The sequence below is a fragment of the Sander vitreus genome, chromosome 18 (genome assembly GCF_031162955.1).
Source record: "Sander vitreus isolate 19-12246 chromosome 18, sanVit1, whole genome shotgun sequence".
Taxonomy (NCBI): Eukaryota; Metazoa; Chordata; class Actinopteri; order Perciformes; family Percidae; genus Sander; species Sander vitreus.
Window position 1 is genome coordinate 18,244,360 of NC_135872.1, and position 283,135 is coordinate 18,527,494.

At 40.6% G+C, this 283,135-nt stretch overlaps 2 protein-coding genes across 2 annotated transcripts; one reads left to right on the forward strand and one right to left on the reverse strand.

Moving 5' to 3' along the window:
• The first annotated feature begins 29,774 nt into the window (after nucleotides 1–29,774).
• Nucleotides 29,775–216,799, forward strand: LOC144533769 (MAM domain-containing glycosylphosphatidylinositol anchor protein 2). Its single transcript, XM_078275320.1, has 18 exons — nucleotides 29,775–29,949; nucleotides 90,444–90,583; nucleotides 101,461–101,635; nucleotides 119,017–119,213; nucleotides 122,284–122,422; nucleotides 122,682–122,951; nucleotides 138,930–139,021; nucleotides 139,654–139,891; nucleotides 154,331–154,651; nucleotides 168,036–168,308; nucleotides 180,238–180,386; nucleotides 189,440–189,617; nucleotides 200,272–200,292; nucleotides 203,021–203,176; nucleotides 207,605–207,766; nucleotides 214,948–215,078; nucleotides 215,608–215,704; nucleotides 216,711–216,799. The coding sequence occupies exons 1-18, from the start codon at nucleotides 29,877–29,879 to the stop codon at nucleotides 216,797–216,799; spliced, it is 2,901 nt and encodes a 966-aa protein (XP_078131446.1). The 5' UTR covers nucleotides 29,775–29,876.
• On the reverse strand, nucleotides 68,780–71,637 carry LOC144533223 (low choriolytic enzyme-like). The gene is made up of 9 exons (XM_078274455.1): nucleotides 71,380–71,637; nucleotides 71,192–71,210; nucleotides 71,007–71,066; nucleotides 70,782–70,844; nucleotides 70,450–70,596; nucleotides 70,220–70,337; nucleotides 69,273–69,451; nucleotides 69,109–69,190; nucleotides 68,780–69,002 (listed from the first exon to the last, which is right to left on the reverse strand). The coding sequence occupies exons 1-9, from the start codon at nucleotides 71,449–71,451 to the stop codon at nucleotides 68,876–68,878; spliced, it is 867 nt and encodes a 288-aa protein (XP_078130581.1). The 5' UTR covers nucleotides 71,452–71,637; the 3' UTR covers nucleotides 68,780–68,875.
• Nucleotides 216,800–283,135: the final 66,336 nt, after the last annotated feature.

Here is a 283,135-nt window from a genome sequence, read left to right on the forward strand (position 1 = left end):
CGTAATTAGGCATTGATAATGTCAGCCTTTATAATAGGATAGCAGTGATAGAGTGATCAGAGAGAGGTGGAGAAGCTTGTCTCTCCTGTGATCATTTTGTTGGGGACTTCAAGTAATAATGTCACTCGCTCAACACTGAAAGACGTTTGTTCCCCCCCTGCTCTCATTTGTTGTTGTTTTCTTTTGCCGTGTCAAAGCTTTTTGCCAAACATCATCCCGCTTTGAAAAAAAACTCTTCCTCCTCGCTTCCTTCTTTTTACCATTCACGTTCAGAGCTCGGGGGGGGGTTATTACTCTGTAATCACATTAGCAGATCATTTGTGGCAGCTCTTTCACAACATGCAATGTGTTTAACTCCAAAAATATCTTTTCCGTTCCAGTGATGTTGCCAGAAGGAGTCTTGAAGCAGACATTTTGCCAAAATAAAGACTCGGGAGAATACAAATAGAATATGCTTTTGTAATTGTGAATGTAATCATCGGCAGGGTTTGATTGCATGCACATTCGAGACTGAATAAATGATAACGAGACATCATTATCACCAATCCGCTTGCTTTTGTGTGAAACGTGGCCTCAATCCTGTGACAGAGTATTCCACCATTTCTGATACACGTAGTAGAGCTGGTGTTCAGTAAAAACAGCTCCTCGCATACTGGGAATGTAACCCAAACCTTTGCAAATGCCGTCTTCCCTGTGACTAAGTTTACTGCTGCTATTTGTGTCACAACAAACAACCCCTGGGTGTGGATGATTGACAAGTTATGAGTGATAATTTGTCACATTCTGTCATTATTCCTTTATGCCGTCTCACCGAGTATTCTGAAGCGTGCAGCAACACTGTCAACCTGAACTGTGATGACACCTGACAGCAACACATAAGAGAACATAGCATCCTTTTTTATAGGAGTGGAAAGGTTTAAACTTTAGATTTAGGTGTCCTGCACACTGGGGGGAGATACACATGTTTGTCTATCCCCTTGGGTTGATGTGGCTTCAAATCATACATACAAATCAGCCTATGTGCTTTTTGCCTAACAGCACACTTCAGCTAAAGATGGTGACGCATGTGCAAAGACCTCTTTGAAAAAACAACAGGCCACAAAAGTGCCCGGCATCGACCCCAGCGGCCATCCCGGCAGTCAGCTCTGCGCGGAGCTGTTTAGCAACTCGCCCCATTGATCGCTTCAAGTGAGTACCCGCCACAATCGGCATCCTATGACACAAGGGGGGAGCGGGGGAGTGCAAGAGGTGCAATTAGCTGCTCCCAGGAGCACTTGGTGAGTGACAGACAATCAACATGGAGGGGGAGAAAGAAAGGAGTTAGGAGGAGGGAAGGAGACAGAAATACAAAAGAGGGGAGGAGATGAACGAGAGATGTGTGTGTGTGTGTGTGTATATATATATATATATATATATATATATAATATATATATATATATATATATAAATAAAGGAGAGGGAAAAGATGGTCATTACCCAAATGGGTCGTTATGCCCCATCTATCCATCCCATGCTGCCATACCCCCTCGCCCACGCCACAGGAGTTTTAATTGGCCCAGTACACAGTGTTTGCTCAAGCACTCTGCAAGTTTGGAGAAGGGCTCTGTAGGGGAATGCGGTAAGCTCAGTCATGCTGGAAATATATGAGATGGAAAAGAGTGGGTAGAGGAGTGGTGTTTGTGTGTGTGTGTGTGTGTGTGTGTATGCATTTTGATGTATGTTCCACCGCACTTTAAACTCATATCAATGTGGATAATTTTATATCCAGCCACGTGGATAATGAGCAGCTAGAGTTTTGGTGATTTCCTGTGTGGGGCGCATAAAGAGGAATCAGCAATCTTCAGGACTCATTATATTGCTGCTGTCACTGCATTAAAAGTACTGGTCACTAAGCCTAAACTCCCTGCCAGGGTGAAGCCTCGCTTATTGTCGAGCTCCATATGACTGGTGTTTCTAAAAGCTGATGCCACACGAAATAAGTTTTCACCTGACTGTAACCGCTCAAATGCAAACTGTCCTGTATAAAGCTCCGCTGCTGATAACTTCACCGTGCGCTGTGCTCATCATAAATCCCCGCTCAAATCCATATGGCTTGCACCTCACGCAGCAATGCTAATTTAGATCCCTTTGCGAGAGCGGGGTTGACTTAAAAGTTGAACAGACTTTTCTCGCCCCCCGGCAAAGGGTAGAACTGAAACTTCCAGTTAGAGATACCGTGATGGAAAGACAGAGTGAAGTCTTGTCTTTTTCAATCTGATGAATACCCTCCATGGGATTATCTCACTTGGCTGTGATGGAGAGTCCTTAGACAAGTCTTTGCTTGTGGCTGTGACACTTATAGCTACAGGATGTGTATTATACCAATTTCAAGGGCAGTATGCATTCTTTGTGTGCCAGAAATTCTCTAGCAACGCAGCAAAGTGTAGATCCTTTCAACTTGTTCCAGTCACTTTCATACAGTCCGTCACTTTTAAAACCTGACCGTATTCAGCACATTGGGCAGTTACAGACTCTGAAATATTCTGAATATTCAGGTGAAAGACATGCATACAATACACATGTACTGAAAGCACAGGAAGTCTAGTCAGTTTCTTTTGAATCTGTGAAAAAATAATTTCAGAGAGGATATTGTAGATATAGCAGTAAATGGATTTTGGTTGTATGTTATTACTGTGTTGAAAACGGTTTCAGTGTGACAAGCAGCAGTTAGCTTTTCTGTTTTTTTTCTTTAATGTTAAAACCAGACATTTTCAGGACAGACAGTCAGTCAAAGACCTTTTCAGGACGAAACTTGCACAAGCAGAACTTTTAACTTTCTTTCTTTCTTTTTTTATTTACAATTTTTATTTTTCAGGTATTTTAAAGTCAAAATTTGACATCCTTGGCTGTTGACTAAAGAGACTCATTTCAACTTAATTGAAATAATCTTTGAACAAATACAAAAAAAAAACAACAAATAAACAAATGGGATAATTGCACCATATTCCATAAGTGATCTCCAGAATTTAATTATTACGACTTCGATAGTGGCACTCTGACATTTGTTTTCCTCTTAAAATAGGACTTCCAATAAAACGATACGTCTGCTTGCTTGAAGCAAAAGGGTTTGTTTACATTTCTTATGTTTTTAAAATGGAAATAAATCAGATTTGTGTCATAATAGGTCAAATGTTAGCATTTGAAATGCAAATTCAAGTTTGTAGTACACTTTAAAGGTGCTGTAGGTAGGACTGTGAAGATCCAGGACAGAGCCAAAGAATTTGAACATCGACAACTTCTCAGTCCCTCCCCCCTTTCTGCTAAAGCCCAAACTGTCTCCTAAGCCCCCCCAAATATAAAAACAAGTCTACACATGAAGTGGAGCCATGCTGCTAGATAAGTCTCTGCATCCTGACTGGCAAACTGGCTTTTTGATCAACTTTTGAGTTCAGGCAGTTTCAGCTGTGTGTTCGGTCTCTGGTGCGTTACAGAGAGTTTGAATTATTCTCCAACACAGTGGTCTACAGATCTGCAATACACTGCAATACATCGAAGTCAAAAGTTGTAAAAGATGTTGAAAATTAAAAAACTAAAAATGAATAAATGTATTATTTATTCATGTGGAAGGAGTTCATGTTGAACAATCATTAGGTTGATGAAGGCTTGACTGCTTGAATTGCTTTACTGCCTCTGTATGCGTTTTCTGAATAAGCATGAGCTTTTTTCCCCCACATATGTTTTGTTTAAAAAGATGCATAAATATTAAGCACAACAAAAGTGTGACAGACATTCAAGGACTACATTTTAATTTGTATTTCACACGGTCTTATGATTCTTTAATTTTTTATACGTCAAATAAAAAACACATTTTATACTCCTCGTACAGAAATAGACGAAGCTGCTCTGAGGAATACTTTCAGAACAAATTTCACGGGTGCATCAATATTTTTTCGCTAAAAATTCTTCACACCTCTCTCACACTTGCACAATTGAACATTTTCTGATAGCCTTGTCTGATTCAGGTATGTCAAACGAAAACATCACACACGCACAGGGCCATAATTGATGTGCTCAACTTATCCAGTTGGAGCAGAGGAATGGGTTGGTGAATTAATCATGGAGAGAGACAGAGAGAGAGAGAGGGGAAGGGGGGGGGGGGTTCTGGAGCATGACTGTGCTGAACAGGGCGGGCCGAGCACAACATCATGTACAACCACTCGTCACCATGCAGCACGTGTGTTGTAAGAGCTGACCTCATAAATACGGCAATGAATCACTGCTGGAAAACCACTTGACGTGAATACAATATTCATCAGTCTAACAAGTCGGCTGCATTCAGTCACTGCAGAATTATTGTTGTTTAATACCTCACAAAATATTGTGTGTACATTGTGTCGTATAACCACCAAATAATAATAATAATAACTATATTACAACAAACTCAGTGACTTTGGCAGTCAATCATCCATTTGTATCTTTCCTCTTTTCAGTCATTGTTTTTTTTTTCACATTTAGGGCCCTATCTTGCACTCGGCGCAGCGCAAACCCCGACGCAAGTGTCTTTGCTAGTTTAAGACCGACGCAGTTGTCAATTTCCTGTCCAGCACCCGCGTCGTTTAAATAGCAAATGCACCTGCGCCCATGGGTATGCTGGTCTTACAGGGAGGTGTGTTCAGGTGCATTCTTGGCGTATTGCTATGTTGAGGCAGCGGGAAGTGATCGCGCCGTTGACCAACAAAAACCTGGTCTAAAGTCAATAACGCAAAAAGCATTTCATTGTTATTTTAACAGCACATTAGTAAAATGCGCCTAGGCTCGTGCACAGCGTGCACACACTATGCTTGTTGCACACACAGGGACATGCAGCAGCACACAAACATGCAAAAGATTAAAAGTAAAAATATTACAATGTGAAATAGTATTATGCTATGATCTGCTTGCGCGCTGTCACGTCACGCACGATCAGAATCTCTCCTTCCTGCTTAGCAAATCCGCCAAGGTACAAACGTATGGGATTCTTTTTGTGACTTTAATTCCAAACAAAACTTCTCAAGTATCAAACAAAAAACACTAACTCAAGCAAAAAAAAGTGTCACCTCAAAGGTAAAACTTAAAACTTGCAAACAAAACATCTGTGTAGTCGTAAACTATTGCTCTTTTATTCGTTTGATAAGATGACCTTTTGTTTTCACTTCCCTCTGCTTCTTTCTCAATGATCAGTCTTTTGCTCTCTCCAGCACGTTTGCAGTTTTGCTCCCAGCTTTCTCGTTTGCGGTTCCCAAGTCTTTGTTTGCGATTCTGACACAAAGCTATCGCGTGGGCGGGTCTTACAGGGGTGCGACCCCATTGGCTAATTTATCTTTGCCGGCCCCCTGACATTTCAGTGCAGCTAACGTTACACAAACAGACACACAAACCACTCTAGCGTATTCCTACGAGATTAATAAAGTGTAAGTATTGATCATATATATTGTCTGTGATCTATGTTGCAAGCATTGTTACTAGACGTTTGTTCTTTCGTTCTGTTAAGTTACTAGCTAGCTCGTGAAGCTGTTTAACTTAGCATTTAATTTTGGAGGTTGGAGCTAATTTGTCATGGGAATCATGAAGTCTGCGTGCCTTACTCAAGGAGCTGTATTAATTATCGTCTTCTCTCTGTAGAACAATGAAACATTGTGGGACGTGGAGGACCCCTGCAGAGCTACGATGCTGTCCCAGGTAACATTAGCTAATACACAATGCTAGGGTATTTGTTAAGTTGTACAACGTAGAAGCTGTTTATATAATATATTCCTATCTAGAGGTTGACGCATACTGTGCATATGCAGTGTTAGCCCTGCTTAACTGGTTCTTCTTTATAGTTATGTGCATTATTATAGCATAGCATAAAAACAAACTCAGTAATGATAGCTACATTTACACCAAGAGGATGACATTACGAGACAACAAGAATGACAGAATGTTCATCTGTACTTTCCTAGTTATGACAAAACCGGCTATCCTAACTCTAATTACATGTATGTAGCATAAACTAGTTAGTTTGGTACATGGCATATATAGCTTCAACATATTGTCACGTACTAAGGGCTAGGTGTAAGATTTAGGTTGTAACTTTTGCCTATGGAACTATTTCAGCTGGTGCAACCCTTATGTCCTTTGAAGCGCATAAACCTAAATTGGAAATACCATTCAAACTAGGCACGTTTGAACTTAATGCATAGCTGGTGCAGCCCAGTGCAGGTCTTATAAGGTGTGTTATCATGGCAATCAGTTCACATGTTGTGTCCCATTCTTCTTAATGGGGGGAGAGGCTGTGAAGAAAAACAAAAGTTTAGAAAAACATAAGTACATAGCGCTATACATGTACATGTTATTGTCCTATAACTAGAGAAAAATACATTCTGATTAAATTGGTTATCATGTGTTCCACAAGCATGATAGTATACAACAAAGCCATATATTGTACATTACTGCATTTTAGTGCACCAACCCTGGACTGCACTACGAGCCCTTTTTCACTCCCAGATTGTGTCTGGAGGTCGGGCTCAGTCCAACAGTTGACTGCAAAATGATCTGCTGCCTTTGTAGCTCGGGAGCTAAGTATACACGCAGATTGCAGACGCAAATTCATCGAGAAGCACTGCACATATTTGTGCTACATCAATTTCTTAGTAAATCTGGCCCAGAATGAACACAGCATACAACTGGAAAGGTGTCAAAGCCTCATCCTTGAAGAGACAGGGGCTACCATCTCCCCTCATATATGACCACTGCTTTTCATGTGACCGAAACTCCATATTTAGGTCACTTGTTAAGAGCTGAATCATCTCTAGAAGTGTTCAAACTACACCTGCTGATCTATGCTGCAAGGTGTGGCTGATAGAGAACTACTATTATATTATACATGATCTGACTGGGACAGTTAACTTTCCAAGTGATCAGTTTGGCAGGAAACACATTATAAATGAGTGATAAATACAGTAAATAAATAGCTGTGAATACATACAACATTCACACAAAACAGACTTGGGGGGGAATCTAATTATGTGCAGTTGCTTGTTTTTCATTCATTGGCAAATGACTAATTTTTGCACCAAATGCAAAGCATAGGCCCAAGGAGACCTGTGTTATGAAGCAGGTTCCCGGAGTTCTACTTCAGCCCAGGTTCCTAAGGTTTACACAGTACAGCTAACTATTAATCCTTCTTATAGTAACAGGCCTTGGATACATGTCATATGAGGAATTGCTTTGAAGGGATGAGTTTTAATCACTTTTGATTTTGATTGACTTGTGCTTGGACCCAGCAGACGAGAGAAAAGGGCAAAACTTTAGTAACTGACAAATTTCGACTGAACTGGCACGTTGGCAGAAACTAGAGAAATAACCCATGGAGTAAAAAAAGAAAAGAATAAATTCCTTGAATGATGCTTTAAGTTGGGAGCTGTTCATCTTAAAGTGTTAGTGCGTAGTTTCTGTCGCCCCCATGAGGAATTCTAGGTAGTGACAACAAAACTGTCGGCGCGTCCACATGATAAGCCTTCCGTGATCGCATACCACCCCCGCCCGTCCCCCCACGGCTTTGCTAGTAGCCGAGGAGGACATTAAAAAAACATGATGGACTCTTCAGAAGAGGTAATTATCTTCACTTGATTTTCTGCGCGCGAAAGTCGCCGGATGCCAACAATCTTCTGAACATACATAGCCATACTGAGAAATACAGAGAGAGTTGTGTGGAGCTGATAGTCTTAATTAGCTGTGTGTCAACTCATTTGGCAAAGGCTTGAATGAAACGGACGTTCATTAATATAAAAAAGTTACACTTTAAGGCCCCTGCTCCAAGCCCATATGACTGCGAACATTTGAGTCAGTCATCCTAGTATGAAAGTATGAGTATGAAAACTCATCTGTCTGCCACTGTACAGTACATTGCCTTTGAATGCTATGAAATATCTGGCAATAAATTTTCACTGTATGACTGCAACTTAAATGGTCTATTCAGGTTTTTCTTTTGCACCAAAAACACCATAAATTCCACTAATGTACCTTACAAGGGCAAGACGACATTGTACTAAGAGCAACTATGAACTGGTCGCTTTCATCTTCAAGGTCTGATATGAGCCGGTGTGTTATGACCAGGGCCTGAAGTTAACTTTTTTGACCACCAGCCACAGTGGCAGGTGGATTTTTAAATCCACCTGCCACTGTGACTTTTTACCAGCCAGTTTTTTTTTGCCTCATAAAGGTGAAAAACAGGAATTGCTGTGTCTCTATGATCCTATACTGTCCTATTGATGGTAGCCTACTCGGGGACATTGCGCCGTCATCACATGCTGTAGTAGGGGGGGCCAGCCTTGATAATCCTGCTTAGGGGTTCACATAGAGTTTCAATTTTGTTTTTGTATAGTTCTTTAAAAATACAAAGGAAACTTGTTTTGGGGAGAATAATAATTATTACTATTAATGAATTACTCTGGGCTGAGATTTCCTAGGAACCTTACCAAAAAGGCTCAGGATGCTGCAAATGTTGGTAGAATATGAAAATGGCTGGTGGATTTAAGACAAAAAAATAATAATTTATTGAATGAATCAAATATGAACATATCTGTCATTGTCAGTGGCTTGTTGATCTTGACATTGTTAGTTCATTTCCTATCCTGGCCTGGACTGGGACACACATTCATACGGTTTGATAAAGTACTTATTGGACTTATCATTGTACTTACAATAACGAGCGTAGCTGTCCTCAGTTTAGGTCATCGTGTACGTCTCATCTCCGGTTTTTCCTGCATCCACTGTGTGTGTGTGTGTGTGTGTGTGTGTGTGCGTGTGTGAGTTGGGGGGGGAACTAAGCAGCCCCGCCCGCTGCAGACAGCCGACAGGATTGAAACAGCAGCCGCTGACTTTAGAGTGAATAAACGTCACAGCGTACATTGATGTTAAAATGTATACAGGTTGGCAGGGCGGTTTGAAATGTTTTTGCTGTACGTTTTGTTTTTGGTAAATGTGAGATGTTCGAGTCACACACACGTCTCGTCTTCATATCAGAAACTAGGAAATGATCAACCCGTTCTCACTCCCGCTTGGTCATTGGCTGCGAGTGGGACTGCTGGGATTGTCGCGAGTAATGAAAATGCAATAGGGGGACCCGGCTGTCAATCAATGTCTTCCAGTGATGCGGGCCCCTGATTGGTCCGGGCCCGTAAGTAACCCCATACCCTGCTTACCGATAGTTACGCGTCTGAATCACTCAATTCTCATTGGATTGACAGTGTTACCCGCCAATTGCAAAATTCACCCGCATTTGGCGGGTGGTCGGGTGTTAATTTTATGCCCTGGTTATGACCATGGGTGGGACCAGGGTCTTTTGATGCACTGATGTTGAGATTAAAGAAAACTCAAAGCTGAACAGACATGACTCTTACTAAGTGACTCAACTACCATCTAATAACCGGTTCAGATGTACAGCAGAGGAACCATGTGCTAGGACGAAGACTCATGTTTCATGGTCCAACTGTTTCTCTGTCCCTTTTTCTGTACACCTCCTCTATCCCTCTCTCTGCCTCGCTGTCTCCGCCTGCCTCTCCCTAAATCTGTTCTGCTCCAGCGGCCTCCCTTCTTTAATCCTATCAGATGAGGACCCCAGTTGTCCCCCTCTCACTACCGCATGGAGAAATGTATGCTAATGTGGCCCGACTGCAAAAATGGAAATTAGACTCCTCGCGCTCCTGCAGCAGTCAGAGACAATGCAAGCGGTAAAAAAAAAAAAAGAGGCAGCATTGTTCCACAATAAACCTCAAACAGGGAGATAAGAACTTGTCAAATTTGATCAGCGATGAATTATGCATCACTGGCCACTGAGTTTAAGTGTCGTGCTTTTTGATGAATCCCCTTTTATCTCTTCATCTGTTAAAGCAATCACACACTGCTGTCTGGAACTCCGTCTTCATGTACATTTATTCATAGTGTGCGTGCATAATGCAGTGTGTACTAACTCTGTGTCTACTTACACACTACTTACTGCGTGTGTGTGTGTGTGTGTATGTGTGTGTGTGTGTGTGTGTGTGTGTGTACAGTGAGTATAGATAAGATGTAGCCTCCAAAAGTGATAAAGACGCAGAGACAACAACTTATTTTAGCATTTCTGATCTACAGCAAAAAAAACACCAGCACATTGTACATTTAGATCCAGAATGAACAAAGGCAGCTTGTAAACAACTCTTCCAGGGAAACCTTAGATGGAAGCAGATAGAAGCCCTTATCATAGATACCTCTCCGTCTGGGCGAGTGGTTGGAGAAAGAGCTGCTAACAGGATTATGTCTAGCGTGTTCACCTTTCCAAAGCAGACAGAGGGGTACGATCGATATGTGACTAATGTGATCAGGGAGGGCTATCACCCTCCGTCTTCTGCTTTCAATGAAACCCCATTAACCATGTGCAGCTCCAGCACATGGCCGCAATTTTTTTCTCCTTTCCAAGCCCTTCACTGTGCTTATTCTGAGAGCACAATATGTTCCTGAAATAGGATATGTCTGATATCATCCGATGTCTCTCAATTTGAAAATTTTGAATCCATAGTGGAGCAGATAGGCGAATCAGCCACATTACTAACAGATCTTGTCAGTAACAATTGAGCATGCCATTCCGGTGCATTTTCATTTACCCACAGCCCAAGGACTGCAGGTAGCATGAGCCGAGCATATCTCATTAAAATAGAGGAGAATGGCTCTGCCCGTGTCTATTGTGCTCGGTAATTCCTTGGTGATGTATTCCTCCCCCATCTTGCTAATGTAACAGCGTTTCAAATCCCGAACCCCCTTTTTGCCTCTCCATTTTCTCCTTCTCTGGGAAAGAGAGACTGATTTCCCCCCAAGTTAATGAAATTGTCACAGCACCTTATGAAATCGCCACCGTGTAAGCAATAACATCTGGCAAATAGATGGCGCATGTAATGTCCGCTGAGCCTCACTACACACAACCCTGTTAATGAGTGAAGAGACAGACTGGCAGACAGACATGTAGGGAGATGCAGACAGACGGGAGCAGATTGATGATGGATGGACAGACAGACAGGTGGACGTCAATGTGTGAACAAAAGATGGAAAAGACCTTCTGAATTTTAACATTACACGTGGTGTAATTAATTGAAAATTGACAAAAGATAGCCTTCCATCTAGAACCGCAGTTTGTGCATTTGTGTGCTTCTTTTACACAAAAAAGTTTAACTTATGAATGAAGTGCTGTGTGTTGTCAAGGTTTTTGTGACAAGGCCTTGCAATGTCAAACATTTAATTGTCCAATACTTTGGTTTATGACTAAATACCTGTAAAACCAATGCTAATCCCATTAGCCTCAGCTTTACTTTGTGAATATTATCATACTAACATGCTGAACTAAGAACATGAAAGATGTGGTGGAATTTCCGGAAACACCATTTTGTGGTATGATGAGACTAAAGGGAAAGCTTAAACAACATCAGGTCATTCATAGGTAACTCTATAGGTCTCTAATAACCAAACCTGTTCATGTATAATTATGTTCATCTCTACAGATTCAGGGAATCTAGGCACCAGTGTGATAAGGGAATGTTTTGTCTCAGGACTGTCTCCTTTTGGAGGTCAGTGGGCCTGCCACACTTTAGCATACTTCCCAGAGCGAGAGCGAGAGAGAGAGAGAGGCTGAACTAGGCTTCAGCATCTGGGTTTAGGCGACTGCCATATCTTTGTTTACCTTAAAGGTTCAGCTAAACGTAACACCTCCAGCATGAGTTTAAATACACCTTCAGGATGACAGGAACTTCAGAGAGTTGGGACGGCTCTGCACAATAACACATTGTGGTTAAACTGTACTGCCTGCTTAATTGTCTCCTCAATAGCGTGTTCATTAAATGCTTCTGTGTAAGTCCTCAAGGTCTCCCGAACCTTCTTCACGTATGCAAATGAGTTGTGCTGCTCCTGAGGTTTTTCCTTAAGAAAAAACATCATACCTGCTAAAGCCTGTTAGCATTGTCACTGTGGACATGTTAGCATGCTCACATTAGCATTTAGCTCAAAGCACCACTGTACCTAAATACAGCCTTACAGAGCATGGCTGTAGACTCTACTTGTGATACATTCTACCCCAAACACACGTGCTGTATTTATTAATCATATGCCTAACACTGGAGTCACACTTTGGTGTCATTAGTGCGAGTGTTTGCAAGGTCTGCCTCTCTCCTTATTGCATATTTAAGAAAGAATCATGCAACTGATAAATCATGCATAAGATAAGGTGCACCGCTGCTACTAAATGTATATAGCGGAAACACTGAACATGCATCAGTATGTGTGGATATTCTGTTAGGTCAGTGCCAGTATGTGTGGTTTGTTATTTATATAGTGAATTTGCCAATCTGTTTTTAAAGTTAGGACTTAATGACTAAAGGATAGGATTGCTATTTATTAGAGATGCACCGATTACAATTTTCTAGGCCGATTCCGATTTTCTTCTTTTCTAACCACTTTACAGCACAGACAAATATTTATTTTCTATCTTTTCTTTAATAGAACATTTTGCACAGAACATAGAACATTTTTTGAACAGATAATGGATCACTATAAAATAGAACTATATAAATTACTCCTGGTGTGGGAAATTCACACACATCTAAAGTGCAATGTTAGAACCATTTCCTTCTTTTCACATCCAATATCCAACTAAAAAAAATGTGATTTTGGTTTTTGGTGTCCTCCCTCCACGCCCTACTTTTTCCTTGCAGGTGTTGCATATTGCAAACTTGTTATCTTCTGCACACATGCTGAAGAATTTCCAAACAGCTGACATGTTGCAGGTTAATTCACGAGGTTCCCTACATGTGCGAGAATAGCGCGGAGACGTGCTTCACACCGCGAGCGGGTATGCGCGACACACGGCAGAAAAGTTGAGAGAAAGGAAAGAGACTGTGCTGTCGCGTCCGTGTGTGCGTGCGTCCTTGAAAACTGTAACACGTATAACTTATGTTGTCAGTTAATTGTAGCATTGACCGGCATGAAATCGGCATATGTCAGACTGACCTGCCGGTCGCCGGTCATGGCCAAGCACGTGAAAACCGGCCAATTCCGGTCACCGGCCGGTCTATCGGTGCATCTCTACTATTTATTTGACAGAGTGGGTTTATATTAATATGTGGATGGCACTACTGTATTGTACAACATACTTAACTTAGTTTTTTGTCTCATTCTGTCAGTTCCCTGAAATTCAGCATGTCAAAACGGCTGACAGCACAAATTCACAGGTCAAAGTTTCCCAAAGTTAGAACTGTAAAGCTATGTGGAAGCACTGCACAGCTTCAATTTGAACTAAACAAGTACATCTACTGATCATGGCAATTCTAATGAAATTAAGGTCCAGATTTTTCCTGTTACGACTCAGCTCTTCTGCTTGAATACAGTGTAGTCACTGAAGATTCTTGTATGTACTGTATAGTGATACAAATCTGTGTGTGTGTGTGTTCCCAGTTACTGCATCATGCTGAGCATAACGGAGAGCGCCCAGCTCCTCAGCAGCCCTGGCAGGACTCAGACAGTTCCTGCTGGCTGCCCTCCCAACCTGCCCTTCCAACGGGATGCCAGCTGGCCCACTGCTGCCACCGCTCCACCACGGCCGCCATCATGACCAGGGAGGCTAGCTGAGTGAAGACAGGGCGTAGAAGGCGAGCAAGAGAAGATTGGAGCTGCCAGCTTGCACCATCCTCACCCGCTCACCGAGATGTTAAATCTGTTGTCGGCCTCTCTCTCACTTTCTCCCATCGCTGGCTTGCAGATTTGTATGCAGACGGTGAGTTTAATTCAGGCTGCCTTCTTTACCCATTCTCTCATCCAGGGGCGCACTCACATCCCCGAGCATCTCCAGCACCACACTGTTTCGGAGAATCATTTACGATAACAACAGAACAATCAGCGAAACCTTGTAGGAGTAAAACACATTCAGGAGTCAATGTGGTCAGCTTCCTATAGCGAGAGTAATGCCGCTTCTGCTCTTTAATGAAGCTCAGTCTGAGCAGGCCAGAGAGGAGGAGGTGGAAACTGATGTGATTATCTATTTATTAAGCAGCCCTCCTCACGTTCTCCCATGTTCTTTGGCACCTGCGTGTCTCATTAGAAGTGTTCGGTCAGCAGTGCTGAGGGCAGCACATTGAACCTGCGTCACACCATAATTAGGCCCCCCTCCAGATATCACAGTTCTGCTTGGCTGTGCTCTCCTGAGACATACTATCATGTCGACACACATTCCCCTGGATACCCAACCCCTCAACCCCTCTGACCGATACACACGCACGCGTGCATGCGCGCCAGAGAAAACTACAGTCATTAATGAGCTCATGTGTCTGTGCACGCATGAACACTTTAATGTAGACAATATAGTGTGTGTATATGAAGAAAGATGGGGGCGATTACATGCTACACACAGTCACTATAGGCCATGATGTGCTGCTATTTTTCATTTCCATGGCCTCTGCTCAGCTTTTTCTGTCTTGTTATAGGTGGAAGAAAAGTTCACACCGTGCTATTAGCAATTGTGATGTTAAAAGAGATCAAAGACTGAAAGTAATCAGTTTCTGAATCGTCACACTTGATTATAATGCAGCTTGTCAAACTGCCAAATCCTATACTGCAACAACTTTTGTATTTATATCCCCTTTATGGCAGCCACTGGTGTCTGTTCTCATTTTACATCTATTAGCAACATATAAGTCTACGGTGTTGGATGCCTGCCCAGCAATTAAATGACAGCCGGAAAATGTGATGAATGATTATAGGAAATAAGTACATACTAATAGAGGGAAGACAGATGAGTGAAATCTTCTATTCCCCCTGATCTGCCCACAATTTTAGTTAATGTACTTATAATATTTTGTATTAGTATTTAGTATTTTGTGTGGTACACAAAATACATGCTACCAACATGCATCCAAATGAAGTGATGTGACAAACAACAGCTACCTCAGATGCAATTTGAATTAGCATCTCAGAACAGATTAAATCTAATTTCATAACGAGCTCAGCAACATGATTTGCGCTTTGAGAGCTCACAAAATCTACGGGAAAGTGCAAATTCACCCACTGCTCACACAAACGTCTATGGATATTATGTCTTAGACGCTTCAGTGTTAATTTTGTTGACGAAGACTATGACGAAAAATATTCGTCAACGAACCTTTTTCACGGACGAAAAACTAAATAAAAAGTCAGACATGATGACGAAGACTGTGACAAAATATAACAGACACTTTAGTCAACAAATAAAAATGAGACGAAAATGTTAGGGACGGACGAATGGAGAAGAGGTCCAATCAGAACTTTCAGAATAAAAAAAAAAAATCTGTCTTTTTTGTGGGACAAGTTGGGAAGAAATCCAATCAGAGCGAATCTTTGAGGGTAGGTTGATTTATGCGGAAGCAGCAGAGCCATTTTAAAAAGCCGCGGCAAATGCAGGCTCAACAGCTAAACAAACGCAGCAGCAGTTACACAGGAGGACGAGTTTGCAGAACTTTGCACAGTTTCGAGGACGTTTTCACAACAGTAAGGTTGTTTACATTATACTTAGTTGTGTTTAGTTGCACAGTCTTAGTTACACAGCTTTGGCTGATTTCAGTTGACTTCGCTCGTTAGCAACACGCTAACGTTTTGCAGTGCACCCGGTCCGAGGGCAATGAAATGTCTCATGAACAACAGGAATGTCAGAGCTAGGTCTAGGACGAACCGTTAAATCTGTGTCTGTATTGCATATTCAAACCTTAATACATAACAGACTGATGGATACTTCCAATGACCGGAAATTCTGGAGAAACATTTAGTCAACTAAGTCCACTATAGATTTAGTCGACTAAAATCTGCTAATATTTGGTCTACTAAAACTAGACTAAGACTAAAAGACTTAAGACTAGACTAAGACTAAAACTCTTATGATATTTAGTCGACTAAAACTAGACTAAGACTAAAAGATTTCAGATGACCAAAATAATACTAAAACTAAATGGTGTGTTATTTAAAAGACTAAGACTAAATCAGAATTTGCTGTCAAAATTAACACTGAAACGCTTGGACACAGTAACATAAGCCACAGTAAACACAGAATACAGAGAATAAAAGCTGAATGAACCAAGTTTGTTGCTGAATGGAATATTACTTCCTTTTTATTCCTATGCGCCAAAAGTGGATCATATCCCAGGTGTTGCTTTGGGAGAAGATTTTAAAATTTCAGACTAAGAGGTGATGCCATGTGATGCGGTTTCAACAACCTTGGTAAACCTCTGACGTGCTCTGCCAACATTTCAAATATGTATGATGTTGTAAGCTCCACAGTAACAAAGTCAGCTCATATCACTCCCCCAAAAGCCCACTTAACTGAAGTTTGAGTAAAATAGATCTTGAAAGACCAACAAACTCTACCAGGCATTCAGATAGTACATGAAAAAAGCATGAAAGTAAGAATATCTTTATACTGTAATTGTTATTTATGTTAATATATTATTGTTCCTCATTTATTGGAAGTTACCCAAACTCAAATTGATGTATCACGGCGTTGACCACTGAGCTGCTCAGCCATATTTATGATGACAGCTGGTGCAATGAACAAAGGTTTTCTTTTCTTAAACCAGTGACTTGACAGCCAAAGTCCACAGACAGTAAAGCTTTTCATGTAACAAGAAAAAATATATAATCTGGTCAAATACATATCCATCACCTGCCATGAAGTAAGCAGTAGCTCACTTCTAAAATTCCATGACACATTGCAAAGAGATCATTCCTCCAGGCTCTGTCTTCCTGGATTTATTTTAGCTGCTGCTGTCATGCCATTCCTGCAGCAATGTTTGACTGATGTGAAGTCTGTTAGTGTATATCAGTTCCTATTGATCCCAAACTCAATCTCTCTTTGTTCAGATAGATATGAGAGGAATATAGCATATATTTTTATTTTTTATTTTTATTTATTCCTTTTGTTAAATTTGAAACATTAAAGCTGTTTTGGCTTACAACTTTAAGGTTTTGATTCACTCTCACCCAGAGGCGGCACTCAGGCCACAGCCCCAAATGTTTTATGAATAGCCCCAGATCTCTCTCTCTCTCTCTCTCTCTCTCTCTCTCTCTCTCTCTCTCTCTCTCTCTCTCTCTCTCTCTCTCTCTCTCTCTCTCTCCAAGAATGGCACATGCAAATTAAGAACAACAGTATTTTCCAACTCGGGGTTGTGTGTAGTGATGCTCAGCGGACATTCGCAGTTCTTAAATTTTTTTTTGTAGAACTCATTGTAGAACTGTAACTTTGTCCAGTTTATTTTTCCGAGGTGAATAGAATGCGCAGCTATGTGCAGGGTCCGACCATGCTGTATTTGTTGCTATCACCTAGCAACCGTCTCTACGTGAGGAAAGCTGTGAAACGTCACAGGAACTTCAAACTAAATCATTAGTATTGCGGAAATTAAACGTGACGTTTCCAGTCTATGCTTCAGACTCAACGCGCATGTGGGCAGTGATGGAGACACATGGAGAGGCGTGATTGGGAGGATCTAAATTTGAGTGGTTGTGCTAGTCATGGATTGTCTATAACGAACACCATGTTCGAACACAGGGATGCTCATAAGTGTACCTGGTACCAGAGCACCCTAGGCCAAAGGTCAATGATCGATTTTATAATCGTTTCATCTGATCTGAGGCCGTATGTTTTGGACACTCGGGTGAAGAGAGGGGCAGAGCTGTCAACCGATCACCATCTGGTGGTGAGTTGGGTCAGGGGGTGGGGGAAGACTCTGGACAGATCTGGTAAGCCCAAACGGGTAGTGCGGGTAAATTGGGAACGTCTGGAGGAGGCCCCTGTCCGACAGACTTTCAACTCATACCTCCGGCGGAGCTTTTCTTGCATCCCTGTGGAGGCTGGGGGCATTGAATCCGAGTGGACGATGTTCAAAGTTTCCATTGCTGAAGCTGTGGCGGGGAGCTGTGGTTTTAGGGTCTTAGGTGCCTCAAGGGGCGGTAACCCAAGAACACCGTGGTGGACACCGGTGGTCAGGGAAGCTGTCTGACTGAAGGAGACTGAAGATAACATATCCCGGAGGACTCCGGAGGCAGTTGCAGGGTACCGAAGGGCCCGAAGAGCTGCAGCCTCTGCCGTGAAAGAGGCAAAGCAGCGGTTGTGGGAGAAGTTCGAAGAAGACATGGAGAAGGACTTTCGGTCGGCACCAAGGTGCTTCTGGAAAACCGTTCGCCACCTCAGGAGGGGGAAGCGGAGAGCCAACCAAGCTGTGTACAGTAAGGATGGGACGCTGTTGACCTCAACTGAGGAGGTAATAGGGCGGTGGAAGGAGCACTTTGAGGAACTCCTAAATCCAACTAATACGCCCTCTATGGTAGAGGCAGAGCTGGAGGATGATGGGGGATTGTCATCAATTCCCCTGGTGGAAGTCGCTGAGGTAGTTAAACAACTCCACAGTGGCAAAGCCCCAGGGATTGATGAGATCCGTCCAGAAATGCTTAAAGCTCTGGGTGTGGAGGGGCTGTCTTGGTTGACACGCCTCTTCAACATTGCGTGGAAGTCTGGGACGGTGCCTAAGGAGTGGCAGACCGGGGTGGTGGTTCCCCTGTTTTCAAAAAGGGGGACCAGAGGGTGTGTGCCAATTACAGGGGTATCACACTTCTCAGCCTCCCCTGGTAAAGTCTACTCCAAGGTGCTGGAAAGGAGGGTTCGGTCGATAGTCGAACCTCGGGTTGAAGAGGAACAATGCGGATTCCGTCCTGGTCGTGGAACAACGGACCAGATCTTTACTCTCGCAAGGATCCTGGAGGGAGCCTGGGAGTATGCCCAACCGGTCTACATGTGTTTTGTGGATCTGGAGAAAGGCGTATGACCGGGTCCCCCGGGAGATACTGTGGGAGGTGCTGCGGGAGTATGGGGTGAGGGGGTCCCTTCTCAGGGCCATCCAATCTCTGTATGACCAAAGCGAGAGCTGTGTCCGGGTTCTCGGCAGTAAGTCGGACTCGTTTCAGGTGAGAGTTGGCCTCCGCCAGGGCTGCGCTTTGTCACCAATCCTGTTTGTAGTATTTATGGACAGGATATCGAGGCGTAGTCGGGGTGGGGAGGGGTTGCAGTTCGGTGGGCTGGGGATCTCATCGCTGCTCTTTTGCAGATGATGTGGTCCTGATGGCATCATCGGCCAGTGACCTTCAGCACTCACTGGATCGGTTCGCAGCCGAGTGTGAAGCGGCTGGGATGAGGATCAGCACCTCTAAATCTGAGGCCATGGTTCTCAGCAGGAAATCGATGGCGTGCCTACTCCAGGTAGAGAATGAGTCCTTACCCCAAGTGAAGGGGTTCAAGTACCATGGGGTCTTGTACGCGAGTGAGGGGACAATGGAACGGGGCGGTATTACATTCAATTTATCGCACCGTTGTGACGAAAAGAGAGCTGAGCCAGAAGGCAAAGCTCTCGATCTACCGGTCAATTTTCGTTCCTACCCTCACCTATGGTCATGAAGGCTGGGTCATGACCGAAAGAACGAGATCCAGGTTACAAGCGGCCGAAATGGGTTTCCTCAGGAGGGTGGCTGGTGTCTCCCTTAGAGATAGGGTGAGAAGCTCAGTCATCCGTGAGGAGCTCGGAATAGAGCCGCTACTCCTTTGCGTCGAAAGGAGCCAGTTGAGGTGGTTTGGGCATCTGGTAAGGATGCCCCCTGAGCGCCTCCCTAGGGAGGTATTCCAGGCACGTCCAGCTGGGAGGAGGCCTCGGGGAAGACCCAGGACTACGAGGAGGGGTTATATCTCCAAACTGGCCTGGGAACGCCTCGGGATCCCCCAGTCGGAGCTGGTTAATGTAGCTCGGGAAAGGGAAGTTTGGGGTCCCCTGCTGGAGTTGCTGCCCCCGCGACCCGACGCCAGATAAGCGGACGAAGATGGATGGATGGGTCAGACTCAAACACACGGAGCTCTGAAGCAGACCCGTGTGTCACTTAGTGTCCACTCTTGCTGTAAAAAGCTGCGCAGCTTCAGGTTTATGGATCCGCTCTGCTGTCGACATGCTGCGGCAGATGTGTCGCATTTGTGCTCCGTGTATTTCTGCTGGAACTTGTTTTGGGGGAACATGTAGACGTTCAAGGTTGTGCAACAGAAAACTCAGATTGGACAGATAGTCTAGCTAGCTGTCTTGATTTACCCTGCAGAGATCTGAGGAGCAGTCAACCATAGTCCTCATAAATCCACCGGAGTTTAAAATTACAACACAAAGAAAGTGGAAGGTAACTGACATCCGGCCGAAAAGAGTGACATCCTGCGGAATTTTCCAGCAGAACGATTGCAATCACGGAAGTGGACGTTGTAGATATAGCCTAATATTGGACTAAATGTTTGCCGTATCAACTTTATAAGGTAATAATATGTTGTTTTCACAGCTTGTTCTGCAGCTCCAGTAGCAAAAATATTAACTAATGTTTAAGATTAAGTTTAAGAATTCAGAAATTGTATTTCTGAGATTCTGCCTCTCAGGGCTATAGAAAAGATGCTATAGAAAAGCTAAAGAAAAGATGGACCAATTGCGAGTATAGCTTTGTGACTCATACAGTATGTTAGTTTGTTTCCATTAAAATCAGCATAAAATGTTAGATGGGATAATCAGTGGCCCTGACTTCATACCTGGCCTTGCCAGCTGGAGTCCATCTTTGTTGTTCACAATGTGTCTGTGTGGGCTTTCTCTGGGTGCAAACCTTTCCTCCCACAGTTCAGACACATTCAGGTTAGGTGAAGTGGAAACTCTAATATTGCCTGTAGATGTGAATGTGGTTGTCTTTGTATTTGTGTTAGCACTCTGATAGACTGGTGACCTGTTCAGGGTTGACCCTGCCTTTTGTCAAATGCACACTGGGATATGCTGCTGCCCTCCTACTACCCTGAACAAGTACAGGAGATGGAGGGATACATGGAAAGATAAACCTTTGTTTGTAATGGCCATGGTGGGAATACAAGTACATACAGGATAAAAACACAACAGTTATTATTATTGGCATACAGAAAAAGAGTCTATGTCAGTTTTTATTTGTACTGCTGCTGCATATTATTGATGTATTACTTTTCATTTGAAAAACAATTGGTTTGATTCAATGTAACTGGCTTCTCTAAATGTTTAAAAAAAAAACACTGAATTGGCTTCTAAAACAACTGTTTGCTCATATCTTTCATAATTATCTTTTGGTGGTGGTACCTTTGATGCCAGAGTAAATGCGTACCGGGCATAAACAGCAGTGTGAACTCATGTTTTTGTTTCAAGCCAATAGCAAGAGAAGACAATTTAAAGGACGAGGTGAGCAGATGGCAGAGCCATTATTATCCTACACCTGAACCACAGTGCAAAATCGAAAAGCCAACGGTTACGACGCGCCCGTTTCAAGCATTGTTTGACCACTCAATTACTTTTTAAGGTGGGCACATCAGAAGGCAATGTTGGGTGAAAGTAAGGGACACAACATGATGTGATGCTGCCGGGGAAACATTGTTTACCGGCCACGGATGGCAGAAACATAAACATGACTGGGTTCAAGGTAAAAGCTCTTTTTCAGTGTCCTATAGGGACCATGTTTACTGTATGTTGCATGTCAAGGAAAGTAAATATAAATAATTCCACTTTTTTAATATATCTATGAAGTACATTATACATTTTATATCGTTCTGAGTCACAAATATCAACTGCATGTTGGTTGCTTCTCCCTTCTTCATGTGCTGACGTAGAAACAGTGATTAGAATTCAGCTTCCATAAAAAGTGAATATGCAGCCCTGTAAATCAAATCTGCTGGCTTATGAAGGAGAAGCAACAACAATTTTGAGAGCAATATGCAATATTCATTGTTCATAAATAATTAATTTGTTTGCTCGCAACTGAACCTAAAGTGATTGTGGCCCTTTTTCATTTGGGTGTATATCTATGGCAAACTTGGTCTTGCTGACTGGAGTGGCATTTGTATTTCATTCACACTCACCACTTTACTCATACTTCATTGCTTTCTGCTATTGCTCCTGGCCCTACTATGTTTTCAGAAAGAGCTCCGATTCACAATGGGGCTTTCACGCAGAATCAGGCACAGGATCTGCCGCAGATAAAGAAAATAATTACACCGTAATGGTATCTTTCTTATGAAACACCCAATTATCTGCATCTGTTTGTACACCAGGTACAAACAGTGATTACTAATGGCCTTTTTTTTTTACACTTTTTTTTTAGTGTTTTATTTAGCTCTGATCCCAGTACTTGAAGTTTACTTTTCAATGAGGATTTCCTCCCTGTCACTCTCTGCCTGCAAATTTAAGTGGAGTTAGTAAGGTAATTTACTGTCTGTCGAGTGCAATGTGTAGTGTAATGAATGTACCCAGAATGAGATCTGTTCTGAAGATTTATTTTCCCGCCCCGGTGCAGCCAAGGACACGGAAGCTAACATGGGCTTTACTTTACCTTTTTTACAGAGACATAATTACAATCTCAGACTCTGAGCCAAGGAGCGCTGCATACTAAACTGAGAATCACATTTTCTATGCAGTTGAAGGGGTTTAAATTGGGCACCTGATTGTACTCGCTTGGATCATGGTATTTGCGATTAGCACAGCACTGGAAATACACAGCAGTGTGTTACTACCACCATGAGAAAAAAACTAATTGCTCAGTTTCTCATTATACAGTAATGGGAATTATTTTCTCTTGCAAGGTATGATTCTCATTTAAAAAAGATACAATTTAATTATAAAATATGCTTCTATGTGTATCTTTCTTATTATTCTCTTGGAACTGGGGGTACGTACATTGAGAGCCACGTGTTTATTATATTTACTACTTATATTATTACATTTTATAACATGTATCTAATGTAATACATACATGTACATTACGTACTCCATGATACCTGAGCATCATTTTATCTGCTGATATGTGGCTGAATGCGCTAGAAAATCTAAGTTTTACCTGTAAATAATCTTTACATGTGTATACAGGTAAATCTTTCATAAATATTTTTTAACAGTGTAAGGATTTGTTCATGTGCGTAATCTTATCAATCAGTAACTGTTAAAGATGCTTCTTAGGAGTTATAGTTGTTAAAACACATTACATAAAAAACACTTTCAAATGTCCTTAAATATGGCACAACTACAGCATGCTGTTTTATAAACCATTTATTTACTCTATGTATTATAAATGCTGTGTTAGCAAAATATTTAGTCATAATGAGAAATGAATATCAAAAACTTAGCAGAATGTGTTTGAGCAACACATCCTCTACAATGTCATCCTCTGATCATCTTCAGTCTATTTATTGGATGTATTGCATCCTTCCCTTCATGAAACTACTATGTTACTGTATCTGTGCATGATGTTGAGTATAGGGCCATTTAATTTGTAAATTAAGTTCAAACAGTTTAATTAGCACGTCGTGTTAACTCTGTGCTGTGTCACCAAAACAGCCATGACGGAATCGATCTGCGTTGGGACAAATCACTTCTGAGCTGATCGATAGGCCAATAGGAAGTCCTCCTGTGTTAAAAGTGGACAGCTGCAGTACACCTAAATTAGGGGAGACATAGGAGGTTTTCTTAATTACACTATTGACCGATGAATACATTGATTTGATTTGTGGCATTGAAGGGTGTCATAAAAAGTCCTCTTGTGAGGAAAGCAAATGAAAACAGTGAATTTTTTGGATTTACAAATGGGTTCATGACGCAGTTTGAGCTTTATGCTTTTCACACAGTGGTGGCAAGTTATATAAAATAAATAAAGCTTCAAATGTGCAGGTAACTTCAGACCGCTTGAGTGAATTTGTTGACTATTCAACCTCTGTGGGGACCAGCCCTGATATTTCACCAGGGAACATCACAAAGAGCTGCGGGTTCTGGATTCTGACGGCATGTTGATACCAGCTGCCATGATCCGCTGCACCTCATTGTGAAATCTACCTCTTTCCACCCAGTTATGTGTGTAAATACTGCCGACAGGCGTCCTGCTGCCGTGAATACTGAGTGTGTCAGAGTTCTGCTACCCAGGGAAAACGGGGATGTCTGAGGGGAAATGTGTAGAATAGAAACGCGCGTCATGCCCTTCAGAACTGCCTTTTGTCTTTATAGTCGGGCTAAAGGCCTACCACTCAGCATGAGATTCCATACTAGTCCATGTTAAAAGAGTGTGCTGAGGACACACTATTTTCATGTGGAAGGGCATGCAAGAGTATTAAGAACAGATGGTGTCCAGATGCCATTAACATAAAAGAAAGTTATTTGTTTCCTTCTTAGAGAATCAACAGAGCAAGTATGCATTAACGCATCGGTGCTAAAATTCTTTTTTAATTGGAAAGGATGGCACTTTGCATCTTTTTAAACTGCAGCCTGGAAGAGTGTTTCTTTTTTTTAAGATCAATTACTTTATTATTTTTACATTTTAAACATACAGAACAGACAAACACACTTGAACGAGAACAACCACCACCTCCAACCCCCCACCCTCCGTGGTCTCGAGGAAAAAAAAAGAAAAAACAAAACAAATAAACAAAAACAGAAATCACACCTTGCCTAGTCGCTCTCTTCTTCTGGTGTTGAGGTCATTAGGACTGATACTTGTGCTGCTGCGTTTTTCCATAGGTCTATAGTCGATGACTTGGCTTTGTTAATCCTTGCTGTAGAGAACTCCAGCATAACTATGTCTAGGAAGTACGCCAAGCACTGTTTTATACAAAGCGAGTGGGGGGGGAGCCAGCGTTGAGCCATCATTTTCTTGGTTGCAGTTGAGCCGGCTAGCCAAATGTTCCTCTGTCTCCCAAGCCGATGTAATTTAGAGTCGTCATTAAGTAACAAAACAATCGGGTCAGTAGGAATTTGACATCCTATCACATCAGATATTATTGATGTTGTTTTATTCCAAAACTCATGCATCTGTTCACACTCCCAGACCATGTGTAGGAAAGTTCCAGTTTGTTCAGGTTGGCAGAACGTGCAATAGGGAGTAGGAATTAGAGCTAAAGATCTTTGACGGGTTCGGTCGGGTTCGGTCTTAATTTCTATCATGTTACACGGGCTCGGGCCGGGCTCGCGCTCCGGGTTGCGCGGTAAATGAGCGGTCAGGTGATGCATTTCGATTAGCGTGAAAATGGCTGCTGAGGAGGTGAAACGGAGACTGGCTTCTGGAGGACTTATTTTATTTCTTTGTTCCAACTTCCAAGTGGCCTATAGCCTACGTTAGTCATGAATAAATGATGTTAAAAAATGTATAAATGACTCATTCTTGACGAAAGACAAAAGAGCTGTGTGCGTGCGGTGCAGTCTCTTTTTTCTTTCTCTCCCTTATCTGCCGAGTGGTGCGTGTGCCCGCTCGCGGTGTGAAGCGTGTGTCCGCGCTATTCTCCGACATGCACTCTAATCACTGCTGATAGACGGCCTTTTGTACAGTCGGGCTGTAAACGGGTTCGGGCTTTTAAAAAGCTGTCAATCAAAATGTACTTGTCAGGCTCAGGCCGAATTCTGTCGGGCTCGGGCCTTTTCGGGCCAAACTTTTAAGGCCCGATTACAGCTCTAGTAGGAATGACTTTAGAGACGTATCTCTTCTGAGGCGTCAATATGTCCTATGGCATATGTTGAAGTGGATCTGCTGGTGATTGGGGTGAAGAGTGTTTCTTGTTGCATGCATTTTTACCCACCGCCTCCTTTGCTCCAGCTGGACTTGGCTAAGCCACGTGCAAGGCATAACTGCACTGTAAACGAATCATGACACAGAGAAACTAAATCATCTGCCCACTTTTAAATTTCTAAAAATGTTTCCGCCAGCTTGGAGGTGACCTATTTTCTACTTTACCTGTGAGTGTGTGGACTGTACCTAATATGCATGCAGTCAGGCATGTGGCATTTCTGAGTGACAAATAAAAATGTATATCCCATACCCCTTCAGGTGCTTGTACCCAGGATGTTGTAGCATGCTTAATGACTCTTGAGGTTGTTCAGAGGAAAAGGTAATTGCAGTTTGTTGAAACCATTAAAAGTCTTTTGAATCCAAATGTGTCATTTCTATCTCACAATTCCCTCAGGGTGCGCCGAATGACGTCTCTCTTGTTCACCAAATAGAAGTTTAAAGTAATCATTCGCTTCAAATGCCACAATGGAACAGTTATGCTGACAATTTTAAATGAAGCAAAGGTAACCGGACAAAAAAAATAAGGGAGCATTGCTTGACAGGCTTTAAGCTACAGTTGTCAGTGGAACTGTTTCCACAGGTGGCCAGTGGCTTTTATATGACTTTTAAGGCAGCGAGATAGAAAAATACATGTTGTTCCATTTGAGATTTGCTCATGTGTGATGCCAACCAGAGCAGAATATTGTCAGAGTACCAAAGCCATAACCCCTCTCATGTTCTTTCTCACACACTCGCAGATACACAAACGCAGCTACACACACCTCTCTGGCTGAACCTGGCCTTGTATTTCAGCGTGACATCATCTAGGTCTGCTGGGTTTGAAGATGAATGCGAAGCCCACAGAGGCTTTCTCAAATGCCAAATTGTCTTGTTTCATACAATATCCAACACCCTGTGCACTGTATGACTGAATACATTTAGGGAAATGTCATACAGCTCTAACTACTATAGTAGAGGGGACATATTATATTTATAAACCCCCTCCCGATGCTGCATTGAAACACTGTACTCACAATGGACTTCATAATCACATTCCCTCCAATGTCAGTGCACTTTAGTAGCATTAGACATTTTGGTTTAAAAAGGTTGCATTATATTCATCCAGGGAAGGAGATGACAAAGAGAAAAGGGGTAGGGGGGGGATGGGAGCCTAGAGCAGATTTATCATCAACAGACAGATGGAGAATTAAAGTCTCTGCTATTATTGGATGGGTGACGCAAATGTACAGTAATAAACAATGATTAGCAGCAAGCAGGTGGGGGATAAGCAACCACAAACACATCACCATATGACAAAACACAATTTTTTTATACTTGTCAGAACATTTAACTGACTCATATTCATGTTGGAACTGCTTATCTGTTGCCAAACAGTCTGGAAAACCTAACTAAAGAACTTATGTGTGTGTGTGTGTGTGTGTGTGTGTGTGTATATATATATATAGCAAGTATATCTAGCAAGTCGTAACAAAGATAATTTAAGCTCAAGTGGACTCTAAATATTAAACGACTTGCTGAATGGAGATCCTTATTTATATGGCAAAGAAAGGACCACTTGCAGAAACAGGCACATGTGATGCCAACCAGAGCAGAATATTGTCACACATGAGAAGGAGTGAAAGGGCCGAGATCAAGAGATGGTTAAACATTCTGAATTAAAGCCATGATACAATTATAGAGCTCTTCGCTCCACACACCATTTGAGATAAAAACAAAGCCAGTTATTGGCAGAAAATAAGAACAACATTTTTCAAATTCCAGTTGCTATCTTCACTACCTCCGCTGCTCCACCACTCCGGCGTTCAAGGGCACCACACTGACAGTATAAAACAGATGGACAATATGAATCATTTAGATTTCCAAAATTAAATTTAGAATAGCCTATATCAAATATTAACTCCACTAAATTCATTTGACTCCTCTGTTCCACTATGAAGTCCTCATCTAAGGATCAGTTATTGGCAGCTCAGCTGAATTACAATGATGGAAGTCTGATGAGGCCATGAAATAATCATTGTGTCATCTTTATTTCTATTTTAAACAGTGAGGATGTGCAATCAAAATTATAGCCTGACACCTGGTATAACCCCCAATGACTGCATAATTACTGATTAATTTAATGGAGTCCTGTAGAGGGCGCCAAAACACCCACGGGTGCTCCAGAAGTCACTTCCCCAGCTGATCCCTAGTTGATCCTCATTTGATCCCTGCAGCTGCCTATATGAGGAAAAATAGTTCAAATAGTATTTCTTGTCTGTTACAACATCAACAACTTTATATTTATTCAAAGAACAATTCAACACTTCCAGTAGATAAATGACTTGTCAAGACAATGTTAGAGTCTTGATGAGAAGTTGATCTGATGCTCTGTCACGTCTTCTCCTTCCACGTAAATACAGAAAACAATCTGGATATATTGTTACTTGTAAAGTTTTTTATTGTTGCTTTTTTTAAAATGTGTGCTGCATGAACTGAATTAACAATTACTTTGCACCAAACTACAAGCCCTTAAAAGACGACTGGTTGACATCACAGCGAAACCTAATTTGGTGATGAATCAAGCTGCTTTGTGGTGTTTGGATCAGAAATCAAACTGTGGTTCTTGAACTTCATCCCCATTTGTCCCAAAGTACAACATTTAGTGCTGCACTGGGGAGAATATTACACAAATGATGCATTTAATCAAACTTGTGTTGCTAGGTAACAGCTGTAGTCCAACTTTAAGATCATACCACTACCAGTATTGATATTACAAAACACTTCCAACAGGAAATAAGGTGGAACCCTAATATTGATGTTACTTAGTAATCAGTACTGTACGAGGACAATGGTGAAGTGAAAGCTGTGGTCAGATTTGTTAATTGGGATATAGTCACTACATATGCCAGCAGGACCCCCGAAGGCCCACTGGGAAACCATTTGGGAACCACTTAGTAGCTCTTCAAAATTGTAAAAGTTATGTTGCTAAAAAGTTGCCCAAACATGTAGGCCTGTGGCAGAGGCAGCAGCAGTGTGTGCTTGGATAGACTGACAATAACATCTCACTGTTTCAAGCCAAATAAATCTGACGTAGCAGGTGAATGTTACATGACGGGCAGCATCATCCTTCCTGTCTGATAAAGGAGGCATGGTGAAACATGAGCAGACAGCAGTATAGACTTGAGTGCTTGGTGTTGATTGCAAAGGTCTGTCAAAAGCTCGGTCTCCTGAATTCCAATGGTCCCATCTCTCTCTCTCTCTCTCTCTCTCTCTCTCTCTCTCTCTCTCTCTCTCTCTCTCTCTCTCTCTCTCTCTCTCTCTCTCTCTCAGCATCCAGCAGCTGCGCCTCTGCCTTTCCTGACGCTGAGCGAAGACTCCCATACAGATGAGCGCTGGAAGCCACGCACCTCTTGACGTAGCCACAGACCGGTTGCGGTGCCACTCGGTCTCCGTAGCACGTATTGCGCAACGTGACTGATGCACAACTAACTCCACGGCGGGCACATCCGGCTCCCACCGTCGAGTGAATTCATTAGAAAGTGGTCGCATTACGCCGAGACAACAGCAGGCATCCGCCGCTGCTCACCGGACTGGACCCTCCCCTTGTCATAGCCACCGGGAGAGATGAGTCGAGCGCGCGGCGTCGGGCTGCAGTCGTGATGTGACTGTGTGACAGCAGCTTGACGGCCGTCCAGAAGGTGAAAACAGTGAGAATTTGACAGTGCGAGTGTTTTTTTTTGTTGTTGTTGTGTGAAGCAGAGGTGATGGCTTCGTTTGACAGCATGCAGTCAACGCAGCAGCAGAATCCGCGGAGCGAGCCGTGACCACCGCTGGATTTGAGGAGCTATGTCCGTGGGTACCGAGCCTCCGTTTGCCTGTAGTCGACAGCATCAGTGTGCCCCCTTGGTTTGGTCGAGGAGAGGTTGCTGTTTGTTCTAAGGCCGGGCTCTCTGCAGCCCACTCCCCGTGCCTGCCTGCCTGCCTGCTTCCCCGCATCCTCCGCGGCGTCTCTGTGCCGCGAGCGCTCCGCGTTCTGACTACACGGCAGTGGACATCAAAACAATTACTACCTGAGCCTGTTTGCCTCCCGCGGCCATACATACCTTTACTGCTAATACTCAGACTAAATTAATCGACGGGTGTGGATCGGAGCAGTGCTGTGTCTATGCGCATCAGTTACACCGCCCCGGAAAGGACTTCTTGCCATTGAGAGCTGGATATGCAGAGATTAACGTGAGAGGATGGATCTAATTATCTGTGTTTTTGGGCTGCTGGCGCTGGTCGTGGAGGACATCCGTTGCCAAGGAGTATACGGTGAGTGTATGCAATTTGCTCCTGCTGGAAAACTCAAATATGAACATGACCTTGTAAAACAGTGGTTGCTCATGAATCGCCACTCACAACACTCACAAGGTCCCGTAATAAAAAATAAAAAAAGACCATGCAACATCAACTCGTGTAAGGGTGACAAACCAGGTCTGAATGTCATGTTTGAGTAAGAGGCTCCAAATGTTCTCAGCAACCCTGAGGTTATACAGCAAATCAAGTGTGTAGCCAATCATGCACAGCTCTTTTTCTCATCCAATCCATCACTCATGATGGCCGGTGAGCAGGCTAAATTTAGTAGGCTGCATTCATATATTATGACACTGGAACCTGGTAGATTTGTCGTGAAGCCTCTCTCAGACTGGTCGCCTACATGCATGTAATTTGTTAATTTTCATTCAAAAGGTCAACGTGGCACAAATGTGTTGTGAAATGTTTGAAGTGTCATCATGAGGGCTGTAATCTTTTGAGCAGTGGTGTTTAGTATGCACTGTCATGAATTATTTTCATGTTTGGTGGCTCTTTATCTGCCTACCTCTTCCTTGTGTCTGTCTGTCTGAATCTCTCTGTCTCCTACACACACACACACACACACACACACACACACACACACACACACACACACACACACAAAAACGTACAATGAGCACACATTTCTGTCTCTACCCTGTCTGCTTGTGCAACCAGTGGCACAGATGATGTCTCATATGAATTGTCATCCTCGCAGCAGCAGCAGCAACAGCACTGTAAGGAAATAACAATTCATGTGCACAAACATTGGGACATGTAGGAAACCTTGAGGTGCATGGCCCTAACCTGTCAGCTGTGACAGCAGTATTTACCAAAGCAGAGGTTGTGCATGTATGTGCAAAGTTACTCATATTACCACATTTAGCCTTCTAACAACCTGTTGCACAGACATTTTTAAGTTTCTAAAAATGTGCAGCGTACACAACAATTTTACCTAATCTTCAAACCTCTAAGCACTCATTATGCAGTGTAAGATGTTTACAATGGTGTTGTTGTTTGGAGTTAGTGAATTCCTCCAGTTACGCATTTACATGTAAGCCTGAGGCCTTTACCTCTCCTCAAACATAGATTCCTCAAGAAATCATTGCCTTTGCTTGAGTCGATATCCGTATCTGCCAAAGCGGTCTCGATACAAGATGTTCGTAGGTGACAGGCTTACCATCAAAACCGATCACATGAATGTCAGATCAAAGCTGCGGATTCTTGGTGTGTGCAGGCTGTCCATGCCACAGCGTGTGCGTGCAGATGAAGATCATTAGAAGGAATCATATCCCATAATGCTCGATGTGGTTTTGCCATAGAAGTATGTGTGGACTATTGGGCTTAAACCGGTAGCAGCATCAGCAGTGGAAGAAGAGACAGGGAGATGTAGCAGATGGAATTGTTTGAGCACTAAACTGTTTATGCTTGTGTGTTTGCACGGATGTTGTGCAGCCTAAAAATTCACTTGAGCACAGTCACCCCCCTTTTTTCCCATTACTACGGTATTTCACCTATTCTAGATTAAGTGTGCTTTAGTTAGGATTTACATATGTCCTGCTTTCTTGCTGCAGCTGTATATTCTGGTACTGTGAAAGAAAAGGGCATAGATAGATAGAACTATCTGTGTTTATGTACTCAAACTTTGTATATCACATAAATGGTGATGGCCCATTGGCTAAGTCCTGTATATGCCTCATGTTTAAAGTGTTCTGCACATCTCCAGGGAGGTGGTCTGAATGAAAATCCATCGGCAAGGTTCAGGAGTCAACATTTATTATTGAAAGTGGTAAAACATTAGCATGCGTGTTGTGTTGCCTCCCGTTGTATTCACTGAAAGTTTTGACACATGAAAGAGAGGAGGGGGGGGTCAGTGAAATGGAGTAGTGTGCACCACAGGTGAAAGGCAGTGGGTGTGTGACTGAATAAAATGAGGGCTGTGAGAGGACAACATAATGGTGCCAGTAACTTTGAAGTGGTAGAGTTTCACAACAGGGTTTTATAGAGGGCAAGGCCTGAATTCTTTTCTCTGGTCATATATTTGAAATCGAAGGTGTCATATAGTGATGGATATACCTTTTTTTTCACAGTCAAACCATTTCAATAATAGCTATTCACAATGGGGTTTTTTTACCACCCGATTCCATCTCTTTTTTTGTTGAGTTCAAAGCCTCAGCTATCACTTTTCCTTCCCAGATTTCCAAATTGACCCAAGCGCAGGTAAATGGGACAGTTTGCGAAAAAGAGTCTTTCAATGGTTTATTTTTTATCCCCGAGCATTGGCATACGTCATCGCTGACGACTAAATGGTGGAATCATGAAGTAGTAATGAAGAAATCACATACTAGTGCGTTAAGTGGTGCTGCCAGAGTCATTAAAGAGGATTGATGAAGGTTAGTTATCCCTCCATGACTCCAGGCCACCGAGGGGAAAAAGAGAGACACCACTAAAGTACAACATCTGCTCCACTCTTTCTCTCCTTTCCTTCCCCCCCCCCCCCTTCTTCCTTCCCTTGGAGTGTGTCTTTTTTCTCATCACCACACACACACACACACACACACACACACACACACACACACACACACACACACACACTTTACTAAGAGATTGCTCTATTATCTCGACCTCTGCTCATCTCTGCGATGCTCTCTAGAGTGCCAATTGGCCAGTAGCTGCTCTTCTGTCGTAGCAAATGGAAGTACCTACAAACCAATGCTGAGTATTCTCAATTTGGCAATAATCTCTAATGTTGCTAACAACCAATTTGAACAAATGAAACATGACACTTTATAGCATGGAAATGGTTTTTTTCTTTTCTTTTTCTGCTTGTTACTTTATCTGGCGATGTACAGCCTTCAGAATGTTCTCTTTGCATCAAAGTCAGTCGGCGACAACCTCCATGGGATGTGCAGATGTTCCTGATCTCGTTTTGTTATGCTACTAAAGAGAAAAAGTTCCTACTGCTCTTTTTCCCCTCTCTCTCTCTCTCTCTCTCTCTCTCTCTCTCTCTCTCTCTCTCTCTCTCGCTCTCTTTCTGTCTCTTGCTCCCTCTCGTTTGCATTGAAGACCAAGCAATTGCTGGGGTTTCTTTTCATGAGCCCCGGTTCAGTCGCTTTGGCTTCTAAGCTATGCAAATGCATTCTGCCAGTGAAACTAAAGCCGTCTTTGTTGGTTCTCAGAGGCCTCCTCCACAGAGTCCTTCATCATTCCCTTGGATCGGGACCCTCACATTTCCCACCGTAATGAGACCACGGATAACTCTATCTCTTCTCCTCCCTCCCACTCTCAGTCCCTACCTCCCTGCCCGTCTCTCTCCTCTGCCTGTCTCCCTCTCTATATATATATATTGCCACGTGGAACAGCGAAGGGAAGTCTACAGTATATGTGCTTCAATCAGAGGCAAATGAGGATATACAGCTGGGTACGGCGCAGAGGAAGTAATTCGTCGCAGTAGAAGAGAAGAAGTGGCTTCAGATAGCACCAACTTAATCGTACCGAATGTCAGTTCCCTTTGGACTGAGTCCTCCGAGACTGGCACTGAATATACACTGCAGAGACAATGTTGTAACTTAGTCTGAAGCACTCCTGCTGTGCTCAGTATTCACCAGATAATCTTGCAGTTGTACTTTAATATTCCAATACAATGTGATTAAGGTGAAACAGGTGTTTTTCAGTGTGGTGAATTTTGGAAATCCAAAATTCAAATTAAAGGGGTACTACCAAGGGCGTAAATCCCAGGGGGGTCGGGGGGGTCAGGACCCTCCCATCTAAGGGTTGTCCCCCCCTAGAAATATCATTAATACAATGCTGTGTATTGTAAATAACATAATGATGTATACTTAAAATATCTGTGTAAGCAGAAAAACAATACAAACCCCCCAAAATGCTTTTTAAGTTTTGAAACATTTTGATTCCCCCCTCCATTGCCTCAGTGGTTTGGTCCACTGCATGCTGTAGGATCTGCGCTAGACTCACAGTCACATCGGGTAGTGACAGGAATGTAGTAAGTAGGCGGTTCAAGGCTGTTTTATTCACATTAACCATCGGATGAAGTTTTTCTTTTCTCAAATAGAAATGATGCTGAGTAATTAATAAATTAGTCATGACAAAAAAGTTCGCTATGTTAGTGTAATATAATGTAACGTTGCGCCCACTACAACTAACGTTACCACGGCGATAAGCCTAACGTTATGTGTGTGAACTGATATTGGGGTCAATATTGAAGATCTACTGTTGTGTTTTGCTCAACGTGAAGTTAAGTGGCTGATCAGTTAAATATATATCCTCTGTCCCAGAAGAAACCTAATATTTATGTGGAGGACGCAAGATCATTTTATAATTCTAATATGACCACGTGGTGAACCTATGAACCTAACTCATATTTAGACATCTGACGTAAAGATTTGTGTTGTTGTTAAAAATGACATAAAACAGACATAAGATCCTTTTTCAGTAGACTTACACCAAAACGCCAAGTAAGTACAATAAGTCCTCATATCAAGACAATTTGGTAACATCTTTATAAGAATGGGTGCTTATGGAAATACTAACGTCACTATGTCACAGGCAAAGGAGACAGAAAGAACTGAGGAACAGGGAGACCAGGGACAGTCAGGTGGAGAGTCTCAGGGAGACCAGGGACAGTCAGGTTTAGAGTCTCAGGGAGACCAGGGACAGTCAGGTATAGAGTCTCAGGGAGACCAGGGACAGTCAGGTGTAGAGTCTCAGGGAGACCAGGGACAGTCAGGTGTAGAGTCTCAGGGAGACCAGGGACAGTCAGGTGTAGAGTCTCAGGGAGACCAGGGACAGTCAGGTATAGAGTCTCAGGTAAGTGTGTTGAGCTTAGTTCATATTTTTGGAGGTGTGTGGCTGTCAGGGTGAGCAGATGAGCTTTACCAGTGGCTCACTAATTTACATTATGATCAGCTAATTTAACAAGTGTACAAAAGCATTGTATTTCTTTTATATGGGGACACTTTTTCAAAATAAGTCATTATGTTTGAAGGTATTTTTGTGGCTTGATTATAAACAACTTAAAAGTAAATACATGATTTTAAAGAAGAATATTTCGTTCAATTTAGTCAGCTTTTTTATTGAATCAAGAGAAACGCTGAAAAGAAGGATGATGGTACAGTCTCCGTGCTACACTAATGATGGTATAAAGGCTTTCCTCTGTGAACACATGTCCTCTACGAGTATAATTGTGGCTGAATTATTTGTGTCCTCCCCCCTACTGTTAGATCAGATTTACGCCCATGGGTACTACATCCATTTAGTGTGGTAACAAAATGTCAAAATTGAGTCACCAGAGGGTAGGTTATGCTGACTTTGAGTCGCTGGTTTAGGTCAAGATCCAAAAACACTAGATCCTAATTTACCGTAATGCCAATAGCGTCATTTCATTTGACCCTTCCTTCCTGTTAAATGCCCACATCTTTCTAACTCCATACTCCCCGTTTGTAATGCAGGCTTTCTGTTATAGATTTGTAATCTCCAAGTCAAAGCCGAGGTAATTGTGATGACATCACTATGACATCATCAAGGTTTTTTTCCTTCAGATCCACGAAAGAAATTGGAGAACTGTTTTTACTTGCTGAGTCATACTTTTCATTTGTGTAAAAATCAGGGATGTGCCTTTTTAATTCAAACTCTGTGACTTCCTGTTTAGCTGTGAAGCCAAGAGGTCGTGTTGCCCGTGTTTATGCGAGGTGCGTGGCTGTGTTGAGGGGGTGACACTCCTTCCACTGGTAGGATGCCACTATCAGTTTTGCCCTCTCTCTGCCCCCTTTAACTAATTTGGAAGATACAGCTGTGTATAATTTGGCAGTAGGCAAAATGGAAAAAGGAGCTGTAAGCTTTATGGGTGTAGCAGGGATTTTAACAGCATTTTTCAAATACTGCAATGTCCTCTGCACAGAAAATAAGCAATTCCAGTCCTGTTTTCTTATGCGCAGTTCAAAGCAAAGTTAGAGTTGTGCACAGCTGTGATGAATGGCATATATTTTTCTTGATGATTTGTGTTCAAAACAAAAAAAAAGAAAGTATAATGTAGCTTTGACTATGTAGCTCTCTTCACGACAACACAGACACAGATTGATTCTTTGAAATGGCCGTTTATTCCCTTCTGTCCTTAATGCATCCACATCACGCCGTGAGAGCTATATGTGAATGAACATAGTAAGCACATCAAATCAATTATACATTACCGAAGAAATTAAAATACAAATTGAGCTTAGCGCGAGTATAAATAAAGCTTCACATGTAAGATAAAATACCTCGTTGGCTGCTTCTCCTGAAAAGAGGTTCTTAAATCCTTTGAAAATCCTTTACTGTTCGCCTTGGCCTTCTAAAACAGTGTAACTCCAACTTAATTAGCAGAGCCGAGCGCCGTTACATGTGCTCACGTTTGATTTGTCCTCGTCCATTAACAAGTTCCGCAGCAGTGGAAACCACAACAGAGAACTTTAGTTCCGAGAGAAACAAAAAACACAATGGACTAAAATCTTTAACTATTGCATCACCAACCTTAACCATCATTAACCTTTACATTAAACGCATTTCCTATTTATTTACTGTATGAGACTATGAGTATAAACTATACATTTACTATGAATTTTGCATTAATTGTGCATAAACAGCACGTATTTAACAGCATTTACAGACTACTTTGCACACATCATGAACAGCTGTAATACTTTATTCCTTTTGGAAGGATTTGGATGAGTTCAGGAACATAATTTACCTCTGGATCATTCAAGGCCAAATCCCCACCGCGGACCAAAGAAGCTTATTGTAACCTGGCTGGCTGCTTCAACTGTTAAGCCCACATCCCCAAACCCTGAGCTACTTTTCCTGCTCTGTACAGTGCTGATGACAGAAAGCTGCTGCTAATGATCCTGTAGTCATTCATTCATAAGGTCCTGTTAGGGCTGGGCGATGAATCAAAAATGTGTTGACATCGAAATTCTGAAGCTGTTATAGACGTTTTTTTCCCATGACGATAATTTCGATAATTTATTCCTGTTGATAGGCCTCCTTTCTCCTTAAAAACATTCTACCGCGTGGCCGGGTTGGATCAGTGGGTAGAGCAGGCACACATATAATTAGAGGTTTATGCCTCGATGCAGAGGTCCAGGGTTCAAATCCGACCTGTGACGATTTCCTGCATGTCTTCCCTCTCTCTCCCATTTCTCACCTAGCTGTCCTATCAAATAAAGGTGGAAAAGCCCAAAAAATAATCTAATCTTAAAAAAGAATTTAAAATAACATTCTTCCTTTGTCCACACCAGTCAGCCGCATGGAAAGCATAATGGAGGATAACTCAAACACAGACTCCGAGTCAACTGAGCAACTTGTGCCCAACAAACGCAGTGTCCGTCGTCAAAAGAGGATTTAGAACAACGTGATTAATTATCGTTCATCGAGGAAAAATGTGCAATTAATCGTGATTTTAATTTTAGGCCATATCGTGCAGCCCTAGGTCATGTCATGGTGCACGACTAGACCGGCCTTATGCCCCATTTTATTTAGAATCCACAATAATTATGGCCACTGAACTGATATTTTTTTTTCTCTTTGTCTTCTGACATTCTGATGAAGTGGCCATTCATTATATGGATAATTTAAAAACAAGATTTGAATCTTAAATGTCAACCTTGGTCATGCTGATACTGCATGGTACAGCAGCACAGCTTTTATCTCTAGTGAGTTCATTTCATGTAATAGTGTTAATTTCCTCATGTTAACTTTTGTTATGAACTGGTCAATAGTGCTTGGTGCAGTTGTTGGCAGATGTAGCTCCATGGGATAAGACTCCTACTGGTCTTGCATTGTGCTCCCTTCCCATACCCTTCTGTTCTCTGTTAACCATTTTCATAAGAACATGGGAAACATATGAGCTTAAAAAACATTTTCATCATGTTGTTGTCAGCCGCAGTACATTAGCCTAATGCTTTTTTTCCCCTGAAGATGATAGAATGGCTAAGTTGGATACTGTTGTGCTTGATAGATGAAATATAACGAGGGGCTGCCACTGGTTCAAATCCAGCCAGGGACCTGTGTAGCAGGTTATCCCACACATAACCTCTATAAACATATCTGCATATGAATCCAGAATCTGTAGGCAACGGGACAAGATTTTGATACCACAAGCGTTATTGTTTCCATTTGTAGTCTTTAGTAGTCTGAGTAGTATTGACCAATCGTGTTTGAGTGGGCTTTGGTTGCATGCAGATAAACAGCCCGTGTGGAGAGCAAAAGAGGCAGAACGCATTGGCCTAAATGCAATCTCGGAACCCATATGCTATCTTCTGACAACGATTTAGCTTTTTATTAGTTTTTTTAAAAAATGTAACTACGTTCATATGCAGATATCTGTTTATAGAGATTAGCCGAAATGTCGTCCGTAAAAAATGGCAGTAGCATCAGCTGCTCACGAAGGACTGTAATTCGAAGCCTAAACATTAGCATAATGGTACGAAGCATATACTGTATTCAACAAGTGGTGATTTACATCCACTGAGAGTTTATTACGAATCTGGACTTTAGACCTGAATGACACTATATAAGGAACATTAAATGTTATTTTTCAAATTAATTTCAGTTTGCAGTTTGGAACTGACAAAATTAGTTTTCTTAACGATAGGTGAGGCAGCGCTGCTGTTCAGTTTAATCAATAATAATGCATCATATTTTATAAAGTGATGTATAAGCTTAAAGCCTCGACTACCCATAGTCCACCCACACAGGTGTTTTCCATTATGTTCTCTAATTAGACCTCTTCCCAGGACAGACAAACTGAGTTTGGGTGACGTCTCCCTCACCCACCTTTCGTTGATTATGTGGTATATGTTGGTGCGGGACAAGTTACCCTGTTATGATCCTTATTAGTGCATATAGGGCTTGGTGAAATGATGTTATTCCCAGCACAGCTCCACCCAATGCACCTGGCAAGGTCTAATTAGCCAGAGTAATTGAAAACACCTGTGTGAGTGTGTGTGGAGCCTTTAATTTGCAAAACTATTAGCTACAGCTGTCAGATGAATGTAGTGGAGTTACAAGTGAAATAGTACAATGGAAATACTCAAGTTAAGTACAAGTACCTGAAAGCTGCACTTACTGTGAGTACAGCACTTGAATGAATGTACTTTGTGTGGTTGACCGAAAACAAAAACTGACCAGGGGTGAGACCTGGCTGGGAAAAAAAGGGTCAAACTGTCACAAAATAGCCCACTTTATTATAGCGCCACCGCATGTCCGATCAGTGCAATTTTTTTTGTAGCGTGGATATTTGGGGAGATTAAAAAACCTTTCCACCCTTTGTGGTCGCTTCCAGAGTTAAAGTTCCCGAGGAAAAGATTTTAGCCAAACAATTAGAATTGTAATTAAAACAATAGTATGAGCCAGTGCTCTGCTTTGTGCTTCGGTTTCACATTTTCCTGCATCATTTCTAACCAATAACTCACAGTTAAGTCATGCATTCATTAACATATCATATAAAGTATACACTGTTAGCTGAAATGCTACTTACTGGATGTTTTTGGTTTATTCCACTGCCTCATGACCCTCCATTGCTTTCAGCAGACATTCATGCTCTCATTATGCCGCCATGCCTCTTACCTATTACAGTCTGGCCGGCATGTAAGTACTGTATACTATATGTAAATGGATAGACGAGCCCGAGTGCAGAGAGCGAGGCATGCAGCCGTACATGCTGCATGCTGATAAGAGCAATTTGTGTACAAAGAGAAAAAAACAGGTACATGTATGCTTTTACAGAGGCTGAGAGAGACTGAGGCTTAAGTCATTTTACCTGGTTTATAGCTAATTTAATGTAGATTAATGTACTACTTAACTGTGTTAGAATTCATTTGGTAAATTGATTATTCACAAGGTGTTAAATCATCGCATAAAGTTGATCATTTATTAATATTTAGCTAGTCTTATTTAATCCATTAACACATGCATTAGATCTTGATTAGTCATGCATTAGTTTTGCATTTAAAAACATCAATTGTACACCCTAATAAAGTGTTACAGATATTTCTTAATGAACAGCAGGATTAGCTGCAAAGATAGAACCTTTTAAATGTCTGTGGTGTGTTTCCATATCTGGAGTTATCATTTCCATGATTGGCATCACTACAAATCACAGGGAATTATACATGCTAGCCAGCTTCAAAGTGACGCAAATGATGAAAGAGGCTCATTGAATATGAATGTCTCCTCCTGTCTTTCCTTACCCATTTCAGTCAATTAAATTGTCTTTGTTAAGCCAAACTGGCAGGACCCGCATTTACACACAAAGTACAAATCACTCAGCATTCCCAATAGGTAGCTGACAAGAGCGACGGGGCTTCTTTTAGCAGTACTGTGGAGGAAATAAAGCAAAAAGCAAACCAGGGGAGGATTGGTACGTTTGGCACCCACAAGAGGCTAATGCAAACCTTCAACTATGTCACTTCAGCCCACACAGGCATCCTAAGTGCTGCTCCTGTGAAGTGATGTCTGTTGTCATGGTGACAGTATGTGAGCCTGGCATTGCACGTCCTCTGACTTCCCTGTTGCTTCCCTCGCTCACTCGCTCCTCCCCTCCCTCCCTCTCTCCATCTCTGGCTACCCACTCGCTCATTCTCTCCTTCCCCTCACATGCCAGGAAATCAATCGCTGAAACAAATGTGAAGTGATTGCAGAAACGAAAGCTCATCGCAGCAGCCTTACAATTGTGCACGAGAGCAGATGAGATTGCTGTGCATGTAGAAGGTTTGGAGGGGGAGGGGGGGGCAGAAGACAGAGGCTGAATGTGTCTCTTCAAAAATCACCACCATTTCATTGCTATGAGGCACCTGCAGAAAGGAGCCTACTTATCTTTGTAGCGAATTATGCTTAAGGTTCTCTGACAAGCAGGAATAGTGGCGACGTAAATGTGTTGACAATGACACCCTCGGAAACCAATGCCAAACAGCCAGACAGCAGGGGAGCCGCACATACACCTCTGGAAAAGATCATATCAATACCTTCCCACCCCACCCACACCAATGTAATAAAAAAAACACGTATCCATACTGTATTTTTTTCTCCCCTTCTCTCATATCTAGTCATTCCCCTGCTGGCAAAAGGAAACTGAGACTGTTGACTGTGCGTCTCTGCAGAGGCACTGTGATGCCACATGAACATGCAGTTTGTGTGTGTGTGTGTGTGTGTGTGTGTGTGTGTGTGTGTGTGTGGTAGCTTTTTCCATCTATCTAGGGCAATACTTTGCTGAGATATTAATTTAACAGTGCGATTTATCACCACGTTCACACATCAGCCTTTCCGAACAAGACTCATCATGGATGCTGAGCGTGCCTTAAAGTGCCTGTGAACATGTGATGCAGTCATTACGTGCGCTTTTACACTTACTAAACCTCCTAGCCTTTCTTAAAGGGTTATCTAACTGTCTGCTGAGCCTCTTTTGTATTATTTGGCTTTCTGTGTATCCCTCAATAGTCCCTAAAAACCGTATTCTTCTAACAAAAATTCACAATGTAATAGCTAATCTCTTTAGCGTCATGCTCTTTTCATCTCTCCACCAGACACAGTATTTCCCAGAGGCTGTTACACCCATGGGGATAACCTCAAGCCGTGTACTGTCAGTTAATGGCTTCCTATGGTAAAGCAAGCTGAGCTGTCTGGAGTAGGCAAAGCAGTCTCCACCGAGATTTCACTAAGTGGAGAAAGAAATCTCAGGGCGAGATTTAATGCAGATATTGGCATTCCCGCCCAGTTCAGGCTGCCGTTTCCATCCTTGTTGTCTTTATTCAGGCTGCTGCAGCAAAAGCTTTGCAGTTCATTGTACCTGGAGTTATATTTGTACAGGTGCATAGGAATTACTTGATGGAAGTAGCCACAATACACTGTAACAGTGCAGAAAAAACAATTTAGCAGTGTTGCCCGAGTGTCCCCCAGAGTGTATCGTCTTAGAAATTCATGCTTAGGCCTTCTCCAATCTGACTCATGACCCAGTCTATACGTGTCTGCACAGCATGAGGTTTGCTTTCTTCTGGAGATCTTCTCCCTCGCTACAAACAGCGGAAGAATTGACCCATGCTTTTTGCCTTCAATGAAATTCTCACTTGATTTGGTTCACACTCCCCTGGCCTCAACAGAGGTTTGCGTCAACTATTCGTCATGGCACGGATTTCTCTTGCTTTGAGCCAGTCGCTTTTATTTTTTGTATCCAGATGTTTTCATTTCAACAGGCAAATCTAATCATTACAATGACATAGGTGCCGCATCACGAGCTTTGCCAAATTAAGACTCAACACAAGTCAAATTACTGATTAATTCAAAAATTGCTGTTCCATGGGGAACTTGTTTTATATGCAGCATGCGTTCTGGTAGGAAACCTGATTCTTTTCCTTAATTCATTTTCAGTTTATCATTACTTGTCATACTGTGTGTGATGCAGTGAGTTAATACATGTGTTGAGACCATTTATGTCAGAGCAAGAAAGGTGTGATCATGATATGTATCACATCGAAAGTGATACAACACTTTTTTGTAATGTTCCCGGACTTAAAGAACAAAAAACTCACTTGCATATAAATGTGCCTACAGAGAAACGCGCACTTGGCTGCCCTTTTTTTACTTGTCTTTCATGTCACATAGATGTATTTCATCTGAAGATGAGTGAAGCCGGAAGCAGGCCTCCTCAAATGCCACATTCACAGCTCGAGATGACCCTCTGCCCTATTTCATTACTTCTGCTTCTACCCATTTGCCTCCGTTTTATTTCCACGTGGCCTCACGTTGCCTTTTTCCTTGCACAATATTATTACTCCTCCGTTTCTGGGTGTGTACCAAATGCCTTAAAGTGCCCATATTATGAAAACAACACTTTTTCTGGGATTTGGGGTGTTCTTTTGTGTCTCTGGTGCTTCCACACGCATACAAACTTTGAAAAAAATCCATCCATGCTGTTTTGAGCGAGATACGGTTTCTGAATGTGTCCTGCCTTCAGTCTCCGGGTGAGCTGTTCAAAATCGGCACGGCTTGTGACGTCACAAGCTGAAACGTGCTGGCTAACCGCAACCGTTAGCTCGTAGCGCTAATGCTAATGCTAGCATGCTACCTCGTTCTCAATAGCAAAGCACTGCTACAACACACACAAGTTCACCATAATCTACAAAAGAACTACTTCCATGTGCGCCCTCATTTAGAAGTCTCCCAGCTAATCCTGCCTTGTAACTGACCGAAGTTGGAGAAACAACCTTTCTTTTACGGTCTATGGAGCTAGCTAGCTGACATGATCTACATCTGAGCTACTGCACATGTGCGAGTGCAATCAAAGATAGTACAGAAGAAGAAAAGAGGTCTCACTCTGTAGCTAAAACAGAGACCAGGTGAAAAGAGGATCTGCAGCAGTGAGAGAGAGATGTGCAGTACAACAAAAATATGGTGTTTTTTGAAAATTAAACCATGTAAACCTATTCTGGTACAACCTTAAAATACAAATATGAACCTGAAAATGAGCATAATATGGGCGCTTTAAAAAGTGCCATCATCTCTGAGCAGTTTAAATGTCTTAATTATAAGGAATGGGCTGGTTTGGTCTCTCCAGTGACCCTTCATTGGTGTGATTACCTTGAGAAGGTTGCTAAAATATATGTTGGAGCAGAGTTTATATCCGTCTGCTCTTGGGTTGTAATCAAAGGTCTCTTTGCTAAGCAGAAAAGCTTTCCTACACAGCTACTTTTTTTCTGGAGCTAACAGCCAGACTCGCCATGGATTTTATCCTCCAAGCTCAAGCTTGATTGTGTGAAATTGCAGGTCAATAGTTGATCTAGAGTTGATTGTTTGGGGACTGTGGTGGATCTCAAGAAGAAAACCAGTATTTACTCACTGAATCCATGTGTTGCTTTTATATTTTAGGGCTGTTTTCTGAGTTGAGAATCAAATATGAAAGAAAAAGTGGAAGATTATATGTAGCGTCCCGTCTACGTGACAAAAACTTTGCCCAAGACCACGTTCCGTAAGTTTCCCAAAGTTAAGCAAAAGCTTTGATCAAAATTCATTTAAATACCCACCTCAAGGTTTGATTTTGTTATATTGGGTGTATTTACCAAATGAGTCATCTCCTCTCTAGTGGCACAGGTGCTTTACCAATACACAGATATCAGAGATTTATAAGCTTCAATAAAAGAGAAGTGGTGCTCCGGGCCATTTCATCACGGTATTAAAAGAAATGACAAATCTTGTATTATTAAAAATGCATCATAAAATCGATTGCATAGTAACGTCTGTTGAAGTATGATTTCCCATCGGCCTAGGGCCCTTGTTTTAAGAAAAGAGGAAATATTAAAGTTATTAACCTGCGTAGGTAGAAGTAAAGAAAAAATGCATTAATGCATTAATTCCAGGATGTGTTTTAAATGAGTTTGGTTTGGTGGGTCTACGTGTTTGGTGTGCTGATGTGGGACCATGTAGTTATTAAAGTTTGTTGGTGGGGATATTAAACAGCTAGAAATCCCAGTGTTTGCCACAGAACAGAAGACTTCAAAACGGCTTTGAAATGCACCAATAAACCTCAACATATTAGTGGATCCGCAGGTCCTCTCGGATCATCACAAGAGCCCATGCAAATCCAGTAATCGCTCCTCTGACTGCATTAATGATGCTTTCCAAAGAGGTGGAACCTGGGTGGTGTTTCCATATTGCAATCTATATTCATATCATAAGCCACATATCAACACATGCTTATGATATTCATGAATTCCGTAGCATCCGATCCAGCAGAAGCAGAATAGGGAGATTTGGCTGTGCCTCCTCTGCAGTGAGAGCCTCCTGCAGTGGGTGTCTTATATGTCGGTGTGTGCGCGGGTGCCCGCGTGCACGTGCATGAATGTGTGTGTGTGTGTGTGTGTGTGCATTCCCCGTTGATTTCTGTGATGCTACTCTGGTAATTGGATGTGTGGCGCCCACCAAAAATCCCCTTTAGCCCTGGGCAAGCGCTCTTTCAATCCCAGCATGCCTCTGTGGAAAGCACAACCCAAAGTAAGGCTTATTCTTTCAACTGGCAAACATCAAATGGTTCCCTGTTCTCTCCATCACAGCCTCTGTCCCTCTGCTCCCGCTGTAGCATCAGAGGAAAGCCCATTAACATGTAATGACATGACCGTACACATGCATGGCAGTCACAGGGAAACGTACAGCTGATGATACTCACCACCATTTTCCTGGTTAATAACTGTTGATTTTTCACTGATAATTATTTTGGGAGGATTGGGGAACTGATTGTTCTCTGATGGACCTGATACAGCTCTGGGGCAGGTGCTCAAAAGTATCAAGAGTGTTAAATGATCCCTGATAGGTGGAGATGTACCTAAACCCTGGCATAGTGTTGAGTCTGAATTTAATTAACGATGGCTTGGCTGTTTGGGAATGACACAGGAACTGCAAACATTTTTATCATGGAAAAAAGAATGGCTGCAAGCTGACACAACAACATTAGCATGTAAATACCCAGGAGAATCAGCAATTAACGGATTTGTATAGTGTCACATTATCACACTAAATATCCATTTAGAGATGAGCTGCTGTGTTGTGATGATACATGGATAGTGGTGACATGGCACATGGAGTTCCTATAGTTGCTATATTCTAGGGCTGCAGCTACAAGCTTCGTTCTCTAATAATCTGTTAATTTTATTGATTGTTTAGTCTAATCTATAGATTGTCGGAAAACAGTCAAAATACAATAGTACAATTTCCGGTTACACTTTACTTGAAGTTCTCTACATAAGAGTGACATGACACTGTCATGAACGTGTCATAAAACATTATAAACAAGTTATAAACGTTTATGACATAATGCTTTTTTAGTAAGTGTCATTCGGTTTTGTCATGACAAGTTATGGTTAGGGTTCATGTGTCATGACTATGTCATGACAGTGTCACGTGAGTGTCATGTGTTCATGACAGTGTCATGTCACTCTTATGTAGAAAACTTCAAGTAAAGTGTTACCCAATTTCCCAGAGCCATGTTAGTTGTCTTCAAATTGCTTGTTTTGTCCAATCAACAGTACAAGACCCCAAAGTGTTCAGTTTTAGGGCTGCAACTAATGTTAGTTATTAATCTGTCAGACTTTTTAAATAGATCACTTAATCCTTTCCATTCAGAAAAGTTTGAAAAATGTCCAAAGAGTCCAAGATGACATGTAAATTGCTTGTTTTGTTCAACTAACAACCAAACACTACAGAGATACTCTGCCTGCCCAATAGTTCAAAATCCAAAGATATTCAATTTACAGCAATACACAGTTATATAAAATGGATAAAAGCAGCAATTTTTCACATTTCAGCAGCTGGAACCAGTGATTGTTTCACAATTTTGCTTGATAAATGACTTAATGGATTGTAAAAATTGTTGCCGATTATCCTCATATTTTGGAAGTTTAAATTTTTGAGGGATGGCAATGTCGGCCCGTTGGTCCGTCAGTCAGCCAACTTGATCCAGACTGAAGTATCACAACTACACTGGATGGATCGCCATGACGTTTGGTAATCCCCAGACATTACCTCTAATGCCATAATCAGGTCAAAATGTCCATCTATCCAATACTTTGGTTTATGACTAAATACCTATTCAATTCAATTCAATTCAGTTTTATTTATAGTATCAAATCATAACAAGAGTTATCTCTAGACACTTTACAGATAGAGTAGGTCTAGACCACACTCTATAATTTGTTAAATTGCTATTGTTAATTCCCAGTGCAATGCAAAAGTAATGTGTGGCGTTTCTTTAGCTCACCAGATCTAGTTTTTTAACTAGAAGCCTTATGAATAATGCATGACAAGAGGGGGTCAGAATAAGGTTTCTTACTCAAGAGAATGCCTTATTTGGTCAATTTGATCTTAACCGTGGGTAAGGATTATTCTTCACAGTGATCTACCTCACTGCATGAAACATGAATATAGACACGAGCACAAGGACACACGATGGACCCTGTCTTATTGAAACTATCATTAATTCTCCAGCTGCCTGTGTCTGACACATGTATGTGTCAATGTTTGTGCATTCGCCTGTGTGGGTGGAAATGTGTGTTTGCAGGCATTTGTTAGACACGGCAGGCTCTCTGATGCCAGTGGCCTTACCCCCCGCTGAATCACACACTACAATGGGCAGAAGGAGGAGGAAGAAGATCTTCCTTTCCTGTTTATCTTCTTTGATTCTTCTCCGGATATTTCCGTGACCTCGTTTTTAAAGTTGCGTAATACTCTGCTGGAGGTTTGGGTGGAGGGCAAAAGGGGTGTGGAGGCAGCGGGGGGTGGAGGCAGGACATTGATCCAAACTGTGATGACAGCTTAGGCTTTCTCCCTCGCACCTCCTCCACGCTCTTGAGAGGAGGTGAGAGTGTGGCGACAGAAAGAAACCTTAAAGACAGCAGGGGATTTCGTCATTGCCACAAACACGCTTCGCTGAGAGCGATGTGAGTGAATAAAGGCGCACTCTCTGAACCGTGCATTTCATTCACACATAGATAGAAAGGATCACACTTGCATGGGTTTGCTTTCTGTTCCTGTATGTTTTACTCCCTGCTCTCTCTATCTTACACACACACACACTCATGCAGGGAAAACAAGAGGGAGATGGCCTATGACTCATTTATTTTGCCATTAAGTGGCTTGTTGTATGTTTTACAAGGTTATTTGCTGCAACGGAAGTGGGAGGCAGCCATGATGATAACGTCATTAAAACGCCAATAGGGCAACAGCAGTGGTAATTGCCCACTGCCCTATCTCATGGCTTAAAATGTCATGGTCATACATAGCTCTGCTGCAACAGTGAGCACTGTTGTGTAGACATTTAAGCTTTTTGGGAGAAGCTTGATATAAGAAGCTTTATGGAGGCAAAATGAACAAAATGCTCTGTAAAGGTATGTACAATCTTAGATCGTAAAATAAAAAGATATCATGATATTGTTAATTTTTGGAAAATCACTTTAAATCTTTATGGATAAAATAATTAGATGGTAGTATATTTTTTTGTCTAATCCAGTGGGTTCCATACAGCATTGGCATAAAGCAATATGCTCCAGCTCACCGAGTGGCAACATAGCTCACAATGGACTAATACAGTACACACAGGAATGTTAATGGGATAGCTAAAGTACCACTGTAAAACTAAACAATATATGCCATATCATCCACCCCTAAATGCAATTTGGCATTTTCATATTGAGAGAATAGTAAAAATAAGAGAAATACCTTTAATATAAAACAATTATTTTTGCTTTTTTAAATTATTGTGAAGACAGCCACAACATCTAAAATACATATTTTCCCTCTTACCTGTAGTGCTATTTATTAATCTAGATTGTTTTGTGTGAGTTGCCCAGTGTTAGAGATATCGGTCTTAGAGATGTCTGTATTTTTGATTTGAGGTGAATTGTCCCTTTAATGGTAGTTTATAAGCTTGGTGGTGTTGTATTAGTTTGCATTATATTGCAAGGTGTTCCTCTTGTTTTGTTCACATTGTGCACATACAATACATGGTGTTTATATACAGTTTAGTTTCAGAGATTTTGATGCCCCTGAAGTTATTTATTCTGTTTTTGTAAATCCAGTATATTTTTAATGGGAACCGTTATACTACACAATTAATAATAACTTAGATTATATAGCACTTACAAGTTACAGATTGGCTTACAAAAAAAACATAAAACCAGAGATATGTATGGATGATGGTGGTGAAGTGAATAGTTACATATATATATACATACATACATATATATATATATATATATATATATATATATATATATATATATATATATATATATATATATATATATATATATATATATATATATATATATACTAGTTACATATGACATTAAATGTTAATCAAATCATACTGTATATCTTTTAAAATATATTTTAAGGAGTCTTGTGGCATTCTGAGCCAGCTGAAGCTTAAATAGGAATTGACTTACAGTAGATGATTCATGTTTTCACTCATACACAGAGCAGGAAACCAGAGTGACTTGTTTCTTACGCTTCTCCGACCCTCCTGATGTGCCTGTAGCTCCCTAACACACAGTGGCCTTGCCTGTAGCTCTGACTGTGTCTAAAACTGACTCACAGCAGTCTCCACAGTTGCCCCCGAAGAGAAGAAAAGTGGGTGGTGTGTCAAACTAGATCCATCACTGAACTCCTGTAACAGTCGGCTTTGCCTGATCCTTTCCTGCACTGCAGTGACACCTCTGGCTGATGAAGGGCATAAGATGCCGAGTCCACTGACTGCACACTCCATTAGGCATTTCCCCTCGCACACAGGGGCTAAGATAAATCTGATTTACTACAGTATGTTCTTTTTTCAGACCTCGATAAATGTATGTAGATTACTACCTCTGTTCATGATAATAGCACAGTTTTGTGGGAGGCTGCGTTTAAGTCCTCACCTAATATTTGCAAAGCTTTTTTTTCATATTTTCTCAGCTTCTTTTTTAGCCTTGTAATCTCAGCTGCCACAATGCAATGCAGATGTCTTTGCCAGAAATCCTTAACATGTAACACTTGCGCGCATTTGTTTTAAGTGTTGCTCTCCTCAGATATGTAACGCTCCCCCAGATATGTTGGCACCCTCAATAAAAAGCTGAATTCCAAACACTGTAAAAAGATGAAGAAGAAAATGAATGCACTATTTTCTCTTCTAGAAAAAGTAAGCAGCTGTTAGTAATCACTGGTATTCAGGAGCTCACAAGGGCTGTGGTTGCACATGTTGCACTGCAAAGCTTTTAAAATGTATTTAAGTCAAACCAACACCCGTCGAGATCAAGAGATCAAGTTCTGTTAATATGCTAAGTGTTTCTTTGCAGCATTTGAATAGCTTCAGCCTATATTTGCATTTATTTGCAATTCTGTGCCATGTTGTATTTGATATTTGACGTTGACTTTGCTTTTTGTCCGGTTGACCACTCTCTAGAAGGAATATTAATGGTTCTCTTCATAGGTTTACGAGTCTTCTTAATGCACTTACATCATCGGCTCACATTACCCTATTGATAACATCAGCATGTCATCATGCGTGCTAATACGTGGCTGCTGTGTGCTGTGCCCGTTTTATAATATCTTGTATTAACATAATGGAAGGGCTTTTACGGCGAGTTTCATTGGAGGCGACTCCCCTCTGACAGAGTGTTAACTGGTTCTTGGCCTCCACCACATCATGTACGACAATAAAACAGGAGGACATTTAAGGTTATTATCAACTTTGATGCAATCATTAGATCACGTAGCGTTATGCATCAAAAGTGATGCATTGTTTGAGTTTTACCGAGCTCGGTAGCTTTTGGAATGCTGTGCAGTCACTGAGTAATGAGTTTTGGATCAAGCTTTGACGATGCTCGCCATGGCGTCCCATAAACAAAGTCCAGGATCCAACAATGCTCTCCTTATTTGTTGGTTTCACCGCAGGGTGCCAGCTCTTTAAAGAGAATGGAATCTTTCTGCGTGATAAAGGGCAAATGGAGCTCACTTACGAGCACCCTGCCTTGTTCTTGTGCTTGTTTGTGAGCTTACGTCTGAAAAAATATAGGGACAGACGAAAGCAGAGCGCTGCAGGATGGTAATTTTTAATGCAGGTTTTTTTATTGGCTGCACATGACACTGCACAACAGTGGATAGATTAGGCTACAGGATACAGAAGGGTACATAAGTCAATTTCCGCAACAACAAGCTCCTTGGTAAAATCATATGACCGCCCAATTTACATATGTAAAGGGAAGAAGAAGAGATTCGCCATCAGCTCTTGTGTTTCTCTTCCTCAGCTGTGTTCTGAATCAGGGGCTTATTTCCTTCTCCTGGTTGGCTTTACTTCCTCTATCATTTCCTGTTTCTTCTTTTTTTTATCATCCTAAAACCAAAGTGCACAATGTAAGCGATGGCTCCTTTGACTGGGATTCTGAGGGAAAGTATTAGCAAGCATGGAGAGGAGGCTGAGCAGGGAGAAGATTAAATTATCTCCTTTGAAGGTGTGCTGGCGCTTTCATGAGACAGAGGCCATTATTAATATGCAGTGACACATGCATACTTCCAAAATGATCCTGGACGCTTCGTCATGGATCATAAAATTCCCCAAGGTGCCTTTCGCTCATCGCATACTGAGAGCCGCAACCACATCTCTTATGAATCATAGCGTTCTGCCAGGATATATGGAAAGAGGGCAAGCGAGACAGACAAGGGGGGGAAATGGCTCTTGTGTTTTATTAGATTGCCCAGACAAAATGATATTAGTTTTGAGCCGTTGAGCAGTTTTGAGGCCGCTGTGGCGCTCCGTCCATGGGTGACAGGAGGGCCAATGAACAGATAGTGGGGTTTGCATGGCCTACAAAAGGTTAAATGGGTTATGTAAGCAGCTGTCAGCCTGGGGAAAGGTGATCTCATCTTTGGATTTGTTGATTGATTTGTTGGTGGCATTTAAAGTTGAACTTTTGTCTCAAGCACTTTGTGGACTGTGTGCAGTAAATTACTTTAGACATGTATTTGACAATATAGCATGCTGTTCTCTAGTTATTCTAATTAGCTAAAGGTAGCCAGGTTCAACCAGCTATATGGAATAATGTTCCTGCCCCAGCGTGACAGCGAGATAAAACCCGTCTGTGGTCTCATCACTCTCCCTACTGATGGCTCCATAGAAGCACCTTCACAATGCAGTTCTCACTTTATTTTTCTCATGTTTAACTCTATTGAATAAGTTAAGCCCAGAGCATGCTCATTATACAACTGGATGGAGGCGTCAACAACGCCAGCCAGAGGTTACACATATCCATGGAGTAAATGGTCATCGACTGTGTAATTGGAATTTCTACCCTTTTATTCCCTTTCTCTGCCTTCCCCTGATATATAGCCCAAATGAGCTGTCATCCATGATTGATTTTCACATTTCAGGGAAGCCTACTTTGACTAAGCACTGACTATTAGAGAAGCTCTGTCATGCCGGTGGCATGACGTGGGCCGTTAAGTTCAGAGCAGGAAACAGTTTGGCTTCGGCGCTCTCAAGCTTAACATGTAATGTACATTTAGTTATGTGCATGGCAATGAACTGTAACGCATGAGGCAATAAAAGCCTTTATGATTGGTAAACTAAGCTGAGTGTAAAGTTCTCCTGCTGGAAGTGCAGCTGTTAGGATGGCAGCTTTGAATGGTTCACAGTGGCACGGCTGTGTTCGAGATCTTGACGTAGTTGCCGTTTATGTCTTCATGTCACAGCACGTTACTGTATGTGATGACCCATGCAGTGTAAGAAATGATATGTAATTTGCTGACAACATAATTAGAAGCTTCTCATTGTGAAGCAAAGTTGTAATTTTTTGGTTTAGTGTTAGGTTTGGTTTAGTGCACATGAAATATAAACAGTGCATTATGTATTGTCATTTCAAAAGTCTTATTTATCTGGTTTCGTTCACTTCAGTTTCATTATAATTTTAGCTGCATACAGAAGGAATTATGAGTCATTCTGGTGGTTACTTAGTTGGTTGTTCACTTCCAAACTTTATTGTGCATGTGGAATTGTGGGGCACATGCCTAATTGGTGAAGAAGAGGTATGCCTTGCAGGGGTGGACTTGCCTTCTGGTGTAGTACAAGTTTTTTTTCTATTGGATCAGTTTGCCTGCCAACTGGTGGCGAGCCCTCGCTACTTGTGCGAAAATTATTATTGCTTATCATGAGAAGCTGGTTGGTAGGTGTAGTATCTTGGGCTGGGGTGTGATGGGCAAGTTGTTTTCTTCCATGGCTGCTTTTTACCTCATATCTTTTAATTCGCGCCAGAGATCCTGGGTGCTAATCCCAAATGAGTCAATTTAACGCCACGTGGTTGGAGCTAATCAAGAATCACGTGTTTAGTTTTTGATGAATTGCATGAATTCTTGGGCATTTTCTTGCAGTAGACCAATTCAAAAACTGGGCTTGACTGGGGGTGGCATATAATTCAGCCATCTCAATCACACCATTCAAATATGGTTTGGTGATATTCAAGCACTTCAGTAGACATCTGATCATTCAATTCATGCAAATCTAGTTGAGTGAAAGCCGTGATGTAATTATTATACATTGTCACTTTCTCATTTGCTCCACCCATCCAAAAACGGTGAACCACGTTGAATGCATATCAGGAAAACTGTACAATTAAGAAATCTGTCTTGCCATCTGATGTGTCTGGTAGCAGCTAGGTGCTTGGCCTTGCATGGACTCTAAACTTTAACTAACACTGTCCAACACCAGACCTCCCCTATGACCCTTTGGGCTTTATGACTGGAAATTGATTTACTCCCTCTGTTTTTCTGGATGGATGATCAGGGGCAAAGGCACTTATTTTAATTACAGCGTGAAATGGAGTGTATCCAAAAACGTGATTCTCTACGGCAGATGCACTCATGCCTTCGCGTACCGTCCGTGCACATGCACAGGTATGCACTTGCAGGCACAGATTTGGAACAACGGGGTGACATGGCACAATCCGACATGGTTTACTGTGCGTGACATGAACAAAACGGACATATGCTCATCCCCTGCAGTGGCTGTAGCGTGTTTTAGTTTGCTCAAGCCTAACATGTGATGGCCTTCTGTAAGACCCCACTATGTTCTATGGATAAACAGGGTATGTCATGGGTATATTACAAAATGATATAGCTGAATAAAACTGGTGTTAGAGCACAACACAGTTTTGTTCATAATTGTCATTCATACAACTGTAACAATGTAGTGTACTGTTAAAAATAATGAAAGAAAAAAATACTTTTAGTATAGCAAAAGTAACGTGTTAAATTACTCCTTACTTTAATTTCATTACTCAGCCCAGCAGTGTCAAAGGTGCCTTTAAACAAGTCCAAATCCTCTACAACCCTACACGTGACATCTTTTGTATTTAACACAAGTAAAAATGGAAAACGAGACATTGTGGATTAACAAGCAGGCAGCCCTATTACTATTATTTTATTTACTGACCATCTAGCAGCTAGCTTAGCCTCGATGACTGCACACAGCTCTGTATAAGTGAACCTTAAACCCGAAGAGCTGTCAAGTATGCATATCTTTCATGCTCCAGGCCACTTGCTTCCTGAGGCCCTGTAGTTGTCATGTCCTGCGGGGCAAGGTCCTGCATTATAAATGCAACAGTGGAGGTCAGGGACGACGAATCAGATTATGGTTTATGCCAGCAGGGACCCTGAGGGTCTACTTTAATGACAGTGATAGTTAGAGGCCTTGAGACGAAACCAGAACCTGTTTATAAGTGAGGGGACTGGTTCGGGATGCTGCAGTGATGAAGAGGGTGAAAGAATTATAAAAAATCACCGCATATCATTTTGGCCGCCTTTACTGTAACGCATTAGATTGCATGACCATGAATTAAATGATGTAATTTGGCACTACTTGCTTGTTCTTATTTCAACGATTTAGTTGGCCCAGGCCTTCTTTGCAAATGTAACTGCTGAAAGATATGAATCATTTCATGGCTGTGATGTCCTTATAAGGCCTGCTGTCATTTGTAATACAGAAAGTTGCACACTTGCCAGGTACAAAGAGGAAACTATTTTATACTTATCTCATTTTTCATCTGTAATAACGCTTTATGTATTTCTGCCTCTCCCCAGATATTTAGATTAATGTGAAAAATAAAGCACACAAAGAGCATTTAAATCGAAGCTGATGTAGAAGAACAAAAGTGCACGCAAGAGTAGAGGAAACACACTGTGAGAGATGTTGGCAATTCCCAAGAAAACTTTGGCCAGAATGGTTAACATCTGAAAACGTTAAAATGAAAATTCTCAATTACATTACATTAAGACTAAATTATAGAGCCTGGATAACAAATCAGATTTTCCTTCAATTTTGTTTGCAATAGGTTCACCTGCTGCAATCAATCTTTGACTCAAATCACCGGTGAACACCTTCACACTTTCAGTCACAGTTGCCAGAAATAAAACAGCTGAATGAGTGATGACCAGGCTGGCTCTCTTTTGTCCTCTTTTTGTTCCTGGACTGATCGGGCTGCTACAGCTCTGCTTGGTGTTTGGCGGCTCCTCAGTTGGAGAACTCAGGGTCCTGGCCTGTGAGGAGACATTACAGGTTGCTCCACTTTGACAGGTATCTATAGATGCCATTGACTTTAAATTAAAGCAGGGTGTGAGGTGATCAATCATAAGAGTACAGTCCGGACACAGCTACAGTGTGATGCATGGGCTTCCCTCCCGGGGCTTCACGACAATGCACTGCGATCAGAGCTAAATTACCCCAGCGACCCACGCTCCCTCTCCTCTCCCCCTGCTGTCCTCCCCTTCTGCACACTGCCAAACCCTCCCGTTTTACATTCCATGGAGCAACACTGTTTTTTATTACCTTGCTACAGTACACCCCTCACACAACCACTTCCAAAATGTTGCAGTTTTTTACTCTGCAGTACGTTAGGCCAAGAAGTGCACTTTGTGTCGGGATGGATGGAAGTTTATTACACCGCTCAGGTCAGGTCCAACCCCCACACACTAGCATGCTGGTGTATATCGTAACATTTTCCTTCGTGTTCAGATTGAAATGACTGTGAGTGTTCTGACACTGGCCTTATTCAAGCCTTGGATACTGTTGCTATGCTTGTGCATGTGGCTTTTAGACCGGTAGAGTAAAGGTTATGAAACTATCTCTTTGATAGGCTGCTGATGAATGTGAATGAATGACTCATTTAGTTTTGCAAATTTCTAACATCTAGTCACACATACTTGATATTTTAACATTCTTGCTTCACTTTTAACATGTAACACACTGTACCAGTCAACATCCTAAAGTTTGTAAGATTAACTTCTTGCCCTTTTGGCAGTCACTTGTTGCCATTTTTTAAATGTTTGTACATATCTAATTTTTAGTTGGCAACGATACATTTTTGTCATTTAATCATGTGAGCAGCGACTGCTTTGAAATATCTCCTTGTTTGTGTGTTCATGGATATCTGAGTGTCATTTTCATGATGTTCTTTCTCGCTTTCTCGTTTGTTCTTAGGGTCGAGTTTTCAACAACATTCTCTAGCTATGAATGCGGAGCCCATTTTCCGTAACATTGTGGTTGTTTTGATATTGGATGCTGTGTAATTCATGCAATTAAGATTAATGGATTTGGGCATTTCAGAGGAATATTCTTGGCAGGTTCGTCTCAAAGAAAGTATCAAAGAAATTGATCGTCATTTTGGCAAATGCACTCATCACTTTCTTGTCGAGAGTTAGATGAAAAGATCAATACCAATCTCATTTCTTTATACTAAATATGAAGCTACAGCCAAGAAACTGTTAGCTTAGCTTAGCATGAAGGCTGGAAACAGTAGGAAACAGTTAGCCTGGATCTGCCTATTAGTAACAAAATCGGGCTACCAGCGCCTTAAAAGCTCACTAATGAACATGTTTTTTTTCTTTTTTGGTTAATCTGTACATAAATGAATCAGCAGCTTATGTGCCGGCCTATTCCCTGGACAGGTGCAGTGACTTCCTGTCTTTGCTAGTTGCCTGGAAACTCAGGTGACGACAGCGTTACAAGAAGTCACTGCTTCTGGCCAATAAATAGTCCAGCACACAGCATGTTAAGTCAAGTCAATTTGATTTATATAGCCCAATATCACAACTCAGTTGGCCTCAAGGGGCTTTATAATCTTTACATCATACGGCACCATCTATCCTTAGACCCTTAATTTGGATTTAGAAGGAAAAACTCCCCAAAAAACCCTGTTAATGGGGAAACATACCACTTTACTGGGGAATGTTAATTAGTTAGAGGTGCTGGTAGGCAGATTTATTTTTACCCCTGCTTCCAGTCTTAAAGGGGAACTATGCAGTTTTTTTTTTTTAGCTTAATTTACCTTAACTGAACAGCTTCGGAGTCATTGGAATGGTTATATGACTTTTTTCGGGTTGAACGGTGGTCGTCTCGCTTCCCGCTAGCGCCTGTGAGCGGAAAAACCACCCTTGCAACTTTTGGCCGTTGAGCCGCCGGCCTCAGCGTCGGGAAGTATTGTGTGATATCCAGTGGCGGTTTTTGGCACGGGTGAAGCGGACAGCCGCCCGGGCCGGATTTCTTTATGACTCATGGGTGGCGGCACGAGCACTTAAAAAAAAAGAAATCCACGAAGCGGTTTTCTACTGTATTATCTATCATTTCACCGTGTGGGGAATTGGCAAATTTGCGCCCCTGCTTGCTGAGAAGGTGCCGTGCGCACACTGCACAGAGAAGCTGTGTGAGAAGGGGAAAGGGGGGGGGGGAGCGGGGGACAGTTCACCTCTGGGTCGAACGGGTCGCTGGGCATAGGCGCCGATACCGTTGGTGCTCCGCAAATACTGAGCACCCACGAAGCTGATCGCTGTTATGTGTCAGTTAAACTTTTCATCTCAATCCTATCCTGAGTTGAAAGAGCCTTGCCTACTTTACGGCTTTATTATCGAGTTGATAGGCGTGTGTGTTCGTGTCGGCCGTCTGAAATGCAAACATTTTTTGACTACTTTTTTTTTTTTAAAGGGCGTGCGCCCATAAGCATTCAATAGGGGAGCAGATTTCATACAATAACATCATTGATGAAGGAAGGCCAGAAAGGTCAGGTTTTAGTTTGTGTTTTCTGTTCTTAGTGCAATAGTGTAACAGTTAGATTCTCTTTAGTGTGTTTTCACATTTGTGTGATGAAGGATTTGTGCTATTTAGAATAGGCCTATTTATTTTATATTTTATTTGTATATTATTCTTAATATTTTATATTATTGTTGCTCTCTGCTATTGTTACAATTTTTATATATCTGATTGTATATATTTTTGGCACATTTATTTATATATATATATATATATATATATATATATATATATATATATATAATAACAACATAAGTGAAAGAGAAAATTATATTTCTCAATTTCAAAAATTTCTCAAAAAAACACACTTAAGAGAATCCAGTTATTTAACTATTGCAATTACAACAAGAAACACACTTTTTAAGTTGCACAATCTCCACTTCCAACATTTCAAAAGACAATGAACACAATTCTGCACAAAATATGACAGTATAAGTTATCAGAAGTTAAAATAAATATACACTATAATATAGTAATTTTGCAAAAAAAAAATTTGGGGGGGGCCCTGGGTGTAACTCAATGTAGAACCGCCACTGGTGATATCAGGTCTCGCGATGGAGTTTTTCACACTATTGTCATGGCTGAAATGGCAAAAAAGAAGCAGAAAGCTATGAAAGCATTGTCGGAGGAACAGAGAAAGAGGAAACGGCAGACTGACCGAGTTGTTACACAGGGTTGCCAAATATCTATTCCGAAGCCATAGGGGGAGCTCTATCGAGAAACCTGTGAGCAAAAAGCGAGAAAACAGCGAAAACTGCATAGCGCCCCTTTAATGCTAGGCTAAACTAATTTACAGCCAGCAAATTTTTATACTTTGCATAATGACATGAGTGGTATCAATCTGCTCATCTAACTCTCTCAGCAAGAAAGCAAATTAGCATATTTCCCCAAATGACAAAGTGCTTCTTTAGGCAGTGCGTGGGTTTTAACAGTTTGTTCCAAATGGGACAAACTCAACGCTTGTTTTACTGATGAGACTGAAATAATGTTTAAAGTAACTGGTTGAGTATAATCTTTTAGGGAGAGAAAGTGAATAATCACAGCTAAAGATAAAAAGAAAATGGTGCAGAAAAAGGCGTCTGCATTAGGAGTAGTGATGGGGGAGAGGTGCTGAAAGTAAAAGAGGTGATGTTAAGTGGTCATTAGCCAGTTTATCTGCATGATACAGAAATATGACTGTTGTTTCAGCAAATGCCCCAAAGACAATACATGTCAGTGTTCAAGTGATGAAGTCCTCTGTCAACTGTAGGAATAAGGACCCTTGTCTATGTTTTAATGTTGAGAAAAACAAACAACACCGTCTTTGGCTTTTCTCTCTCTATCTCTTCCTCTCCCTCAACAGTTTTATACAAGGCAAGGTAACATTGCTCAATTTCAAGGTCTAATGAGCCTCTCATCACATGAGGTATCATGCTGCCACACAACATGCCAGGTTAGTTATGGGAAAGGGGGAAAAAAACCATTACTTCAATTAGTTTCCTGTACTAAAGGGTGTGGATGACTGCCCACTCAAAACAACTACCTGAGAAAAAGCGACTCTAAAGCTGCAAACTGGGATAGACTCAACCCAGACTTCAACCATATTGTATTCATGATTGTCAGATGTCAAAACTGTCAAACCGTTTTAACAGTGTGACACAAAACACATGACTGCCAGAACAAAAAAACTCACTTTCGAGAGCAGGGAGGAGACTCCTGATGTCAGTTGTCACATGTACGCGCATATGCAAACTCTCTCCGGCAGTAAAAACCCACACAACTGTGGGAAGAAATGATGAAAGGATTCATAATCAGAACTGGTGAACTGAAGGAAAGGCTAATGAGCCTATGCACTGTTGTAATGCACCAGCGCCATCTTCACCATTTTTCAGCAGCCTTGAAAAATGATCAACTGTTTCCCCAGAGTTATGTGTAGACTACAGGCTAACATGCCTGCCTGCTTTCATCTACTGCATCGTGAGAAAAACACTAATGCCGCTCCCTAAATCCTGATGTCAAGGGTTGCTGGAAGAACTATGGGATCCTTTGTTCCGGTTTGTGTCAGATGCGATGAACCAAGAGCATAAGGGCATACCAACAACACTGCACACTGTTGTCGTCTTTTTTGCTGGCGCAAAGAGGTTTCTTATTTTGGATTTATTGGTGGTTTTTAATAACTCATGGGCACATTACTGCCAACCACCAGTCTCCCATTTAGATTATCAAACGCAGCTCAAGTGGATTTTTTGCTTTTCAGAAATAGAAAGTTTGTAAGAGCAAAATGAGGAGAGCGGAAGAGGCCTGACATGAGAGGCCTACTAGGTTTTGTCCTGAATGGGAATATTTTCAAGTGGAATGAGAATGTAATTCAGGTCTGCTTGAAGGGCTGCGGCCATGCATGCAATAGAAACTAAAACACTTTTCGCAAGAAAGGGGAAAAAAAATAAATAAAAAAATTGTATTTCTCCTGACTGTGAAAATGTTATTGCTTAAATTGCCTGTAATACCCAGAAGCATTGACTGGACACCACAAAGGAACTGCTAAAGCGTTCCTATAAAGGCCTCCCTCTCTACTGCACACTGTTTGACCTTTTTGCTGATTTGGCATGTCCTTGTGGACAGTGCGTTTTGCTCCAAGACCGAGACAGACACCGCCCGAGCAGACGTTCATGTGCTCTCCAACCCATTCATTCAACGAGAAGAAATTTCATTTTCCAATTGTCTGCGGCAAGATGATGGAAGTACATTGGGGGCAAGAGGATGTGTGGAGAAACACAATAAGCACCGAGTAGAGTCCACAAACATTCCATCAGAGTGAATTTCACTGAAAAAGAGACTTTTGACCTTAGAGCTTTGTTTTTGGTGGTTTAGCCGCTTTTCCGAGGAGCTTGATCCTGGCTGTTTGTTTGTCATATGCGTTAAGTTTCACATTTTCCTGGAAGCACAATGCTGCTGCATTAATTACGGCTTTAATTGGGCGATATACAAGTATACTAAGTTAAAAATATCTTAAATGTGCAACACATCTCTGCAGGGATAATATGTCCTCCTAGTAAAATGATGTTGTAAACAGAGAAAAAAAGAAGCATTTAGATAAAAAATGAAATAAAGAACATAATTTCCCCTTATTGGCTATGTCTGGGAGCACTAGAATTCTAAAAGCACATTTGTTGTGGTTCAACACTTAAAACAAGTAAACGTCCCACCTTTGGGGATCACTCACCAATACTGTCGGGAATTGCTACATCATTTAGTCATCTCATCAATGTCTGTTTGCATGTCTTATTCAATTTCTTATGCTCACGATACAACTGAGCTATGATTAAACCACATTTTGATTGCAAATGGTGATCCAATGTATTGGCTTAAAAGTGATGAGGGAGCCATCAGCAAAAACTTAATTACGCACATTCACAAAAAAAAACTGGGGATGTATAATCAAAAACAGCTGTCGGACGATCACAACCCACCTGGGATTATTGGCGAGTCTACCAAGGACAAAGAGAGTGAAGTACAGCCTAATGCCACGATAATTAGCTGAAACAGTAAGAATAGGTGTCCTGCCTATGAAAGCAAGAGAGGTGCTATTAATATAATGTGGAATAAATGGCCTTGCTAGACTTCATGGGGATCGGAATCTGTCATGCACTCCGCTGCTCATAGAAGTCAGACGAATGCAACCTGTGTAATTGCCACATATAATTGCCACATTTCAAGGTTGCAATTTTATTTCTATAGCAGTAATTATACAATCCCACCTTTAGTATACATGTTCCAATGCACTGATCCACGGCTCACAGTACAGTACATGCAAACTTGCTTTTAGCATTCGACACTTACAGACAAACACAACACATGATCACAGCATCTCTGTTAATGAACATGTAGTGTTGAATTAAAACATACAGGCACTTTTGTATAAATGTGATGTTAACTCTATTTTATTGTATGTTTTGTTGCTGTAATTCCATCCATAAACGACTGATAACCGTTCTTTTTTCATCACTGCCTTCTTGTGGTGTTAGCTTCTGTATGGATTCCCTGATTTATGAATGAATAGTGATTTTATTACAATTATACTAAACAAAACCAAACTTTTAATGTAGGTTACCTTGGTTGCATATGTTTCTGCATAACTGACGCTGTTATGTCTATCTTAAAAGACATGCGCACTACTACTAATGTAATTAAGTTCTGTGGACCCAATGTTGACCAGAACAACTAGAACCTAGTACACCATGCAGTGTTTAAACTGTTCACCGACTGGTTCAGAAATGTGGGAGGATTCATAGCAGTGTGCACTCTCCTTGGTGCTGAAGTGATTTCACTGTAATCAGAGTTCTTCTGTTTGACTCTGTGAATGTAATTGTGTCCCTGTTGTTATTTGCAGTGTATCAGGGCTGTATGGCAGAATATTCTGTGAATTGTTTCCTTGAGTTTGGCGGCAAAGTGAAGTTACTTGTGGAAATGTTTGCTTTTTCTTAACTAACTTGAATGGCACAATATGAGTCCAGACTGCGTCTATTGTTTTTCCAACCTACTTTATATGAATCAATGTCAGTGTAACAAAAGCCTTGACAGCTGCATTGCCATGGAAACCGCGCTCACATGGATCCCAAGAAGTATGACAGCTAGAGTAGCTTGAAAAATAGAGTTATTCAGCACTACATTTGACTTACTGTTTATTAGACTACAAATGAGACAATAATTAGATAGTGTGCTATTTCCTAACTGTATGTTCAGTAGGTGTCTGGTGGTGGAGTAATGGAAAATGTTATATCTGAAGGACTATGAGTAAACAATTTGAGTCAAGCATAGAGACTGTATTATTAGTATTACAAGTTAATCATTTAAAAAGTTATAGGTGGCAGTTGAGACATTTCTTTATGATATTTATAATGTTAAATAGCTATTTGTTAAAGTGACAGAAGTTTCCTCCATTCTTAGCTTATTGGAATGCAGTCAGTTCAAAGACATTTAGGAATGTTATTTACTGTATTGGCATAATCGTAACAGCCATCAAGGCTTTCCGGGAGTGGGAGTGGGAGTGGTTTCATCAAAAGTAGGTTAAAAAAAATGATAGATGCGTCCAGGCTAACAGGAAACAGACTAGTTTGAGTCACCAGGAAAGTACAAGAGCTCTGTCCCCCTCCTTCAGTATACCTGTGAGTCAGCTACCTGGTTCTATTGTATTAGGCAGGAATGTATTACCAACCAGACAAAGTGTGCAACTGACCCTCAAGGGCCCCAGAGGCCCCTTATTGTCTGTAGCATTTGATTTGTTGTGTTTTATCAAGGTAAGCTGTTTTGTCCAATTAACTTTAACTTTTAAATCAGCTTAAAAAAATTTGAAGCGAGGTTACATGGTAGCAAATGGTATACAAATCCTATTATTACATAATTAATATTCCAGTGTTAGTAGCTACACTGCTAGCTGTTTTAGCTACCTACAATCAGTACGGTGGTTTCTTTGGTGAGTGACCGACTGTTGGAATATACTTTTTGAACTGTAGGTCAATCCTGTTGATTGTGAAGATAGTATACCTGGCTTTAGCTTAATGCACTGCTTATTCTCTAGTGTTACATCATAGCTTACAGTTGTTGCATTGAATGAAGCGATTTCCTTTGCGGCAGTTGTTACTGGTCTGCGTCTTTGTCCCGCTATGATGCACAAGGCTTAGCTCGGAGGTGAAACCATCTGCAGGATGAGAGATCAGTAACTCCCTGTGAATAAACCTGCCAATCTGTCAGGGCATCGGCTCGTGGGCTCTCTCTGTTTCTCGTCAACTCACTTGCTTCAGAGTCACTGCTTTGATTCATCTGTTTCAGTGTTGCCTTCCTCTGATTACTGTCCCAGTCATTCCTTCTTACTCCCCAGTCTCATTGTTCCCCTCTCTATTTGTCTCGTCTTATCTCCCCTATCCTTTTTTTTCTCCCTTTACGGTTTCCCTCACTTTCTCATTCTCCACGCCATCTCTCTCTCTCTCTCTCTCTCTCTCTCTCTCTCTCTCTCTCTCTCTCTCTCTCTCTCACTTTATCTTAACCCCTCCATCTCCTCCTCTGTCCTTCTCATCAGACACACACAGAGAGTGATGCACAAACACCATCCCTCATATCTCCAATGAGTACCTTGTTATCATCTTGTCCCCACAGCGGCTTTCTGTCTGGCTCTGTCTCATCTTGGATTCCGTCACTAATGGGGCCTCATCATTTTCGACAGCTGCAATTCCTCAGTGCTGACAAACAGAGATGTGGTGCAGCTCTTGCGAACACCGCTCAGAGGGATTGTAGACTAATGCCTCAGTCTGATTTACACATTTACAAAGGCCCTTTTAAAACATAACTTCTATTTGACACAAACAGGCTGGGGTATAAAAATAGTAATGACAACATACAGTACGTATACAGACCTCACTCGCCCCTGTTATTCTTTTGTCAGTTGTTTTTTTATTTAAAGTAATATCAGCCACAGTCTCAGTATCAGGGAACACAATGCATAAGATATGTATGTGATTTGCGAATGCAGGGAAAACAGACAGTAACTTGTCAGTGTGCTATTCTAGTTTCAGACAGAAGTTTGTATATGGCTCTTCAGGCTTCTCAGATCTGCAGAAGAAAAGCTAAATGAAACTTCTTGAAAGCTTCAATAATAACACATGTTAGAGTTTTCCTGCCTTCGATCGCTTAGCCCGCTAATTGTTTGCATTGGGCCCTGCAGGGCAACAGACTCCCAGGATGTGAATGCCAATCTGCTATTTCTTTTGATTGCGTCCTAAATTAACTTGTTTTTTTTGCGAACGCTGCTTTCATCGCTCTCAAAAGGGAACTTAACAGCTGACTTGCTTGTGACCCAGGATAGGCTTTGAAAGAAGACAGCATGCTACAGATTGCAAAATCAAATAATCTCAATCTACAACTCACATCATCCAAAATGTTTTCAACAATGTTCAAACCCAGAGAAATCGTTAATTTATTCAAGGTACTGGCCCGGAACATTTGTTCGCCTGTCAATAGTGTCATATAACCTTTGCCCTCTGTAGTTGCTCTAACTTCCGTAAAAACAGCAGATGATATGTCAGAGAGTAATTGTAAATCATATAATGTCACAGAATTTATTTATTTATGTTTATGTATAGGGACAAGTACGTAGCATAGACCAATGCCACACACCACAGCATTTATAGCCCAAGCTTATTTGCCATGCACGTAATAGTATTCACGTGCAATTATACTCCGTAACACAGCATTTATTCTGCCACACAGAATCATTTTCCATTAATTGCATTTCATTTTGCAACACAGTAATCTAGTAGAGACCTAATTTATTGATATATTATTTCAATTTCAATCCAGCTTACTACAATGTGCTATGACAAGCTAAATGCTATATGCTAAGACAAGTGACTCATGCCAGCCACCAAGCTAATGCGTACAGTAACGTTACAACAACGTTGTAGTTGTAGCAACATTTTATTTAGTATTGTTTTGACCAAGGAGAAAAACGCTGGGCTGCCCCATGATTGAATTTGCCACACAACATTAGCTACAGTAACTGTATGGGTAGTCACCTCATCTAAAGGTAAATTAGCAAGTTAGCTAGCTAGCACACTCAGCGGCCCCTCTGCCTCACACTTTCCGCTGCTAGGAGACCACCGGGAGGAGAGCGGACAGCATCTCTGGAGATGGACCTTCACTTAGCCGCTGTAGCAACCCAAATTCAGCCAGCCCAAACCCCAGCGCCATATGGGTCACAACGGGCTGGTGGCCAGCGGCAGCGCTGCGTCTAACCAGCAAGAGAAAGTGTGCTGATCCGGCGGGGAGTCGCGGCGGTCCGGGATCAGAGCCCGGCTGAATTTGAGTTGCTACAGCGGCTAACTGACCTTGGCCGGCTACCACAACAATAGGAACCTAATTCTGTGGGAAACACTGCAGTTATTTTATTAGAATGAGATGACATAACATGAATACAACTTACATTAACTTGTCCTTGAACATTATTTTTGCCTGAGTAAGGTCAGATAGCTTTTCATCAGCAATGCAGCAATTTAGATCAAGCTACATCACGACGTCATCAAAGTCCATCTTTTGTTATTTTAACAAAAGTGGATTGTCGATTTTAATGTAGGAGAGTGTTAATACAATCCTCAGTCCTTGTTCAGTGCAAAGGCTTTGCAAAGTTAGTTTCTTTTTCCTCAGACAGTTTTTATTTGCTGAGCTGCTGCAAAATGAATAGTAACAAAAAGGGGAATTCTTTACTAAAAGACTGTAACTTTGCTCCTTTATTTCCTCTCTTCATTTACAGGGTTGCAGTTTGACGTGTAAAAGTTTTTTTGTGTGTCTTTTTAAAGGCATTTAAAGCTCACCTTGTTCACATAAAACTCTGAAACATTCTCTAAGGCTGGACTGGCTATGCTGGTAGAACCACTTACAGAGAACATTTAAATATCCTGTTGGTTGGGCATTAGGCAGCTCACCGAGTGAACTGAGGTGAGCTGTGTGTTGAAGCTTATCGTGTTTGAAGAGAGGCAGGTACACTGATCTGTGTTAATAACGTGGTGGTAAGAGCCGCTCAGCCAGCCAGCGGTTATGGCCTGCCAGCATATTACCAGTGACATCACAGATCAGACTGCATTTGGCACACGCTCAGCCTACGCTCATTAGCCCAGACATCCTACAGGAGACCCTGCTGGTCATTTACACACTGTCCTTTAAAGTACGGTCAAAGAGCATCCGCGAGAACCTTACAGACAAATTAGACAAATAACTGTAATGTTAGGTAATATACTGTAGATCAGGCTTCCATTTCAATGTTTTATAAGGCTGTAGTAACACTGAAACCAAGGGAGGCACACTAGCAAACAATCAGTTGAGAGGGAAGATAAAATATTCCATTCGATGTGTTTCAGTTTACGTCAGCCTCACAGTCCAGTGACATGATTCTCATTAAACTCCAGTTTCACTGAACGCTCAGTGATTTTTTAACCACAGTGTGTTCAGGTGGTGCCCTGTTTGTACTTTACAGTCATGGGATCTTGGGCTCATTGGTAATCTTATTTTAATCAGGAGTTGCAGAAATATTCTAATTTATTGCTGGGCTGAAAATCTCCCGGAGCTTCTTGGAGCATGAACAGAGCCTTTGCATTAAATATTTCAAAAAACAAGTCGATTTTAAATATTTAATGCGTAGAACGATTGATATGAACTGAAACTACTTTATGAAACATTAAAGGCCCTGTGTCCATCTGAACTATACACATTCATTGCCTTTCCTTTATTGTGTTATATATCTTTTTTGTGCACGTTATAGGTTTACAAAGTGAAAAAGACCAATGTCCACCCCAAAGGGACTTACCATCTCCAACAGAAAACACCGTTCACAAACTGCTCCAAACAGCTCTATTGTAGTCCAGCCTTTACTTCCGTGACGGACGTGCGTCACTTTGTAACACACGTTATAATGCTCGCCTAGCTGCTAGTGTGGCACTCCCTCATACTCTGCAACTGACTAGCTAGCAGTACTTACTGCGCATGTGCGACTCCCAACAAAGATGGAATAGAAGTGAGATGTCTCACTCTGTAGCTAAAACAGAGAGCTCAACACACAGGGTGAAAAGAGGAGCTGCATCAATGTGCAGTACAACAAATATATGGTGTTTTCTGAAAATTAAACCACATAAACCTATTCTGGTACAACCTCTAAATACAATTATGAACCTGAAAATGAGCATAATATGAGCACTTGAAGCCACAACACTGGAGAAATACATTCAAAGCTGTCGTGATTGTAAGTGCATTCATACATCATGGGAAGAGGGAAACTTACTTAATTGGAATCTGTTCTCTCTCTCCCAGGCATTCTCCTCCCTTATCTCACCCTGACCCCCCCCCCCCAACGCTGCTCTCTCTCACTGGGGGTGAATACAGAAGGATAACATTGAATAGAATTTTAAAGGGTGGCGGGAAAAAAGAGACATTCAAGAATGTGGGAAGTGGCAAGTGAAAAAAATAACGCCTCTGCAGAGTAGTAGGAGCGGGTTTATCTTGTTGTCCTAACACATCTTTGCCTCTCTCGCTGAATAAACTGCAGTACTGATTCACTCTGATCAAACACTGTACTTAATACTTGTGTACAAATCCCAAACTTAATTACTATGAACCGAAATGGAAATTAACTCAATTATGAAAATATTGCCATATATTTGTCTTTTTGTATCTAATTAAATTCATCTCTGTGTCTTTTGCCAACATTTCCAAACTTTGTTTTCATACTGAGAGTAATATAGACTTTTAGGAAAAAATGTAATAATAACAAATAAAAACGTTTTATTTGCAACGTGATTTTGCTGCATACTACAAACTGTTCCTAAGAAATTAAGACAAATGTGTCATAAAACGTCTTCGTTGATGTCATCCATCCTGTGTCTGTAGAATCAAAAAAGTTGGGTGTATAATTAGTATATATAGTTACATTGAGCACCACAACCAAAATCCGAAAAATATTTTTTGTTAATTTTACCTGTATTGCTATTTACCAATCAAGATTGTTTGTTGTGATTTGCCCAGTGTTATCGGCCGTAGAGATGTCTACCTTCTCTCCATTATAATAGAAATAGATGACACTCAGCTTGTGGTGCTCAAAGCGGCAGAAAAATACATTTAAAAAAACTCAAAAGCAACTTCTCTTTCCAAAAATCATGACCATGTTACTTAAGATAATCCGCAGACCTGGTTGTGAGCAGTTTTATGTAGGAACTATTTTCTTGCTACCTACTTACACCTGCTAACCGTATCACCATGCAGAAGGAAGCATACTTATGGACGAGAGGGTCTTGCTCGTGGGATGTAAACATTACTGGCGTCCGCCTCTGCTGAGCTGTAGCGTTAGCTAGCTCAGGTGAGCTAGCAGTGTCGGTTTGCTACAGTTACAGCTCAGCCACGGAGGACGGAACTAGTTCCCAAACATTCGCAATCAGGTCTGTGGATTATCTTGAGGTAACCAGGTCATGATTTGCAATGTGAAAGTATTAAACTTAATGCCTGCAGTTTGTAACGCTGCTTTCTCTCTAAACTAGTAACGTTTCTTTTAAATCCAAAATTGGTGGACTGCCCCTCTAAACTTAGATAGCTATTTTCATAGAGCACAACATTGCCACATACTGTGCTGTCCAATAATGACAGAAGACACAAGATGAATGAAATATAACCGTTTTATTGTCATACTGTCACATAAGTGTCAAGTATCAAGTCAGAATGAAAACATACTGAGGTAATCCTGTATGCTATGTATCTTCAGCACTGGTAGAGGCTGTTGATCCTGAGAATGTCGATTTTGGACATGCCGTCTCTCTGCCCGATTGGAACAGAGGAGTCAGGGATGGGAGTTATAGAATCCAATCCCTGCTTTGCAAAGGCAGATCTATAGATTTGATAGTGAGAATCATAAGAAAAAAAAACATTCATAAATTTGTTTACAGAATACGTCCTGCATTGACTTATTTGATCAAGTACCATTTTTTTGTTACCTTCCATAGTGCATTATAGAAGAGTAGTCATACGGAGTGTTGAGATTATTTGTGTCCTGCTTTTGGAAGTTGTAGACAAAATCTGGTGATAAAAACAGTAATTAATAGCTAACTGACTCAGAAATATATCAAATGAACCATAAATGACACTGTGAAATTCTTACCTTCATTGATATTATCCCAGTTGATTTTGATGTACTTGTCGCGGTCGCTGCGAGTGTGTTCGTGGTAGAAACCCAGCACATGCAGCAGTTCGTGCTGGATAATGCCGAGATTTATGCAGCCGTACCTCTGCAGTGACACCACTTGTATGTCTCCAGTACGACCCAGTAAAGAGGCACAGCTAATGGCAGATGAAGTGAATGAGAGACAGAGATGATCAATATGCAACATGCAACTTGACAATTGATTAATAAATGAATGTAATTTACATTATCAGCGACACCTCTGAAAGGATTTACAAATGTTTAAAAAAGCACTTCCTGACGTAATTAAAGGCAAGAATGATGCTGCAAGATGCATGTTGCATCTTTACCTTGTGTGCATGGATGGATTATGAGACAATAGGCCCCAATGGCAGGACATGTAAAAGGCTCCCCACCCCACCTCTGTCGGAACAAAAAACCCTGACTGAAAGCAAAATGATGCAAAAATGATTACAGTCATAAGTCAACTTTCATGTGCTTCTTTGTGGTTATTTTGCATCTCTTTGTAGCTGCATTGAATCCCTTTGTACTGACAATTATTATAGTAAACCACCCAAGAAAGTCTGAGATGAAGAGCTGTTCTGCTGTCAAACTGGTTTAAATAGCTTTACTATTGTTACAGTATTTTAATGTAAGCTTACTCTGGCCTCAGTATGCTGTGTAGCTGTGAACAAAAATTAACAAAAAAACTAAACTTAAAATTAACATTAAAGTTCATATTCATGCATGTTATCCATATTTATAATCATTTATTTCACCACAATACGCCCAATACATTAGGTAAGTGTAGATACGTTTTTTTTTACTGTTCACACTTCCCTTTACAAACTGTCTCACTACTTTGATTATACAACTTCTGTGTTTTTTTACCTTCACATGCAGGAGTGCTTTACTCATTGACTCACCCATATTTTGGTTGAAGGCTTATGTACGCCTTCTGACTCTGACGTGGAATGAAGCGAATGCAGGTGTTGCTTTCAAAGCCCTTCATGGCACGTTGAATCTCACTTCTATCGCTGTTGTCTACAATTGTGAATAAAAGTAGTTTATTGGTAACATCACATATTCAGTGTGTGAAAGAGATGTCATTGTGCAGAATCCTTAAAAAGTAAAACAAATAATAATAAAAACCCACCATAATTGTTGCTTAAAAGATAAGGGATTTCCACATTTCCGTTAGCAGACTTCGGCCACAGGCAGCTATTTGTTGCATCTAAGCACTTCATGGCATTCCTGGTTTTTGGAATCACTATGTCTCCTTCCAGCAGAAAATCTCTAGATCCTATTAGAAGAAAAGAAAATATGCATTTCAATCTAACTGGCAGAATACTGGTAAAATCAAGGCTGTCCGCCGAAAATGTGTTCCAGTATATATATGGTTTATGTTATTGAATACATAAATGATGCACTAATATTGTGAGAAACTAATGTTCCCACGCTGTCCTTGAAATATGATCGAATACTCACCATTGTTCATTTTCAGAATAGTTGTTGTCAAGTCCTCTGTGTCAGAATGATCCACTATGATCTCTAAACAGAAGAAAAACAGAAGTCATTTTCACAATGGCACACAGTCCGTCGAAAATGTGTTCCAGTATATATGGTTTCTGTTATTGAATACATAAATGATGCACTAATATTGTGAGAAACTAATGTACCCACGCTGTCCTTGAAATATGATCGATTACTCACCATTGTTCATTTTCAGAATAGTTGTCAAGTCCTCTGTGTCAGAATGATCCACTATGATCTCTAAACAGAAGAAAAACAGAAGTCATTTTCACAATGGCACACAGTGTTGTACCTGATACATTCGGTCTGTTAGACAAGCTGCAAAAAGAAGAACACGAACACAGAACTAAGGTTTGGTTACTTACCATTATCAGCACCATGATACTGTGAAAAGAAAAGTAGAAATAAACCATTTTACCTCATTTTACAGTACTTCAACTCAATCTAATGCATAATCTGGACAAAGATAGGCAACGATTATATGGGAAATGTGTGATCGAATACATACAATGAATACAAGCTGTTCTACACTATTAAATCAGTTATTTCTTACAATGCCATCGTGAGCGTTACAGAGGCCCAGAAGCAGCAGCAGAAGAAGAGAAACCGTTGTTCTGAAGTCCATTTTTGTCTGAAGATGCTGATGCTTAAGAGGTCGCTTCGGAGGCTTGACTGGTCTCACCGGGGACTGATGCTGAAGCCCAGTCGAGGCTGAGTTTTTATACAGGCTGCCAGCGTGTCTATGTTGACAGAGATTAGTGGTAGGTGTTCAATGGGCTCTGTCTTAGACACACAGCTGATGGGAGTGCCCTGCCCACCCTGGCCCACTGTTGCCACACAGGGATAATCTAATTCTGGGGGGATTACAATGACCACAGGCTGCTGTCGGCTCGCTTAGCATCAGATTTTAGATGGCCTTTTTAACCAGCAGAGGATCTGCGCATGAGATCTTGGCCTGCCCTTAGTCTTATTCTAAAAATAACAGATACACCCTTTAGAACAAACAATGCCATGTTGCCAAATATTTGCAGGCACTGAGGTGGAGTTGTAATGTAGTTTTAAGCCTTTTTTCTAACAAAACAGCAGTATAAAAGGCTGTTTCAGTTCTGAGGAATAAATAGGGAGCATTGTTTTGTTTTATATTTCAGTTAAAAGCTGCAACAATTAATCAATCAGTCGATCGGCAATTGGCAACTATTTTGATAATCGGGTCACAATCGAGTATTTGCTGCTTTTCTTTGTCATACATACATCACACATGAATATTTGGGGGTTTTGGACTGATGGTTGAATAGAACCAGAAATTTAAAGACGTCACCTCGGGCTTTGGGAAAATATAAACATTTAAATAGATTAATCGATTTAAAATAAACCTAAAAAAGATTTTTACTATATTTTCAGATCAAAATATGCATGGACAATTAACAATCCTAAAATTATAAAAGTAATGATTACTATAATAATGATGTTGCTTGTGTAGGAAAGAGAAAGAGATAAATTAACAGAACAAAGTAAATCCCATACTGATCTGAGCCCACCCTGTAGTTGTTTAAATACTGTGATTATTATATAATAATTTGTTGGCTCTGTAGTTTATTTTTCACTCCCAAAAGTCTTGTTCATCCCATATTTTAATATAAACATTTATCAGTTAAATGCATGAATTTTCAAAATGTGAATTTCTTTTTCATTTTGAAGTAATTCTGATTAGATTTTTGTCTGCTGAGGAAGCTGTTCCACCATTTTGAACATATCTTTGGCTTGGAGCTGCTGTGCTGTGAATCCCCCCACTGCTGTCTTTTTCTTCTAGCTAGAAAATATTATTTTTATTATGCCAACTTATTTCTCTATTGCTATCAGAACAAACTTGCTTTTTGATCCAAGTATGAGCACTTAAAGGCTTGATCACTAACAGCTCCAGTGCTACAGATACTATCAGTGCATCTCTGAACAAAAACCTCATTTCCCATTAAACTAAACAGCCACTGTAGCCTTTACAACCTTTTAGATTGCACAAAGAGCCTTTTAGTTTACGCTGGGTGTGACCTACTGTTGTGCGGCTCCATTTAAAATGTGCTGTTTCAAATAATAATAATATTGGCTCAATTAGTGACCGGCTGTAAAGTCCTGGATTCATTATTGAAGCGCTACTGCTACTGTTGCATCAGTGATGATCTCAGCTGGAAAGACCGGCCTTGGCCATCAGACTGTGATGAACAAAAAACTGCCTTCTTAAAACTCAAAATCCAGAAATGGGTTGTTTAGGAAGATGAGTATTCAGATTTATTGGATGCCTCGCTAATAAATCATCCGCTTCCATTGGATTGTTTACTAGAGAAGAGGGATGCTGTCTGGCTTCATAGCGCCATAAACAGTTTTAGGATCTGATTTCGCATGTCAAGGCCGGCAGCTTCAAATGGAGATTCCATCACGGCAACCTTTATGTGATGTGGTCCTCCGCTGTACATCACAATAATGTGGCATTTATTATCCAGGAACAAAAATTGCTGTGTGTGTGTGGTGTGTGGTGTGTGTTTGTGTCTTAAAAAGGAAAAAGAGATGAACTGCAGTACTGTGCTGTATGTGTGAACTCCCTTTACTGCAAGTCCAATAAAGCTCTATGGATTTGTGAATTTTATAATGTTTGCATCATGCATTTTTCACATGCATGGGTATATATATATGTATGTGTGTGTGTGTGTGTGTGTGTGTGTGTGTGTGTGTGTGTGTGTGTGTTCCCTGTATGTCTGTGCCTGTCCAATTCGGGTGATCTGCCTGGGTGCACAGGTAATCCAATTTGTGTTTTAGAGACACAGCACAGCACAAGTAATGCTCAATGATGTATGACCCATCCATTCTGTTTGAGCTTTATTCCTAATGCCCCTCCAACTGCAGGGGAAGTAGATCGTATTCAATTGGCTGTCAGTCTAGTGCTACCCACAAAATAAAATATTTCTCTCCAAACATCTATTAAGCAGAGAATAAGCTTCAGAAAATCATTAGTTGTCAGAGTAAGTAAGTAAGTATAGTGTAAGACTTTCCCAATGTCATATTTAGCTCTTTTGTTCATTCCGTTTGTCTTCCTATACATTTCTTTTTGATGGGTTCAGTGGACTTAAAGGACCCATATTATGCTCATTTTCAGGTTCTACTTGTATTTTGGGTTTCTACTAGAAGATGGTTACCTGTTTTAATGTTCATAAAAAACACATTTTTCTCATACTGTCTGCCTGAATATACCTGTATCCACCCTCTGTCTGACACACTCCGTCTTAGAGCCTGTCTCTTTAAGCCCCCCTCCGAAAAAGCCCAATATGTTCTGATTGTTCAGCATTTTCAGGTCTTTTGCTTCTGCGCTCTCTGAACCGTCATTGCAGTGGGGGAATGACTGTAACGGCACTGTAGCAGCCCTTTCTACTTATATACAGTATACTATAGTTGTGAATTTGTCTGTGCATTTCTCAGTGTATTGGGTTTTTTGATACTTTCACAGTATTTATATAGAACCCTGGCTTGCTTTATGATTAAAACACACGGAAATCTCCCTTTTTATAATACTGGACCTTTAAATCTCAACTGTGATTTCAAAGTCAGTAGGGAAACAGCATTTAGATTGTGTGTTATGTCTGTAATTCAACACATGTATGATTGTTGGGATAGCACTGTTCACATTTATTTTAACCACAACAAACATTGCAAACATTTTTACAGCCGCACCATGTTGCCATATGACATTTTCAGAGGCACAATTTACAGGTTTATATGATGAAAATAGCAGGTCTGCAGAACAACATCATATGATATTGTTTAAAATGTTGTTACCTACTGACCATAACTATGTTTTTCTTTTAGGCTGCTAAAGTAATAGGATTTTCAAAGAATAAAACAAAAAATGAGTGGAAAAAAAATGTATATAATGATAATATCTATTATATATAATATTAAATTAGAGCTGAAACCATTACTTGATTGATCGATTGGTAGAGCGCTTCTTTGTTTTGAGTCATTTTTCAAGCAGAAAGGCTTGGTTGAACATTCTCTGGTTTCAGCTTCTCCGATGTGTACAAACTGAATACCTTTTAGTTTTAACCTCACATGGTTCCTGAACCCCAAACAACACAGCTCATATAGCAACGAAAAGTAATGCACTGTAATTTGTATGTATTCCACGTATTTATAACCGAGTGCACCTCAATGACTGGCACCAAAGAAGAGCCACAGGGAAGAGGTCGGGGTAGATATATGGGTCATAAATCACAGGGCTTTCAAGCGGGGGAGCGGAGTCCGTATTTCGTAAGAAGTTTTGTTTTTCGTCCATAAGAAGAAAAACACAAGACTTTGACCCAGGAGTACTGCTTAAGGGGACCGGTGTTTTAACCCAAACCACAATCTTTTTTCAAATCTTAACTAGTCGTTTTGGTGCCTAAAATTGGGTGCAGGACAGTCGGCTCACAGTCACCCTTTGTCGGCTAAACGTAACGGCAATGGCAGCTGACAAAACTGGGACCTCACAGTCACCTTTGTGACCGGTTGTCGCGTGACTGGCCGGCGGTTGCTGTAATTTCGTAGGATATCATACCAACCCGTTAATTAAGAATGCGTTGACCAACAGTGATGGCATACCCTATTAGCCCTCCACTGCGCTACAGTACATCTCTGTCTTTTTCTCTGACACTGCGTGGGCAGCCAAGGACAACAGTCAATGAGCAATATCAATTTACGTAATGGACTATTAAACGTGCTTAACATTTAGAATGGCTGCACTGGTGTTCAGTGGGAGTGTGTGCCACGAAGTCCGCTGCCATGATAACCGCCATGTCAAACGAAATGCATTAGAGTGCTCTGCTGCCTCTTACTCACTCTAGCTCCTTCTCCTCCTACAGTTGGTTGTCTCACCGGACACAGATGCCCTACTTACTCTCCCTTCACTCGCCTTTAACTCTGCACAATGAACTGTTTTGTACACTGCATTCATGTCGGACATCTGCTGTGATCCAACTCATTATGTATGTTTTACAAGCAAGTCTTCAAATAGGCCAGATATTTCTTTTTCAGTTTTTTCCTCACTAGTTGACTAATTTCTCATTTAGTCTGTTTTCTTTTACAGTGTTAATAACTCACAGTAATGGATTTATTAGTTTTTTTTCTCAGAGAAAATCTTTAAAGACTTTCTAAAAGTAGCTCTCCCTTTCTCCCTCTTTTTTTCCCTATACGTGAGTCAGTATGTGAAGGTAAACATGTTGTTCACACTAATTGACATTCAGTCAAACAGGAACAAATGTATTGAATTGTAATATGAACACCGTCTTAATTGGTGTGAATTACCAGACTTGTGAATAGTAAATGAAATCAGATGTATTATTGTACTAATGCAATTGATTAAGCCACAATCCAGTTCCATTCAGGGAATAATTGTATTTGATGGATGGGGTGTCATGTGCTTTATGAGACTGATTTAAAAATTGTACTATAAAAGGTCTTTGTGCTGTGAAAAAATAGCAGTGAGTGTAATGTAAGTGAGAACTTATTAACTTATTAGTTTTTTTTTTCTATCAGGGCTTGTCTGGTCAAAGGGCTCCACTTGAAAACAGATAGTATATTCTTTTGGTAACTCCAAAATAATGATTGCATCATTTCCATTCCATGGTTGTTATTTAATTCACATATTGGGATTTTCAGAGAACTCACTTTAAATTGACAAAACTTTACGTCATCATGCTTAAAGATCCCGCCCAGTCCAATCTTTTGATTGGTTGCCACTAACCCAATACAGGCCTTGCTTAAGGGTATCTCAAAAATGTTGTTAAGGGAGAGCAGAGTGTGTCTCATCCACTTTGCCCAGCCCTGTCTAGAACTGATGATGGTACAGAAATGGTTGCAAGCCCATTTCCCTACCTCCAAGCTACAGCCACTGATTTAAACCCGTTCTTTTCGCATTTCACTTAGATTATGTATTTATTTCAATATGTACTTATAAAATAATCAAAATGTTTTAAGTATTATTTATTTAATATTCCTCTCAACCATTGATTAAAGAAGCCTGTCTTCCATAGACAGAAAAAAAAAATTCTGGGTTGTTATTCCTGTACTTCTGATGTCCTGTAGGCACTAAAACTTTAATATTACAGAATATTATTACATTGTGCTCAATATATAATATACTAAGTAAAGTTGTGCTTTTTTCATTAATATCCTAAAGCTGATGAAAATAAATGGGGCAAATATGCTGGTTCTCCAGTCATTTTAGTCACATACATGAGATTTAGAATGTATTAGAGGGGGACGCCGAGATAGCCCAGTTGGTAGAGGGGGCGCCCATATATAGAGGTTTACTCCTCGACGCAGCGGGCCCGGGTTTGACTCCGACCTGCGGCCCTTTGCTGCATGTCATTCCCTCTCTCTCCCCCCTTTCATGTCTTCTGCTGTCCTATCAAAATAAAGGCTGAAATTGCCCCAAAAAAATCATCTTTAAAACAATAAATAATAATAATTAGATGGATCCTGATCAACCTGCCCTTCATATACATATTATTTCATGGTTCTCGTTTGATTTAACATCACTGTGGTGATCTCTTAACATTTCATTATTTCATGATTTTTATATATAAAATATATATATATAATAATAATTTTACTGCCTCAGCTGTACTTTGTGTGTGTGTGATGCTAATTAACAGATGTTTACATGCTCACACACTAAAAGAAGGTAAACTTTATAGATGCTAAACATCAGCATTTTCTTTACCAGCATGTTAGCATGCTAATGTTAGCATTTAGCTCAAAGCCCCTATGTGCCTAAGTACAGCCTTACTAAGCTGCTAGCATGGCTGCAGACTCTTGCGAATACTGCTGCAGATCAGCAATCAGCTGTGTTGATTTTAGAGTTAACTGTCTTGTGTGTTTGAAAAATGTGTAAAACATAACAATACCATATATAATTCCTTTGTATCCAGGTGCAAAGCTGTAGTGTAGTGTAGCTGCGTGTACTGGGTTAACTGTGATTATGTTTTGCTGTTTGTATGGCTTTTCTGCACATTAGGTGGTGAGCAAAGTACCGGAAGTAATGGGGAATAATGAGCACAATATGAATATAAGATCAGGAGCTCTGTCCTTGTAAGAAGCACCATGGCACGCTTGTGTGCTTTAGGCCGGCTACACACTGCCTGCGTGGCGTGGCGTTTCTGTTGCGTGTCAGCTGCGTGGCGGCTGCGTGTCTTTACACACCAGAAATGTGTCTGACGCGGCGCTGCTGCTCCTAGCCTTGTCTGTACACATGTACTATGTTTCCCATTGATAAAATGAAATACCATGTTAAAGGGGTGATAGAATGCAAAACCGATTTTACCTTGTCATAGTTGAATAATGCCAGTTTAGTCGGTAACTAGGACATACATAGAACCTCAAAATCCCATTGACACCTCTTTCCTCTGCAAATCTCACAATTTGAAACTGCCTCTGAAAACGGGTGAATCTCTCCTCCTCATTTGGCTTTAGTCTGTTTCTTTGTCATGCCCAAACATTTACATAGGCTACACCACTGATCTGAGGTCAGCTGAGGTACACACAGTACTAAAATAGGCTACAGAATATTTCGTTCTGTATTGACAGGAGCAATATTAGAAAATCGATTTTCTTTTTTATTACATTTGTATCTGCATTTATAGCAACACCTAGAGACTTTCAAACATCAACATGTCATTTATTAATATGTATTAGTGTCAAAATGACATATAAACATCTTTTCCTATTCTGTTTTGCCTGGAAACACTTCCAACACGCTTGCGTGTCACGCAAAAGATAGGCGTCGGTTCTATTTCTAGCACGCGCACGTTTTCCTGAGACGTGCGTGTCACGCAGGCAGTGTGTAAGCTCTAACCTGTTAACATGGGAGCTGAAATATAAACGGACACGCCACGCAGATGACACGCTCATGCGACGCAGCCAGTGTGTAGCCGGCCTTAATGGAGTGGCTCTTCCAGTCCTGAGAAATTACACCCTAAAGTCATGTGAAATCAGCTTGCTTATTTTCTTGCTTAACTGATCTTTCAAATATGATTTCAGGAATTATGACCTAAGTTAGTATACCTATTTTTGAAATTGTTGTTACTTTTTGATTTGAATGTGTCAAAATACATGATGATGTGTGAATACAAAACACAATTCATACCAGTCTGTCGTGGAAGAATAATTTCACACTTCTTCTTCTGTCTCTAAATTTTCTACATCTCCTCGGCTTCCATTACCTCCTCCTTTAAATGCCCCAGTCAGTGTATAGAGCTAACTGTAACATGTAAAAAATCCCCTAACGAGGCTTTAGGCGCTGCTATTTTTCATCTTCATCATTTTGCTGAGCTGTATTCAACATCACATGGAATAAGCACCCTTCAGTTAACAAGACTCAGTGGAAATGTTCAAATCCATTAGACTAAATCTCAAAAACTCTCAGACCCAAATTAATTTTCACAAGACTGCAACAGTTTGTGATATTACAGTACGTGCCTAGTCAGTTGGTTTGGATTTTTGGTGAAGTGCTTCAGTGTAGTTAACTTAAACTAAAAAGGCATTTCCCAGGTCTGTGCTGCTGATATGAAAGACCTGTAGCCCTCGTTTCCAAGAGAATTGCTCAGTGAGAGATCTCTAAAACCCATTTCCTGCCTGGCTTAAAATAATGAGGTGTTAGAGCCTGCTGGCAGGGCTTAGCTGCACACCTCCCCAATGGGAAAGTTATGGATGGTATACAGTCTCACACACACACACACACACACACACACACACACACACACACACACACACTGAAAGACATGGAGATATGCCCCCTGGAGGTGTTATGGATAGCTGCATATTGCAAAGCCAGCCAGCAGGCAGCACTGTCAGCCAGCCTGCACTGTGAGCATTGATAGGACAATCAGTTCACTCTGAAGTCACCACAGCCAATCATCAGACAGTTTCTTGGCGGGAAGCACCCAATCTTCAGAGGGTTGCCAGATACTCTATCCTCAGTGAGCTATTGCTGGCTCGCTACTAGCCAACCATAAAGAAAGCTGGTGCCTTGCATCAGCCAATCGTGTGAGTGTTGGCCAGAGGGCCTATCGACAGAGAACTGCTGCATGGTTACAGCCAATCTGGGCTTTATCCTTCCCTACAGATGTCCGATTAGTGTTGTTTAGGGAAATCAAACTGCCACAACATCCCCACTGTGCCAATGTTGCATCGTGAATGAGAGAGACTGGTAGAATGGGATAGGACAAACACACGAAGGCTTACCTAACTGTAACACTGTGACTCTGGCTGTCATACAGTGATACTCTGTCAGCGAGTGTTTGTTGAGTGTTGTAGCATTGTTGGTAGGCAAAGTATAGTTTCACACCTCAGCTTGATGACCTTTCTTAACAATACCATGAGCTAGCAGATGCTGCATTACTGTCGAGGTCTTTTTTTTTTTAATGAGATTCTAAATTTACCTGCATGTACTCGTAAAGGCCTTTACGTGTATAACTCATAAACCTGTACTGGCTTACACGAGCCAAGGATGTGTTCAGTGATGTCTGGTCATGGTCAGTTTAATGTGCTTATAACTAGGGATGCACCGAATCCAGATTTTTGGGGTTCGGCCGAATACCGAATCCACTGGTTAAGATTCTGCCGAAACCGAACCGAATCCTTCTCTCAGTCCATTAACACAGTAAACACATTAATGAAGTAAACAACGTCCACAACCTCTAAAATAGTTAAATGTGTAACCAAGGGTTTCTTATATCGTCTAGACTTAGGTTTGGCTTTAAAATAAAGACAAGGGCTTCCAATGCCGGAACCAAGACGGCACTGCACGTCTCCCTTTATTCCACCCCAACACAGTCAACCGTCAGAAAATACAACACTTTATTCACTTCCATTTTTCCCATCACAATAAAAGCTCTATATTTACTGTAACTTCCTCTTAACCTTCAACTGAGAGGTTACATAATGAAATACCTTAAATGTAACAACTTAATGTTGAATTCACACGCTCTTTTCACATCGTAGGAAAGCACATCGCTATCGCCAGATGAGTGACAATTTTGTTTGGCAAATCTTCGCTAACCAGTGTATGATGAAGGCATGTTGGGTGGGTGAAATTGGAAAGCTAACGAGCAGCAGTTGCTCTGCTCCCGCTGTAGGGAGACTCCGAGAGAACGGCTGACAGCCCGGGAGAGGCTGTCTGGTTAACACAAGTTTTTAGCTGTGACTATCCTTCCTTTGCCGTACCTGTGGTTGCTGCGTTTTGGCTGCTGTCTGTAGATACCTTCATGCACGGCTCGTATTCTTTTGGATGTTTCATGCTCAGGTGTTTTGGCAGCGGCGATGTAGTGTGTTGTTTGGGGTCCTTGCTGCCACGGGACAGGTCAGCATTGCGGGTTGGGCGTGTGGCTCGGCTTGGGTCGCTTTCTTTTGGAGCTCCATTTTCCATTTTCACTTTCTCACAGCCTACTGCGTTGAACAGTCCACCTACATTACGTCGACCAGCGTAGCGCGCGCAGTGCAAGCGTAGGGTTCGGTTCGGTGGAAAAAAAGATTCGGCCGAAACGAACCTGAACCCTGGATTCGGTGCATCCCTACTTATAACACATGCCTGCACCGTAAATTGACATAGGCATTAGATCAGATGATAGTACAGAGGTTTTAGTACTACTTAAGCTTTCTGTTTCCACTGTTAAATGTATGTTTAATGATGCAGCTCCTGAAATCTCTGCCCATTCCAGAAGTAAACAAGCAATTCAGAATTAAGAAGACTTTACATTCCCTCCTCTTTCCTGTTTTTGCGACACATTTTAAGGCAAACTTGGCAGATTGTTTTCCCTAAACTGTGTGTTGCTGTCTGCCTTTGTTACTTGCGCCATATTTGATTATAATATATACAAGTTTTTTTTGCCATCATTTAGCACAAAATTCCATAATAATCTTTAGCATATTATAATTCAAATTCAAGAGAGAAAACAAGACTTCTTGGCTCTTTAGAAAATGTAGCCTGTGACAGGAGACTGACCAATCACAGGTCATTTCAAAGAGAGGGCGTTCCTATTGGCTGTTCTACAAATGCAGATGCCTGTGCATGGTGAAAGCCTGATTTAATGGTGGAAACTCCTACAGAAAAAGATGCTATTCCAGCATTAGCAAAACTTACCTACACTGCAAAGCAGCCAAAAAAAGAAAGACAGACTTATCAAAAAGTGGAAATTCACGTTGGATTTCCGCTATAATAGCATCAGGATCCCAGTTACAATCGGGATAATTTAATGAATGACTAGTACTCAGACAGGTTACTGTAGGAAGCGCGTGCATGCCTGTGCTCATCTGGTGGGAAGGGCTTAGGACAGAGAGGGGAGAGCTGCAGGGGGAGGGCTGTATTTTCAAATTCTGGCTTCAGATTTACCATCAACATACTCAAACAGGCTATGGGACATATATTCATCATAAATACATCTGCAAATAATTTTCTCTATTAATAAATTGATTAGTTAATCTTTTAAAAAATGTACAGCAAATGTTTGGAATGTTGCATTTTGATTTTGACTTGATCAATTAACTAATTATTAAAATTGGTCCTGATTAATTTTCTGTTTATTGACAAACCTATTGTTTCAGCACCACGTGGAATCTTGTATTGCAGTACAACTACTCATTCTGTAGTAGAACTCATACCAAAAATGTTGGGAATTAAATCTTATAAGGTTATACTGTATGCTCAAACTGCTGGTGGTACGTTTAAAATAACCCAGGGGCAGTGAATCCAAGATGGTGGTTTTGTGCATTGAGTCATAAGTATGCATCTGCTGCGGTAGAATAACCCATCAGTTTTACTTTAGGTAATGTATGCCCGTTTGGTTGGTTTGATGCTTACATTGGATGTAGGCAGCTGGCATAGCTGTGTTTTTGCAGTGGGCTTCTCCCTGTATGACAGCTGCTGTATGCTTCAGCACCATGGACAGAGACAGCACAGTCACAGCACTGCTGCAAGCCAAACACCAATGTGCATCTGATATTCTGTGCTGTTAAATTCACACGTTTGGTTTGGAGTAAAAACTGACTAATGCGTCAGATGAAACCATGCTTGTTCCTGTCATTTCCTCACGATAGTTTGCATGACATAAGGCTTGCATGAACATAATGGATACAGCTGTATGCAGTCAAGCTCCATAACCTCCTGCTGTGGAGTGGCATACTGTGGGAGCAAAAAGGAATCTGTCCTCTATATCTCCCCACCTTCACCCTCCACAGTCATTTCTCTCTACTCTCTCCCCATCTCAGCAGGGCTTTGGCAGGTTCACACTGGCCTAATTTTTAGAGTAACAAGGTGTGTGTGTGTGTGTGTGTGTGTGTGTGTGTGTGTGTGTGTGTGTGTGTGTGAGAGAGAGTGAACGGGTGCACGCATGGGTATGTTTTTATGATTGTGTGTGCAATGTCTGTTTCCTATAAATAGCACCTCTAAGAGCCACAGCTGTGCATCATTTGTTTTGTGCTCTTATGGTGCTCCTTGTCCGTTGAATAATCAGACAAACAAACCCGTCTGCTGCATTAATGAGCCGCCTCGACTCAAGTACCCAATTTATAACTATAAGTTTAAGTTTGTCCCTTTGTGCCACAAAAAGACCACCTGACCCGTCTCTCTTGATTGTAATTTTCAGCTTAACTGGACAAACATGTTGTGTTTTCTGTGATGCTGCAGTCTCATATGAATGTGTGTGTGTTATTTCCAGCCCACAGTACCATGTGATAGATGATCTGTGCTGATAGTGTGAAGCCGGATCTATACAGAGTCTCATTTACAATAACAGTGTAGGCCGAGAAGTGCATTCAAGTGCATTATAGTGTGTAATCAATACGCTCTGACAACCCCTGATGTAATAATATGCATGTGCTGCTGGTAAACCATTTCTAGGCCCTACACACATGGATGACCCCATGGATGAGTTGCTTCTCAATTATACCACAGGAAGGGCCAGGTGTAGTGCAAGCTTACACTTTCTAAAATGTAAGGCATGGGGAAAGCATGGAACATAATTTATTGTGTGACAACTTTGGCAATGGACCATGTATGCCCTAAGTTAAACTCCATTGAATTCACACTGATATAACCAATGGCAGTGCTCCACATCACCTGAGGAAACACTGCCAGTACTGTTTAAAACCACAACATTTCTCATGTTCTCATTTAATATGGGCGAGTCTGCTCGACTGGGATACGAAAGGGGGAAAGAAATATCAATTTAGTTCTGTAATACCTACTATGTGTTTGCTATAGATGTACTGTAGGATTGCCATAACCTCATGGTAGATTTCAGTTGGGCCATACATTATGCCACTTTCAATCTCAAAGCTGCACTCATCAATATTTTTATATTAACAATGGATCAAATTACTACGGATAATGTGAAAGGAGTCACTCGTAGTGATAGACACAAAATCTTACAGCTCATTATTTGGTTTTATGACCTGCAACTGTACTGTTTAGGTTAGGTCACCTTGTTCCAGCAGCAGCAGGCAGCTAACTTCATAGAACAAGTTCTGAGAAACCCACTGTATGCTGTCTTGTTAGCACCAAACCAAACAACCTTTTAAGATGCTAATATGTCAATGTTGTGTTTAAAGCTTGTCCCACTGCCCCCAAGTAGCCAAAAATTCTTTCTGAAAAAAGTCAAACGTATCTATGCTCATTTTAATATACTCAGGGGTTTTGCTGCTACAGCCTTTCTTGGTCTGGTATGACCAGTATCTTATGGTAGCTAATGTTAGCAAACTTCAGATATTATTGAGTAACTAACATTACTGAGTCAATATGCTTCTTGCTTCGTGACTCCTCTAACAGTACGTTTCAGCATGCAAGACTAAATACAGAAAGATAAGAAATCCTAGTGAGTCAGACCACAGAAAGATAAGTGTCTTGTGTTAACAGCAACGACCTAGGACAGAAGTCTGTTTTTAATGGGTCAAACTGTTAAAAGTGTGTTCATTATCGCTCATCAAAAGCTTCTAAATGAAAGTGGTATTAATTAACAATTGGCGTTGGGTCATCAATATTTTTTCAAAACTCAAAATAATCTTGGCAACATCTAATATGACTCTGTTATTGTTTGAGCAGCTTAATAATGCTGAACTTGTTTTTGTGTTATCACTAAGCTTTTTTATGTTGGCATTGTGCAGTTTTATCATACAGCTGAAATTGACTTCTCCCCCACAGTCCCTTTATGACCAACTCAAAGTTTATTTTCATTAGTCTTGGAGCCAAATCGATAATTACTTTGGTGCGATAACAAAAACTATTATTTTTTTTAAACTGTTACAGTATGCATATTGCATATGTTTTTCTCTTTCTGTTTCTCACTTTCCCCTTTTTCTCAATATCTGGCTCTCCCATTCCAAGAAGGAGACTACGGAGCCAGAAAACTAGCAGGAAATGGTTAGTGGTCCTGAGGGGTTGGTCTGAGGACATTTAGCCCACAGCGACAACGAGCCCCAGCTGTTGGAGTTTTTTCCTCAACATTCATTTGTTTGTCAAATTTAGAGTCTCTACCATTGCCAAGAACCCCCTCTGCCACCCAGGCACTCCACAATCGTGGTGACAAGGCTGCTTTTAGCCAAATCCAATTTAATCTACATTGGCGTTAGTGGATAAAGCCATCTTCCCCAACTGAGGCCAAGGAAGGCTAGTCACTCCAGTGGGAGCTGCTTATTCAACACACACACACACACACACACGCACGCACGCACGCACACACACACACACACACACACACACACACACACACACACGCACAGACTACAGATGAAGAAAGAGCACTAAACTAACAGTCTAACATGCACAGTTGAATGTGCGGACTGAGGCAGTCTCTTGTTCTCCTCCCCTATACCTTTTCTTTCCCTGTTATTTGTTTCTGCAGAGGGGGACATGATGTCACTGTTATGGAAATGAGATAATGACATAAAAAAGAGAGGCACATCTGAGACTCCTGCTCCTAGCCTGTATCTCCTCCACTTATCAGGAAGCTGTGTGTGTGTGTGTGTGTGTGTGTGTGTGTGTGTGCGCACTTGCAGATGGTTGGGTGGGAAGCGTAATGCGGGGGAGTGACACTACAGCTTGAGATGCACATTTATGCAAATTTCATATCTTAACCCACAGGTTCGTGACAACATTTGCTCGGCATTTGTAACAACACCGTTTAATCACAAGTGCTTGTAGAGCAAATAAACAAGTGATTTCAGAATAACTCTGCATTAGTTTGACTGTGAACAGCCACTCAATATTTAGCATTGATTTTCCCCTGCGCTCTTGCACTGTTTTGCACTTCTCACATCAGGGTGAGTGGCAGATGTGCTTGTTATGCCAATGCCAATTTCCCAACTGGCAAAAGAAAAGAGAAAAAAAATAAGATGAGAAAAAGTGTCTAATTAACATCCAAATATGCCACCAGCAGAATATTTCAACTCATTGCTCCCAAATGGCCTCTGCTCTGCTACTCAACATACTTGGCCACTCACTCATTTGACATCTTGAACTTTTGCCCTGGAGGGATAGGGGGAGTAGAAGAATGTGATGTAGAAAAGGTGATTATTGATTAATTGGCCTTAAACATGTACCTGTAACTCTTTATAGAATGTTGAAGGATGTCTGTGATGACCTAAACAGTAGTTTTAGCACACTGCTTAGGGTTGAACTACTGTGCCCTCCTACTGTGGATACTTAAAGTACATTAGCTGATAATACCTGTGTGCTTTTGCATAAAGACACCCTGTGGAGTATTTGACCACTAGCGGGGCTATGGGGGTTCTGACGTGTCAGCTTTGTTTGTATTGTGTACGCGCATGAGGATGCACAAGCACACCGGCGACACTATTCACATTGTGCCGTCATTTTCAAGCTTTTTTCCTGATTGGAAGTTGGTGAAGGTAATGCACCAAAAAACGTAGCAATGCGCCAACAAAGGCGGTGAAGAAGAAGACTGCCAGCAAGCAAACATGGATGTAAACATTGCACAATTTTAAATAATACAAATGAGAAAGGAAATGCCTCATGGATTTTTGGTTGTGGTTTTGGTGAGAAAACAATGAATGTAAACAAGACAACTCCACAGGTTACCTTTTTAAGTATAATCACCAAAACAGGACGTTTACTTTTACATTTTATGTCTACTTTTATATGTCAAAGATCTGAATATTTCCTGGAGGAAGGATTGGTTTGAAATCCAGTATGGAGTATACCACTGTCTGTGAAGTAAAACTGCACATATGCGGCAAATCTATAAATGTTGATTCTTCTGTCAACGGGTTAACCTAGGCCTACTGGACTGTACTTTCTTATTGACCAACAAACAGACTCAACAATTAAAAGACATTTCCATTACACCATAACATTTCCAATATATAAAACAGAATCATTGTCCCCATAATGAACTTGTATGGGATACAGTTATGATGTTAAGGTTTTTACCCAGCTGTGTCTGGCCTTCTATGATGTGTTGTTTATCACCCATGGACGTCTGTCAGTGCGTTGACATCTCACTTTGTGCAACCCCAAGTCCCAGTGCATTAATGTCATTTCTGTTCTGAATATATGAGTAGTTACTGTCAGTATCAAGTGTCTCTCATGAAAACTAAGCAAACAGGAAATGATGTAGTAATGACAGTTATTTTAGTTTTATGCTTTGGGCCAAGTGATCTCAGCTGAGGTCTTAGCTATACAAGGATATGTGAGAACATTATGGCGCTCATTATGCATGCTTAAGGAGAGGGTTATTTGCTTTTGTTGCTGTGAGCTTAGTGTTGTCTGCATAAAGAACAAGTGTGTGTGTGTGTGTGTGTGTGTGTTTGTGTGTGTGTGTGTGTGTGTGTGTGTGTGTGTAGCCGTTGCAGTAGCTGTTTTAGCAGTTGAAGATCATTAATTACGGGTGTTTCCCTACTTACCTCCAGGACTGATGGTATGCTGCAGAGATACTGGCTCATTGGAGTAAATGGCATTAGTACTTTGTTCGTCGAGTGCCCTGGGGCCTTGTTTCCCAGCCCTTTTTTGTTTCAAGTGGCAGCCTTGCGTGAAGCTCCCTTACACTGAGCCTATTTCTCAAGCCCTTATCCCCTCCCTGTGGAGTTCACCACTAGTGTATTCATCCACAAATGGAGATAGGACAACAATGAGGGGTTGGAGCAACACGGCTTTATGAGTAGCCAGTTAGCATCCATATCAGTGTGTTCATCAATCTGCTTAGCGTTTAGACGGGCAGGGCAAGCATGACTGGGCATTAAGCTGACATGCTGAATGAGACAAACAGCATGGTTGGTAACAGGGAGGGACAAGTGGTTAGCGCGTGTCTAAGGATACACTCTGGCTGAGACTCCCAATGCAGCGGTAGGGAGGAGTGTCGCCACGCTCATTAGCATCGCAGCCTTGATAGAGGTGGAACTGAATCTGCTGCCGGGGCTGAGTCTGCCGAGAGAGGCCCTCACAGGAAGCTGCTCCTCCAACATGAAAGGCACGCTACAGTCTGTAACTCCTTGTGATTTCAGTTTTTTTTTTTTTCCTATTTCTTTTTCACAAATGTGTAGTCCTCCTCCTAATCATATCCCGTATCCGCTCTCTAAATCATCTCATCCCAAACCTCTTCACTAATCATGTAAGTTGGAGAGGGATAAATGCTTTACAGATGCTAGTATTGTCAGGGGTCGGTTACATGCAACTGCGCTTTTACAGCTCAGTGGAACTGAGCGTTTTGGGGCGGTTTACCTAAGATGACACGTTCCTCCCTTCTGTGTCGGGTTGTGGACGGATTTAAATGTCCTTGCTGACTCACAAGGGTCAGCTAATGGTGGAGAGAAACACCAGTGCAGTAACTGCAGCTGTGGACAGACAGCTGTGGGTAGTTGAGTAGAGTTGTTCTGCCATGTACTTTTACTGCAGTATGCCTGTGCTGCTGAATAGTGAGTTTAATTTGCACATAGCCTATCACAGTTTCTGGCATTTTTATATCCCTAATTGTATTACATTAAGAAATGATGTGTTAAATAATGAGTCTTGTTCCGATCCACCAATTTAAGTATGGACGCCCACTCTCCTTATGGTCGAATGACAGTTGATTTTTTTTTTTTAGATTAGACCTTAAGACATTTACTTACAAAATGATAATGCATTGAGTCATGACTGATTCGTTTGAGATCATTTTCTTTTTCATACTGTGTTTACATGTGCAAGGTTTTGTAATGAAACCCTTCTGGCATGTAATTACACTTTTTTATTTTTTTTTTAAGATAATTTTTGGGGCATTTTTTTAGGCCTTTATTTTCACAGGACAGATTAAGACATGAAAGGGGAGAGAGAGGGGAATGACATGCAGGTCGGAGTCGAACCTGCGGCCGCTGCGTCGAGGAGCAAACCTCTACATATGTGTGCCCGCTCTACCAACTGAGCTAACCCGGCCACCGAGTTGTAATTTTATTAAGATATTTTCCCAAAGCGAATAAGTGAGGAGGATAAGGAGACAGAATAAGAGAAATGACTTGTTTTGCAGCCTACCATCAATTTGTACATAGTTGGTCATCTACTTGACACTGCATTTGAATTATTGCTGCTTACATTCAGTAATTTGGTTTAAGATGCAAAGTGAGTGTCAATTTGAATCCAAGTGGAGTGATACTGATTGGTAATCGCTGTTGTCATGGCTACTGAATCTCTTTTCTCCAAACTGTAATTTAGATGTGACTGGGGCCAAGGTGCATCAGTAAAGGTCTGCAGATACTGTACTGTAGATGGTCACAATGTGAAATATTGACTTAAAATGACGAGAAATAATTAAAATATAAAACTGGCTGTTGATGTGTGGGCTTTTGACACCTCTTATAATAAGAATACTGCTGAAGTAGCATCAGGCAACTAGCATTTATCTCAACATTAACTTGTCATTGTATTAAAAGACCTGTTAATTAACCTTGAATGTAATTTGTTTACTTTTTCTCTTCAATTAGAACAATCTATTAAAGTGTGCATTATGCCTTTAAGATGCATGCTCAGGTTGCATAGTAATGGAGTGTGTTTAAATTACTTTGTAGTGCAAACTAGTAGCATGATTTTTCAGTTATGCTACCAATTTACATTGAGAGAGAGTTGCTTTTTTAATGTTTCATCTTTTGTTAGTGTAAATAAAAAATAAACATTTGTTCATCTTGTGCACTAACTAATGCCACTTACTAAAGAAAACATTCTTGACGTATATAAGATTTGCTGAAGAATAAAAACGAGTCTTCCACCATTTTTGAATCACTTTTTGACAACACGCTCGGCAGCACGAGCCCTATCAGTACCACGTCTGTGAAAGTGATACTCTCACAAGTTACTTCAAATAAAAACTACATAAGCAGTGAATCATTTTTCCAAAGTAGCTTCCCTCGACTTTGTATTTGATATACTTGCGACGTTTAAAAAGCTAAACCAAGGTGAATGCTACAAAAGTAAAATGTGTCAATCACAATGTGTTTTTTGTACTAATACCCCTGCCCCCCTTGTGTGCAGTACAAAAGTGGCCATAACATGCTGAACTACTCATTCCTTCTGAAATAACCAGAATGCTAAGACACTTTGTGCTTTTTTTTCCTCCACAGCACCTCCGACCGTGCGCATCATGCACTCAGGGCATGCCTGTAATGTTGAGGAGGAGAGGCACACGGAGAGAGTCTACACCATCCGAGAGGGAGAGACCCTGGAGCTCACCTGTCTGGTGACGGGGCATCCTCGACCACAGGTTAGGAACTCGCTACCTTTTCGTCCGCCCTTAACTGACAGCGCGGGCAAAAATAGCAACACAAGGGAATCATGGGACAAGATTCTAATTTTGTAGCCTGTCTCCCCTTCCTGTCTTTTTCTCCTTTATTCAGTCTCCTTCAGCAGCTTTTATTTTAATTCTGTATTAGCGCCATTGAGTGGCACACCACGTACCTCTGCACTAAACCAGCTTAAAAGTTTAATCCTTTAATTATTGACGGTTTAGGTTGCATTGTGCACCTGCATGGTGATAATGAAAGCTTCCGAGTCTAATGAGAATGCAGAAACAAAACAGGCGAAACATCTGCCAAAACAGCAAAGTAACTTGCCAGAAGCAGGCCACAGTGAAAAGTGGGTCCTCGGCATCTGATAAAGAGTTTTTCCTCAAACTCTTTTTATTTACTGTGGTTATCTGAACTAATGAAAAAGCTTCCACCTTTTTCTGAAGAAAATAGGCTGTTCATTTGTTCTTGTTGTGCCTTCTACTTATTGCTGTTCTCATTCAAATTCAAGAAGTAGGTATATAAAAAAGATATGTTAAGATAAGTAAGACAAAAGTAGAAACACGATTTCTCGACTAACTTGATCCACGCAGGTATAAATGTCAGCTCTGCCACAAATGACCTGACCATCACATTTCCATCTCATATTAATCCGGGCAGGATTTGCACACGCTAACCTTTCGAACATTTATCGAATGTTGTTTCCAATTTGCTTGATAACACAAACGAATTCAGCAGTATCTCCGCACAGAACTGTGCTTATTTACCTGAATTAATATAATTCCGCTTTTGATTCATACGCGGGGCGATTAGCTCGTAAACTTCCCCTCTGGATGCCAAAGCAAAAGAGCATATTGATTTCAATTGAAAAGGTGAGGCCTCTTCAATTAGGGAGAGGTTCAGACACACCGTTCATCTCCGCTAGTTGTCAGGGGGACCACTTCGTACTCATCATCTCTGTCTTTCCTATTAATTAGACTTTCTGAAAACCAGAGCAGCGCAAGGGGAGGGGAGGGAGGAGAAGAGAGTGGGAGATCAAAAGCCCTGCATGGCTGTGTCGCAGGAGAGGCAGTCCTCTCCTTTGAAACCGAGTCATTATGAGACTCACGCAGATCCCCTGGCGCAGCGGGTCTCGGCTGTGTCTCCCCGGACTTTGGATGTGTCAGCTTTGTCCCCCTCTGGTAGTGGCATGGGACCAGGGGGGCAATGACACTCATTCTGAGTGGTTTCGGAAGCCGGCGAGGTTATCTGGGGTGGCAGTAGTCCTTCGGCTGGTTTTGTAATGTTGGTGGAAAAACACAAGGGTATGCGACCTCGTCGGAAACACACACACACACACACACACACACACACACACACACAAGTGAATACAGCCTTAACAGCTCATCCTTTCATTGGAGTTAAATATTAATTCTCAGAACATGTTGTGAGTCTTTCTTCGCCCCCAGATTTCCTCGTTTTAATTGAGTTGAGTTTCTTCATCTTTTAACAGCATACATGGGGAAACATAATCAGTGCTCTTTGCAAAGGTTGTAGTGCATTCTCAGTGTGTTCTGTCATAATTAATGACATGGGCACAGACTTTGCTTTCACCTTTGGTAGGGACATTCTTTTGTTAGACAGTATGAACTGTGTGTGTGTGTGTGTGTGTGTGTGTGTGTGTGTGTGTGTGTCTGTGTTTTCTTTTTCTTATATCTTGACATGGCTCTATATGTTTTTGCTATTTTTGTTCGGATTTTAAAAATATATTTTATTTTGATACTATAAATCTGATACATGTGATAGATTTTCAGAATAAATGTCACGAAAATGTGTAGAAAATAATCAGAAGGCAACATACACTGTGTGTGACAATCCATTTTAAAACTTCCCTTGACGTTTGGGTTTGCTGTGGCAATGTTTGCACATTAGAAATAATGTCCATGTTAGAAAGACCCAAACAACAATAACTCCTGATCAAGTGGGGTAGAGTTTGTCAAACTATGTACACTAAACATCTTTGGCACAAATGATCTTATCTTAAGCATTAATGCTACATAATTTACTGATGTCAGGAAGATACATTCTTATAAGCTAAGATGTTACTGACACTTTGGTTCCTCTAAAAAAAGAGAGCCGATGTCTTACGTCTTTCGATTTTGATATTCACATCAATTTCAAAGTGACACATTTGATTTAGATTATTTTCAACGGTTTTGTTTGGTGGGGGCCGAACCTGACATAGTATTATTTATATATCGGAATATCGGAAGGGCTGAGGAGACTGCAGGTAGCAGCAGTGCTTCTATTTTCTATTTTGGAAGAAGAAAGAAGTGCCTAATGTTAACATTCTGGCTAACTGAGCTGACAAAAACACCCCTTAATCTCCTACCTGATAGACTAAAGCAATTCAAATCCAGTATATAACGTGCGCTACATGCGACATAAGGTAACACTCCTGATGAGGGCCACTCTGTTCTTGTTCTGTTGCTCACTCTTTAGTTCTTTGATATGTTTGTTTGCTTTAAAAAAAAGAAAGAAAAAAGACAGATGTTTATCTGGATGCCATGCTTGAGGACCCAGCTCTTATATTTGAAACAAAATGACACATTTGAGCAATATAAATGAGTTTACTAATACCTCACACTAAATTTAAACTCCAAATCACCTGACTGATGTTAGTTGAACCCAGTGAAGATTTTTAATTGAACCATGTGATGTTTAAATAGTTTAACTATAAATACCAACCACCACTGCAGCCGGTCATTCATCTTGCAGGCATTACTGCCAATGCTGTGCTTTAGATAGCTGTCCATGTGTAGTATAACCTGAGGGTTGTCAGATCATCAGGTCAGGTATCCTCCGTATCTTGTTCTTTCACTTTTCATTAAATAGGCACATTTTTGCAGAAAACACACAGACCTGCAGCTCGGCATAGACCTTACCAGGTCTGCCTGCTCTTTGTTTTCTGTTCATCAGCACTTCGTTTAAAACCCATTTGTACCTACACAGCTATGATCTGGGTTGAGTACCAAAAAAAAGCAATGTGTGATGAACAGTCAAAGATTCTGTGCTTTGCTGAAAACATTCAGGTCTTAAACCCCGTAAACCCGCCCCTGGAGTCGCCAATGATCTACACCTAAGATTAATGGGAAAGCACTTTCTCCTCTCTGTAGTATCATTCTCAATTTTGTTTTCTTGAACAACTTCCATACCAGGAATAACTTAAACCACACTTTCCATCTGCACCACAATATCACAGGGGGCCAAGTCACACTTCTCGATCACTGTGAATCGCTTTAATTAGTTCTGCATTAGCAAATCACAAAATAGCTTTTTTCATCGTTACTGTCCAGATTTCCGTCTCTATCCCTGGCTCTGAGATACTGCTAGCTCCCATGATGATACATAGACCCAGCGGTGTTGTGCCAAATACAACATCAGCACCACAAAGGACCAACCACAGAGTAAATGGTGCCACGGTTGGCAATTTCGCCACCGTTTAATTCTTCACGTCTATCAATATGCAATACTTCTTAAATTACATAGACGCCCCTCAGGCCTTATCACTGATGGAGTCTCTGGATTGTGTCCAACCAGGCAGCAGCTTCCTCACAGGCCTCTCTGTCAGCCCCGCGCACAAACGCCCACTCACCTCGGAGGAAAAAACAGAGGCTTTCTAATAATAAAATCATATGTGCATTCGACCTAACACACAAAGAAACACACACTCACAAATGGCAGCGGAAACATTGTCTGCCTTCCCATTTAATTGTCAAATAAATATATGTCCCTGTCAGTCACAAGCACACCGTATAATATGTGCTTTTTTCCCGCTGTGCCTTGTGGGTTTGGCATTTCAAGGTGTTACTAAGGGCTGTGCGGGAAGACTGGGACTGCTGACATCTGGCAGGCTCGGAGGGCAATGAAGTTAAATTGTCATGGATGCATTGTGCAGAGGTCACTGGAAGGATTTGTGGAACTTGGCTCTCTGAGGAGAAGGATGAGACAGAAAATTATAGCTGTGGCCAGTGCTTCTCCCTTCGCTCTCTGCTTTTGATCTCTGTGCAAACACTAGCAAGTCCATTTTCTTAGTAGTCAATCAACAGAGAATTAATCCACAACAATATCGATAATCAATTAACTGTTCGCTTCACTTATCAAACAACAAAACTACAGTAAGTATCTGCAGCCGTGCTAGTGGCTCTTTGAGGCACAGTGGTGCTTTGAGCTAAAGTCAACATGCTAACATTCTGATGTTTAACAGGTTACCTGCAATGAGGATTAAAGGATTAATTGAATAAGTAGGGAGTGAATTGATCGATTAATTGACAATTAAAATAATTTGTCTGGAAATGGCTCTGTGTCAAAAAGGATAAGACATGCAAAACGTTTAAAAAAATATTATTTCATTCCCGGTGCTTCTCCTCCAGACTAACATGCCCATTCTCAAGGGGGTGCCTGGTTAGCTCACCTGGATGAGCGTGCACCCCATGTACAGAGGCTCAGTCCTAGTTGCAGCAGATGTGCGTTCAGTTCCAACCTGTGGCCCTTTGCTGCAACTCATCCCCCTCTCTCTCCCACTTTCCTGACTTAATTTGTCCTATCAATGAAGGCAATACAAAACCCAAAAAATAATCTTAAAAAAAATGCAAATCTCTCTCTCTCTCTCTCTCTCTCTCTCTCTCTCTATCTCTACCATCTCTCTCCATGTATATTTGAAACGATCCATCGACTGATTAATCAATTGGTCGATGGACATGAAGTTAATCTACGATTTTGATAACCGAGTCCACAACCATTTATTAAGCAGAGTTGCCAAGCATCAGCTGTTACAGCTTCTCAGATGTGAAGATATGCTGTTTTGTATCAATGGAAATTGAATATCCCCTAAGGTTTCTGAAACCATGAGATTTTCTTGACAGTTTTTTAGATGAAAGAATTAAACAATTAATCAGACAATTAATAAATAATCAATACTGAAAATATATAAGATTTAGCCCTGCCTCCATCGAATATAAAGATAATAATATACCCTTTCCCTATGTCGTTCTGTTGTTCCACTATAACTCATCCTCTGTATCAGAACACCACATACGCATACAGCTTTATCTGTTCATACTTTCATGGCCCCCTGTCCTCCAGCTTCGTTCATTGTCTTTGATGTCATGAACAGACATCAAAGAGTCCCTGATGATAAAGCCATCTGCCCCCGTCTCCCTTGCCCTGGCCTCCATCCATTATGTCCACACTACTTTGTTTGAGTACCAGGCTCCAATAGCCAGCAACACCACATTGCAAACACCTTTTTTTTTTTTCAATTATTGGCTGGCCAGATTCAAATCGCAGCGCCACGGGTCAGCGAGTACAAATAAGCTGACCTCGGGCCCTGGGACATTCCGTTTTATACTGTGAATCGGAGTAGTATGTGATCTGTTTTGGATGCTCCCATGACACTTAGCCTATAGTGCTGGTGTCTTTAGCAGATGGTGCTTTTTTTAAATATTATTTAGCTTCCTAATTTTTGCAGTGTTTGCCATACAAACTGCAGCATCAGAAGAGGCACCGCAACAGAGCTTCCCCTTGAACCACAGCCTGTCCAATTCACTCACAGTCATTTATGTCTTAAAAGTGACTTCAACTGCAGCACTCAAACATACCGTATGTAGTTCAACACCAAGGCGAAACGTTTGTCAGTGTGCGTTTCCTATTCAATATTCAAATTTCTGATTTTTTTATTCATTTGTATATCAAAGACTGGGCAGCACGGTGATGCAGTGGTTAGCACTGTTGCTTTACACCCAGTGGGTTCCGGGTTTGAACCCTCTGGCTGGCTTGGGCCCTTTTGTGTGGACTTTGCATGTCCCCCCCCCCCCCTGTTAGTGTGGGTTCTCCTTGGGGGTTCCCCGGGAATCTACCAACAATCCAAAGACTTGCAGGTTACAGTAGCTTCATTGTTGACACTAAACCCCCGTACATGTGAACATGAATGATCGTCTGTCTCTGTAGTCACGTTTCCACTAAGCACTCCAATTCAGTTCACTTCAGTTTGTTACACATTAGCAAAAGTGGATAGTGGATAGTACCTGGTACTTGGTACTTCTTTGGGTAATACCTCGGAGGTACCGAGCGAGCTGAGGCGATACTAAAAGGTGGAGTTAAAACACTGCAGACCACAGATTGGTCAGAGAGAATTTTTCATTAGCGCGACAAGGGACATCCTGCACTAACCTAGCCAAGCTACCGTCAATAGCAACAGCAATTTTTTTTCCACTTGGCCCCCGATTTAACAAAAAATGGCACCTGCAAAACTATGCCGTATTGACGAAGTGCAGATGTTTCTCTGGTTGGCTGCTGATGAAAGGATTCACAGAGCGTCGCGTTAAAGATGATGACAGGGCAGTTTCATGCGGTGTTGTTATGGAGATCAGCTGAGAATCTACTGTACCTACAGTACACTGAGAGGGTACTGTCCACACTAAAAACTCACCAAAAAAGTGAGTTGAGCTGACCTCAGCTTGGATTGGCTCCAGCCCCCCCGCTAGCCTGAATAGGATAAACGGTTACATATGGATATCAGACTTAACTACGGCGTGTTTCATATTGTCATCCAGTTTTTTACGAGGGGCCAGTGCTTTCTGACCTGTAGAGTCTTTGCACTCACAATTTGTAATTTGGACCTCCTGTTGCTTCTTCTGATCGCTTGATTTTCATGCTTAGCCACACTTGGCTGCACCACCGAGTGGCACATACCACCATCAGTGCCAAAAAAGAAAAGATGGCAAGCAATTAGAAACCAGTCTGTTGTTAGGGAGAGGGAAACGTCACAGCAGGCATTATGGGAGATTCACCGAAGACGCGTGCGCCAGCATATGATCCCTGCATAACAACAGACACTGGGCGCATTTTAATTAGCTCTTGCCGTGACAGCATGTGTGGTCTCGAACACTGCTGGGATTTTCAGTTGGATACTAATCTAGACGGGCTTCTACTTTCCTTTTAAGCAAATGTTGATCTCTATTGGATGTCTGATTTAAGAGGGAATGGCGGTATTATTGTGTTGACAATTTTTTTTCCTGTGGAACTAAATGGTGTCATGTTTTCGATGCTTTTTTAAAACTCCTTTTTTTCCTTAACTATGATATTATTATATGTGAGGTGAAACATGGAAACCAGACATCATTTACATTTCATGCTTATAATATATGCACACTTGTAATTGCAAGGGACATACAGGACTAATACGTTTCCGCCATAAAACAACGGCTCAGTGGTACATCTTGGGCAGTTTGACTTATTCCCCAGTGTATACTTATGAGCACCTAAAGAGTTTCAGCTGTGGAATGAGAAAGCCCAAAAAACTCAGCCAGGCTGTCTGGGAATGCTAGGAGCAGCGATTATCATATTGCTCAAATCCGCCACCTCCTCTCAGATCAAGAGTATTTGCATTGCACTGAGGAGAGTGAAGAGGGTCAAACTGTTCTCACCAGGCGTACTTCAGGACTCCCCCTGTGGGTAGTAGGTGCTCAGATGTGAAAAGTCAAAGGAGTAGAGGAATGAAAATAGCTTCAGGGTGAGTTAAAAGCTCACCAAAAATGTGGTCTACTGCCCTCGTGAAACAAACAGCAGCACATTCCTTTTGAAAGTATGAATAGTTATTTGAATACCCACTTCTTAGTGTCACTCCAACAATGCATTATTGATACTGTGCTTTTCTAAAATTCAAAGCTCTTTACACAAAAGGCAAAGGAAATGACTGGGGGTATAAGCTGGGAGAATATTGAATTCTGCTGAGGTCGCCATAAGCCAGCTTGCTTTGTATTTGCATGAGGGGATCCAGAGCACAGACACAGAATTCGAAAACTTTGCTCCATCTAATTTATAATCATAACTTATTTAACTTTGGGGCTTGTTTTGCTGAACTCATGATGTCCCTAACTGTTATAATAGGGCTCCAGACTTTCTAACAGAAGGGCTTTAGCATCGATCAACTGCTGACTTTGGGCTTTTTAATGGAGTGCTTTCTCTCAATGTCTCTTGATGCGTTTGAAACAGGCCAAGTGAAACCTTTTCAGTGCAGTGTATTCATTTAAAGGCATTTATTTTTAATGGTAATATATCCACTTAAAGGCTATATAAACGGATGGGACAGAAGCTCGGTCTAGCTACAGGCTTTGTCCTTTTTTTTTCCTTCTTTTTTTTTTTCAGAAAAAGAGGTCGATGAAAGGGAGAAATACAGCACACACACAGTCTTTGAATTCCAGGGTAGCTAATTTGTTTCTGCCACTCTGAACAGTAACACCCCGAGCAACACAGAGAATCTGAAACTCCTCCTTTTTCTGCATGTGAATTCCTCTCCTTGTCATCTTCTAGCCCTGAGCTCTGAAAGAAAAAGCCTCTGGTAGTGCACCATTATCATGGTTTGGGCCATCCACCCTTTCATTTCCTTTCTCCTATCAGTTTGGAAAATGACCAAACTTCAAGCTGTCATAACCTCGGGGGGAGTCGTCATGGTTAAACCCCCACAGCTAGAGCAGCACAGCGGCTACCTCCCATGATAGCACCCAATCTTCATCCCTCCATGCAGTGATATCCCTGTTCCATCTGATCTTATCTCTGTAAAATAGGATGCTATCAGTATCCAAGATGATGCTATCACCATACATCAACCCCCCCTGCCGAGACAGAGATATGGGAGGTTTTGCAGGCAAAGCCAGTCCATCTGTGGCTTGCTTAGGATGACGGATTGAATGGAGCTTTATGCTCAGTAGTGCTGGTTGTGTGGCCCCCAGGCCAGAGTTGTCACAGTACCTGTTCATGCTGTATGCTCAAATGAGGACAGGAGCAGATGATGGAGAGTCAATTATAACCTCATGTTGGAGAGTAATACTATTTCACCTTTCATTACACCTCAATGCCATGGGCTAACCGGATCTCATCAGATAGTGAAAGGTACTCATGCTGAGAAGGCCACGCCGAGGTCAGTTTGGTGTGGAATAGAGGAAAGACTAGAGGATTGATTAGAGGAAGATTTTCAGCTCGCAAGTCCTCATTTATATTTATACTGATATTTCACTGAAGAACATTACAACAATTTTGGTTTAATACAGGATGTTCTTCAACAGTTGTCTATGCATTGCATTGCAATATTGTCAAAAACACAAGACAATATAACAAACGTGCGTTAAAGAACTTCATTTTAATCTTCTGCACATTCTTGAATAATGTCCTGTTCTCAAATAGAGAGAAACAAACCATAATTTGTATTTCTAATTTCCTCCTGCTTTTTTAGCCATGTTTCATTATGTTTTTTAAAAGAAGCCTGTTTTCTGATCTTCTCTTGTCTTAAGAGAATAGTTTAATGTTTTGGGAAATGTGAACATTAATTAATTAATTAATTAACCAGAAACAGGGAAAAACTAGATTGGCTCTGTCCAATGGTAACAAAATCTGCCTACCAGTACCTTAAAATGTCATTCATTAAAGTGTTGTATCTTGTTTCTTTAATCCGTACAAAAACTGAAGTTTAAAAACGCAAAAATGTTGTTTGCTCTTTATGCAAACTCAATACATCCTTCATGCTTACCTGTTCTCTTGATCAAAAAAGTTGCTGCAAGGTTGTTTTTTTTTGCGAACAAAAGGGCAGGTAATTGCATCACTTCAGTGTTTTTTACCAGGCCTGTATTAGTAAGTTAGTATTAGAATACTGGCTATTATTTGAGAAATGTACAGTAACATCTTGATTTATACGTTATGGGGCCTATTTTAAAGATCTAAGTGCACGGCGTGAAGCGCCTGGCACATGTGCGTTTAGGGCGTGTGCGAATCCACTTTTGCTAGTTTAACGGCAGAAAAAAGGGTCCGTGTGCCAGGCTCATGGTTCAAAAGGGTTGTACTTAATTAATCATAGGTGTGTTTTGAGCGTAACACGCAATAAACCAATCAGAGTGTCATCTCCCATTCCCTTTAAAAGCCAGGCGCGGTTGTACCTTGGCGCATTGCTATTATGATCTTGATCTTGTCTTTTGTTCCACAGGCTATCAAACTCCTTAATGAATTTAATAGTTAATGAAGGTCCTGTACGGTAACAGGGTTATATTTATTTATTCTTATTTTTTTTTTTTTTCTATTCTTGTTTTCCTAGCTGGTCTGGAACCCCCCCCCCCCATGCATTAGTGCCCTGGTCTATGTTATGAGTAGTGATGTCTACATGTTACGGTCTTTTTTGTCTTGTTTTCTTGTCTTAATGTTGTCAAAAATGCCTCGTGATTTCTGCTGCAACCTAATTTCCCCACGGGGACAATAAAAACAATGAAGTGAACTGATGAAGGAAAGATTTTCAGGAGAAGAACCTGATCAGATAGCAGATCATATCATAATACTATTTCACATTGTAACATTTTTATTTTTAATCTTCTGCATGTGTGTGTGCTGTTGTGCATTCCTGTGTGTGTAACAAGCATAGGGTGCACGCGCTGTGCACGAGCCTAGGCGCATTTTACTAATGCGCTGTTAAAATAACAATGAAATGCTTTTTGCGTTATTTACTTTAGACCAGGTTTTTGTTGGTCAATGGCGCGATCACTTCCCGCTGCCTCAAGACAGCAATACGCCAAGAATTCACCTGAACACACCTCCCTGTAAGACCAGCACGCCCATGGGCGCAAAGATGGGTGCCTGTGCATTTGCTATTTAAACCACGTGGGTGCTGGACGGGAAATTGACAGTTACTAGCAAAGACACTTGCGTCGGGCTCTGCGCTGCGCCGGGTGCAAGATAGGGCCCTATATCTACTTCCTACCTGAAGCTGTGTTGGACAGTCTCCCTCTATATCAGACCGGAAAGTATAATCATTTCTACCATTTGTACTTCCCAGATCCGATGGACCAAGACAGCAGGCAGTGTGTCGGACCGCTTCCAGGACTCCAGTGTGTTCAATGAGACGCTGCACATTGCAAAGATCCTGAGGACCCAGGGAGGTCGCTACTACTGCAAGGCTGAAAACGGCCTTGGATCCCCTGCCATCAAGTCCATCAGGGTGGACGTCTACTGTAAGTGTGATGATTAAAAAGAATATATCCCTCTGTTATTATGTGTTTCTTCCTGGTTCACAAAGGCATCCAAATGAGGCATACTGAAAATGGTAACTAAAATGGTAAATGCCCAAAGGTAGGACTATCAGAGTCTGTATCTGTGTTACTGTGTGATGGACTGGCCACGGTGTCGCTGTGTCTCCTTCCTAAGTCTCTGCAAGACACATTTCAGCAGACAGCCATGACCCTGACAAGGTTTCTATTCATCATTCATCTGTTTATGCAACAAAGTCAGTCTCTTAGCAGTGTGAAGCTTAGGGCAAAGTTAGCGTTTAAATTGTAACCAGGATATGTGCTCTAGTATGAAATCATTTTTAAGTGCTAGGAAAAAAATATATATATATTATGGGAAATGAAACAAGTGCTGGAATGTTATTTTGCCTGAAATGCTTTCAATTTCTTAAATGCAGAAAAATCCACCTATGAACACAGGCAGCTGCAGCACAGATAGTTAGTGCTGATCAGTGTGCAACAACATGAAACCTTACAGCCCAATACAGCAGTGTTCCAAATTCCTGCTGTAAATGAAAATGTAGTTATTTGTAGGTAGAGCATCCAAAGACACCCCTGCGCTCTCCTGAGAATGTTAATTAAGCTACAACGCTTTTGTTATCCTGACACAGCCATCGACTGTAAGTGTTGTAAGTGCAGTCTTTCTATTTTTAAAGTATCTGTGCGGCAAACGGTGAAGGCTCATTAGCGTTCATCAAAGAAAACAGTGATTTAGTGCTATTGTTTTTATTGACTCAGCATTGATTGTCCTATTTCTCCTCGTGAGTGGTCGAGGAGTGGCGAGACAGGGGAGTCGCTTCCCTTTTTACAGCCAGACCCTCAGACAACCTCCAACAAGTAGGAGCTTATATCCAATGAGTAATATGTAGGTGTATTGTAATCAGCTGTATCAAAGGAAGATCTCTAGTCTTACTGTTTGAGCTTCAAAAAATCCTGCTGAGATACATTTTAAATTATGCGTTTGGTGCCATTGAAAGATCTGTAAGCTGCGTCCTTAAATTGTCTCTACTGCTTCAGTCTCCGCTCCCTCAGTAGTACGCAATCCCTGCTTTCTTTTATATGCCAAGCTGCAAAGTAAATACTGCTGTCTAATCTTATATAAATTGAATATAATCAATGGCCTCTCTTAATTTGTTGCCAAACATCCAATTTTCAGTCACAGAGGAAAGAAAGAGGTAGTGGAGCAGAACATTTGTGGCACTAAATGAGATGCACTAGAGCTCTTACCTCAACATCTCTCCTCTCCTCTCCTCTCCTCTCCTCTCCTCTCCCCACATTTTCTTTCTTGTCTCTGTCTTATTCTTGCCCCTCGGTGTGTGAGCCACATCCTTGAATCTGTTTATTTGGACTGACACGGGCAAAGGTTGTGGAATTGAAACTTGTTTAGAAAAGCTTGCGGAAGGCCTTTAGTGGAGCAGCAGAGCAGGGGCTGAATGTATTTCAGTAGCTGACAGTCAGAGACCTTGTTCCCTCCGTGCACCATTTCACCTTGGCTGCACTAAAGAGCCGGAGAAGCAGACGTGGAAATGAAGCCAGATAACACACAAGAGACAGACCTGAGGATAATCAGGGAGTTTGGCTCCTCAATGAGCTTCATTTTGAGGTCAGAGTTTTTTATGCTGCTGATGCACTAAAATTGCAAACAGTGTATTTGAGGTATCATAAATAAGATAAGGAATTATGAAAACACAAAACCGATAAGGAACTTTTTGGATTAAACAACAAAAAATTAAAGAAGAAGTTATAGAAATTTGATAGATGACATTTACAGTTTTTTTTTTTTTTTTTTTTCTGAATGACAACAACTAACAGTTTTGTTCGTGTAAATAAAAAAGTTTGAGCAGATTTTGGCAAGCAATGTTTTATACAATGAATGTGTGAGTGTGTGTCATCCAACCAGCTCGTTAACGTTACGCTCGCAATCGCTTGTGGAGCTTTTGCGAAAGGCAGATAACCGCACGTTGCCGTTTATCTTATAATGGATAACTGTGTTTTGTTATTTAAACAACCGATTGTCCATGAGTCTACTGACAGACTTCCAGCTGACAGCGGGGTCAGTGAGCATCACTGGTCGGCCAGCGAGCGAGCGATCCCGGCCGCCACCAGCTGGCTGTCACGTCAGACTGGAGCTTCTCAAGTCCGACAACATCGGAGAAAATGTGCAATTGGCCATCGAGCTTTTTGACAAAACTAAGCGTCTTCTTTTTGAATAATGACACCAAGACATGACATTCTGATGGCACTGACATGCAGTGTTGGGCAAGTTACTTCCAAAATGTAATACATTATAGATTACTAGTTACTGTCATTTGAGATTAATTAGTTATATTACAATATTACTGTCTCTGAATTGTAATGTGTTACACTACTCTTGCATTACTTTTGAGTTACTTTCACCAAAATAACAGCGGAAGTTTGATTTGGCAGCTAGCTTGTGAATTTCACCACCGGATCAATAAAGTCTCCTCTTTATCCACTTTAATACAACATAGATTATTCATAATATTTTGTATAATTAATATGAATATGCAAAGTAACTAAAGCTATGACAATAGATAAGTAAAAACATGCAATAGGCAAGTAGGAGAAAATAAAAATACTCAATTAAAAGTACCATACATTGTATTGAAGTACAGCATTGTTGTAAAATGTTTGTTTATAGCACTTGAATAGGAAATTCATGTTGTTTAGTTTAAAACAGTCTAAAGGAAATGGTCAGTTATAGTGTGATTAAAACTCACTATTTACATTATTTACAGTACTTGATTTACAGCTGATGTGTGAAAAGGTACACAACCTTATTTAACAGTAACTTAGTTTTACTGCGAACCATCACAGGAAGTGCTTTTATTTTGAAGTAGGCTACACAGAAGTTGTCTGTTGTGTACTCTTGCTAGCTTACTGAGATGAAGTGAGACGCTAGATGCAACATGTCCGTCAAGCTTAAGTTGCTCACTTTCTTGTTTGTAAAACTGCAACATATTGAACAGTAAATGGTCACAGTAAAAGACAAGCGTTTTTGGTCGTCATTCGAAGCCATTCCACTACAGGCATAGTTACTCTCCACGGCTGATAAAATGCAATGATATTACGTGTAGCAAGCCTCAACATTAATTACCGACATGTTTATATCTGTCAGCAGCTCGGACACACTGCTGTCCGCGCTGACGTACCGTCACCTGTTGGGACACAGATGTTGTCCGTACCGTCTCTGGTTCTGGCTCTGACCACGGGAACAGAAACAGGACAGCTCACTTCAACGCAGCGTAATAACTCCTGAAAATAATGTCCATCTCGCAAATGTCTCTGCAGTCATCTCAACCATTTTCTTTCTGTGTAGAAATGTGTCGCGGTGTTGGTGAATTCTTAAAAAAACAATACACCACTAAATGTTGCGTTAAAATGCATTGTAACTTGCGTTACTGAGATTGTAACGAGTATAATATTACCGAAATGTAATTAGTAATGCGTTATATTACTGCGTTACAGCAAAAACGAATACATTACTGTAATTGCGTTACTTTTGTAACACGTTACTCCCAACACTGCTGACATGTTCATTGACATCAAGTTTTTCTTTTGAGGAATGGACTAGAGATTCTGAGTAAGTTACAGACTTTTGCAGGTCATCCATGTGTGGTGCTGTTTGTAATAATTGTTTTGAGAAATTGACTTACTGGTTTGCAAATGTTAAAAATGATTCGAGAAAAGTACCAAAGCCACTGAGAAAAACTAGAACACCTTAGACTGCGTTAGTGAATCATGCAAATATGTGTGTACAGTAGTATACAGCCATGCTGTGTGGAGTATATATATATATATAAGATAGATAGAAATTATATAGTGTAGTATATTTGTATTACATGTAATATACACACACTATATTATTAAATATAATAGAAATGGAAAATAATGAATAAAAAGAAATAATAACCTTGATATAGCAATAATATAATTAATAATATAAACATACAATAACAACATATAGTAGTAATATAATGCAATGTAATATAGTTATATAATCTATCAACAGCAGCCTTCTTTTTTCAACCATGCAAACGAATCAACAAAGGGGGATTAATGAAAACATGTAGTAACTTTAAATATTGAATAAAATGAATATTATTAAGCAGACTTTGTATTCACACAATAGCATTTTAAATTGCTCTCCTGATCATGTCCTTGCATCCAGCCTTGTAACACAGTATGTGTGTACTTCATTAGCTAGCATTGTGCCATGTTGCACATCCAGCCAAAGCACATCATTCCTCCTGAGCAATGTTATAGCTGTCCCCCTGGGGTGAATGTAATTGATGGGCCTCTGCAGTACGTGCTATTTTTAGTGGTTTGCAGCTACGGTTTTTAATCAGTATTAAAATTGGTGTTTTCGAACTGGACCTCCCAACAACAACACCTTGAATTATGTTTGCCGTCTCTTTCAGATGTATCTTGCATCACTCTTTTTATGTCTCAGAAATAACACTGGCTGGTTATATTGGAGTGCACCATTGTTTTTACTGCAAAGGGAAGATACTATGCATAACCAGACGCAGGGCCACAGCATGTTTTACATAAAAGGCTTATAACCTGAATGATCTTTCTACAGTCGCTTCCTTGGTTTTCTTTTTACACCATTGATTTGCTTTTGCTTCCTGGAATCAAAGGTCTTGTTTGCATTTTTCAAAATAAACACGAGTGATCTTATTCACATATGCACCTTTATAACATCAAAGTGGGCTTCAGAATGCCCCGTTTTTCATAAAAGCAGCCGCAGCCTGTTCAGTTTCAATGAAATTAAATTAAGGAAAATAGAAAGGAGACAGACAGAACTTCTGTAGAGTTGACTGAGCAGCAGATGTCAAGACGAAGGGATAATTAATGGTAATCACTGACATCTGCAGCCCAGAGGTGCTGATATTAGCTTCACAGCCAGCTCAAAGCTAACGTATTTACAAAGCTCTGAAGTCCATCTAAGCACATTTTATACCTGCTGACACTTCAGTTGTGTTTGTCTGCAGTTAGGTCTGTGGGGAAGGTCCTCGGCAAAGTTAATAAAGAACCTTGCCCAACTCCTTCACTGATCGATTGTAAGCTTAAGATGCTCACTTCTTTTTCCTACAGGGGAGTCTTTTCCATGTTTTCATTTAAATCCTGCTGCATTCATTTTGCTGCAGCATCTAATGTTTCATTGAGTGACTGATCGAGGAGGGCTTAAGAGTTCTGCAGGGCCAGCTTATTGCATGCTCAGAGAGTTCATTGACCATCCCCAGCACAATATATCTAAAAAAAGACTTAGAGAGGGGGAAATGTCACCCAAGTGACTGACCAAAAAACAAACTGTGAGGAAAAAGTTCAGCGGCATGAAATATTGCCATTTACAGTTTGTTGTTAATGAATTTACACTGCGTCTGTCTCATTCTTGTATCACCAGTTTTCCAAATACATACTATTGATATTAACATATTCAATTGTGCTGAAAGCATCGTTGATTAATCAATTTGTAAATCAAACTGGCATTAATCAACAATTTTCATAATTTTGTAATCATTCGACAAAGTGTGAGGATTTGCAGCTTTTCTGCCTTTCATGTTGTATGTTGGACAAAATAAGCAATTTGAAGACACCACCTAGGGCTCTGTTAACCTGTGATTCTGTAGACTAAACGTTCAATTTATTGAAATCATAAAAAAAAAAGAATTCTTCGTTGCAACGCCAATATTAATCTGCTGAATGGATCCTGCACAACTCCACGACCCACTGATGAACAAAACAATCTTCATGTCAATTAATGGTGCCCGAACATGTCAAATTAACTCAGAGAGAGCGAAACTGAATGTTTTGATCTGATGGACTAATGGAAAAACAAATTGCTGTGCCTTAAACCTACTCAGTCCAGGTCAGCATTTACTGCACAGGTTGTGATAAAGGACCACTTCAAAACTCATTTTAAAATTGGTCTGAACAAGCCCGGCAAAAACGGAATAAATTGAGAACACAGAGATGAAGAAAAAAAACATGCAACTAAGTTTCCCGAAGTTCACATGAAAGAAAAAACGCCTTGTACTGTTTGTCCATATGCTATATTGTGCAGATGATATTAATGTTGCCAGCCAATGCCAGTTTGTCGGTGGCTGTGAAATAATAAGAATCAGGTGATAATGTGAGAAACAACCCACTGGACTTTAGATATCAGTTTACGGAAGCTTTCACACACATCCTCACTCCTCCCTGATATTTCTCACTACATTCCCTCAAAAGAAGGATTATAAAAAGACAATAGCCTGCTTTCTCTGTGTTATCTGTGAAAGGACTTACACTTACTCCACACTGCTGGTGCAGAATCCAGAGAATTTTAATGAGGACACTGTGTGTGTGCTTTTCGGCACATGGGCTAGAGTCTGAGCTTGAATCAGTTTTTTTTTTTTTTTTTTGGCAATGGCAGCATTCATCTAAATTCGAGACGTGTGAATGTGTGTGTCCATTCCTTTGTGTGCTCATGCGTGCAAGGGGAAACAAAAATAGAGGCTGCCCATTGGGTTCAAGCGCATGCTTATGCGTGAACACACTCTCCACCAGTGAGCCCCTGACTCACACACACGTAAAAAGGCTTAACTTGTCATGACATACGCCTCCTCAGCTGTGCAACGCTGTGCAGAAGCATGCGGTGTGAGGACGACTTGAGGAAGTTTGTCTGCTTTATGTTTGCCTTCCATCGATGGAGTTCATGATGGAGTTCATGAAGGTGCTCAGAGACCAAACAGCAGCTGAGGCTGTTTGTTTAGCGGCCATGCTGGCTTTCTTTTATCCAGTCGGTTAGTACAACTGGCGCTTCCGATCTCATCAGGTGTCCAATTCGTGCTGCCCTGCTGCAAGGTGCCTGAGTAAATGTGTGTGTAGAGCAAGAGAGGACAGAGGGTTTTGGAGAAAACACTGAGTCATAGAAACTCGGAACATGGTGATATGAATTGAGGCTGATGCGGTTATTATTAACACCTTTATCCCTTCATTACTGGTATTTGCACTCTGTGCTTGCATTTTATAGCCCGGAGAGGCTCTTGAAAAGTGACTAGGTAACATATTTGGGTATGTACAGAGGGAAGTGCGTGGGATGGTGATCTCAGGGGAGCCTATCGATTAGTGGGTTCAGTGGGATGCTGGAGGCAGTTTCAATAGGTGAAGTTATGACTGGGATTGAAGGACTATATAATTGTGAACTGGTGGATCATCTCTTAGTTATATACCGTAGAGCTTTTATTTTGACAGTTGTGGATAAAGGCACAGATGATCCATCCATTAGTCCATCCTCTGTACCTGCTTATCCTATTTAGGGTGAGGGGGATAGAAGCCTATCCCAGCATGCACTGGGTAAATGCCGGTTACACTCTGGGGACCACTCACATTCACAACTACAGGTCATTTAGAGACACTAATTGTTCGCCAACCCGAAAGAGACATCTGTAAATCAGTGGATATTTTTTTTTTTTTTTTTTTTTTTTTAACGTCACATCCACTGCAAAATGACTCGTTTCACTATCAGAATTTGATCCATTCGGTCCGATAACATTTGAAAAGTCTAAAAGTGCCACACATTTAAATCATAAATCCCCATTCAAGTTAGCAGAGCGCTAAACCAGAAGTAGCCAGTGCAGGTCTCTAGTGTAGTGATGGTCAAATGAAGCTTTGCGAACCACTGTCTTTATTTTCTGAGCTCACTAGATGGCGCTCTCTGTTCAACAAAGGGTTGAAAACACACTGAATTGCCATTCCTTTAACCTTTTTTTTTTTTAACAGAGAGCGCTGTCTAGTGAGCTCAGAAAATAAAGACAGTGGTTCGTAAAGCTTCATTTGACCATCACTACTCTAGTGTGCCTGCACGTCATGCACTTCACTTCATAGGAATGAATGGGCCAACGCCTTGAATGCTATATCCAGATATATTGTGCCAGAAATGCCGGATGCCATCTTGGTATCTCAGAATGATGTGATACTATGATACGAGGTAATGTATTATACAATCTTCTGAAAATAGCCCATGATGTATGTAGACAAAGATATATGTGCAGAGGCTCTTAAGTGCTTTTGGATGTAAATGACCTGCTGTGATGAATGGTGTGATACACCCACGGTGAGTTATCTGAGCCTTGTTTGAATCAGGACAGAATGAATCAGCACATTATGTGTACATTATGTAAATGTTTGCTGGTTTGGTTAATGGAGGTAAAGCCAGTTCACGACTGCCCATTACTCTTCCAAGGACTTGCTCTGGGGAGGGGCCCTTAATCAGAGTAGTAGAGTCAACGTCCTCATTTGCCTCTGTTTTTCTCCCCATCAGGAGCTTAGAACATACTAGTGTGTTTGTGTTGTGTATGCTAATGTGATTATCTTGTGCAGAATTTCATTCTTATCTGCTTTTTGTTTTTTAAATATTTTCTCTCTGTGAGAAAAAAGGCCACGGATGATGTACTGACTGCTAGTTATAATTTATCTTTTCGCCAGTATGTTTGGATATGGACAACAATATCCAAATTGCAAGACCTGACTATACAGTTTGAATCACGAGGAATAATAATGATATTGATCTTGCGCTCTACCTATTTAAAATACCTGAGATATATTGAGCAAAAGAAGCATTTAATGGCTGCCTGTGAATGATATGATGCTGTTTGAAGAAGTCTAATGTGGATAGACGTCTTGAAATTGTTGTAAGGCAAAAGTGTGTGAAGAATATTGTTTGAACAAATATAATGCAGAGCTTTGGTACGTGTGGTTTTACCAAAGAAGACTAAGGAGACAAGAAGTTGTTTACTGAGGTATTTGGAGGGTGAAATGAGGCAATGGAAGAGATAAAGAGAATCAGTTATGAGTTTATGAAATGTAACGTCATACAGAACACTGCATCAAAGACAGATGTTCTCATTACTCCCTTAAAATGATGTGATGTTGAAACAGGATGTTGCTGCGGGACATAATGCAGTGAGAGATCATCAAACCAATGGAATATCAGTTCAAGTATTTAGTTTAATATAATGGCCAGGACTTTATATTTATATATATATATACAAAGTCTCTGTTGGTTAGATGTGATGTTCACACCTGCTGGTACAGTATGAGGTCACTGTTGGAAATATAAGTTTAAATGCTAATTTTATTGTGTCTTTTAAAAAATAGAGTGTGTGCTCGTACATTACACATTACGTCAGTGGTCAAACCAGCGTCGCTCACTTGGAAGCCGGCCTGCTGTTGAAAACAAGGCAATTCAATAACGATTGAAATATTTTTTTTATTTTCTTAGGTACAACAGGACAACAGGTGGAATATCGTTTAAACATCTACTGCACTCAACACATCCCTCTTAAGCCCATTTTTCATTTATTTGACATGGGAAGACGGTTAATACGGTTATTATAGGTATCACATTTGAAAAACAGACAAACCTGTTACATTAACAGAAATATGAATGGTTAACTTTTTTGTTTAAAGAAAATGCTTTCACGTCATCATTCAGGGAAGGTATCCCATCCTCAGTTGGTCTTTGTCTAAACCAAACAAAGGAAAAGGTCATTAGGCTGAAACCAGAAAAGAACTCCGGCATGTCGCTGGTGCTTTTCCTCCAACTCTAATGCTGGGTTTCTAGGTGTTGTTGTTTAGACCAGTGGTCTGTGGCTTGCTTGTTTTCTAGGGAGATGAATTAAAGAAGAGATGGAATGAGGCAGACGCCACTGTAAAAGCGAGAGGATGAAGAGCAGATTCATTACCACACACACGCACTCACACACACACACACACACACACACACACACACACACACACACACACACACACACACACACACACACACACACACACACACGCACAAACAAACAGCAGAACCTGGCCTCATTATATCCTCATCTCCATCACTGGAAGGAAGTGGAGGGTTGCAGGCTCTGCTGTGAGGCTGCTGACGTCTGCCCCTCCATTTATCACACACATTGTCCACGTGTACTGCACACACACACACACACACACACACACACACACACACACACACACATTGGTCTTGTACACACACACCCACAGGCACCCAGTGTTCCTCCAAAGACACCATAATTGGAAAAGCACTGTCTCTGAGGAAGATGGAGGTGCAGCAGTCTTAAGTGGGCTGCAGCTTCCTGAACACAGCTCCAGCTCTTAAAGCAACAATTTAGACAGCACAGTTAAAGTGCAGGATGACTTCATCTGGCTAGAGGGAAGCTATCATCTGCTCTTTGAGCTTAAACACCATCTATTTGCATAGTTTTAACTTCAAGGGAAAAAGAGCAATCCAAAGACTATTTTTAGGCTCTGGAGGTTTGTTTATAGCACACATGGAATGTTTTTTTTTTTTTTTTTAGATCCGTTCTTCACATAATCTTTTTTTTTGTTGTAATTTTTAACACATTCTTACTACTACACGTCTATTTGTTGAATGTATAGAGAGTTAACACCTACCAAAGTCAAATTCCTTGTGTATCGAAGTATACTTGGCCAATTAAACTGATTCTGATTCTGATTAGCAGGCAGTAACACAAGGGGATAAGCCCTCTTTATTAGAGTGTCCTCTTGCAATACTAACAACACTGTTGTCCTCTATATCAGGATAGGATACTCTGCTACCAACAATGTAGCATGCTGTATCGATCACCATCGCACCATTGACTCCATTCTGCATTGCCACTTTTATTGGCAGTAATTACACTTAACCAGGCCTGATGACTGTGGCCACAGAGAGTAAAATGATTTACCATTACCTTAATGCTCAATGCATACTCTATGATGCAGAGAGAGAGAGAGAGACCGAGAGAGAGAGAGAGAGAGAGAGACCGAGAGAGAGAGAGAGAGAGAGAGAGAGAGGGAGAGAGAAGTGTGTGTCTGTGTGTGTGTGTGTAAGGGGGTAGGGTAAGTCAAGTAAAATACATTTTATAGAGAGAGAGAGCAAAGAAGCTTTACCTCCCCAGAAGAAATGTAAGTTAATGCAGTAATGTTGAAAAAGCTTAATGAATAATTCAAGACTTGTTACACAGTACCACAGAGGCTTGCCAAACAGCAATGGCAGGGGTGGTGTGTTGCCCTTTACAAACCTTAAGCAAACTTGTCCAAACTCCCCCTCACTGTGTTCCTGGCAGGGACAGAAGAGTAGCCTTTATAAACCCCTGATCTCAAAGGTCTACCCCTTTACAGTGTATTAGAACAGTTGTTTCGACCCCTGGCAACTGAACCAACTGATTACATTTCAATTTATAAAACTTTTAAACAAATATTGAAGTATGCATAGGGAGTATTGAACCCCATAACTTGAATGTAAAAATATGTATTCAACAGTACATTTGGAAAAACATAAAAATAAATGCATTAAGATTTCCGAAGATCATCTCAGCTGATTTGTTGTTATTATTAGATAAACATCTTAATTAGGTCCAAATCACAAAAACAAACATTTAAAGTGTTAATAAAACATTATCAAATACGTGTATACTGTTTATATACATCCACACATTTATATATAAGCAATTTAAATACAAAAACATAGTTTACTTGGTAAATAAATAAAAACATGTTAGCTGAGATGCCTAAATATAGTGATTTTACACAGCATCCAGATAGTATACATCTATCCATTTAGATGTCACGTTTGCATGTGGTTTGGCTTGAGAGATATGTCTTATGTCTATCTTATATCTATAAAAAATAATGCCTTTTAGATAAAAACATATAAAATGTGTAATAATTCCCACAGATGTGTAAGATATATAATATATTATACTCTCAGTATCATGATCAATAAAACACAGGATATACTGTTAATAACACTGCAGTGATCCACCATAAAAAAACATCATCATTATTGAAAAGTTCTTGGTCAAATTAAAGGAATAGTTCAACATTTTGGGTAATGCACACGTTCACTCTAATGACTATATGGTAAATATACAGTCAGCGGCCAGTTAGCTTAGCTTAGCACAAAGACTGAAAACGGGGAAACAACTAGCCTGTATGTGTCCAATAGTAATGCAGTCTGCCTACAAGCACCTCTAAAGCTCACTAATAAACACATTATATGTAATGTCTTTAATGCGTATTTAAAACAAAACTGTAGAAATGACAAGTTGTGTGGGACTATTTCTTGGCTGGAAGCAATGACTTTCTGGATTGTTGTCATCACCGTGAGGTTCACAGCAACACAAGAAAGCAAATATTTTCCAAAATGTCTTAACTATTCCTTTAAAGGTCCAGTGTGTAACGTGTTTAGTTGTTCATTATCAAAATCTGTGTTGCCCGTTCACAAACTTGTCCTTTTTCATGAATATTTACCACCACCATCAATTCCAAGTATTCATTTTGGCTTGAAATATTACATTTGCATTCACATGAACTGGGGTAGACGCTCCATATTCATGCGCCATCTTGAAATACGTTAGCCAGTAAGGGACATACAGGATATACTGCTCCATCTTTCGCGTTTTCGCTGTCACATGATACACTCACAGGTGCTGCTAATGGATATCGTAGCTTCCCGGCCCCCGGCAAGTTTGAAGAAGGAAACATGGAGGACCATACATATTCAAAATCCAAATTTCAGGAACAGGAGTCTTCTTCTTCGCCCAGAAAAAGAAAAAGGATATTGAAAAGAGCAAGAGACTGGCTTTTTGAAGCGTGAAGGCTACCGTAGCTGTAATACGTGCTTTGAATTGTGTGGTGCGAGAGAGTTGATTGCGATATATGAATATGAAATTCCTACACATTGGACCTTTAAGGTAGAAATCATCATCAACATTTAACTATATAATTAATCTATAACATTTACTAGTTGACCAAGACCCTAACAGCTATTTGTGCAAGAAGGGGCAGCTCTAACATTTCTGTCGACAAGCAGTGGCTAAAAGTAATAGGAAACATATGATATGCTTAATGTTTCAAATGAATACCTTCATCTGGTTATTCGCAGTAATCGTTTTTTGAGAATGCATGTCAACATACTACAGGCACACACATGCATGTGTTGATTTCAGCAGACTATTACTTAGATGATCTAGCAGCCTATATTCCAAAGCTTAGATTCCAACGCTTAATAATCATAAGTCATAAAATATCAGAATAATCATGGGATACCAATCAACGCTGGATCACAAGCCATGTTTACATTACCATTTTAATTATGTGGTAAAATGCACTCAGCTTTCTTATTACATGATGTGTCCAGTCACTATTTATGTGTTTCTCAACATACATCCAGTATGTCACATTCTGCCACATTCAGATATCACACAGACCTAATAAGCCCCCCCTCCCCCTGACAGCACTGACAGCAGTGCAGCACGCTCGTCTCTCATGTCTCGCAGAATGATATTCAGTTTGTGAGATATCTCTGTTACACAGGCGCCATCGTCAGAGTGGACTTATTGCGGGAATAAATGCATCATGCCCCTCGCCCACCCTCCAAACACATCCATCCGCCACCCCAATCATACTTTAGTAGGAAGCAACAGCTGACACCAAATAGATACAGCTAGCAGGAGCTGCTTATGGTGGAGTGGAGCCATGAGATAGAGGTCACTGTTGCCAACGGGTTGAGAGATGGAGGGAAAGGAAATGCGTTGACAGTAAATTACATGCTGGATTCACATATTCCATCAGAGGCCCCCATGTGAGATGGATGATATATATCACCTCTGTGGCTTATTAACCTTTTGGCCCACATAAATGAAATGCAATAAAGCGCACCATACCGCAAACTCAAATTACACACCATACCCATCATGTCTTATTTGATGTAGCGTGTTTACACATTGTATACTGATGTTGCACATTGCAAATGTAAGGTCTTCTTACAGTACATTAATCCCACACATTATGCCTCAACGTAGAAATATCTCATGTTGAACCCTCACTGCCCATTATCTCAATTTCTTATTTATCAGAGGCTTCTGTTGAAAAGTGGCTACCAGTGATTATTTAAAAAAAATCACATAAACTTCAGTATTCGCCTTAACAAATACCTTTCACTCTGTTCGGAGAATGTCTAAAGAAGCACAAATTAAATTCACAACCTTTTGCTTTCCTATTTATGTAGAAGTGGTTTTACCTTTTTAAGGATTTACTTTTAAACTCCAGCTTCAAAAAAGAAAAGAAAAAAAAGCTGGCTTGACGGTGAGGTCATTCACAGGGCAGCCTGCCAAGTAATAACTTCCCTAATCTCTTATGCCTCATGCCCATATTTCAAAAAAAAACCTAACCCTAAACCTCGACTAGAGAGAAAGAGAGCAAGTCACCTCAGTCATTATGAGTGATCGCAGGAGACAGCCGCGCTACAGTATCACCACCTTATTAACCCTGCATCTAGATAGCAGCCATTTAGAAGTTTCTACATGCTCTCTACGCTCCTTTTCCTCCTTTTGTCTCTGTTTCCCCCTGACCACGACCCCTTCTCTCTCTCCCGCTGTCTCCTGTTGTCCCTTGGCACAAAAATAAAAGCAAATTGCTTATCTTTGACATAACACGTCTGTTTTTTACTCATGAAAGACATTGCACAAATGTCATTCAGGTCAGCAGCTCTCGCTGGTAATCAAGCTGGGGCGGTGATTAGCTGAAATTAATTGCGGGCCTCTGTCGCTCATGGCTGACAGCCTGGGAGCCAAATAGGTGTGCTCTTCCCAGGTGACTTCGACAGATCAGGCGGAGAGAGTGAAAGACATCAAAGCCAAGAAAAAAAATAGAAAACTTGCATTAGATTAACACCCGAGAGACAGCCCAAAAAAAGGTGTGGGTGTGTGTGTGTGCGTGTGCGTGCGTGTGTGAGTGGAGTGAGGTAATATGTGTGAGTGAGGTAATGTGGTGTCTGCTTTTTTGGGGGGAGTAGGGGACATGAAAGGAAGGAGCTATGGTTTGATGTGATAATGAAGTGCCTTCTTCAATCCTCATCTACTCTTTTATCCAAACCACTCGCTTGTGCCTATTTGTCCAACAAATGTTTTGGTAGGCCTATAAAGCAGAAATCTCCATTCTGGTATTCAAACAGGAATATCAAGATACCATTTGGGAATATCGTGTGTTTGAGTTTTTTTCTCACTTTAGTTTAGAGAATTAAAAGATTGGAGATAAACTGAATGTTATACCTTTTTTCAGCTTGTCTTGTGAGACCTCCTCACTCACGCACTGTGCGTCATGCTGCCCCAGCCCTCATATCTTAATATAAGAGAAACCCAGAGCTTTGAGACTTGTCATGGTTGGTGGGAGTGAGCAGGGGTGATGCTAAGGTTAGCTCGCTGGAGCGTTTAGCTGTACACTGGCAGATTTACCGGCCTGTGAACCAATAAACCTGCAATTACAAACCCTAACAACTCTGGCGCAGGCGGCCTGTACACCGCAGTTTTCCTCTGGGCTCGGGGATTTAAGCTTCACAATCAGTCAAGCGTGACTTCAGAAGCTAATTGCACTAGAGTGACACGCACACATACACACACACGCACAACATCCTTACGGGTGAAAGACTGATGGTGGAGGTGGAATTTTGTTTGAAATTCATCAAATTTTAATCCAGTGCGTACATTTCCATATTTCCATATTTATCTCTTTGCGCTCCTAGCATCCACTTCCTCTCTGCATGTCATTGCGGCCCTATTAATAGCTCAAACCGCTCCTTACCTAATACACAAACATACAGAAACACACGCTCACACTCTTGTCACCACAAGGAGAGACAACTTCCTATCAGGTCCTGTGTTCAAAGACACGTGTATCCCAAGGTTGATAAGGCTGTCAATGAATCACTCCATTTCTGCCATAGCTGGTAAATTGACTGTTTGAAGCAGGAAACAGAGGAGGGGGAAGCTAGGAAAAGTCGGAGATAAGATGTGGGTTTCATACTCTCCTCCTCCCTATAATGAATCAGTGTATTTACTTAGCAATCTGCTCCTCTGAAATGGCCCCGCAATCGCCCAAAAAAGGTAATTGCTCTTACCTGAGACACTGTAATGGATCCTGGATGAAGTATTGACCGCTGCTAGATTTTGATTAAGGGGCTGTAGGGCAGAACATGTCTTTAATGAAAGTGAGGAATCAGCATTCTCTGGCTGGTGCATCAAGGCTGGATGCTGCGCACTGTGGCCCACAGGCACCTTGATTAGGACCTGATCCTCAACAAATCCAGAGGTGGGCCACAGCTACTGAATTAAAAGCGATGAATTTATCCATTAATAATACCTAAGGCATGTGTAGTTTTTCTCTGGAGGCTTATAATCGTTAAAGATTTGGGTATTCATTTACTGTAAGTGGTTTGCCCTCACTCACTCACATATTCACACAACGGCTCTCTCAATCACTCAATCATCCACCTTGTTGCTCACTCACTGATGCACTAACTCACTCATTAATACACTCAATCGCTTTCCCCTTTATATGCAAAAGGTCAGCCTTTATCAGTGAACATTTTTGCATGAGGGATAACTTGCATTAACTTCTCTCATCCTCTCCCTTAAATTGGCTTTTTGCTCGTGTTAAAAACTGATTGCATCTCGGATGGAGATGAAAGGGAAACAGCTAGCTCCCCACGTTCTTTGAGCGTGCAAATGGACATAATCTAAAAAGAGGAGTATTAGCATGCTAAAAGACACCACAGCTATGATGAACACCATTTGCCAAGGCTTAATGGGATAGCCGGGTAAGATGATTAACTTTGAATCCATTTAATCAACCACAAGCACTTTGTCAAATAACCAACTGTCGAGCGTTGGGGTAAAACTTCCCTCAGATCTGTTGGGAAATGGGTAGAGTAACAGATGTGTCAAATCACAGAGTGCCCAAATCAGAGCGGAGGCCAGCCAAAACATTATTCTTTGAAGTGTCGGACATCAAATACCATTTTGTGCAACGGTATTTGTCATCCTCGCACAAGCTCACAATGGAGTCTGACTTGGAACACATAGCAACTCGCTCATTGACTGGGAAGTCAATGTGCCCTTGGGCTGCATCCTATTGACTTAAGTAGTTCAAGTAGTGGGCTTCTCACCTTCTTTCACACATCCACCCCTGTGTGCATGCTGATAACTGGCTCTGCTAAAGCAATGAGAATACTGACCCTTTCACTCAGACCTTTAACCACAATCAAGACAGGGAAGATTGCATTTGTGTGAATATAAAGATTGTATACCTGATTTGTTTATTATTGCTACCACAGCAATGCAAATATATATTCACGCGAGAAACGTGTTCTGTGTGACTGATCGATCCAAGGAGGCTTCTACTCATTCGTCAATTGAACAACTCACGGTTGTTGATAGTTTTCTCCTCGCTTGTGTGTGCTCCGCTCGCAGACCTTGATGACCCGGTGGTGACGGTGCACCAGAGTATAGGAGAAGCTAAGGAACAGTTCTACTATGAGAGGACTGTGTTTCTACGCTGCGTTGCCAATTCCAACCCGCCTGTCCGCTACAGCTGGCATCGCGGGAGAGAGGTCCTGACGCAGGGCTCGGACAAGGGAGTGGAGATCTATGAGCCCTTTTTCACTCAGGTAAGAAAGAAGCAACGTGATGTGGATGAAAGTATCAAATCAGAGACAACAATAGATGCAACAATGTAATTTATTCACTGAATGCCACACAGGTAAAGGCTTAAAGTCTAATATAAAACTTTGGCAATCCTGTTTTATGCTGGCTGTCATAAAGACATGTACCTTTTGCCTTCCCCCTCTGCACACTACAAAGGCAGTATAAATAGGCCTATACAGAATAGAGGATGCAAAACATCCATACAGTAATAAGCTTTTGAAGGCATTGCAAAAGATATGTTCGTCAGAAGCTACATTTGCTGAAGCTCTTTCCGACAGTGCACCCTTCTGTGTAACCAAAAGAAGGAGAAGAGATCCTGCATTTGTTTACAACAGAGATGAGTAAGCCGCAGTCGCACCAGTAATTGATGAACCAACACAACATCTTGTTACAAAGGCATATTGCAATGGGAAGTACTGTAATAATAGTCTTGCAATTTCATTTGCCTTTATGTATTGGGAGTTATAAGCATTATGACTGGGTTTCTTCAGTTTCATAACCCTACCCCAAACCCTAATACTGCCCCTTGTTGTAAAAGCTATGGGACAGTAAAGCTGTACTCATTAACCCTGTGAATAGCAATAGCAGTTTCACTAACCCCGTTTTACAAAGTTACATGCATATTGAGTTATTGCAGACACAGAAAGATTGGGGTCTCTTCACAATCAGTTCCCTCAGTTTGGGATTTTCTTTACAATTTGGAAATTGCGAAACTTTTCCTCTGAAAAAGGATCTTGCTCAGTCAACAAAGAAGTGAATGAGATTGCTCTGTCACTAGTAAGGGAATTGTAGTTTTTGAATTGATTGAGTTGAATGTGATTTGGATGTTGAACCAGGCGGCAGAGAGAATGGAAATCTGTGAGAAATTGAAAAAGACATGCGAGAGAGGAAAAGAGGCTTAAGGAACAGAGATAGAGGGAGAAAGGAAGTGAAATTGATGTTTGCCCAAATGGAGAAAGATGGCTGGAGACTAATGAAGTGGGTGAAGGAGGCTGAAGAAGCTGCGCAACTTTCCTCATCAGACACTCTTCCCTTCTCCATCCAGCTCTCCATACCTCTCTGCTCCTTCATCCTGCCCTCTATTAAAGCTTTAATTGGGTCTGAAAATATGAGTGCAACCCAAACCCAGAGATTAGCTTTGTGACAGTCCAACCCCAAATAAATCCTCACTAAACTCCTAGTAATTTGCTCATATAAATGGCTAATAACATTATTTTTCACCAATATGTCTGACCTTGTCTGACACCTACTCAGACTATTGAGTTACAAATGTATAACTAAACCAAAATCGTTCCTATGGCGGTGAAGTTGAGTCCATTAGAGTGCAGCCAGGCCTCTACTTTGGCCAGAAGATTTGTTAATTGAGTTCTTGAGCCTCTATACCATCCTCTCTCGATTATTCTTCATTTCAACTTCATCCCCTTGCACCTTTTTCAGTCTACCAAATGTTTTTATATTCCCACTGATACTGTAGAAATGCAGAGGTGGCATTTCAAACTCTATACAGGGAACCAGATCATAATTAAGTGAGACTCAGAGAGCTGTGCTTTTACTGTAGAAACTCCTGTCCTTTGTGCTGTCTGCTACTTTCTCCTCCACCTCTCTATAATTCTCCCCACAAAGTGCCAGAGAATAGCACAATTATTGAAGGTGTAATGGAGCCATTTCTCACCCCTTGTCAGATTCCCACCTCTTTATAGTAGTTATGTTTTGATGTTTATGATGGAGTGGGATGTTTTCTTGCGGTGTGATTTTCTTTGAGCATGTTGTTTAGCTCTTGTGGAGTTAAACGTTTAAAGCTCAGTTTGCAACATATTGCTCATCATCCAGCTGAGGCCCACATCACATTTTTCTATAGCCCTTTGTTTTCGCTTCCACGCTCATTTTCATTGCCCCCATGTGGTCAAGTTAGTAGTTTTCCTGCTGCTAGCATGAAAAGTGCCCTCTTTTGCATCTTTACTGCTATGCATTTGAAGTTCATCAAGCTGGTTTTGATTATATGTTCCCGAAGACAAGCCTTTTATCCCTCAAATATGTAATGTAATGTCAAAACAAAACAGGAGATTTTCACCTGACAGTGACACTGCACTCCTTCAGAATTTCTTTGCCCTTTACTGTTAGCCATAAGTCCCGTCCCTGAAGCTCTCGTGTACTTTAATTTTCAATCTTTCCATCGATACGGCCATGAATCCCCCATTCCAATTTGGTTTAATGTGTTTGTCCTTTCCATTGCTTTCTCTGCCCCTTGCATTTTCCAAATGGATTTTCCTTCCAATCTGACTCCCCCTGCTGTAAGTAAAGCTTGCACTCTGAATACCACGGCCCTCATCTCCTGATATCTGCTCTGAAGCAGAGGAGATGAAAAAGAAAGGAAGAAGAGTCTGGGGTCCATGGCTAGGCTAATAAAATTAAATTATCCATGACTCTCATTTGATATGAAGGACGTGAGTTATTGTCATGTTGTGTGGACTGCCGCAGCGTGTGTCTGAGTCATGTTTTAATCTACCGCCTCCCCTCTAACACACACACACACACACACACACACACACACACACACACACACATTGGAGTCAGCCAGATCAAAGGTTCACATTCTCTTCATAGCCTTTTGGGCGGGACTGTTGTTGACAGGCCCAGCTGGAATCAAAAACACATTATAAGTGAGATAGCCTTTTCTGTGGAAGGATCCCCTGCTGAGCCCATCCATATTGCTGTGGCTAAATGGTGAAAATACTGCAGGGCCATTGACTGGAAAGTAATCCATGTGGTGGTATTAAGTTGACACATTTATTTCCTCTTAAACTACCACCATTGTTTTTTTATGGTAATTCTGAAGTAATATTCTTGAACTCTGCTAGCTTTTCTTTTCATTTTGGGCTTCATTAAAACTGCATACATATTCATCTCTTTGACCTTTCTTTGGAGCTGTTTGGCCTTTGTCATTGTCCCAGTACCTAGTTTTCTGCATTACTTTTACTTGATTATGTTGATATTTTTGCACACATTTGCATACCAGTGTTGGTTTGGTCTGAGCTGCAGGGGGAAACAAAGATTTTGAAGCTGAAGAACCTGCGTCCTCAGGACTACGCCAACTACAGCTGCATCGCCTCCGTCAGAAATGTGTGTGGGATCCCTGACCGCAGTGTTATCTTCAGACTCACCAATAAAACAGGTACTTAAGAGTATTCACTTTTCTGTGTAATCATTTTATAATCATATTATACCCAACATGACTATTGTTGCAGTGATTTTGATATTATTGAGTAGATTGCGATATGAAACCAGCTAAATTCTATAAAGGTGTCTTAATAAATGTAGTAGGACAGACATGGAAACCGGCCGATGAAGTGAACTGACATAACTTTTATAACTGCCAAAGTTGTCCATCTTCCGCCAGTCTTCCTAAGACTCCATGCGCTCTCCGTCCACAGCCTCCCCATCCATCAAGCTGTTGGTGGAGGATCCTATCGTGGTGAATCCTGGCCAGACGGTCTCCTTGGTGTGCATCACCACAGGTGGAGAGCCGCCCCCCCTTCTCACCTGGGTCAGCACTAATGACAGCCTGCCACAAAGGAGCGTGGTGAAAGGGGGCACGCTCACACTTCCAGCCATCACCTCAGATGAGGCGGGGGTCTACAGCTGCGTGGCCAGCAACAACGTCGGAAACCCGGCCAAGAAGTCCACCACCATCGTGGTGCGAGGTGAGAACACATGACTGCATGGCCCGATATATGGAGCACTTAAAAAGTTCAGTATAACATTGATAAAGAAGACATTATGACATAATAAAATGAATAAATAGAGTAAAATAAATTAAATAACTAAATAGTGGAATAATGTGATTACTAACAAGCTAGCTCTTGCTGGCTGCAACAACCAAAGAGAAATACTCTATGAGGACATTTATAGAATCAAACCGCTGCTGAAGTAGTCTATATCCTCGACGTTCCACTTCTCTGTTGCTGACGGAAATTCTGCCGGATTTCACTCATTTAGGCCAGATATCCGTCGCCTTGGGCTTCCTTTGTGTTGGCATTTTAAAGGGGTGATTAAATGCAAAACCGATTTTACCTTGTCATAGTTGAATAATGACAGTTTAGTCGGTAACTAGGACATACATAGAACCTCAAAATCCCATTGACACCTCTTTCCTCTGCAAATCTCACAATTTGAAACTGCCTCTGAAAACGGGCAAATCTCAACAAGCCGCCTAGTTGACGTCAACTCGGCGGCTCCTCCTCATTTGGCTCTAGTCTCTTTCTTTGTCACGCCCAAACATTTACATAGGCTACACCACTGATCTGAGGTCAGCTTAGTCTTCTGAATAGGTCGCGTAGATCTCAGAAATTGTATACATTGTTAATCTGCTATTTTACCACAAAATTCACTTCGGAGACTTTTTTATGCGAGAAATCAACTATGTAGAGGTCAAATATGGGCCGTTTTACAAAAATTGATGGCTAATTGCAAATTTTGTCCGACTGTGTGTCGCAGTTCAGCAGGAGCTCAGCAGGCTATGTGACAGCGGCCGGTGCTGCCTCGCGCCCGGCGTGTCCTACTTCATAGACTCCGGCTCGCTGTGAGCTAGCTGGATCTCCGTCACGAAGGGAAGCCCGCAGCGCTCCTGCAGAGGGCCTGATGGAGCTCCAGGGCCTGCAGCTAGCTGCGATCTGTACACATAGGATTGAAGGGACAGTAGCAGCTAACGAAATCTCTAATATTCACAAAAATGCATTAAATTGAAATCAGACACCACTGTTAGCTTTATAAGACCTTGGGGTAGATGTTATATAAGTGGCGTGATGAAATTCAAACTGTAAATATACTCTAATTATGCCAAAAGTGAAGCTAACTAGCCGCGATCTGTACACATAGGATTGAAGGGACAGTAGCAGCTAACAAAATCTCTAATGTTCACAAAAATGCATTAAATTGAAATCGGACACCACTGTTAGCTTTATAAGACCTTGGGGTAGATGTTATATAAGTGGCGTGATGAAATTCAAACTGTAAATATACTCTAATTATGCCAAAAGTGAAGCTAACTAGCCGCGATCTGTACACATAGGATTGAAGGGACAGTAGCAGCTAACAAAATCTCTAATGTTCACAAAAATGCATTAAATTGAAATCGGACACCACTGTTAGCTTTATAAGACCTTGGGGTAGATGTTATATAAGTGGTGTGACGAAATTCAAACTAAATATACTCTAGTTATGCCGGCAGCTGGCAGACAGCCTGCTCCGCGGAGCCCCGAGTCCCGGTAGTCCAGTAATCGAGAAACGGTGACTTTCACTGGCTATGGAGGTTGCCGCTTTCTCGTCAGACTGTGTGGAGCTCCTAGCTAAAGTCCGACACGTCTTACCAAATTTGCAATTAGCCATACATTTTCGTAAAACGGCCCACATTTGAGCTTTATATAGTTGATTTCTCGCTTAAAAAGTCTGTCTCGTCTCATCTCCAATGTGTTTCTCTAGGGTTCGCTCAAACCAATCAGCGCGCAGCTCATCTAAATATTCATGAGCATACCATATTTGGAAGAAAAGCTCTTGTTCCAAATAGAGCCATATTCACAGGGTAGTTAAGGGCCTAATAAAATAGCAATTTTCAGCCCAACCAATGTTACATACCCTATTAGGAGACCTTAAGGAACAGTTTAAAATACCCTATATAATCACTTAATCACCCCTTTAAACTCCGGTTGATTTATGAGGACTATGGTTAACCTTTTCTCAGATCTCTGCAGGGTAAATCAAGATAGCTTGCTAGACTATCTGTCCAATCTGAGTTTTCTGCTGCATGACTAAAACAACTTTTGAACGTACACACGGTCCACCAAAACAAGTTCCTTCCCGAGGCTATTTTGCAGAGGCATCGTTGCTCCGTACAGCGCCGTTGCTCCTTGCAGTGCTTAGCGCCGCCCCAGATTGTGATTGGTTTAAATAAATGCCAATAAACCAGAGCACGTTTTTCTCCCATCCCGGAAGGCTGTGTGGACTCGCCAGACTCTCCTCCGCAGCGCCGTGGTGGAGGAAGGTCTGGCAAAGCGAGACTACTGCTGAAGTAACTCTAAATGAACCACCTAGCCTCTGCTGCTAACATTGACTCGTCATGCTGAGTAATAATCTAAGCTACCATGCTAGTTAGCTGCTAATTAGGTAGCGTGTGCAGCCGTGTTAAGCTAAAAAATGCAGATGTTAGTTACTATGTCTGTGTACTATTTAATTCAGAATAACTTTGATGTCGTCGTTGCTCTAGCCAACAGGTGCTAGCTGGCTTACGTTGGTTCGCATTTTTTGGTCTTGCTAAAAGAGGCTGAGGGTATATGATTCACTGAAAGGTGAGGCAGTGACTGGCGACAACTCCATGAAAATTAATTGAATGATATGAAATGTGACATGAAAATGAAAGTGTCATTGAGAAAATGCCATTATAATTTTTTTTAAATACAATTTAAGTTAAATCAAAAGTAAGGAATAATGAAATAACATTTCATTAAGTTTTCGTGATTTCTCAAATTGCATAATTTATTGGTTCATTAATATATTTTAGGTAACTGTATTTATTAATATGATTAATATTAAGATTTAGGGCCCTATTTTAAAGATCTAAGTGCACGGCGTGAAGCGCATGGTGCAGGTGCGTTTAGGGCGTGTCCAAATCCACTTTTGCTAGTTTGACGGCGGAAAAAAGGGTCCGTGCGCCGGGCGCATGGTTCAAAAGGGTTGTACTTAGTGTCTTCATTAATTCATAGGTGTGTTTTGGGCGTAACATGCAATAAACCAATCAGAGTGTCAGCTCCTATTCCCTTTAAAAGCCAGGCTTGCTTGTACCTTGACGTAATGCCAGGTTTTTGTTGGTCAATGGCACGATCACTTCCCGCTGCCTCAAGATAGCAATACGCCTGAACACACCTCCCTGTAAGACCAGCATGCATTTGCTATTTAAACCACGTGGGCGCTGGACGGGAAATTGACAACTGCGTTGGTCATAAAGTGCCCATATTATGAAAAAATCACTTTTTTTCCATTTAGAAGTCTCCTGGCTAATCCTGCCTTGTACAGGCCAAGAGAGTTGGAAACCATCGCTTAAAATACACTGATTCAAAGAGTGGTAAACACAAATTTAACAAGAGGGACATTGCTGCCTGTTTGGTCATTGTAAGGAAAATATATTTGTTTTCCCAAGGTGCTTTTCACCTGATTGGCACAGGAGGCAGAAGAGCATTTGATCTTGCTGTAGCTCATTTTTAGAATTTACCATTCTCAAAGTACCACTTTCTGCATGGTTGTCATAATGGCAGTTCCCTATCAACGGGGATATACAGAAGGTGAAGAGGACTTTTACACATCAACAGACTGCTATGTACAGCGATGTTAAAAAAATACTTTGAAGGTTAATACTTAAATAGGTAGGCAATTTTACCATCTGTAAAGAAAAAAAGCTGTTTTAATATAAGACCTGCTCAGATGGTACATCAGCATCAGGAAATCGACTTTCATACTCTTAAATTGACTGCTATTACAAAGCTTGAGGATTAAAGGTGGTGTGTGACTAGGCTTTCATCTGTGACATAACAGAGGATCCCAACACCCTGAATGTGAAACTGCAGGAATTTCTTGCAGGTGGATAAAAAAGATGCATTAATTAGTGAAAGCCTTACAAACAAAACCAATGTGAATTTTAACTTTCAAGAAAACATCACACACACACACACACACACACACACACACACACAAACGGAATCACATATGAATCGGGGTTTAGCAGATTGGCTCGGAAAGTTTCTCCCAGAGTTTTCTCCTTTCATCCAAGACATTATGTCACAGCTCCATCATCAGGTCGCCTCCGCGCTCAGCCTGTTTTGTTTTATGCAGACATATACTCCATGGGATGAAAATCAAATCATCAACAAATCATTTCTGATGGCCCCCCTGACAGATAAAACCCTCCTCTGCATTGTGAAAGTGCCCATATAGGTGAGGACATAAGCATTGAGAGGTTTGCATCAAAGAGAAGGTGTCAGGTGTCCTATGGCAGCAAATAAGTCAGAGAACACTCACCGCAGGCAATCGCTGCAATAAATATCACACTGTCATTGCTGTGTTATATGTCTGGAGCTGACAATGGTTCTCATAGGGGATCTTAAATTAAATATCAACACAAAAAAATCTATATATATATATATATATATATATCACATATACAAATATATATAATGTTTAAATACACACTCATTAATGTGTCACATTTAAGGCTGCAGAGCATTGTCTGTACTTTATAAGGATTTGATTCTATAGCAGGCAGCTACCATTTTGGCTCTACTGTATCCTGTAGCCTATCCTTAACTGTTGGATCTTTTTTAAAAAAAATCATATGTGTAAGGATATATCTTTTAGTTAGAGAATTCTAACAGCAATACATTCTGTCCTGAGTAAATCAAGTCATCACATACATACACATCACATCACTTCTTTTTGTGAATTTGTAGTCAAAACAAACTAAACCAAAGACATCTATAGGCAGTCTAAAACTAAATTGGGAGATGCTTAAATGACATAATTATCAGTATGTGACAAAGCAAATTAAGGATCAATAAAAACAGAATATAAATGGGTAGCATTCTCATTAGGTTGATGAACAGTCACTCTTGTCAGTGCAGTTCTGAGATCAAGAGATTTAGAACTTTTTTTGGATCAACACACTTAAATGACATGTCAAGTTAGCTTGGACATTGAGAGATAGTGATTATCAAAATAAATTAGACATCACCGTTTAATGGGAAACACTCTAAAGTCCAACAAAACATCACTGATGTCAAAATGAATTAGAACTGAGCGCTACAGATGCTGTTTAAGCTCTAAAAGCCAAAAGCAGTATTGTTTTTATTCTAATTCTGGGACGGGCTGATGAACTATGAAAACAGTCAGGAACTTTATCACTGATCTCACTGTGGCATCGGGATCGCTCTCCTGAGTCTGATGAGCTGTCACTGATGCAAATGCAATTTTGGGATCAACACGCACCAGATGACGAGGGTGGGCGGTATAACTGTATATATTAGACTACATTGTTTATAGACATATATCATGATTTTGAAATGACCTGCATTCTCATGGTGATATAAAACATAATTAGTGTACTATGTCAACATGAATAGTCTACATATATGAATAGCCTACACACCATGATGAACCCTTTTTTAGAACAATGTCTTCATTGTCTTTGGCACTTTCTCAAACGGATCCCTCCTCTCTGCCGTTACTGAGTGTCATGCTGCATGGAAACAAGTTTACAGCATATTTCCATATTAAGGTGGCTGGCTGGGTGGGTGCGATGGGATTGGGGTATGCTAAATTCTCACCTTAAGCAGAAAATTTGCATCACCATGCATGTTGCATGTTAGATGTTTGAATTTAAAAACACAAGGATTTTTTTCTTATTTGACTTTAATGTCTGCACATGTTCTGATCATTTAGTCTAAATGCACCATAAAAAGACAAAGCAAAGATTTGTGAGCATGACCAAACTAATATTTGGAAAGTTGCAAGACAAATCAGACTTTTACATGATGATGCAGATATTTCAGAGTTGAATATGAACCTATTTTTGTTTATAAACATCAAAAAATGTCTAAAAGATCCAAATTTTTTATTTTATTTTTTTATTGTGAACAAGACATGTACTGAGTTTTACAGCTGAAGACTTATCTTGTCAGTTCTTTAGTTGACAGATTATGTACCCCAAACATATCTTTGGCATTTCTGTACTGGCATTTCTTGTTCCTTATCGGCTGACATATACGTTCATATCGGTACATCTGTGATAAGCTCATATCAGCTGATATATATCGAACCCTGGGTGATAGTACTAGTAGACTTTGGTGAGTCAACACCAGTGCAGACAGAGGATTTTACAGTCCACTTTCACTCTCCATTAACTGGTTTGAGATTGCCCTTAAAATGGCAAGAGTGAAAGCACAAATAGAGGCGGTGTGAATAGGCTGAGGTTGCAGTGCCCAGAATGGATTTGAACTGGACTACTTTTTTTAACCCACACTTTTAAATAACTACCATGACCAGCCCGTCCTCATCCTGAAAACGACCATATGTGTCAACCTACAATTACATTGCTTGTCAGGCGGCAAACTCTTGTGGCTGTAGTAATTATCGCAAGAGCCAACATCAAAGTGAGGTGACAAGTATGAGAGTGCCAAATTAATCAAACAAACACAGGACTTGTACTCAGGACACCGGGGTTCGTGTCCCGTGTGAAACTAAAAGTCAACTGTCATTTTGAAATTAACCAAAGTTTTAGGGACCTTAGTCTGTGACGCAATGACGTCTGTTACGTCACGTTACATGAGTCATTTTAGGTAAATCCCTGATGTTTTACTAACCCTAAGTATTTATGTTGCCTAACCCTATCTACTTCCGTTTCACAAAGTTTACTATGTGTTTAAAACTATGACTGTTATAATAAATAGAACGGTCACATGACTACGGTCACATGATTAAACCTCCGCCGTGCAGCAGTAAATAGAACGTCGCTTGTGTTTTGTGAATCTTTGGAAATCGACCTATGATGTCGTTAAGGGATGAGGATGTGTTGTAGCTGGCCATGGCACTTGAGTTGAGTGTATATCACTCCTAACGCCGTTCCATGGTGACTAAATTATAATCTAACCATGTAGGAATTAAGAAAAGCTACTGTGCTTTATTCTCCTGTAAATCTCACTTGTTGCTTCTTCTCTAGTTGGCTAGGCTTTATAATAGAAATGATTGTCATATTTGCACATGTAAATTGTGTCGCTCCACTGGCAACTTTTTACTGATGTGATACTTTGTAGTGAGGAGAAAAGGAAAATTGAAAGAGGATAAGCCAGTCTCGAGGCTAGAGCTCAGCAGACCTTTAGTTGCTCTTTGTTTGTGTGTGTGTGTGTGTGTGTGTGTGTGTGTGTGTGTGGGGCGGGGGGTTTCTGGCTGAACGATTTTTGAAAATAATCTAATTGCGATTTTTTTTTTTAAATATTGTGATTTAATATGCTATTGTTTTTTAAGCTCTTTGTCTTCTGTATTATTCAACAAAGACAAGCAATAAATCATTGTATAGTATGAACAACACAATATTAGATAGATTAAACAAACTGTTCTTTCCTGGAGGCCAGGCCTGTATGTGATGATGAAATTAGGTAATGCATGAATTTATATGAATGACATCTTTTAACTACTTCAGTCACAGTAGTATATTGAGCACTGACCAAGCCTGGTGTAAACATTCATATGAAAGTCAGAAACAAATCACACAAACTAAAGTGCAGATTGCAGAAATATAAAAACAAATATGTGGCTTTACCACACTTAGTAGTATTTAGATTATTTAATTATTATTTACTGTAATGAACATATGTAAACATGTGGATTGCACTTTTTAAACACTGTCTTTGAACTGTCCCTCCCTCCCCTCATGAAGTTGCGTGCCGCGTGCATGACAGTGTCGACGTTGCACTTGCTCAGAGAGGCTATCGTTACGTTAGTAGTAGCATGCTGCTGCTGGTCTTGTCGTGGGATTAACTGTACTAATAAAACCATTGAAACAACGCAGCCGCGCTGCTGTGAAAGCTCCCCGAACGTCATTTATCAGAGTCTGGTTTTTACCCCTCTCCGCGGCAGTCTCCTCCACTCCATATCTTTATAACGGAGCTAGCTAACTGGAGCTAACCGCTAATCAGAGCTAATCGTTGCTAACCGAGCCTTCAGTTCTGCGTGCCTGTATCCATTAACTGCATGTATGGACTCAAGCCCGAATAAAACCCTTCATTTTATTAAAATGGCTGTAAAAGTTTTAAACTACAACTCAGAGTTGTTTGAATGACAGAAATCTGCTCAAGGTACGGCGTAGCGTTAGCGTGCTAAGTTGATGCTTTCTCTGCGGAGTGCAGACTGATTTGCTCTCGCGAGTCATGTGACCAAATCGCAGCCTTTGCGATTAGGAAATCGCGTTTTAACATATTGCGATATGATTGCAAATGCAATTAATCATTCAGCCCTAGTGGGTGGAGTGAGGTAATGTGGTGTCTGCTTTTTTGGGGGGAGTAGGGGATATGAAAGGAAGGAGCTATGGTTTGTGTGTGTGTGTGTGTGTGTGTGTGTGTGTGTGTGTGTGTGTGTGTGTGTGTGTGTGTGTGTGTGTATGTGCATGTGCATGTGTGCATGCATGCACGTGTTCATGAAATACCCATTGATTTGGTGCTGCAACACTCATAATTTTGCGTGTTTTGCAGGGTCACCTTGTGGCCTCATCGTTGCCTATCTCAGCTTGTTCAGCCTCCTCTCCAGTCCTTGAGAAGCACTCTCAAAGTGCTGTTGCCAAAGGGGGCTGTGTGTGAAAACACACATCTCTCCCCAGCAGATGGTAGTTTCTCTGGCCATACTGTCCCACCAGCCAGACTGCTTTCCAGGGCTTGGCCATCTCCACAGCCAGCCCAGCAGGCAGCTACTGGCATCACATCACCCTGCTGACAAGATCCTTTTTATGGATTAAGGGTCTGCAACACGTCTTCAAATGCAGGTCAATACCCTGCCTTCCCTGGCCACTTCAGTCCACTCTGTCCTCAACAAACACACCAGTTTGTGACATATCTGCTGCAACAATGCAAAGATACTTTGCGTCGTTTGCGCGTTGTTCTTTCCTTTCTTTTGTTGCTCAAATATGAGTAGGCAGCTCTCAAATGGAGAGTTGGTGAATTGAGACAAGAAGGAATTTTGTTTTTACGTCTCCCTACACACAGACATAGACTTTGTGCATGTGTTTCCCGTCATTTCGCTAAGCAATGTGTTTCCCCTCTGTGTGATGTGGAGAAATAAGCATTGCTGTAGCTATCAAGGATGTAAAATCAAACGCAGCTGTGTTGTCGTCGGATTTTCTTGACAATTCCTCCAGGGCTTCCTGACAGATTCAGGTATGAAGCTTTTACAGCCAACACATCCATCATTCCAACCTGCTAACGTAGACACAAATAATTCCGCACACCCTCACACGAACACACATTCAAGCCTAAACACAAAGTCAAACACACAAGCTACCATCCACACTTTGTAACTTTGATTGGAAGCTTGTCATTATTTATAGAAAAACAGAAATGCAATCTTTTCAAATGTGAGCTCCCCGCTGTTCATATTTAGACTGTTTGGTGAGGAAAAAACAATCATGACATGCCTTGTAAAAACCTGGCTGTCAGCATGTGAATCAACATGTGAATGACCCTTATCAAATTTGCTTTATAAATTCTGGTCGAAACCTGAATAGATTTCCATTCATGAATGCCAGATTTAATGGCTGGATGGCCAGAACTGGCACAGGAAGGCCAGTCTCTTCGGCCCTAAGGACCGTCTGTGTGTATTTGTATGTGCATGAGTGTGCAAGTACATGTGCATGTGCCTGTTTTGTTTGTGTGCATGTGAATTATTTTCGACATAAATTAAAGCCTGAGGTCAGGCTGAAGGTTGAGAGCAGCAGTTAGGACTAATTTTCTTCCCGCCAAAGAATGGTCATGTGTGAGTGGCCGTGATATTGTAAAGGTGCTGATGCATGGTAGAATGTGTCGGTGCTAATGTGAAGATGCATGGAGTGATAATAGGAAAATGAAAGGTGTTTGGATGACGGTGCAGATGTGTGTTTGCGAGCGAATGCCTTGTGTTTTGAACCATGCTAATGCCCGTTGTCCTTTTTTGTGTTCAACCTTGAGCGGATGAGAGGAGGCCGAGGAGAATGGCAGTTAGAGGGACATCCATCTGTCTCTGAGAGATGAGCAGAGAGAATTCACAGAGTGAATAGAGAGCACAGCATGATGCCTGCTGAGAGACAGACAGAGAGGAGTGACTGAAAAATTAGATGGACTGATGGGTAGATATAGGAGGATAATAATTCCGAGTGAGAGTGGAGTGAGACATGTTTCCTTCTCTACCAGACAAAGGCAGGGAGATTGCACTGGGGTGAGTTCGGGGGGACAGTTTTCTGCATTTGTGTGTGCTCATAAGTGATGCCATTGTGTCTTTGTCATGTTGTGCACACATACATGCATGTCATAATCAGTATATCAGGGCTGTGTGCACTTTTGCCCTGCTAAGAAGCTCCCCTGAGGTAGTATTGTAATCCTGCCGTGCGACACAAGCTCTCTGTAGAAGAAGGCCTCAACCGGGGCTTTTTTGCTTTGTGTGATTATCTGCGCTTTTCATGTTCTGGCCACCCATTATTCCCACAGGCTATTAAAGCTAGGGAGAATCATACAGGCTCGCTGCAGGAAAAAGCACTTCAGTTTGCGGTTAAAAAAAAAAGAGAACACAGAAACACTGTGATATGTTTGGTAATGATCCAAAAGAATTGAATATCCACTGGATAACCATTGAACCGCATGCAATCACTCAGGCAAAAGAGGGTACAGGATCTAATGCAAATGTAAGCATACGCAGAGCCGTCATCTCTTCTCTTGTAATAACCATGAAGAAAGTAGCTCCTGTAAGTGTGCCTATAGCGGATGTTTTACTGCTTGGCATGTTGCCACAGTCAAGGTTCAATGACAGAAAACTCTGATGATGATAAAAGGAAACCAGCTTCCAAAATTCATCAATAATTCATTTAGAATTTGTGTGTGCGTGTTTTTTTTTAAATAACTCACTGGTGCCTGAGATGTGTGTTTAAATTGTGCTTATTCTGCTGATGAGTTCTTGCTTTCGTTTGCACCTAATGAAGGAGCTACTGCTAGACCAGCTTTGCTAACAAGTTGTGGTATGTCTTACATTAATCCTGCTGTAAATCATTTACTATTTCCCATACATTTACAAACTGCAACCATGATCTTTTATTGAATCTGACAGATATGCCTTAATTCAACTTATGCTGATATTCTAGACAATGGTTTGTGCTGTTTTTTCCTAACCAACAGCTGACATCTCAACAAAAATGTAACAGTAGCTTTGCGTAGTTGTAGGGGTGTGAAGACTAACCAATACGTGCTGTATCAGAAAACTGATATAAAACTCTGAGAGTCAGCTGCATCGTTATAGTACCACAGATCCAACCTAAATTCTGCAAACATTTGGAAATTCTCCCTGTGCACTTATAGTTGACCCACCCCTCTCCTGTTAGCTTGCTGTGTTCTCACATGACATGCCTGTTTAAGCTAGCCACAACTTTCCCACACTGAAAGAAATGGCAAACTACTATAAACACTGACAGAATATCTTTACAACACACTTTACTACACACAATTGTATCATAAATTCTTAGAAGAGTGGTGGAATTAGAGGGCAGAGCAACTTGTTTCCATTCGCTGCTCTAATGCTCTCAGCTCCTGAATGTTAGCAAAGTCGGATAATAATACGTTTAATAATATCAATACGTTTATTTGGTATAGCATCTTTTACAGACAAAGTGGTTCACATGATAAACATTTGTTAAAATACAATAGGATCCAAACAGAAAATAAGCAAGCAAAAATAAATAAAATACCAGTGAAGGTAAAAGACTAAAAACCCAAAGTTACAAACATGAGACAAAAGCGAGTTTAAACAGTGTTTGACTATGTTTGAACTGACTGTGTTTATACAAACTATGTTTGAACCGCTTGATCACCGCTTCAACTTAACGGCTCTTTCAGGAGCCAGGCAGGAGACAGTTGTGGAGCTCTAGGATTTTTTTACTAAACTACTGTATGACCAGGATCCATACATTTTATTTCTTTGACTGTGTGGAAATCTGATGCTTTCACATCACAGATGATGATCAAGATACCAAAACATGAGTAAAACATGAAGGTCGGCATCTGTAATTAGCAGCTAATGCCACTTCCAGTTGGCTCCTAATTCCTGCAAAAATGTCTCCAGTGTACCTAACCCTGACCGTGTGCTTATCTCTGTCGGTGTGGCAGAAGGCATAGTTCTCTGGGGTATCCAGTGTTTTAAATAAAACTGGAGCGAATAATTGATTTATTTTAGTGTCACTTTAAATATAAAATTTAAATTGCGGATGAATCGAATCAGCTTTGAGTCGCAGAATACAGTATTGTATAATAACAAAGCTTTTGTTGTGGATTGTGGACTGTGTATCTAGCTACTTGTCGAATCATCTGGGAGGGAGAGATACACACCCCTACTCTGTTGTTATGGAGATGGATCTGTTGAGCTCAGATCCATCTCCATAACAACTGAGCAAACTCAATCCGCTAATGAAGACTGTTTGATATAATTGAAAGCTCCAGAAATGCTAGTACAGTAGGTAGACCTTAAGTTGGATTTTTTTTTTTTGTCAAACTTCATAAACATACATTGTTCATTACAAATCTATTGTATCAAAGAGGTGTTCATGATATTTTGTCTATTCTACATACCTAGAATACTGACTCACTAGTTTCCACTGTACAGTATACACACGTACCCTTGTAAGATATAAATGATGTTGTGGAAATTGTGAAACAATAGTCAGAGACATAGTTTACCTCCAGAGCAAATGGGAAAGTTCTGTTTCCAAGTGGAGCCCTTGTTAAAGATTCATGCGATTTTTGCCATGAATTGCTTATCAGAAATGGGGAAGGAAGAGTGACAGCGCACCACCACCCGATAAAGTCTCCCAACTTTGCACTTCTCACCTAACACACTCAACCACAGTCCCTTTTAAAATACCTCCAGTTTCCTCCCATGCATAAGGGAACAGGCACCGTTTTAGTCATTTCAGCTGTCCAGCAAAATTTACTACAACCAGGTGAAGTAATGCCCACTTATCTCTCCTGTACACAAATGTACTCGATTTACAGGAATGCCTACTTGCTATTCAATATTTATGGTCAGATAAATTTGCAGGAGAAGGAGGCAGGAAGGGAACTGATTCTGAAATATGCATGAGCGCACATATGCAGCACTGGCTATTCTGACGTGCACTGCAGCTCTGTGCGGAAATGAGGGGAAGTGTGGGAAAAGTAGGGAACGGAAAAGTGACATCGAGATTTAATCAGACATTTCTACTCCCGGTTGGGATGGGATCTTTGCACCTTACAGGGCAGACCATTTTTCTTAGCAAAGTTGACGTACAGTAAGTCTCGCCTTTTAATATTTTCTGTTTACAGTAAACATTAAACACAGTGTTCTCACTGTGTTTAATGTTTCTTAAAAAAGTGGTTGCAGATATTCAGATGTTAGCTCGAATGCTTGGTGGTGTCGTACTGATGAGTATTATAATATAGAGAGTCTCTGGTGTGTTGTTATTATCATGGATTTTAAAAAGTGGAGCATGAGCAGCCAGTTCAGTGTGGACTTTAATCTGTTCTTCCTTTATGTCAGTGATGAGTCCAGATCTTGTTATTCATAAATATGCAAGTAGATGGAGAATATGATAATTGACTAGTTTACTGATCTTGGACCTCGGCATATGTAATTATATACCTCTACTCTACAAACAGAGGTACATTACGAATAACCCTAAGGTTTGTCGACTTTCTCATTATGCCCCCATTGGCTGGACAAAGTGTTGGGCAACTGAAGGAGATGAAAGACATAGGATTGTAGGGGTCAATCGTCTCATTAGTAGTATCTACACAGCATCAGAATTGTATTTAGCCAAAAGATCCAATGTTATTCAGCAGCCCAATTTTGTGTTTTGTGCTGATAACAGGGACGTGTTGTTAAATAAATCACCTCTGAAGCAAATTTATAATACATGCCTACCTAGAGCCGTGACCTAGCTAAATGACACGTGCATGTCAGTTGAAATGTATCAGTCATGGTGGCGAGTGGATAACTGATAAAGAGGTGACGCACATGACGTGTTTGACAGTATAACACAACGGAACAACAGAAGACAATGACCTGAGTTCATTCTAACAAATGAATGGGTGTGTGTGTTGGTGGATTAGATAATGCTTTCTTAAGAAGCAGCTACCAATTCTGCTGAGGATGTCGCAGAGACACAAAAGCCTTTTCCAGCTGTCACGATATAACTACAACTTTGTCTTCGGGGTTTTTCACCTTCTAACATGTCTTCTGTATGTTTGAAGGAAATCTGTCCACTTAATGGCTTCCACCACTGAGTTTGCATCGCCTCATTGACCTTATACAATGTATGTTGGCTTTAAGGAAATTGAATCTTGGCATGTATGTAGTAGATGTACACTATAATGCAGAGCTGGGCCGAAGCAGGAAATGAACAAGGTTGCAGGTAATGCTTCGTATTATCCTCACATCGTTAAAGGTCACAGACATATGCTGCTTACCATATTATGCTAATTGCCACAGTTTCCATGCGAGTACTATTGCATTTAATTCAACATGACTGATAGACAGCACCTATATATATATATATATATATATATATATATATATATATAGGTGCTGTCTATCAGTCATGTTGAATATGTTGTGTATATATAGATATATATGTGTGTGTGTGTGTGTGTGTGTGTGTGTGTAATTTATGGGATACAAGAATGAATGCACAGTGGCGTTTGTGAGAATTTGCCTGTTGACATGATTTGTAATATTTCTATCTGACACGCCACGTCAGAAATAGGATTCTCTGCCTGCCGACGCTGATTTCAAACGCGAGGAGGAAGATCATGTCAAGGAGGCGTGTGTCACTCGCCTCTCCCCTCAATGTGCAGCTCGGCAGGCATCACAATGTTTTGCACATTCAATTTCCTGTGTTTAAATCTGACACGCAGGTTTTGTTTTCGTTTTCCCTTTACCAAACTGAATATGATAATGTCACTTGGGAATTGCTAGATGAAAAGATTTCCATGGTGCCGTCAGCTTTTTTTTGTCATTTTTTTTGCAGAGGAGATGAATTGAACAGTAGGCGCAGGGTTTGGAACCAATACAGCATGCATTATAATGAAATCATCTTCTTTTTTCTGTTCACACAAGCTACGCTTTGAAAATGGAGTTTGCAAACCAAATTGGATTAGAAATGGTGGATATTTTGTTAGGTATCTCTCCAATTTCACAGTGTGTTTGAGTGTGGGTTTGTTTGTGTGTGTGTGTGTGTGTGTGTGTGTGTGTGTGTGTGTGTGTGTGTGTGTGTGTGTGTGTAAACCTGCTTAAAAGGCTGTCAAATCTTTGAGTCCATAGCTATCAATATTAGTATTGATTCAAAGCTTTAGTCTTCAAAACAAACATACAATTCTGTTTCATCTCTTTGACCCATTCGGCAGCATCAAAAACTAAACTTTTAGTTGTTGTTTTAGAAGAACAGTTTCAGTTGTCATATTCATGTCTACACTTTTGGTTTAATACCACTTTTATGATTTCACGACCCCAGTACTGAAGTGACACTTCTAGGCTCAGATCAGTTACATCAGGTAGCTGTGACACTACTAAGTCTTTCTATACATTTGAACAATGTGTGACTCAAAGGCTGATCAGGTACGAGCAACACAGTCAGGTTTACAGTACGTTCACTGGAGATGCATAACAACAATTTACGGCCCAAGTGTGGACATGGGGCAAAGTAAAAAATGAATTCCTGTCTTTGGGATTAAATCTCAGAAATCACATCAATGTGACAAGAAGAGCCATAACCTACAGGAAGAAAACAGGTTTCAGAGTTTGTTCCAGCATCGTGTTGCAGACTTGCACAAGGAACGAGTGCAAAAGTAAATCTGGTTCTAATAAAATGGATTATCTCTTCACAGCTTTGAAAAAGGGGCGATTCTGGATCACTCCCGACCCCTACCACAATGACGACAACATCCAGATTGGACGTGAAGTCAAGATATCTTGTCAGGTATAGTTGCACTGGCAGAGTAAACACACACATGTATCCAGGGGCGGACTGGGACAAAAATTCGGCCCTGGCAATTCCGTCCCTTACCGGCCCAATTTCAGACGGGGACATTATTTACTCTATAATTGCAAAAACCAGGCTCTAGTGAGATTATGGCACCAGCAGCATGAGGCACACTTACAGGCTTTCATAATGAAATAATACACACACTGGAGCAATTCATAAAACATTCAAATAAACTACCATGGCACCATCTTAGAATAGAATGGAAATGCGTATATATTTAAAACATATTATTACATACTTACAACAGCCAAAACACCAAAGTACGAAGACATAGCTAGCGGACCAGACGCAAGCTTTTATTTTGAAAAGTAGAAGCCCATTAGCACCAGACGGGAGGCTCCAGGCTGCAGCCGTACAATGTTACATATTTTTGTTAGTGTGAAACGCTAAGTGTACCGAATTTTTTTCTTTTTCCCAGCTGCCCAAATCGGCCCAAGAGTGCATCGGCCCTTCTGGCCTTCGCCAGAACTGCCAGATTGCCAGTCCGCCTATGAATGTATGCATATAATAAACATTAAGTTACTCAAAAATGCAACACAAATAACAATGTGCTGAATGTCCTATAGGTGGAGGCGACACCACCAGAGGAGCTGACTTTTAGCTGGCTGAAGAATGGCCGCGCCCTGCGGAGCTCAGAGCGTATGGTCATCACCCAGACGGACCCCGACATCTCCCCCGGGACCACCAACCTGGACATCATAGACCTCAAGTTCACCGACTTCGGCACATACACCTGCGTGGCTGCGCTGAAGGGAGGAGGCATCCCTGATATCAGCATTGATGTCAACATCTCTTCCACTACTGGTGAGCTTCACACCCCTTTGTGTCAGTGACGCATCTACACACCTCCCGCAACACATTCAACACACACATCTTGTAGCCACTTTAGTCATACACACATGCTTTAGAAGATCAAGAGATTGAAAATGCTTAGTGACCAAGCAAAGGGAAAAAAAACAAAAACATGGCTGTGTTTCTTAGACTGTGGGGATTGGGACTTTAACTGTTTTTAACAATTGATGTCTTATTTTTGTAGTTTTTGTTATCAATCCTATCAGTTTTGATATAATTTTATTCTAATCGTGTCCAGTCAGTGAGTTATTCAAACCATTTCTTTACAACTAAGGATACAACACAGTCCATTTTAGTTGTGATCTTCTATTGCCTTGTAAAACTCATGCATTTACAACTATGTTAAGTGCAGTAGGTCAACGTTGAACAAGAAACTTACTATACGCTATCTACTGAACGTTTACAACTGACAGGTGAAAAACACTCATTAAAGTTCTTGGTATTTGTCTCTAGGTAATTATACAATTAAACTGATGGCTAAAGTGGTTGCTCTTAAAGCTGTTTCCTTTAAATGGTCACTTCACCCAAATCATGTTTTCCCACTTATCTCATGTGGTATAACACAATGCAGAAACTTTTGGTTCTATCTGCGCAGGGTTTTCACATATCTGCAGCTGAGAATACTAAACCCCAACAACACAATGGAGGTGAATGAAGTTGTGTCTGTGGTATTAACAGCATTTAAATGCATCCATGTTTTTTTTAAATGTTATAGTTCCCAATTATAAAACAATTGACAGTGAGGTATTTGGATTATCTTACCAGGACATCTTAGCACAAGCAAAACTCCATTGCCATTATGCTGGGGTGGCAACGTAGGCCTCAGAAACTCAAATTAACAAAACCTAAGCAGATAAAGGCAAAACTGTGCGTGTGTGCGTGTGTGCGTGTGTGCGTGTGTGCGTGTGTGTGTGTGTGCGTGTGTGTGTGCGTGCGTGCGTGCGTGCGTGCGTGCGTGCGTGCGTGCGTGCGTGATTTGGGTGAACCGACCTTTTAAGTCCACAATCTCCACAGGATGAGAATGACTTTATGTTTTCTTTAGACTGTAGTCACTGCCTGACTAAATTCCATGAATCTGTCCCAGGCTGAAACTATAATTCCTTGTTATTGCACATAATTGTAACACAGCAACTCCATTGGTCCAACTAATCAGAGACTAAACATCCATCGTCCTCCCATCTAATTGGCTGCTTCCACCACTGTTCTGACTAACGTTTGTATACAGCATGTTAGTAACACAACATACCAGTCCACCTTGTCTACTGAGCTGCATCATTCTAGTTAAGTTTTAGTCATGGCATGTTGAGTAGTCTCATAGAAACAGAACAGTTTTACAAGCAGCAGTTCGTTGTCTTTTAGATACTCTGTTTTCTTGTTGTGCACGGTTGTTTCAAAAGAAGGCAAAGCGTAGGTGCTAAGATAATAAAATCATTCAATCTTTAAAAGTATAATCAAACGACAAAAAAATCTGCTGTCAATCATCCCCTTTTTTAATCTATTGTTTTAGATTCAAACATCAATCAACCCTCTCTGCTGTCAGATTTAATAAGAAAGAAGAAGGGAACAGCTTCACAGGCAACAAAAGAGAGCCAGGCTTTTAGAAGACTGCTACATAGCACATTGAGTACAGTTAACAATACGTTTTGTGCGCACTCGCAGCCTGCAGGCTCTGCAATAATGGTGAAATGCAGTGGTTAGAGAGACAAAGCGATAACACATGTAATGGGACAGGAATGGTGGTCTTTTATCTGTGATCTCCAGTGTGAGGTCAGTCAGTGTGCAGCAAATGTGTGGTAATACTCAGATGTCACCAGGCATTACTTCATTGCCCATAGGCTCCATCCATAGGTGTGTGACCAAATCCACTCAGAGGCGCCACGATCGGGAGTCTCCTGCTTGCTGCTCACTCATCCCACATTTTCAGATTTTCCATGTGCGGGATACCCGTGGGTTGGTGTTGCCGCTGGCACAGGAGATATCTGTTTTGAATTGACTGGCGTGTGTTCTCTTCTGATAAGTGACTTTGGGTTGTGTGATATTTTGCAATTTGGGATTGGGAGCACACACACACACAAACACAAACACACACACACACACACACACACACACTCACTCACTCGCGCACCCTTACCTCCTCTCACCGTCTTGTTTTTCCATCGCACACACACCCCGCTGCCACTCACAGCGTGAACATGAAAGCAGTGTGTCGACCTTGGGTGCATAATTATTGTTAGATAATCCTTTGATAATCCCTGCGCTATAAGACAGTGCAATCAATCGCACCTGTCAAGATTGTTTCCTCATTATCTTTTAAGTAGTGCAGTGTCTTCTTTTGGAGTGCCTGTGTGATGGCATTGCATTAACACAGACCCTTTAATGTGTATAAAAAACACACACACACTGCTGCCTGACTGAGGAAATAACCGAGAAAATGACTCACTCTTTTGTGATCAAATGAAATGAAAGGTTTCCTCAAGGCTTCGATGTGATTGCTTCTTAAGCGTTCATTGTTCCAGTCAGATGTGGGGTTATGAAATATTATAAAGGTGTCGGAGTGTCATAAAGCTGTTCCTGTCATAGGAAATAATATATTGAATTTTGCTTCTGCCAGTAACAATTCCCACCGCTTTACCTGGGATGTGACTGCGCTGTTTTCCTGGAGAATGCTTGTCATGTGTGGAGTTTCTTTCAGTCAGATTGATGCCGTGAATCAGAGAAGCGTCTTCACTGAGTGGCACAGTGTAGCTGTTGTGTACTAAAACGTCTTGTGCCTCTGCCTGCATACGCCTGCAGCCTGTTTTGGGGTGAATAAGCCCTGGTTTTGTTCCTCTGCCTGTTCTCCTGAAGGGAGAAAGCCCGAGCCGCAATTAGAAGTCCTAATAAAAGCGTTTAGAGGAGATTACGCTGCAGGTCTGCCAGAGATTCGTGCTGGGGAACTGGTTGGGAAGCGATTGAGCCTAAAGTGTCTCTCGTTTGAACACTTTGGAGCTTGCTGGCTGCTCCAGTATTGGCTCCTGTTCCATATTCCAAACCTGGATTTAGCCCCAGCCCACAGCACGTCTCCATGAAAGAGAATATTCATTATCTTCCATTCTTTTAACTTTTGATGAACACAGATTTCAGCAGCCTTCATGATTTCTCCCTTTTGCCAAACAGCACTAATATTTGCTATCATGGCGCACTCATTAAATAAGCAACTTCTTTTCTCGCCGGGGCTCCCGGAGATTGCAAGGCTAATGCTTATTTATGAGCGTGGTCTGGAAACGGGGACACAGACCTCCCCTTTGGATACTGTCAGGATTAAGAACCGCAAGACACAGGAACAGCTGAAAAGAGTTACGAGCATTAGTGTAAAACATAAAACATCCCATAAACTTCCAACAGGAACTAGCTAATTAATCCTCTCATTAGTCCGCATAAAAAAATGTGTTTAGTGGGTGTGTCTTGCTGGATAATTGATAGATGATGCAATTATTGCCATTGCTCTGACTCTGGAATGTTATTTGACATTAGATTAGAGCTACCATTGGGACCATCTTAGAAATACATTTTCAATAGCCTGAAGAGTTATTACGGATGGACTGTATTCTACGGCCTTGGTTCAAGAAAACTACATCACTGCAGCGAGAATAGTCTCTGTTGATACATCGTAGCATCAGCACGCAGAAGTAGCTCATCCTTAGTCTGATTGATGATCACAAAGTAAGTATTGGGATTGAAAGTCACCTCTCTCTTCTTGCGAGGGAGATAAATCCTTTCATGATGAATCCCTCAATTAGCATCCCCATCACACCTGAAAAACCACCCAGTGTTTCTGTCAATCTAAAGAATCACTGCCGTTAATGAATTAAGCAAATCAATTAAGTGCTCAGTTGATTAAAAAATGAGCTGGTTTAATAAACACAAAGTACAAGCTCTTTTTTTTTTTTTTTTATCTAAAAATGAATTTGAGTCATCTAAAGCTTGTGGCAGGCATGCTCGTCACTGTCTATCCTCTTTTTAACCGTCCTGTTGTCTGTTTGACTCTGATTCGTCATGAGCTGCCATCATCCGAGAGACCGTGCCACATGAGGCTCTAACAGGGGCAGCATGACCGCTGGCTGTTGACTGTGCTGATGTGCTTGTTTCAGCAGTAAATTCACTGACCCCGTTAAAGAAAAACCTGGTCTGCATCCTGACTCACCTACAGGGTGCAAAGGTTCAACTGCTGTTTGGTCACAATGGGTGGAAACAACTTGTTTGCTGCTTTTGTATGGACATGTGGAGTTTGCCCAGAATGTGGTTCTTTGTTGATGTTGGTCACATGTCCAATCACTTTCATTGCTTTTTTTTCTTTTGTGTTTATTTAGTAGGAAATCTAGCTGGTCCAACAACTGTCTGAAAGCACACTGAAAAAATATGAAAATATCCTGTAAGAAGTGCAGCATACTTTTGCAGCATGTCTGCTTTTTGCTGTGTTGAAAGTTACGTCAAGTATACTGTAGATCAATTTCAAATTGATAAAATAACTGAATAGATTGGCTAAGCTCCGCACCCCCTTAGTTAATGTTGCAGTGGCATGTATGCAGTTTACAATAACAGAGGCGCCCGAAATTCTTAGTCATTTCACAAACAATTGGTTATTGATTCCTCACAAGACAAAATCAGGCTTCTCATTTATAACCGGCAACAGTTAAGTTTGCCAGCTGAAATTACATCCATCTTATGTTGTCAACCGTTACTTTTCCAGCTAATTTAACTAACATTTGCTTGAAAGACACTATCTCCAGTTGACTTTTTCATGTTTCGAGTTGACTTGTTTTAAAACCAAAATCCTGTAAAAGCGGTTTTAGATATGCACTTGATGACTACATACATGATATCATGCTAAAAATTGAGCCTAAAGCTGCATGAAGTCAGCATCCTCGCCAGTAAATGATCTTTTTAGGAAACACAGGAAAACGAGGAGAACTTTTTTTGTTGCCGTGTTTCTTGGGTAATATGTTTATAAGCTTTAGTTGCTGGAGTGTAAACTTCCCCAAATCTAATAAAGAGCATGACAAAGCTGCTAACATTAGCCCAGAATTTGATAGCATCCAGAACCAGCTTCCACACAGTTGGGATACTATACAGTGGATGTGCTAGTTGTGAGTGGGGCTTTGCTTATTTTAATGTAACCACACAAACTAATATAGGAAGTTAATAATGTGCACATTGGGCTTGGATGTATGTTTATCTTACGTTAGACCAGATAAATGCACTGTTTGATCCATTCCTTACACTTATGCTTTTACAGTAATCTTTGGTTATGGAAAAGCTAAAAAAAGACACCACCTCGCTCCTACTTCAGCCCTATATATGCACACAGCTTCAACATGCGGATAAATCCAGAGTCTGACAGGCCTGCCATGTCTAGTTATGGCTTCTAAGCTGGAATCGGACAATTGCTATTCAGGGTAGCGACTGGTCAGTTACATGTAGGTGGCATACATGTCTGTAATAATGAAACTGAAACACAGAGGAAATGAGATGTGACTTTTAAAACCCCTCTACATTGAAAAGATGGTCCAGTCCGTTCATTGAAATGAATAATAAAGAGAAACTAATGTGAAAAGTCTTTGTACTGAAAACCTGAAGGTAAAAATCTCTGACCACTGTAAGATACAAAATTGGGTTAGGAACTACGAACTGGGCTAAAAAAATAATGAGAGCACTAGATCCCAGCATTGCATTTATAAGCCAACAGAGGTTCGGAAACAGGCCCAGTGAGCTGTGAACTGGGATGAAGGGGCCTAACAGCTGTCTCAAAGCTGGGATGCTGTCCTGAGAAATCTACCATATGACAACAGTAGGTGCCACGGTCATGCCACTTCAAGAAGGATAGGCATATAAGCACCTGGCAGCATATGTCAGCACAACATCTGGGATGTTGCTGCTGAAGACTGTCGCTGTTGTCTGTACACACAAATATGTACATTTATGGCAGAGGTGTAGTGGTAGCCATTGTAGGTGTACTGTGACCAGTTTTCCCTTTGATGCAAGTCCATGATATACGTTTTTTTAATCTGGGCAGTGGGTATTCCTTTTAATCTGACTGGTTGGTTAAATGTATAAAAAAAATATAAGTGTTTGTGTGGCCACAAATGAAACTGTAACCCAAGAGGGCTTTGGTATTGAAAGCCTGCTGCTCTTCAATCTCAGCCACATGAATTCATGAGATGTTTGTGTTATTATTGATGAGCATGGTAAGATATCGGGGGAACAGCATAGAGCTGAAAAACACACACACAGTAGTATGTTTGGTCAGTAGTGTGTCACTGCAGTCTATCAAGGCACTCTGCCAATTTCAACACATCTGTGGATATTTATCACACTACAGCAACCCGGGGTGTAGATGCAGCTCTGCCACACACACACACACACACACACACACACACATAGATTCACAAACATGTCCACACAGGTCCAGGACTCAGAGGAGCAGAAAGTCCTGTCACATTGTGACCAACTCATTGGCCTCAAGCTGTCAAAACACACACACTCACACATACAGAGACACACTCTGCAGGACTTGCAGTTGTAGAGTTGCCATGGTGATGGGGAGTGATGTCACCGCACTTATCCCGAAAAGGGGGCAACAGGAATGTTGTTTACTCTTAAAAACGTCTGTGTACACCACTCTGGCTCCCATCGCTGTAAGAAAATGCAAAGTGCCAGATATGTTTACGTTTTGCAGTCAGCTCACATTGCACTCTGTCTGCTGTGGCGCTGCTGGATCCTGAGTAAAGGCTCCAGCAATGAGTCTCTACACTTGAAGGATCATTCCAGCTGAAGCCCTAGAGAGGTGCAGCACTACTGAGGCCAAATAAGGAGGTCCAGTCCCAATTTAGCAACACAAAGTATACAAGCACGCACACACACTTAGATGCAGTGTTGTCAGACACAGAACAATGAGAAGCATCCCATTGAGGAACTGAGGCCGGATCACAGCATGGTGTCACCCGTGGGCAAGAAGAGAGAAACTATACAGCTATATGCACATGCAGAGACATTAAACCACATAAGCGCGCGCTATACAAGCATACGCACACAGCGGGCATGCCCTGCAGGCATCACTGGCATTTGGATGGCTTTGGCACAATGAGAGCACAGTGAAGACCAGTGGCAGGCTTTCTGCTATACTCAGTGGTCACTTTCACACACAGAGGCAGGGTGTTCACTTGGAAAGAGAGAGCAGGAGGAAGAACGAGGTACAGGTTAAGCAAGAGAGAGAGGTGAGCAAGTGTCTGTTTGCATGTATGCCTCTTTGCATTTCCAGGATGGTGCGGAGAGAGACTATGGCAGCTGATGGCCAGTGTTTGTGCTGCCAAACCCAATAGACAGACAAATGTAATTGCCTGTCTAATCTGGGCTGTGGAGAGGCCAGGTGTAATGATGGCAACTCAGTGAATACACCTCTCTTCCACTCGCTAATGGATGCTTGCTGCTCCCCTCCTATCCCGTCGCTGTCAATTCACCATTTCACTGTTTGGAACCCAAGGAAACGTTCGAAAAAGTGGAGAAAATGTGCTGTGGAAAGAAATACTGTATGTCAGCTCTTGACACCTGGCTGCCTCAGACAAGACATTGAGTGAATACCAATCAGCAAATGTATGTGAGTGAAATAAGTGTCTGCTGTCATTGTCTGTGCAGAGATCATTTTTGCTTCTCCTTTTGTGCCAAATAGCATTGCCAAGTTGTATCTGTGAATGACCAGTGTTCCACACCAATGCTAATGACACCAACATGTTTATGTATTCAAGTTATACATAAATGTTGAACCAGCTGATAGCAGCTTTAGGTGTGGGTTACAATGGCTGAAAAGTATTAATATGCCATAATACAATGATTAATCAACACAGGATTTCAAATATACTGTATAATTGGTTTAAAGCTGCTATGATCAATATTTGTTTAGTAACAATGGATCAAATGACTTCATGTGTGTGTGAAAGGGTGTCCTGTGTAATTACCACCTGACTCCAGTTCCTCCCAGCTCTATGGAGCGTTTTAGCGTTTTTTAGCTCATTGTTTTGGTTTTACGTCCCACAACTTCACTGTTATGGTTCAACTCTCATCAGCATTATTTTTAGAAGCAGCAGGCAGCTGTTTAAGTGGGGGGAAAAAACTTTGATAAACACACTCTGTGCCAATTGCCCAGCATTAAATGGCAGACAGACAAAGTAAAGTTACAAGTAAAAGTCCTGCATTGAAAATGCACTTAAGTAAAAGTACCTAAGTATCATCAGGAAAATGTACTTAAAGTATTAAAAGTAAAAGTACTTTAAAGTATTTTAGAAACTGGAAATGATCCAAACAGTTCTGTGTTTAATCGGCTAATCATTTCAGCTGGACTTGTAGGCCTATAAGTATTTGGTCAATAACAAAAGTTCATCTCAATACTTTGTTATATACCCTTTGTTGGCAATGACAGAGGTCAAACGTTTTCTGTAAGTCTCCACAAGGTTTTCACACACTGTTGCTGGTATTTTGGCCCATTCCTCCATGCAGATCTACTCTAGAGCAGTGATGTTTTGGAGCTGTCGCTGGGCAACTTTCAACTCCCTCCAAAGATTTTCTATGGGGTGGAGATCTGGAAACAGGCTAGGCCACTCCAGGACCTTGAAATGCTTCTTACGAAGCCACTCCTTCGTTGCCCGGGCGGTGTGTTTGGGATCATTGTCATGCTGAAAGACCCAGCCACATTTCATCTTCAATGCCCTTGCTGATGGAAGGAAGTTTTCACTCAAAATCTCACGATACATGGCCCCATTCATTTTTACCTTTACACGGATCAGTCGTCCTGGTCCCTTTGCAGAAAAACAGCCCCAAAGCATGATGTTTCCACCCCCATGCTTCACAGTAGGTATGGTGTTCTTTGGATGCAACTCAGCATTCTTTCCCCTCCAAACACGACGAGTTGAGTTTTTACCAAAAAGTTCTATTTTGGTTTCATCTGACCATATGACATTCTCCAAATCCTCTTCTGGATCATCCAAATGCTCTCTAGCAAACTCCAGACAGGCCTGGACATGTACTGGCTTAAGCAGGGGGACACGTCTGGCACTGCAGGATTTGAGTCCCTGGCGGCGTAGTGGTAGCCTTTGTTACTTTGGTCCAGGCTCTCTGCAGGTCATTCACTAGGTCCCCCCGTGTGGTTCTGGGATTTTTGCTCACCGTTCTTGTGATCATTTTGACCCCACGGGGTGAGATCTTGCGTGGAGCCCCGGATCGAGGGAGATTATTAGTGGTCTTGTATGTCTTCCATTTTCTTATAATTGCTCCCACAGTTGATTTCTTCACACCAACCTGCTTACCTATTGCAGATTCAGTCTTCCCAGCCTGGTGCAGGTCTACAATTTTGTTTCTGGTGTCCTTTGACATCTCTTTGGTCTTGGTCATAGTGGAGTTTGGAGTGTGACTGTTTGAAGTTGTGGACAGGTGTCTTTTATACTGATAACAAGTTCAAACAGGTGCCATTAATACAGGTAACGAGTGGAGGACAGAGGAGCCTCTTAAAGAAGAAGTTACAGGTCTGTGTGAGCCAGAAATCTTGCTTGTTTGTAGGTGACCAAATACTTATTTTCCCGAGGAATTTGCAAATAAATTCATTTAAAATCCTACAATGTGATTTTCTGGATTTTATTTCCTCATTTTGTCTCTCATAGTTGAAGTGTACCTATGATGCAAATTACAGGCCTCTCTCATCTTTTTAAGTGGGAGAACTTGCACAATTGGTGGCTGACTAAATACTTTTTTGCCCCACTGTATGTTATTGGGTGGTTGAATTTATAATAAAACATCATATTTTATAAACTACATGTGTTTTGTGTGCAAAAATCTTAATTTGCAAAGTTTTTAGATCAATGTAGTGGAGTAAAAAAAGTAGAATATTTCTCTCTGAAATGTAGCGGAGTAGAAATAGAAAGTGGCATGAAAAGAAAAGACTCAAGTAAAGCACAAGTACCTAAAATTTAGTTACATTTAGTACAGTACTTGAGTAAATGTACTAAAGTTAGTACTTTTTGACTCACCTTTAGGACAAAAGAAGTAACCGACAGTTTCAGAAATTGAGATAGCAGTACGATTGTTACCTCTCACCCAGAAGTGGGGTCAAAAGAAATATAGCTGGACTCAGTTTCGTTTTCTAGAGATTTCTAGCGATTTCATCACTATGAAAGCACATTGTGGCTTGACTTTATTCCAGCTGCAGCATTGTTTGGGCAGAATGACAGTGATGAAAATCATCAGGGAAGCATGACACGGTTTCATCATTGCTAAGAAGATTTTCACTCCTCGACTCACTCGCTGTAAACTATATTTGGAAACAGTGCTATAAAATAGTCTTGGAGTCAGCTGATGGTTTGGACTCGCTCATAAATACATGAACACAAAAATACACACACAGCACTCTAGGAGCCGGTGCAATTTGCCAGGTTTGCTAATTAAACAAATTTACTTGGCCAGCATGCTTGATGAGGAACCAGACTACATGATTCAACCTGCTAGTTTTTCTGCTTTCCAAACTTAGAACACACAGTCAAGGAAACCAGCAAAGGTGTCCAGCCATTTGGCACTTCTTTTATTATTCATTGTTCACTTTCAGCAAAGGCTCTAACTGTCCGTTAAACAAAGGCAAAAATATGTATTGGGTCATATTTTGTAACAAGGCCAGCAATAATGCTAAATCACCTTTGGGAGTGTTCTGTTGTAAATGCTCTGAAATATATGACACTGTGCAGAGATTGAGTTGCTGCATGAGGAGAAGGGCAGATAAGTAAAAAGCCGTGGAGACTGATGGTAATGATGGTGATAAGAAATATGAATGTTGTAATGGTGAAATCCATCCTGAAAATAGTAATTGTGATGAGAATGTGATGTGATGATGAACATTATGATGAAAATGTGACAAGGATGATGATAATACTGTAATGCTGCTTCTTATAATGGCAATGCTGACGATGATGATATTATCTTAGAAGGGTAATGCGTTGCTTAGGCAGATGTGGAGCAGATAGAATGTGTGTATAGTGAGATTATTGGTGGATTATATTAGCTTCTTATTTAGTGATTTATAGCCCGTTTCCACTGCAAGAACTTTTCCAGGGGCCCAGGAACTATTTCAAAAACCCTTACTTCCATTTTGATTCTGCCATAGTTTCTGGCGACAGTGCCTGCTCTGTGGGTACTACTTTTTGATGGCCTAGGGACTATCGGTCAGAGTATACAGTGCTGAACGTCGCTGATTGCTCGAACATAAAACTCATGGCTGCTACAGCTTGTGCACATCTTCATTCACACAGTAAGCAAGTACTACTACAGGTGCCACTAGTATCAATACTAAGGTGGGTCGGACATTTCTTGTACGATTTATTGTAACCACAGACATATAACATGTTAATTAGTTTTACTTCTTTGAAATAGTCCGGCACATAAACACACCCTTGTTTTTTTTCTACAGGTAAAGTTCAATGACTCGGTTATATTTCCTTGTGTGTCTGTTATTGGACTAATTTGTTCACAGTTCAAGCAAAACTGGGATGCACAAAGGGGACTTATTGTTTAGATCCCTAGTACCTGGAAACTATTGGTCAAAAAGGACTATTAATGATACTTTTCTTTGACCGCCATGGTCACAAAGTGCATTTGCTTGTCAGCTCTTCATTGCATTGTTCATTGTTTGCCTTTGCTTGATTGCATTTAACTTCCTCACTGCTGCCCTCCATGATGGTATTACTTAGGGTACATGCTCAGAGTCCAGACTCCAGTCCCAGCCGTTAGCCATTGCCGCTGCTAATATCCGCATGGTCTTTCCATACAAGCTGTGTACGTGGCTGATACTCAGCTTCATTGCCATTGCAACTTGGATGCTCATTCGCTTCCTCCCCACCTCTCCCCATACTTTCAACGCCACTTCTCCCCCCATTTGACATTTCCTCTTACCACGCCTGCTGACTTTCTAGAGCCCCATATCAGTCCCTCCTCTGTTTTTCTCTTTCTTAGTTCCCCCCAACCTGACAGTCCCTCGGGGCAAGTCCCCCCTGGTGGCCCGCGAGGGTGACACAGTGGAGCTGGAGTGCCTTGTTTCAGGGAAGCCCAAGCCCATCATCCTGTGGTCTCGAGTCGATAAGGAGGCGCCAATGCCGGACGGCAGCATGCAGATGGAGAGCTACGACGGTGTGCTGCGTATTGTTAATGTGTCCAGGGAGATGACGGGCTCGTACCGCTGCCAGACCACTTAATTTGCAAAGTTTTTTAGATCAATGTAGTGGAGTAAAAAAAAGTAGAATATTTCTCTCTGAAATGTAGCGGAGTAGAAATAGAAAGTGGCATGAAAAGAAAAGACTCAAGTAAAGCACAAGTACCTAAAATTTAGTTACATTTAGTACAGTACTTGAGTAAATGTACTAAAGTTAGTACTTTTTGACTCACCTTTAGGACAAAAGAAGTAACCGACAGTTTCAGAAATTGAGATAGCAGTACGATTGTTACCTCTCACCCAGAAGTGGGGTCAAAAGAAATATAGCTGGACTCAGTTTCGTTTTCTAGAGATTTCTAGCGATTTCATCACTATGAAAGCACATTGTGGCTTGACTTTATTCCAGCTGCAGCATTGTTTGGGCAGAATGACAGTGATGAAAATCATCAGGGAAGCATGACACGGTTTCATCATTGCTAAGAAGATTTTCACTCCTTGACTCACTCGCTGTAAACTATATTTGGAAACAGTGCTATAAAATAGTCTTGGAGTCAGCTGATGGTTTGGACTCGCTCATAAATACATGAACACAAAAATACACACACAGCACTCTAGGAGCCGGTGCAATTTGCCAGGTTTGCTAATTAAACAAATTTACTTGGCCAGCATGCTTGATGAGGAACCAGACTGCATGATTCAACCTGCTAGTTTTTCTGCTTTCCAAACTTAGAACACACAGTCAAGGAAACCAGCAAAGGTGTCCAGCCATTTGGCACTTCTTTTATTATTCATTGTTAATTTTCAGCAAAGGCTCTAACTGTCCGTTAAACAAAGGCAAAAATATGTATTGGGTCATATTTTGTAACAAGGCCAGCAATAATGCTAAATCACCTTTGGGAGTGTTCTGTTGTAAATGCTCTGAAATATATGACACTGTGCAGAGATTGAGTTGCTGCATGAGGAGAAGGGCAGATAAGTAAAAAGCCGTGGAGACTGATGGTAATGATGGTGATAAGAAATATGAATGTTGTAATGGTGAAATCCATCCTGAAAATAGTAATTGTGATGAGAATGTGATGTGATGATGAACATTATGATGAAAATGTGACAAGGATGATGATAATACTGTAATGCTGCTTCTTATAATGGCAATGCTGACGATGATGATATTATCTTAGAAGGGTAATGCGTTGCTTAGGCAGATGTGGAGCAGATAGAATGTGTGTATAGTGAGATTATTGGTGGATTATATTAGCTTCTTATTTAGTGATTTATAGCCCGTTTCCACTGCAAGAACTTTTCCAGGGGCCCAGGAACTATTTCAAAAACCCTTACTTCCATTTTGATTCTGCCATAGTTTCTGGCGACAGTGCCTGCTCTGTGGGTACTACTTTTTGATGGCCTAGGGACTATCGGTCAGAGTATACAGTGCTGAACGTCGCTGATTGCTCGAACATAAAACTCATGGCTGCTACAGCTTGTGCACATCTTCATTCACACAGTAAGCAAGTACTACTACAGGTGCCACTAGTATCAATACTAAGGTGGGTCGGACATTTCTTGTACGATTTATTGTAACCACAGACATATAACATGTTAATTAGTTTTACTTCTTTGAAATAGTCCGGCACATAAACACACCCTTGTTTTTTTCTACAGGTAAAGTTCAATGACTCGGTTATATTTCCTTGTGTGTCTGTTATTGGACTAATTTGTTCACAGTTCAAGCAAAACTGGGATGCACAAAGGGGACTTATTGTTTAGATCCCTAGTACCTGGAAACTATTGGTCAAAAAGGACTATTAATGATACTTTTCTTTGACCGCCATGGTCACAAAGTGCATTTGCTTGTCAGCTCTTCATTGCATTGTTCATTGTTTGCCTTTGCTTGATTGCATTTAACTTCCTCACTGCTGCCCTCCATGATGGTATTACTTAGGGTACATGCTCAGAGTCCAGACTCCAGTCCCAGCCGTTAGCCATTGCCGCTGCTAATATCCGCATGGTCTTTCCATACAAGCTGTGTACGTGGCTGATACTCAGCTTCATTGCCATTGCAACTTGGATGCTCATTCGCTTCCTCCCCACCTCTCCCCATACTTTAAACGCCACTTCTCCCCCCATTTGACATTTCCTCTTACCACGCCTGCTGACTTTCTAGAGCCCCATATCAGTCCCTCCTCTGTTTTTCTCTTTCTTAGTTCCCCCCAACCTGACAGTCCCTCGGGGCAAGTCCCCCCTGGTGGCCCGCGAGGGTGACACAGTGGAGCTGGAGTGCCTTGTTTCAGGGAAGCCCAAGCCCATCATCCTGTGGTCTCGAGTCGATAAGGAGGCGCCAATGCCGGACGGCAGCATGCAGATGGAGAGCTACGACGGTGTGCTGCGTATTGTTAATGTGTCCAGGGAGATGACGGGCTCGTACCGCTGCCAGACCAGCCAGTATAATGGGTTCAACGTGAAGCCCCGGGAGGCCGTGGTGGAGCTGATCGTACAATGTGAGTAGACAGACTGTGGGTACTTTTGTCTATATTTGTGTATAAATGCATGTCACAGTGTGGTGATATAGCCTGTGGCAGTGATATAGTATGTGTTTATGTAAGTATGGTGCGTCAATTGTCTCTGTGATGTAATTTCTATATATGCAGTGTAATAATCTTTGTGTTCTGGTCCAGTGTGACCAAAATGGAACATTCCTCCATTTCTTTCTCTCCACGTCCATCCAATTTCCTTCTGAAGGCTGTACAATTAGTCTAGTCACCTGGTGTCCTCAGTCAGGTCTGAGAGGAAACAGCTCTGACCCCACCTCTTAGACTAAGGGGAGGACTTAATCTGCTGAGTGTGAACTGTGCAGAACTAATATTAACAGAGGCACAAAGCGCTTGATACTGATGTCCACGCTTATTTGTGTGTGTGTGTGTGTGTGTGTGTGTGTGCGTGTGTGTGTGTGTGTGTGTGTGTGTGTGTGTGTGTGTGTGTGTGTGTGTGTGTGTGTGTGTGTGTGTGTGTGTGTGTGTGTGTGTGTGTGTGTGTGTGTGTGTGTGTGCCAAGTCCCCGGGTCTTGGACCCCCTGCCACTGCTGCTCATTGTGAAACCCCTTCCCTTCCTTAAGATTTCACAGTCAAAGATAGCTTTACAGCTAATTAGAGAGCAGCTAATTTATTCCCACTAGTATTCATTTTGTATTCATTTATGGAGATTTGAATGGCATATTACGAATGAACGTCAGGGATTCAAAGCGTTTTCACTCATTCAAAGGCTTGGGATATTTCCCTCCAATGACAAAAAAAAAAACGGAAGATGGAAAGGAAGGAAATTAAAGCGATCCATGGTGGGTGCTACCATTCTCTGGCAAGTGATTATAGGAAATAGAAAAACTGAGTCTCATAGCCACAGTCCCATTGTTTTCCTCATGGCCTACTTAGTTAATCCATACATTCTTCCATCTCAATTTACACTAATCTAGAAAGAACCTGTGCAGCAGTATGTCACTCTTACACTATTCTGATATGAATGGCAATTAACATGCTCTATGCTCACTGCTATGTTATAAATATCCGCCCCCGTTGGACTTGTCAAACATAAGACTGTAGAAAAATATTGAACAACTTTCAGTGTGAACAATAAAACAAAATTCTGGCCACAGCTCAACCAGGATTTTGATTCAAGATGAACTTGACACGCCCACGACCAATATTTTGATTGAAGAGGAACAAAAGCAGCCCCCATACTGTTCTTGCTGACAAGAATTAGGGCCTTCAGTTTTATTGTACTCTTTACCATCTACCGCCATTTGTTATGGCGTTCACGTTTCAGCTCAGTTGTTAACCACTGTGCTGCGTGAAGAGTATTAATGAAGTTTTGGAGTAATGACAGCCCATATAAAAAGTTAGGGGCTTTGCTACGCACCAATGCTGACACCAAAAAGTGAACAAAGGGTTTGATGCCCTTCATTAATTAGCAACCCTCTGTGGATCAGCTGCTCATGCAAAGAATGTGGGGTGTGATGGGGACAAATTGTTGAATGCAAAATCTTCATGTCCTTCTTTTTAACAACAGTCACATAAAAGATGTACCACCTGTACAGTGGTCCACATGACATACAGTACTAACACACATCTACATACCAACCCTGGCTCAGGTGTTCAAAAGGAGTTAAAGGATGGATGCTGCTGCTTTGTCCTCTGCTCCCTCTCAGCAGAGAGTGCAGTTAACTGCCACAAGCAGCATAGGTCACAGTGATCTTGCCTACCATTTGGAAAGCAGCAGGGGAAAATAGTGTATTCTGTTTACAATTTTTCTTAGGGCAGCACAATTAGAACAGAGAAAAAAGCAGATAAGCTACGGCTGGGCAATATATCGACATTATATCGATATTGATATATGAGGCTAGATATCGTCTTAAATTTTGGGTATCGTAATATCCTAATATGTGTGTGACACAAGTGTTTCTGAACACACCAGACTGTTCTAGCTGTTCTATTATTTGCCTTTACCCACATAGTTATTATTTCAACATAACTGATGATTATTTATCAAAAATCTTATTGCGTGCATATTTTGTGAAAGCACCAATTGTCAACCCTACAATATCGCCACAATATCGATATCGAGGTATTTGCTCAAAAATATCGGGATATTTGATTTTCTCCATATCGCCTAGCTCTAGCACTAACTGTCCAGAAGCATTTTGGACAATAGCTACAAGTATGCACCAATTATGATTTTTTTTTCCTGCATTTGCAGCAATGTCACATACTACAGCCTCATCAGCAAATCAAGCTGTTTTCTCATATGAACTCCAGACATTGTCTGATGAATCAGGTGCAGACATTGTCCGAAGTTACCCTTTCACACAACAGGAGATCGTCCGTGTCAGAGGTGTTCTGACCTGAGGGGTGGCGCCTGGGTAGAGCGTGCAGGAGGCAGGACATGACTCGCACTACACCTCTGTCACAGAGCCAGTTCCTAATTTAGTCATAAACAACAGAGTTCCTTGAATTTGTCTGATGATTTTTGCGTCGGCCCTTATCAACAGAATGTCCCATATCTTGTTGGACATTTTTGTTGGTGTTTTCATGTAAATCACCCTTCTTCACAATTTTGTTTGTATTCTTCCAGGTATCGCGCCAGCCGCATGATTGAAACGCCACAACACACCCTCTGAATTGCTCACTCGCTGTGAATTCTCCGGACAATTACCTGTTCTGTTCACACATGGGCTCAATCGGACATTACACAGACTTTGTACTAGAAAGCTGTCATTTTTCTAGAGCTCTGATACTTATCAGTATGATGTTGCAGGTTATTAAGTTATTAACATTATTTGCATTCTTCACAAACGATCGCTAAACCAGCTGATGAATTTTCAACATTAATTTTCACCCAACTACTGTATGTAATATAATATATATTTTACTGATAAATAAATTAGCTTATAAGCATATATCATAGTACACTGGACTGTGTGTAATAGTAATAACAGTAACATGACCAGCTGATCCCAACACTGTGTGGGAGGAGAACTCATCCAATTAGTGATGCTATGTATAAATAGCAGTTTGTCAGACTGCTGAAGAAAACAAATCTAATTTTCTTTAAACTCTGGCAGACTTAGAAGCTGTACGTTATATTTAGGACTGTCAGCATTAACACGTTAATCGCGATGCGATTTATTAATTATTTCCGGCATTCCGGTATTTAATTCCGGCATTTATTTATTTATTTTACACTTCACTCGGCTTCGCGTCGTGCCTAAAAGGCTACTATTTTGACCCTTTGCAGCACCGTTACTTATCATCAAGCTGCCACTTCCTCGTAACACATCCTGCTGCTGCAGGCTGCAGGCATGATGGAGAAACAAGCAGCAACACAATCTGAATGGAGCTTTTTATTTTCCAAAACTCCCGGACGGCTCGTAGACAAGTCGAAAGCCATATGCACATTGTGTAAAGCCAAATTAAAATATCACCGAAGCACGTCAAGCTTGAGCTACCACCTACGGAGCTAAGCATAGTAGTACAGTTAACGTGATGCTACCCGCTAGCATGCTGGATAGTGCTACTTGCCGACCTGTGGATGAAACCAAATCCCAAAAAATTACTACAGCTCTTGCGAAACGGGTGGCAACTAACTGCAGACCTGTCAGCATCGTAGAGGACTCGGGTCTTAAAGACGTACTACGGTTGGCATGTTCTGACCTGTCTCGTTGCCGTCGAGGGAGACAGTAGTTTCACCACACACAGCCTGTATGACACGGAGAAAGCAGCCACAGTGGATCTGCTGCAAGGTGCTGCAAACGCTGTCTCATTAACCGGTGATCACTGGACGTCAGTGACTAATAAACATTATTTAGGAGTTACTAAACACTATATTGACTCTAGTAAGGATAGGGATTTTTTGTTTTTTAGTTAGGTACTTGGAGGAATGGTGCAATAATGACAGATTCACACATTTTTCTTTTGTTTTACAGTAAATAAATAATTACAAATCTTAAAATCAAGTTCATAAAGTAACTTTCTTTGCATTCATTTAATTCCCAATCAAGATACACTGGTAAAAATTGCTTTCGATTGTTAATATGTACTTAAAAACGTTCTGAAATGCAAAATAATAGAATTTTAATCATGTGATAAAATATGCGATTAATCGCGATTAACTATAGAAATTCAGCGATTAATCGCGATTAAACATTTTTTATCGTTTGACAGCCCTAGTTATATTATAAAACAGGCCCCTTCTCACTTGCTACCACCCTACTTCCTACGCCCTTGCTCGGACCACACCCATCTTCAAACTTGGCCTTCATTTTGGTTAATTTCAAGTTTCGTGGCTGTATCTTGCACAGTTGTGATGCTATTGCAGTGACACAATCTGTCAGCAGACAGACAAAAATATAAACACATGGTGAAATCTGCTTCTGTGGTAGTTCCTGCTACAGTAGGTGTTTCCTGGACCACATTTTGCCTTGATGACACACACAATACACACAAACAAGAACTGGTGTAGAGGAGGAGGGAAGTCAAGATGTCCCCTACAAAGTCCTCCTCAGTTTGACAAAATGTCCAATTTGATCAAGAGCAATTGTAAAAATGAGAAGATTTTCAAGATGTTACAAATAAGAATAACAAGAACGAACAAAATAAAGGGAAAACTGCACAGTATATTCAATCACTAACTGCCCCATGTCTGGTATAACAGATGGTCTCAGAGGAGGAGAGGATGAAAAGTACCTTCCGAATATAAATTCATGTGGCCTTAACTATCCACTGAATGTACGATGAATACTAAAAATTCAAGGCCCAGGGTTTTATATTCCTTACAGACTTTCTTGGCCCAGTTCAATCCAAAATGATATAGTAAAAACTGAAAAACAAACCTTTGACTGTATTTTCAGGAAGCAAAGGCGTAACTCACACAAAGGTCCACAACCTTTGAATGACTCCGTCTGAGAATGGAGGTCAATATCACGCGCTTAGGCAAGATGTTTCTCCTCTGACACTCAACCAGGGAAGATCACCCACTCCCTCCCCCGTCTCAGTGGACAGGGGTCACTAACAGAGAGTGACTGTTGTTAGTGACACTAACATGGAGTAGACATGCCTCAGGAGACGAGGAGGAGGGAGACAGACTCCAAGGCTTCATGTGAAATACACGTCATTCAATCTAAAGATTAGCTTTGGCATACGGTTGCATCATAGGATGACACACACACACACACACACACACACACACACACACACAGAGTGAAGCACATGCATGTAGTTCTGTCTCTTCCTCTCAATTTATTCACAAGTACACAATTACTTCTCATTATGAGAGGTGCATTATTTTAACACTCTCTTGCACTACAGTTTTTGAAGGTGTACGGCACTTTCATCTGTTTGCCATCTTCACAGCCGAACACATAATGAACAGAGTTATTAGGGCTTTAGTATTGTAAAATCAATCATTCTGCCATGTTCTCACTTAAGAGCCAGTACAGCTCCTCGTCAGACTCTTGTTACGTATTGATACTTTGCATCAAAGTGCAAGTTTTAAGAGCACACTTGAGTTGTTGTATTGCTTTGACACACTTTGAGTGCATCAGAGGAAATGGGTCCACCACATTTACACTTCAACTGTTGACTCTGTCGCGTTTGCCAAATACATAGACCTTTGCTCATCTTTCTCAGCTTGAGAATTTACTTTATTAACACAATCTGGCCCTGCTTTTGTTGTTTGCTTTGTTCGCCTGTCGGTATGCCCCCTCCCTTCTTTCTCTTGGCCTGTCTCATGGTGTGTAAGCACAAGCCAATCCCTCTGAGATGCTTTTCTCGCCTGCATTTCCAGGTCCCAGCGTGAGCCACCCGCCTTTGGTGGTGAGCCATGTGCAAAGCCGCGTTTAGTAAGTTGATCAAGGGACCGAGGTACAGTCCTATGAAGCAAAGAGCATTAGAGGCGTGAAGGAACGACTCTGGCAAGTCAACAGCTTTGATATGTAAAAACCTGCATCTGTTGGCTGGCAGAGGCGACGCCAGGAGGAGAGGTAGAGGGAATGGAAGACGTCTGCCTTTAGACTCGTCGCTCTAATAGAATTGCAAACGCCAAATCCCGAGCTGTGACACCCTAATGTTCTTAGTCAAACTGACTTGGCATGGTCCAGGGGCTTTAGAGAGGGAGTGAGGAAACAGAGAGAAATAGAGGGAAGAAGGAGGTATAGAGTGGTCTCCTGTCCTAGATAGCACTGTCTGTCAGAGTGAGAGTTATCAAGCTCTACTTCAGCCCAGATGCACATGTTTCTTTTATCCGGGCTTCCCTTCTGTTCCTCTTCACATCGCCCATGACACCTGCCTGACGCAACCGTGCAACTGTCCCCGTGAGCGAGCAACTCGCTCTCTGACATACATCAAAAAGACACACCAGGATAAAGAGCTACTGTCTGGGCAAAAGTAATGAGGAAAATTACACGATTATTGTCTTTAATTAATTTTCCTTTCTGCATCAAGAAGGCCTGCAATGCTGGCCCCTGAGGCCCACTCTAATGTGAATCATATTAGAGCGATTCACATTAGCCTAACGCCAGCAAATTAATCTTTTGCATTACAGCAGGGCTCACACACTGCATTTGGGGATGGAATTTTAATAACCTTATTTATGGGACAATATTGAATTGATCAGCCACATCAAATCCACACCAGAAAAGGTCAGTGAGTATGTAGGTTGTACAGTAAACAGAAGCATGCACACAGCTTAGACAGAATAATTCATAACTTGGTCAATGACTGAGCTAAACCTATTAGCGGATCACTAGGCCTCTCCTCGCACTGACGAGTCTACATTGATTATCATTAATTGTATATTTAAGTTCATAAATTATCCCTAAGTTTTAATAACAATATGGTAATGCAGATGATGCTTAAGTTCATTGTTTGATTGCAGTATGAGGAAAGGAGGGCACGTTGATGCGGAGCAGGGTTTCCCTGCATTATTCAACACAGGGATTCATTATAAATCAGTTGAATCAGAGTTATCATTTAGTATTCTGTATATATCAGTTTGACTTCCTAATGAATGTTATTTCCTCCATCAAGACTTGATATTGAAGCATGTTATGCTACAAAGGTTATTCTCCCACAAGAATGCTTTTGCTTCCATACAAAAACAAGGCCTGTGTTTCCTTCATGCTCCCACGTGCAGCTGCTGAAGGCTGTTGTGTGAAACGTGACATGTTTCTGGGATTGAGTGCTGGCATATCACATGTTAACCCAACATGTGTTGATATAAATGAATAAATGGATGTAACAACAAGGAGCACCGATGTCACACCAGCCGTACAGCAGTGGTGGAAAGTAACTAAGCACATTTATTCAAGTACTGTACTTAAATACAATTTTGAGGTATTTTACTTGAGTATTTCAATTTTATGCTTCTTTATACTTCTACTCCACGACATTTCAGAGGAAAATATTCTACTTTTTAATCCACAAACATGATATAAAATACAATACATTGTAAAATATTAAAGCAGTTGTTCTCAACCATGTTGGTGTGTGACCCCATACAAAAAACAGTGCATAGTTGTCTATGAGTGTCTATAAAGAGTGATTTCTGCTTTAAACTTCTCAGATGCTTTCATTTAAGGCGATGACACACCAAGCCGATAATCGGTCTGTTCGGTGTGTTCCGTGCTGTTGTCCGGCCGAGGGGTCGTCGTCCTTCATTTTGGCCGATTTGACATGTATAATAGGCGGGGCGGGCACTGCCGGCAGTCGGACTCAAATGACCCATCTGATTGGTAGAGTGCTAACCTGGAAACGGGGAGCGGAATGAGCGTGACTAGATGTCTCTCAAATTCTGACGAAAATCTTTTAAACTGACCTTTGTTGATCTGAAATGAAGACAGATTCAGCAACCGCATGGCCTATTTCTCGCTTAAAATGTTTTCAGAAACACGTTTCGATGAATTAATTTTTGGGCGACAATACAGATTAGCGCCGCCTGCTGTTATGGAGACGTATTACGTCTCGTCGCTTTGGTGTGTTCCGAGGCACTTTTTTGACCAACTTGGGGACACTGATCAGTCCAACTGCCTTTTCTGCCGAGGGTCGGCCGTCTGGTCTGTGTGTCTGCAGCTTTAAATTCAGGAAGCAAGCATTAAAAACCAAACAGTTTGGGGCCGAATTAGTTTAGTTTTAGTTTAGTTTATTTCAATCAGTTAATCAATCACATAAATACACAACATCACTTACATAACATAAAAGGTAAAGTGTCACCTTAGTTCATTCAATGTCATCTTAACTCTTTTATAATCAATACTGATCGAAAAGGTGTAGCTACCTAGCTAGGTGAAGCATTTGCTTATTTCACCTATCCTTTTTACATTCTATTTTATTCTTATTTTATTCTTAGGTCCCTCAGGATATTATCAGTTTTATAAAATGTATTATCATTAATTTCTGTATTTTATATACATATTATCACACATATGTGCAGAAGTAAAAAAAATTGAAAAATAAACAAAACAAAATACATTCCCATTCATATACACATTGCCATTCATGCCTCGCTTTTAGATTTGTTAATCATCTTACTTTTTAGTATTTTCTTTAAATCTTTGTAGCGTGTAACACATTTTTACTTCCTCATCTAAAAGATTCCACGTGTACTCCTTTTGCTGATATATATCTTTGTTTTACATTTGTTCTAATTAGTTACATTAATTGATATTTCACACAAAAGCAAAGATTAAATCTAAAGTCCAAAACCTGAAAAACAATGTGTGTATCAGATATAGCTTTATTTTCTCCTACCCCATTATAATCCTCTCCCGATCCCCCAGATTCATTTTATGACCCATAGGAGGGGATACAACCCCTCTGTTAGGAACCACTAGACTAAACTAGCCAACAGTATATAAGGTAGTTAAAAGTAGCTCTACCTTAAACAGCTACAACAGTAAGCTGCTGTTGACACATATTTGCATCAGTAAGTATTAACAACATAAAGCTATAATATATAGTGCAAATTCTCAAATAGAGGCCGGGGCCTTTATTTACCTCAGTGGTAGAGAGCTCCAGGCCTTTAATGTATGTCTAATCCCCTCTGTTCCCTAGTTAATGCCAAACTTCCTCTATGTTCACCTGTTGTCTTAATACATCCAGTACAATGTCCAATTCAATAGCACTAATTCCATCACCACAACAACAGTAATGTAGGGCGTTCCACTTCGCCTTTTTCCCCAAACAATGTTAAGCTACCATCGATGAATCTCAACACTTTAGAATGTTTACATTAAAAGTATTGCAGCCTTCTCTTTCTAGAAATGCTTTTAATGTGAAAAAGAGAACTGTTGAGTTTTGTCGGCGGTAACCTTACATCGATCAGGTGTACAGCAAAGAATAAAGCATTATTTTAGAGCGGCAGAGTAGTGAGTATAACATGAGTGTTGTTCCACTGATGGAAATGCTGTGGTCATTTACATTGTACTGACATGTACCATGTGAGCTACTGTAGGAGGCTACAGGTTTGTTTGTTTTTCCTGGCCTGTGTTAGTGGCCAACCTTTATTTGTTTGTGTTGTTATGTATTTGAATACTGGCTTTTATATGAAAATTTGCAGTAATAATATAGTATATCAGGGGCCATTATTCTGCACTTCACTGAGTAGTTTGAATTAATTAAGATAGTTGTTCCGTAGTTGTATTTAAATAGGATTTGGAATGCAGACTTTTACATGGCCTATTTTCACATTGTAGTGTTGGTACTCTTATGTAAATCAAAGGTCTGAGTACTGAGCCATAAGGGGAAAATATTGTGTTGCTTTCGGGAGTAAAAACGAAGAAGAAAGAAAAACCAAAAACCAAATAAACATCTCACCATATGGAAGGAATGCAGTCACATATACAGAACACACTTCATGTGCACATGCGCAGACTCTACAGTACAATCTACTCCTGCGGGCTTGCCAACAGGAGTTGTGTGTCCTTCTCTTGATGCACTCACCTGAGGCACATGGAAGAAAAATGTAACCCATTCTGACTGAATTTGAAGTTTATTGAAAACCAGTCAAGCAGTATTTCAGAAATGCAGCTGCACGCATACCACACATTCACCTCAGCCTCCCACACACGCTCAAAAACACACATGCATATTTCCCCCGTGCATACCCATGTCTTTGTTCTGTCCTCCCTGTAGATGGCGGTCTATATGGACCATGGGGAAAAGGCCTGCATGCTCCTAAATGTTGTTTTTCTCCACATTACTGTCAAAGTATCCACTGGTGACTTATGATGGATTACGTCTCAGCCAGTGCACAGGGTTTTCCCTCAGTCTGTGACTTACAGCAACTCTGAGCCCTCGCCGCCCTAGCTGCTACACTAACCATGGCGAGCACTGCTCAGGGAATATCACACAGGACCTTTTCGTTCCTTTTCTCCTCATGTTGGCTGGGCAGCTGTTTCACAGGAGATGCACAGGGGGAGATGAGCCATGTGCCCTTGTTTAAGTGTTGTTTTAGTTATATAAGAGATTTTTTTTTTCATTTGCTGCAGACCCAAACCCTGTCTTCATTTGTCTTTTTCTGTCAATGGAAATGCACTTACTGCAATTTGGTCTAGTGCCACTCAGGGAGGCTGTGGAGCTGGGCTGTGATTCACCGCCACACACAAACCTACAATTTTAATGTTATAAGTAGAAATTCAGACCCTTCTTTTGGAGTCAGAGATAAGCCATTGGGTTTGGGTAAAAGCCCAGGCAAGGCTCATTTGAAGGAGGAAGTGATTGCTGTTTCATTTAGCGGAGATGAAAGCTGCTTTCCTCTCCACCTTCTGAACAGCATTAGGTGAAGGAGGCAAACTTTTTGTCCAAACCTCTCTGAATATTTGTTTCCAAAACAAATAGGTTGTTTACTTTTTCTGTCATCCTGTGTGTTATGATTATGATTAGTTATCACATTTCAGCCAGTCATTATCCCATCTAATGATGTGTCAATAATCATTGATTTATTGATTGATTTTATTTGACCACCTAAATATAAAAATATGAAACAGTACATGTGTCATACATTAAAAATACATAAATAGTCAGGGATGACACAATAAAGCCCAAAGACTTATTTCCATTGTGGTCCCTAAATGGGAATATCATAGCAGCTGCTGTGTGAATTCAAGGTTTTTGTGTGATAAGAAAAGTAAGATCCCACTTTAGATTGTGATGGCTTATCATTTTGTATACAGCCTGATGTTTTACTGCCCAACTTTTACCCAGTGCACCTCGCTGGCCTGGAGGACCTGCCCTGCTCTACGCATTGGCTGATGTTAACTCAATTATGTGCAACAGAAAAACAAAAATGAAACACAGCAAAACATTTCTGTAAAACATGCAAGTATTTATTAGATTCCTTAAAAAGATTTGGCTTGGAATACTTTAGCATCTTCCACATTTTTTTAAAGGTCCCATATTGTAAAAGTGAGATTACCATGTCTGTATTGAGAGACTTGCTGTATAAATACTGTGAAAGTTTAAAAAATGCTCAATCCACAGAGAAATGCACACAGACCAGATTCAGAAACGGAGCTGACAGGACTTCCATACAGTTGTGATGTCACAACTATAGTATATATATATATATATATATATATATATATATATATATATATAGGACATGCTGCTTATGTTCATTTCCCGGCTGCAATGACGGAGCACAGGCTCAGAGAGTAAAGATTTAGAAGACCAATCAAACTAAACTGGGATTTTTTTGGGAGGGGACCTTAAAGAGACAGGCGCTAAAACGGAGCGTTTCAGACAGAGGGTGAATACAGGAATATTCAGACAAAAAGTATAAGAAAAATAATGTTTTTTCAACATTAAAGCATGTAAACATGTTCTAGTAGAAACCCAAAATACAAGATAAACCTGAAAATAAGCACAATATGGGACCTTTAAAAACATGCCTGATTAAGGTTGTAGATAGTGCAATTAATAGTGTTATCAAATGATATGCTGTAAATTTTAATAAACTGTTCATTTAATTGCATATCCTATTAAGTTTGGAAGGCTCTGTAATTAGATTATATTACTGCGTGTGAATAATGTAGGAGATTATGTTGCAGATTACAGTTTCAATCAGGTAATCAGTGATCTGTAACATATTACATTATAAAAAGTAACCCAGCTCTGGCTATAGCAACCCACCTCCCCTTTACTCTGTCAGGAAATATGCTAATTTCAGGCAATTAAGCTGCTCTGTGTCATTCTGTCTTTTCTCCTCAGCATTCGCTGTTGTTTTTCAAGCCCCGCCATGGCTTTTGTCAAGCATCTGTATGAGCATGTCAAGAGCAAAGATGCTTAAGATGGGGAAATTATTCATAACCATTTCAGGCACTTACACACATTTGTCTTCGCAAACACACACGTTTCGTTACCATGCACATAATCAAACACACATTTAACGTCAGATAAAATATAGAATTGCGCGTGAGGGAGGGTCTGGGTTGCATCAAAGTCATATTCAGTTCCTCACTTTGTTCTGAGACGCCTGACTAAATTATTAACCACCAGGTTGTCTGTGTGGTGGAAGAGGTAAAGCCTGTCAGATACTCAAATAAGTTATTAATTTTCCATTTTGAAAGCTTGAGATGCACTTCATCATCCTGTTACCAATTTTCCCATGAAGCGTGACTGATTTCGTTCATAACATTGTTCAAGTTTTTCTGCAAAATTGATCTTCCTGCACCCATTGCTGCTCTCCCTACAATTGTTTTCACTCGTCATTCTTCATTTATTACTGAGGTGTATTGACTTTGCGGTGCTGATTGTTTAAAGTTTACTTGCAATATGCTTCAATTTCACCTTTTTCTCCCCTTGCTCACCGCTCCCATTCATGTTCCAATATTAGAGTGTCCTCGAAAATATTTCTCTGCCTTTCTGTGTCGGTGCATGATTTAAATATGAGTTGGTTATCATTCAAAAAAACTTGTATTTTCTTTCTTTTGTTATGTTTTTGGGTCTACAGCGAGCTTTGAGTACATCGCTCAGAGCCATTTTCCTTTTGCTTTCACGCTTTCATAACATGTCCTTATTTAGTTTTAGTTTTTGTATCTCATACCATCAACTATATTCTGAGTCTTTTCTGTCTTCCAGATTTTTTTCTCTGTACACATCTCTGGAGGTCAAAGACAATCTAGTCTGACCGAGGGGGCCTCACCTGAATAGCATCTGTCTTGTATAGACGTCAGCTCACCTTCCTCCCATTCACACCATTTTTTCCCTCTTTATCAAAAGCTTCTCTTTTGTGTTCTTTTATATCCATCCATTCAACCACTGCACTAACATCCTTGACACACTTTTCTGTCCATATCAAATGTTGGCTGAACTCATCTGAGTCCTTCTGTCTCCCATTCAGACCCTCCGACGGTGGAGCCGGTTTACATGGAGATGCGTCAGGGCCTGGGGAGGCCTGTTGTGATGTCCTGCAGGGTTTTGCGAGCCCACCCTTCCCGCGTGCTGCGATTCGAGTGGCTCCTATCAAACCGGCTGCTCCACGCTGGAGCCTTCGATGCCCAAAGAGACGAGACGGAGTACACCATCCGCAGCCTTAATCGAGATGGCTGGGGGGAGTACACCTGTAATGTCATCAATGAGGCCGGAGCAGGCAAATGCACCTTCCAGGTTACAGGTAAGGAGTGTTTGTCGTTAAAGATTTCTCCTTTTCATTTTTTAATACCGTTAGGAATTGACTGTTCTCTAAGGCCTTAGTTACTGTTGCTATGCCTGTTAGCCTTTCCTTTTCTCGCACAGCACATGCTGTTTATAATGATAATAGGAGCTGATTTGTCACTTGGAATTTTTTAAACAATGGGTCCCCGATTTCAGACAAAGGCAGACAAACACAGATTTTCGTTTTTAGTCGGTGACCGTTTATTGTGCCTTGCGTCTGGCCTGCAATCCTGCAGTTTTTTTTTAATTTTTTTATGACTGACCCAACATGCTTCTAAAATGAAATTCCTGTTTTTCATACTGTATGAAAAGCTTCTCCTTCATTTCATGAAATCCCTGCAGCATATGAAGGCAGCAGGACTGATATGGTAATAACTCTGCAGCCAGTGAGAAGTGACACGGCAGAGCGCAGTGTCGTTACCATTCACTGTGTTTCCCTTCAGTAAATAGAGAGCTATAGGACCAGTGATGTGATTGGCTGAGAGAGTATTTCATAATAACAACACCTGCTGATCTTATTCACCTAAACTGAGCCCTTTTACACATCGTGCTGCTGCACATACATGTACAAAAATAAAAGGTGCGCATAGAGACGCCCACACAGTCCATGCACCTACCACCTTGCGCTTGGCATTTATTATTCAAATTTCAAATCATGGTACAACATTTTAAACAATGAAATGCATACTTTTGCACCCTCGTAGAACCGAGCCCCACTGCGTGCAGTAGAACTGTCAATGAGTAGGGTGTCAAGTTAGCAAAGAGCCTTGCACCCAACCCCTTTGCCACGACCCTAATGACAACTGTTGCAAGCTAATTTTATCAGCTGTAGTTAGCTAGCTAATTAAGCTAACATTAACTCCATGAGTTGGTTGAAAACACTGTCTCTGGCCTACTGTTGGTTTCAAGCTGATTACTTGTAAAAATCTACTAATAGACTGAGGATAGATGTCCATACCAGTTAATGATCTATGTAAAAGACGGATGGAAATAAAGAAACATGAAGGGCCCTATTTTAACGATTTAAGCGCACAGTGTGAAGCGCCTGGCGCAGGTGCGTCTAGGGCATGTACAAATCCACTTTTGCTAGTTTAACGGCGGAAAAAAAGGTCAGTGTGCCAGGCGCATGGTTCAAAAGGGTTGTACTTAGTAGCTCGGTGGTGTTTTAAGCCCCCAACGTCTCCTTCCAGGCAGCTCTGCGACTGTTGACTTAATAGCACCTAACCTTAACCCTAACCATAACCATAACCAATGCCTAATCGACTTCAAGGCAGCGCTGCGACCGTTGACTTCAAGGCACCTAACCCTAACCTTAAGCAGGAAGGAGAGATTTTCAGGAGAAGAAACTGATCTGCTCATGCGTGAAGTGAAAGTGCGCGAGCAGATCATATCATAATACTATTTCACATTGTAATATTTTAATTTTTAATCTTTTGCATGTTTGTGTGCTGCTGCGCGTCCCTGAGTTTGTAACAAGCATAGTGTGTGCGCGCTGTGCACGAGCCTAGGCGCATTTTACTAATGTGCTGTTAAAATAACAATGACTGACCCAATGAATTATTGACTTTAGACCAGGTTTTTGTTGGTCAATGGCCCGATCACTTTCTGCTGCCTCAAGATAGCAATACGCCAAGAATGCACCTGAAGATACCTCCCTGTAAGACCAGCACGCCCATGGGCGCACAGATGGGAGCAGGTGGATTTGCTATTTAAACCACGTGGGCGCTGGATGGTAAATTGACAACTGCATCGGTCTTAAACTAGCAGAGACACTTGCGTCGGGCTTTGTGCTGCGTCGGGTGCAAGATAGGGCCTGAAAAATAAAGAGAGAAAGCTTCTAGGATGAGGACTAACCAATGTGTTTAACGCAAGTAACACTGTCTCTGATATTGAGGTTGGCATGGGTTGCTGCCTCAAATCTCATGAAGAGCAGGACAAAGATGCTAAAGTTAGCCTAAGCTCTGATAGTAGGATCCAGCCAGCTTCCATACAGTAGATTCTATTCTATTCTAAACAGTTATTAACACAACCTGTAACCCCACCAGTAGTGTAATATGAAAAATGTTTCCTCCTTGGAAGTAACACTGGGTTACGATATTACTATAGGTTGTAGTAAGCTAGTTAGCTGGATATACTAACATGTGCAGCTCATTTTAGAGCAGACAAATTCTTACTTGCGCTTTTGCTCTTTAAATGCCAAGGATAGCTCTTACTACGGCCCCATGTACCCCACTTGAACAAGTGAAGAAATCAAAGTTTTACAGACCTGGTGTGCCTGGTTACTGTTGCTAAGCCGTGATTACACAGTTGATGTTCAATCGTTTAAAGTAACATATCATACACATACCATATTTCATCATTTCCTTGCGTATGCACTCCAGTTAAGTATTCGCCGTGAACTTTTTTGATAGTTGAGCTCCTCAAACACATAACAGTCCTTGTCACACTGTGTTTTAGTTGCATCGATTTCTCTGCGTGTGATAGATAATTATTTTTTAAAGAAGAGTGAAATAAATAAAAAAAAATAGATCAATATGAATATGACACATCAATCCTGTTGCCTCTTGCTCAGTCTCACATAGTAAACCTGTTCTTTCAGATAATACACACTTACCCCCTTTCTGCTATTTTATTAGATAGCCTTTTTTTTCACCAAAAAGCTGGAAGTGTCTCCTTGTTGGTTGTTATGACAGGACCAAATTAGTTTGGCCGCGTTGAGTGACCGCAGGAACTCTGGCTGAGGTTTCAATCTCCCAGACCTCCCATTAGAGACAGGAGCTGCAGGGTCACAGGAGGAGTATTTGTCACTTTGATCCTCTGCCACTAAGGTTGCTCTCTTCTTTGGTACTATCTATTTCACTCATCTATTGCTGTCTTCTAATCCTACCTTTTGTCCACTTGATTTCCTCTCTTGTTGTTTCTTTCTCTCTTTGTCCATGTTTGCTTTCCCTCATTCTTCATCTTTCTCATTTTAAACGTCTCTCTATCATCTCCAGAGAGAGAAAGATGGGCACCCCCCCTGTGCGTGTCATAAATCAGTCCTCCCTGGTGAAACAGCTAGAGCAGCGAGACAGAAGCAGATAGTCCCCTCCAGCCATTTGTTTTTCTCAACAGGGCTGGGGTTTTGCCTGCTATTGCTCATGTTCTCTATCCCCCTCTTCCTACCTCCACTCCCCTTTCTTTCCTTTCATCCTCCATCCACCCTTCCCTCTCTCTCCCACCATCGCTCCATTCCTCCCGCCCAATGCTCCAGATTCCCACAATCTGGACTCAGTGGTTGCCAAAGGTATGGAGGCTCTTTTAGTAACCCCCTGAGTGCAGGAGCATGGTGCAGAAAATCCACTTTTGTTCCTCCCATCATCCATGAAATCTGGCATGCCCCATTCCCTTAACTCCAGCTCTTATTCGTTAAGATTTTTTTTTCATGTTATGCTGAAATTCAATAGCCACAAATGAGATCAACACTAGTTTGTAGTTTGTCTGATATAAATAATCTACTGGAGAGAATATCAGCTCCTCTCAATGACTTGTAAGCCCACTTCAAGATGAAGCTCATTGAATATTTGTTATGGCCCATGCAGTTAGGTAGGATCTTGGGTTGCCCACTCTACAGAGTGAAGACAGGTATACACCTTAGTGGATATTCCCTTACCGCTCACGGCCTGACTTCCACTTGTGCTGTGCTGATGTGTAATAAACACATTTGTCAGAAGTTTTGAGGCTACTGTGGCTCGATTAAACACACCATTCCAGTCAACATACTATGCAAAACATGCATGTTACCATGCCGACAGCCATGCAAACTCACCAAAGTCAGGCATTTGGCCATACTTTGGCTTATATAAACATTGTCGCCTCAAAAAGTGTATTGTGCCAGGGGAGAGTGTGTGTGCATGTGCATGGATGCCCATGTGCCAAGCCATTGGGACATCTGTGGAAACAGTGAGTCGACCATAATCGCCAAGTTGGCCATTAAATTGCACCAGGGGAGAGACCCCTCAGAGGGATGTAATGTGTACCACTGAGCTTTGGCTCAGGCTCTCTGTCATGGGAAGCCTGACTTTTTAGCAAATGCTGAAATTATGATCTTCTAATGTGTTGGAGTTGGGAGATTAAGAAAAGAACTGTCTTTGCTGCTTTTTTTCTCTGATTTCATTCCAGTCTGATGAAGTCAATATTTTATGTACGAGTCTGCATTTACTGTACATCTTGTCCTCAATCTGCAAATGTGTACTGATGAAGCAGTGATGGGGTGAAACACAGGTCACAGAATACACAGACATGGAATTTAAAGGTGTATTCCATCAATGTGTTATTGCACTTCCTAAACTTGTGGGATTTACAAAAGACAGATAAAAAAGGATTTGTTCAAAATGGAAGCAACAGAGGCTGAGATGTTCTGACTTTTAGCCCAAAGTATGAGCTACACTCTTAAAACTATGGGTCCTACATATCCCATAATGCAAGTCAACAGCATATTTCACTAGACCCCCTCTATCTCTATGTCCATGTATAACACTTCTTTCAAACCTCCAGTTTGTATCGCAGGATTTCTATTAAAGTTTTCAATCCCAAGGTGAGACAACCCTAATGCCATCATCAGAGTTACTTTTAAACTTTAAAAAAGCTCCCTCCAGAACCACATAAATAATTATACAACTGTTTTCACAAGCTGAGTAGGGCTAACCATGACAAGTAAACTGAACTCTATGTGTAAAATCAGTGGAGTGCCCCTTTAAAGCATTGCATTTGTCTAATCAGTGCAAAACTAGAATTTATAATGAAACAACAAATTCTGCGGCGCTAGACCACACTGACTCTCCCTCTTTGTCTTCATTGATCAGTCTCCCAAACAATGCATACTGCAGTTTAGCTGGAAACAGAAATATAAAGGGCATACAATGTTTCTCATTTCTCCCATGTTTAATTCCTCTTTTTGGCAGTCTGACATGAATTAGAAGAGAAGAAGAAGTACATTCTCAGGGACAATGTTCAGAGATCCATTGTCTGCATTTTGCGAGTTTGCTCATGAAATGAATTCCTATTCTACACAATGATGTGCTTGTATGGTCCCAGTTTCCCTTTTTATTGTAGCCATTGTTCTTAATGATGCATAAATCCATTGTGGAACATGGTGCACAGAGTTGGCAATGATATATTGTTTTAAGAGGAAAATGTATTAATTGTAGTATGACACACACACACACACACACACACACACACACACACACTCAGACACACTCTCACTGTCATCTTATTTCCGTTCTGCAGTCTATTTTGATATATTATTATTTGATCCATCATTTGTTTTTTTAGTAATGTTTTTGTCATCTTGATTTATTTGTTGTGTGTTTGTTAGGCTCCTGGAGGTGTGTTTCAAATAGGCCTCTTGGGCCTTTTTGAGCTTCAGTAGTACAATCTGATGTTGTTTAGTGTTTGTGTGGGTTATTTTTGTCTTCATTTTTTTATATCTTCAAGTAAAAGAAAAAAACTAAATTGATCTTACCTTCATACCTGCACATTCCTCTATCTCAGGGGTTATAAAGCATATCCAATGAACATTTGTGCCTTTGTAGTCTGTGCCATGTTCACCTGGGTTACACTTCACCCCTGCAGTAAATGGTGGATGATGTTGAACACTTTCCACAGCTCAAAGAGACATAAAAAAATTGATGGATCCTGACGTTACATGGTCAGAGTAAAATGCCAGCATATCAACAATGTTATCTGTAATCAGACTGAAAGTCTATCAGGCTTGAACGACAGACACAATCTACTCTGCTTTTTTCTGTCTATTTCTTTTTTATCTGCCCTACTTTTGTGATTCTGTTTCTTTTAAACTAATACAATTTCATAAGATTAGTCACTCTAGATACTCACCAAGAAGGATAAAATCAGATGTCACAGTGGGTCAAGACAAATAAAATGTAATGCCAGATAATATGATCAACGATCAGAAATCTTTCTGGCTTTTTTTGTGGATGGAGGCGAGGAGAGAGGAAGTTCAGGAAGAATGAGCTCAATAGGGTGGATGTGACTCATTACAAGTTCAATACTATTTTCCTTTTTTAAAAAAGCCACAGAGAGATTTATTCTCTATTCCAAAAGGACACAACCAGGCAATTACCACCGAGTGCTATGTCTCTAATGTCTTTCCCCTATAGTCAATTAGCTGTTCATGCGGTGGTGTTGGGTTTGTCTCGGCCAGCTGTGCATCCATATGTAAGCGTCATTTCTGCCACATCACACATCAGTCCAGCACCATAAAGCAGCATATGGCACTGTTTTCTTTCATAAGAAGAAGGCATGTTCATAAACCCGTAAGAATGAAAAAGAAATCTGCAAACAAGGTCAACTTCTTGCCTGAAGGGTTGTACTGAGCTGTTATCAATCATTGCATTGGTTCTGCTGTTACAAACAGGATTTTTTTTAAATCAATTAAGCCTTTTGTGCTTTTATGTTTGATTTCTCGCACCAGGGGTTATCAGTTTCAAGCGGTGTAAGTGGGTTAGGTAATGTGCTTCACTACACATAAAGTATTATTAGGAGTGAGAGCCATCATTACATTAGATTGTATATTTGAGTAAAATACATCGATTCACTTGTGAGTTTGTGACAATGTCTCTGCTTTTGCTGTAATTGTGCTCTAAGAAATGTACTTTTAAAAGATTTTTCTCAAGGACAACCAGTTGCTGAAATAGATTAGTACAAAACACTTTATCTAAAGGAATTAAGTATAGCACAATCACAATAATACAATCTTAGTCATGTGTTCCTAAAGCAGAGTCTTTGTTGTTTGGAATCTTTAAAGACATATGAAAATGACAATGATATGAGTCACTTTAATTAACCTTACGTGCCTTTGCTCTACTGGAAAATACAACCTCTTCTTTTCTTTATCAGCCTTATTATAGAGTATAATCAGCATGAACAAAACTGACAGTATCGGACAGGCTGGCTTATGTAACATTTACTGTACAGTGTGCTGTAAACACAGCTGCAACTTCAGAGAAACACTGCTAAGCGAAGTGCAGACAGTAATTATCTTTGCATTTTTATGTTGCAATTTTTAGTAAATTTGTATTATAGCATCAGTTCTAAAACAGAAAGGTTTGCCCTGCATTAAATGATTTCATCTGGCTGATGAATGATTGTTCCTTTCCCTCAGATTACAATATTGTATTTTAAATAGCTTTACCTATGCAAAAGCTAAGTGATCTGCAGTAGGCTGCCCAAAGCATCATTAACGTAATTTAATTTCTGAAAATGGAGAATAAAATGGCCTCAGTGTTGATTTTGGCTTATTATCATGGATGATTATGAGTATTGATCAAACCAGTCAGAGCCCAAAAGTAACTGCTAATTTTGTTTTTTTTCCTCCAACAAAGGCCCCTCACTGCTTTTGATTTGTTTGCATTTTAATGATTATATCTGAAGAGCATGCTTTTAGAACTTAACTTGAGTACAGTGCAATCAGATAAATTATGAACTGTGCCAGTGTGTTATGGATTATGTGTTCTTCTGTCTGCGTAACTATCCAACAGTGTTTGCATTATATTGTTTCCCTTGTCGTGATATAAGACATACGTTAGCGCACATAGTGCCTACGTTTGGCATTTCCCATCAGTTACAGCTAATGTTGCATGATTATACAGCTGAGTGCACACTCAGTCAGATTCCCCTAGCACTGATTGTCTTCTTCTAACGTTATATGAATTATCCTTAAAGGATAAGGCTGGCGTTACTCTTTGTGTCAACATATCCCATGGAAAGAGACTTTGATACACTGCCTGTGGCACTCAGCCTCAAGCTTATTCGTTCCTGTTAAAGACACAGATCACTTAAATTCTCAAAGTAAACTCCTTTTTTTGTAAATGTAAAAATTGTGCAATTGTGGGAATATCTTCAGCTGAGGATTAATACACCTTTGGTGCATTAGTGAGTATTTATGGCGTCACGGTTGTGTATGTGGGATCGACTCCAAACGACCTACAGTGCCATTGTTCATTTTGATAAACATTGTATCGGTCGTTGGAGTTGTTGGTTTTGCTCTTTTCATGGGATTTGTTGACATTAAGAAAAATCTAGAATATCACCAGCATTAAGGCCTGGTATCACCAGAAGGTGACTCAGAAAGCTCTAGCAAGCTTGATAACTAGCTTGCTAACTTAGTTAGCTCAGTCACTAACAGAATGGTCTTGCATTGCCAGACCTATTTCCACAACGCTGGAGTACGGTCTGGTTACACTATTCTGGCTTGTTTGTATTTCTTAAAACCAATGAACTAAAACTAGAGAGCAGAGATAGAGGAAGGGGAGGCGTGCATGTCAGGCTTTATTCCAGCACTGTACATCCGGTGAGCCAGACTACTAACATAGCAATACCTTTGCTCAGGACACATTTGTACCATGAATGCCTGTCTCATAACTGTCTGCAAACCATGACTTTCTTGTGGAGCAGTTTATACTCTAATAGAGAAGGTAAAATAAACATGGATCCTGCAATACAATAAGCCACAAGATATGCTTCCACCATTTTGTAATCTCCAGCTCTCACTTCCCTCAGATATCAGCATTGTCAAGACGGTTTGATATTGGTCAACAAATTTGCATGTCAGAGTTAACAAAGTTGAACTCTACATAAATTATGTGTGGGGATTTACTTCGCCCCCACAAAAAAAATCGACTTATTGTGGCGATTCAATTGGAATTAATTGATTTCCCTTTAAAATGTCACATTTTAAAATTCTGGTTTGATAAGGCCTATCCTTGTTTCTTGTCATTTAAATAATGTCTCCATAAAACATCTTTTTACAATATTCAAATCCAGTTTAGAGTTAAGAGCAACTAGCCTACTGAATTCCTGTAATCAGGGAATTGAAACCAAACAGATAACCCTTAAACAAACTCCTGAGTCATCAGTATTTCCTCCCCTGAGTGTCATACGTAGAATCAAATCAAAGGAAACAAAGGGGTTCAAGAATCTGTTTAAGAGCCCACAGGTAGAGAGCCTTGAGACAACTAAAACTGTTAAGGAAAAATAATTCTATTATAATTCATCAATGACATAAACTAACTTGACAGGTTTATGCAATTGCCTGACATACATCAACCACTTTCTGCCTCTCCACACGGGTACATCAAATCCCAGTCCTGCTTTTGTTTGAGCTAACAATGGCTGCTCCAGTGTCTTCTCCATCATCTGATTACAAATCATCTGCCTTGGGTATTGTCATCCTTCAATAACCCAGTCCAAATAACAGAGGGGCAAACACAACAACGTGTCATTGAGGTGAATTACTATTCTTTGCCTGGAAGGTCATGTTGTAAGCTTGTTCCTGGATCTTGATTAAAATACAATGTTCTCCCAGCTTCTACTTCAGCTGTCAGAAATCAGTTTGCAGGCTGTGACTGGAAAGCTGAAAATCGTGAAAGACGTATTCAGTCCATGCCACGATCCCTGTCTAGAAATAAATCCTCGCGGATTCCAGAAAAGCAAACTGTGTTATTGAAGGAAAAGCTTTGTAAGGATCTCTGTGGTAGTCTGGATCCATCTGTATGAAATCATTTATAGCGAGGAGGTAATTTGAGTGTAAAGCATCGTGCATTGTTTTTTAATCAGGGCAGCAGTTTTCAGATTACATTATGTGTTTACATAATTGCAAAAAGGTTCTCGACTGTTGTAGACAGAAGTGGCTGAAGAAACGCTTGAAATTCCATGCTTTTTGGTCTAAATGGTCTAAAATTGTCTGTTTTGTTTATCTTATTTGTGCACTTGTCAATGGGAAAAACTGGGTAGCCGTGGCTTCTTCATATTCCTTTTTGAACTAGTCTAGGTTGAGTTTTTTTTCGTATTCATTTTTTTCGTTTTGTTATTCTTTTATTCATTTTATTTATTTTTAAATTGTTCGAAATAAATGAAGATAAAGATTCACGAGACATACTACAATCTGGTACACGCTTTGATTCAATGCCATAAGCACTCTATGTCATGTAACATAAGATTAAACTGTAATGATCCTTCAGGGAAAATTGGGTCATAGCAGCAACAAGGAATACCATATAGAGTGAATACAAATAGAACAAAGAACATAGTGAAGATGAGAAATACTGTACATCTTTGTCATGCTAATTCAGCGTTCTTTTTGGCTTTAAAGAAGTGTCACTATGTTAACCAATAAAACATTTACAAGTTTACATTTACACTCCAAGCTGCACAGTGCAGCAGGGCAAAGCTGGCCTATAATGCATACAGATGCAAGAAAAGAATTGAGATCTCATAACTTAGCAACTTTCAATGGTTGCAGTTAGAATTCACATCTATTTCACTAATGCCCTAATTACACTAACCTTTCAAACCTTTTCAAAATAAGTACTGTTTGTTATTTGTCTTAACCAAATAAATTCATACCAACTTACTGTAAAAATCATGCAAATGCTTAACATGTAAGCCCTTTTTTCAAATCTGCCATTCCTTTCACTCTACAAATGTGTCAGTATTGGTGTGTTCATTAGGCAAAAATATCCACAAAGGAGTGCTCAGTGCTGTCGGTACTGCAAGACATTGGCACTGCTGTCATGGGGCTGTGAGTCTTCATAACAGCATCTGAGCACTTGTGTTTGTTTTGGTTATTGTTTTCAGTCATTGTCAAGGCTTAGTTTGTTTTGCATCTTTCTATCATGCAATGTCTGACAGTTTGACATCAATTGGATTTGAACATGGTCAAAATAATCCAAAATAGATTGCTCATAGTATACTTTCAGTTAAGTTTTTAAGCAGTGATAAAGGGACACTGCAACGACTCAGACCAGACAGGACCACTCTTGCCTGTGACGACTTAAACACTTCAGTATCATCATTACCATGGATGGTGGCGTTTGTTACGTTGTTCCGTCTTCTGAGACATTTGATGTCCAGGACATGCTTTCTACATTTTATAATTAGTTTGCATGTGCATGTAGACACACAATCTAGTCACAATCTGTAGAGGTACCTTGTCCTCTGCTGCTAAAGTACTATTGCTGGAATAGCCGTTTAATACAGTCCAGGGTATTTAGTAGGTACGCGTGACATGCAGGTGCCCTTAAATTCCACTACATATGGTTTCTAGACAGCTGAGTTCCAGATCGCATACTTTTTCTTTTTACTTTTAGTATGTACAGCAGCTCCCCTTACAAAGTATATGCTGTTGCATGCAGTATAAAGTTGGGGCATGCTACTTCTTCATAACATTGCGCCTTGAACTTTGACCCTCCTGCTCATATACGGTGTGCAAAGGATTGTGGTTCAAAATAGCCAGAAAAGCATGCTGGCTTGCATACTGCAAAATCCGACCGGATGCAGTAGGACATCTTGGTACTTTTGGCATACTGCATTTTACATACTATGTATTGGGCCATTGTTAAAATAATTATTTATCAAGAGATGGACAGAAACACTGAAAATGTCATAAAGTTAGTTTTTACTTGCAAGTAGAGTCAATTTGCAGCGCTTAAAGCAAAGCACAGAAAATATGACTAACGAGAAGCCCTCTACATCAGCTTATTTATGAGTGAAATACAGTCATAATACAGAGTCGATGTAGTCTCCTTTATCTGGTCAGGGAGTGCATGTTCAGTACCACTAGGCTCCAGACAAAGATAGTCAATGGCTCCATGGTATCTTGTTAGAGTGCCATCAGTATAATATGGCATTCCATGCAAACAGTTTTAATATTAAGACAGCAAAATGTAAAATCACAATCTTTCTAACAGCCATACTAAATACTTTTCTAGCATACTAAATACTATGGGTATCGGAACACGTTTTCTTTTTTTTCTTTTCTTTTTTTTTAATCTTAAGTGAGCTTTAAAGCATTACGTATTGTTATCAATCTGTTTTCTCTCCAGGCAAGGCCTACCCTGTGGAGTTCTACTATGATACCTACAGCCCTCTGTGGCAGAACAGGCCCAGAGTATATGGCTTCAAGCTCCAGTGGACCCAGATGAACCCCAACGCTGTGGACCGCATTGTCGCCTACAGATTAGGCATCAGACAGGTAGGATAAGTTGTCTATCTGAGCACTAACCCTCATGCCTGCTGATTTGTTGTGTGCATCATTGAAATGCTGGGTGCAGTGAAAAGTGTTATTTAGTCCCACAAAAAAATCTGTTCTCAGGGGTTTGGGCTTTTGTTACAGCCAGACAGAAGTTTTTAAAGCCAGAAATGTTGGCTCCTTGTACTATAATCGCTAAGTCATTGGTATTGGTCGGTCTCATTTTGACCCTTCTTAGATGAATTAGAGTCGTTTTGTGCCATGGGGCCGTAAACACCTTTCTTATTCCCAATTGAGCATGTAATAGAAGTGTTTGCACAGCTTGCATATATTTAATTTGACAGTGCCAATCTTACGCCTCGATTCATTGATTGTCTTATTTTGCAGTTTTTAAGAATGTGAATTAGCCTCTGTGGACCGGGCAGAATGACTAAGAACCTGTCAGGGTCGGTTGTTTGAACGAGTTCTGTGGTTTCCATGAATTGCTTCTGTTTTTGCTCTCCATCAGAAGCACAGTCAGAGAAGTGGAAGGGAACCCCGCAGAGAGAAAGAGCAAGCATAGCTTCTGTTTTCCCAGCTTCTCAAGTAAACTCCTCAGATGACAGGCTGGTAGCATTGATGGATTGCATGGTTACATTTTCTCTCTTTGGCAATCAATGTGTACCTTTCTCTCTCTCTTTCTCTCTCTCTCTCTCTCTCTCTATATATATATATATATATATATATATATATATATATATATATATATATATATATATATATATATATATTAGGGCTGTCAAAATAACGCGTTAATTTTGATTAATTAGAAAAAGATACATTTAGAATTTTTTTGAAGAAAATTAGAAAAAATAACGCGTTAAAAAAGAATAACGCAGATTAATCCATTCCATATTGACGTTTGCATACAGACGAAAATCTGGTGCCACTGATATGTCTGTGCTTCTCTCTGATGCTCTGAAACAGACGTTACAGGAAACACAAACCCCGCTGCATGTGACGCTAGTTAACACTATACTCGACAGCAGCTAACGTTAGCCTACCGCTAGCTAGTTAACACTATACTCGACAGCAGCTAACGTTAGCCTACCACTAGCTAGTAGCTGGATTAAACACGGTTAAAATGCTGACAGCTAACGCTAAACGGTGTAAAGTTTGACTGTGTTTTACTGTAGAGGATTCAACACCGGTATGTAACAATCTGCAGCTGCCGTCGGAAAAACAACACAGACGGTGCGTTCATTGAAACTGGTAAACTACAGCCTCGTGGTGCATTTGAAGTTTTTGTAAATGTCCTTTTCCTATCTGGTGGTTGTTTTTGTCGTTCAACAGTAATTTACTAGTGAAATAAGTTATTGTTATTGTTATACATTATTATTAAATCATTTAATTTTGACCATATGGCCTTAGCAATAAAAAAGCCGTTCTTTAATGTTAAACTGTTGTTTAGTACCCTTTTTTTTTCGTTTCTTTATTTACTTTCTTAAAAAGTCGGTTCAGGCACCGTTAATTATGTATGCGATTAATTTCGATTAATTAATCACAGAGTATGTAATTAATTAGATGACATTTTTAATCTATTGACAGCCCTAATATATATATTTAATTTGACAGTGCCAATATATGTCTCACCATGACAGTATGGAACACTTTGTCTTTATAGTTGTTGTTTTTTTAATTACCACAGCAGCAGGTGTGGCACCACCTTCAGTTACATACAATTTTAAATGGTAAACTAGCTCCATGAACACCGCAGATTTTTTGGTTACATTGCATTATAGCACTAAGCCGCTATTCAGAAGCCTGTTTAAAAAAGCATACATCAAAGAAATGTAGCACATGCTGCAATGCTAAATCCATCTCAGTTCTGCTCAGAATTAGCGAGCATACCCTGACAGTTGGGTTTGCAATGAATAATATAGTTTCATGTTTGTTTCACACTACACCCTCAAGGAATTGAAGCTTGAAAACATATTCTAAACCAGTTATGTTTGTGTAGCGCAATGATTTTTCTGTCAACTATCTCAGTTGGTCTGTTTGGTAACAAATGATGTTGTGCATTGCGAAGCTCACGTCTGCGCTTGCCAGGCATTTGTTTGAAAACTTGCCAAGAATATACATTTGCTTTTCCTATTTACATCTGGTCCTGCGCAGTTTTGTTTTTAATGTCTGTATCTGTAAGAGAGCAGATATCATTTCAACCTTTTCTGCATTTGTTTATTAAAAAGAGAACATCATTACGCCAGTCCAATCAGTGTTTGAGCATATTAATTGCTTTCCACCTTCTTACCTTGATATCTCAGGAGGGTACATTTTGTGACCATATTTCCTTCCTTCGAGGCATAACAACCAATCTGCCATTGTCTTAGATGAAAGAGATTATTTGCCGTAAGGAACATCCACTGACTTTTTCATGGGACTATACAGTATACTCTCTGATGGATTGAGTCTCTGCTTTGTGTATTGATTTAGACGAATAATGAGATTTTTTTTAAATGCCTTTTGGTGAGGAGGAGTTGGAGACGGAAAGAGGCAAAAAAATCAAGGCAGTGAGGAAATGAGAGAGATGAAGAAAGAAATGAGTAGGAGGAGAGGCTTTCTATATAAATAAATAAATACAGAGATACCCCGCACTGACTGTGAAAGAGTGGTGCAGTAAAAAAGCTTCGGCACGTGGACTACACCACTTCGATCTATTTATAGATCCAGCAGCAGCTCCCCTGCCATTCTCTGAGAATTATTTTCTCCTTTGAATTAATACTTGGAGCCAGTAGACCTTATGCCTCTGTAATGGATTGCTTTGTGTTATCGTCCAGTGCTCTCATGAGAGACAGTCTGGCTGGAGGGGAGATGGGAAGGAAGCTCTAGCTGAAAGGCATTTCACTGTCGAGAATCACAAAACACAAATCACCGCACCTGTCAAGGATGCAATGGTAAGGTGTGACATCTGGCCTTGTTTTGATAATGGAGCCGGCTACTTCAAAGCCTCCTCTGCCGTCCAGATGCTTGATTGGCTTAATGGAGCCCCTATAAGATAACTTGTTTGACCTACATCTTGCCAACTTGGAACTGCTTCTTCCGTCTCTTCCTTTTCCTCCTCCTCCTTCTCTTTCGTCTTTTTCAATTGATCTGTCAAGTCAGGGCGTGCAGGCAGATCAATAGGAGCCATACGTTTTACATGCAGGCAATCTACAGTAGATCAACCCTCATCTAGCTATACACCGTCACTTTGATTCTTCCTGTGTTTCTTTTGGCTCCTGCTGTCGCTTTGATCAATCCAGCTGTTTTTTAAAGTTACCTTAAAAATCCCTGTGAACTGCTGCCGCAATCAAATCAACTGAAATCAATATGGCACTCTGCCTCTGTGGGGAGAATTTGCAGAATAAAAAGGTAATGGGATGTATATAGAAACCTTAGTTGAGCGCAGAACCGGGGATTCAGTGAACATTAATGGGAATCAAAACAAAGATGCAAAATCCATAATCAAATAATTGTGTATATATTATTATATTGTGTATGATTTAAAACGTCTAAAAAGTTAAATGTTTTCTCAATCAACATCTCAAGTTTGATTTTTTTTTTTTTATGATCAATTTTTTATTATTTTTATATTTTGAACATACAACATACAGAACAAACAAATACAATCGAACAAGAACCAAAACCCTTTCCCACCCCCCACCCTCTGCGGTCTCGAGGAAAACAAAACAAAACCAATAAACATGAAAACAAAAAAAACAAAAATCACACCTTGCCTAGTCGCTCTCTTCTAATTCTTGTGGTGTTGAGGTCATTAGGACTGATACTTGTGCTGCTGCGTTTTTCCATAGGTCTATAGTCGATGACTTGGCTTTGTTAATCCTTGCTGTAGAGAACTCCAGCATAATTATGTCTAGGAAGTACGCCAACCACTGTTTTATACAAAGCGAGTGGGGGGGGAGCCAGCGTTGAGCCATCATTTTCTTGGTTGCAGTTGAGCCGGCTAGCCAAATGTTCCTCTGTCTCCCAAGCAGATGTAACTTAGAGTCATCATTAAGTAACAAAACAATCAGGTCAGTAGGAATTTGACATCCTATCACATCAGATATTATTGATGTTGTTTTATTCCAAAACTCATGCACCTGTTCACACTCCCAGACCGTGTGTAGGAAGGTCTCAAGTTTGATTTGATTTGCAAATTTAAATATAATTCCTTTTTGGTATAGAAAAAATTTAACTTCTTGCTTCCATTTGTTGTTTGGAGTTTGAGTCAGTGTTTAAGGCCTCCATCTGCCTGGAGCTTTGGGACACACACACAGACACACCAGTCTCCTATTATACATTCTTTTCCCAATTAAATGTGTTTAAATCTGACACAGACCTCCAAATCTGATATACAGCTACCTATATATATATTAATACTTTTATTTATGCTCGCAGCCTTACACAACCACCTAAACAAAGCAAAAGCAAGCAATGTGATGTGGGAAGTTGGGAACAATAATAAATTAAACAGAGTGCTCCCATTACAATCTGACATCATATCCATTTGAAATGAAATATTTATGGAATGTTGTGGTCATTTTCATGTCACCTTTTGTTTTTGTCCTTACCACTCCTTTAGAGCCTATATTATGCTCATTTTCAGGTTCATACTTGTATTTTATGTTTCAAATAGAAACATTTTTCAATGCCTTAATATAAATTTAAAAAAAATACTCAGACTGTCTATCTGAATATACCTGTATTCACCCTTTGTCAAAAACATCCTGTTTTAGCGCCTTTCCTTTAAGTCCCCCTTCTGAAAAAGCCCAATTCGCTCTGATTGGTCAGCGTTTCCAGGTCTTCCGCATCTGCGCTCTCGGAAGCTCTTGACCTGCTACAAAAAAGACATGGAAATCTTATTTTCTACAATATGGGATCTGCAAAACACATTATTCAGGAGAGGTGCTTTAAATTTTCTACACACCGGTTTCCTTGTGCAAAACAGCTTGTGGGCACAGATTAATAGATCAGTATATGTAGTTTAAATGCACACATATGTATTAGCACCACTGCTAATGTGATTACATGATGTAATGTGTCATGTGTACAAATACCTTCTGAATCTTTCAACTGCCTATCACTGACACAGCAAAAAAGGCCCTTCTCTTCTGCAAAATAGAAAACGGGATGATGTGGAATTTTGAATGCACCTGTGTGTCTTTAGTTGGCAACAGAAGATGCACTTTTTAGTCACCATTTGTATAAAAAGGTCATTTTCACTCTTATAGTTCAATGATCCATCCTCTTTTAGAGTGTTCAAACACAGACAGATGTACAGGCCAACACTGTAATTTATGGCAATTAGCTGCCATTCCTTTTGTACTAAAATTTTCAAAAGATTGTTATGGATAAGTGCTCCATCTGCAATTACCAGTGGCAGACAAAACATTATATTTACCTACTAACTAATTGTGGATCATCCAGACTCTAAGTAATTACTTAATTGGTATTGTTCTCTCTCTCTCTCACACACACACACACACACACACACACACACACACACACACACACACACACACAGGTTTGTGGCAATATCTTTGTGGGGACCCGTCATTGACATAATGCATTCCCTAGCCCCTTACCCTAACCTTAACCATCACAACTAAATGCCTAACCTTAACCCTTACCCTCACCCTAACCATAACCTAATTCTAACCGTAATCCTACAACCAAGTCTTAAGCCTCAAACAGCCCTTTAAACTTGTGGGGTCCAGCATTTTGGCCCCACAAAGCTGTCGGGACCCCACAAGTATACTGGACTCCCGGTTTTTGGACCCCACGAATATAGTTAAACAAGCCCACCCACACACACACACACACACACACACACACACACACACACACACACTGACTCTGCTCAAATGCTATCATGCTTTCATTTACTCTATCTCTCTCTGCTGGTAACACACTTTGTCTTTTCCTTTGACTGAGAAGGGCATGTAAAGTCACTACTTGTGATGCAGAAGCTGTAATTTGTAATTAATTTGTGCAGCTCTTCCCCTTAAACTGATTCTGAAGGATAAAATGTACCCCACTTCTCTTATCTTTGCCCGCAGCAAATCCCGCAAAAAAACCTTGTTTCTCTGAATTTCTGAAGGGCTATATTGTATCACAAGACATGAAAAGTGCAAAAAAAACATTGTCTTAGTCACCTGAAGACAGGTTCGCTCGTGTGCTTTGCATTGTGCAAAAACGAGATATAAAATCCCTGTCAGTTCAAGGTCCCTGTATAAAAGTATAACAAAACATTGTAGAACATGATTAAAAGCAAACTTTAAAAGGATGAGGCAATCATGTACAGAGCACAAAGGTGTTATTACTGAACTCGCAAAACGCCTGTATATTGCAGACTGAGGCATATCTTTAATGGGAAAAATGAATCAGGATTTTTCTCTCTGCAAATGGTATAACAATATTCCTGCTGCTTGTTAATAGCAGTCTTTGAAATCAGAGGCTGGAAGCTGCTTTGAAAGTAAATGTGGCTAATGAGCATTTGGCCGTCAACAGCTTACAGAGAAAAATATGTTTTTGTTGTGTAGCATTTAATGTTGGCAGATCATACAAAAGCCTATAGACAAGGTTAATTGTCAGATGAGAGGAAACGTCCTACACTGATGGTGGAGGGAATATATATTTGCTGTCGCAATATGTTCCCAGGAGAAAACTTTTTACTCTACATGCTCTCATTTTGTGGTGATACTACATAATCTATAGAGCCTTGTATGTATTTTAGTTTACTTTGATATGAAAGTATTACATTTTATATTTATTAGATTATATAAATTTGCGGTGGTTACATTTCTTTTAGTGTGCAAAGGTAATTTATTCCATTTCCTGCCAGCAAAGGACCTAAAGGAGCAGATACCCATGTTGGTCTGACACCTCTGCAAGCTCTAGTCTGGTGGGCATGAGTTCCCCTAACTTTACAAAGATTGTCTTTGAGATGCTCATAAATGTTATGTCCTAAATATATCCTAGCTTAGGGACTGTTCGTTATTTATTTAAGGGGCCACCGGAGGAGTTTTGGGACCTTTAGCCAAAAAAGACATGACCCTCCCCTCACCAGTAAAACAATTTCTATGACCCTCCAAAACGATTTGGAAAAAAGGCATGACCCTCCCCCAACAATTTATCAATACGTCCTGTACTGGTTTGCGTTTGGCAAATATATACAGATTTCCATTGGGTTTTTTTTTTTTTTTTACAGCTATGACATATGAGACTAAACCTCTGCATTCTGATCTGACACATCCCACTCCTCTGTTATGGTGTGGTGGCCATTTCAGTAGATTTACTCACTAACATTGTTGTGGAAACAAAATAAGCATGGAAACTAAATGCACAATTCCTGCATTACTTCAAATACTAAGTTACTCCTCTAGTAAACTAGTATTCACATGAAATAAAACAATAAAATATTGAGACCATTCAGCAAGGCACTCTGGGTAATATTCAACACACAAACTGGTTGCTATGGACTCGTCACTAGGCTTTCTCCACTTTGCCGTTTAAACAAAGTGGAATAAACGTATAAAAGTCCAAATCTACACAAAACCCGCAATCAATTAGTAAGCTGACATCAAATGTGGCATTTAAGAAACCTTTATTGCAACCTTGGCACGGTAAGATGTCCAGACATAGTGCAACAGTCATTTTCGTTTTTTACGTCCTGCTGCTCCCATCGTCAGCCAGGTAATATTTTTTTTTTACTAAAGCAGTATATGAAATCTGATGTATTACCTACCACCAGTTAGTTGTTTTGTGTTATTTAAGATATTTATAAAATATCTGATCATGCCAGAATTATTCCACTCATTTTTTAAACGATGCAATTTTCCGTTTCAGCCACCAGGGGGGCAGCTCCCCCTGCCCCACATGTCTATGCCCTGCCCCACAGCAAACTCATGGGTCAGACCCATCTGGTAGCGAAGGAGGGCAGAGACTGAGAGAGCTACATGGCGCTACATGGAAAAATATGCACCAAACAAGCCACTTTGAAATTTTGCTGTTTCATGAATACAAAAGTTGGGTGACCCCCCCCCCCCCGGACTGAAAAATGTTGGATGACCCTCCCCTCATCAAAGAATAAAAAGACACGACCCTCCCCTATTTTCCTCCGGTGGTCCATTCCATAAATACCGAACGGCCCCTTATCTAGGGTGATCACCCTAGCTTTAGCCAGCAGCCTTATACTTCCTTTATCAATTAAATTAGCTCTCTAATAGAGGGTTTGGCAGATTAAACAGACAATCTGTAGGACAATACTGGTCAAATTTAGCTTGCTTTAACCCGCCGCTTGCTAGGATTCAATCCAAATAAAGAAGACAATTTATTTATTGTCTAAATAATTAAATTAAAAAGTTAATTCTACATTTTACTGAATTTCTCACTTAAGATTGTCGTCTGTGTGTTCTGATTCATACATATAATAAACAGTAGAAGGCTTAAAACACTTCCCCATGGCACTCCACATGTTACTGGTTGACTGAACCTCAACTTTCTAAAACCTCTGTGTAAAATATAAATTAAAACAGTTCAATTCTGAGGAATACAAACCATAGAATGAATATAAAGATGAAGTCTCCACTTGCTCCCACTGTACAAAAATGTCCCCGATACAGGCGCTGCCATCTTGCGCTGTATGGCGACGTCATTTGAAGCCAGAGTCTGCGCAGTAGTGATCAATGTTGGAGCCGCAGTATTGAGGTCCCGCCTATACACCCGCCGGACTCACTCGCAAGTCAATCACAGCTGTCAATCATGGCGTTTTAGTTTGGCCCATGTCCCATCCACTAACATGAAGGGGGCAGCCAGCCACCAGGGAGCGATCGAGATGTTTTGGCTTCACTTTTGCAGATCTTTCATGTCGTCCATCTTTATATACAATCAGTGACACAAACCCATTGCTGACAGCTTCTTAAGTAGCAGACTTTGTAGGTCAATAAAGTATAAAAATGTCTGTGTGTTTGTGCATGTAGGTACATGAGTGTCGCACGATTCTTAATAATCTTGTGGTTCCTTTTACCATCCAGGTGGGGTTGGATCGCTGGTGGGAGCAAGAGATCCCTGTGGATGGAGCAATCAACAAAGGAGAGCTCATGACACACAACCTGACTGAGCTCATAAAGCCTGAGTCCTACGAGGTTCGCCTCACTCCCATCACACGTTTCGGAGAGGGTGACTCCACCGTCCGGATTGTCACATACAGTGGTGAGTGCTGTATACTAACTCTATGGTTGTCTATTTAGAGGACAGTTTACTAACCCTGCTGTATTTTAATGTTTTCATGTTTGGAAAATAGAGAGAAAAACATGGTAGGGGAGACACAGGAGAGCCAGATTCACATGTGGTTGCACAGGTGGAGGAATTACAGCTACAGCTGGTAATGTTATCTTTCAGCTAACTCAGAAATACTCTTAAATTATCTCCAGCTCCAGTTTGTGCTGCCGCATAATGACACATGTTCATCAACACTGATGGATATCAAAAGTTCACTCTGGTATCACCAATCATTACGATGATCTTGATGATGATGTAATATGTGTGATATGTAAGAGGAAGAACCAGTAAAAAAGTGAACTTATTAAAATGATTTGAATTGCATCTAACACATTAAGTCATCAGAAGACGGCTTGAATTCAGCTTGCTTTGCTTCTTTGCCAGTAAATGCAGATCAACTGACTAATCATCTCTTCCTTGTAACCTTTATTGCCTGAGTCAGGTCTATTCTGGACTCTGGTAGGCTGACTTGTTGTGTTTGTGCACGAGAGATCAAAGCATCAGATGACTCAAACATGTAGTTTGTGTCACACGACCAAACACAGCTGGTCAAAGAAGAGTCATGTTTTGCCTTACTCAGTTTCCCCCAAAACAATGTATTTTTTGTGTGATTCATTATTTTGCCACCAGATGTAATTTGTCTCCTTGGATGTTTTCCACACAACAAAAAGCTTTTCTGATTTTATATTTCAAATATGTAATATTAATATGAATTGCATTATACATAGACTATATCACAGTTGTAAACATAAACCATGGCCTCAAGTTGATTTCCTGTTGCAGTGTATGTGAATGACAACATTTGACAGGAAGTTAACAAGGGGCCAGGCTGTTGCCTAGCAATAAAATTCCATTGAAAAGGTATATATTTGGTTGATGTTTTAAATCAGGACTATAGTAATAGAGTAGCAACCAGAAGGAAATCATGAAGATGATGTGTACTGTATGGCGGGCCCGCTTGGTAGCCACCTGCAGATGTACATACTCCATGTACATCTGCACAGATGTACTTGAGATGTGCATTTTCAGAAACAAACTATCTGACTGTTTTCTGCCTATCACTGACTGCTTTCAGTCTTACTGAGTTGTGCTGGTGCAGTTGTGAATTATTCAGTTTCACTGCAGCTCATCATGGTAGGTGAACAGAGAATTGGGGAAGTGGGAAAGAGAGACCAACATGTTTTCTGCTTTTAATTTTTGGAGTAGTTTGTCATATGGTGTGGTCTCCGCCAAACCTTGAATTGAATTCCACTGAATTGAATGAAACTGAATCCAATCAAAGTGAAGTCAAGAGAATTGAGGCTAATTAAGACAGAGAGGCACAGAAAGAGAGATAGAGGCAGCATGGTTGGGACTGAGGAAAAAAAGAAGATATAGAGGAACAAAGTAAGAAAAAAAGAAGGAGACAGCCAATGCTGATGTGCGAATTGGCTGGCCAACAAGAGACTAGACTAATTATCACTCTAGGGCTGCTCTGTTCTCCCACACGCAGCATAGCATCACTGTAGCAGCCTTATGCAGGTCTGAGCAGAATCCACTCTGCTCACAGAATGTGTCCCTTAAGACTTCCTGACTGACTTGTGAAATACAGTTCAGCATCATCTCCATTATCGCTTTCTCTCCACTCTCACTGGGGAACATGGACCTGTGGGGCGTCTCTAAACAAGTTGTAGGTTTTAGAAGTTTATGGTGAACTGAAATGAATGGGTGTGATTTTTTAAATTATGTTACATGCAGTTGTGATTATTCAGTATGTTAGATTTGGGGTGTTGATCTACCTCTGATCAATAAATGAATGTAATATTTTCTTGGAAGAAAGAGAAATCCAGTTATGCTTGTAATTAGACGTGGACCAGAGACACAAGAGTCATCTATATTTTATTGTTATTTTTTGTTATGCAGTTAGATTAGGCGGAAAATGCTCTGCTGTTTAAGGGAGCTCTCCAAGAATCTGAGGAGATTCTGCTAGGAGAATGAATCAACCCTTAACAAACACATATATGAACATTATATCTTGGTTGAACCCACCAAAAGCTTAGCACAGGAGGTTGAGGCTGTAGAGGGATCTGCAGGAGCAAACAATGTTGTAATTAGTGCCGAGTACTGAGCAGATGAAAAGTGAGAAGTGTCATGTTATAACGACTGTGCTGTACACCTGGATAAATATAGGCAGTTGGTAGGCAGTTGGTAGCCAAGCAGCTGGTGAGTAAACCTGTGATTGTAAAGCATGGTTAAAGCAATTGATGCCAGTCAGCTGATGGAAGCCCCAACTTAAGTGCGCTGTCTGAACTCAGTCCATACTACATACAAAATCTCAGCAGGTTTTGAGCGTGAAGTGTGTTTATGCTGGAAAAGTGACAACATTGGTATTAGGGGTGGTACGGTTCACAAAACCCAAGGTTCGGTTCGTATCACGGTTTAAGGGTCCCGGTTTTCAGTTCTGTACGGTTCTTGTTGTTATTTTGTTATTGTTATTTTTTCTTTTAATTTTTAACACTCCAGAAATATACTTCAGCATATGATATATAGCTTAATTATCCACAATGTAGGATACATTATTAAAAAATTGTTATATCATGTAGTCATGCACATACTGAATGACTACATTCAGTTTGTGCATGTGCATGATGGGACCATCTCTGAGGAAAGATAGGTGAGATTTGATACAGCAAGAAGGAAGACATTGATGATTTCAACAAGCTTTTCATTTATTTCACAAAAAAAAGGAGAATGTGTATTGCCATCTACAGGAACGTATGTGCCTTTTTAGCACCCAAAGATTAAAATATTACAGAATATCAATTGAAATAACTTGCATTTATCAAACTGCCAACTTCAGTGTAGCTCTTACAAAAATGGTATCCTTTTAAAGAAAAAGAGAGGAACTCTTAAAGCTCCGTCTTTTGAATAAGTCAGAATACGTTAAACATAAAAAAAGTTGCGATTTTTTTTTTTGTATAGTTCTTTAAAAGGAAACTTGTTTTGGGGAGAATAAAACTACTCTGGGAAGAGATTTCCTAGTAACTTTACCAAAAAGGCTCAGGATGCTGTAAATGTTGGTATAATATGAAAATGGCTGGTGGACTTAAGACAAAAAATAATAATGTATCAAATGAATCAAATTTGAACATATGTGTCCATGGCTTGTTGATCTTTACTTTGTTAGTTAATTTTTTATCCTGGCTTGGCCTGGGACACACATTCATACGGTTTGATAAAGTACTTATTGGACTTTAACTTATCATTGCACTTAACAATAACGATCGTAGCTGTCTTCAATTTAGGTCATCCTATATGTCTCATCTCCGTTTTTTCCTGCATCCACCCTGTGTGTGTGTGTGTGTGTGTGTGTGTGTGTGTGTGTGTGTGTGCGCCAGTCGCGGGGGAAACTGAGCAGTCCCACCCCCGCCCGCTGCAGAGAGCTGACAGGATTGAAACAGCAGCCGCGTCAGCGGCTTTAGAGTGAAAAAACATTACAGTACATTGATGTTAAAATGTATACAGGTTGGCAGGACGATCTGAAATGTTTTGCACCGTCTTTCGCTGTACGTTTTGTTGGTAACTTCTCCACACCTCTTCTTTCGCACGAAAGGCAAACACACTGAGGTCACATACGGGCACGAGGCTACATTGCGCATGCGTCGGACCGTGCGACACACGCGCTCCGAGACAAGGGAACCGAGCGGTTTGGATGTTTTTTCATGAACCGTACCACCCCTAATTGGTATACTCGAAAAAGTTAGTATGAATGCTAAAAAAAGAAACTGGATTTTTGATGGTTTTCATTAGCTCTGTTGCTTCACAGCAAAAAGGCTGTGAGGGTGAAATCACCTTTAGCCCTGGTTCTTGCGGTATCGAGTTTGCACATTTTCCCTGTTTGCTTTGATTTGTTTGTCCGTCTAAGTGTGTTTGCCTTGCAATGACGAACACGGTGCTTCCTACCTTTCGCTAGAGTATATAGTATCTCGCTTCCCACGACCCTGAAAAAGAATGTGTGTGTGTACGGAAACAAACAACAAACCAAAGAAATAGCATAGCGGGTTTGCTAGCTGTTACGTTAAACATTGCTGTCCTAGTTTTAACATAAGGCCTCTAAAATCTAAGTATGAGTTTGCTCGTCATTGCCCAATAGGCCAAGCGATCGTTGTGGTGCACATAAAGCCGACAGTAGCAGCTTTTCTGTGAGTTGGTAAGAAAACACAAAAGCAGTTATAGGTTCCCCAGCTGTAGAATGAAGGATGGTTGTGTCACCAAGCTCCGAAGATGCTCTTTTAAATTTTGCTGCAGTGACAAACTCGGCATCTGTTTGGTGTTCCTCATAACACTCTCTCTCTCTCTCTCCGGTTTCCTCCAAGGCACAGGATTTAATGTTTAAGCCTCCTGTCAACCCTCACAGTGGCATGGTAAAACACTGCTGCATTTTTATGCAGCTCATAGTGACATATACAGTAAGATGCCTGTCCTAAAGTCAAAACCTACTAAATCTTACATTAAATACAATCTTCTGCTTGTGATGATTCCTATCGCCTACTGTAGCTGAGATGTTGGGGTATTATTATTATTCGGCCAGCGGCGGTTCACTGTAATCCCTTTCTGAGCTTTTATTCAGTCATTGTCTTAACTCTGTTTCCCTGAAAACTCAATGAATCACAGTTTTTGAAAGTTTTATGTTTAGTAATTGTTCTATTTCTTTTAAATACCTTTTAAAAGAGGATGGTATTTCTTAAAATATTGTGTTACTGCAGGGTGTTTTCACTATAGGGGTATTTGTGACAAGATGATAAAATACTGAGAAATACTTTGCAGCAACATAAAACCACTTGTGAAGGCATAGTAGTTTGCAAAAGACAGTGCAGCTGTCTGGTCACTATCGATAATATAATTAATGATTTAACACCCCTTTATTAAATAAAAGATATACCGATATTAAAAAGTCATATGGCGCACCTCTCACGGTTTCGACTAGTTATACAGTCAGGTCCATAAATATTGGGACATCGACACAATTCTAATCTTTTTGGCTCTATACACCACCACAATGGAGTTGAAATGAAACAAACAAGATGTGCTTTAACTGCAGACTTTCAGCTTTAATTTGAGGGTATTTACATCCAAATCAGGTGAACGGTGTAGGAATTACAACAGTTTGTATATGTGCCTCCCACTTTCTAAGGGACCAAAAGTAATGGGACAGATTAACAATCATAAATCAAACTTTCACTTTTTAATACTTGGTTGCAAATCCTTTGCATTCAATTACAGCCTGAAGTCTGGAACGCATAGACATCACCAGACGCTGGGTTTCATCCCTGGTGATGCTCTGCCAGGCCTCTACTGCAACTGTCTTCAGTTCCTGCTTGTTCTTGGGGCATTTTCCCTTCAGTTTTGTCTTCAGCAAGTGAAATGCATGCTCAATTGGATTCAGGTCAGGTGATTGAATTGGCCATTGCATAACATTCCACTTCTTTCCCTTAAAAAACTCTTTGTTTGCTTTCGCAGTATGCTTCGGGTCATTGTCCATCTGCACTGTGAAACGCCGTCCAATGAGTTCTGAAGCATTTGGCTGAATATGAGCAGATAATATTGCCCGAAACACTTCAGAATTCATCCTGCTGCTTTTGTCAGCAGTCACATCATCAATAAATACAAGAGAACCAGTTCCATTGGCAGCCATACATGCCCACGCCATGACACTACCACCACCATACTTCACTGATGAGGTGGTATGCTTTGGATCATGAGCAGTTCCTTTCCTTCTCCATACTCTTCTCTTCCCATCACTCTGGTACAAGATCTTTGTCTCATCTGTCCATAGGATGTTGTTCCAGAAATGTGAAGGCTTTTTTAGATGTTGTTTGGCAAACTCTAATCTGGCCTTCCTGTTTTTGAGGCTCACCAATGGTTTACATCTTGTAGTGAACCCTCTGTATTCACTCTGGTGAAGTCTTCTCTTGATTGTTGACTTTGACACACACACCTACCTCCTGGAGAGTGTTCTTGATCTGGCCAACTGTTGTGAAGGTTGTTTTCTTCACCAGGGAAAGTATTCTTCGGTCATCCACCACAGTTGTTTTCCGTGGTCTTCCGGGTCTTTTGGTGTTGCTGAGCTCACCGGTGCGTTCTTTCTTTTTAAGAATGTTCCAAACAGTTGATTTGGCCACACCTAATGTTTTTGCTATCTCTCTGATGGGTTTGTTTAGATTTTTCAGCCTAATGATGGCTTGCTTCACTGATAGTGACAGCTCTTTGGATCTCATATTGAGAGTTGACAGCAACAGATTCCAAATGCAAATAGCACACTTGAAATGAACTCTGGACCTTTTATCTGCTCCTTGTAAATGGGATAATGAGGGAATAACACATACCTGGCCATGGAACAGCTGAGCAGCCAATTGTCCCATTACTTTTGGTCCCTTAAAAAGTGGGAGGCACATATACAAACTGTTGTAATTCCTACACCATTCACCTGATTTGGATGTAAATACCCTCAAATTAAAGCTGAAAGTCTGCAGTTAAAGCACATCTTGTTCGTTTCATTTCAACTCTATTGTGGTGGTGTATAGAGCCAAAAAGATTAGAATTGTGTCGATGTCCCAATATTTATGGACCTGACTGTATGTTTTCATTATCTTCTTTTTTCTTTTTAGTATATTTACCAAGGGTCCTTTGCTGTTCTCTACATAGAATTTTTGTGGCATTTTTAGGCCTTTATTTTTGACAGGAAAGCTTAGACATGAAAAGGGAGAGAGAGGGGGAATGACATGCTGCAAAGGGCCGCAGGTCAGAACCAAACCCGCGGCTGCTGCATTGAGGACTTAGCCTCTGTATATAGGCCACTCTCTACCAGGTGAGCTACCCAGGCGCCCTACTTTTTTTTTTTTTTTATCTCAATCATCGACTTACTATTTAAACCACAGCAAAGCTCATCCATGTGGAAGTCCATTAAGGGTTCACTTGCATGTATCAATGTGTCATACTCACACTGATGCGAGAGCAGGACAACATACAGGAGCTTATTGTACATGGCTGTGTTTGGGTGGGTCTCTGGGTATGTGTGTGTTACTGCAGGACCAGTGCAGAACAATTACATCCTCTCTTAGTGGAGCAACAACAGTTTGATCGAAGGACACGATAGTGTGATGTCGCTCGTGTTATTTCTGTCTTGGAGACATGAGGGGAAGATTGCTGAATTACATTTGCCCAGGCTGTTATTATTCCAACTGATGGTTGGAGCTATGAAGCCATCACAGGGCTTTTCTCAGAATGGCATGGCACCTTCCCAGACCCTCTAAACATGATAGATGGGAATCTTGGAGAGCGTGAATTATATGAGGTCAGCGGAGAGAAAAAAAGAAGAAGCTGGGCTTCTGTTGTCTATGAGGACACTTGGCTGCAGCCATTGAATTGTCTGCTGCTTTGTAATAGAGCCGCAAGGCGGTGAGCAGGGAATCCAGCCAAGATGAGGTCAGTGTTTGTATCTGGAACGGCCTCTACGGACCGCTGTCCTTTGGCGGTCAATGAGCTTACTTTGTGTTTCAATCAAAATTAGGCAATTTGGATTGGAAGGCAGTCATGCATCAAACAACAGTTTGTGTTGTCCTCTGAGTTGGAAAAGAAGAATCCATACATGCACCTAATACGTGGGTTGAGGACATGGCCATTTAAAGCTCATTTCACACCATGTTCACTGGGACTGTTTATTTTGAGAACCATCAAACTTACATTTCATCCTCACACATTATTTGAGGCTTTTGTAGCTCAAAGTGAAAGCAGAGTGCTGCAGCATTACGAAAGAAATAAAAGATGCTTTTTAATCTCTCTCTATCTTGCTTCAGGGCTTTTTACACATATGCTTTAACAACAGTGCAAGTGTATTTGTGGTCCACTTGTGTGAACCTACAGGAGCTACAGAAGTATTTGTCTCTATGACACACTGGCCCAGCAGAGGAGCACCTTCAGCAGAAGACTCCTCTCACCCAGATGCACCACAGAGCGCCACAGGAAATCTGCCTGTGATCATTAAACTTTACAACGCCTCCCTCAGAGAGTCACACACCCTCCTCTCTGTAATCATCTCATCTCAAACATAGACAATCACTTCTCTTTTTTATTGCACTATAATCATCTCAACATAGACAATCATTTCTCTTTTTTATTGCACTATTTGCACATTAACATTGTACATTTCATAATTTATATATTATTACTGTACATTTGTTTTTATTATATATGTTAAAAGTCTGGATAATATATGTTGTTTGTATATGTTGTTTGTATACCTGGAGTGGTAACAAAAATAATTTCCCCCTGGGATTATTAAAGTATTTCTGATTCTGAAGACAAGGCTGTAATATTCCTGAGTCAAAAATCTAAATCTAAATCTGAATTTATTTTATTCCTTGTTTGTTTTCTCATATCCAATACCGTCATCTACATTGGAAGTTAAATTATCTGTTAGTGTATATGTGTGTGTTTAGAGAGTGTGTGTGTGTGTGTGTGTAGTAAAGTAGCCTGTGGGCCTGCTCTGTGCTCAGCTTGATTTCCTCAGTGGGGTTAGAGATATTGCTCGAGCAGACACATTCATCTGGACTAAGGCACCGTGAGTCAGCCTGAGGAGGCTGCAGGTGAAAAAAAAAAACTGACAAGGATACATATTTTCATAACCACGGTCTCGGAAGAAAGAAGGGGGCAGCAGGAAAGATTGCGGAGGGGGGTGAGGAGAGCTGCAGGAAATGTGAGGTTGAAGGGGAAAAGAGCCGGCAAGCAGGAGGGGCGGCTGAAAGAATAGAATTTTGTCAGAAAACCCAGCATCCGTTTCACCGGCCTGAGGCTGTAAGTTGTCATATAAAACATTTTCTCTGTAACAGGCCGGATGATTTCCTCCCTCTCTGCAGAGACTTCCATTACAGCAATGCCACTCTATGTAGCCCAGTGTAGATTCAGAAGGGAGCATTGAGTGTTGGGATGCAGGTATTTTCACAATCAGTGACATAAAAGATCATTAAAGCTTGTATACGATGAGGGTGTACAGCCTGTTCTCTCCATGCTCATGACAAGGCTTCAGTGTTGCAGTTCACTGAATCTTTTATATGATTCAATTGGAAATGCAATGGTTTGTTCTCTCGCTTTCCCTTTTCCCCCCTCTCTCTCTCTCTGTCTCTCTCTCTCTCTCTCTCTCTCTCTCTGTGCCTTATGTCTCTTTTCTCCCCACTGCAAGTGAACAAGTGGAAACACATTTCCATGAACCGCACAGCAATAAACAGAAATCACTTTTTGAGTTTCTGCTTTTAAAAAAAGCCGATTCCACCATCCCCTGCAGTACTTCCCCACTCTTCAGTACATGTTTTCCTTTGTAGGAATGATTTGTTATTACTCACTTTAATTGGTTAGGATTAAAATCAATTCCACCCATGAACAGCAAGGTTTTCATAAATCATGCACCAACGTAGTTTTGTGGTAAAGCTGATGTATCGCATCTATTCAACCGGTCAGCAATCGATCATGAAAATGCCCATGAATCTTCTTGACAGGTTAAATGGTATTTACCCTGCAAAAAGTGAAGTGCCGACTAACTGGCTCGTTGCAACTCTGTGTGATACCCTTGACCTTTCTGTGTTTGCTGCGGCGGTAGCCTCTTAAATTATCAATGAGGGAAGAATCGAATCACGGTTAGGTGGACAGAATGCAAAAGAAGTTTTGCATGTATTTCAATGGACTCAAGTCATCAGTGTTTGATCTATAAGTTCCCATAATGGCGGTGTTGAAAACAGAAAGAATCAAGGATGTTACAGGAAAGTGATTAGCAGACTCACTTGTGATTATTACTCTTATTTTTATAATTTATTGGCTTCTAAATGGAAGTATAAAATAGGCTTAGTGCTCTAAATGGAAGTCACCTTCAACAAGAACATCAGCAATGCCGGTAAATGGCAATAATGATAAGCAGTTGCGCTATAAGCTTATTAATGCGGTCAGGCTGGTCTTCCTAATCCCTCTGTCTTTTACATTTGATAAAAGGCAGAGGACGGCTGTCCCCTTTTCCACTATAAATCCCAGACATCTCTCTTTTTGTCTGCTCAATAATGATTCCATTGTGCGTGCCAGTGGATTGCTTCCTGTTTAGCTGTGTGTTTATATTTATACTTTTTATTTGCACACTGTGGAAGCAATAGAGCCTGACGAAGATGGTGCGTACACACTCTAATATGCTTTGAGTGTTTTAGTATCACAGGACAATATTCCCATGTTTCCCATGGGCCTCTTTCATTTAGTTTTTATGACAGTAGAACACTGAGCAAAGTGTGCAAGCTGGAAGTTTTGTACATTACTTGTATTAGCTCTGTGCCTAAACAGTAGATGACAGCAGGGCGAAAAGGTTAATAGCACAGCTACTGTGTGCATGCTTTTGTTGTATTCTGTGTAACCTGTGGTGGAGCACATTATACCAGCCAAACATTTTTAAAGTGTGACAGTTTGAGTGCTTGTACTGCTACGTGCGTGTTCCCTTTTAAGAAGTGTCTCACGTATTGACAGACAGCTAAGGTATTCTGTACTAATGACTGTCCCTGGCCTTTCTCTTTCACAGCTCCCATCAACCCTCACCTGAGTAAGTAATGTGCACCTCACTTAGCATGGCTCGTCAGAGAGCGAGCTCCTTTTGTCGTAGCAGTCTGTGAGAACAAAGTAACTGCACATCCCGTAGAGATCTGACTCGCAACATGTCACACTGCACTGGAAGATCCTTCTTAAGTAGCACTTAATGAAGTATGATAAATAAGGCTTCCTTTAGGAATTCTGGATAAACCTGCATCAGGCTATTCGACATGTTGAGAGCTATAAATCTCCGCAGGACATTGCATTTTGGATGGAGTGTATTTGCATGAGATATGAGGTTTTGTGTGTTAGTGTGTGTGTGTGTGTGTGTGTGTGTGTGTGTGTGTGTGTGTGTGTGTGTGTGTGCGTGCGTGCGTGCGTGTGTGTGTGTGTGTACGTGCGTGCATGTGTGTACACGCTCTGTGCTTTGTGAGCAGTACTGTTTGTATTCTTTAGTCCCATTTATGACACATTTCATTGTTGAAACTTTACATATTCACATCATTCACGCCTTGAGAATCCACACTTAATCATTGTTTGCTGTGCTGCAGTGTGCTGTTGTGTATTGTGCTTTATTTATTTATATAGATATATATTTTGGTGGGTGTTTACACAAACATTGCCAACATAATAACAAACATCCTAATCACCAACATCATTATCCAAATCCCTGAAAGAAACTATCTTACCTGCCCGCCTCCTTTTTCTCCACCCTTCCTCTGCCTCTCCTCCAAATCTCTCCTGGGCGCAGAAGGCGAAAACATTTAGTTTAGCTCACAGTGGATGGGGGCGTTAGTGTCTAGCGCCCGGAGCTAGACCTCCATTTAAATCTGCATGCCTATGAGGAGAAGAGTCAGGAGTGCCTGCAACCCAGCCACTTCCCTCCGCTTCTCTCTCTCCTGCTCTCACTTTCTATCTCTTTCTCTGCCTCGCAGCATCGCTGCCCTTCTTCCTTCCCTTGGTCCATCCACCCACACTCTACCTCAGTCTGTGTTACCTCCATTACCTAAGTAGAAGCTGCAGATTCTGCTCCTCCCAAGGTCACCACTCCAAACTGCTCCCAGCTACGTTTTAATAAATCAATGAATATTTATCAGATAATAACACATGCCTGCATCCGACAGTTTCACTCCCTCTCTGAACACTCCACTAGTTTAAAAATGTCAGTCAAAGGGCCGTGGAAAACACTAGAGGTCGACCGATATGGGTTTTCTCTGGCCGATGCCATCACCAATCTACACTTGTATACTATAAAATGTATTATGTAAAAACATACTGTATATTGTATAAATAATGTATGAAAAATATATTAAATAAACGAAACAGGTAAGAAGAAAATAAACTTTGTCAAATAAACTTTTCAATGAAAAAATGAAGTTTAGTGCACTTAGCAGCATTTATTAAACTTCTGAGAATACAAATCTGCAAGTTTCCCAGAAAGTGACATGTTATTATTAATCTCAACACTATTTCCTCCTAACTCCTGTTGAATCACATACGACTAGGGCTCTCTAAAGTCAGTTCTTGTTCACCCGTTTGTTAGATCATTGTAGATCATAGATCAAGTGTTTCTGTGTTTTGGGGATCCTACTGTTACATGTCCTGTTGCACTCATTAGGATCTTATCTGAGCAGATTTCTGTCATTCAAACAACTCTTGGTTGTAATTTAAAACTCGTCCAGCCAATGTAATAAAATTAAGGGTTTTATTCGTGCTCGAGTCCATATATGCAGTTAATGGATACAGGCACGGAGAACTGAAGGCTCTGTTAGCAACGATTAGCTCCGTTAGTGGTTAGCTCCAGTTAGCTCCGTTATAGGAGTGGATGAGACTTCCACGGACAGGGGTAACAACCAGACTCTGATAAATGACATTCGGGGAGCTTCCACAGCGGTGTGGCCGCAGTGTTTCGTATAGTTTTATTAGTACAGTTAATCCCAAGGCAAGATCGCCAGCAATATGCTACTACTAATGGTAGTATCTGAGCCTGAAGTGACTGTGCGAGACACATGGCAAGTTCACGAGGGGAGGGGCTGGAGGCAGCTGGTCTGGGTGCGCTGTAAAAAATGTCAGCTATTCATGTTTTTAACACTAGGCTGCCCGCAGATGCCCCCGCCTATTAATCGGCTTTATATCGGATGTTGGCCGATGCCGATTATGTAAAAATATGCCAAAAATCGGCCGATTAATCGGTCGACCTCTAGAAAACACGCCTGCTATACAGAAGATGGAGAGTGATAGAGATGAAGGAAGGCAGCGTCAATATTGAAAAATTGATTACAGAGTCCTACTAGTGAGACACTACCAAACAACAGAGGACAATCTTTTTGACTTTCAGTCATGAAAAAAAAGATGGTCTATGCGTCTAATAACCAGTTCTGAAACACACACACACACACACACACACTGCCATTGGATGTTTTGCGGATATTTTGCAGAATACTGCAGAGACTTCCTTTCGCTGTCAGGGGAAAACCAAACACACTCAGTGACGTTACCACTTCAGTCAGCGAAAGGTCACATCTTAATTTTGAAATTCTGTTCACCAGATTGTGTGGTGTAATTAGGACTTTGCTGTTATATATATCCCCCCCGAGACACACATACACACTTATAAATCTCATAAATATACAGTAGGTGTCACACTGCACAGATACTGTACCTACAAGGCAGTGTATAACTTCTTACTCTTTTATAATGATGTGAATGTAAGAGCCTGATTCTGCTCTGTCACTTACCAGGAGAGTTCCACTGCAGCTTTGAGGAGGAGCCCATCTGCATGTTCACCCAGGACAAGAATGATGATTTTGATTGGACGCGGCACAGCGCTGCTACCCGCGATACCAAGTATACGCCCAACACCGGGCCCAGTGGTGACCGCAGTGGTTCCAAGCAGGGTAAGTAGTTGTAAAAGTCTAACTTCAACCATTCACTGAACCCCTCCCCAGACAGTGACTATCCAATCATAGCTTAGCTGTAGTAAAAGCAATACTTGAAGAGCTAAAGTGTAAGGAATGAATTAAATAGTGTGTTTATCTGCTCTAACGTTAAAGTCAAACGTTAGCAATCTCAGCTAACTAGCATACCACCTATTTAGAAACATACTGTTTAAAAATACTACAAGCTGGCAAAGAGATGGATGGATGGATGGATGAGAACAGAACAACAAAAGAGTACTTTAAAAGATCCTCTAACATAAAAAATAATCTCCTTTAAATAACATTACCTGTCTGATATGGGTCTTCCACATTGTCTTCCCTTGTTCAACAATCAAGAATCTATGAATATGCAACTGTGGTGGGCACAAGATGTCTCCTACTAGACTAAACAAATCCATTCTCAGTGTTTACTGAAGGCCTCGGGTTTTCACACCACACTGTAAACTGCAGAGATTTTAGGTGAGCACAGAGAAACTGTCCCCCTGTCAGCAGATGTGAAAACAAACTCTGCACATACGTTATTATGCACAGTGAAGCTGTCACATCCAAGTGAAGTAACATAAAACCAAGTTTTATTACTGGAGGGACAAAACAATGCATTCAGTCAAGATAAGTTGTCAAACTAGAAAATAATAAGTAAAAATAAAAATAGGTCCATCCATTCAAATCTACGTTAAGAGTAAGCTGAGTCCTTTGTTAGCGCAGTCTTTTTTCGGTGTTACAGCTGTCATGATGAGCGTGTCAGAACCTACGACTGCATCAGGAGGACAGAGAGAGACAGAGAGAGACAGAGAGATAGAGGGAGTGTGTATATATGGACAGAAAGAGAAAACTGAAACTCAAGTTTATTAGGATACCATTTAATTAACTTACCACTCAATTAGCAATTTGGGCATATTCACAACTAATCTGTCATAGCGTAAATGATCGACATCAGCAAAAGACGGTGGGTCTCTCACATTATCTGGTCGGGAGGGGCAGTGAGGTTTTTTATTGCTGACAGACAGAAGGTACATACTAATGTTTGATCCACAGTATTAAAAATATGAAAGGATGCGGAACTGAACCGTCTTTCATAGCTCGATGATGCTGCTGCTGTTTGCCGGGGACATGTAGCTTTAGCCTCAGTCTTTTTAGCTCATAAACCTTGTGTTTAAGTGCACATTAAAGACAATTTTACAGGGTTCTTGTTTTAAAATACATACATACAGAGACAGCGTCCATGGAGTTAGCATTAATTAGCTGCTACCAAGCAGTGATTAAATCTGCTAGCAACAGTTGCATATCGGCCAACAAAATCCGCCAAGAAATTTGTCAGAAATCAGTGACGCGCTGCTTAAAAAAAATTATGATGAATCTGCCACCGTCCTCACTGTAAACCTCGTATGTGCCCTGCTGGAAGGGAAAGCTTGACCGTTAAGCAGCAGGAGCTTAGCGAATGGTTAGTTGATTGATGCCTTGGATAAGTGGTCAGTTAGGTGATTGTTTGATTGAGGATTCCCTAATATAGCCTCATACTCGTGGTGGCACGGTGATTGGCACTTTGTGTTTACAACAGTCCAATCATGTGTTATAAGCTGGAATTGAATTGGGAACTTCAAATTGACAATGGTGCAAGTGTGAAAGTGTTTGTCTTTGTGCTTTTGCGCAACACATGCTGAGAAAGGCCTCAACACCCTATGACACTGAACAAAAATATGTACCTTTAGAGAATAAAAATAATAATAATAATAATATGTTTATTTAATAAAGCACCTTTTACAGAACAAAGTCACACCGTGTTTCACAAGAGTGCAGTTGTTAAAGGTAACAATAAAAAGAACAATCAATAAAAAAGAATGAAGTAACAATAGAAATACAAATAAAAACAGTGAAATAAGACTTAAAAACAAACAACATTACAAATCTGGGGCAAATGGCAGTTCAAATAGGTGATATACGTATACATAGATAGATACATGTAATATACCTGTAGATTAAAAGGCAAATTAGGTACAAATAATCAACATTCACTAACCAGTAAGAAAGTCACTCAATTGAATTTGTCAGCTGGGGATTTATCTGTATAGATGAACAATTATATTGCAAAATTATGCTCAGAAAAAAACTGTTGGAATAAATGTAAGCTATGATTTTTGCCAGCTGTCAGTGTGGCTCAGAAAATCCTGCACCTGCTCATTTGATTGGAAAAACGTTGGTTGAATGCACACATTTAAATGGTTATTTCTTATGTAATCTATGCATGAATACATGAATCCCCACAGTGCACCGGCAAACAGTGTCATTATCATGTTATTGCTCAATAACGTGACAAGATATGAAATCAGCATAGCATAAATACAACATGTTGTACCTATTATACAATATATGCAAACATGTCACTAAAGGTTTTACCCTTTTGACATGTTGAAATAAGTTAGAAAGATTCAAGTGTTTCCAACTGCATACTAGATGATGTCAGCTGTACTCCTTGTGTCATCTATTGCTCCATGCAGCACAATCTGACGATGAGCAGCCTTGATCATTTATGTTCAAGATAATCGTGTAACTGAGTCTCTGTTGCTGTTTCCATGGGTACCTAAACCAGAGAAATTGGCATTTTAGTATTCAATATGTCAGTTACTGTACATGTGCAGGTATTCAATATTCAAGAACATAATAAATAATGAATTAAAATAATTGGATTTGCAGGAATCCGTCGGAGGATTTTATACGAATCCACTGATGGAAGGTATCTGTGGTGGAATATAAGTGCCTATTATGGTGCTGTGGCAGTAGCAGCAGCTGAAGTGGTAAATAATGCATTGGCTTTAATCACCTAATGGTTTCAAAATGTCCAGCATTTCATTACCAGCCCCGTTCCTCTTTGCGTATAATTATCTGAAATGAGATCTAACCGAGGGAGATATTCCATTTGATTTTGGCTCGAGGGGCGCGGAGACGCTCGCTAGCTACCGTCCCTGTGCCTGTGGCAGGGCAGAGATTGGCTTCAGATCATGTGACTCAGACACAATCAGAGGGCTGTCCACGACTGTCAGACCAATCGGAGCATAAATGTAACCCAATTGTTATCGCCTTGATTTGCCCCTGGTTATTGCCATTAGTAAAAGGAGAACTGTCCTTCATAGAAAGCCTGGCCCCTTATCTCTGATATGGAAAGTTTAATTTCCATCATGCTATCACAGACTGGCTGAAAAAGCAACTGACCAAAGATGCCTCGCTTTTTCCTACTGTTTACAGTGACACATAATTTGAGGGTGTATAGTAGGCCGTCAGAAAGTAGTTGTGGGAGTCTGAACATAACATAAGCTCTCCTATTTTTTAAAGGGTATATCCACTGTTTGTGCAGTTTCCCAGCAAGGCATAATGACTTTGTCCTGAGGACATCAACAAGGCATATTCAGATAATATACTCTATATACTGTACAACACAAAATGTATACTATAGGTCATAATATTACCAATTCAGGGTGCGGTTACCTTCGGTTTTAGCTTCAAATAAAGTGGTTTAGAAAATCTGGCTTAAGTGTTGTCTTTTTACAACCTGTATAGACATCTGACTGCTTGTTTTCCTAGAATAGGGGAGTACAATGTTAACAAAACTGAGATAAATGATGACCAAAACTACAAAATTATCAGTATTAACCTAGTCTGGATCGACGACGGTTCATTTACCGGATAGTTCGAGTGGAAGTTCCAGCGGATGTCGAGTACTAGCAACGTTACACACTGAGCAATGTTACATACTGAAAATGGCAAGTTCTGAAGAAGATTTGGATCATGCAACAAGGCAGGCCTTCTTGGTTCGTTTGGGGAATGATTGTAAAGATGTACAAAGAATATGTTTACAGCATTTGCTCTCTAACTGGGACGTTTTTTGGACCGATTCGCAGGGTTTTGCTAAGGACAAAATACACACAGCGATACGCTGGTAAGAGCAAATTACTTTTAACCATTTATCCAGCTATTTTAAATAGCTCACGTTACTGTTTTGTGTGAGCAGTTAACAGTTTTTCTTTTGCAGGATGCAAATGTTCCACCTAAACAAGTTCCTTCCCGAGACCATTTTGCAGAGCCACGGTCACTGCGTCCGGAGCTTAGAGCCGCCCAAGACGATTGTGATTGGTTTAAAGAAATGCAAACAATCCCTGACCGTTTTTTCTTCTATCCAGGAGTGTATGCTCCTGTTGCCAGACCTTCCTCAGCAATACTGTGGCGATAGGTCTGGCAGTGTAAGACTATAATAAACCAGAATTAAATGTTCCGCTTCCTGACAAAGTACATTGTAGGTTTTATATATTAAGATATTTTGTCTGCTAGTGAATCTTACTTGCAATTCCTGTATATATGTCTTATGTGTGTTTTCATGTGTCCCTGTGTTTCAAGGTTTCTACATGTACATTGAGACATCAAGACCACGGAAGGAAGGGGACCAGGCACGGCTTGTTAGTCCGTTTTTTAACGTAGCACCTAAAAACCCTTATGGTATCACCAACCCACCTGCCTACTGCTTCAGCTTCTTCTACCACATGTATGGAAAACACATAGGTAAGATGCATTCCTCAGATGCTTAACTGTCCCCAGTCTGTATAACAAATGACTGTGTTACTCTTGGGTTTAATCTGACATACTATATTCAGTGCCAAAAATATCATCTTAATTAATATTCATTGCTCAATGGTTCATGGGAACTTATGAAGAAAAGGATAATTACACTTGTTCCTTAAAGAATCTGTCACTGTTCTGTGCTTTTGGTTGCTTAAGCAGAAAAAACAAACTTAAAGTGGAACTTAAATTGTTTTGGCAATTCACTGCTAAATGAAGGAGATTCATTCTTATCTATGCAGAACTAAATAGCAGTCAATAAGGCAACAACACAAGAAATTTTATTTAGAAATTTAAAAAAAGCTTGATGCAAAATCTTGCATCTATGGGACATCACACTGGCTTTGGGACATAAATTAAGGGATCTTGAAATTGCTGTCTGCCACCTGCGTGTTTCACAGTGGGCATTTCCTTTATTTGTCAAAGAATGCTTGTTCGTGAGACAGGAAAACTCACTAAGAAAAAAAAAAAAGGGAGAACGGCAGCACTTTTCCTTGTAAGCAACAGAATTTCAGTAATTTCCAGAGAGTTTGTCCCCATGGCAGGTGCTGCAGGGAGATTTGTGCCTTCATGCTAAGATTTTGTAAGTGCAGCTGTCAGATGTTTCAAGCAAAATATATCTCATTTTTGCAACAAACCCTTTCAAAGGTGTGTACACAAGTCCTGGGCATTAGCTGTTACATTCCTCTTTGAATGTAGATAACAACCTTGTATGGCCCATTTGAAGATGGCAGAGCGACTGAATGAGCCATCTGTGGCTTACGTCTGACTCTTAGGCTTCCTTCACCGGGGAACCAATCAGCTGACCGTGAGCACTCCCTGCTCTGAGAGCAAGCTGTTTGAGTGTTTGTGCTTTCGGGAATGGTGAGAAAGATTGGATCTCTAGCACAAAAGCGGCTGGATAATATGTTGTTGAAGGCCTCTATTGGTGTTTGCTTTGCCTGAGCTTCACCCTGTATCATTAGCTACTGCACAGCTTCATAGGGCAGGTGAGGGACAATGTTGGGTGGGGTTGTGGGGTCATCTTGGTATCATGGGGGCTAAATGCTGTTAAAGCTGCAGTGGGTAGAATGCAAAAAAACAGCAGAATTTAAAGACGCGTAAGACCTTTTCCTGCAGCTCAGAACCGCCAATAGGAACGCTCTCTCTCTTTCTGAAACGACCTGTGATTGTTAGACCTGTGAAGGCTAGATTTTCTGAAGCCTGAATACAGAGCCAAGAGGAAATGCAGAAGTCTTGTTTTCTCTTAGACCAATTTTTTTATTACAATATGCTGAAAGGTTATCATTAAACTTTTTCTCAATGGCGCCAAAAAAAAGTTTCCTACCGCAGCTTTAGGGCATGAGAGCAGTTAGATGGCAAGTTCATGTTGTGCACTCAAAGCACTGCATTTACAACAGTGCAAAAAAAGTAATTCTACAGTTCTCCATTTTCAAGACAATAGAGGGAGCTAAAAGTGAGGACTGTTTCAGTCAATCTTGTTCATAAATCTTCCACGACCCAATCAGCACCCAAGGGTTAGGAAGTCTGATCTACTTTGGCAGTGAGGCTTTGATCTCCACATATTAATGGACCCAATATAAGCCACTTCAATGCCTCTCAAACCAATTCAACTCCCACACTGACCTCCACATGCATGATGGTTCCTGTGTTGGTGCATTTGGAACCTGACAACCTTTTTCCAGTCATCAACTGATGTGTGTTAGGTCACTGCACAATTGTGTTTTTGTTGAATCATATGTTGGACTGGTTATATGCTGTTAGGCCCAAGCCACCAGATGTCTCCCATTTTAATCTACTAGAATAGGCACCTCTCTTAGCAAACATATCTCTCTTGTGTTATGGACTATTACCTTTGACATTTGCAACTTAAAAAAAGAAGCCTAGCGACTACAGTTTTTGGCAGTGGTAAAAATGTCTATGGCATCCATCAAGCCATTCTCAGTGATCCGTTCATATCCAAAACAAATGTGGACATAAATTACAAGCACAGCAGCCTTGGAGCCCAGTTTGTGTGGTATTTGAGGCTGACTCGCACAGTGACGAGCATACATAGCTGTCTGCCAGTGTGTCTTTTTATATCCTAACACTAGGCCGGAATTTTCAAATCCTTGGATTCGAATCAAAGTTTCTCTCAATAACATTAAATATTCATGACTAATTGAGAAAGTCAAAGTTAAAGTTTTGAAAACAGAAACATCCTTAAGTATTATTTATTAAGAGTTTAAAGGAGACCTATTATCTTCATTTTCATTTTCTGTAATATCTATAATGTTACAATGTTGGATGTTCATATTAAACATGGTCAAAGCTTCAAGTAATATGGTAAATGTATTTAAAAGAAATCCCTGTGAGCCAAAACCTCAGATTTCAAACTGTTCTGAACGCTGCTCTTGGCCAGGTATGATGTCATACTGAGCCAGTTGGGTGGTCATCTGCTCCAAGCACGCCACTGCAGGGTTTACAAAACATACACTGCTACATGTAGCTACATGCTAACGTCAGGGAAACCTGTAATCTTGGTGGCAGATGTTGTTAATTTGATTGACAGTGGCAAAACACCCCAATAACTGCCATCAGATTCTGATTCAAGTACTGTCAAATCTTAATTGTGGAAGTACACAGCATCACCTTCTCCCAGCTTTACAAACCAGTGACAAAAAATACAGACATAAACAAAAGATACCAATATATCTCATGTGAAATAACCAAAACTGTTGAGACTTTGGCAGATTGTTGTGTGTTCACTTGGGACCTTGTCACTCTTAGTAAGAAGCTGATTGAGAAAATGTGTTTTCAGTGCCTTTAAAAAGGAAATGACAGTGATACCTGACAAAAAGAGAGTGCACCACAAAAAACAACTAAAAATACTACTTCCTTAAACATATTTTTAGTCGCCAAAAAAAATAAATAAAAGAATGGAAAAATAGATAACTTACAAAGTGACGATAGAGGAAGAGAGCAATGATAGTGAATGAAGTCAAAGAGGGGACAGGGAGTTTCAGTTCTGTGCTCATTAAACTTGATGTTCAATAAACTGTGAAATCACTACAGGCTGGCAACTGCACTCTTCTCTCTTTTGATAACATGTTTACAGCTAGCATTTGGCTGCCTTTACCTCAGTATTCTAGTGAGACGCCGGTGGTATCAGCGCCATCTCCACCCTCCACCTGCTCCGCTCGGAGCTTCTGCTGGACCTGCTGCTCCAACTCCAACCCCCTCAGCTTTCTCTCTTCTTCGTTCGCTTTTTCCTTTCAGTGCACTGGCTTATATATCTTTTATAAGCTATATTTTCTTTTGTGGATCTTGTGTCATTCCAACTTTTTTATTTCCCTTTGATGTTTGTTCAATTACCGTTATTTGCATTCATAATATACATAGGCTTAAATATGAGTAAAAGTCATTATTTTCAAAGTTGGACGTAAGTGTTGGAATTATTAATGGGCATTTTTATGCAGCATCACATTCATTTTTTAGAGAAATTCAACCACTGAACCTGTGAGCTCTCCTGCTTATACAGTGCAATCCACAGATATCACTGTGAATACATTCAACGGATTATTATGAGTAATCAAAACATTGTTTCTGGAAAATGTGAATTTTCACAGCTTTGCGCACAATAAAGAAAGTTCCATTTACCTCCATTGTATTTCAGTAGTGTCAGACAACTCAAAACATATATCTCAAAAACTCTGCAAATACAACCAAAACTACGTTCACAACTTGATACCACGAGCAGCACAGTGTTTGTGTTAATGTTTTTGGGGGGAACTGACCCTTTATGCGCAACACTGAGTTGACAGCAGGACTCCATATGGTCTAAAATTTAGCCAGGCTACTTTTCAGCTGTCCTCAGAGGAAAGGCCACGTGGAAGTGTCCAGGTGGGGGGGCCGGACCAAACATCTGGAGAGGTGGAGACAAAGGAGGTGGAGAGAATATAAGGATAGAGGTGTCGGAGGGCGACTCAGCGGGGAGATGTGAGCTCCTCCGGCTCCCTGCCGAGGTTGAGTAGGCCGTGACATTTCCAATTTGCTCAAATTGATCGCCAGCCAGACCCTCTCTTCCCTGCCCTCCCCGTCTGTGGTGATCCCATGCCCAGACTGTGGCGTGTTATGATGAATGGGCTAAATGTCAAGGACTTGAAACCCAGCTCAGATCCTCCATGGCTACGCTCCATTTAGTATTCTGCCTCTCTGGCCGTGAGAGAAATTCGCCCAGGAGCTCAGGAATGTTGGTTTGTGATATTTTCTACCCAAAGAAGAGAAGGCTTATGACAAATGGTCTTAATAATGCATGTTCACGTATATATATGTTCTCTTGAACTGTTGTTTTAAACAGTTAAAGGCTTTTTCCTGTTTAGATCTGTGAGTCACAAAGCCATCAGACATGGCACAGCTCCCTCTTGAAATGCTGGGAGTTTGATGCTCTTTGGGACTGTGCTGTGGAGGTGAGTCACAGTCAAGTTGTGGCACGGCAGCGCTGAAGGCCAGAATCAGTCAATAAGGAGTTTTGCCCACACACTGATGAGAACAGTGGCAGCGGCTCAAAGAAACTCCTCCGTAGTTAGCTAGCGGGGAGATACCTGAGACAAGGTCACACTTAATTACTGAAGCGGATATCAAAGTTTGCCTTTGGAGCCCGTGTCACATTTGTTTATAGGATTAAGTCTCCAGCAAAGCACACCAAGCAAGTCTGTTTTAAGCCTGACCTTCTGAGAAGCAATGGAGTCATCCTTCCATTAGCGAGGAGGGTGGTCTGCACCTCAATTCTCCCCCCCTTCCCGTCCTTACTACATAATTTCAAATTTCTCACTTCTCAGACTCACACCTCTCTCTCTCCTCAGATCTTTTTTTCAGACAAGTGTCTGCCACAGGTATTCCTTAAAAAAATATGTATATATTCCAAAGAATATACAGCACATGCCTTTGCTCAGGATGTGATGACACTGACATTACCACCTACATCGAGATGAGTTCAAACAGAATATAAGCCAGCCAGCTCAGCAAGAATCCTCCTACATCCTAAACACTTCACCAGGAGATGAAACCGCAGGTCATGTTCTGCACAAGAGCTCATCTCTCACTGGAGATTGTGCTGTCGTTGGGGAAAGTGTACCGTATACTGTGCTGATGAGAGAATATGAACAGAGACATGCAGTGTAGCCTTCCCATCGTTTCCTCACAGAGATGAGCAGTAATGAGGCATCTCGCTGAGGCAACCATGCATCAAAAGCAAAGTTGCATTCATAGACGCTGCTGTTTTTGCTCACCAGTTGTGTCAACGCAAAGGTGCTGCTTTCCATACTTGTGAAATTCACTTGACTTGCTAACTTGATTTGGGTCTTTGGCTGCTGCTGGCCCACTGCTGGAGGATACTGATCGCTCTCTCTCTGTCTTCCTGTATGGTGAATAGAAAAAAACTAACACAATCAGTTGGTTTGGAGAGGAGGGTAAAGTGGTTGCACTCTGTGTCATCATCTGAGAGAACAATTGTGGTTTATATCAAAGCCAGGGGCCAGACAAAAGGTCTCACTGAGGGGATTCTTCAATTCAGACCTGCTATATGGTCTATTCTGTCTCAGTAAGAGTCAGTACCTCTGTGTTATTGTAAGGGTTATATGAATTCAGTTTAAATGGAACTGTCAAATTGCATTTTCAAATGCAGAGTTGGTTTGGACATCCAGGAGTTTCTTCCTGTGCAGCAGCTTTAGTCAAATGATGAAAAAAGGAAGCCGGACTGAGCAGAAATAGTTTGAAACTAATGATAAATTAGGAACTGTTCTCCACAGGGAAGGTATTTCCACTCACCAGAAATTCTCATCACACATTGCCCATTAGTGATAATTAATTGGGATTAATACGAGCGAGAGAATAATTTATCATCGCTTGCAGAATCACAACTTATTAAATGTATCAATTCATATGACCTGAGTTCCACCTTTGCTACTGCTTGGCTCTGCTTCCAATGCAGATGAATATATACATTTGAAATGCAGGAGACCGTAGTGAATATTAAGTTTAAAGGCCAAGCCCAATTTCACTTGCAATTTTAAACCGAAATTACTCCAGTCTGGGTGGTTGTGTGGTATCACAAATATAGGAGTAGAATTACTCAGACAGTTGCATTGTTGCAGTTTCAAACGTTACAGTACTTTAAAATAATCATAAAAAATCTAGGATATTTAATGGAAATGAAAAAGTCTCCATAAAGACCCATATTGTTATGAACTTAACTTCTTTGGTAAGATTCTTCCCCGTTTTTGACAGAGATCTCTTTAGGATTAGTTCTCCATTATTTCCAGTAAATGGTATTGATCCCTATTTTACCGCAGCAGTCCATCTTGATGTCACTGCAAGGTCTGTCTGAACATAGTTTTGTCACGATCTTTTCTATAATCTATTTAATGCCATACATTTAACTTGTTAAGGCAAAGTTCTTGATTGAAATGATTTTGTGGTTTGACAACACGTCTGAACCAAAAGAGTTTTATTAGATTATATTTTGTTCTATCTGGGACTTCTTTTTTTGGAATATGGAAATCTCATTATCATAAGTCATTCTGTACTTAGTCCTAAAGTAGATGTATTGGTGAGATCAGATTTGGGTTTTTTGCACCGCAGTTTTATTTAATTTTTATACTTATAATGTCTCTATTTATTCCCTCAAGATATAAATAAACTTGATATGCGTTGAATAGTGATAAAGAGTGGGAGAGACCGAAAAAAGGGAGCACACAAGATGACAAGAGAGGGCATCGGCGAGAATAGACACAAACAGAAATCAATTAGGGAAAAAAGACCAAACTGCTTACCTTGAGTAGCCTACTGATGACCTACTTTAGTGTATAACATATCAACTGAGAGGAATGGGGACTGCAAGACAGACAAAAATACCTTATAATGTAGTACCATGTAACATTTTAGAATTATTATTCAGATTTTAGCCAATTTACATTGTTTTCACACTGCCCACTAGCATATAGCATCCATGGCTCGCTGTGGGTCCACTGCCTGGAGGTTGGACAGTACAGTGCTGCAAGATGTTAAAATATTTGGAACCATGTGTGTGCGTGGGTGCATGTGTGCGTGCTGACATGTATGTGTTGTCTCTCTCCCTCATGCAGGAACTCTAAACGCCCTTCTAAAACAGAAGGGCCAAACGACCTCCGAAGGTCCCGCGTGGTCGCTAAATGGAAACCAAGGTGACCGCTGGAAGCAGGCAAAAGTAAGCATCCATCCGACAGCATCCTTCCAGGTAAGACCAAAAAATTCAATCAATCCAATATGCGGCAGCATTGCTCTTGTTGCCCTCTATTTTCTTTTCTGACTGTGTTTGCATGTTAAAGTATTAGCTCCCTTGGGGGCGGCATACTGATGTAGCACTTCACAAGCTGTGATATTAAGCAGAGAAGTGGACATTGTTTGCTATTGAGAAAGCAGTATCACTCCATCAGGACGCCTACTCTAAATAGAACTGCAATATTCTCTATAATTTTACGACTGCATTTGTGGAAAGTAATTAAAGTTTCAGCTGCACTTCTGTGTCTTTTTTTATTGTCTTTTATACTTGGAACTGCTCCAACACCACACACGTTCTTAATTTAAAATTTTTGTGAGATTAAAAACTGAATCATACACTTGCCACCTGCAGTTATTTTTCATAAGGTGCAATTTAGCTAAATTACACTGTGTACTTCCTTTAAAAGCAGTGCTAATTTTCTTATTTTTTTGTGGTCTACCAAGGCTGAACATATAATCTGACAAACATGTTTTTCTCTCTGTAGGTGGTACTCGAAGGTATCCGGGGACCAGGCATCGAGGGAGACATCGCCATCGATGATGTCACGCTGGAGGAAGGGGAGTGTCGAGACCCACCGCCCAGTGAGTAGCACCATGTTTCCGCCTCCTCCACCCCTTCTTATCTGAGCTCCAGCTTCTCGCTCTGCCTCATTGGACAAGGTTGAATTTACGAGAGGGGATCTAATCTTAGACAGTTGCCAGCATTGAACCCACCAATTCGTTGGGAGAACACGGTTGCCATAACAACAGTGTTGTAATCACATGAATGATAGCCACGCTGGCTGAGTGGAGCGCTGTACTTGTGCTGCAGGACCACACAGAAGGTAAAAACAGCAAACAGGACACAGAACATGGCCTCCAGTTGACATGGTGATATTGGTAGGTAGACAAATGCTGCTCCTTTAATTTCATTCACGTTTTTATATTTGGAGGGACATTATTTCAAAAAGCTTCTCAAACAGAGGCATCCCTTTAACATGCCATAGATGAATCAGGGTAATCTGTTGGCATTTTCCACGTCATTGCTTGAAAATAACCAGGCTTCTAAAAGAGAATCCAGCGATCCTGGTCGTATTCTTTTTATTACTGCAAGATTATTATAAAGTTATTTCAAAGTTATATTTCATTCGGTTCCATTGGGATTCAAAGTGACAGCATTACCTAATTTGGAGTTATAGGAGTGGTCGCCCAGGCTGAGGACAGAGTAATGCCAATAATTATGCATTTCAATCTCACATGATGAATCTCACATGACTTTATGTGATGTAAGAGGGACAAATAGAGAACTAGCTCATGAGGGCTGATTGAATGAGTGACTTCTGACTGATGAAGAAGGTTCAGAGTAGCTGTTTTAGGATTGGATCATGCAGGTCAGTTGTGCCTTAAAGCAACAGTACGACATTTTGGGGGATAAAAGTATTTGCTGTCTTGCCGAGAGTTAGATGAGAAGATTGATACCACTCTCACTATGCCTTCCAACACAGTTGTTCTCTTTTTGTTTCTGGGGGTGTGTTTGTGTTTCATTCTTTGGAGAATATAAAATCAATTGCTACCATTAATTTCTGTTTCTTTTATTCTTCCCTTGCAGATCTCAGCTCCGAGGCTCCGCCCACATGCTCCCATATATGGCTGCTATGCATCACCTTGGTGATGACCCTCCTGGAAGGTCAGAGGTGACCCTTCTCTCCGTCATCTCAGAGGCGAATATTCAGACCCACCGTCTGTGAACTATACCCTCGGCATCCAATCACCAAAGATACATGCATCCTGAAAGCAGCAGGGGTCCTCTGACAGACCACAGAGGGACCGGAATTAATGAAAGAGAGAAAAAATCATGATAAAAAAAGTTACACAAAAAGTAATAAAGAAGATGCGCTAATTTTTTTAAAGAGACCTCTTTTACAGAAAACACTCCTCGGTGCAGGACTCTGGACATCTTTACGAGCACAAAGACAGGCGTGCGATGAGTAAGCCTGGACTTTGGCGAAAGAGTTCACAAGTGTCGAGGGGAGGACAGTTTGTAAAGCACAAGAACAATTTTATGAAGTTATGAAAATATCTTTAGAAGGCGGCGGAATATAGACACTGCTGACTTTTTGAATAGGAAATAACAATTTCCTCCTTACAAATACATGGAATCAGACCTTTCTCTGTGTATCTTTATCTTCATTGTTTCGCACCAGATGCCAATCACCGACACTTTTTTTTCACTCCAGCCTCACGTCACACCTTGACATTTCTTTATCTGCTCGGTGCTGTACTGTAGGAAAACAAGGACTCTGGCAACATTAGTTCTGTCTGCGTACTCCCCTGTAGCTGCCTATGTATCTCTTAACACTGTGCTCACGAGGCCAAGTGGCCAACTGACGGTATGGTGGCAGAACATTGAATGCAGAAGAATCAGCGGAGGTGCAGACAGCTGGACTGGAGGTTCGGGGAGAGAAGTCGAAGCTCAGGAGCTGAAATGAGAGGGAGAGGTGGAAAGAGAGCAGAGAGGGGGGTGTTGAGGGGAGGAAGAGTGGAGGGAGAGGAGGAACAGGCAGAGAGTAGAGAATGGTCCAATTAGTGAGGCCTGACTCGAATATTCAGTCAGCGGTCTGCCTGTGGAACAGAAGCCACTTTACTTTCTGCCATGAAACAAAGTGCCTTCAGATTACAAACCGAATCGTGAGCCTGGGTGTTAATCAACATCGAACACATCTTTGTTCATGTTTCCTCTGATGGGCTATTTTCTACATGTTTCTTTTGCCCCACAAGTGCTGACGGGAGCGCATGCGTGTTCAGAGGGAGTATGGGGTTGTGCTCCACCCGGATAAACTCCTGATGGGACAGTTGCCTGTGTGTGTGTGTGTGTGTGTGTGTGTGTGTGTGTGTGTGTGTGTGTGTGTGCGTGCGCGCGTGTGCGTGCGTGTTCGTTTGTGCGCCTATGCCTATGCCTACGCATAGTTCAATGTGAGGGCAGCTGAACAGGCACTGCTGGCAGACCAGGTTTGGAAACAATTTGGATAAAAACAACGGCAACAGTGAAATTGAGGCTCTGGATCTTTTTTTTTTTTTTTGCAGAAAGAAAAGATCATACAGGAGGATAGAGACACTTTGTCGAATGAATAACCCACTCTCTCTTCCCATAATTTTCCTTCCCTGCGGGCGAGCATTTTTTTAACAAAAGAACAACTGCTGAATAAAACATTGCGTTGTACAGGGAGGAGAGTAGGAACTTTGGGACTGCAGGCTCTTCATTAGGGTGATCCGCCTCGCCCCTATCCTCCACCATTTATATGGAACAATATGAGAATAAAAGATAATAATGACCATAATAATAGTCATGATATTTTATTACTCTAGCGAGAATGTTTCTCTGCTTTTACACAAACTGTGAAGATTGACTGTGGAAGATCTACCTGAGACCATAACCTTAACCAGCGGGGTTTTTAAAAAATGTATTGTAAAAAAGAGAAAATAAGAAAATGAAAAATTCCGTTCATTGTTGGTTATGACAAATGTTTTGAGGACTTGTGTCTTGTTTCTTATTTTTCTGTTGAAGATGACTTAACTTGCTTTCTCTTCTTGTTGTCTCCCTTTGCATTGCTTAAGTATCCAAGCTGATGGACGCATAAGAAGTAAACCAATTTGGTAACTGTAAAACTTGTAAATGTTAAAGAAGCTCTATTCAAAGGTTTATGATAAATGTTTTATGTTGGAGTACAGGAAGCACAACATACAGTTTAAGGTCTCCACATATAAAATCCATTTTATATTTCTCTGCACATACATGACCTACTCCTTCCAACACAAGTCCACGTTTAACAGCAAACTGATCATTTTTTACTCGTTACATTCATATTTATAGTGCAACCAGAAAACTAAAGGGCACAAAGGGAACCCAATCAAGAGTATAAATGAAGTCTTCATGAATGCAGACTGGTTCAGTTTGGTGTTGTGGTTGTTCAGCATATGTAGCCTCTTCTGTAGAAGCCTAGGAAGGTTGGTCCGAGTGGGTCATGTACATGTGTGAGCATAAAGCTGTGTACAATAGGTGTGATAAGAAACTGATACATGTAAAGAAGATAAATATGTTAAGCAAAACAGAGCAGAATGATGAGCATTTCAGGGCATCCTTATAATACCATTACGGTCTGTATGATGTTATTACAGAGCGATAATCACAGCTATTATCTGCTATTCATTTTGTTGTTTGTATTTCCATAAGGCCCAGATCACAATGAATGTAAATGGAGTTCTTTTCTTACAGTCTTACTAGATGTAATGTTTTACTAAAACACATGTTTTGTTGTGTGCTTTTGATGATGAGAACTTTCAGACTTTCATAGGTTGTTTTGGACACGTCAAGAACATAAACATCTTCGCCTGACTTTGACACAGACTTTGACACAGTTTCCAAAAATACAAGCTCAGATAAAATATCCATTAGCTAGTTGTGATATCCTCCTGTAAGGAAGTAATGAAAAGTGCCCCGTGCAGTCGTCACTCTTATGGTATGGATGGCTATGAGTTCCTTAAGATGTTTTGGTAACTGTTCCTTTGGTAACTGTTCCCACCCTGAGCACCTGGCCGATTCTCATGTAATAGCAGCTTCACCTCCAAGTACATGAATGATTGAAAATGGCAGCTTGATTTAAATGAAAGAATGCCTTTGCTATCACTAGTGTTGAGGTCAAAAGTTTTAAAGAAATAGTTTGATATTTTGGGAAATGAGCTCATTTGCTAGCTGCAGGCCTATATTTACTATACAGACATGAGAGTGGTATCAATCTTCTAATCTTACTCTCAGCAAAAAAGCGTACTTCCCCAAAATGTCCAACTTTTACTTTAAAAAATAAATAAATTTGAACTGCGTATTCGCCATACTGTGAAGTTAGTTTTGTGTATGTTGGCATTATATCAGCATTAGCCTCTTAAAAAACTATAGCAGACCTGATTTTTATCCTACTGTTGTGGTGTAAATTCTGAGTACATTCATGCAAAATTGCTTCCATGGTATTACAGCTCCCACCATATCCTTTATTTCCATTTCTGTGCAATTTTACACCATGTGTCAGCCTCTGCCCTTTGTGTATACGAGAGATGTGAGTAGCTTGCACACTCAGCTCTGTTCTATTTATTGATAAAAGTCCTCTAAGCTACTTCAAAGTACAATTGAAGCAGATTAACAGTTTTTGAATATGTAAACAGTGTTGTGTTTACTTACTTTATTTTGATGATTAGAGGCTTCTGTAGTAGTGGAAGGTGTGAAGTGTTCATAAACTAACGAGGTGAAATTGTTTTGATGTATTAGTAGCTTGTGTGTGTGTGATGATGATTTGAGATCCTTTGGGCTTTATTTCAGTAGTGATTCTTTTGCTATCGTTGTCAGTGTGTGTGTGTGTGTGTGTGTGTGTGTGTGTGTGTGCGTGCGTGCGTGCGTGTGTGTGCGTGCGTGCGTGCGTGCGTGCTTGCGGTATTAGATTCATTAGACACTCGTGCAAGGGTTTGCAGTTGTGGTGATAGTGAAGTTTAAAGGAACACGCCGACTTATTGGGACTTTAGCTTTATCCCCCAGAGTTAGATAAGTCCATTCATACCCTTCTCTTCTCCGTGCGTGTCGTAACTCTGTCTGACGCACCCACCGCTAGCCTAGCTTAGCACAGATCCTGGAGGTAACCGGCTCCATCTAGACTACTGCTCCAAATAAGTGACAAAATAACGCCAACATATTCCTGTTTACATGTTGTGATTTGTATAGTCACAGGGTGTACAAATAACAAGGTCATATGAGACTGAGATATCATAAGCACTGCTGCTTCTGCTACTTGGGCGGAGTGATTTGCTCACAGCACCTGAGAAGCCCCGTGGTGAGGAGCAGAGAGTAACAACGGTGCTTTTCAGGTGTTGCGCTAATCACTCCGCCCAAGTAGCAGTGCTTCGCCGTCTGAGAATATAGTTCCCAGTATGTATACAGTTAGAAGATGGCTGTGTTTCATGTGACCATGGTATTTGTACACGCTGTGACTATACGAATCAAAACATGTAAATAGGAAAATGTTGGCGTTATTTTGTCACTTATTGGGAGCAGTAGGCTAGACCATTGAATTCAGTTAACAAAAAAAAAGCTGAAGTACCAAACAACCTGTGGTTTTGACAAATACTAAACATTATAAATGAGGTGTTTGGGTCAGTTGTATTGCATTGCATTACATCGTACTGGGCGCAGTATACACTAGAAATTGGTCTTTCCTTCGTAACAGTGCTGAAAACAAACGATAAGTCGATCGTTATTGCATGGGAAAAGGCAATAGCCATTTGGTAGGTGGGAGGAGGGAAGCATGTCTGCAGTACAGTTTACAGAGACAGAAACAGTTTTCCCTTCTAAAATGCAGTTTCACCTTCCCTGCTGAGAAAATGAAACATTCGACTTGCTACGTTTGTGTAACATAAATTGTACATGTTTGTCTTAATTGAAGTGAGAAGGAAATAACGTTGGATATGATAAGTACCACGGAAACAAACAAGGACTTTTTTAATGCCGTTCCATCCTAGATGAAAATCTGTTATTTCTTTTGTGCATTGACAAATACACAAAGGAATTATACAGCTGTGCATGAATGTACCCGGTGCTTACATTAATACCATGAAAATGGAGCTACTGTAGCATTAAAGGATGTGGTCTGTCAGGGTTTGTGCAGGCTGCAGATTGAACATAATTGCTGCAACATGCAGTGTGCTGAAACTATTTCCCAGGTTCTTTGGTAAATGTGATTAAACCTATCCAAGTGAGTAAAACCATGACCAGTTGCTCTGTGAGAAAATGTCATTTAAAACAAAGTATTGCCTTAATTCCTAGAAAGTGCATACCTTGTAATATTAAAAACTACAAGAAGAAAAGAAATAGCATGAAGTCCAGTTATGTTGCTGAACTCAGGCAGTTTCCAGAAGTAATGTATTTTCTTGAAATTCAGCTGCAATTTTCACATTTTACCTACTTAGTTACAGCTATAATTACCTGGAAATGTATTATTCTTACCATGTATTTAAATATGTGTTTAATGTTAAACGGAGTGCTTCGAGGGTCTCTAAAAGGAACAGTACCAACATTTCTTTCTGAGTGGAAATGTTCTCATTTTCTGTTCAACCTAAGAAGGGCTTTGTCACATTGTGCCATTCATTGCGCTATTTTAGCTCCCCAAATAACCATTCCGTTCCACTAGCATGATATAATTATATCTGGTAGCCCTAATTATCACTATACACACCATGCTTTCGTGGTACATATTCAGGAATGAGAATTAGTGCCAACAGTGGGGCGGGGGGGCTTTGTGGTTAGGCACGACCACCACCGACAGATTTGGCAGTAAGTGAGTCATATGAGGGACTTGAACAGGAACAAAATGTCCACTGTGTAGTATGTGATTTCAAGAGTAAAATTGCCATCTTAATGCGGTGAGTTTCTTTTATTTTCACACGGTGGCTAGGCAGTAGTGAGTGACTTCACGACAGGAGGCTGACTGCAGTCTCACTAAATAACTGGAAGTCGTAGACACATTTCAGAGATCTCATTTTGCTCTGTCAGGGAAGAAGCAGTATGTCGCTATTTGATGGCATGGCTGCACAGTGTGACAACTTTACCAGTGGGGGAAAAAACTGCCACCTTTTGGTATCTTATTGTCTCTGGTGTTGGAGTGAATCACGCTACTTCTCGATGGAATCACAGGCCAGGCGGGAGCAACAGGACTGCTGGCACAGACTCCATTTTTACTTGTCCAGTTATTTACCATCAGTGCAGCAGGAGGACAAAATGAAGAGGTTTGCCACAGTCGAAACCCCCCCCCCCCACAAAGACCCCTGGATATAATGAGATTTGATGCTGTAATTTCAAGGTTGTTGAAAAAGCAGTGTTTCAGTGATGTTATTTATCTTGTTCTGTGCCGACACCCTGTAATGATGACCTGTCACTCTTCTCTGTTTTGTGCTCAATATTTATATATGATCAGGCTTCTTTTTCACTGTATTTCTTTGGATTATCACCCATTTTTTGTGCCATACCTGCAACTAATGAAAAAATAAAGAAAAGGAATATTTTATGGGCTGTGTTAAATACTTTTTTCCATTATACAGTATGAGACTAGAACGTAATAAAGTGCAACAGAATAGAACATATTGTCCCATATTACAAGCTTAGTGCTTAAACACAAATCCTCTTGTTTCTGTGGCTTGCCTGTACTTGACACCTCTGTCCTCGTAGTTTTTCAAAGAGAAAGCCAAGTTATTCCCATAGAGAGCACCTGTCTCACACTCAAAGGGCTGGAAACAAAAGCTTTTGTGTTGTGCAAATTGTTCTTTTGACAGAACTCCCCAGGTTGTGGTTCTTCTGAGGAGCTAGCATGCTTGCTTTCCTCTCAGAGTTGATAGCATGTGAGTGATTGAGGCGAGAAAAGGACATCTGAGGGAAAATAGGAATAACAATGGTGTGCTTGAGGGGCTTGAAAGTCATCCAAAGGTTGGCCAGCAGGGGCCTCCCGACTGGGGTAAGCTTATAGAGGGTAAGCTACTGTACAGTGCACAGCCTGGAATGATTTTTCTTTAGGCCACCTCTTTAATATGCTAAACATACAAGAAAACCAACAAACTTTTCATTTTTTAGTTTTGAATAATCACAAGGTCAGAAAAATGGTATGATGCAAACTCAGACAATAACATGGAATTTTAAGGTTGCCTGTAGAGTTTATGTACGCTATGAACAGGTGGCAGTAGCGTGTCAAGAAACAAACCAACAAAGGCAGTGAAGAAGACTATGTGCTGTTAAGCGTGGATGTAAACATTGTAAGATTTAAACTTTCAAGAAAAATTGGCTTTACAAATGTTTTATGAGAAAGGAAATGCATTCAACATGTCTGTTTGACCTCACGGGTACAGACATTGCGGTTTGGTGAGTAATGCTGAATGTAAACAAACGTTTGCACAAAATCTTCACAGGGCACCTTTACATGCTAGCTAAGCTAATGCTTTCATGCTGTAAAATCACAAATTGTCGTTTTTACATTTCTGTTTTTTGTACGGATTAAACAAACAAGAACCACCATGTAAACAGATAAGATTGAGTTTTTTATTTATTTTTTTAACTTGGCTGTTTCCTGTCAGCTAGCTGCTTCCAGTCTTAATGCTGAAAAAGCAAATAAGCATGCTTTTGTATTTCCCAAAATATTAAAGTGTTTCATAACTATAAAGATATTCTACAAATATGAAAAGGTTATTAAAAGACTAGGCTGAAATTTGCTGTTTATACAGTACTGACAAATACAGTAATGCATGTCAGGATGATCTGTTAACACTGTTTTGGCTTCTTGAACACAACAAGGCCTTGCTGTAGGGCCATGGCTGTGTCCATACTTCTGAAAGGCAAGTTTTTTTTTACTGAGAGTGGTTACTGCCTGTTGTGTTGTTTTTCAGCCCTGTACCCTGAGGGAACAGCAGGAGAGTTTTCTTGTTTTATGAGATGCAGATTTTGCCATCAGTCTCCCTTTAGCCTCAGGGCTTTCCTGAGGCTGTCCACCGATTAATGTAATGCTATGGCTGTGTGTGTTTCTGTAGGATGTTTGTTGCGTGCAACATCCTCACTTGACAAAACTTGTTACAACAATATTTTTTAGCGTTAGCAATAAGAAACACATGAAGTCATATTCTGCAGCTCTCATCTGTATCTTCAGGTTCGTTTTTACCCTGCATGGTAACAGAAGCGATGATGTAAGCCTATTTACCGATATCCAAGCGGTGATATCTTTTAAGCACATCAACACCACATTATGGAGCTTGTTCCATTACACAGATAATTACTGTGAAGGGAGTGGCTAGTGGTAACTGGAGCACTTTTATTCAAAAGGGTGTTGAGTACACAATCCAAATGTTGTTCCTCCAAACAAGGTGCTAAAAGTCATTTTACAGTGCTTTCAAGGCTCTTGAAAGTTTGCTTGTGGGTTTTATGATTTTGTTTTATCCAGCAAGCCCTCTGTGAAGCGTAACAAACCTCCTTTTTGTCCGGATAATAAGTTACTCCCATAAAAACTTCACATTGTTTCTGCGGCGGATAACCCCTGGTAGCATTTGGCCTTTAAAATCCCAAGCACTTTCAATTACCCTGCTGCATGTCCCATTCGTCCGCTCCCTTATCGTCTCCCTCGTCTGTTTCAGCCAGCCAGAGGTTGCCCTGTAGATCCGCATTAGAATGCGCACCTGGTACCTCAACCACTAAACAATGCCATTTTACATTATATTCTATTCCCATTTCTCCTTGCCATGCACCACAACAGCACTTTGTTTACAGGGCCACCACTGCTTTCTGGACGGATGGGAAAATGTCATCGAATGCTAATGGTCTCTTAATGCTCCTCTGACAGGCCTCCCCAACACCAGTCAAACAATGTCTATTCAGTTATGCCAACTTTGTCAAAGTCATTCAGGCAAACATGAGATGACCACGTCTGGGGCCACTGCAGTGTTGACACATTATCAATTACTCCTCATTTATTCACCATTGACACGTGTTGTGCTAAAACAAATTTGTGTCTGCTGAGATGATTAAAGTTGATTGCGCTCAAGAGTAAAAGTTTTTTTTTCCAATAACAGAACTAAAAAAGCCACGCAACTGGGGTTTCATTTAATTTATTAGCTGTCGCCTCAGTGCATCTTTTTTTGCAACCTACTAAGTTATTGTTTTTAAATAACATTCAAAAGTTTTCACACAAAATCAAAATCATCCGAAAAAATAAATCCAGTCAACAATATACTATATATATATATATATATATATATATATATATATATATGTATATGTATATGTATATATGTCTATAAGGCATTGCTTTGTTGTTTTCTTCATCACCTGCATCTCAAGCACAACGATGTCAGCATCTACAGAGTAACTTCGTAATTAGCAATTCTTCCATTATGAGCAGTGATTTGCCTCGCCATATACATATGAGCACCACTCACTCAACCCATGGCTTTGAGACATCTCCTTGTCCTGTCATGGATGTTGCATAAATAAATCCCTCTCATGTGCTGCCATCTGAGCCGTGTTGATGCAAAACTTCAGGCTGAATAATTTATGTGGGTGCCCTTCGAAATCCAGTGCTCGCACCGAGTGCCACCGCGCAGAACTAGGAGTTCTCATCACAGACCTGAGCCCGCTGGCATCCGCTCAGACATCTGTGTTGTGTGATAAGAGCACACATCATGGGAGGAAGACATCAGATCTTCTTTGAATTGTGGTCACTAGATAGTTATGTAAAGGCAAAGCCTAAACAGCACAGTGGTCACCTTCTTCCACTGCGCTGTTCATGCACTCTTGCTTCAGCTCTAAGGGGATTACTTACTGCAGTACTGAGTTCTGCTTTGCTAATGCACAGATCCAAAGCACTTCCACAAAGCATACTGCCTGATAGTTTTATCCTTGCAGGTAATTAAACAATGAATGAAGAGATTCTGAACATCTGCTGATTTGCTGCCTAATTCAATTATGATGACAATGAGTGTCACCCTGTATCGCAACTCCCACATTTCTGTATTGTAAGACTGTCTCGTATATAAAATGGATTACCTCCAGGGGTGGTTTTACATGTAGTTCCTTCATGGGTACAGCATGACCTGCTTCAGCAGAACACAAAGTTTCTCAGAGTTGGTGAGCACTTTTCTTTATATGCGACAAAAAAAATCTGTTAACTTACATTTATTCTTATGTTGTTGATCATCGCGACACAATCCTAATGAGACATCTAATTCCGCTTCTGCGGGTAAATATTCCCATCAGCATTTGTAAGCAGAGCGTTCTCTTTGTCATATTTTTTGTGTTCTCAATGTATAGGGTTCTTGCTAAGTGATTTAGCAATGAATTGGTAAGGCATAAGGATAAAGACAATGCCTCTCCTCATCATCCCACATCACGTTGACATTAATTTATTTCTGGATCATTTCTCAAAGAGCTAATTGACAAAAAATTATTTCATAAGCTTTGTTTACTGCTAAGCTATGAGTATAATGCGTATGAGCTAGCTAGATAATGATTACTGCTGCTGTGCATATCAAGTAGGTGATTCATTTGCTCAGTATGAATTGTTTGTTTATCCGAGCAGCGTCTCGGCCTGTGAGATCTTTTCATTACTGTTAAAGTTGCTGATACAGATCAAAAGAGCGTAAATCTCCGCTTGTATGTCTTCCATGTGCCAGAGAGGAAGTAACTGAACCTTAAACTTGTCGGATTCCTCCGACTCCACTGCCATCTCAGACAGTGCGTTAACATTATGAGTAAGATTGCAAGCAAGGTTGTTCATCATGTGAGCGAGCCCCACCCAGGCCCTTCTCCGCCCACCAGATGAGCTGCTCGCTTTCTTGTTCTCTGATAGAGTGCGGAGTGTGGAGAGCAGTCATCAGATGTATTTTGCATCACCCCACAGGACAGAATGGGCGTGATGACACGGGTGACCTTTGGATCATCTATCTGCGCTGACGTCTCTCTCATAGAATAAAAAATGTTGCATTAGCACAAATTACCTTTTCTCATCCTCACGTCCTGATTACACCATGCCACGAGGATCCACCCCCACTGCTCCCTTATCTCACTGCTCTTATGAGAGCTCACACCATTTAATATCAGCCCAGAAATTATAATTTGAATGCCCTGCTCGGAGCATCGCATCAAATGATCTCATTTTTTGATTTGACCCAGAATGTGGGGATTGTTTTCCTTCAATTTTACTGAAGCAGTTTTACTGAACACCGCGGAGGTCCTGAGGGGATGGCACATTTCGCACGACAATGCCCCATTAAACTAAAGTAAGTCAAGCAACATGACAAAGGAAATCATTTTCAATTTACACTCCTTGAGTCAGCATTAAAATAAGTGATGCTATGACACAAAGTGATGAAATTGGATTGTACATCAGATCACCCTGATTGTGTAAAATGTGTAAAAGGTAAGTATTTGGGAAATTATAAATGAATGAATGCAAGCAGGAGCAGTGCCAGTTGTTTCATCACTGTAACCATGTCTCACAAAGCTTCATATTTAAACCTGCAATTCACATTACACATAGTTATTTGATCCATTGTTAATATAAGAATATTGATCAAAGTAGCTTTAAAAAAAAAGCAATTTTATGCTCAAAAAAGAGAAATATACCCACAGGATTGTCTTTTTTTCAAATAAAACCACTACTGTCAAAAAACCTGTTAGAATGTCTAAAGAATATAACTGCTGAAATTGGGCAAGTATGTGAAACTCCAATCCATAATTTCCATCTCCTCTTTTCATCTGTGCACACCAATTGTGGTTTGATGTCACACAAGTGTCCTTAAAAGGACAGGACACTGGCACAGAGTACCTCTCAGCATGACGACAGACAAGTTAGACCAAGCAATTATCTCCTTCTATTTTTCTGCCGTAACAGACAGACAGACACACAGACAGATGTAACAATCCCCCATCCCTCAGGAACAAGATACCTTTCAAGTGTTTGCATATTTCACTGGGTGGCTGAGCCTTCATCTGTATGTGAGTTGACTGTAAATCATTTGAAAAATGTACCGTTGCCAAGTCTGACAAGTTCTTCTGATCCCTGGTTCCGCTTAACAGGTTGTGGTTCTTCGATTCTTTGACAAAATCTGCCCCACAGCATCGTAAACTAGTTTTCACCTCGACAAAATCCTGTCAGGAAATTCAATTGCTTTTATTTTATTTATTTTTGTCATGGTTGCTGTGGAACTGTGCTGGGATGCTAACTATGTGGCACGTGTTTAATGTGAAATGATATATATCAAGCTGGTGACATGGATTTGAAATCTGCCTTCTTTTGTGTCATGCCGCGGGACATGGCATTCGCTTTGTTTTGGCCAGAAAGACACGACTTAGTTCACTGCAGCTGCAGCGATTTCATTTTGTCATGTCTTGTGGAGAACAAAGCCGACACCCTGTGCCAGCTTTTCTCCCAGAGGACTAAACCTTCTGCTGGGTGAGGAAAAACAACAAGGAAGACAGTATCCCAGAATCATCATTTCATTTTCATTTCTTTAGTGCACACAACTTTGTTAAGCCAAAGTTGTCATACAATATCAATACTCTTGGAAATGTATTTATGTTAAGACATGAAAGCGTGGCTTGAGAATGGCGTCTGTCTGACGGTTAGTCCACCACTGTGGATGGATTAATATGAAGTTTTTTACATTCATGATCTCGAGAGGAGAAGTCTACTGACTTTTTCTCTAGTAGATGGGGTGACAAAATTTGGTGCAGATATCCATGGCATGGACCCCAGACAATTGAGCCACCATGAGGTTGTTTAAAGTAAAATATCTCTGTAACTTTAGGATGGATTGTAATAATTGTTTTGATCCACAACTTTTCATCTAGCTATCATCACAGTTGGAATTCTTCCAATAATTTGGTTTATTTGAATTTTAAATACCTGCAAAATTGCAATCCCAGTTGCAGCTGTACTTTGTGTTTAGTGCAAATGTTAGAATGCTAATGTAACTAGGGCTGTAGAGTGCATGATTCCACAAATATCCACAGATTTGAATGGCTAATGAGTGCCCACTCATTAGCATGTTAGCATTGTAAGCATTTAGCTTAGTTAACCCTGTGCATAAGTACAGCCTAACAGAGCCGCTAGTATGATTGCAGACTCTTAGTCTTCACTAATTACCTCTCTTTGTTATTCTTGTTCCTATATCAATTACTTTTATAAAGTTATTAGTCCCCTTTAACTTTGTGTTTACTGCAAACTTTGCCGTTATTAATTTTCCTTATATTGACAGTCTGTGGAATGCAGCCAAGTGTGAAATTTTAATTGTGTGCTGAGATCCATCTCCAGGCCCCTGGGGTAAGAGGTGGAGATGTAGCTCTGGTTCAGTGAGGTTTTCACTGCCTGGAGTGTCTATTGATCAGGAGAGCACTGTAAATAGTGGGACATGTGGATAGACACGGCAACCCCTTGCTCTGCTGCTTTAAGCAAACACTGCCTCACTTTTTGAAAAATAAAGTATTTCTCTTTTTCTTTTTTCACTGATAGTGCTCAGATAGATTATTGAAAATCACGGTTCACTAAGGGGGAAACCAGGGATCATTTAAAACCAAGAACAAAGGAGGGGGAAAAAAACGAGTGGGCGGAAGGCAGTGTACCATAGCTGGTTCTCTCACTTAAGAGAAAACTATTCTTCCTCTAAAGGAATTAATCCTTGTATTGTACTGGAAATTCATCCTGAATGAGCTACGCTTAACCAAATTCAGGGAAAGTAGTCTGGTCTGATAGATTTGCGTCGTCATTAGTGGGCGCTCGAGAATTTACAAAGACACAGAAAAGCACTTGGAATTCCATTTTGCTTTCAGGAACTTAGCATGGATTTGTATTTCGGTGCGGCAGAGGGCAATCACCCGACAGCAATGAAACAACCTGAGTTTAACAAAGGTAACAGTGGTACTCTGGCTGCACTCCTTTGAGCTCTGGTGTAAACATGGAGAGACATTTTTGGTGCTCCTTGGATGCAGGTGTCCAATTATATTTCACACTCTTGTGAAGGTGCACTGAGAGGCTGCAAGGGGTGGAGTGGTCCTAGCTCACTTTACTGCCCCTCAGTAGAGCTGGTGGGGGGGGGGGCAGAGAAAAATAATGAAAAGAAGAATAGAACAGAATCATATTTTTGATTTCAGTTTAACAATCTCAGTCAAAGAAAAGCATGATTCACTTTCGTTCATCTTACACAAATGTATGTAAACTCAACATCTCTGGCCTTAAGCAGCAAGCTTCTCTCCATCAGCGGTAACCTTTGACCACTGAGGCCAACCTCAATGCACTTTGTTTGGATTGTCAACAGTGGAGCCTTCTTACAGATCAAAAGGCCATTGCTGAGACACTTTGCTGTCTCCTGGACAACAGGGGAAGTATTCCTGAGTGCTGCAGAGTCGGGTTATGAGAGGTTGGCGGTACTGGGTGAGGGCAGGGGTCAACTCTGCAGTGTGAGGTGCATTTATAAGCATTTGATGTGAGCTTGCAGAGACTCAGAGGTTTGTTCCATTTGTTTACAGCTTGTACACATTTTCCGGTCCAGATGATTTGAGATCCTTTGGGCTTTATTTCAGTAGTGATTCTTTTGCTATCGTTGTGTGTGTGTGTGTGTGTGTGTGTGTGTGTGTGTGTGTGTGTGTGTGTGTTGCTGAGAAGGAAGATGTTGGTGGGTGGAGAGAGGATTTCAGATATTTTGGTACTGTAGGTGCTTAAACCTGTTCCAAAGAGTTTTCTTAAAATCAATAAGGAGCTCTGCTAGAGCATGGCTCGATTTGTTTTTGATATTTCTGTTTTTGTTTGTTTCTCTGCAGAACACATTAGCACAGAGGGAAATGGTGACTTTGTTTCGTTTTGTTTGCTCTCACTGCTGAATTCTGGGATGTCCTTAGGAGCACAATATAATCTGAAGGGGCCAGTCCTTGAGATAAATTGGCTCATACGGACCAATGCTGGGAGTATATCACCAAAATAAATGCGTCTCCAACACCAGCACAGTGACAGGTCCAATCCCAACTATGCTTTAAGGCTCCAGCAAAGGTGACAGGACTGGCAATCAAATACACCCCCATCACCTACACTGAATTCAAACAAGATTGTCCTATTTGGAAGCCTAGAGTGAAGCTTTTATCCAACATGAAAAAAATACAAGTACAAAATGCAATAAACAGTTTTTTTTTAATTTATTTTATAAAGAAAAGCCACATCGTTCCTAGAATTTAAATGGAGAATTTAAGTATCAAATACTTGCTTAGGCAGCTGGTAGAATTGTAAACCTGACATATAAATAAATAATAAATGCTCTGAATAAATCTTTTGAGTTCAACCGCATGATGAAGTAAGAAATTATAGAGATGGACCCAACACGAAGTACAATGATGACAGTTAATAGAGAAAATGCTGGTTGTTCAGTTTGTAGAGAATTCATAATCAGCAGATGGCAGCTTGAGAGGTCAGTGTAGGCAAAACAATAGATTTTAAGTGGACAACATAAAAACATTCCAAGAGGGGTAAAACTGTTCCAAAAGTGTAATTGACCATTTGCTAAACCCCTCCACAAGCAGCCATTGGCCAATCATAGCCTTAGCAAACCTTAACTAAGCACGGCAGGCCTGACCAGCTTTAGATTCTGTGGTATTTCACCTCTGTGTCGAAGCTTGTCCTCGATGCGATCAGAGTTTAGGGCAACATTAGCAGCTCTATCCTAGTCATGATTGTATTTTAGGAAGATTATTCTCCAGCAACACCAGCAAAACACTACCTGAGATATTAATATGTTTGCCAAACACATCGGTTAGTCCTCATCTTAAAGGCTTTTTTTGTTGTTGTAGCGCAGTGGTGACCCCTCAGGGGAGGCAGCAAAGATCAGAGGGGGTGCGCAAGTCTTTATCTGGTTTGAGGTTGAGGTAAAAAAAATATATATTTGCACGTTAAACAAATTATGATAATACACTAGAATATATAATGTATACAAAAGTCTGTATAAAAACTATATATTTTTGTTCTCGCTTAAAATTGTAGGCAGGCTACTTAGTAGGCCAAACCTCCGGGACCTCTCAACCTGTGACCCTTGCTGTCATCAGGTCTGCTGCTAGCTGCTATCATCCTCGTTTTTCCTGCCGCCACGGCATCACTATTTTATGAATGAAACATGGCGGAGAAACGTAAAAGTGCTGATAACTCCTCTGTATCAAAAAAGAAAGTAAGGCTCTATCTCAAGAGTTACCTCAACTTCGGTTTTGGAGGGGGGGCTCAGCTTTTCTTAGACATAAGTAGGGGGGGGCGCCAAGGAAAAAAGGTTGGGAACCACTGTTGTAGCGAATCATCCCTGTTTTCTTTTCTCCCAGGGTATTTTTTAAGTTCAAATTGCAAACGAATAAAGGGATAATGGCAATGCAGTTTGAATGGTAAAACATCTGTGGAGATTTTGAATGTGTAAAGAAAAACAAAACAAAAAACAATCTTGCCCGCAAATTTGAGGACAGAGTATAACATCAGTAGGCTAATAAGCTGAAGGTAATGTCAGCATTTGACCTTGAGAGAGATAACATGCTAAGAACATAAAACCCTTTAAAATGTCTCGTTAATGTGTCATATTAAAAGGGTTGTATTCTGGGTAACATAGGACCCTAGGAACATACTGCTGTATACGCTCCCTTTATATCAACTGGTTAACATGTTGACTTCTTGCCTCAGACATGCAGCTTTAGCCTCAGTTTTTTTAGCACAGTAACATGTATAGCCAACAAGTGCATATTTAAGACCTCTTTTACGGGGTTCTAGTTTTAAAACGATTGGCTGGGAACATTTAAAAGTCAGACGGAGACTGTGGTTAACTCATTAAGCTAATGTTAGCTTAATTAGCTAGCTAGTTACAGCTGACCAAATCGTTAGCAGCAGTTGTCATTTTACACGGCAAAATTGACTCAGTCTGCCTGTGAACTGAAGAAATGACTAAGAATTTAGAGGGATACGTATATCTGTCATTTTTACTATAAACGTGTGTGCCTTGTGAGAATGGAAAGCCTGACAGTCAGATGTACAATAGTAACAAAGGGGGCCAGGGCTTGGCAAACATTTGGAGCTTGCAAAGTCCAAACAGCTGCTGAAAAAGTATTATTGTCATTATTTCCCATTATTCTCCCTTGCCTTCTTTAGATGTAGAACAACAGGGGGATTTGTAATAGGAATACATCAAATTCAGTACACCAGACTGCCGTTGATTTTAGTATTATTTAGCACCCCAGTACTCAGAATTTCCAATTCCAGCTGCATAATTCCTGTGCTTTGTTCTTCACCGTCTAACAGAGGCATTTTCTGGAAACAGACTAATGACATTTGTGTTTCTACATAAAAGCCTGCCAAACAGAGCTTTAAATGAGACTTTATTGGAGATTTTCAGTTAACTTACAGTTAGTCAGTAAAACCAGACAGCTGTAAAAAGAGGACGTTTGTGTGATAGCACCGCTTTCATTGACCTTCCAGCAGTTGATAGAAATGGGAGGTTCTGAAATAAGACATTTAAAGTCATTCTTTCACCCAGTGACAGTATATCTTGGCTCTTATTTCTTCGCTGCCAATCAGTGTCTCAATGCTGTGCTCCAAAGCTGTCAGAGCAATTGGTTTGGCTCTCCTCTAAACTTATTTGCCTTAGGGCTACCTTTTCCTGTCCTTTCACTCCATTTACCTCTTTCATTAACCTAATCGCTCACAGTCTGATTTCCTTCCGCCTTTCCCCTTCGCTAGTCCTCTGGCCCATCCCAGAGGGGAGCATTTTGAAGGTGAGTCAGCCGATTAGTGTCCAGCTGATGTACTGTCCCCTTCCAGATACGACCTCCATTGTGTCCCACCGGACCAGCCCACTGTACAGCAGGGCAGCCGGTCAAAGTAAGGCTGGGTGATGCTTTGGAAAGAGGTGGATGACAGATGGTTGTGGAGCAGACTGTACTGATGTGGCACATGTTGTGAAACCATTCAAAAACCAGATCTCAGTTTGTTAATTTATTCTTGTTTAATCAACAGTAACACGGAAACATTCGTAGTTACCAAGAATAACTAACAAATTCATTAAATTGCAGATAATTAATGAATCGCTAATTAAAAAGTTAAATAATACATTTTGGGGCTATCTTAATGACAGATTATGCCATGATTCTCAATTAATCATTCCTGATTTACTGAGTGGAACAAAACTAACAACTGCTACGTTTTAATTCTAATTTTTTGAGTCTCCTCAAGTTAAATAAAACATCAACCTACCAAACGTATACGACAGCAACATTCACAAAAAGATTTAAATCATCATTTCCTGATTTATTCCTTGTACTGTTGTGCAGCTACACACCCATGGTACACATACCCACACAGGTTGTCACATATTTGTGCCTAATTAAACCTTCTCTGGGCTGAGTGGGTTTGTACAAACTGTGCATCATTGACGTTTCCCTTACACTCTGTTAGCTTTTGAGCAATGCAGTCTTGCAGCCACAGAGCTGCAATATTGTGGAAGGTAAAAGTGGTGTCTCTTCTAAAAACTTTATTATTTGTTTCTAGTGTGTGCAATCTTCATTATTGAATATTACATATACAACTGCTGAATGTAGTTTTTAATTGGCAACTTTTAAATGTAGGTTGAGAGTGCAGTCAGACAGGGATGGATGGGGAAAAGTTATGTCAGGTTCTCTCCAATGGCCCCACTATCTCAGCTGCCGACAGATGGTCTCCTTCAGATGTGTTACAGATTAGATGTAGAAAAACAGTGAGTCCTCTCAGAGCCAGATTAATCTTCAGGAACCCCATATGGAACACACTTTTTTATGTTTCTGGGGCTGAAGAGCTGCAAGCTGGTCATCAGAATTAGAAGTGCATGTTTCATTTGACAAAGGCTACACAGATGCACACATGCTTCCTAGATTACTGGATGATTGTGTTGCCATGGTGAAAATACATTAAACAGATGACAGGTGATTGCAGAGTGAATGCAGTACACAGAAACACAAAGAACACTTTATAAAGTTGGTAAAAAATATTTCATTTGTTTTGGGGTTTTTAAAAGGCAGGCAGACTCATTTCCTTTCTAGCAGTGGTCAAAAATAAACCTTATGCATAAAAAAAGACAAATTCAAGCACAATATAAATTTTACTCTGCACTATAATTGCAGAGTGGTGGTAGGCCTAAACTAAAGGTCATTTCATGGTGCTGGGTTGTAACTATCTTCCAATGTTTGAAATACTATTATAATACTTTTACATGCCGCCAAATGAGCTTAAATCCAGTTACTTTACATAGAAATGGGCATTTCATACTCATGTATCTTTGCCTGTTCTCAGAGAAAAATGAAGCTGTTTTTATATTGTGTTTTACCGCACATGTTGCTGCATGATAAAAACAGCTTTTTTTGAGAACAGGGTACTGTTCTGCTTTCAGAATCTGATCAAATGCACGGATCGAAAATGTTCTATTCTCTGTAATTGGATTCCAGCTCATTTGTTGGCATATAAATTGATTAACTAAAAGTGAGTTGACATTCATTCACTGATGATCCATGAGGCATCAACCAAAAAGCACGTGAACTGATAGTGACTTGATTATTCATTAATGGTAAGCAACAGGCATTCATATATATCCTGAATTAATGCATGTGTTATTAAATCAGGACAAGTCACGCATCCGTTTTACATTACTTAAGCATGTGTTTTGTACCCGTATAATAAAGTCGTATCCATTATTATTTGTGTCAGAACGGCTGCCTCAGTTTAGCCCATTCTGCCCCTCTGTCCCTCCTTTCAGCCACATTCCCACTTTCTCAGGTCCCTGCATCTCTATTAAGCTTTATTGCCATTCTTCACCTGTCCACCAGATGCTCTCTGACTTTCCTCATCCTGCTAACCGGTGTTTTATTTCCCAATCTGTTGGCTTCCTGTTGTTCTTGTTGGGTGGTGTTTTAAGTTTAGGTTCCTTAGCCATGTGTGATAGGTGGAGTTTTTTTGTTTACTTTTAACACATTCTTGTTGAAACCACAGAAGTTTAGCATGATTGTCCCTGGACTTCGTAGTATTTTAGGGAACACCAACGTCAACCTAACTGTTATCTGTTACTGCTATCTGAGGCCACTTCTTCCTTCTATTCCTCGGTAGTAGAAGGCAGAACTGTAGGACACCATACCATTTAAAGTGTGACAGGTTGTGTTACCACATCATTTATTCAAGCCCTGAGAAAATACAATAAAACTGCATCATGCTGCTAATTCTAGCAGACGCAGGTTCATTGAAAGGTATTAACAAAAGTAATTCACGCAAGGAATTATGGGAGCTAGCAATATTGTGGATAGTGTAATTATCTTTGTCTCATCAGCACAGCACTTTAGAAGGTTGCACTCCAAAACTTGATGTTAATTTCAATTTATAATGAAATTATGTAATAAATATGTTCTGAAATTTAAACTCGATTAAAACAGGCTTGATTTGTTAGAAATTGTCTGTACATAACATCTCTGTCTACAGTTTATATTTTAACAATGACCCTTGTGAGAGCATCATTATTATTTATATAACAGTGGCCGCTGTAGTGTGTCAGCACACAGCACTACAATCCATCACAGCAAAAATCAAACCAGCTCAGACTTAGCTCTTATTGTGCTCAATTGGATGTAAATGCAAGCAACTCATCTTATTTGTACAATGATTCTGCAACATGCCATTACATTTCTTTATGGACTTTTTGAGTGTGTGTGTGATTGGTGCGAGTTTAAAAGTTTGAGATGGTTTTCAGCTGTACTATTTTAAATTATTCATAACTGTGTTCATCAGGGAATGGCTTTCTCTCCATTACATTATTGGTTTATGCAAAGCAGGGAACAACTGGCTGCTGGGTTGTGTGTGTGTGTGTGTGTGTGTGTGTGTGTGTGTGTGTGTGTGTGTGTGTGTGTGTGTGTGGTGGGGGAGAGACGTGCATGCATGCTGTTAATTGGCAAAGGCTTTTCTTTTACCTGATATTTCTGAGTGTTATCATAGAACATAATATCACATTCAGATGTTTATTGTTTATTTGCTCAGTTAGTTTAAGAGCTAGACTACCTCTTCATAAAGATGCAAAAAGAAAAAAAGTCTTTTTGTGTGTGTTTTGTATGTTGGCAGGCAGGCAGATACATTTTAAGGAAGAATAAGCAGTAGCCTATAGCAATATACTGTTGATCTAAATAAGAAGTTTATGTTCAGGCTGTGAATTATTCTTACATATAGCTCCTAAAAAGCTGTAAGTTGTATGTATTATTACTGTAAGCCCCACATTGACGGTTGCTGTCTGGGTAGTGTATGGGTACGAATGTTCGTATCCCTAAAGCACTACTTAGGGGCCAGTGTTTTAACCCAAACCACAAACTTTTTTAAATCTTAACCAAGATATTATACGGCTTGTTGTGCATAATTTTTCGGATGATATCCTACGAACCTGTTGATGAGAATACTTTGATATGTTTGGTCACATTTGAATAAATCCCATATTCAAACCAAAGGTTGCTAAATCATATGATTAATCAGGAAAAACCTGTTGCACCCTGGGGTCTTGAAAATGATTAGATGTCATGTATTTTATGATTGGCTCTTGGTCACACAATTCCAACAGTGATTGGGTGTGCCATTAGCAAATGGTTTCTCATGACTGACATAGAGAATTTGTGGATAATTTGTGACTGGCCGCAGTCCAATAGCTGTCAATTGATCAGTCACAGCCCATATTCCCACTGCACCTCTGTCTCTCATATTCCCACTGCACCTCTGTCTCACCTCTGTTGTTGTGCAAACAACAATCACTGGATTATTGCATTATTATTATTTTGATCTAAACAGGATGGATATAAGGCAAGAACTGAGGTTAGGAGGAGCAACTTTTTTTCAACTTTGAAGCAGCTTTATCTGCGATAAAGATACGACCATCACTGGAAAGCGTAAGTTGCACCGTCCAGAAGTGTGTGTATCTAGAGTGTGAGAATAAGGGTTGGGGTTTATTATCTAAAATTACAGATGAAAAGACAAATGGAAATTGGGATAACATAAATCAAAAGAAACCAAACAAACAGTTGTGGGTAATGTTCCAGCAGGCTACATCTCCCCTTTACCTATAGCACGCTGGACTTGATCACAATTCAAAGTGGCAAAGGCGTAAACATGTGCTAACTGGTGTCGATTAACGGCATTAAAATCCAAGCACTGTGCATGTTTTACCACAATCATGATTATAGGTTAAGAGCAAAATCAAATTAATACAATCAGAGAATGGTGTCGACATGGCCTCCGTCTCACATGCATTATTGACTTAATCAAATTATAATTTAATTTCTGTTGTACATGTAAATGTGGCTTGTGTGAGTGATGCCTGTAATTACTTTTGTCTTTGCCTTTGTCTTTCTGTTTCAACCTGAAGGGGGGCTTCAAGGACGAATACTTCATCACTGTCACCGTAAAATACACTACAAAAACATTTAGATGAGCAAAAAAATTGAAGTAAAAAGGTTAAATATATAAAAGACAACACATACATATCAGCCATTGGGGACCCACACATCGATGGGCTGGGTTTATGGTCATCAGACTTCAGGCCAGTCACATTCCAGAGGGGGGTGTCATATACGGCTAACGTAACGGCTACCCACCTATGCACACTACTGAAGTCTTTGGTTTTGCTGGCTCAATGCTGTCACTTAACATTCAACACTTAGCTGTAGATTTAGGTAACAGTTGCAAATGGGTGACATTTGTTGGAAGTTCACACACAACAAATGAACACATGCACATTGCAGCGAGATAGATTGCACAAACAAACCCTATAGACGGCCAGTGGTAAAAAAGAGACAAGGCAGCACTAGTCTAGTCAAACAAGAAGTTTTTCCCTCTTAGCGTGTCTTGTACATGAGAAAGAAAACCTGTGTATAACAAATAGGCTGATCTAAGAAGAGCATCAGGGAGATTTGGTGGTGGTGGGGGGTTGAAGTTAGCCCACATTGTTATCCCTCTAGAATGCATTCCTCCCCCTTCATCACTCAGTGTTATCGCTGTGATGATCAGGAGAGCAGGAGAAAGAGAGAAGGCAAGAGGTATCACAGAGAGGAGGTAGGTGGGAGGAAGGGGGGGATGAAGGCTCTCAGAAGTCAGATAAAAAAGCTCAGACAATCCCTCTCCTCATTCCACTTGATTTTAATATCAAGAGGGAATATATCATAAGCTGTGTTGTGTTGTCTTTGCTACACCAGAGATGTTCTTTGAGTTAGCAGAATCTATTAGCAGGCATCTGTGTAAATTTGGGAGTGGGAAGGAGTTGACAGGGAAGAGGGAGAGAGAATAAGAAAAGGGGAGGAGTGAGTGCAAATGTAGTCTGACGCCATTGTTTCAACATTGATTGTTCTGTTTTCTATGGACGTTCAAGGTTCATGTACAGTATACATATTCATACGTTGCATCAGAGAAGTGAGGGAGAGGTAGAAAGAGAATTCTATGGGTGTTATGAAATAAAACCAAGAGAACACGCTTTAATATTCATGTCTCTGTGGGTCTGATGGTGATATAACACACGTTCTAAATTTTTTATAGCAGATGAAAAGCAATATGTAGGCTACATATCACAGTATTGAACCAGCGCTACTAAAACAGTAATGCAAGTTCTACTAGTTGAAAAAAGAGACAGAACATCATCAAAAGCTTGTTTCCATGGCAAAAACTACACTGTTTACGCTGTCCTTTCTCACACCTCAGTGTTACATAAAGCATGAGCTATTCTCTTTTTTTGTGAGTATTTCTGCAGGTGCCCTTAGATTAAGAAACATTTTAAGGCAGTTAAGGTAATTGATTTAGGTTGTAAATGGCAGTAAATAATACTGGCAGTTTGCAGTGTAGAATGCGTTGACTTTATGGGGAAAGTAAAAAAAACAGCCATACAAGCAAGAAAGCAAGGTTGTTTGGTGTATGGGCTGTGCTCTGATGTATCTGGTAGTTATTCTGTATTGAATTTGGTTTTATGAGAGCAGAATTATACACTATATAGCCAAATGTATGTGGACACATACTTTTGTGTGCTATTTGTCTGGGGTTGTTTTTCCTTGTCGCTGTATATGAAAGTCGATATTATTCTGAATACGTTCAATGGCAGGAAAAATTCTCACTTTATACAATATCTGAGCATGGCAACTACAGTTTGTTTAAGGTTATGATAAAATATAAAATACTTTATATAGTAGTACAGTTTGGGGAAAGCCCTTTTCTTTTTGAACATGACATTGTCCCTGTGCACAAAGTGAGGGTCCAGAAAACTGGTTTCCTTAAAGCTATACGTGCGTAGTTTCTGCCGCCCCCATGAGGAATTCTAAGTAATGACAAGAAAACTGTTGGCGCGTCCACATGATACAAGCCTTCCATGACCACACACCACTAAACATAGCCATACTGAGAAATACAGACGGAGTTGTGTGGAGCTGATAGTCTTAATTAGCTTTGTAGCAACTTGTTTGGCAAAGGCTTGAATGTAACGGACGTTTATCAATATCCAAAAAAAGTTACGCACTAAAGCTTTAAGGGAGTTTGGTGGGGAAAAACTTGACTCATTGTCATGAACCAGCTCATAGTTCCGGCAAAATACATATATAAGGGAGACCACAATTTAAGGATTAAATTGAAACCATTTTATTCAATCCAAATTAAATAATACTTAAAAATAGGATAAAACATGTATTTGCAGTAGCATCAGTAGTGTAGTGAGTGCACTGGTGTAGGTGAGTGTGTGGAAAGCAAAACACTACTTCCTACTAGGGATGGGATGATTTACTTTTGTCTTGATTCAATTCTTTCACAATGCATGGGTGCTGATTCGATTTTCATCTATTGTGATTCTAGAAGTATTGTGATCAGAGTTTAGGGCAACATTAGCAGCTCTATCCTACTCATGATTGTATTTTAGGAAGATTATTCTCCAGCAACACCAGCAAAACACTACCTGAGATATTAATATGTTTGCCAAACACATCAGTTAGTCCTCATCTTAAAGGCTTTTTTTGTTGTTGTAGCGCAGTAGTGACCCCTCAGGGGGGGCAGCAAAGATCAGAGGGAGTGCGCAAGTCTTTATCTGGTTTGAGGTTGAGGTAAAAAAAATATTGAGTATTGAGATTTTCTTTTCCTTCTTTAAAAAAAAACAAAAGTTGAATAATACACTTCTAGGGACAATATATCATGAGACATTTGTAAAAACTAATTGTTTTCAAAAAAAAGAATGCACATCACATGTCAGTCAGTCAGTCTGACATTTATTTCCTTTGTACTCATCTACTAAAGAATAATGTTGATACTATTATATGTTTTTCTTGTTGTAAACAAATCCCACGAAAAGACCAAAACCAGTTAGTATGTGGCTCTCTCTGTGTCGCCCCAAGCATATTCATTCCTCCGGAAGATGTCAATCTTTAAAAAACAGAACAGTCTTGTATATTGGTATTTGGCTCTGGCCTGCACAGAGCCCTAACCTTAACCTCATCCAGCACCTTTGAAATAAATTGGAACGTCAGCTGGAAGCCAGGCCTTATCACCCAACATCAGTAACCTCATTAATGCTCTTGTGGCTAAATGGGACTAAATCCCTGCAGCAGGTTCCAAGTTCTTTTAGAAAGCCCTCCCCAAAAAAAGCAGAGGCAGCCTCTTTTTTTTTTTTTATAACGTGTAATAGAAAATACCAAGCAAGGTTGAAATATGTTCTATTTGGGGCTGTGTCTCCCGGGGCCATTGGGGTCCAGAATTGCTCATTTCTGTTTGCGTCTGGATCTCAGCTTTCTAATAATAGACAGGTCCAGCTGACAGGCGTCACACCAAAATCTGTGACCCATCAGAAACTGTGACTGCAAACAGTGCTGCTGCTGCACAAATTGTCTGCCCGTGTGTGGTCGACAAAGGGGGGCGAAGAAGAGCTTATATATAGAAGCGGCGTAATGTAGGCTAAACATGAATACATTACGGTGTAACACCGGCTCAGTTCTGGGTAGCCTAATATATCGGGTCATTTAGGGTGCTGATATCATGTCTTTATATCTGAAATGGCTTTAAAGGGAGTGATGTTATTGCAATGGATGAAAAGGAAAATATGTGTAAGCGTGTGCATTGGGCGCACATTTAGGCTGCAGCACCCCCAAAAGAAAGTATGTTCCCGCGCGCATGCAGAGGCTGTTATAGCAGAACATTAATGCCCCTAGTTTTGAAATGATGGATGATCTACAATCACATGCAATGTTTGGATATCTGCATTCTTTTTCAGGTGTCCACATACTTTTGGCCAAAGTGTCTATTATATCAAAGTAAAACATCTCAGATATGATATGTTGTGTCCAGTTCTTTCTAACTAACTGTTGTTTACAGGCAGCCAGAACAGGTAATGTGAGATCCCAGCATGTGCCCTTCAGGCAGTGGCGGTTCTACATTGAATTACACCCAGGGCGAGACCCCCTTTATATTTATATATATATATATATATATATATATGTGCCAAAAATATATACAATTAGATATATAAAAATTGTAACAATAACAGAGAGCAACAATAATATAAAATATTAAGAATAATATACAAATAAAATATAAAATAAATAGGCCTATTCTAAATAGCACAAATCCTTCATCACACAAATGTGAAAACACACTAAAGAGAATCTAACTGTTACACTATTGCACTAAGAACAGAAAACACAAACTAAAACCTGACCTTTCTGGCCTTCCTTCATCAATGATGTTATTGTATGAAATCTGCTCCCCTATTGAATGCTTATGGGCGCACGCCCTTTAAAAAAAAAAAAGTAGTCAAAAAATGTTTGCATTTCAGACGGCCGACACGAACACACACGCCTATCAACTCGATAATAAAGCCGTAAAGTAGGCAAGGCTCTTTCAACTCAGGATAGGATTGAGATGAAAAGTTTAACTGACACATAACAGCGATCAGCTTCGTGGGTGCTCAGTATTGACTGTAATGCAACACAAAATCTTCATATTGTTCTCATGCCTGTGGCAATGTTTGTTTCTGCTGCTCTGTTCATGCTTACTTTTATTTATTGCATCATCCCTTTTCATTATTCCTTCTGCTTTCATTTTAATTTTGTCGCAATGTTTCCTGCCAGTCCACACAATTTTGGAATGTATGTTGCTGTTTATCACTGTCTAATGTTGTCCCTCAATTTAGAGTGTTTTTCTTTACCTGAACGTCATTTTTTATCTCCTCCCCTTCCCACTTATGAGGAAAATTCATTCGTCCAAGGTTATGCCTGTAAATAAGATTTTTTTCTCCACTGACCTACATGCATGAATAAAGGAGTTTTGAGATTCTCTACACTGCCAAACGCATCTTCCAATTGTCCTTGGGATTCAAAGCTGCCAAAAAGGAGAGCCATATCATCCTCAGCAGAAATAACAACAATGCAAAACTGAAAACTACACATAAAAATGCTCCACCTAAAGCACAAACAGCGCAGTTTGCGCAGTGCAAAACATTCAAGCCAATGGGTCATTTGTAATACTGTATCAGTTAGATCCCAAGAGATGTGTTCCATTAGAAGCGTACCATATGTTGCTTTCTGATGGCGGTTTGTTTTTCTCTGAATTCACAGATGAAGATATACATCCCTAGAGACTAAGAGCTTGTTTGCTTGAGTGTGTATGTGAGGTAAAGCGCAAATGAGAGTGTGAGAGTGTGTGGCAGAGGTTCACCACAGCTGCAGCGTTTACCCAGGCCGGCACAGGGGAGGGTCACCCAGAGCAGAACAGAGCGTGTGCCAATGTGCTACAGCTGTGGCTGTCTGCACGGCAAACTGGGCTTCTCCCTGGGAAGGAGCCACCGTGCTCTCCAGGCCCATATGGGTCGTGGTGTATCTATGTCAGCTATGCATGACCACATCTTGTGTCTTGGATTAAGTACACAAGTAGTTCCCTTGGGTGCACGATAGCAGTTTAAAGTGATAATGATGATGATGATGATGCTTTACCTTATCTCTTCACCTGCTTCTTCGAATAAGAATCTATATTTTTCTTGTCAACAAATTTCATAAAAAAAAACAAAAAAACAATCATGTGTGAATTTGTCTGTCCACGTACTGATTTCTACTGAAGGATTGATCGATTTATTGTTGGTATTTGGTTTACCATGGGATTTGTTGACAATAAGAAAAATATAGAATACCAGCAGTAGGGTTGGGCGGTAATACGGTATACCGCTGGTTCTAAAAATAGCAACGGTATCAGTTTCAATACCGTCATTAAAAAAAATGCAATGCACTTGTATAGGAGACAAGGATTAAATATTAAATTGTGGTGACCCACAACTAAGACTGAAAGAGACATTCACCAAGGTACTGTACCTTTAAGGGAGAGGTGTTATGATATACGAGTTCCGGGTTAACGGCTGAATTATGTCAAACGACGACGGTGGTGAAAATGCTGTTGCTGCGGCAGCGCCGGCCGCTGCTAGCAGCGCGGCTAATGTCGGTGCTATCTACGCGGCCACCATCAAGTTACCGGACTTTTGGCAGCACAACCCACGGCCGTGGTTTCAGCACATCGAGGCCCAGTTCCAGCTGAGAGGAATAACACAGGACGTTACAAAGTATTTCCACGTGGTATCGGCCTTAGATGCCTCAACAACAGCCAGGGCTGTGGCGCTGTTAGAGGCTCCTCCGGCTAACGGCAAGTACGACGCACTCAAAACATTCCTGTTGGAACTCTTTGAACTGTCGGAGCTGGAGAAAGCAGACCGCCTGCTGTCCCTGAAAGGCCTTGGCGACAGCAAGCCGTCCGAGTTAATGGAGAGGATGCTGGCTGTGCTGGGCGCGGCGGATCCCTCATTCCTCTTCGCCCACATGTTCCTGCGGTAGCTTCCAGCACCCGTGTGCACCGCACTGGCCTGCTCCCCCCTCTCTTCCTCCAGAGACTATCGGGCGCTGGCTGTGGAGGCAGACAAGATTTTCCTCGCCAACCGGCAGCAGTTTGTCCACGCGTTGCTGCCCACCCAGCACACATCTGCCCCGCTTGCACTCCACAAAATATAATTTATGTAATTATGTGTGGTTGTCATCACGTGACAGTGTGGAGGAGAAAGTAGTTTTTTGTAAGTTGTTGTTATGTTGTTATTGTTTCAGTATTAGTGTTTGGTATTCAGTTTCTGAACGGTGCACAAGCCAACAGTTTGGTGACGCCGTCTGACCCATAGTCATAATTTTTAATTAGTCACGGTAATACCGTATACCGCGGTAAAATAGGGAGGAGGTTTGACGGTATCAAAATTTGGATACCGCCCAACCCTAACCAGCAGCCTTATCCTTAATTTCTGAGAGTAAAAAGGTAAAGATGGATGTAAAAGTGGTAGTAAAATCTCTGATGTTGAACGATTCTGCTCCACAAAATCAGCATAAAGAGAGGATGTGCAAAAACGAGATAACTTTCATTTCTTTTCAAGTGGTTCTCCACTTAATTTCAGGTTTAGAGTAAAGAAAAGAGTCTGAAACAGCTTCAGACTTAAGTTAAAATTAGGCCTCAATTTGCATGTGTTGCACCCTACTTGACAGCCACTTTGGATACGTTATCCATCTCTCTCCTTCCATGATTGCGAGTGGTAATGAGGGTGAGGTCTGACATTACCTTGCTAAAAATTTAAAATGAGAGATGTTGACTTGGAGAGGAAATTGTGTTGTCTCTGGAGAATGAGCATCCTGCTAAATTTCCTGTGCAAGCAAAAATAGAGAGCACTGGAAAGAAAGGGAGCATGAAATAAAGGGAGAGAGAGAGAACGAGTAAATTTACTCTGACATTTTAGCATTAACACGAGTGTTTGTCAGAACAATTCTGCCTGGTTGGGACTTTATAGGAGATGACCTCTATTACTATTCATGCGCTAAATCTACTGTACACAAGTACAGTTTGCAGATTCAGGGACAGCCGCCTGCAGCACTACTGTACTTTACAGTATGATTGCACATTCTGTTTTTTTTTTTGTCATAAAAAGGGGGGTTGACATTGCTCGCAGTTTAATTTGTAAATATTTAACATGACACAATCAGAGTTCAGCAAAATCCCCTTCCTGCAGCCTCCACGTGTATTTTCAACACATGCTGCTTCACAGAGTTACATACTTAACCGTAAACCTACACATATGCAAACACACAGTCTTATCCTGCACCATGTACTCTTTAAATTGGAGCTAGGTACAAATCATATTGTAAGATGCTGCCCGCTGAATAGGAACGCCTTCAGCATGTCATCCTGGCAAGACCAACAGCCTCTTTATCCTGTCTGCTGGCTGTCATGCGTACAGAGCCTCCTCATGCCCCTCGGCCTAACTAGCTCCCTAAAGTCATTATCTGCATGATCAAGAGCTAGATTGACTAACAGCTATGTGTGTTTAACCCCTGAGAGTGTGAAAGGGGAGAGGGGTTAACTGTGGTGGGGAAATAGGAGGAATGACAAGATTAGGTTGAGGCGTAGTTGATATGCTAGCACAGTTAAAGTGACATCTGGAATGAACCTCCAGCCTTATCTGGCCTTTGTTGGTATGAGGAAAATACACTTTGTTCAGATATGGTTTAAATAACTTCTGGTGCTCAGTTTCTTTTTATATTCTCTAACTCATTTCCATCTAAAATATTGACATTTTCTTCCTCTATCTCCAGTTACTGAAAGAACCAATAGGTGTTGGGCAGCTGTGTGTCTCCATCCATTTCAATGTACTATGAAAATCAACCTACAGAAGTTTAAAATTGGCTTAGAATATGCAGTCTATTAGAGTATGTATGTTTTATGTAAAGCACTTTGTGATTTTTTTTATCTGTAAAAGTGCTATATATATACATTTTACCTACTTAGTTACTTACTTACTTACTTGAAGAAAATCAAACACAGACATGGGAACAGAGACATTGTAGAAAGGATAGTGTGAATTTGATTTTAATAAAACGGTTGCTGTGTAGAGCAACTTTAGTCATCAGAGCACTGACATCTGCTCTAACCAATCTGTAGGGTCATTTTCAGTCGTCATGGAAGCTGCAGTTATGCTTAATGAAATTATCAATTTAAGATGAGTTTTTTTTTATTTCTGTAAATCAACTTACAACAACTTGTACATCTGATCTAATCCACCCAATTCTTCTGTCACTATTTATCATGACGGTACCTGGATACCTAGCTATGTTGGAAGATGATGTCCCCCATCTCAATCCTGCCTCCTAAGCTCTTATTGGCCGTTTCTCTAACCGCTGAAAACAATGAGCACAAAAAAGACCTATTTGAATAACTGAACAAATTTGAAGTGTGAGCAGTGATTCAGAGCTCTGGAAACAGTCAGGTTAGTGTCCCGAAACGTTGGTTTCTTCAAACCACGACAACAATCCTTCCCTAACAGAATAGATTTAATTGTCTAAACTCAACCTAAAACCAAATTAATTTTTTTGTCTAATTTAGCCTTGGCAGACAGGTATGAGGACTCACTGGCCAACATTCAAGGCTCAGTTGTTAAGCAGTCCTTGATAGCAACAACAGGAGCAGTTTTAGTGAACACAGTTTCATAGTGTAGTACTGGAGCAATATGGAAACCGGTGGCTGCCTGAAAGGTAGGAAATCAATCTAAAAATCTATGGCATGCTTTAGAGAATGGTCAGCCGTAATGTAAAGTAAACACAAATCGGTTAGTTACAGTTGAAGGTAGGCTATGCATTTTCATCAAAAAGCCACTCCTGACTCATACTGCACATGGGAACACCCTACATACATGCTACTGTATGCTCACACACGTATACACACATTAACCCACACATACATGTCATCCGAGCCAATTCATTTTTTACCCCTGCCATTGTTCCACAACACAATTAGCCACGCTTTGTTTGTGCTAAATCCATTATCCTGACGTGTTCAATTAGGAAAAATTGCAGCACAAAAATAACTAATTAGGGGACAAAGATGAAGAGCACCTAGCTCTATCACAGCAAACTAACTGGTGTAATTTAGTCTGGTTTGTATCACATAGCTTTGGGGTGATACAGGTAACAAAAAGATTAATTGTATGATTACCCCATCTGGTTCCATTCATCTGAGTTGGCAGCATTTTTTTTTGTCATATGTTTCCTTTCCTAATACTGAATGTATATGGTGACTTCAGGCTGAAGCTTCTCCGATTATCTGTATTTTTAGTGCATTTTTTTAAAAGCGTCAGTCTGTTTTTCGCTTACTGAAAATGTTCTAATTTATTACAAGGCTTCCCAAAGTCATGCCTCTCAGCCATCTGTGTATTCTGATATTGCAATCATGCACTTGTTTCGTAGATTTTTGACATCAATATTCACGTGAGACATATGTAGATTTGAATATTCAAGAGTCGTCTGATTATACAATCCTCCTCCACATCCCGTGAGCAGCAAAGTTCCCCCACAAACTTAATGAGTGATGGGCACTGCGTATTGTTGGGGCTTCACCTCTTCCCGCTCGTTACCATAGGCCATCCTCTGAAGCTCGGAGTTCAGGACCGGCCAATTTAGATCCAAGCGACAGAGCCATCTTCTGACCACGATTTCACCCGCTCTCAGATGCACCGTATGCCAGAGGATGAGTGCGTGGGAGTGCGCGTCTCTCTGGGTGTTTCGCAGACATGTAGAGGAGGGAATGAAGCCGCAGAGAGAGACAAACAAAAAAATGCCAGGAGTAAGAATAGTGGCAGAGAAAATTAAAACACACCAGCGTGAAAAAGGCTGCCTTATGCTTATGTTTGTGTGCATGCAAACTAGAGAGAAAGCAGAGAATGATTGAGTGAATGCAAAAAAAGTGGTAAAATCCAGATTTATGCTGTGTGAGATAGTAGATTACTAATGGATTTTCCTCATTGAGAGTCAGCCACTAATGAGGAAGCAGGTATAGATAGAGGGCAAGCGGCAGGTCGGCGGAGTAGGTCAGAGGGAGGGATGATTGCTATGCAGGTTGCAGGCAAGAGGGCCAGGATCACTGCACTGGATTTGATGGTGTGGAGGCAATCTAATAAGCTATGCTCTGTATATAACTTTGCTTAAATCCGTGATGTCAATGTATCCCCGCTAATGGTCATTTCACTTTAGTGGGGATCACTTTACTGGCGTTAAGACCAAGACAGAGCAAGAAAGTGAAAAGAGGACTTAAAGTGGGATTATGTTTGACACAAGGGGTTTAACAGCCCCCCCCCCACAGATACCTACATCGTATGTTTTGGATTTTAGTTCAGCCTCAGATTTCACTTCAGTGCATGGTGGATGTTTCGTACGTAATCATAAGCATATTGTGCTTAAATTATATTCCAAACAGTAATTGTAATGGGTTGACATGCTTTAATTTACTTTGTAATACAGAGCAACAGTGAGCTACAGACATTTACAGAATTAAAGTTACATAACACATATTTCATCTCGCATAACTGAATTCCTATTCAGTTATGAAATATGCGAATAAGAGCCTGCAACATTATTTCAGCAGTTAGCTTAGCGTTTTCATAACTGATAACGGAATGATGACTGTGATGTCATATAGGACTTTAAGATCAATACAGTTTTTTTTTAGAAGCGGAGAAATGCGCCATTTCATCGAGGTCTTCCATGCTATTGTAGGCCTTCCAGAAGCTTTTTAATTCAGCCTGGAACAACAGTGTATTTGTAGAATAAATCCATAATTATTAATTCATAAATCAAGTTATGTAATTTCTGATATCTCTCACTTCAACTTAGCATCGTTCTAAATGTTTAGCATGATAGCTATTTTTAGTGATGAGTGATGAGTTATGGTGTGCTATTTTGAGCATGTTCTAAACGTTCTAAATGTTTAGCATGATAGCTCAAATCTGGGCCTTTCCGAAAAGGACTTATGTGTGATCCCAGGCCTAGAAGCACTTCATATAAATATGTTGGAGAGCTTCTGTGTGTTCCACTGTGGTTTGTGATTATTTGTAGTGAGTAATATTTTTAGTGATGAGCTATGGTGTTCTATTGTGCTAATTCGAGCACATTCTAAATGTCTAGTTGACAAATCAGATTTCCTGGTCGGATCTACTTGTGTACAGCATTAAAACCCTACTCAGATTGAGCAGTAGGAGCAGGTTTCTAACAGCAGGCAGAAAGCAGCATGTAGCCTGGAGACCTTGTTAGCCTCTCCACTCTGATCAATGAAGAATGACAACGCCAGGGGCTAGGCCCAGTCCCATGAGAGCTGCAGTCAGCCAACGCGTGCCAGAAGCACTACCCACCCAAAACGGATACCGTGTCAAAGACCAACAGAAACACAAAGTCCTGCTAAGACCTTCATGTTAAATCTTTAAGATGTCATGTTTTATGTCTGGCAGTTGGGGCTCCGTGTGTAAGTGCATGTCTGTGAATCTAAGCCTCAGAGATAAGACGCTGAGATGAGTTGTCAAATAATCTGAAGTGTGCACCTTTCATCATTTAAAAAAAGAGAAATATCATCCTCTGGTCTTCTTGCATTGAGGTCATACACAAAAGAGTGATGTGCAGTGTATTATCACTCTGAAAGTATGCTGGATATCCTTCATTCATATCCTATGAAGATGATATGTTAACATACAGGCTTTCTGCACCACTGAAAGTCGCAATGTTTAACCCTCATCCCTCTGAGACATACATGATGGTTTTCTATGCTAGCTTGCCCTCTAGCTGCAGTATTAGGAACATGTAGACAGGTAAAGTAATTAATATTGTTTCACATTTTAACCAAAGTCGTACAATGAGAAAATCTTCTACTGATTTTCAAGTGTTTTGACAGGATGTAGATGAGAGTTCACAAGGTGATGAGCCATAGAGATGTTATTTCTGCAATCGGGCTCAGCTTTCATTTTGAGTTGAGATTTATTTTTATTCTCATCTTTTTGACTCTGAGCTTTGGGCACGGTTGTGGGTCAAGTACTAGAAACTGATTCAGAAGAATAACGGCTGCCTGATCCACATAAAATCCACCACACAAAAGAAGATGTGCTTCTATTCTGCATCAGAGAGCAAAGTGGTGTTTTCACAAAAAGGTGATGATAAGGTTGTGCACACTGCAGAAAAAGCAGAGAAACTTGTGGAATAAGCATCACTTAAAGTCCATGACTATTTGTATCAAAGCAGCAACCTCAGATATAATTTTAAACCTTAGATGAAATTATGTTAAACATAAGTTAAGTTAAAGAAATGCTGATGAATTTAGGATCAGGATTCAAGAAAAAATGATCAGCTAAGCCGGTGATTATTAAGTGAGTCATTAAGCTTTCACACCCATCAAACGTCCAGTGAGTTGAAAGAAACAAGAGGATGTTGCACATTTTGTATGTTTAAACTAATGAACTCTGCCAATTCTGCAACTAGATGAGAATTTAAGTGCTTTGGAAAAGGTCAGGACATTTGGGTCATCGCAGCATCAAGCCTTCGCAATTGTGACAAGCTGGGCTGTAACAGTCTAAGAGACACAGGTTAATTAGTGGGATTCCTTGCCGCTGTTGCCCTGCACCAGTGGCTAATTTAATGGCTTTATTACTGCGTCTTTCCGACTAATTAAATTGCTCTAATCTTATTTGCAAAGTATTGTGAGGTGTAAGTTCAAGGTGCTCCCTGTGAACTTCGGGTTTGTCGCAGCAGTATGACATGCAAAGCTACACACACATGAACGTGTCTACACAAACAATTAAACTTGCAAATGAGATCATATGTTTAGCAACTGAACACTACAAGGCATCTTACCATAACTCCACTAGGAAATCACCACAAAAGCCCTCAAAGTTGGATAACAGAAAGTGAATGCTTGTCAAATAATGGAGTAAAATGCTTTAAAGACCACAATCAAGTGGTTTAGCTAACAAATGCACAACTAGACAGGGTAAAATTAAAACCAACCAGTGACAGTGTTTATCCCTCTGGCAACAAGCAGAGCTCCTCGGTCGCTGAGAGACTGTTCAGTTCGTTGACTTCTCCTGCAAGTGGTGTAAGAAGCCCCTGTCAGACACACCATCACTCACTGTAATGGTGTCGCCAGCTGAACAGTGCTGCAGGTTGCAGCTTTCAGGAAGCGTAGCTGCATCACATGCCCAAGAGATCTGAACACACACAGGAAACAAGCATCACAGATACAGGCTGTCATGCCGACTAGCTTTTACTCAACGCAGTCAATTAGCATTGCTGCTGTAGGATGCTCAGCTTTTTTTTCACCATTTCAATTCAACAGGGAAGGTTGAGTGAACTTTTACAGCAACAAAAACAACAAAAGGATTTTTGTTTAGTTGCATGTCTGTGCTGTTCTTCAGTGACTGGCTTTACTTATAGTCTGAGGTTATGTGCCTTGCTTAAAAGATAGAGTGACATTAACTAGTTTTTTTCTGATCTTTCAAATGTCCTAAATCCTCACATTTAGTTTTTGCACAATGTGATCAGATTTAAAAAAAAATTACAATCGTGAAGATCTCCTGTTCGTTCTCTTATGGCGATAACAGTAATTGCAAGTGTGTTTTTGGCTCTCACTTGCCAGAGATTCAAGAGTGTCGCCTGTGTGACGTCTTCACACTCAAGTGATTTGAAAAGTGAGGCTGTTGCATTAGCTCAGTCTCCCCTCTCTGGCGAACCAACCATTGCTGGGTGATGGAAAACGTGTCACTAATTGTGTGCCGCTTGTAATATTTCCTGGGAATGTCACCACAGAAACACAGTTCGTAATACTTCAAAAGGCTTTTATCAGTGGGCCATAGGCTCAATCACCAGTGTTACCTCGGCGACAGTGACTTAAAAGTCTAGCCTAGGTTCTCCGAGTTTTGCGTTTTGCGGGCTGGTCCTCACATTCTGCTGGACCAGCCAAACAAAATGCTTACCAACACCTCCATGGCTAACTAAGTAAGACTATCTTGTTTGTTTCATCTATACACAAATAGTAATATAAATGAAAATGTGCATTTTTAAAGCGAGTTACATGCTGTTAGTATTTTTTCTAAGCGAACAGCTTAACTTTCAGCAAGCGAGCAAATAACTGTATTTAGTCCAACAGAGCAACATAGAACCATTACTGAACCTCTCTGTTGCATTTGATGTCTGAAGGATCAAACACTGTAGACTACAAGGTTGTTTTGTTTTACCTTTTATACAAACTAAACACCTGTAAGATGTATGGATCGCTCCAGTTAATCCATAACCTTCAGTCACAGTTTCTTTCTTTATGTTCTTCAATGCAGATGGCTTCACCACAAAGAATGATTTGGTTTGAATGTGGGCTGATGTCAGCTTGGCACTGGAGATGGTGTCAGCTGGACAATGATAAAATAGCAAGCGACTTGTCAGGAACAGCATTCATTGTTGTTATCGGGGTAATTTATTGTTCGGATGTACTGAAGCTTTGCCATGCCCTTCTGGGGACATTGCCATTCACGCTGATAGGATTGGCAACAAACTGCGACAGGTCTCATTGCTGACAGACACAGAGTGAAACACTTGAGACAACCGAAAAAACGCCTCAAGTCCCCTGGATCCTATTTACTTTAAGGCTCTTTCCTTTTCATGTGAACAAATAACATGTACATAGCTATTCAAGCACACAAAACACACACACACACACACACACACACACACACACACACACACTTCTTCACTCACAACCTCTGCTTCTTTCTATTACATAGACTAACTTTAATTTCAGATAAATACAGTGATAATATATATATATATATATATATATATATATATATATATATATATATATATATATATTAGTGAATAGTTTTATATATTTTATATATAACTATTCACGCCAGAGTTCATTTTTGGTGATCAGGGTAAAAAATGCTGACATTTTGCAATGTAAAACTGCACATTAAGTGTTACCATTCTGAGAAATACAACAATCTGTGATTTGATATTTAATTTAAGACCAAGAAGAGATCTATTTTGGTATGATGGCACACATCTTTAGTTTCACTTTATTGCATTTTCATCCATAGTCTATTGCACCGCTCCTCTTTCATACACACTATTTATTGATGCCCACATCAATACTATAGAGACAGAAGGACATGAGTATGCATGCACAAAACACAAACACATCCCACAGCTAAGCATATGTCTCATCCTGCTAAACAAACATACACACTCACTCACACACAGACAGACACACACACTCACTCTTCCCTTTTAAAGAGAGAAGAGAAGCCTCTTAAGTTCCAGCACATTGCATTTGCGATGAGACCAGCGGGCAATCATCGCCCATCTCCGCCAGTGAAATGAGCCCAATATTGTGAAGAAAAGAAGGCCGTTTTGACAGGCGGGGTACAAATACAAGGCGATAGAATCTCAATGAGGCCTGAAAGAGGGAATGCATAAATAGATTAGACTGAAGGGACTGGCGCCACACAAAAAGCAAATCTAATTATGAGGCGGCTGTGTCTCCTGGTTTTCGAATAGGGGAAGCTCATCTCTACCCAGCGGAAATCTGCTGGATCCTCTCGGACAACAGAAGCCATCGATGGAGAGAGAGAGACAGGGGTGCATATATTTCATCTTCTTATAGGGAGAATTTCATAGTGAGCTGCACAGACCCAGGTGCCAGTGTCATTTTAGAGCAGAAATAGGCAGCCAACTGTAATAATATGGCAGATGTTCAGGCTACTGTGACACCCATAATGTTCTTGACAAGGTCTGGATGAAGTAACAACATGGCCAATTAGGATTTGTCTGAAACTGCTGTCTCACGTTGGCAAAACAAAAGGTTAGGAGTCCCATTTTCACATTCAAATCCACTCACTTTAGAGTGCGACTTCAACCTCTCAGTGACGAGATTTCCACTGGGCTCAGTTCTGCTGCAAAGTGGGTTAATAGAGCACTTACTGTCTTCACGCTTTTGCTTAAACAAAGTTATCTAGATGGACTCCATTTTCTTAATTTAGCCAAATATAGTCTTATTGCCACGTTTAAATCCACATAAAAAGTCACCTCACTGCAGGGAGCAGAAAATATATGCCAATTTATTTCAGGATTGGATATAACAATTAAAATTCATTTTAAAGTAATTATACGGAATCAAATTAAACACAGAGCTGTTCCTCCAAGGAAAGTATAATGCATGTATATAATTGAAATATTCCAGCATCGTAATGGCTCACACAATTAAATATGCATTAGTGGAGCAGTGTCCCTATCAGTCAAGAATAGTGTATTTCAGTGGCGACAGCCACAGCCGGTCCACATGAGCTTTAGGACAGAGTTTGTGAATCGGTTTAAAGGCCACTGCTTTTAGATATTGTCCGTCATAGCGCTTTTTCTAATTATAGATGCCAATGCAATGAGCACATGCAAAACAAAAATGCCACTGTAAGTGCAGGGACTAACTTTAGTGGCCATTACTATTCTCTGTATTAATTGTTATTCATGTTGCATCCATCAGTGAATCCATTCACATCGCAGAAGGGAGCAGAATGAGCCACAAGTACAAAAGGAGGTATTTTCTTTTCAAGCTCTACCTCTCTTATAGAAATGTTCATGCAGCTGGATAAAACCCCAGCGTTTACAACTCAATCAAAGGCTGAATTGAATTGAAATGCAGGTTAACTCAATTTGTTAAGAGGAACATTGTTCAAGGTGCTCATTAACTTGTGTGTATCCTCGCAAGCTGGGAACCATGAGTCTCGTGGTGTGGTGTTGCATGACCCCCTGCAGCGACATTTGACTAATAAAAAAGAAACCTAATAGAAAAATAACAGCACAACCAGTACACTTATTTTAACTCCTGCTTGATATTATATATAATTCACTCGGGTGCAAAAGAGGGGGAAATGAAAAATGGATTAGCAGAACGTACTGTAGTGGAAAGATTTATTTTTTTGTTCTGCTCCCCAACACACATCTGCCTTTATGTTTTCAGCGATGGGTGATTTGAAGAAGGAGATGGGCCTTTAATTAGACAGCATGCAGACATAACTACAGTCTGCTCGGGTTTAGTAATTACATAAACACAAACATATGTGTTCATGGTCAGCTGCTGACATCCATCACAGTATTTCTAATTATTTGACCAACAGTTCTCTTTGGAAAACACTCCATGTGTCATTTGCTATCTCCACCATGTTACATCTTAATTATCACTGCAGAGTCCCGTTTCACGTCCAGTCAGTCAAACAAAATGTCCATGTGATCCTTGACCTCTCTGCTTCCCACCCACCCATCCCCAGATGGAACAGTTGGGCCGTGCACTTGACTACAACCTCCAACATGCCCTCTGCCCACGCTCCTGCGAGCGCTGTCTGCAGTGATAGAGTGGCTAGCTAGGAGGTGTAGTCTAGTCACCCAGGGTGGGGCCGTCCGCCGGGTGGGTGACGGATAGGTAGCTCAGAGGTCTGCCAGGCAGCAGGTGGAGTCAGTGACTCTGTTGCTTGGTCAGCGCTGCAGCTCTGACCTTAAAACCAGCGCTATCATTCAATTTTCGCCTCCAAACACTGAGTTCATAAATACTTTTCCTGTCGTCATTAGCGTTTCAAGGCCAGTTAGAGGCCAGCATTTAGTCAAGAGTTAAATGCCAGAACAGCTCCAGAAACTGAACCTTGTTGAATTATGGATCAAAGCTACAGTTGGTGACTTTTATTAAAAAACAACTTTTTGTCGTATTTGCTCAAACTGTCACTATATCCTGACAGTACTACATGAATCCGATAATCTGTTGAAATCACGTTCCTCTGCCTCTTCCAGGTGTTCCTAATGGCATAAGAAATACAGAGAGACTCCCTAGTCTCGCATTGCCAGACCTATCTCCACAGCGCTGTGGAGTAAGGTCTGCCTCTAACACATACATTCCAGGATAGTAGAAAAAAAATGCTGAAGGTGGTTTGAATTTCTTTAAACCAATCACAATCGTCTTTGGCGGTGCTTAGCTATGGTCGCAAAGACGATGGCTCTGCAAAATGGTCTCAGGAAGGAACTTGTTTAGGTGGAACATTTTGCACCCTGCAAAAGAAAACGCCACATGCTATTTTAAGTTAACTGTTCACACAATACAGTACTGTGAGCTATATAAATTACCTGGATCCATGGTTAAACGTAATTTGCTTTTACCAGTGTATCGACGTGTGTATTTTGTCTATAGCAATCGCCACCGATCTTTTCCAAAACATCCCAGTTAGATAGTAAATGCCGTAAACATATTCTTTGTAAATCTTTACAAGCGTTCCCTGAAAGAACCAAGCAGGCCTGCTTTGCTGCACAATCCCGATTTTCTTCCACCTTGCCATTTTCAGCATGTAGCTGGCTGGCTTGAAGTTTGTTGTTGTTTCCCGAAGAGAACGGAGTTAGACAGTGGCAACACACATCGCTGGAACATCCGGCGAAACTTGCAAATGTCATTAGGAGCACTGCGAGGAGGCAGAGGAACATGATTTTTTTTTTACCTCACCGATTATCTGTTTTATGTGCTGCAGTCAAGATATAGTGACAGTTTCAGCAATATGACAAAAAGCTATTTTTTATAAAAGTTACCAAGTGAACTTTTACAATATTAGAAAAATGTCTTTGTTGTCCAGATTTTTCATCTATTTTTTTTATTCTGTTGTTGCCCTCTGGCAGTGTGCACCATGTGGCACAGCATGAGCCACGAGATCCAAATTCACATCAGGTCCCAATGCATTATTGGATCGATTAAACTCCATTGAAACTCCATCAGCTATCCCACTGATATTGACAAGCATTTTTAAAAGTCTAAACGTATACATCATTGAGTCCATCAACAAGCTCCACTGTGCTGCTTTTGTTTACAGAAATAGCTGGCATGTTTCTGTCTGTAACCGGCAGTCCCCACATAAGTGTTGTTTGACTTATTATGCCTCGTTGGAACAATACATCACCATGGAATCGGTAGCTGTAAACCCTGATTTCACACATGCTGTGTCCAAACTTTTCATAAAATCTATTCTGTGCATTCGTTTTTATTTGTAACATAAATGCAGCATGATTTTAAAGTAGATGTGAATGAAAAGGCTTCAGTGTGAAACCTGCAACTGGAGGAGAAATTCAGGGAAGTGATTAAGCAGCGCTCTCTCCTCGCTCTCTCCTCGCTCATCTCAACAATTAATTATGATAAGCCCTCAAGCAAGGCACTTAAACATGTTTAGGTTTAAGACTCTGGTTATCCTATTATCCTGCCAGATGTTATTATGTGTGCTGCAGCACTATGAATCCGAAGCCGTGCATTGCTGGAAAACAGCATGCATGGTCAGCAAACCATCCCCGGACAAATAAGAAAAAAGAGAGAACGTTATCCTTGATCAAGGATAAGTCAAGCCGTCTGTTCCCCTCCTCCACAGCCTGATGCTTAAATCCAACACCAGCTCGCCAAATAAGCCTTGAGCCGGCGCACTTTTTCCCTGAGCCGCAGACCTTGACCCTCCGTGCCACGGGCCCAAACACACTCGCTCTGCCTGGGTATCATGGCTGCTGCCGTGGAAGCCCAGGCAGATAAGACATGATGAATGCAGATTGTTTGCGGTGTGACAGACTAATTCGTTTACAGTGGAATGGCGCCTTCACAAGGGGCAACGCCATGCAACCCTTAGTCTGAGAAGGACTGGAGGAGGAAAGGAGAAAAAAGAAAGTGAGAGTAACAAAAGAGGAAGAAAATAAGGTGTAAAAATGAGAATTCAAAAATGCCAATTTAATAGAGGAAATGGAGACAGGCGTGAGGAAAACACTGGAAATAATGCTCATGCTGGAGGACACTGTGACAGAAAAAACAGAGTTGCATTCTGATATCAGAATAACGGAGAGAAGAGTCCATTTTTACCTTTAGGCAGGTAGTAGGAAGAGAGACATTGGAATGAGAGGAGTGAAAAAGGACCTAACAACAGGATGAGAAGAGAACAAAGGAGAGATAGAGATAGAAAAGATGCATCCAGCACATTCCTGTGTTTCTAATCTAGCGGCTTTTATCGCAGGGCTGTGGGATTTATGCTTCTCCCTGACACACAGACAAAGTCATGTCTGATACTCTCCATGGCAACTGAATGTGGTGACTAATTTTAGGGTTGTGGTTTGGATAACACTTTAGTTATTAAATACCCGTCCGACAGCTTCCATGCTGTGCCGTCTCCGAAAAGAAGAAGAGTTGTTTAATATACTTGGCTTGGAATTTATATGTCATAATTCTTCTGCCATACATACAGTGAGTTTATAATTTGCGCAGATTGTACGTTTGTTTATCAAAATCCCAGTGATTCATCAATCTTCACATATATTGCATGAGGCAAAATACTTAGCAATATTAAAACTGCACTACGTATTTTAGTCTATTTTAGATTTGGTTTTGGTTTGGTTTTCTGGTCCGCCAGTCGGCTTTGGCCATCTTTGTTTCCAGCAGCAACAGGTAGTTGTTGAGACAGGTAGTCTTGGCCAATAAAGCTGATTCTGGTTCTAAAAAACACACTGTACCACACCAGCCCAGCAGCAAACAGCAAACAGACAAACTAAGGCTGGCTACACACTGCCTGCGTGGCGTCAGCATGGCATTTCTGTTGCGTGTCAGCTGCGTGGCGGCTGCGTGTCTTTACACACCAGAAACGTGTCTGACACGGCGCTGCTGCTGCTAGCCTTGTCTGTACACATGTATGTTTCCCATTGATAAAATGAAATGCCATGCTAAACATAAATATACACTGATTTCATTACAGCAAAGACAACGTCGGCAGTATTGACGGCAAAAAAGGCTACAGAATATTTTGTTCTGTATTGACAGGTGCAATATTAGAAAATCGTTTTGTTTTTTGTTTTTTTACATTTATATCTGCATTTATATCAAAACCTAGAGACTTTCAAACATCAACATTTCATTAATTAATATCACGTGTCGCGTGAAAAATAGGCATATTTCTTGCATGCGCGCGTTTTCGGCACGGCTCAAGCCGCGCCTGAGACGTGCGTGTCACGCAGGCAGTGTGGAGCCGAAATATAAACGGACACGCCACGCAGCGGACACGCTCACGCGACACAGCCAGTGTGTAGCCGGCCTAAGCAAGTAGCAAGTGACCAGTTGAGTGTTTAGCAGCTAAAGAGTTGGTCGCAACCACAAAATAGAGCTATAAAGAGAGTGAATGATTGGACTTCATTTGTTGGGTGGCCAGACACACGAGTCTAAATGAATGCTAATGTTGCTCTGTATCTGCTGGATAAGTGCACAGGTAATTGTTTGCCAAGTGGCCAAAAGAAGAAAAAAACTATGAATGCAGCTTTAAAGAGATTATTGCTTTTTATTTATTTATATTCTTGTTAAAGTTGATACAGAAAATGATTTCTTGACCTTGGAGATAGCAGGCGGCAAAATCTATCTTACCACAATTTCCAGCTGCTGTGGAGCCTTTGATTGTTTTTGTCAACTGCTGTTTCCGAGGTCAGAGTGGAACTTTTAATCTAAACATTTAAACTATCATGGACAAAATGGCTTCAAAGTGCTCAGGAAAAAAAAGGAAATTTGAAAATCTTTATTTCCATGACAACTGGGCAAGTCCATCTGCTGGGGAAGGTCGTGTGATACCCTGTGCATTACATTGTTTTCTTTTTCTAGACTTTGTTGTAAATGTTCTCCAGCACAGCATTAGCAGAATTAGATCACAATCCTTTAATCAGCAATGCTTGTGTTTGGTATACAGTATGACTAACAGATAATCAAATAATTGCTCTTTCTTGTGAAGCCACATGTCTGTGTCTGAATAAACAGTCTGTTGTTGGTCCACTCAGATATCTCGGTTGATGTAATAGTTCTGTGCTGGTCTGCAGCGCCTGGTATCGGATTACCAACTTTTTCACGTCTAGTAAAACTAAAACACTATACAACAGCAATTTCACTGAAGATGAGTTGTGAGATTCATTGGTGGTTTTGTGGCTCAGTGAAAACACAGCCAGTCTCCAAACAGACTGGTGATGCTGGCTGATACCCATAGGGTATACACACATACACACACACACACACACACACACACACACACACACACACACACACACACACACACACACACACACACACACACACACACACACACACAAATGCAGTGCAGAGTTGTATCATCTTGTTATGGGAATTAGCTTGATATATCGCTGTGGAGATACAAATTCTAGCAAAGTTAGCGTAGCTGGGTTTTTTTCTTCTTTTTTGTCTATGAGAGAGTGTGTGCACTGCTGCGTATCAGGCAATCTAGTAGAGAAGTGTGGGAATAATTGTAGGTTTTCACTCTATTATTGCAAAGAAATGAAAGTGATTTCTCATAGTCAGAAGAGGTTTCTTGCTTTATATGTCAAAGCCGTAAGAACAGTGGAACATGAAAAAGGGGGAAAAAACTGTTCAAAGCCAAAGCATGTAAGATAATTCAGCTGTTTTTGGGGAAACGTTAACTTACAATTATCTGCCTTGTTAGTAACATAGTTTTTGTAAAACCTGTAATATGTTTTGCAATATGTTTGTCTTGAACATGGTCATTAGGTGTATTAATGTGACTCTAGCTGCGATCTATGCGATAGCTACTTTGTTATCTAAGAACTATGCCTGCTTGCTGCATTAGTTTAAAACATCTTGCCAGTTGCATCTACCTTTAAATATTTTTTCCTGCCAGAGCTTCTTCAAGGCCTTATGAATAATGAGATAAACATGTCAGTCAGTGCTATGGAGATTGAATATCAACATTCTTACCATATAGTACTTTGTTTAATGCCCAACGTACCGCGAAACACCTTCGACTAATGAAGAATCACTGCACACTCTAAGTGAGAAATGATTGACTGCTTAGAGTAATTGATACTCTCCTTTCCCCATATGTGGGCTGTTCCCAGCAGCCCACAATTATTGATGAATTACCATGTCATCAATACTTAAGTAATCTCTCACTGGGTAACCAAAAAAAGAAAGATTATAATGGTCTGCATTTTGTAAAATATTCAGAGAAGGGATCTTTTAGACCAGCTTCCTTTCTGTGATGGCCTCTTTTTCTCCCATAACCAAGAGGGCAGTCGTCCCCACTGGCTCCAGATCGACAGGGGAGTCAGACGTTGTGAAGGACAATTGGCAACTAGTGAAAATTTAATCAGGGCCATGAATTAATCAATAAAAGGGGGAGGATAAATGAAGCAGGCACATGCACCTAAAGGATGGCAGAGGAGGCCCCGTGGCCCGCTGCTACGCTTACTTCCTGAATAAATCATTTCCTGTGAAGGCCTGGAGTGTCCTGTGGAGCAACTGCTCCCACACTCAAACTCTTTTCCCTCCTGAATCTCTCCTGTGGGGAACTCAAGGCCAGGACAGAGAGCAGGGAGCTGAGTCTGTATATTCACCTTACCAAAATAGACTTATAGAATATTAGAATAGAATATTTATCACAGAACCATATCATTTCTTATGGGAACCAATTTGGGGAAAGCTTTGCATGTCAATGTCATGCAATTAAGCCTTATAACCCAGTGTATCTGATTGCTATGTACTGTGGCATGTTGGGACTTAATTGCTAGGGTCTTAACTCACAGGGGAGCTAGCTTAATATTTGCCTCTGTCCATAGGCACTTCACTTTATACTCTGTGTCTTGACTATAATTACAGACTATACCTCTGTTTAATACTTTGGCATGGAACCACAGGAGGCTGATGGGTTTAAACAGTCGGCTGTTGGTATAATTATCCAGTTTGAGGGACTTGATTACTAGCTTGCACCACAGTGATTGTTGAGAGTTTTGAGGCTAGCCACTGTAGTAAAAGAAAATACCAACATACACTGTCACACGAGTGTTGGCAGCAAACCTTACCGCTTGTTTAGCACGGGGAAGCCACATAGCTGGTCTTTCACAAAACTATCCAACTATGTCAACTTTTCCAAGTACTCCTACGAACTGTGTTCCAGTGTTCAAGGTCGACTGGTTCCCTGATGGGCTGCAGGCGAAGGCTCCACGCAGCAACCTCCCGCCGTTTCATCTGCAATATGCATTCACACATATTTGGGTTTACCTTTCTAGCCAGGTGAATGTGAAATCGAAAATGAAGGCACTTGGCCCGACTCGAACCCTACCAAGGATAAATCAGATAGATAGATAGATAGATAGATAGGGAAAGTAGTAAGAATACAAAGCGAAGCAAAGTAGAGAGAGAGAAAATGAGAGAGAGGCAGGTGGTATGAATCTATTTTGTAACCTCCACCAAGGAGGTTATGTTTTCAGCTTGGTTTTTCAGCAGGATTACGAAAAAAAACTACTGGCCAGACTTTTGGATGAACCTATTCAATTTTGGAGCGGATCTGCATCACTGGGGGGGATACACAAATGATTTGTCACTTTCGTTAACATTGCAACAATGCAAGGCATTTGTGCTGCATTCATGTGATGTGGTATTGGAATAATTGGACAAATTAGTGCCCGATCGCATTTAATGGCTCACCTGATCCATTTCATGCAAATACTGGATTAAATGCTCTGATCAATAAATTGCAACACATCTTCTTTGTAGCGTCCATGTGGTTTCCACATCAAGACTAAAAGCTCATGATTACAAGAGAAGCAAAGTCGAGAGAGAGAAAATGAGAGAGAGGATGGTGAAAAGAGAATAAAAAGCTACCAAATGGGAGACAGTCAAGTGTGAAAGAGACAGAGAACAAGAGCGAGCGAAGCTAACACAGAGAGATTTTAACTGGCAAAGCCAACCTCGGCTTCCCGTTGGCACTGTAGTGCGCTTGGAGCTAGGTATGAGTCTAGGTAACCAGCTATAGCAGCATGGAGTCTCCTGGGCACTGTTCTCTTCTATCTCATCCTCAGCACTCAGTGGAGCACAGCAATCGCTCCTCTCCACACCCTGCCACAGATCTGCACCCGCAATTACACCCCAAATCAAATGAGTCTGGGACTGAGAGATGGAGGAGGAGGAGGAGGGGGGGGAGTTGGAACAGGGAGGGGGAGAGAGGTGGACAGGAGACAGGGATGGTTTGGCAGATGTGCATACAGATTTATCATGCCAGCTCTGGATGAGTGTGTTCTGAGACAGAAAGTGGAGAGTGAAGCACATTGAGTGATTTAGAATTCATCTAAAGCCTGTTGGTTTAGAAAGGCCACTCATGCAGAGAAATGACTTGAGCTTTTGTTGCAGAGATTTGGTATGAACAATAGTGCATGTACAAAACATGTCCCTTGAAGCCGAAAGCAACTATTTCTTTACCGTTCTTTATGCAAATGGTTCCTGAGATCTACATTTTAGCTGCACAAAAAGGGAACTAGGTTGATACCCTGTGACGAAAAGTAGAGGTTAGAAATTTAAATAGTAAATGGCAGATCACATTAGTCATTTATGATGGCAGACTAAAGTCTAGCAGTAAAAACAGTACTGCAAGAACAGCATATAGAAAACGCTGGAAGAAAATTACTATTCTATATACAGGTATATCCTCCTTTACGCTACAGATCTCCAAACATATTTAGTTGCTTCAGCTGCTAGCAAGATTTTATGAGTTTGTAAGAATTGCTTAAAAGAGTACTCCACTGATTTAGTATTGCACTCCTCTGACATTGTTGGACTCACAATGGACAGCTTCAAAAAAAGATCAAAATAGATGCAGCAGAACAAGCGATATTGGGTGGGTTCTGTTCGCCTATAGTTCCCTGTAAAGTGGACTGCACAGGGTATTCAGCCATGTTAAGTAAGATTCCAAACTGTAGGGAAGAACTGAACAAGGGTTCATCACTTCATCTGAAGTTCACAAGCAAGATTACTCATCAGTCATTGTGCCTCGCTGGAATGACAGCGTAGATCTTGTAAATTAATCAAATCACATTTATTCACAAGTTACACACATTTCAATAGAATATCTTGTGTAATGGTATCAGTTTTTGTTTTAGTTCCGTAGTGTAAAATTTCCACAGTAGCAGCAACCAAGCCCCCAGGAAGAGTGCCATGTCTTAAAGCTGATAAGGGTGGAATTGCACCCTCTGGCCCAGAAAGACCTTTCCCATAGACTTTGCATGGCGAAAGAAACTTCTATATTTCAGTGGATAATTTTTTTTTGGGGTACATCAACTTACCAGCCCGAACACTTAAGGGGTCCTTGTTTAAAATGTCACGTTTTTAAATTTTTTTAAGATTCACTAGTAGCCGAATCCAGAGTTATTAAACTAGGCATAATGGACGTGAGCAGACTACACTGTGTGTGCTCATACGACTGTTCTCCCGAGGTCCTGTAGCTGTAATAATGAATAATGCTAACGCAAATGGTTGTAATTCACCATGTGTTCTATTAATACATCCATGGTATGTATGCTGTAAAGCCTGTAATATGGATGAGAGATGAAGCCATGGATGTTATAAAAGAAGCTCTGTTCACAAAACTGCAGGCTAACCTTAGTAGCTAGCGCTAGCTAGTAACTAGCTAGTAACTAGCTAGTAGCACGACATAATAATTACATCTCCTTGGTTGTCTAAATACATCTATCGTTTAGATAGATTATTAGATAAGCATGTAAACTATCAGGAACAACGAAAACACAATGTTTAACATTAGTGAATATTTTATACAATGAAACAGCGAGTTCATGAGGTTGTCACTTGTAAGAGACACGAGAGAGAAGCTCATGAACGAGCATGTTGCTACCGGTTGCTACGACAACACAAATAAACTGTTGCTAGTGCACATGTCCATCGTCATGGGCTAGTCAACGTGGAAGATCCAAGCTCCATGATTGCTTTATGCGCTTTTGAGCACTCTCATCGGAATGAACGGGGCTTTCCGCCGAACGCTGTATCCAGTTCTCTTAATACATCCATGGCAGCAATGTATCCAAGGTGTTTATGTTGCCAGGGTAATACATAGAGGAAGTATCTGCATTGATGACGTTTCAGGGTGTTCCGAATAGAGGAATTTTGTCAAGAGAAGTACCCTTAACTGACATTCCTTGAACAGGGAGGAGAGTAGCCTAGGAGAGTAGCCTACACTGTGGAACGGATATTCCACATATTCTTCTTCCGTCAAAGCCTGGTGCCTATATTACCCACAGTGCAACTCATGCTCTGACAGTTTGGCCAGAGATTCATGTGAGTTATGCTAGAAACGGCTAGTGTAGCCTGAACATGCATCAAGCAGAGATAAGGGGCGAAATACAGAGATCTAGTAAGCTCACTTCTTTCTAACTCCACACCTCCAGATCTTTTTCATTTTCAAACGTGTAGTCTTCAACCCCAGCCAATGCTGTCTCAAGTGACATCACTTGAGGCAATTTATCAGACTTCACACAGCTCCCTTTGGAGCCACAAAAGGTTTTATAGACCATATATGCAGTAGTACAAGGGTGACCAGATTTCCTGGAACTAAAACCGGGACACTTTGCGCGTGACCGTAGTGCTCGTGCACGCACACACTTTTTAACGTGAACATGTGCCAGCCCAGGTCAGACATAGACACAGACAGATTAGACACAATTTTGCCAACAGCACACATAGGTCTACTGCTCACAACATAATGGGGTATCTCAGTTAATATTCATTAATTGTCTTGGTATGTAGCCTCCATATGTAAGAAATAATATTAAAAGCTATTGAGTGAGTTTCGTGTGGGACCAACTTTATTTTTCAGAATTAAAGCATTCTTTTGAGAAAATGCACCTACTGAACTTGTGAAAAACTTTGTGAAAAGGTATTTTTCATTGCATGGCACTAAACAAATTATTTGGAACTGCTGCCACAGGCTTGAACTAAAGTTATGGTAACACTTTACGGTAAGGGTACATGAATTATGAAGTCATGAATGAATTAATTCATGATTTGTGCATTACTTTATTCTTTTATATCTTATGAATCATCAGGAATTGACATGAGTTCATAGCCTCTCATTCATGACCTCATGCATGAACAACACATCAACTAAAGCATTAGGTAAGGTGGGTACATCATTATGCACAAGTTGTGTTCAAATCAGAATTTGATAATTCATGTAGGCCTACCCTTACCGTAAAGTGTTACCAGTGTTATTCTAACCAACAACACACGCACACAGAAATGTAATCTCATTTGATAGAGCAGATAGCTTCCCTATTGGAAACATTCATACAGTATTTGTTAGAGGAGTGAATTTGCTCAAGAATCAATTTGTTGGCTGAAAGCCTAGGCTACTGTGAAATTGTGCACAGGTGTCAGCAAAATTGGCCCGTGTGACGAGTAGCGTCTTTAAGGTGAGAATGGTCATACGGTTCCTCTCGTCAGTCCATGTGTTGTTCATGAGCGAAAAGATCCGCTCAACAGGAGCATTTGTGCCCGGTAGACAGATGGCGAACCGACAAAGGAGACCTACATTTTTGAACGGAATCTCGCTCCTCGTCCCTGCTTTTGAAATGCACGAACATTTCCACCCAGCGCTCGTGCGCTGACTTTCCAGTGGACCTGGGTGGACTGGTTAAAACAAGACAGATAAGAAGAGGCATTGCCACAATGTTTACAAATATACATATACGTACAACGCTGGCTGCACAGATTATGCAGACGCAGACTGCTACGATTGACTGACACACACTGTCTGTTGATGTTGGGGTCAGTGTTTGTTCTTCAGTTTGATTGTATGCTTATGTGTGTATGAAGAAATAAAAACTTTAATGACAAAAAATAAAATTAAAATAAAATCTATTACAGTAAAGTATAAACATCTATTACTGTAGAGTATAAGAAATAGCCACTATTGATACTCAGTCTCTTCTGTCTTAGACCTCTTCATCCATGTTGGCAAAGAACAACACAGACGCTGCACCTTTAAGGCCTGCAGACTGATTGCTAATTGAAGATTTGTGTCAAACAGGTGCTTCAGTGATGTCATACTGATGTAGGTAGTTTCTAATAGTTAGGAACAGAGAGTTTCTGTTTGGTTACCATAGCTAAAACAATGGAGTTTGGACTGCTTGAATGACATCCGTGTTAACTGTTCTGCAAAAGGGTGGGGAAAATGTGTCAATCCAATGAGAAAGGGTTAACACATTTGCAAGAGGTGTCTTCTGCTCTGCTGAGACAGTGACGATGAAAACCAAGTGGATCCCAGTTTCTTTAAGCAGGTCAAAGCAATCAAGAAAAACATACTGTAATTCTAGCCAACATGCGTTCATATTATGCAACTTCTGACATCATTTCCATCCATTTTTTAACATCTGGGGCGACTGTACTCTTCCGTACTCTGAGAATTGTTCGAGCAGCTGTGACCATCCCAACTTTTAAAACCCCTCGTTCATATTTAGATATATTTGACATTTCTGTTTGGTCCCCTAACAAACACAGTCTTGGTGCTACAGGTACCACCACACCCAGACATTTACTCATATAAAACCTCCATCAATGCATTCTTGTTGTGACTAAATTTACCCTTTGTGATACAGTCTCTTAATTGTAAATATTTCCAAAAATTACCTTTATATTCCAGATTATATTTTTGCATAATATCAGCAAACGACATGAACACTACCTCCACACACAGGTCACTTATTTTGTGTATACCTCTTACAAGCCATTGATTCCAATAAACAAATTTCTTCCCAATACGTATGGCTGGGTTATACATTAGAGAGGCGTAAGGTTGTCCTAAGTGCGAAATACCATATATCTTATGAATTTCTCTCCAGACTGCTTTAGAATAAGACAACACTGGGTTTGAAAAATAATTATGCCCAGAAGTTACACTATGTGAGAGGACATCCAGAGGTTCAAACGGGCTAGTTAGTTCCCTTTCAATTTTGATCCAGCTCAGCTCCTGATCTATCCCCTTTAGACATTTCGAATGATAGATTATATAATCTTACATTAGGTAGACCCATACCGCCCTTATTTTTATTTTCTTAATTTCTTACACTCTAATAGATTTTATTTTGGTTTACATGTATTTTGTGTAATATTTACAGTATTTCAGTTTTCAGCCACAGTTTCAAAATAAGAATCAATGGAATCAATAAAATTAGCATCAAAGCATTTCTGATTCTGGTTCCAATTCTTTACAAGAAGGCAGATTTGACAACAAATGGCACTGGCATGAAAGCTACGTACAGTAATAGGCTACAGTGACAAGCATTGGTGCACTGATTCGCACTGAGTGCTGTATTAAGTATTTTGTTGTCCACTATGTAATGGTTGATTGGAAGAGCTCATACACTTGTTTGCAAGTTGTGTTGTTTGAAGGCAACATTTTCTTTTGCTGCATGAGTGCCACTGTTTTGGCCTGTGTGTTAACTGTTTTGAAAAATGTGGAGTTTGAGTTGACTGCTGCTTCAAAGCAATCAAGAAAAACTGTAATAATCAGCATTTTGATTTGAGGTCAAATGTGTTGACCGTATTCAGTTAACAGGTATAATGCTAGCAAGCTAACGTTAGTTTAGCCAGTTGGTTCACGTAGCAGTTACACCTGGCAGGTACTGGGTGTCAATATTTTGTAACAACTCATTTTCACATAAGAATTAGCTGTTAGCATCAGTATGTGTGGTGCAAACTGTTTTAATTTGATTTGTCTTAACTCAGTAAACATTTTAAATAGGTTACGTTTGATCTTACAAAGAGCTAAGCTGGTGCAACCAACTCCCAATTCTTCAAAATATGGAGATGAAATTGACGGCACATGCTTTCAATGATGCAAATTCATTTTTCACGTTCAGGGTTTGCTGTGTAATTTTATAAAATATCTGACTGCAGTAATTTAGCACATATGTGAATTGGTTTGTTGTTTTATTAGTTGGATAGCATTGGACTTGCAACAATATGTTTAAATTAGTCACACTAAATTGGTAGACAAGTGTAGACATTAGTGTTTACTGATTTGCAGAAGTGAATTTTACTTTAGCTTTTTGGATGAAAGCAGTAATCTAAAGCATTTCGAGTCAGGGATTTTACACGCATTGTTTAGACATTGGATGGGACAACCTCTAAGAGGTGGAGAAGTGTAAATGTTTCAATGTGAATGACTGAAAGTGGAAATGAAGGAGACAACAGGGTGACTGGTCCATTGCTCTTAGAAAAGAGACACAGAAAACAGAGAGCTTTTCTCTGTTTTCCTCCAGAGAGTGGAAAAGGGGGCAGGAGGTGTGTTATTCTGTGTGAGCAAAACAGAATGAAGAGATGGGTAGTGAGGGGAGATAAGGTTCATTAGTGGAGGTGAGCAGGAACAAAGCATAATCTCCATTTTAACCTTACCTCTAGAGGAAGGCCGCAGTTGCTGCTGTGATAAAGGACTAGTGCAGCCCTAAGCTATGCACAGAATACTGATTAATCCCTTACCATTGTTATCAGGAGACGTCAGCTAATGCTGCGATGGTGAATCTCACTCAGCTGCTGTGGCTGATGACATTTTTCCTCTCTATCTATTCCTTTCTCTCGCTCTTGTCCATTCACTGGGTCTATACTCTCTCTTCATGAGAGGAGAATAGGTGCCTGGGGCCTTTGATGGCGTAAGGGGGCGTTAGTGTTTTGATAAGTATTGATATCAATCTTATAAATCTGAATTTAATGACCCATTGTGCCTGGACTGTGGACATTTGTCATGGAATCCTCACACGAGGAATAAAGCTAAATAGGTTCTCTGAATTCACATTGACTCATTCGGACACACGATCGCTTGCTTGTGTTTTATAAACTACGGCAATGATGACAACCCTATCGACTTACACTGCACCTTGCCAAATATGCTGTTCAGTAACACAAGAGAAAGTATGTTTCCCTGTGAAGAGCATTAGATGACTGTAGGAAAGTGTGAAAGATTAAAAAAAAGACAGAACAAGAGGGAAGAGCGGTTGAGCCTCTGCATGAGTTCTTACCGTCCTTTCCTGTTTCCCTCCACCTACTCCTCCTTCCCTCTTTTAGACTGTCTCTCTTGATGGATTGGCCCATCAGTTAGAAATAATTAGGATGAGCTGTAGTCTTGTCTCGCTGAATGCAGTATCACCAGGGAGCAGGGTCAAGCCTTAAAAGCAGAACTCCATCCTGCCTTCACTTTATATTCCTGCAGGGGAGGTTTGCACATAAAATTGCATCATTCCACTTTATTACTCTGATAACTCTGTACAGGATCATGCAAAGACAAGCAGTTGCAGTCAAATAGCTGATGATTTCACCTGCTACTTTGTGGAAACTCTACATGTACAGCATGTTGTAAGCTGTTACTTTCTCCAGCATAAGCTCCAGCCTCAGCGTGATCTAACGCAACACAGAGACAGTTAATACGCACAATATATATCTCCTGTCAGTGTGTAAATAAGAATATCCCGATCTGAGCCTAAAGGCGTCATCACACACACATTTTTCCCTTCTCTCTGCTGATATTTTTATTCATTTATATGGAGAGAATCACTCACTCCTCAGCAGATGGTCTTGTCCACTGGAGGCCACCGCTCCATTCTGCAGCTCGCTGATTAAACCATTTTAATACTTATGCTCCTCAAGTGAATGCTGTTTATTAAACTCCAGCATACAGTTATGATAAATAGTTAAGCATCATGGGACCTGTGTGACTCATGGATACTCCAGTGTTGAATCAAGAGTAGAGAGTGAAGGTGGTGTAAAGATTTAGGACTGTATGACTTTAAATCTGCACTAATCTATATTTTTATGTTAATCAAATGACTACCTGTAATGTGAAAGGTGTCACTCTCTGTGACAAACCCACAGAGAATTATCACTAAATTATGCAGTTTTCCTCAGCTCTGTGAAGCTTTTTATGATAAATAAAATGAATATAGTGAATATAGTGAAAATATGACATGTTTAAAGCTTGTTGCGCTGCCCTCAAATGGCCAAAAAATCTTTTAATGCAGCTTTAAAACCTCATCCGACACATACCAACTAATCTTCAGGGAACTAATCTTCAGGTAACATTCAATAACGGAAGCATGGAAGCAGACTAGAGTCTCTTTGATAGGAATACACAATGTCAAACTAAATATTGTGATCGCCAGAAGAAGAGTTTTCCTACACAACACTGTGACAGTTACAATATGTTGGTGTACAAGGCTGCATATATGGCTTTACATTCAGAGAAATCTGATTATTCATCTCACTGCAGATTTAATCCAAGATTTTGAGGAACAACCTATAACAGAGCAGTAAATTAATTGTATTGTCTCTGTCTGTGCCAGACTAGAAGATGCCAGATAGCTCTGCCCATTGCTAATGACACCTATCTCCACCTGTATGGGGTCTTATTGCCATCTTGGGACACCTCGACCTGCCTACTATATCTGCCATCTGCAGCCTTTACACTGATGAGCCCTAAGCCCCAGTGGACCATCTCACCCTTCCAGATAATAGCTTTTTTTTGTCAGGACAGAATCTGACCTTCTGCCAATACCAGTAAACAATGCCATAATATCACAGTCATCCTCATCATCACGGCAATTTCTCTCTGTCTCTATTTTTCTTTTGTTTGGCATGTATGTAAGGCCTTGTGCCCAGTGATGTGTTTGTTTATTCATTCAGACTCTCTCCCTTGTTCCTCTTTAGAGCAATTTATTCTCTTAGATGGAAAGTTTAGTCTGTCTTTCCTCAAGTGTCTCTAACAGACATTGAACCTGTGGTCACTGCCTAGCCCACCTGAAGAAAATTAGAAAAAAAACTCAGACAGCCACAAGGTCTGTAGTTCATTCTCTGCACAGATTCATTACTCAAACATGATCTGTCTTCCTCCTTCTCTTTAAAAGTGGAACCTTCATGAATTTTGTCAGAGAGACAGATTGGTTGGCACCTTCAAAAATGCAAGGTGGTAGAGGTGCCACAGACAATTTGGGACTGGTACTTTTCTCTTTTTGAGATGAATGGGATTGTGAGAGTGAATGAAAAGTGCAGAGCACTGTGTGAATTGTTGGTTGTGTTTTTGAGCCTTTTTGACCATAACACATAAAAGAAAAAGTGTGTGTATGTGTGTAAGTGTGCGTGCTGGTGTGTGTCAGTGCCTGGGTGTTTGCTGAGCCTTTCATGTTCATTCCATGGTGCCTTGTCCGTTTTATGCTTCCCATACTGATCAAACTATGAGTGGCTCAGCTGGCTGGAGAGGACAGGGAACAGGAAAATGGCACATAAAAAAAAAAAGACTAGTCACCTTTTTGGCTGTTGTGCTTCAATGTCCCATGGTTTTGCACCAGGTGTGTACTCTGAGCATGCACAGGATTTAACACACACACTTCCCCCTCTCAAATGCCCTCTCTCTCTCCCCCAGTCATCTATCTCCAAAGTGCATTCAAGCACATGCATGTGCACTCGGGGGAAAAAGACAGAAAGCTCTCCGTGGAGTGCAATTATATTTGCAAACAACATAATGGGTTCATGACTTCCACTCACTATCCATTCACTATCTGTCACATGTTGGCCTATCTTTCCTGTTATGCTTCACCCCGAAGAGGAGCGATCCTGCCCTTTTATAAATACTAAGTATAAGAAACATGTTCTGTTATCAATAAGTCCTCATCTCTCCGCAGTCATGACACATGGCAGCCGAAGTAAACTTACTCCATCCCGGTGATGGAACTGAAGGGAGGAAGATGGAATTCCATCTACTGAACGCAAACCCATTTTCAATTACAGAAACCCCTCACGCACGTAGCGTGTGCCCGTGCATGTTTGTGTTCTTGTAAAAGAAAGGATTTGCTCTAAAATGCAATCTAATCGTTGAACAAATGGGGGAAAAAATTGCTACATCCCAAGTTTTAAAATATATTCTTCGTGTAAGTACAGCAAAATTGCTTTGTGTTTTACTTGACATCCTGATAAGGCAAGGTATGCCATCCTTTTTTATAATTGCTCGACTGAAGGTTTGACAGGAGGCCAGTGCCAGGCCAGGTTGGATATCCTAGCATGGATTTAACAGAGTCTAATACAGATTCCCTGTAAACACACCGCTAGATGAAACTGGGTATGCCAACATGGTTGAATCACTCTATATCACCATGAAATATATTCAGTCACAAAACTGTGCAGTTTAAAACAATATCGGTATATTTTCAAATGATGAACAAATCAAAAGTAGGCTATTAAAAAAACTGGGTTGTGATTCAAAATAATAAATGTGTCCAACTGCTCCTCATTTTGTATCATGAAATTAAAAATACTAGCTTTCCATCATGCTGTGTGACATTCAAATCAAATTAAGCTGAGAAGAAAGCTCATAATCTAAACCATGCAGTCTTGACATACGTCTTTCAGAGTCACTTAGTTCTGCCTCTGACTCAAAACCTCTCTGCAATCAGCAATCCTTTTACTATCACCACGCGTCGACCATCTCCTTCTGGAGGTTTGAGAATTGCATGAGTTTACAGCATGAAACACTGCAGCACAAACGTGTGTACCTAAGGCAGGCAGGTGTGTGTTTAATGTATTTATGAATGTATGACCATGTGTGAATAGTATTTGTACAGCCTATCTTCATTTTTCTTGTAGCATGAACTGTGCATTTTAAAGTTGACACACAAGTGTTTGATGTATATATATATTCCTGCATAAGTGCTATGTTTTTGTAACTTACTCAAGTTGGAATTACAGTAATAACATGACATCATCATTCTCTACCAGCCACTTGCAGTTTTTGAATTCAGGCTGGGAAGTCTGGAGACATAGAAATAATACCAGGAGAAAAAATTAAGGGGGAAAAAAAACATTCACTGCCACATTTATACCAAACTGTATTTTTAGCTGTAAGTAATAAGAACAAGTAAATGATGAGCTGTGGACATTCTATCCAGAGCTATGGAGTTATAATGCAGTTGTTTTAAATGTATAATTTGCACTGAGGATGCAGCATCGAGTCTCATTGTTTAAATGCAAACAAACAGTGTGAGAGTAATGAGAGGAGACAGGAGTTTTGGGAGCATGTGGCTCAGAAGTCTGTCCTTTTTAGGCCTTGTGATATATCATACTGGGACCAGTTCCAATTGAAACTTCAAATCCATCTTTTCTCTTTGGTTTTTAAATTAGCAGTTAACAGATGACGCATCCCAGAGACAGAAGGGAGCAAGCACATAGTGGTGTACAGCAAAGCCGCTGGTGACTGATACCAACCCCTCATGCCACCCAGTTCTCGTGATTTTGAGATTTTTCAGGTGAGTGATTTCCCTTTTCCTTTGCACGCCTCAGATGGGCTGATCTCAGTTAAACTCTTAATAAGCCCTATTTCACGGCATGCAGCCAAGAGATTAGATCTGACAGGGCAGGCGTGGGCTAGAACTGAGACTACAGATCTGCAGGCTAAGCTCTGGATTGGAAATGTTCCAAAACCTGGTGCAGCTTGTTGGATGGAGAGCTCCTCGCTGCATGATGATACCAGGAGCATGATGGTGTAAAATTCCACGCTCCTATTGACCAGCCCACCTGCTATACCACACTTTAGTCTAACCTTGAAGACACAGTTATAGGTGGAAATTTTATAGAAGGAGGTTACAGTTTCAACTTTCTCACTGCCAGATGTTGGTGGAGTTTTCAACTGCTGACCTATCATCCAATCTTACTAAGCACCCTGGAGGCGCTTTGCATACATCACATGAAGTGTGAGCTGCAGCCGCATAGGAATCATATTCCTATGAAGTTGATATATGTTCTCACAGCCCGGTGTTCAGGCAGGTGAACTCAGCTTGCCATATGGCTTAGGGGGAGCTTATTAGGCTCTGAGCAGAAAACACATTATCCACAGTGGACCAAGGCCACTGAGGGATGATTTCTATTATGAAAGCCTTTAATTCCATTGGTGTGAGGAGGAGGGGGGAGTGGAAATGTGGAAAAAGGCTTCAGGAGAGGAGCTGAACCCTGGCTGCTTGACTAATGTATGGACGGAGGATATTTTCAAGGCCCCGTCTACTTCTGACTGGCATTGAAAGAGAAATGTGATTTCTCCCATTTGTTCCCTGAACACAGTTTTATAAGTAATTACATCGTTGATAATACAAATGACCCACCATCTGACTTTCCTCTTTCTTTCTCTCGCTTTCTCTCTGTTGCTCTCTCTCTCCTTTAAACTTGTAAATCAATTCAAATTTCCCCTCAGGGTGTTTGTTGCAAACAGCTTTAGGAGAAGGTTTATAAGGAAACTCATGATGGCCACGCTCAATTTCTCCTCCTCCCAACATTAAAAAAAACATACTACCAGTAGATCTGTAGTTCAGCCAGAGACATGCAAGTAGAAAAAAAAGACAAACAAGTCATTACATATGGGTGCAGTTACAAGGTATAATTAAGTTCTCTTGAGAATTTCTCAAAACAAAACAGCAAATTAACGGTTACACACAACGAATGACTCCTACTGTTTTATTTCTTTTTGCACATACATAAAAACAGATGCACTAGACAGTTTAACCATTAACACCAAAGTAACACCTTGCATCTGCCAAGACAGTAAATTGTTGGTTCTGTACAGCAGCATTGCAAACCTTTTTTCCCCTTCACCATGCACCTGTTATTTATTTACACTGTTTATGGTATTTATTATTGTTGTGCTCCTCTACAGGGTGAATCATTGCCATGTTCCCTCCTGTCGAGCTTTATTGTAAACATCATATATTGAAAATATCAATCTTTTGTCAATGTGAAACAGAACCTGCTTTAACAATATCAACAATGTGCACACACTACCCTCTTGAGGTCAAAGGTTGTAACTGCAGTCAGAGTGAACTTCTGTAGTGACTGCAGTGATCCATCTATCTGCAGAAGATAGATGTTAATGTTTATACATATAAACATGAGGATTTCAAGCTACAAATAATAACATCAAACTCATTAAATACATTCATACATACTTATCTGAAAATATGTAAGCATAGGCTAATGTACATATGATCTCTGAGAGAAGATATTTCATCTGCTTAGTGTTTCAGGCAGGTTCACATTTATCCTTTTTGCATGGGCAGATGAAACTAGAATTTCCTTATGTACTTGACACAGTATCAATAGAATGACAACTTTAATGGTTAACATTTCCATTTGGCAGTATGAGATTGTTAGAATGTAATTTACCTTCAATGTGCTAAAAAAAAAAAAGAGAAGAAAAAGATTGATGGATAATAGATAGATTTTTATCATATGCGGGCTTAATTGGTTAAAGAACGAGCAGCTGCTTTGAATAACCAGCTAATTAAGAGTTCCATTAGGATGTGAGTGCTTGCAAATCTGTAGCTCCATAAATAAAGTGGAACACTGCGAGACTCATGAGGCAATCACTGGAGGTAAATGTCAGCTCTCCGCAGATAAAAGTCAAATTATTATTAACCTGAGGAATATGAAAAAGGCTAATCCAAAAACTGGAAACATTAGGGTTCAAATGTGACAGTAGTATCAACTTTACAACAAATATACAGTATCTTGTATGCTTTTTGTTGACTTGTCGTGACAAGTAAAGCACAGGTGTCACCAATAACATTAATGATGTGTTCCAGAGTCCTGCCAGTGATCGTTAGTGTTATTGATTATACCTGTGCTTTTGCTGCTATGACACATCAAAATATCTGCTTTTAAAATGCCTAGTTAGTGCCTAGATAGTGATCAAAACCAAGCTTTTTATTTCTGGGTATCATCATGTATATACAGTAGGCTACATTGCCTGAGAGTTAGCCACAAACTGCTCAAATAAAGGCTGCTCACAACCGTTTGACTGACAGCGCATGTGCTATGAATTGAGTGTAACTAAGGACAACAGTTCTGCAAACATTATGATAGGATTACATTGTTTGCAATCTGTGCTGAGAGGCACATCATTGAGAATGTTGTGCCACTTGTTTGTGTAACCTGTAGATGTGAAGAGCTGCATCAAATTAGATTCCTCTCCGGCTTGATATGTGAGCTCATTTAAGCTCCTCAGCTTTGCATTCCTAAGAAATACTTCATCACAACACGATGCACCAGACGTGATCCTCAGTCGCCTTTTCTTTTTCTCCTGAAACCTCCTGTGGTGCAAGTTCCAGACGCTAGTCACTCCAAAATGCAAAAGTAAACACAATGCTGGTGGCATAACAATCAAAGAAAGAGACAAAGGGAAAAAGAGATTTTAAAGTAGGTCCACGGCCCAAGTGATAAATAAATGTTGCACAATACACAGATAAATAGGTATATGCAAGATGTCGCCATAAAGAAAACATGACATCTCAATATCAAATTGTTGATTATATGTTGAGACCAGAGTTATAAAATAATTTCAATTCTCCTGAATCCAACTCACCTCCACAGTTTGTGCTGTTGTGACTATCTTTACTTCACAGGTTTCACAAGAGATGAAATGAAACCTGGGAGATTTTCTCTAAAGACACAATTAGCACTCTCCTCTTCCTTGCAAGCTTCTTACCCATCACTGCCGTTGACTCGTAACCAACAAGGGTAAGACGAACGCTGCGTGACCCTGTGCTATACAGCTGGGTATATTGGTGATCTCACTGCTTTTTAAGGTTATTGATGAATAAAGGCTAGATTTCCAGTCGAACAGCAGGGAGCAGACTGAAAAGGCCGGGTGATGCAATGAGACTGACATGATAACTCTGAGAAAGGCTGCAGGATGCTCCAAACTGAGAGAACAGCACAAGGCTCTTGCTATAGTGACCTGCCTACATGCAACCGCTTATGTAGAATAAAGCTATATGCCTTGTTGGGAAAAATATAGCGAGACATACTATAAGTAACACGTAAGATGTATCAATGGATTTTGTAATCAGACTACAGTAAGAGAGTACTTATGTGAAATGTTATTTCAGTTACAGTTTCAAGCTTAGTTATATTAATTTTTTGCAGAAATCAGCAACTGCCAGCAAATATACCTATTTCGTGTTCTCTAAATGTCTGTACCATACTGGTTTTCATTTGTATATAAGTTATTAAATATAAAAAATATAAAGGTACATTTTGGTGGTTTTTTATGTACTCAATCGTTGAAATTTGAATATGCAGATGTGTATGGGCCCCTCTTGGATAGTAACTTAATAAGCTAAATTCCTCAAGCTAAACTGGATTGCTAGCTTAACTGTATAAGAAGAAGGTGAAGTAGTGAGAATAGTTGAAAAAGTGGGAATGGTTTTAATCAGTATCAATTTAATTGAAAAGTTGAATAATATATGTTATATTGAATACTGTATGTGAAATATTTAATGTTTTTTGAAAAGCTAACGCTAAATGAATTATTGGCTTAAAAAGTTGAAAATGCCAAAAGATGTAGAACATTGTACGGTTTAATTTATTTTCTTGCTGAAAGTATGAGTATGTCAAAAAAGTCACAGTATAGTATGTTTAAAAAAAGTCATAAAAAAGTCAAAGAATAGTATATCGAAAGAAGTCACAGTACAGTGTGACGAAAAAAGTGATAGTATAGCATGTCGAAAGAAGTCATACTATATTATTTTGAAAAGAGTCATAGTATGTATAGGAAGGTGGCCGGGGAAAGTAAGTTAACGATCCTTAACTGGGATTTGAACTTGAGTCTCCCACATCATAGTTATCATTACCCATTGAGCTATCCAGTTTTTATAGATTATGGGTGATTTTATCTCACAAAAAAGGCAAAAAACAGAGCCTGTTTTTCTGAACCGTAAATGAAGAATTGGTCACAGCAAATCAGTGAGAAGAGAAGGATGCAGTGGGGCATGTTCTGATTTCATGCAGGAAACATATACAAGAAAGAAGTGTCATAAAAAAGTCATAGTATAAAACAAGTCATAGTATAGTATGTTGAAAAAAGTGATACAAAAAAAATGTATAGCATAGTATGTTGAAAAACGTTTTTAAAAAGTCATAGTATAGCATGTCAAAAAATTTCATATTAGAGTATGTTGGTAAAAAAAAGTCAAAAAGTCATAGTATAGTATGTCAAAGAAAGTCATAGTATAGTATGTCAAAGAAAGTCATAGTATAGTATGTCAAATAAAGTCATAGTATAGTATGTCGAAAAAAAGTCATAGTATAGTATGTCAAAGAAAGTCATAGTATAGTATGTCAAAGAAAGTCATAGTATAGTATGTCAAAGAAAGTCATAGTATAGTATGTCAAAGAAAGTCATAGTATAGTATGTCGAAAAAAGTGATTAAAAAGGTCATACTATAGTATGTCGAAAAAAGTAATAAAAAGGTCATAGTATAGTATGTTGAAAAGTGATTTCAGTTGAACAGCAAGGCATTTCAGTTGATAATACAGTCATAGTAGAGTATGTCAAAAAAAAGTCATAAAAAGTCATATTGTAGTATGTCAAAAAAAGTGATTAAAAAAAGTCATTGTATAGTATGTCGAAAAGTGATTAAAAAAAGTCATAGAATAATATGTTGTAAGAAGTCATAGTGTAGTATGTTGAAAAAAGGTATAGTATGTCGAAAAAAGTGATAAAAAGTCACAGTGTAGTATGTTGAAAAAAGTGTGAAAAAGTCATGTCGAAAAATTTGATAGTATAATATGGTAAGAAAAGTCATAAAAACGTCATAGCATAGTGTGTCAAAGAACATGCAAACTCCAGACAAAAGAACAAGCCCAGACAGGGGATAGAACCATGGATAGAACCATGGGTCTTAAATCTGCACTTCTTGGTGCTAGTTGCAGCAGTACTTACCACTGACCCACAGCATCAGCATATTGTGTAATTGCGTGTGAGAGTATTTCAGTTGAACAGGGAGTCGTTTCAGTTGAACAGGGAGGCGTTTCAGGAAGGTGGCTGGGAAAAGTAAGGTCACATTCCCTGACTGGGATTCAAACATGAGTCTCGCACAGGATAGTCAATGATATTAATTATTGACCTATCCAGATGTTGCAGATTACAAGCGATTTTATCTCAGAAAAACAGGCAAAAAACAGAGCCTGTTTTTCTGAACCGTATGTTGAAAAAAGTCACTTTCACATGAGAGGAGTGTCATCAATGTGAAAATAGTCATGGCATAGCAAAAGTGATACGTTTTTCAGTTTACTCTTTAATCTCCCCCTGAAATGTGTATTTATTTATTTGTCCACTAGGTGGCATGACACACATGTTGAGAGATGTAATGGAACCAAATACTGATTCAAATCTCCTTAATTGTAACAATAGGCTCACTTGAATAGACTTTCTTTTTATAATGATTGCAAATCTGATGAATTTAATGATTGGTTGATTCAGCTTTCATTGTGTCCCGTAATGAATTGAATGAATGAATATTTTTTTCTTACTAAATTCAGAATCAGAATCAGAAAGGGCTTTATTGCCAAGTACGTTTTTTACACATACAAGGAATTTGTCTTGTTGTTGGTGCATGTCACATTCTCTAGATGTAAGAAGGCTAAGAAGAATATAAACAATATAATTATACATATATACACACAGTATGTATTAATAAAGATAGAAAATCAAATGTAAAATTAAATAAATAAGTAAAAAGGAACGGTACAGCAGAGTAGGTACAGTGGCATGAGGAGCCAAACGTGGGGTGGTGAGAGAGTCAGGGTGAGTTCCAGACCTTGTTGATAAGGCTAGTGGGCGGAGGGGAAAAAACTGTTCATGTGGCGTGTGGTTTTGGTCCTGATGGACCTCAGCCTCCTGCCAGAGGGGAGTGTCTCAAAGAGTTTGTGTCCGGGGTGGGAGGGGTCAGCCACAATCTTTCCAGCACGCTTCAGAGTCCTGGTGGCGTATAGGTCCTGGAGCGGCGGCAGATTGCAGCCAGTCGCCTTCTCTGCAGACCGAATGACACGCTGCAGTCTGCCCTTGTCCTTGGCAGTGGCAGCAGCGTACCAGATGGTGATGGAGGATGTGAGGATGGACTCAATGATGGCTGTGTAGAAGTGCACCATCATTGCCTTTGGCAGGTTGAATTTCTTCAGCTGCCACAGGAAGTACATCCTCTGTTGTGCTCTGTTGTAAAGAATATCACCTGACAATTCATGAGGTAAAGGTATAATCCAGTGGGTTCATAATGAAACAAAAAAGTACTTGCAAGATTTAAGATACACCAGGAGATCCTGCTACAGGGTGTGCAGCAGGTGCAGCAGTTTATATTCCAGTGAGTGAGTCATATATTAAGGAAAGAGTATTAGACCATTTGTCAGTATATTCCACAGAGCTATTGGCAATATTATTGGCCTAGCAGTGTATCGATGAGAAGGAGATAAATAACACTGTCGTTGCCTCTGTCTGTTTTTCAGCACTAACAAGCATACAATCAGGCAGACCATCATTTAGAACATGTATTTTAATTCAATATTCCTTATAATTTACAGAATGGATTTTAGGGTAGATACACACTTCATTTGGGTGTTCATGTTGGCGTGGAGGGAAGAGAGCAGCTGGATATTCTGGCCAAAACAAACACTCACAATTAAGCATGTAGACCTACAAGTTCCACTAACCAATGCCAAAGCTAAGACATTCATTGGGACGTATAGCACAACCAGTATAGCAGGAGTTTTGAGATGATAGCCCAATGGAACTGGAAGACAGCTCTATAACATAAAAAGACATTCTGATGCTGGGAGAATGGTGGGCTGAAAACGCCGAAGAACGAAGAAAATACCATAACTCATC

Excerpts from the sequence above, each read along its gene's own strand:
- LOC144533769 (XM_078275320.1), top strand. The coding sequence starts at position 29,877 with ATGGATCTAATTATCTGTGTTTTTGGGCTGCTGGCGCTGGTCGTGGAG. Across the intron at positions 139,892-154,330 it reads CAACATCTCTTCCACTACTG|TCCCTCCTCTGTTTTTCTCT; the intron begins GTGAGCTTCACA and ends GCCCCATATCAG. Across the intron at positions 203,177-207,604 it reads CCGCAGTGGTTCCAAGCAGG|GTTTCTACATGTACATTGAG; the intron begins GTAAGTAGTTGT and ends CTGTGTTTCAAG.
- LOC144533223 (XM_078274455.1), bottom strand. The coding sequence starts at position 71,451 with ATGGACTTCAGAACAACGGTTTCTCTTCTTCTGCTGCTGCTTCTGGGC. Across the intron at positions 70,597-70,781 it reads TATTCTGAAAATGAACAATG|GATCTAGAGATTTTCTGCTG; the intron begins GTGAGTATTCGA and ends TTCTTCTAATAG. Across the intron at positions 69,191-69,272 it reads CTGGGATAATATCAATGAAG|ATTTTGTCTACAACTTCCAA; the intron begins GTAAGAATTTCA and ends TTTTATCACCAG.